The sequence below is a fragment of the Cyanistes caeruleus genome, chromosome 14 (assembly GCF_971803275.1).
Source record: "Cyanistes caeruleus chromosome 14, bCyaCae1.hap1.1, whole genome shotgun sequence".
Lineage (NCBI taxonomy): Eukaryota > Metazoa > Chordata > Aves > Passeriformes > Paridae > Cyanistes > Cyanistes caeruleus.
The window spans coordinates 3,312,642-3,532,125 of NC_141714.1; the positions used below are offsets into that span (position 1 = coordinate 3,312,642).

General features: G+C 45.8%; 4 protein-coding genes and 3 long non-coding RNA genes across 12 annotated transcripts; 1 reads left to right on the forward strand and 6 right to left on the reverse strand.

Moving 5' to 3' along the window:
• Positions 1 to 54,379: 54,379 nt before the first annotated feature.
• On the forward strand, positions 54,380 to 151,049 carry TRPC5 (transient receptor potential cation channel subfamily C member 5). 2 transcript variants are annotated; one of them, XM_086850777.1, is made up of 11 exons: positions 54,380 to 54,457; positions 83,770 to 84,168; positions 98,170 to 98,691; positions 112,304 to 112,640; positions 115,912 to 116,051; positions 121,392 to 121,714; positions 127,611 to 127,806; positions 143,177 to 143,383; positions 143,539 to 143,580; positions 145,270 to 145,359; positions 146,065 to 151,049. In XM_086850777.1, the coding sequence occupies exons 2-11, from the start codon at positions 83,791 to 83,793 to the stop codon at positions 146,797 to 146,799; spliced, it is 2,970 nt and encodes a 989-aa protein (XP_086706903.1). In that variant the 5' UTR covers positions 54,380 to 54,457; positions 83,770 to 83,790; the 3' UTR covers positions 146,800 to 151,049. The 2 variants fall into 2 exon arrangements, with proteins under 2 accessions (XP_086706903.1, XP_086706904.1); XM_086850778.1 differs by lacking the exon at positions 54,380 to 54,457 and adding an exon at positions 70,989 to 71,099.
• On the reverse strand, positions 90,154 to 96,795 carry LOC111929214 (uncharacterized). The gene is made up of 4 exons (XR_002864589.2): positions 96,721 to 96,795; positions 94,624 to 95,695; positions 93,075 to 93,280; positions 90,154 to 92,932 (listed from the first exon to the last, which is right to left on the reverse strand). It is a non-coding gene; the product is annotated as an uncharacterized LOC111929214 (long non-coding RNA).
• On the reverse strand, positions 114,346 to 115,560 carry LOC147650503 (uncharacterized). Its single transcript, XR_015276477.1, has 2 exons — positions 115,308 to 115,560; positions 114,346 to 115,124 (listed from the first exon to the last, which is right to left on the reverse strand). It is a non-coding gene; the product is annotated as an uncharacterized LOC147650503 (long non-coding RNA).
• On the reverse strand, positions 131,465 to 140,717 carry LOC147650504 (uncharacterized). Its single transcript, XR_015276476.1, has 4 exons — positions 140,442 to 140,717; positions 138,636 to 138,738; positions 138,514 to 138,554; positions 131,465 to 137,572 (listed from the first exon to the last, which is right to left on the reverse strand). It is a non-coding gene; the product is annotated as an uncharacterized LOC147650504 (long non-coding RNA).
• Positions 151,050 to 158,839: 7,790 nt separating the features above from the next.
• On the reverse strand, positions 158,840 to 180,590 carry LOC111929212 (ALG13 UDP-N-acetylglucosaminyltransferase subunit). 4 transcript variants are annotated; one of them, XM_086850779.1, is made up of 22 exons: positions 180,082 to 180,590; positions 179,659 to 179,742; positions 178,866 to 178,916; positions 178,121 to 178,167; positions 177,170 to 177,242; positions 175,775 to 175,856; positions 175,262 to 175,442; positions 174,491 to 174,566; positions 173,660 to 173,768; positions 172,400 to 172,464; positions 171,412 to 171,512; positions 170,686 to 170,813; positions 169,764 to 169,998; positions 169,147 to 169,303; positions 167,048 to 167,177; positions 166,765 to 166,800; positions 166,571 to 166,626; positions 165,355 to 165,526; positions 163,999 to 164,121; positions 160,926 to 160,966; positions 159,901 to 160,084; positions 158,840 to 159,795 (listed from the first exon to the last, which is right to left on the reverse strand). In XM_086850779.1, exons 1-22 carry the CDS (start codon positions 180,220 to 180,222, stop codon positions 159,530 to 159,532), a joined length of 2,538 nt encoding a protein of 845 aa, XP_086706905.1. In that variant the 5' UTR covers positions 180,223 to 180,590; the 3' UTR covers positions 158,840 to 159,529. The 4 variants fall into 4 exon arrangements, with proteins under 4 accessions (XP_086706905.1, XP_086706907.1, XP_086706906.1 ...); XM_086850781.1 differs by having other exon boundaries at positions 165,466 to 165,526; positions 180,082 to 180,531; XM_086850780.1 differs by having other exon boundaries at positions 165,466 to 165,526; positions 169,129 to 169,303; positions 180,082 to 180,531.
• A 1,280-nt stretch (positions 180,591 to 181,870) lies between these two features.
• Positions 181,871 to 184,498, reverse strand: LOC111945957 (UDP-N-acetylglucosamine transferase subunit ALG13-like). Of its 2 annotated transcripts, none has more exons than XM_086850783.1 (4): positions 184,151 to 184,498; positions 183,603 to 183,795; positions 183,280 to 183,418; positions 181,871 to 182,015 (listed from the first exon to the last, which is right to left on the reverse strand). In XM_086850783.1, the coding sequence occupies exons 1-4, from the start codon at positions 184,361 to 184,363 to the stop codon at positions 181,904 to 181,906; spliced, it is 657 nt and encodes a 218-aa protein (XP_086706909.1). In that variant the 5' UTR covers positions 184,364 to 184,498; the 3' UTR covers positions 181,871 to 181,903. The 2 variants fall into 2 exon arrangements, with proteins under 2 accessions (XP_086706909.1, XP_086706908.1); XM_086850782.1 differs by having other exon boundaries at positions 183,603 to 183,768; positions 184,151 to 184,403.
• A 14,119-nt stretch (positions 184,499 to 198,617) lies between these two features.
• On the reverse strand, positions 198,618 to 202,976 carry SERTM2 (serine rich and transmembrane domain containing 2). Its single transcript, XM_023926721.2, has one exon. It carries the CDS (start codon positions 202,882 to 202,884, stop codon positions 202,609 to 202,611), a length of 276 nt encoding a protein of 91 aa, XP_023782489.2. The 5' UTR covers positions 202,885 to 202,976; the 3' UTR covers positions 198,618 to 202,608.
• Positions 202,977 to 219,484: the final 16,508 nt, after the last annotated feature.

The window sequence follows — 219,484 nt, forward strand, 5'->3', positions numbered from 1 at the left end:
GAGCTTCAAGGAAAATATTAAATTTTAACAGCAGGATTTGGGCTTTTGGGGAGCATTTCCACCTGCGGCTCAGCACGGCATGGAACATAAAGGAACTGACTGCTGGCTCTCCCAGACATCTGTGCTTTTAAAAAATGAGCATTTCACACTTCCTAGAGCAGTTGGACAAGAGGCATGTGCCATTTCTCACCTAAACAGAATTATTGGTGTCTGTGCTGCTGGGGTGGGGATGGAGAGCACTCTCAGCATGGCAGATAAACAGATATAACAGAGATAAACAGTTATAACATAACAGAGATAAACAGATATAACATAACAGAGATAAACAGATCTAACAGAGATAAACAGATATAACATAACAGAGATAAACAGATATAACATAACAGAGATAAACTGATATAACAGAGATAAACAGATATAACATAACAGAGATAAACTGATATAACATAACAGAGATAAACTGATATAACAGAGATAAACAGATATAACAGAGATAAACAGATGGATAAGGAAAGGCAGCCCCAAGGGCTGGAGGTGCCACAAGGTTTCCTGGACCCTTATGAAATTCATCTGTGCTTCTGAAAGCAATCGGTGCCTTGTTGGGTTCTGTGTAGCTGCCAAATGCTGCTCTGGAGGAGGCAGGAAAGGCAGCACTGCCCCAGGAGAGCAGGCAGGGGCTCTGTGGGGACACCAAGGAGCAGGGAAACCTCAAATGTAATTAATTAAAATAAAAACCAATCAAATCAGACCCGCCCCACCTCTTGCTGAGCGCATCAAGAGCCGAGAACGGCGGCTGCACAGAGTGAGAGAGGACAGATGAGTTTTGCCACAGTGACACAAAAAAAATCCCTTTACAAGCAATGCAGTGCTGAAATGATGCGGCTCTGGGGGCGGCATCTTGGTGAGCTAATCCTTTCTGGAGTATCTTTGCACTTCACCATCTCACAGAGCAGAGCCCACACCCATCCCTGGGCAGAGAGATCAACATTTGGTGGCTGCCCCTGGCCTGGGAGCAGGCACAGAACGTCCCTGTGGGTGCCACAGGCTGTGCCCACATCACCTGGCTCATGCCAGCCTGTCTGCTCTCCACGCAGCCTCTTGGGCCCCCTCGAGCTCCAGGGACAGGACAAGGAGGGATGGGTAAGAATTAAAAGAGGAGGAATTTAGGTTAGATATCAGGAATTCTTCTCCTGGCAGGATGGGCAGGCCCTGACAGGTGCCCAGAGCAGCTGTGGCTGTCCCTGGATCCCTGGCAGTGCCCAAGGCCAGGCTGGACACCGGGGCTTGGAGCAGCCTGGGACGGTGGGAGATGTCCCTGCCCAGGGCAGGGGGGGTGTCCTGGGACATCGCCGCCACCTCCAGTCCTGGAGGAGCCCCCCGTGTCACCTGGGCTGCTGCCGACGGCTCGGGCTGTGTTTGGAGGGTCCAGGGCACTGCTTTCCCAAAAACCTCTAGATGGCAATCGCTCGCAGCGCTGCCGAGCCTCTTCCCGGAGCTCGCTGGGAATCCTGGCTGTGCAGCCACCCTGGATCTGCATCCTGGGGAAGCGATGCTCTGAGCCCCGTGTCATTTGCCAGCATCCCTCATGTCCTGCTCCCTGCTGGTTCTCCGCGCAGAGCTCCCCGATGCTGCATCGTTCTCCTGATCCTCTTTATCCTGCAGCTTTCCCATGTTCCATCCCATCTCCTGATCCTCTTTATCCTGCAGCTTTCCCATGTTCCATCCCATCTCCTGATCCCCTTTTCCCTGCAGTTCCCCGATGCTCCATCCCTTCTCCCCATCCCCTTTTCCCGACACGGGGCTTTGGGAGTGACAAGCAGGACGAGCCATCACCTCCTGTGTCTCACAGGGGACCAACACACCTGGAGAAAAATAATCAAGTCACCCAGTTTATTCCCAGCTGGCTAGAAAAGATTTTCTCATTCTACCCAAACTTAAAAGTGTATTTTTAAGTGCAGAGTGACTGGCTGGGCAAGGAAGACTTTTCAGGCTGTCTTGCTGCCGTGGGTACCCCAAATTTGACCATCCCAAATCGCTGGGTGCTCCCTGTGGGGCCGTGGGGGACAGGGACCAGCTGGGTCCTGCTGTGGAAGCTGAGACTGGAGCAGCTTCAAGCCGGGAAACTGCAAATATCGTCTGTCCCTGGCGATGGGTGCAGTAAATGGCATTTATTGTGTAAAAAGGAGAGTGCTCCCAGCCCTCGGGGCAGCTCACTGCAGGTAATAGGGCAAATATTGCTGTTTTCTCTGGTAAAATGTAATCACAGCTGGCTTCAGCCTCAGTGATGGGAGATGGGGAGAAACAAGGGTCACTTTCCAGCTGTGTTTCTTCATGCTCACACTTAGGCACTGCTGCTCCCTCATTTCCATCTGCAGGTTCCTGGGCTGCTGGGGGAGCTGGCAGGGGCATCGAGCCCCTCGATTTGCTCCTTCTGCAGCCCCAGCTCACCCCACAGCCCCATCCTATCCCACTGCCACCCTCCTCCTCCAGTTTCAACAACTTTGCCACAAATACAGGTGCAGATTTTTTGAGGAAAGGTGCAGCACATCCAGCCCTGTGCATTGCCCAGCCTGGCCATCAGGTACTCCCCCTCCAAGAGAAGGGGCTGCTGATTTTCCCTGGCTCAGGAACAGGATGACCTGCAGGCATGCTGGACACCAACCAGCTTTCCCAGCAGCTTTGCAGGGCTGCTTTTCCCTGCTGAGACATCTGCCCAGGGCTGGAGTTGACTCAGCACCAGGGATTAGGAGCTGCAGAAGGGAGCAAGCAGAAAATAATGAATCATTATAGAAAATGATAAATCCCTGCACTAATAAATAATGCAGTAAGAGGTAATTAATTATCTCCATTTATGCTGAGCTGCCTGGTTATTGATTTAGATGTGTTCCCAGCCTAGGCAGCCCTGACTCCTTCAGGATTTCTTCTGTGTTCCTCCACCTTTCCTCTGTCAAAGCCTCTCTGCTGCAGGTCTGGGCAGGACTCATCTCCTGGACCAGGAACTGGTCCTGAACCTCCCTGGCACTGCTGGGCTGTGCTGTGCCTGTGCTGGTCACTCAGGTGTGCCTGTGCTGGTCACTCAGGTGTGCCTGTGCTGGTCACTCAGGTGTCCTGCAGCACAGATGTGTTGGGATCAGGCTGTAGGGACAGGAAAATCACCCTGGAGTGAACCCTGGGAACACCAGGCGGACGTGGCTGCATCCCAGCCCTTGCTGGAGCAGTGATGTCAGAGGCACCAGATGGCTCCTTTCTGCCCGATTTAATGGTGCCTAATGAGGTCACTTCCATAAAAGAGTTAATTATTTCCTGGGAGCCATTTGCTAACGCAATTAAGTCTGTTTCATGCCTGGTTTTAGCGACTGGCTGAGAGCAGGGCTGGTGTGAAAGGCGAAGCAAGGGCCGGTGGCTCCAGCCGTCCCCACTGCCTTGTGCTGGTGCTCCCAAAACAGAAACTTCTCACTTTCTCTTTCCCAGGAATGGGCCAGCAGCTCCTGGGCTGGTTTTCCATCCTACTTCCCCCCAGAAGCACTAGAATGGCCATTCCAGGGCTGCACTGTGTGTAATGTCATTTGTAAGTGCAAAAGATGGGTTTTGATGATTTGTTGTACCTGGTGATGGAGCCTGGAGGAGTTTCTTCAGTTCTTCTTTCTTAGGAAATCGGCTCAGATGGCCCTCTGAGCGTTTTTATTGAAATAAATAGGAAAGGGCTGTGCCCCCTGAGGCCATCCTGCTCCTTTTCCCAATCCTGGGGGTGAAACACAACCACCAGCACCTGCCAGGGCAGATCAGCACAGGAACAACAGCCCCAGCCCTTCCCGCACCAGCACAGCTTTAATTAAAAAATAAACTGTCAGACACCATAAAAAATTAAAACTTAAACGCCTTTAACATCCATCTGCAAGTCTTTTGGCAAGGCTGAGGAGGCAGAGTAGCTGCCACTCCCCACTGGGCCTCAGAAGGCTCCATGTCCCCACACAGGACCCAAAGTTGTCCCCCCGTGGGGTGGCATTTGGGGAGCACACCCTACTCCCAGTGTGGCTGGCAACAAGGAAGAGGGCTGCTGCAAGCTCCCAGGAATGCTTTGAGTGTTTTCATTGGATTTTATTAGGATTTTTCTGCTCCCTTGTGGGTGTTGCAGGTGTCAGCCAGGTGAGGAGGAGTTTTGTGACCACGCAGCAAGGCTGGTGCAGTGGGAGGTGGCACGGTGCTGCAGCACAAATGGGACAGGAGGTAACGAGTGCCAGGCCTGGCCCTGCTCCCTTTCAGGGGTCCCAGTGATGGGGACAGCCAGGGACCCACAGGGGAACCTTTCCTTGCTCTCAGTGCCCTCATCACCACATCAGGAGCTGGGACAGCTGACCCCTGCTCTGCAAGATGAAAGAGTCAGAGCATGACGATGCTGCTTCCCTGCCAGGCCACCACTGAATTATTTAATCTCTTCTGAAAAATCTGCCTGGTGCCTGGTGTGGAGGGGAACTCCCCAGGCTCTGCTGGAACCTCCTTTTCCCTCCTTTTCCAGAGTTTTTTCCATTCATCTGCCTTTTGCTGTTGCTGCCCCTGGAGAAGGTGGTACCATCCCCCTGTCCAGGATCAGCTGGTGATGATGAACCCTGCTCCCCCTCCCAGGCCTGCTGCTGCTCCTGGGTGATTATTCCTGTTAATTACTTCCCTCAGAGCAGAAGCCAGATGCAAAGCTGTCAGCTCTGAGTGCTGCTTGGCTTTTGCCCTCACATCTGCAGCCACAGGCCTTGGAGAATCCTCTTGGAGGCTCTGGGTGCCGCTGGCAGGAGGACAAACAGCAGTGCTGCAAAGGCACCGAGCCACCAGCACTCCCAGCCGTGGCTGGATTCCAAAATCTTTCCCCTCCTGGTGTTTTTCTGGATGTCTGGGTGCAGGGATGTGTTGGTCAGGGCAGAGGATGCAGGAGAGGATGTGTTGGGTACCAAACCCCTCTGGAGATGGGGGCTCTGCCCAACCTGGGCCCAGCCACCCCTGCTGGCTCTGGATTCTGCACCTGGCCCAGGTGAGGGTCCTGCAGGGTGGTCTGGGCAGTGAGAGGAGCAGTTCCACTGGGGTCAGAGCAATCCCAGCATAGCTGTGCAAACAGGGCTGTTGAACCACACACCTGAGGGGGTTTCCTTTCCCTCTGGATCAATTCACCAAGTGTTTATCAATGGTGTTGATCACCAGGAGTGACAGGCTGTCCTGGACACATCATGTTTCTGCTTCCCCTCCCTTCATCCCAGGCTTGCTGAGTGCTCTGCCCCAGTTCCCACATGGGGAAAGCCCAGCTGGGGATGAGGGACAGGAAGATGCTGCTCAGCAGGAGCACCACTGAGTCATTTGCCCCCTGCTCAGCCCTGGGAGCACTCACCCCACAGGCTGCACCGCCTGTGTTCCAGGACACAGCAGATTAATAAACTGCCTGGTGGGGCTGTGAATGAAAATGGGGTTTCACAGCACAGGCTGCACCTTGCCCTGTGCTGAGCTCAGCTGTAAAGCAGCAGAACCCAGCCCAGGTCTGCTCCTGGGGCATTGGAGGGTCCTTCAAGGTGATGATGCTCTGCAGCACCATGACTGTCTCATGTGCCTCCTCTGAAAAGAGGCTGAGGGAAGGAGACCCAGAGCAGGTGTTTGCTGGCAGAGCAGTGTTTGGAGACCTCTCTCTATCCATTTTTCATTACAGTGCTTTATAGCAGAGTTTCTGGAAGCAGCAGTGAGGAGCATCTGCTGACAAGTACCTCCTGTGGCCACCAGAACTGCCGAGAAGCACTCGAGCCCAGGGCAGCAGCTGAGCAGAGGCACTGCACAGAGCTGGGCAGCTTTATCCTTCATCAGTGCTTCATCCTTCCTCACTGAAGGGGGAAAAGGGAGTGTGTCTGCAAATCCCAGTGCACCACAGAGCAGCAAAACCCATCAAAGAGAGTAAAACCCATCAGAGGGCAGAAAAACCCACCAGCAGGCAGGGCCCCCGAGAGCCTGCTGCTGAATTCCCCATCTTCACAGTGCTGGAAAGAATTTAAAATATACACTTCTGTGCTGTTTGGCACATCCTTTTGCAATCCTTAATGCTCATCTCTCCCTGCTGAATGAGCTGCATGGATTTCAGGAGGCCTGGAGGGAGAAGAAATCACCCTGAGACACGGCAGTGACCTTTAGGAGAAGCACAAGTGCCCCAGGAGAGATGTGTGTGTGAGGACTCGGTGCCACAGGCACAAACTGAGTGCCACCATGGTGCTGACGAGCTCCAGAGCCACGATGGACAAAGCTGAGGGGCAAGTGGTGTTCCAGGAGGTGATGATGCTCACACTCATCATCATCAGGCCAATGTCACACCCCAGGGCTGACCCACAGCCAGATGGACACGACTGTTTATCTGCACCACCACCACCACAACACCTGTGTGTCTCCAGCACTGTCAAACAGCAAAAATCCTTTCATAAGCAGGAAAAAAGCCAATTTTTCTTGCAGGGAGAATGACTGTTAAAGGGTTCTTGCAAATTCCTCCAGAAGCAGGCTGGGTCAGAAAAAAAGAAAGCAAAGCCTGTCTGTTCCTCACGTTCCTCAGCCACCTGCCCCAAGTAATATTTTGCTTTCTCTTGCCTGATTTTGCTCCAGGGATGAAATGTCCAGTAGCACAAACCAGGGCTCAGGCAGCATCAGGCAGCAGCATCCCATGGCTGGAGAGGCTCCTGCATGGCCAGGGCACGAGGGACCTGCTGCCTGCATGGGCCCATGCCCTCCCCTGGGTACCCAGCAGAGATCCAGCTGCCTCAGCACTTTTGTCCCTCTTTTCTCCTTCATCCCTGCAGGATCCTGCCTGGGGCTGGCAGAACCCCTGTGCCAGAGGGGCTGGAGTGGGTCAGGGCAGGCACAGGAACCCCTGAGCCACTCCCAAACCTCCACCCCTTCCCAAACTGGGCTAAACTCCACCAGCCATGGACTGAGTGCATTTCAGGTAGAGGCTCTGTCCTCACTGCTGGCTACTCTGGTGGCTCTAAAATGTATCTTCTGCTGCTGAGCTTTGTTTCCTGGCACACCTTTATTCTGCATCCAAGGTTTTGCCTTGGATAGATGTGGGTTATGACAGTGGTGAGCCCCCTCAGCTGTTTGGTGCCCAAGCCAAGGTCTCTTCATGCTCCTGCCTGGCTGGTTTGTCCATGTCATGGGCTGGCAGCAGTGTCTGGTCCTTTACTTTGGGACTTAGTGGCTAAAACAGCTCCTCCACGCCCAGGTGGGACACAGAGGGAGAGCAGCTGGGTGGGAGCTGGGGGGAACATGGGGCTGTAAATCCCACCAGCACAGGAGAAAAGCAGCAGTTTGGAAGCTGAATTGAAGTAAAAAATTGAAGTCCAAGTGCCTGGTCTTTCCCCACGTTTCCCATGCACAAGTCCAGCAGCAGCACTGTGCCTGTGTCCAGCCCTTCAGCCCGTTCTGCTCCCAGGTCCATCCCCTGGGGATGCTCCCTCTGCAGTGGTGCTCCCAAGCAAATTGCCATGGAAACAGAGCCAAGGCACACAAAATCTGCCTCTGAAGCTGGACCGAGGGGGTCCTGCCAGGGGAGGGGTTTTGTTCATCCCTGCTGCCTTCATCCTCTGCCCCTGGGGTTTACAGCTCCAGGAGCAGCAGGGACAGGGCAAGGAAACCTCATCCCAGAGCGTCCTGGGCATGTTACAGCTTTTCCTGGGACACTGAATTCCCTATTTCTGTGACCTGGCAGGAGTTTGCAGTGATTTTTAATAAAAATGTACATGTTGAACCGATGCTGGTGGGGACCAGCTGCAGGCCAGAGCTGAGGGGGAAAAAAACTCATTAAACAGCAAGGCCCTGACTGCTTGTGCACGGTCAGAAAAAAATGAGTCCCTGCTAATTTGCTCAGACTGTTGCATGGGCATGACTGCATTTCGAGCTGGTTCCTGGTGCCAGCTGCCTTTCCCAGTGGCACTGGTGGCTGGCTGAGCTCCCCTGCCCCACACTCTGCCCTTCCCCTCCTTGCTGGGAGCCTGTGGAAGGGCCAGCCCTCGCCTTGCTCGCTCCAGGCTCGTGGCCAGAAAACAAGGAAAACTGGCTGCTGGATGGGGAACAAAGACTCTAAATTATTTTTTAATAAATCTCAAACCCAAAAGCTCAGCAGGGTCAGACCCAGCCCACAGGGCAGCCCCTAAAGAGGAGCTGCAGTGGGGGCAGAGGGAAGGCAGAGCAGGACCTGCCAGGTCTCTCTTTTCCTCTGCTCCAGGGTGCCCAGAAGAGGAGGCTTTCCCAAACACCAGGTCCTGCTCCTTCAGGATTTTTTCTCTGCCTCTCCCTGGCTTTCCAGCCACTTTTGGGTCCTTCAGCTGGGTCCCATCGCTGAGCAGGGCAAACTTTGCCTTCTACTCACTTAGGTATAAATAATCTTTTACTATATTAATTACTTTGCACAGAAGGATAAGACATAAATTATAACCCAATGGTTATAATTGCATGTTCTTAGCACGTGTGCTTCGTTACTAATTATCCCCCTTCTCCCAGGCAGATTAAAAAGCAGAATCACTGGATTGTGGCTGCCAGGGAATAAGGCTGCTGAGGGAGGAGAGGGAGCCCCTTCTTGCCACCAAAGGGGTGTGAAATACTGCCACAAATACAAATACAGCCCCTTCCCTCCCCAAATTAAATTAGTTGGAGGTGGTACCTGCAGCTTTCCTGTGGGACAGTGATGCCCATGGCAGCCCTGAGACCTTCCTCCCATTCCAAGCCTCCCATCCTGCCTCCTTCCATTCACAGTGGAGCTTCCCCTGGGTTTATACCAAAAATAAAACTGTATTGAAAGCTTTTTTACTTATTCCTGCCAAGCCTGTGGCTTTCCAGCAAGTGCCCTTTGGGGCAGGGTGAGTGGTCACTGGCTCTGCAGAGCCTGCAAAAAACAAAGAGGCAAAAAATGCCGTTGTTGTGATCCACAGCATGACCTGCCATCTACACGTGGGTCACTGTTATTGTATCATTATTCAGGAGCTGGATAATTAAATGTTCTTCACACCCCCAGCCCGGGTATCAGCACTGGGCATCACCTCTGGCTTTGTGCTCACCATCACCCCCACAGCCCCAGAGACTTGGCTACCCCAGGGATGGCCTCGGGTTGTGTGTTCAATTCCAGACCAAACAACCCACAGCTTCCAGGGGTTGTTTCTGCTTATGGGAAGTGTCTGACCTGAAAGTGTCTGAGAGGACACATTTGTACCTGCAGTGGGCAGCATGTCCTGGCTGAGGGACCTGGAGTAAAGCTGGAGAGCTCCTTGAAGCCACACTGGGTTTACTCTGCTACAAAAGAAACCAGCATCTCATCCTCAGGACATTTCTCATTGTCTCCCCCAGCAATCCTGCACAAAATCTTCTCTTGCTCCCGAACTCCCTGCTAGGAGAGCTCAGCTCTGCACAGCCCAAAGCCTTCCCCCCACCCCAGCTTGCAGCAGAGCCCTCAGGCTCCAGCCCCTTCCTTCTAGGCTGGCTGTCTTGCAGCCCAGAGAACACCTGGAAGCTTTTTTGGACAAATTTCCATCCTCAGGGCTCTGGATGTCCCCGGCTCTGTCCGGTGATGATGCTCAGAGGGCAGCAGAGCTTGGCCGTGCTCCCAGCAGAACCACACTGAGCCCTGGGTTTAGGGTCCCTAAAAGGGTCCCCCTAAGGGTTAGGCTGAGCTTAGAGGTTTTCAGGGTTCCCTAGTGGGGATGGAAGGGAAGGAACAGCCTGTGGAGCTGGGGTGATGCTCCTCCCAAAGCCACACTCGCCGCAGCACAAGCTTGAGCCTCCCTCCGGGGGCTCTCCAACACCCAGCCCAGATCCCAATGTAAAAATAGTTGCAAGTGTTAATTGCAGGCACTGATGGTTCAGCAAGCTCCTGCTGAAACCTCAGCTGAACCTGGGAAGGAGCAGATAAAGCACGATCCTTTTCACAGCTTGTGGAGAAGCTTGGATTCTTTGGAATAGGAGGGAGAGCAGGGAGCGTGTCGGTTCTGTTCCTTCTGTGTCAGGAATACAGAGTATTTGCAAGGTTATCTCTCTCTGAATGGCAAATTTCCTCTCCTCTCATAACTCCTTTATTGCTATCAGCTTTCCTGACAGAGTTTATTTTTGAGGCTGTATTCCATCATTTATCAAACTTATCACAGAGATACTTGGACTTTCCCTACGAGGTGGGAGAGGCTTTGCCAGCCTCGCTGAGGAGCTGCCCTTGTCTCATCCATCCCTCCTTGCTGCAGTCCCTGCTCTTACCAGAGCCCAGAAAAATCAGCATTTATTGTTTGTCAGTCCAGGAAAACATTCCAGCAGCTCACAGGACCGCTCCTCTGTGTTAACAGCACATCCCTGCTTTGCCTGAGCCTGGTGTATCTGAATTTCTGCAGGGAGGAGGAGCAGGGCAGCAGCCCCAGCTCTTTGCCCTGCATGAGAGAAACGGTGCTGCAAGTGGGCTTAAAAATGATTATATTTTACATTGCAGACTTTCAGACATGAGTGGAACACACACATAAAGATATTTTTTGTTGTGCCGCGGTGTTTTCACCGGCAAAACGCTGCAGGTGAAGCTGGGGAGATGAAATGAGTTCCTCCACACTGGAGGCTGCTTCCCAGGGGAAAACAGTGGTTTAGCAGCAGGGGTAAAGGTGTGCAGAGCCAGGAAAAGGGATGTTCATCCTCCTCCTCAAAGGGAACAGAACTCCCCAGGCACTGGGGTGGTCACGAATGCCACAGGTGATAACCGGGGGTGCTCAGTGTTCCCTTCACTCAGGACTTGGGAGGTGTCTCTGAGCCTCACCGAGCACATAATTGCTGTTTCAAATAATTATGCCTTGAATTAAAATAGCTCCTGAGCAGCCTGAAATCTTCAGTGCCTCAGCATCTCAGCAGGGAGGAACAGTGTATGTTGGAGCCAAGACAGGGCCAGGAGATGAATATCCCATGGGCAGGGAGCTGCCTGGCTCCCAGCCCCGGGGGGCTTTTCTGACACTGCTATCACAGATATAAACTGTCTGTGGCCACTTGGGGGAATTTCTGAGTTTTCTGGGGATTCACAATATTTTTATCATATTTTGGTTCTTGCAACCAATCCACCCCTCCCTCCTGTGCCGCTCCCAGAGGCCATATCCAGCATCCCATCCCTTCTGGGTCGTAAACAGAAGATCATCAGCAAATGCCTAATTTGCTGTTTTGCATATGCATCAAAAAATGGCATCATTTGTCATGGTTGATGAAATTCTCTTTCCTTTTATTTTTTTTTTTTTAATTTGCTGGTATTTGAGGAGAAAACAAGGTAAACAGGGAGTGGTGTCCTGTACAATGACAAACAGCTCCCAGGCAGTAACGCTGCCGTGCTGCCTTGACTCTGTAATAATAATAATAATAAAAAAGAAAGACATCAGTATACCCAGATTCATTACAAGTTCAGTAAAAGCCTTCAGGAGGAGAGGAAGCTTTGTCATTTAACTTGCAGAATTGCCTAAGAAGAGAAGTTAATCAACCCATGAGTGATTTGCTCTCACTGAAGGTATCTTGTCAAAACGAGCCCAAATTTTATGTGTCTCTCTCCTCTCGAGAGGAACAGGATATACATTTTCCACAGGCTGGTAATTTAATAAAGCAACTTTTTTCCTTGGAAATTGCAGATGAGGTGATTTTTGCTGGCCTCAAGGCTGGCTTTGGTGGTGTCCCACCCCCCATGGACACCCCAGGAGCTGCAGGGGCCGGCCCTTGGGCTGAGAGCTCCCTGCTTGGGATGACTCTGTGTGCTCCAGTTTGGAATATTTCTGCTCCATTCCCCATCTCCACCCCTGCTGTGCCTCTGGCCACGTCCTTCCCTCCCTTCTGCACGTGGTTTTGGCTCTTGTGGTTGTGCCAAACCAGCCATCCCTGGTGTCTGCTCCCCATCCCTGGCTGCAGGGCTTGGTCCTGTGCCAGCGCCAGGGTGCGGAACACAAAGCTCCTACCCACAGCAAGCCTCCCCTCCACTCCTCTTTGCTTTGGGGTGCTGAAGGACAGCAAATAATTATTCCCTGCTGCTCCAACCTAATGTGTGTCTTCTTTTCCTACAATTATGTGGACGTTCTGATTTATTTATTTATCTTAAAATTGCAGCAGCAGAAGCAAGCAAGGGAGCATGGCCAGGATTGATGCCCAGGCTGCTGTAGGAAGGTCTGGGCATTTAATTACCCCTTTCATAATGAGGATCTGATCAATAAGAGCCTCTTAAGCCCCATGCAGCCTCGGGTGAGTGGCAATGGGAGCTCTTGCTTATCTGCCTCCCATTATAGGGAGCTTCAGAGAAGGGTTCTGGAGGTGAGACCAGAGCTTCCCCCTGACAGAATTCATCCTCCCAAGCATTATCAGAACATCACAGAGTAGTTTGGGTTGGAAAGAACCTTAACACTCATCTCATTCCAACCCCTGCAGGGGCAGGGACACTTTCCCACTGTCCCAGGTTGCTCAAGGCCCTGTCCAACCTCATCCATCCAAGGTCTGGATGTGCTGGCCTCTGTTCATCCCTCGTGTGCCTCTCTGGCAGGGCTCTGGTGTTAGCTGGGCTCATCAGGAGCCCTGGGCTGTGCTTTCCAGGAGCAATGGGACGAGGCTGATGTTGGGGAGCAGCTCCCCCTCACCCACAGCTCCCCAATCCTCGCTGGCCTCTGGCCTCCAGCCCCTTCCCTCCCTGAAGCTGGGAGGCTTTTGTCCTGCCCCTGGCTCAGGGAGACTCCTCTGAGCACCATCAGGTGTTCTGGAGCCTTCAGCAGCTCTTTGCTGTGATCTGGTGCTCCAGAGGTTCTGTTGTTACTGCAGGGCTCGCTGCAGCAGCAGCTCAGGGTGTAAAGCCAGCAGCTTTCCACGGGCTCTGTTACTCACAGACCCCCTTATAACTCATCCATTGTGCGGGCAGGATTTCTCAGGAGCGAGTTCCATTAAGCTGCGTGCGAGGGTTAATTAATTTTTAATGTTAACAACCTTTCCTTTGTGTCACAAGGCGGTTCATCAAGTCCAGGAGGGGAGGCGAGCCCACCTCCCCCTGGCTCTGTGCTGGGGACGGCTTCCAGCAATTATACATGTGAACAGAATTCTCTCTGCTTCATAGCTCTACCCTGTAATCTAGAGAAAGTGACATTTTCCGTGGCACAATATGGGTTAGGCTTTCTGATGATGCTGCCTTTGCCAATAGATTTTTCTCCCAGTGGCATATGGCACGCACTGTTACATCTGCTCCCATTTCCAAGTGATCCTTTACCCTTTGTTGAATTTTTACAAATGCTATCAGTCTAAATAATCCAGAAGGCTGCTATGGCAACAAAACGAGAATGCTGCTGCTCTCTCTTCCCGTTTTTTTCCCCCCACTTTTTTTAACCCTGGAGTACAAAGGAGGAGGATGTTGGCTGAGTCCCTCAGCAGTGTGGATGCCTTGGGATGGGGTTTGGGTCCCAGTTGAACCCTACCACCCTCCCTTGTCTGCTGGCATCGTCCTGCCTGCAGGAAAGAGCAGAGAGAAACCACACAGATGATCTCTGGATGGGCTGTGTCGTGCACGGGGGTGAAGCTCTCCAAGGAAAACACCATAAATCCCACAGCTGTTCCTGGTGGGAAGCTCCCCAAGGCCATTTCCCCCATCCCATGGCCGTGGTGGAAGGTTCAAAGTCTTGCACACAAGTGTCAGAATTAGCACTTCAGAAATCCACCTAAATTAACTTGACAGGCAGGCACAAGCGTGTGGTAGATCACTCACAAAGGGGAGCTGGGCCTAGGCCTGGAGAAGACACAAATCATTTGGATAATCAGTAGCAGATGAACACATCCATTAACCAACTGGGATGAGGAAGGGCAGCGCACTGGGACATGTTGCTCTCTGGATTTTGTCCCTTGGAGGGAGGAGCTGGGATGGGCAGGGCAAGCAGAGCTGGATTTGGGGTGTCCCCACGGGCCTCCCACCCACGGCTGCCGTGGTCTCACCCCACACCCATCCCCACGGGTCCTCCAGCAGGGACATTCCCCTGTGGCAGCCCCACAGGCAGGACTCACCCTGGGTTTTTGGGTAACACCCTCTGATGTGAGGGGTGGGACACAGGGAGGCTGTGGATGGGTGCTTGAGCACTGCTGATTATGGCTTGGAATGGGATTTGTTAGCAAACCCTTCCTAATTCCCGGCGCTCCCAGGCACCAGCTGTCCCTGAGTGCTGCCAGCCCTGGCTGCCAGCCGGGACGGCTCCAGGCCAGCAGCTCCTCCAGAGAAGCTGTGGCTGCCCCTGGATCTCTGGAAGTGCCCAAGGCCAGGTTGGACAGGGCTTGGAGCAGCCTGGAATGGTGGAAGGTGTCCCTGCCCATGACAGAGGTGGAACAGGATGGTCTTGGTCCTTCCCAACCCAAACCATTCCATAATTCTGTGATTCCCCCTCCCCTGCACCCCACCCCAGCCCTGACTCACCCAAGGAGGATGGATTTGCAAGGGGTTTGTGATCTGCTGTCGGGCACTAAATGTTTCTGATCTTCTGCTGCTGCTGCTGCTCAGGAGAGCTCTCAGCCATAAGAAACCTGTCAGACCACTCTGATACAAAGGTACCAAGTTAATAAAATTTGTCCATAAAATGAGACAAAAGGCATCACAGTTTTATTAAGATCTAAACTGTGCAGTCTGTTTTATTACCACCTGTTATAAATTATCCACCCAAACCTCTGTTTTGTAGAGACAGCCCGTATCCAGACTTACTGCGTTCCCAGGACAGTGAATTTCCTGGGTACTGAAGGGAATGGCTGTCCCCTGCCACAAGGCCAGGTTGGATGGGGCTTGGAGCACCCTGGGGTAGTGGGACGTGTCTCTGCCACAGGCAGGGGGTGAAACAAGATGATCTTTAAGGTCCCTCCAAGCACAAACCATTCTAGGATCCTATTCAGAGGAGGAGTTTGGGCTGCAATGTGCCCCCAGCCCACTGCCATAGGCAGCCTCCAGGAGATCTTCCTGATCACTTCTGTCCAAGGGATCAAAGACAGGCTTAAAAAACCCCCAAACCTCCAGGCAACACTCAAGGCCATTGTAAAGATGTTTAGAAACCCAGCATTTGCCCCAGACAGCAGACCTGAGCAGGCTCTGAGTGTTTTAAATGCTGTTTTTCCCTCTGTTTGGGGAAGAGAAAAGCCAGTGTTGTGTCAGATCCCAGGCTTGCAGGTGCTTTAAGTATTTTACAAACTGCTGCAGCGATGCTGGAGGAGATTTTACATATCCTGACCCCTTCCCACGTGGCAGCCTCTCCAGAAAACAATCAGACAGCATGGCCAGAGCCACTCCTGGAGTCACCACCCTAAATGAGGAGCAGCACTAAAACCTGCCCAGGCTTTAGCAGAGGCCACAGCAGCAGCTTTTCCTCCCAGGTCAGGAGAGCAGCTCCACAGGGCTGGGGCAGAGGAGGAATGATCTCCCCTGCTTCCCCCCCAGCCTCCCTCCGAGCAGTTTTCAGCTGGTGGCTTGGGAATTAAAGATTCACCTCAGAAATAGCAACATGAGCTGGGTTTATCCCTAAAAGCAGGTGTCTTTTAATAGATTAGCAATTTCTTCCCCATTAATATCTCCACCACGGCATTGCCTGGGGAAGGGGTTGTGTGTTTTACACCTGTTTTTGTAAAATCATACAATTGTGGAATGACAGAATCACAGAATTGTCAGGGGCCTTTAAAGCTCAAGTTGTTCCAGGACCCTGCCATGGGCACCTTCCACCAAACCAGGTTGCTCCAAGCCCTGTCCAACTTAGACCAGTCACAGTCTGGGAAAAAAATGTGGCATTGAGATAAACAGTTTATTAATTAAACCTCATTATATGAGGCATCAGTAAATTCCCTCCTGATCTTCATAACTTTCCTGTCCTGCGTGCAAACAAAGGAGTGAGCAGCAGTGGGTGAAATCTTGGGTTATTTAATGGAAAATAGCTGCTCTTTGGGCAGCAGAAAATGGGTTTCAGACTCAAGATACCCATGTGTGGAGGTATATTGTGTATATATATATGTATAAAAGAGAGATTTTTTTCCTCCCTTGGATGAGTTCCAGGCCCCACTCTACTGATTCATCACCCTCAGCCTCAGAGCAGCTCCGACTGCCACACACGGATATGATCTTCCCAGAACGGACAACAATTCATCACTTTTGTCATCAAAAAGCAGTTTTCCTTGAAGATTGCAGAGCAATCTAATCTTAGGCCTTCTCCCCTCCTACAAGGTGCATCTGATGGATGTAGGGATGACAGCAGAGCTCCTGGTTGGATTGAGGTTTTGCAATCATCTTCCTTCAAGGGAGTTTTGTTGGCGGGATTTGGGGTGACCTCACACTTGAGCTGGGAGGGACAGGGTGGGGTCCTTGGTGTCCCTCCCCAGTGATGTCCAGGGAGGTGTTAGAGGGGGCTTTGGAAAAAATATGGCTCTCCCAAAAGCCTCCTAAGCGTTGTTTTTATCCTCTTTGGGGCTTCAGTCCCAAAGCTCTGCAGAGTGCAAAGAAAACAGGCGTCAGTGCTCAAATCCAAAATTCCCCAAGCTGGAGAGACGTGGGGTGGAGCCCTGTCTGATTTCCTCCATCCAAATCCTGCCTCCCTCCGCCAAACTTTCACTCATTGCCATATCCAAAAATAAAAGTGTCCTACTGTGAACTTTTGCATGAAATGATTGAGGAGCTGCTCGTCACGGGCAGCAGCGGGGCCGATAGCGCCGTTCCCTACAAGGACAAAAGCGATGGGACTCTCACAGCCTGGTGCAGGCACTGAACCACCCTCCATCCTCTGGGACAGATGGGGATCCCTTTTTACCACTTGGGGAATTCCTGAGCAGCCCCTGGAGCTCTCCAGGGATTGCCACACCATCACAGGCACGTGGGATTTCATCCCGTGTCAATGCCAACAACACGGGGGGAAAAAAAGCCAAAAATGCCACCCCAGAGACGTAGCACAGCTCAGGAGGCTGAAAAAACAGGAGCAAAACTAGGAAAACAGTGATAACTATAAATAATAGTTGTGTTTTGGAACCATCCCATTTCTGTCAATGAGGCTCAGAGGTTTGTCATTTATTGCCTCCGATTTTCCCATTTCTTAAAAAGCAGAAAGGGCAGGGAAGTGATTTCCGTCACAGCAGTTCAGAGGAGGAAATTTACTGGAGGAATTTTTCAAAGGGGAAACTACAAAAGGATTGATTTTCTTTTAAAGAAAAAAAAAAAAGAAAAAGGAAAAAAAAAACCCAGCAGTAAAAAGTAACCATAAATCAAGCAGCTTTCTAAGAAGATTATTTTAACAACATATGATATCAGTAAGGGTGAGCTGTTCTGTAAAAAATGGGTTGTCACAACAGCTCGAGGAGGGGAGGATGGGGCTGAGGGCAGCCTGGGTATTTTGGGGAAATAAGGACACTTTGCCTAGCAGAGAGGACGAAACATTTCTTAGGAAAATGCAAATAAGTACAAAGAAGTTTATCAGCATTATATTCTCTGTGTCTTGAGGACCTTCCCGCATTTTAGCCAAATTTTTGAGCCTGTGCAAAACCCAGCTGATGGAAGAGAGCAGAAAAAGAGAGTGTGGATTTACATTGGGAAAAGGATGGCAATTCCCAGAGTGGAATGGGACAGAGGGAGCTGTGCTGGGTCATTTCTGACCAGAGAAACACGAGAAAAGAAATTAAAAGCAAATTTCCGACTCTTCCAGCTGCTCTGTGATGTGCAAGGATTATCTGAGCGGTGCACAGGGAAAAAGAGGCTTTGCCCTGGGTCGGGTGAGGCTCTGGGAGCTGGGCTGGGCCAGGCAGAGCAGCTCCCCCAGGCAGGAGAGATGCCCACACCACAACCACGCTGCTCCTCTCTCCCTGCAGACATCTCATCTCCGGGAGCTGCCTGACTCCAGGGCATTTTTAAAGTGTCATTTATTTAAATTTTGCAGTTTAATCTAACGCCCCTGCTGCGGGGCTGATGTGCCTGTAGAGCGAAAATGCAATTCCGGCTTAAAAATAGCATCCTGGTGAAGAATTTCATTTTAGGTCCATTTTTCACACACTTTTGTGGGAGAGGTCTGGTTTAATCCGTTTGGAGGTGGGAGCAGGGCTGTATCTCTGTAAACAGCCCTGTGCTACAATTAATAACACCTTGTAGCTGGCTGTGCCTGCGTGCACAGGCTCCTTGTCAGAGTAAAGATCTGCTTGTAGATAAGATGGAGAGTTTATAAAGCAGCATAATTAATAACCTGCTACATTATTGCCTACCCATCCTCGCTGCCAAGCCGCCACAGGCCCAAACAAGTGACAATTACCCGAGAAGATGACACAGAAATACAGCCCCAGCTCCGCTCCAGGAGGCACTAATGTCTTTTTAGAAGTTTTTGTGGCTGTTAGGAGTGATTGGGAAGGGCTGCTGTGGAGCAGGGATGTTCTCCAGACCTGCCTTGCTGCCAGGTGCCATCACCTGCTTGGTCCTGATGCTGGACCTGGGGCTGGTGGGTGTGTGCTGTGTCAGCAGGTGACAGATGAGTTATCCCTCATTTTGAACCCATTTCAGCAGCTTGTTTCAGTCAATCCCCCTCCAGTTTCAAGCAGGAAACGAAATTTTTTTTTTTTTTTTGTGTTTTCCTGAAGTCATGCCTTCATTTTGGTTAAAAACAGAAAAGGAGGCCAGATTTCAATTCAAGGTAATTAAGCCCCTAATGAAGCACCCCAGCACCTCAGCAGTCCCTCAGGGATGTGCAGGGGGGCACTCACAAAGAGCTGGGGGGGAAAAGCCAGGACACAGAACAACATTCCCCCGGGAAGGAAATCAAACACCTACAGCTTGTATTTTCCAGCCGTATCAGTCACTCAGGAACTGAGAGACAAGCTGGGGAATGCTCACCTGGTTGGGATAGAGGAAGGATTTTGGGTGTCAGAGGAAGGTGGAAAGGGGCTGTGTCACCCTGGGGTCCCTTGGCTGTGTCCCCCAGGGGAGAGGGACACCCTGAGGAGCCAGTGGCACCTCACACCCTTCAGGGGAGATGAAGCCAACCTTTACAATAAATTAATTTGTTTTTCCACATCCATCACTGCTCCCTCCACGGTTGGATCCCTTGGGGGAGACCCCACACAACTTCCAGTGCCTTACCTGGGCTGTCCCTGCTGGGGACTCAGAGGTGACATTGGTTTTTTCAGAGGTGGCTGCACACAGCCTCAACAAAGCCCTGGGGCCGTGGGGATGCTGGTGTGGCAGTGGGAGGCACTGGGAAGGGTGGATTTCTCCTAAAGGATGACATTTTCCTCTCTTTGCTAAGCAGGCACGGTAGTTTCATACATCTGCTGAAAACACTGAGGCTTTTAGACACTATAAAACTTGTTTTCAGAGAAAACACTCCATGAAGTGGATTGAAAAAAGAGATTTCCCAGACCCTGGAATTGGATGCTGAGAGTAACTCATCCAGGTTTAACCTCTTCATTAGCAGTTTCCTCATTAACTATTTACAGCTCTGAGGGGTTGGGCTCACAATTTCCTCCTCATCCCACCCCCACTCCTGCTCACGATGTCAAAATCTTTCCCAGAGCTGTAATTTGGGAATAACATCAGTCAAGAGACTAAAGAACAACAGGATCAAATTGGTGCTGTTCTCATGGCACCAGGGGCTCCTGGAAAGCCGCCAAAACCAAAATACCAAATGGAATATGGAACCAAAATACTGGGGACTGCAATAGGGTTTTTTGGGGTGGTTTCTAATACCCCATGGCCCCTCCAAGCAGGACAGAGAGGTTGAAGGCTCTTGCCTGCTCCACCACACCTTTTCCTGACCCCAAAATCGTGCCTGACAATATTTGTACGACCCAAAGAAGAGCTGAGCTGCCTCTGCCGTGCTGATCTCCAGGCAGCTTAGCCCCAGCTCACCTTAAACTGCCTGATATCTCTGAAAATTCCCACAGGAATAGGTTTGTGCTGCACTTGTGTTGCAAATGCCAGGAAAAAGGATCAAAGAGCTTTTCTCCCCAACAGATTGAGCCCTGACTTTGAAAAAGGCATTTTCCAGCAGCTCTAGCAGAGGGTTTGGTCCCCATCCAGCCCCAGTGAGGGCTGAAGGTGGAGGGCCAGCAGCAGGGAGAGCATCCCTATCCACTGCTTCTATCGTGGGTGCCGTGGCCAGCTCTGGGAAAAGGGTTTTCTGTAGAAAGAATCATTTTATTTCAGCTGCAGGGCTGAGGAAGGGTGCTGATGTGACTGCCTGCAATGCAGGACAGCACACAGGGAGTGGAGTGAGACCTCCATGAGGAGCAAAATTTGATTTGGAGGAATGAGGCTCCAGGGAATATTGGGTTTTCTGGTATAAACCACTTGCCTGTGCCTGGAAGTGAAGCCTGAATCTCTGCAGCCCTGCCTGATGGGGAAGAGAGGGGGAATGAAGGGAAAAGCTTGCTCTGACTTAATTAGAGTGTGAATAAAAAGAGGGGAGAGAGGCTCTGCACCCTGACCCAGCTGCCCCAGGCAGGACAGTGGGGGCAGGCACTGAGGGTCTATCCTCAGGAACAGAAAACCAACAATTTGTTAAACCCACAGGTATCAAACACACTCCTGGTTACAAGCCTACAAGGCTTTTCCCCTTATCACCCAATTTCCATGGCTCAGGTTTTAGAAGAAGCACTGAATTTAGTGCTTGCTTAGTCCTCGTGGATCCCTCCAGCTCAGGGCATTCTGTGATTCTGTGAGCTTTGTGCATCTCCCACCCCAGGCATGGCCAGACCCTGAGGCATCACAGAACCCTGAGTGTGTCAGGGGCACGGGGGGAGGATGCAAACTCCACAGTCCAGACTTCCCTGTGGTGAGGGAGGAGTGACCAGGAAAGAGGGCACCAGCTCCAGGGATGGATGGGTGCCTCAGAATTTAAATAATCTAAATCTTGATTAGGGGGAAAAGTGGCTGGTTTGACTCTGAGGACTGGGAGACCCAATCTGACATAAACATCCCATCCACAGGGCCAGCAGGCTCACCTCAGAGCAACCAAACCCCAGCTCATGGAATCCTTTAATCTGGAAAACCTTTTTGGGAAGAGAGCCTGGGTGTCCATCTCCCCTGACAGTGTCAGACAAGAGTCCCAGCTCTGCTCCTCGCTGCAGAGGAACAGCAAGTGAAAAGTGCTGGTAAGTGCAGGGGAGGGAGAGGTGGAAACATCCAGGAGGAGCAAACACAACACACTTGTCACTCAGCAATTATTGGCAAGACTAATTTGCCCCTGAATGCTGCAATAAAGCGATTCCCAGAACAGTGTAGCTGTAGGAGTACCAGGAAAAAATGATTAAATCTTATTTATTGGTTTTTGTATATATGTGTGTGTATGTGAGTGCAATGCTAAGCATTGCTGAAACAGGAAGGTCAGGCACTTGGAAATCTCGAAAAACACCTTTGGGCCCCAGCTTTGGTGCTTTCCTCACAGGGAACAGGGCCCAGCTCCACACAGCACACTGGCACTGATGCTCCATGCTGCCTCTCCAAGTGCTTTGCACACATCTGTCCTCAGAAATTCCCTCACAAATCCAGGTGGGAATTTCCAGCTATCTCAGCACAGGCAAGGTAATGAGCACATCACTCGTTACAAGCCCCTGGCCTCATTTTCCAAGGCTTGTCAAGTGGCCACAGGATTCGAGCTTCTGTAGGAACATCTGTCATTTCCTACATGTTTACCAGTAAAAGAAATAAACTGGTGAGAGATGCCTTGCAGACATTTCTGCTGCCAAACTGATTAAAACAGTACAGGGGGGAGAACAACCAAAAGACAAGAAAAAGCTTTTGCTGTTCTTCTCTGAACAATTTAATTTTTCCAGCTGCCATGTAATGCAAGCCATGCCCTGGGCTGCTTTTGGGTACCTGAGCTCTTCTGCTTCCCTTCTGACCTCTTGGTTTTGATAGCTCTCCTCAGAGATCCTCTTCTTTGTGCAGTGCTGCTGCTAAGGGGAGCACATCCCTGAGGGGGAAGGGCTGTGCCAGATTTTAATACCAAAGTACAAAAAATGCATCTCCTCCACCAGGAGAGTGAATCCACAGCAGAGCTGGGATGCAGAGGGCTGGATGGGCTGGAAACCTGCATCAAAGCCTGATCTGGTTTAATGATTTGGCAGCTTAGTTTCAGCTTTGGTCTCTTCAGGGCAGAGGCAGTTTGGGCTGCCAGTCACCAAAGGCAGATAAGAAACTTTGCTTTGGGGTCCTGACCCGTGTTTAGAGCTCAGGGTTCATTTGAGGGTTGCACCCCCTAATCTGCACCACAGATAATCTCCCCAGAGCCTCTCCAGGGATGGAGCCCCTCTGCTCTGGAGCCAGGCTGGCAGAGCTGGGGGTGCTCCCCTGCACAAGAGAAGGCTCCAGGGACAGCTCAGAGCCCCTTGCAGGGCCTGAAGGGCTCCAGGAGAGCTGGAGAGGGACTGGGGACAAGGCATGGAGGGACAGGACAAGGGAGAATGAAAAAGGGCAGATTCAAATGAGATTTTAAGAAGAAATCCTTCCCTGTGAGGATGGTGAGACCTGGCACAGGGTGCCCAGAGCAGCTGTGGCTGCCCCTGGATCCCTGGGAGTGTCCAAGGCCAGGCTGGACAGTGCTTGGAGCAGCCTGGGACAGTGGGAGGTGTCCCTGCCGTGGCAGAGGGGATGAAATGGGATGATCTTGAAGGTCCCTTCCAGCCCAAACCATTCCATGATTCCATAAGAACAGGAGAATTTCCAGGACAAGCTGTGGGCACAGCGTTGCTCAGGGATCAGCTTGGCACGTTCAAATGCCAACGGGAATTTTATCTTCATTTTTAATGTATTCAAACCTGAGGCCATTTTGAAGCTTTTCCATTGCAAGATTAGGTTCTGAATTTGCCCTGGCAGCCCTTTGAGGGGATGTTTCCAGCACGTGGCACGCTAAGAGAAACAAGAAATCCCACAATGATTGATGGAAATATGGAAATATTTGGAAACATGAACTGCAGGGGCAGACAGCAATGGAACCTCTTCGGAGCACGGGTCCAACTCAGTCACTTAAGTGGCACCAGCTTAGCAGGAGGTTCTAAATTAAAACTGGGTTGGTAACACTGCCCCGAGCCTCCAATTCTCAACACAAAAGTAAGGTTTTTTGACAGGATTTTTGGCAGGGTTTCTGTCTGTCAGTTGAGCAAACCATCACAGAAATCCCTGGGCTTGGCTTGGAGCTGAAGGACTTCTGGTGTCACTCTCAAGAGGTCCTTAAAGAAATCAAACCAGCCAGTGGTCTTTGTGAAAAATCAAACCAGCCAGTGGTCTTTGTGAAAAATCAAACCAGCCAGTGGTCTTTGTGAAAAATCAAACCTGCTAGTGGTCTTTGTGAAAAATCAAACCAGCCAGTGGTTTTTGTGAAAAATCAAACCAGCCAGTGGCCCTCTCCTGCCATTCCAGCAGAGAATCTCAATCTTCAGCTCAAGAACAGGAGCACAGGGCTTGCAGGCAGGTGAGCCTGCCCTTCCCGTGGAGCAGAGGACAATGCTGAGGCTCTGACAGCTTCTGGGCAGGGCAAAATCCCCTGTGGGCCTGGGGAAGACATTCCCTCACTGCTTCCCTCCAGGAGCCAGGCATGGAATAAAATCCAGACTGGAAAGATGGAGAAGTTTTGGAGCCTGAAAGAAGAGACAAAGCTGAGCTCTGCCCCTCTGCCCCTGCTGTGGTCCAGCCTGGTTTGCACAGGGGAATCAGGGAATAAGAAGCCTAAAAATTAAACCTGGTATTAATATTAGACTTCACATTTTCAAAGATGAAAGGGAAAAAGGGTTCAGCTTAAACCTGGTGGACAGTTCTGGTTTAGAGCAGCAGAGCTGCCCTTCACAGCAGGGACAGAAAATCCATCACCTCTGGATCCGAGCTGGGCGCTCACAGGAAGGAACAAGGGGTGGCCATGAGGTTTAAATTAAGGAGGGAGAAATCAGATGTCTGATTTTACTTTAAAATAAAGCTTCCTAAGTTACATTTCCCAAGCAGTTCCACAGCAGCTGGATTTAGAGCTGTTTTGGGGCTGTCTTTTCTTCATCATTTATTTCAGTATCTTTATGAAGATCCCTTTGAAAAGAGATCTGGGGCCATCCAGGCAACTCACCCAGCCTTTTCCAAGATTTCCAAAGTCTGAAGGTACAGATGGGATAGAAGTTAATTTATTTAATCTAATTAATTTATAATTATAGAGGCCACAAAAGGTGGCTGAGTGTAAAGATAGGGCAGGAAATCCAGCAACATTTTATGCTTAATATGCTATAAACTAAAATCTCACCCTGTCAGAGTTTTATGGATTCCTGAGGCTCACCAGGGGATGCTGGTGAGGGTGGAGGTGACTTCCTGCATCACAGTCACGGACTCCAAATCATTCTGGTTATTTAGTGGCTCAGAAGATGTGAATAAATATTCCCCTCATGATGAAATCAATCTAACTGGCTCGAGTCAATCAGGAGTAACAGTGTACTCCATCTCCTCTCTGGGCACTTTTCAGCCTCTCTACAGTAGCTGTAAAATCAGGTTTTATGATCTTCCCTTGATGAAATAATGAAATTAAATCCCTGGTGGACAGCACACCAGGCACTACAATTCATGGGTGGAACAAGAACGTGTGTTTGGGGCACAGCTCAGGATAGCAGGCAGGGTTTATTTATAGAGTTTGGAGGGGGTTTTTTTGCTACTGTGTTTTATTTCATTCTATAACCTTCACATTATATTCAGCATTAATTCACAGGCCATCATTTGAAGCTTAGGATGCAAAACCAGCGGAGTGTGCACGGGGTGAGTGTTTTATGTGTGTGCACAATTACTTTGCTGAATGTTTTATTCACTTTCAAGTGCCTCTTTTTCATACATCCCAATGTTTTAAATAGCATTTTTATCAGAGTGTTTAGGATTTAAGTAGGTATCCTCCTCTGAAAGATGCTTTCTGGGGAGCTTTGGCATTTAAAAAAATTAAAGTAGGGTAGCTGAAGCTGGCTTAACTCTCCAAGCTCTTTAATGTGTTATGTGACTTGGATACCAAATTCCAGGCTCTCTATGCCCTTTTTCGATCTTGTAACTGCAGCAGCTGGAAGAATTTGGATGAATTGGGGCAGTAATAGATTGTGGGATCTCTCAAATTGACATTTCCCCACAGCACAGCGGCGTGGCTGACGGGAGGCAGGGCACAACAGAGGCTGTACAAGAGCAGTTGGCACCAAGCTAACACTTCAAGCAAGAAGAATGAAGTTGTTTCAGTTCTAAAGGCAGCAAATTACCTGGCTGGTTTGCTGTGTGTGACAACCAGTGTTGGAAACACCATCATGCAGGGGGATTTTTGGCTGCTGCCTTTACTTTTTCAAACTGCTCATTGCTTGCTCAACCATTTGTACATTCTTCTCCTTTTTCACTCAGGGACTTTCATTATTTGCTCATCACGGAGTGTTCATGTTTATAGACACTCTTAGAAACCTGTCCTGATCAGAGAGAATTTGCAAAAGCTGTAAATCTTCCAATCCCTCACTCTGGGGCAGGGAGAGACCTGCAGCACAAGTTCTGTGCTGGGCCCTTGGGGCCCTGTCTGGCTCCTGCTCCTTTTTTTTGGGTCAGATTTTGCCTCCTTTGTGCCACCAGACGTCAAAGTGGAGCTCTACACATCCCACCTGAGGTTCTGCACATCCCACCTGAGGTTCTGCACATCACACTTGGGTTCTACCATGCCACCTGGGGTTCTGTACATCCCACTTGGGGTTCTGTACATCCCACCTGGGTTCTGTACATCCCACTTGGGGTTCTGTACATCCCACCTGGGGTTCTGCACATCCCACTTGGGGTTCTGTACATCTCACCTGGGGTTCTGTACATCCCACCTGGGTTCTGTACATCCCACTTGGGGTTCTGTACATCCCACTTGGGGTTCTGTACATCCCACCTGGGGTTCTGTACATCCCACTGAGGTTCTGTACATCTCACCTGGGGTTCTGCACATCCCACTGAGGTTCTGCACATCCCACTGAGGTTCTGCACATCCCACCTGAGGTTCTGCACATCCCACCTGAGGTTCTGCACATCCCACCTTGGGTTCTGCACACCCCAGTTGGGTTCTGCACATCCCAATTGGGTTCTCCACATCTCAGTTGGGTTCTGCACATCCCACCTGGGTCTCTGTCACCACTCTGGGGCTCTGGACATCCCACCTGGGGCTGCCCCAGCTCTTATTCCATTAAATTAACCCTTCCACCGCCCATCCCGAGCTCCCAGGAGCAGCAGCCGGGGCCGAGGCAGCGCTCGCTCCATTAAACCCCGAACCGCAGTAATGAATTGTGATGGCAGTGATAAATCCTGCCATTAGCGCCTGCCCTGGGGACACCACCGCTGCTGGGACTCGGAGAAGGGCTGGGACCCTCTCACAGGCACAGAAAAAACCCTTTCCCCGATAATTAACTGGAGGCTGAGCCGTGCGAGGGATGCGCTCAGCATTTCTCCACAGCGTTTCCACTCTCCCATTCACTTCATCTCCAGATGCTCCTGCCCACTGCATTTTACATCATCCTTCTTCAACTTGGAAAAAGCTTTCCGGAGTACGGTTTTCTTTTACATGTTATTCGATTTTTTTCTGCTGCTGAACAGCATCTGCCATAATATCTGTCTGCTTTTAATGCTTTGTAAATGACTGTATATTAATAAGGGGCTTTGGATTTCCTGCATCCTCATCCACACCCGGATTAGAGACACTGCAGTCCAGTGGTGATGGAGTAATTTTAAAGGAAAAAAAAAAAAAAAGAAGAAAAAAGAGAGATGGGATGAATTATAAATGCTGGAGTTTAAATCTGGAATTATTTTTATGGTATATATTCTTTTCTCTCCATGAGATAAACCAACTTTCTAATGGAGGGGAATTGAACAAATTGTGCACTTGGAATGGGACACTGAAGCCTAGGGAAGCCAAACCAGTGAATGGATTTGAGTGGAAATCATGGCCCAAGGCAGATATCAGCCTGCTCAGACATATGTGGCTCTTGGAGACAGCGAGGTGACAGCAGGGTTGGGGACAGCAGGGTTGGGTACTCATCCTGCTCTTCACAAACACCAACATCTTGAAACTTAAACCTGTTTAGAGAGCCAATCCACCCCTGCTCACGGAGTATTTAAACCACCTCAGAGGTGTTTTTATCTCTAAGCACAGCCAAGAATCCCACAGGCTGCAGGGATGGGATTCACCTTCCTGCAGCTGAGCACATGCTCCAGTGCCTTGCTGAACAGATGATGCATCTCTGATGCTACAAGCACAGCCCTCCATTTATATTGACTAATCTGACTTTAAACTGTGGCAAAACCACTGCTTGTGTTTCACCTGCGAGCCCTCCTACATCCATCAGCTTCTTCAGCTGTAACAATTGCTCTAAAGGATGTTTGGTGTTTGCAGGCTGAATGTTTGCCTATAAAATATACATGTCTACAAGGAAAGCTCATTCCTGGGCTCTGTGGCTCAGGGCAGCAGGAGTGAGAGCCCATTCCTGATTTTGACTGACAGAGCTCAGTGCTCTGGGCACAAAAAAGAGTCCCTGCCCTGGGGACAGGGGTTGTGGCACTGACCCCACCTGAGGGCATTTGAGCTGAGACCCCACCAGATGTGTAACCCAAAATGCAAGGCACAATCTGGTCTGATATATAAACAATGGATTGCCTTACTTCTTCCCTTCCCTTCCCTTCCCTTCCCTTCCCTTCCCTTCCCTTCCCTTCCCTTCCCTTCCCTTCCCTTCCCTTCCCTTCCCTTCCCTTCCCTTCCCTTCCCTTCCCTTCCCTTCCCTTCCCTTCCCTTCCCTTCCCTTCCCTTCCCTTCCCTTCCCTTCCCTTCCCTTCCCTTCCCTTCCCTTCCCTTCCCTTCCCTTCCCTTCCCTTCCCTTCCCTTCCCTTCCCTTCCCTTCCCTTCCCTTCCCTTCCCTTCCCTTCCCTTCCCTTCCCTTCCCTTCCCTTCCCTTCCCTTCCCTTCCCTTCCCTTCCCTTCCCTTCCCTTCCCTTCCCTTCCCTTCCCTTCCCTTCCCTTCCCTTCCCTTCCCTTCCCTTCCCTTCCCTTCCCTTCCCTTCCCTTCCCTTCCCTTCCCTTCCCTTCCCTTCCCTTCCCTTCCCTTCCCTTCCCTTCCCTTCCCTTCCCTTCCCTTCCCTTCCCTTCCCTTCCCTTCCCTTCCCTTTTATAAAACTGGGAAGTTTTGACAGATTCTCAAGACCCATCCAAGTTTTCAGCCAAATATAAATTGATTTTGCAGGACACAGATCAGAAGAGGATGAGATAGGAACAAAACCCCTCAAACCCATTTTGTGGTGCAGATGGGGGAATCTTTCACATCTCTTGGGAACTCCTGGGTATGGCACAGGACATTTCACACAATAACTCAGATTTCCAGCACGTGAAATGTGGGGAATGTGGGTTTCCCACAGCAAACACATCCAGCTAAGCCACATCAATCCTTATTTAACCTGCTAACCACATCATCAAACCTTATTCCAACATTAATAACTGTTAATATTTTGCTCTGCTTTGGGCCCTTCCTGTGCTTTGGGGGTGGTGGAGCCGTGTTTATCGTTCAGCTGAGCTGAAGGGAAAGCTGTGTTCTGGCAGGATGCTCCTGGGAGTGCTCACCCCTCTGCCTGCCCTGGGCACCAGCAGGATCAGCTGGATGCCAGGGGGAGGCAGAAGTGATGGCTGAGGCCATGAGCATTGGTTCACCACCTTTTCTCACAGATTTTGGCAGGTCCTGCGTGCCTCTGAGGCAGGAATAACCCTTCAGATCCCCGGATTCCACTGCCCTCTTCCCAAAGCTGCTGTGCTGAGCAAAGGCTCAGTCACACTCTTCCAGCAGTGCTTTGATCTTTCTGAGCTTGGAGAAGAAAAATGTCTTCACCTGAGAGAGTGGTCAGGCATTGGAACAGGATGCTCAGGGACATGGTTGAGTCACAGTCCCTGGAAGTGTTCAAGCAACGTGTGGATGTGGTGCTGGGGAACGTGGTTTAACACTGGGCTGGCAGCGTCAGCTCAACCATCACAGAGAGCTGCTCCAACCTTAATTCTTCTGGGATTCTGTGATCAGCAGTGCCTTTAAAGTATTCACTGACACACAAATGTACCAGCCAAGGCAGATGTAGATTGAATCTGTTCTGAATCCACAGTGTCTCGACTGAAAAACAAGGGTACAGCACCTGTCCTCCCCTTGTTTAGTATTTCTATCTTGTCTTCAGCCATACATCTTGTTTAGGGCACACCAGGTCACAGCTAGATTAGATTACAGCAAGGAAACAGGATTATTTTAAGTAGATAATATAAAACATGTCTATGGAAACTCTAGGCTAATTGCATTATCTATGGTACATTGTGAGAGAATTATCTATATGGTATTAGGGGGTGGAAACCTGCCAAAATGCTCTTTAAAATGGGAGAGGGTTGTAACAAGTCACTCATTGGTCACAAATAAATTAAAAGGCTCTTTGGGGCTGATCGTTTCTGTCTCTCATTTTGTCTCCCTGCAACCACACATTGATGGTTAAATTACAGAATCACTGAATGCTTTGGGTTGGCAGGAAGTCTAAAGTTCACCTCGTTCCATGCCCTGCCATGGGCAGGGACAGCTTCCACCAGCCCAGATTGCTCCAAACCCTGTCCAGCCTGGCCTTGGACACTTCCAGGGATCCAGGGAAACCCACAGCTCCTGCCACAGCTGTCCCAGGGCCTCCCCACCCTCACAGGGAACAATTCCCTCCCCACATCTAATCTAAATCTCTTTTATTTTAGTTGAAATCCAGTCTCTCACAGGAGCCCCCACACCCAGGTGAAGGGTGGCGGTGTTTGCCAGCAGACATCCCTTCCAACTCCAACCCCTGCTGCTCACAAACCACTCAGAGATGGCTCTGAAGAGCACAGAGAGGAAAAGCCAGCAAATTCCACTTACAGTCAGTGGCTCTGTTTTCACGAGACATTCAAGTTTCCATCGTAGTTTGTCCAATCTGGACCAAATGAAAGTGACAAAATTTGTAATGGTTTTTCTTCTCCTGCTGACAACTGGCTGGGAATAACACAGTCTGCCACCAGCAGTGTTGTGGTTTGCTTGGAGCTGGAGCCCAACCAAGTGTCATCAGCAAGATCAGAGATAATTTATCTGACAGGCTACTAATGAACCTAAATATGACAACAAAAATGACTTTCTAATCTACCCCAGAATTTAGGAACTGAACAACCTGATTAGACTCTGGGTCTGGGGATCACTCTGCCCTTAGCCCCACAGCTCACAACTGCTGGAGGTTCAGAAGGAAATGGAAAAAATATTTCTGAGTCACCAGAAATTTGGCTGGGAGAGAGGAGAGTCTGGCAGGGCACCTGGCAGCCCATGCCCTTCATCTGCTGCTGTCCCTCACCGTGTGACCCTGGACAACTGACCTCCTCTTTCTCCTGAAGGTGGAAAGTAGCTGTTTCCTCCCTTAAAAAGGTCTGTTTGAACACAAAATCACATTACTGCTAGAGCAGGGGGCTGAACACTGCAGGGGGGGAGGGAAAGTCCCACTTGGGTTTCGCAGGTGACAATGTTTTCCTCAAAAAAATGCTTTTTTTTTTTCCTGTCTCTGCTGTAATTTCCTTTGCTGTTATAATTTCCCAGTTCTCCAGACAAGAATCCTCAAATAGCCAGCCTTGCTCTGGGTTTGGATGCCCATCTGAAGCAGAGAATGCTTCACAAAGTGGCTCGAGGATGTTGGAAAACGCTGATGCCACCCAGGAACATTTGTCACAGTCAGTTACTGAGCTCAGGCAGCACAGAGAAATTTGGAACCGTGTCCCCAGACTAACCACTGAATGTGATTTCCTCCCTGGATGATGCATCTGCCTCCAGGTTGCCAGCACAGTTGGTGCTCTCTGTCCTGGTCTTCCCCTCCCAGTTTGAGTTTTGGAGGCTGGGCCAAGCACCAGCACGGTGCCAGCAGGGCCGCTGGGGATGCCTGGACTGGGAATTCCAAAGTGCCAATTCCTGGGATGTTTTAGGAGCAGGCAGTGGTGGGGCTTGTGCAGCTGGGAGGATCCAGCACTGGGGGATGAGCTTTAACTCTGCCCTGTGCTGCTGGAATGTCTCCACACTGAGATTTCTCATTATCCAGGCGTTAATTAAAGTCTTGGAGGGGAGCTTCTGCTTTTCCTCTGGGATCAGAGGGGAGTGCAGCTCCTGCAGAGGCTCCAGCCAGTGCTCACACAGCCAGGGAGCTGCTGCTGCATTCGCTCACACACAGCCACTGCTCCATCCTGAGCTGCAGCTGCAACCCTGCACTGTGGCCTTAAAAGCTGCTCTGTTACTGGCAACAGGCTCCTGCCAGGAAATTTGGGACCATTTACTCTTAAAACCTCTTCTGAGAGCTGATTTCTGTTCCAGCAGAACTGCAGAGAGTTTATGAAACCCAAGGATTGACGGGGGAGCAAAACTGTCTTCCCTGGCATCTGAAGAAAATGGTGCAAAGAAAAACAATATTCTCTGTGCAGCACAACGAGCTCCTGGCCTCCCTCTTCTCTTTCATGATTTAAATGCTCCAGAGACTCACAGAATTTGCAGGGCAAATGCAGAGTGAGCAGGGCAATGGGAGATCCCTTCCTGAGAGCTCTGACTTCCAGCTCTCAGTCTGTAAAGGGATTTTTGGGGCAGGTGGAGGTCAGTCTGCAGTTATGACAGGTGATATTTTAATAAAATATCATGTCAGGGATGGCAGAAATGTCAGAAGGCAAAAAAATTCTCACCTGTTTGCTTCCTACAGGTTTGCCTAGAGCCAGGAGCCTTTTGAAGGTGAGTTTGTTCTTCATAAAATACAGATCAGAGGGCTGATGTTGGTGAATCTCATTTTAGCACATCCAGCAACTTTGGCTTGCAAAAAGGGAGAAGGGAAATTTTGTGTTTTTTGAAGTAGTTCAGAACCCTCTAGATTTCCATCAAGAAAAATCCCCACTGCCCTACAGGAAAATGATCACACTTAGTTTTTGATAAGACTGAAGAGATCAACATCAGCTTTTTCCTCTAAGCCTGTGGCAAGACCTTGGGTCATTATTTTCTTTGTGCTTTCAAGCTCTGTGCTGCTCTGGGTTCAGGCCACATGGATGCTCCCCCAGCATCTCATCCCAGTTTTTGTCTCAGACACCGAGGCTGAGAAGCTGGAACTCTCTGTGGCTCCCCAGCAGAGGAAAATCTATCAATTAAATAAAAAATCAGCAAGAAATTCCCCCCTGGGAGGGTATGGAGGCACTGGCAGAGGTTTCCCAGAGAAGCTGTGGCTGCCCCTGGATCCCTGGAAGAGTCCCAGGCCAGGCTGGACGGGGCTGGGAGCAGCCTGGGCTGGTGGGAGGTGTCCCTGCCATGGCAGAGAGCAGAATGAGATGATCTTTAAGGTTCCTCCCAACCCAAACCCATCCTGTGATTCTATGAAATGCCCTCCAGGGCAGCCTGAGCTGAGCCCAGAACATCAAAGCTGCTCAGCAAATGGTCCCCTTTTTCCACCAAGGCACTTGGTGTGGCAGCAGTTTGCTGGAAGGGAGCTGGCAGGCACAATTAAACCTGGCTTTCAATGAAATTTCTGCAGTTGCTACCCAGGCTGCTCTCAGACCTCATGTATTAATTATTCCTCTTCCCAAGCTGTTCAGTGGGCCTGTTACAAAGAGGGGAGAAAAAAAAAAAAAAAGCAGCAAATTAAAAGCACATTGCCCTGATTAAATATCTGCTCTGGTCTTTCTGGCTGCAATCACCTCGGTGTGACTGAAAATCCTCATTTTACTGAATTCTGTTGCCCAGCCTGCTTCCATCCCCAGGGAGGGGAAGGATGGCCTGGGGAGATTTGAGCTTGCATCAGCCCTGTGAAGAAACAAGCAGCATGTCCAGCATCCAGCAAGGTCCAGCAAGAGAAAATCTGAGAGAGAAACATTTTAAGAAACCATCATCACCTGGAAATGTATTTTAAGGAAAAATAAAAAAATAAAAAATAGGATTTCCTTGCAATTTTCTGTTATTTTCCCATTCTGCTCACATGGAAGTTCACCTTCCTCTGCTGAACTGGATGGGACACTGCTTGACTGAGAGCTTCATGGGTTTTCCTGAGTTTCCAGGCTCATTTCCCAGGGCACAGGAGGCAGCAGGGATGGGCGGGCGCCGTGTGTAGGTTGCTCCAGGGAATGAGCCAATAAAATGTTCACAGCACATGAGGCACTTGCAGGGAGGATATGGGAATTCAGCTGTGGAGAAGGGATTTGAGAGAGCTTCCTGCCAGTTTCAAACTTTTTTTGGCAAGAGAGGGTTTTGGACTCTGCCACCTTCAAAAGAGGCATCCTGGGAGCGGTGGATGGTTGGGGATGGGCTCTGTGAGAGACACAGATCACAGCTGGGCTGTTTGCATTCTCAGATCCTCCTTTATTGTTATTTATGCAGTCAATTAAAGAGCCATGTGCTCAGCTGTGTGCCTGATGCACCTCTGACCAGCAGAGCAGCACGTAGCCCAGCACATCCAGCTTTGCAAAGACGCTTCTCACAGAAATGCTCCCTCCTTCCCACCTGAAAAAGCGAAATTTCTATCAAAATTCCGTGTTGTTGAAATCCAGCTTGGGCCATGTTCTGCCTGGGGCCATCGTCAGGTTTCAGGGCTCGTTAGGCCTGGGAATGGGAGCCTCCCCTTTGATGCAGAAATGTTGTCAGGGAGGGCCATAAAGATTTCACCTCCTTTTTGGTGACAATAAAATGTGAGATTTGATAATAAGAACATGCTGTGACAGCTGCTTGTAGACGTTTTCTGGGCTGCAATGTCAATTTGCATCTCTTGTCAACGCTCTATTCAGCAGAATTTGCTGAGATGCCCTTGCCTCCCTGGAGAAATGATGAAGGAAATAGCCCTTAGCTCAGCAAAACCTTTCTGAGCAAGAGATTTTTGGTAGGATAACTGGCTGCAAACTAACCAGTCTTTTTTTTTTTTTTTTTTTTTTTTCTTGTATGAAATGCCTGTTGTTCCAAGATAAACTTTCAAATAAAATTTTCCATTAAAAACCTGGATGAAAAATGCCTCCATTTTGCTTGTCGTTATTAATAACACTGCTCTATGAACAGAGGAACTAAGATATTAATCAAAACCCCCTAATATCTATATATTAAATACCCATCTTCAAATCTGATGTGGAAATGAATTTTTTAAAACATTGGTTTTCAGTATGAAGGTATCATTCTTGGTAAATGAGGATGAAGCCCATTATTTTACTTAAGCAGTACATGTGACATAAAACATTAAAGAATTTTCAAAACGTTATTGATTTTCCCATAAATGTGACAATTCCAGCAAATTATACCTCCAGAATATACATTACAATATAAATACCATCCCAGCCATTCTGGGTAGTGACCCTATTAAAAAAAACCCTGTTGCCAGCATGCATAAAAACCACTTTCAAGCCCATATTCCCCCCAAAACATTTGATGGGCCTGGAATGTGCATCCACTCAGCCAGAAAAAGCCTCTGGCCTCCGTCCATGGAGCTCGATGGGGTTGGATGATGCAGGTTTTGTCTTGCCAAGCTGCAGTTTTAGGGTTTTTTTAATTCACCTGGATAAAAGGCAAGTTTACAAGAGTGCCCTGAGCCCTGTCCTGAGCCCCAGCCCTGCCAAAGCACCCACACCTGACCTTGCCAGCCTTTCCTTGGACCTCCTCCAGCTCCCAAATGTTTTTCCAGCCCCCTGCCCTGGCTGGCAATGCTGTTGCAAGTTGTGAGTAAAGGAAAGAAATCTCTTTGTTTATGAAGATCTCTGGTTTTTCAGTGAGGAGGAGGAGGAGGAGGGAGCTCCTGGCCTGCGCGACCCTGCTCCCCTTGGGACCCCAAAATCCCCTCAAACGCTGCTCTGCCCATGCAGACATGCTGGGCACCCACCAAAACCCTCATCTCAGTGTCCCCCAGTGCTCTCTGAGGCAAACTGCTGCAAACAGACCATGCAGCAGGTTTAGATTGGATATTGGGAAGGGATTTTCACCTGTGAGGGTGAACACACAGGTGGGCTCCCAGAGAAGCTGTGGCTGCCCCAGCCCTGGAACTGTCCAAGGACAATCTGGGATAGTGGAAGGTGTCCCTGCCCATGGGGTGAAAGTAGATGATCTTCAAGCTTCCCTCCAACCCAAACCATCCTGTAATTCAGTGACCTGAAACCACGGGCACATTAAAAAAACCTTCCAGCTGTCTGCCCCGGCCCTTCCTCCCTGCCTGCCTCAGCAGCTCCTGCAGCATCCTCAGGCCTTCTGCTGGTGATTAATGCACAGCAGGAGCATCTGGAAAGCCTCAGATGAAGCAGACTGCAGGGAACAGCTCACTTTGGTAAATGACAGTGTAAATGCCATTTTTTTTCCCTGTTGTGGCTCTGGACCCACAACTTTTATTTGAGGGCCACCTTCACTGGAGATATTTGGGGCTTTCAGAGGACACAGCAGCCAGGGTACCTCGTGACTGACTCCTTGTGTTGTGCCAGGACACCCTTGGACATGTGATAAGGAGTCATCCTCTTTCTTCTGCCTTGCTCCACTTGCAGGGTTTCATTGAAATTCCCTGGACTGCAGCTGGACTCGTCTACAGAGAGCAGGTGGCTGGGAGAGTAAAGATAAAGGATGTGCTTTACAGTCAGCTTTAAGGCAAGAGTGATAACTCTGCATTTCAAAGGAGTCTACCAAAAGTTGGGCTGCTGTGGTTGTTTAATTAACTTGAAAAAATGTTTCCTTTTCAGTTCTTCTTATTTTTTTTTTTAAATATAATTCTGTCTTTTCCCAGCTAAATATATGTCAAAAGCTGCAGTTATTTTGCTTGGAGCAAAAAGCCACTGCTTCCTTCCCTGTTTTTATTGTTGTCCTCTATGAGAATGTAAGACAACACGAATACATGGCTCTGTAAAGTGTACTTTTTGCATTTTACCAGGCCCAAGTGCACAGATACAACTCAGTGTGTGTGTGTGTACACATTTATATTGCTGTGACACTGAGGCTGGGTGGGTTTTGCCACCCACAACCCACAGACCCTCTGTGGTCCCAACATCTTTAGGGTGAAACCTCCCCATCCCTGTCCTTGGAAAAGAGCAATCTCCAGGCAGGGCGAGTCAGAAGCAGCTAAGAATGTAATTTATCTCCTCCAGAGCCTACTCTGTATTACTTCAAACTGTCATCCCTCCCATGATATTTGATGCAGAGCACAGAAGGGTGAATCTTCTCAACAAGAACGGGCTGATGGAGGATCCCATGGAAGTTTATAAAGTTCATGAATATCCATGAGAAGGAGATTTTTAAGGAAAAGTTTGTCCAACATCCCAAGAACTTTGGTCTAATTGCTTGCTACTTGGAACGAAAGAATGTTCCCAACCGTGTATTATATTATTATTTGACCAAGAAAAATGAAAATTATAAAGCCCTTGTGCAAAGGAATTACGGCAAACACAGAGGAAGAACCAGCAGATTGCTCGTCCTTCTCAAGAAGAAAAGGTAGAAGAGGAAAAAATCAGGCAAGTCAAGAAAAAGAGGAAAAGAAAGATGAGGAGGAGAAGGATGGGAAAGAGGAATCTAAAGAGGATACCAAAGAAAAGGACAAAACTGAAGTTGCACAGGAAACAAAGGAAAAGGAGCAGCCAGGTGATGGAGGCAGGACTGACAGCAGGCAGGAAAGTGCTCTCCTGGCACCTCTGAGCAGTCTCCAGCCACTCTGAGCCCCATCCCTGGCTCCTGACAACCTTTTGGCTTGAGAGCACACATCCTCTCCCAAGCTCCAGAGCCCCCCACGCCTCACTGACACTGACATCTCTTGCCATCCTTTGCACTTTCTTGTTCTTATCCCAAAATCATGGCAGGCTTCATTTAGGGAGCTGCTCTGCCCTTAAAGGGTGAGGAAGCCTGATTTAGGGGAAGTTTCTGTTCTTCCTGGTGCTATTTGCATTTTGCCTTCTGTGACATTATCCACGATGCAATAAGAATGAAATAGGGAAGAAATCCTTCTTTCTTTTTACCAGTGAACCAATGTTTTCCTCCCTTCGCTTTACAACTCCACAGCCTTTATGCTTTTAATTCCTCTGAATATTTTAGGTTGTAGCTTGCATTCCATGTGCTGTACAAGCAAGAGCCCAGCTGTAGCAGAAAATTCCTAAAGGCACAAAGCCTGCGCTGTTGGATGCTGCCAGGATGAAATGAACACTTGAACACTTCCCCATCCCTAGAAGTCTTCAAGGCCAGGTGGGATGGAGTTCTGAGCAGCCTGGTCTAGTGGAAGGTGTTCCTGCCCATGGCAGGGGGTTTGGAAGTAGAGTAAATGATCTTTCAGGTCTCTTCCAACTCAAACCATTCCATCAAAACCAGGTTTTTGCCCTATATCTAAATTTGGGCTAGAGGGACATTGTGCTCTAGATTTATAGTAGGGATGAATATGCACATATAAATACATATTTTTTTTATATATTTATCTGTATAGACACACATAAATGTGTAGAGAGCCACTGGGAATTTTTTTATCTCATCAAATGTCTGAAATGCAACTGCAGAGGAGAGATCCTGCACTCAGGAAATGCAGGTAATACCAGCACCCTCTGCTCTGCCAAGCCCAGAGCCTCAGGGATATATCAGCTCCACTGAAATCCAGACATGGGATCTAAATTCAGAATTTTCCCTGCTTCTTGCTGTTCCAAGTTTACTACTTGGGAAAAAGTTTTGCAGTAAAAACCATCGGTGTGACTTTCCAAGACCTTCCACCTGGTCTAGTGGAAGGGGAGCCTGCCCATGGCAGAGGGGCTGGAATGAGCTGGGATTTAAGGTCCCTTCCAACCCAAACCATTCTGGGATTCTGTGACTTTGTCCCCACCCTCTCCCGGAGCCCAGGGATGATGCTGATGTGATAATAATGCCTTTAGAGCCCAGCTGATGCCGTGTGACAGTGACTGATGACTCCTGCATCATTAGGGATTTCCTTTCCCTCCCCCTTTGGGAACATCAGGAGATCTGTTTGCTAAACAAGAAGTAGCGCCCTGCCTTTTCCCTCGATAAAAACTCTCCCCCCCAAAAAGAAGGGAGGGTCTAAATTTGCAATTCGTGTATAAAGAGTAACTCTGCACCCCTCGAGGCAAGGAGCCTGCCAGGGGAACGTGCCAGAACCAAACACCCACCACTTGTCACTCTCCTGCTGCACACAAAGCTCTGCAACCACCACGCTCCTCTCCCATTTCCTCCAGGGTTACGTTGACATATTTTATGTCCTTTAATAGCACCTGCTGTGAGATACGAAATGACAGCGACGTATTGCAGAGTGCAAAAGCTCATGGAGGGCTTTCAGATCAGGAGGCAGCTCTGTGAGTTTTACACATGCATGGAAAATGCATATGAAGGCAAACTTCCTTTTTTTTTTTTTTTTTTTGGTTTAACTGAACTTTGTTATTAAGGCGCTCTCAAAAAAGTGGGAAAAAGAGTCTTGGATTCCAACAGCTAATGCAGAATCAAAGATGTGATGAACAATCACATCATTATATGTCAGAAGTGAAGTTAATTTTAAAGTAGTGAAACTTCACATTAAAAGCTAAAAATATATAGGGATGACATCCATTTAAAGTGTGCTCTTATGAAAAAAGTTGAGCTCTGTGTGTGTCTGCTTGTCTTCTGCCTTGGCACTGCTGCATCCAGAGCCAAAATGTTCACTCAGGCTGATCCCTGATAATCTCTGTTCATGATGGATTGTTCTCCAGTGTGCTGTAAAGTCAATGGACATTAGACTCTGCTGAGGGGTTGGGGACTTTTCTGTGCCACTTTGGAAGAGGAGGTGAGCCTTGGAAATTCAAAGAGCACTTGATTTGTGCTCTTTTGGGTGAGAAACAGCACCTCTTTGCAGGGAATATTCAAGTTCCAGATGTCTTTTCTCTCCCCTTTCTGCCCTGCTGCACGTGCTGAGTGCTCAGTAACCTCTGGACAAGTCAAAGACAGCCTGTGCTGAATGAAAGATCTGATAAACTCAGAGCAGCACAGCAGAAAACACTTCCAAAATTAAAAGTAGGTGGGTTCAGTGGGCAATAATACTGACAGGTGCCTTTTGGGACTAATCTTATTTTCACGTATTTGGGTCTTAAAGCCAGCATCTTTCACTGCTGTGGCAGGCTGGCATGGCTGGAAAGGTTGATCAGGTCACTCGTGGAAACCCTGGTCAACCTGCCTGCAGTCTGAAAAGGATTTGGAGAGCTGAAAGGGGCTGAAAGCTGACATGTCAGTGCTGAAATACCAGTTTGTATGTGGTGCTCCTTCACCAGAGCCCTCCTGGCTGAACTTGCAGTGCCTCTTCAGTCGACAAGACCTTGGCAAAGCTCAGCAGGACCTTGAATTTTGCCCAGGCTCATCCCAGGGCAGAGACCACTTTGGCATCAGCAAACGTTTCACGTCCTCCTTGAGCTGCTGGGGACTGAAATAAGCATTAAAATCCAACATTCAGCTCTTCCCTGGCTGCAGGGAGCAGAACCTGCCAGGGCAGAGCAGCAGCTGCTCTTCCCACTGCTCCGAAGGACCAGGTAATGTGAGCATTACAATTACTGAGCACAATTAATTCATTCTTGATTCAGCCTTTCATTTCAGTGTTCTCCAAGGGGAATCTTCCTGAGACTCGAGACTGGAAAGCACAATGCAGGCAAAGGAGAACATGTTCAGTGTAAGTAACGCTGCAGACGTCTCCCTCCCACAGAAATGATATTGTGGATGGGAGATTATTCTATCTCTCACTCTGAATTTTTTACATTCTGTTTACTAGAGCAGCCTGAGACAAAACCCTTGTGTTTCCCAACTTGGAGAAACCTGGCAGATCCCTCGCATTTTTCACAGCTCTTCTTCACCAGCTCTCTTCCCTGTGTGTTTTTAGTAGTGCCACAGTGAGATTAAGGAGAGTAAGAAGTGCTGGACTCCAGGAAGTCCCGATATAAACTTGCCTCAGTGGGAAAAAAAATTATCATCTGGCCTCATTTTATTTCCTATACAGAACTAAATGAATCATGTAAGAGGAATCACAGGCTGAAGGAGGCAGTGGTTTGCAGGAAGTTTTGTTTCCACTGCATTTGAGCAGCGTGGAAAAAAATTGATCAGATCAGAAACACGAGCCCAGAAAGAACCAGGATAGATTTGACTCTTTAGGATTAATTTTCTTTTAAGCTGACTATTGTAAGAAATGTGATTGTGTTAAAGATGACACAGTTACAGAGCTGAGGAAATAGCAGATAAAAGAAAAAATAATAAAAGCAAAAGCTGAAATGGGTCAGTTCGTTATCTTGTAAAACTAATTGTTTTTTAGGAATAAAAAATAAAATAAAAAAATAAAATAATAAAAATAAAATAATAAAAAATAAAATAAATAAAATAATAAAAATATAATAAAATAATAAAATAATAAAAATAGAAAAAATAAATTTAAAAAGACAATTTTTTCTTTGAGGAAATCATGCCTTTCTGAAATGGTGCCAACCTTTGGCCAGAGCTCCTTGGCTGTACTGAAAGCATCCTCTAATGCATTCTGAGGAAATTCAGGTGGGAGGGTATCTGGGTGTGCCTCTTACTCCTCTCCCCAAATTCAGCTCCCACCCCTGCACTGGCTTAGCTGCTTCCATGGAGAGAGTGACAAAAATCATCCCTGCAAGTTAACTTTGACCTGAGCTGGATGGTGACTGACAGAGCTGCAGAGAGTTCTGTGTTCAAAGGCTGAGCTAAATCTGAGTGTGGCTCATGGATTCAGCTCCCCTGAAGTTCTCCCTGCAGCTCCCAGCATGGCTGGAAACACCTCCCAGGCATCAGGTCTGGTCCTGGTTCCCTGTAGGAGCTCTGGGGCCACCAAGCACTTCTGGTGTTGTAGGACAGAGAAGGTTTGATGGGCCCAGGATGGTTAAAAGCTGTTTTTTCCTTTTCTTTTCCTTCTTCACCAATAACTTGCCCCAAAAAGCAATAAAACCAGCAAAACCATCCCAATCAGATTCTTTAATTTGTTTGCCACAGGGAAACTGGCTCAAGCTGAGGGTCTCTGGGATCAGTGGGAGCCCTGAGCATGTTCCCCACCTTTGGCAGCAGTAAAGATCCAAAATTTCCCTGAAGGGGTCCTTAGGAGCTTATTCTCACTCAGCCTTTTCTGGGGACCATCCACTTGGATGCTACAGTGAGTTTCTCTCTGGGTACAGAGCTGTCTGGAAGGTATTTAAAACACTGGCATTGCAGAGTTACTGCTTCTAATTGTATTTTCAACTTAAATTAGTTTCATACCACAGGAGGTGTGAGAGTCTGTGCTGGCAGGGAGAGCTGGTGCTGATCTGCAGGAAGGGTCTCATCTCCATCTATTCCTCCTGCTCATCTTTCAGACAAGTGGCTACGGGGTAAGGCCCCACAGAGAACACATCTGCAGAGAGAAATGGTTACAGCAGCAGCTTCCTGAAAGCTCTCTGCGTGGACTGAGGCAAATAAATCATGGGGAGGAGGGGTGTGCGCTCTCTCCAGGGCTCACAGGCAGCAGGATTTCATCCAACTTGTTTTTTTGGTGTTATTTTGACTTGGGTTGACAGGACTGGTCGTGCTGTGGGCACGAGATGTGTTTGCTGTGGCAGGAGTCTCTGCTGGGGCTCCACCAGAGAGTGTTCTGTGCTCACAGGTGCTGTGGGATGCTCTCCATCCTCAGCTGGGGCTGCACAGAGCTGCTCTCTGGGTGTGTAAACATGATGGGATTTCTAAACACTCACTGATGGAGAGGCACATCTGATCCTCTGGAAAGGCTGGGGTGGGAAAACAGGGAAACTTCCCAGGGTTTGCTCAGCTCCCATCCCATCTGTGCACTCCCAAAGCCCTTTAGATAGGATAGGAGAGAGTGGATAATGTCTGCAGGGCCCAACACAGAGATATTTGAGAAGATTTAAGGATTTGTGCTCCTCAGGAGCTCTCTGCAGACAGCCAGGGTCACACCATCTTCTGGGTTATTAGAGCAGCTCTGTCAATACTGGCCAAACTAGGCTAAACTGTCTCCTTGTTTCCATAGTGACATTTCTGCCTGTGTGAGTAATTTTGGGCTCTTCCTTGTTGCACTCAAAAACACAAAGCAAAACAGAGGCTTAGCATGCCATGTGGAAATTGTGCATCAAGGGAGGAGCATCCACAGGGACAGCACAGCACAGATGTGCCTTCCCAGGGCAGGGCAGCCACACTGAGTTCTCTTCCCATTTTCTGGTGTATAAATACCCAAAAAAAGCAAATTGTCTTCAGCTTTGTTTACCCAGTTGGTGATGGTGCCTGCCCAAGGACTGGCTGTGCTCTGTTTTGAGAGCATCACATATCCAAAATAACCTCAGAGTGCAGTGCCTGGTGACTGGCACCAGCATGAGGGCAGTGATGGTGCTCTAGTGTTCCTTCACATGTGACTCTGAACCTCAATTCCCAATCCTTTAAATGGCAAAAGTCTACCCTTCAGAGAGAGCCACACTATATTTTATATTTTTATATTATATATATTAATATTTTATATTTCTATATTATATATTTTTATTTAATATTTTTATATGCTATATTTCTATATTTCACATTATTTTATATATAAATTATTTATATAAATTATTTAATATAATATACATATAAAATATTTATATATTTTATATTACTATAATTATATGATATATTATATTATATTATATTATATTATATTATATTATATTATATTATATTATATTTTTATTTTTGTAGTTACAAACTATTTATTTATATATTATATAAATACATATTATAAATACATAAATATTTATATTTTTATATAATATATATTACATATAATATTATATCGTTATAAATGATCATAAATATTTTCTATTTTCTGTTTCCTATAAAATATAGAATTATAAAATTATAAAATAGATAGAAATAACAAAGAAAAAATATAAAATATATATATCAATTACATTTTAAATTTCTATTTTATATATTTTTCCATTTTCTGCTGAGTAGGAAAATGGCATTGCATACCATACACTTCTATCTCTGCTGGTTAGTTAGGACCTAACCCTAAACTAAACTCTGCTAATAAAACTAACTTGGGGTTACCAAATAACCCCAAATTTGGTGTTGGTTGAAGTTTGGGGGTTTCACCCCGAGTTTGGGGGTGGTTCAGTCTCCAGCACTGCTTTTTGTGGTGTCCAGTATCCCCAGCATGACCAGTGCTGTGCTCCCGGCTCTCCCAGTTCAGTGGGAGCTGAATCCTCATCCTTCCCCCAGCTTTGTGCAAGCCATGAAAAGAACAGCCCCTGTTTCCATGTGTTTTACCAAACCCACATCCTCTAATTGCCAAAGAGATGCCCCAGCCTGGAGAACAAATGGCCAGGCTCTGGTGATCAACATGATGAATTTGGCCATGTGTGCTGTGTTTGCTCAGTGAAGTACAGTTGTCAAATAATATGCTTCCAGGCTCTGTGAAGCAAATTAATTTTGTATCCTTTAATCAAAAAACCCTTATATTTTTCAAAACAATACCCTCTTTGCCTCCCCTGAGGGCCCTGCAGAGCATAAAGCAACGCACAGAAAGGAGAGAAATAGATGGAGAAAATAAACGTAGTGACAACATGACAAATCTTTATAATCTGGGAGAAATTTCTGTCGTTTTTTATTGCAGCATGGATCTGAGCCCGGAGTTCTGTTATCTGCTGTGGTAAATAAGGATGAATTAATGCAAAAAAAAAAATAAATAAAATAGTGTATTTATAGCATGAATATACTGCTGAGTAATAGAGTGGGGTTTTTGCTGCTTGGGAACACAGAGACCAAGCTTTGTTCCAATGGAAGCCTTTTGCAACCCTGACAAGCACATCCTGCTGACACATCCTAAAGCCAGGAACATCCAGGGTCGTGGGACTGCCTGTGGGCACTCAATCCAAACTCCAGGAATGGAAGACAACAAGCAGAAAATCAGTTAAAAAAAAAAAAGAGTTTTTAAGAGAATATGTGAATTAGTATTGGAGCTCCTCACCACAGGATGCTGCGGGTGCTAGAAGATTACAGAGCTCAAAAACAAGCTGGGGAAAGTTATAGAAGAAAATATCATTGAGGGATCTTGAATATCAGGAGAGAATCTGGGCTGTGTTTGAGAGTCTGGGAGCATTTCCTAGGGAAGTGTTGCTGTCTGCTTGCTCTCTTTGCAGTCTCTCCTGGCTGCTCGAGTGACCTCCAGCACGATCCAGTGTGGAAATTGCCAGCTCTGAGTGAAGGGTTTATCCACAGCCTCTCTCACTCGTGCTGCACCTCTGCCAGAGGTGGTCCAGAATTTCCCACACACCTGAGCTGCCACTGGCATTTTACCAGGAATGATGGCCATCCCTGCCTGGTGCTGAAAAAGATGTATTTATCAACAGAGCTGATATATAAATATAAATATAAATATAAATATAAATATAAATATAAATATAAATATAAATATAAATATAAATATAAATATAAATATAAATATAAATATAAATATAAATATAAATATAAATATAAATATAAATATAAAAATAAATAAAAATAAAATAAATATAAATATAAATATAAATATAAATATAAATATAAATAGAAATAGAAATATAAATAGAAATAGAAATAGAAATAGAAATAGAAATAGAAATAGAAATAAAAATATACATATACATATAAACATAAACATAAATATGAATACAAATATGAATATAAATATGAATATAAATATAAATATAAATATAAATATAAATATAAATATAGAATAAATATAAAAATAGAAATAGAAATAGAAATAGAAATAGAAATAGAAATAAAAATAAAAATAAAAATAAAAATAAAATTAAAAATAAAAAAATATAAATATAAATATATGAGCCTACATTTCAAGCATTCAGCAAGCCTCATCTGTTGCCACTAAGGAACACCCAGCAAAGAGCAGCCACAATAATCCTGGCAGAAAACCACTGTGGATGTTTGAAGATGCATCTCTTGGCCTTTGCCAAAGGGAAGGTCAGGCTCTGCTGGCTCAGATCCCTCTGTCCTGGGTGTTGGGTCACATCTGCCACAAATAAATGGGGTGAGGAGCAGGTCTGGGAGCACCAGCCCAGTTCCTGCAGACAAAATCACCTCAGCACAGAGAGAATTTTGCTTTCAGAGCAGCGAGGGAAGGACTTGCTACTAGAGAGCAAGGAAGATGATGGAGCACCACGTTATCACTCACTGCAGTTACACTTACGTTTAAAATTACGGATTAAAACCTAACCACGGAGTCTACAAAGAGTAACAGATAAATTCAGCCTATGCTCTGCTTTAATTTTTTTTTTCAGATGAATGTTTCTTTTTATACCAAGCATATGGTGCACTAGATTTCAAGTCTCATTGATAAAGGCTCTAATCTCTGTCGTGTCTTTATTATATTTTTCCATTTTCTGCTGAGTAGGAAAATGGCATTGCATACCATCTGTCAGCACGATCACAGTGCAATTTGCAAAGGTTCCAGGCCAGTATGGTGCTAGTGGCAGCTCACTCTTTTCCTCCAGACTTGGGTTCTTATGGAACCAATATATCCCCATTAAACAGTTCCTTCCCAAACATAAACTCGTTTGTGCAGCATGCTAATGATAATAATGCAAATGAATCTGTCATGTTCTGTAGCTACTATCCCTAACCACCCTATTCATGAATATATGGTAATTAAGCTATTGCTGCAAATGTAACTGTGTCAGCACTACTAAATTAAGGCCTGTACTGTAAATAAAAATGGGGTCATAAAAAGGAAAGAAGGCAGTAAAATATAATGGGTAGAAATACTAAGAGCAAAGTAGTACAGGCTTTGCACAAGCAAAGGAAATTGCTTTAAAGGCTCCTACTAAAGGAACTGTTTTGATACCATAGTTTGAAATTGCAGATAGATGCTGATTCCTTACAAAAATAGCTCTTTTTGTCCTCAAATGCAATTTTAAATCCCCTGACACCTGCAGGTTTGTAATTAAATCAATAAAGGATCATTAGTGTACTACCCCTCTACTGTGTCTCCATCCCTGAGCTCATTAATAACTGTGTAAGGTGTGACAACATGACTGAATGGACTCCTTTTGGAAAAGTTTGCCACAGTAAGTGGTTCCTATTCCCAAAGAATAATTTGGAGTCTGGACAATGCAAAGTCATGGCTTTTTTTACTTGGTAAACTCAGTCCCCAGTGCAGCCAGTTTTAAAAGCCAAGCAGAATTATTTCCACATGAAGAATCATATCTCCATTAAATTTGAGAGAAAATGGATATTTGTAGCAGAAACAATTTTGTTACACAAATGTAAATCATGAGAAACTCCACTGAAATCAATATTTTGCTTAGGGCCAATGCATAAATGATATCAGAGTCTGGCTGTAGGTGAGAGCTGCAGGGGCACACCAGGCTTACTGGTGGGAGAGACTTGAGGGCTGAAGAGATGAAAAGACAAAATCCTGAATTAAAATAGATGTCCTTGCTGAAGGGGAGGGAGAAAAGATGGGAACGATTCAGTTTGGGGTGGTGAAATTCACAGCAAGAGGGGATGGACACTCATGAGGCATTTATTGCACATTCTGCATTTGCAGACTTCTCCTGAGCCCCTGATTTTTGTGGCACACAAGAGCCAAGAGCACAATGCTCAGAACTGCAGGACACTGCACACAAAGAAAGCCACTGCCTGTAATTAGCCTGGGAGATGCAGAGAGGATAAACAGCCCTGAAGATGGCACACAGGGAGATTTATCTGTAAAGTGAGAGTTTTCCCCACCAAGTCAGATAGGAGAAGTTTATCTTTCTCTGAGGGATCTAATCCCTTCTGCTCCAGCACAGAAGCTGATTGCCAGCAGAGATTGAAAGATTTTCTCCAGGATGTTTATTCCCCTTGCATCCACAATGTGATTTTTTGCCTTTTTTTCTCTAGCTCAGCCAGAACAGAGCCCTGAGAAGGATAGGGCACAGGATTTGATGTCCCCAGTATGCAAATCCTAATTGAATACAGATGAGTGTAGGCTGCACCTATCTGCAGCATAAATATATATATATATAAATTATACTGGGACAAGCACAGTATAGAGCTAAGTGGTTTCACAGCAGTCTCAGATATTGTCTGGGAAGTTCTGGCTGAACTTTCCATCCCCCACAGCACATCCCCTTCAAAAATACCTTTGCTTTGACAGTGCTGAGCATCTGAAACCAACTGGATTTTGCAATGACCCCCTATTTCTAAAGCACTGGGCACAGACCATCCAGGACAGAAGGGATCCCCTTCCTTCTTGGCCTTTCAAGCAGTTTGCACCCCAAATCCCCACTCCTGTCTTGCCTCTGGTGTCTCCCCTAGGTTCACCCTGGAGCTGTGGATGGGGAATGTGATGCTGGGGGAAACAAACATTCTGCAGCTCTGCAGGAAGAGCTGGGAGCAAACCCTTCTTTTTGCCCTCTTTGACAGCATTTGCTTTTGCCCAGCTGGAATGGGGTGAAAGCAATGACTTTGCCATTAAGTTTCCAGTTCTGTCTGGAGATTTCAGGGGTTTTCTTGAAATGCAGGGTGGCTCAGAGCTGCTGGGGAAAGGAAGTCTGTGAACCAAGGACTAAACATAGCAAAAATAATATGAGGCAGTGATGGAATGTAAAAGAGTTCCAGTCACTTAATACAAAGTAACCATGCCCAGCTCTGGAGTAATTATAGATAGAATCACAGAGTCACAGAATCACAGAATCACAGAATCACAGGATCACAGGATCACAGAATCACAGAATCACAGAATCACAGGATCACAGAATGGTTTGGGTTGGAACAGACACTAAAGCCCATCCATTCCACCCCTGCCATGGCAGGGACACCTTCCCCTATCCCAGGCTGCTCCAAGCCTCGTCCAACCTGGCCTTGGACACTTCCAGGGATCCAGGGGCAGCCACAGCTTCTCTGGGAAACCTCTGCCATTGCCTCCCCACCCTCACAGTTAAAGAATTTCTTTCTAATACCCAAAATCCTCTTTTAAAAAGAATTAATATTTGCACACTAAGGAAAAGGCCAGGTTTGAAGACAGATATCCAGGGCAAGAGAGCATAAAGGTGACACTTCAAAGGTATTTGTCCTAAAGGCTAAAATTAAATTGTGGGAAGATAGGAACTAAACTCTTTTGGTCTCATAAAAATACTCTCCCATTCCTGGCTGCCAAGGCCTGTGCAGTTCCCTGGCACAGTGTGCCATTACACCATGCTCTTCCCAGGAGATTTATTGCCTTTGCTTCCTTTTTCTGACAATTCCAGGGTGTACTGAACCCACGTGTGTGTCTGTGGGGGGAATTGCTGGGATGTTTCTGACGACTCACACTGGGTGCAGGCATCCCTGGCAGGATCAGCATGTCCTGCAGGGCTCCATGCAGGGACCACGGGCGCAGGAGCAGACCCATCACCCTCCGTGTGTGCACAGAGGGACAGGGACACCCTCCCACAAATGAGCAGGGGTCAATTAACGAGCTGTGTGACCGCTGCTCGAGGTCACCTGTCCCCTCCTGGCTCCTGCAGGAGCCAGCACTTGTGAGATGGTGCAGCTCAGTGCCAGCCCTGCCAGAAAACACCCGGCTAGGTGAGGGCAGCCGAGCAGCCCGGGGCTGTTTGCAGGAGGGAGGCAGAGATGGGGATGCAAAAGGGAAAAAGGACAAGGAAATGGAGACAAACCCTTTGGGAAACAGGTCTGGAGGAGCAGGAGCAGCTGAGGGAGCTGGGGAAGGGGCTCAGCCTGGAGAAAAGGAGGCTCAGGAGGGACCTTCTGGCTCTGCACAACTCCCAGACAGGAGGGGACAGCCGGGGGGGTCGGGCTCTGCTCCCAATTAACAAGTGACAGCACAAGAGGAAACAGCCTTAAGTTGAATCAGGAGAGATTCAGGTTGGATATTATGAATAATTCCTTCACCAAAAGGGTGGTGAAGAACTGGAACAGGCTGCCCAGGGGAGTGCTGGAGCCACCACCCCTGGAAGAGCTCACGGGGTGTGTGGATGTGGCACTTGGGGATGTCCCTTAGTGGTGAACGTGGTGCTGGTTTGACTCGATGATCTCAGAGATCTCCTCCAACCTTGCTGATTCTCCAACTCTGTGATCCACTGCAGGGTGGAAGGAACATTGTGACAACAGGAATTAAACTGATTTTCCTGTTCAGCTGAGTGGGAGCAGCAGGTGTAAGTCCTGGAGCCTGATCTTCCCCTGAGGTGAATCGAGGCTCTGCCACCGTCATGGGCCGAGCTGTCCCTTCTGCCAGCAGCACAGCCTGGGGTGTTTGCTCAGCATGTGTTCAGTGGAGCAAAAAAAGGACAGAATCTAAAATAATGCTAATAAAGGTAATCCAGAGAAAAATTAAAACCACTGAAGAGCAGGGCTAGGAATCTCCTGCTCATGTCTGCACCACCAGCTGTAGCTCCAAACATCTTGTCAAGCTGTATTTCATCAAGCTGCGCCACTTCTTGCAAACCCAAGCTCTGCAGGGATTACCCACTGCCCAGTTAGCAACAAAAAAGGGTCTGAAAAGAACCAGAAAGTTCAAAAGAAAAAGATTTCCACTTTCCTACTTTAATTTCCATGTTTGGATGACCTGAAGTCATCTAAGGCAGCGATGATATAAAAAAGAAAAGAAAAGAAAAAAAATCTATGGCATTTTCTTAAGGGATGGATTATTTTTAGCCATGGAGATTTAAAGTTCTCTCCAAGTTCCTGAACTTTCAGAACTTTTCTTCACTGAGGAGCTTGACAGCAAAGCAGGTTCTCTTTTTTCTCTTTTTTCCCAAGTTTTCAAGTCATCTAATTAAAATATGCAAAATCTGACTTTTTGCAAAATGAAGGAAAACACATTTTATCAGCCAGATAAAAGACATTTTTCCAGAGGTTTTATTTCTGAGCATAACTGACTGCTCCCCTTTCTATTTTTAGGGCTCAGCTACTGTCCACTTTCTGATAAAGAAACGAGAAATAAATAATTTTGTCTGTTTTACTTGTTACTGTTCTTGAGATTACTGGCACCAGACAGATTTTGTGACACAAAATGGGATGTCAGTGCCCCACTGGGCCGGATTCTGATTGACACCAGGCATTGCCAGAGCTTGGTGTACATGAAAATCTGGTCCTTGATGGTTTGAGCTCAGGTGTCTCCATAGGAAAGAATTCCCAACTGGGATAGAAGTATATAGACTTTTAAAATGGAGTTTGGATTGGTATGGTGTTTCAAAAATGACACTGCTTTTTAATGGGATTTTTGGGGGTTTTTAGTGGGATTTTTGGGGGGTCTTTTGCATTGCTTTTTGAGTGAAGTTTCCCTGCTGCAGCTTTGCTCTGCTCCCACTCAGAAAAGAAGGCTGGAGAAGCCCCTCCAATATTTTCTCTACACAATAACCAGAGGCTTTTCCTTTAATTTTTTGTCTCACTAGAACTATTTTCTCTCTGTAATCTGAACCTAATCTTGGCTGCTCAATGGACTCTCTCCTTGGGCTCAAGGCTGTTCCCTGGCAGTAAATCCAGCTCATCCCACTGGAACAGGGACAAATGGATGTCACTGACAAAGCCAACCGTGCCCACTCAGCAGGAACAGGTAAAGAGAATACAGTGAAACCCCTGCAGCAGCCCCCCACATGTCCCAGCCCTTGGAACCCAAACCCAAACCCTAAAACACAGGTTGGCTGAACCTGAACAGGGAGAACATCATTTTGTGTTCTTGGACTGACACAAAACACAGGCAGAAGTTTTGAATAAATGATTTGCTGTGAATTATTTACTCAGCGCTGCTCAGAACCTCAGAGGACAGGGAGGGCAGCTCAACATTTGCACCATAAAATATTGAGTGGACTCCAGTGCTGTTTGCAAGGGAAATAGAGTTTGTCCCAGTGCTGTGACAGATTTAGGTGGTGCCTCCCTGGCAGGGCTGCTGATGGGCTCTGGAACTTTGAGTCGTGGAGCCTGGCATTGTCTGTGTCATGTTTTTGTGCCCCATTAAAGCTGTGGTTGCATTTCTCTTGATGTGGCTGCATCTCTGTCACAAACAAAGTGGTCCCTGTGCACAGGCTGCAGCAATTCAGCCTGAATTCTTTCCTCGAGGGAATCATGAGTGAGGTACAGCAAATTGAGAGTGTGAGCAAGTATCATTCATCTTTTAACAATATCACAGCAAAATTTAGGGGAGTTTGGCAATGATTTTGATCCTTAAAAGGGCAGGACATGGGTTGGATGTGTCTATAGGGCAAATTCCAGGCTCTTCTTGAGTGTCAAGACTCAGAGCATGAAGTGTAAGAAGGGCTCATTGTAACAGTTAGGGTGCTGATAAAGGAAAAAAGAATTCAATGTTGGTTGATTTATTTAATGTTGGTTGGTTGGTTGAATTTAATGAGTTGTTGTGGTGGAACTGCAAGGGACAGAACTCCCAGGTGGGAGTGCTCCTGCCCATAAGGGATCTGGCAGTGGGAATGTCACAGAGTGACAGTGGAGGCAGGATCAGTGTCACCTCTCTCTGGTCAGATCCTCTCTGCTGGTCTCAGGCAAGTCCAGCATTCAGCTTGAGGTGCAGAGAGGGGGGAAATGAACCCCAGTGTAACCTGGTGGGGTCAGTGTGAAAGGGAAGGAGAAATTTCCTTTGGTTGGCCATAGCAAAGCTATCCTGGCCAGGGAAAAGGTGAAAGCTGGAATTCAGTCTGTCTTTAAAGGAGTTAGGAGCCTTACTTGGTTGTCTGACATCCATCAGATGAAGTGGCTGGGAAATGAGGAGGAGATAAGGAGTGAGCCCTGATGGCTGCTGAGCTCAGTCCAGAGCTGGTCCCTGCACAAGGTGGGATGAGCTGGGAGGTGCTGATGGCTCTGGGACACTCATGGTTCAACCTCCCTGTGACAGGACCAAGCTGGTGGGGGACCAGGCCAGGCTCTGAGGGGTGTGAGGGAACCGTGGGTGGATGTGTGAGGGTGTATCTGTGAGGGTGTTGGGGTTTAAGCCCAGACAGCCACGAAGTATGATGCAGACCATTCACTTACACACACCCCACAAACGGGGTGGGGTGGGAGACTGGAAGGAAGGCAAAACTCATGTGTTCAAATAAAAACAGCTTCATAACTGAAATAAAATACTTTCATCATCATCCAACTGCAATGAAAAGGGAGATAACAAAAGAGAGACAGGAATAAACTCTCAGGAGGACAACTGATGCACACACAATAGAGACACAGACAACTTGCTGACAGATGTCAGTCCCCCAGCAGTGATCAGTGCCCAGATCCAGCAGTTCCTCTGTGGTGTCCCTTTGGCCAGTTCAGGTTTGTTGTGTTCTGGCTGCAGGATCATGTCCAGAGAAGCTGCAGTTACCAGTGACCAACATGGGACTCAACGAAACGTGTTTCTGCTCAGGAAAACATTTATTCAACACATGAACAAACTCAGATCCAGAGACAGAGAGCCCCAAACAGAGGCAGAGTGATGGGTCTTGTGGAACAGAACCAGGGTGGAGTTTAAGGTTGGGGACTAATAGGGACATAGCAAGGGAGAAACCCCAAGGGCTCAAACCAGAACTCCCTGGACTGCCACCCCACGAGGGGTCTGGGATGGAGCAACTCTTCTTGGGCTCACAGGGCCCATCCCCTGAGGCATCTTCCTGGGCTCTAAAGCCATGGCTCTCATTTTAACAATGCTTATCTGAAATGAAATCTTTGCCTCCCTGGGCAGGGGGCACCTCTCACAGGTTGGCTGTCCTGGCTGTGCTCTGTCCCTGTGCAGCTGCTGGGACACGGCACAGCCTGGGCTTGGGGTGAGCAACAGCTGCACACTGGGGTGTGAGCAACACCAACCTCCTCACCCTGAGCCCAACCACAGCTCTGCACCAGATAGCGGGGAGAGACTAACCCTGAGCCCAAACCGGGGTGTGTGTGTGAGTGTGTGTGAGTGTGAGTGTGTCTGTGTGTGTGTGTGTGAGTGTGAGTGTGTGTGAGTGTGTGTGAGTGTGAGTGTGTCTGTGTGTGTGTGTGTGAGTGTGAGTGTGTGTGAGTGTGTGTGAGTGTGAGTGTGTGAGCAGTGAGTGTGTGTGTGTGAGTGTGTGTGTGTGTGTGAGTGTGTGTGTGTGTATCTGTGTGTGTGTGAGTGTGTGTGAGTGTGTGAGTGTGTGTGTGTGTGTGAGTGTGTGTGTCTGTGTGTGCGTGAGTGTGTGTGTGTGTGAGCAGTGTGTGTGTGTGAGTGTGTGTGAGTGTGTGAGTGTGAGAAGTGTGTGAGTGTGAGTGTGTGTGTGAGTGTGAGTGTGTGAGCAGTGTGTGTGTGTGTGAGTGTGTGTGAGTGTGTGTGAGTGTGTGAGTGTGTGTGAGCGTGAGTGTGAGCAGTGTGTGTGTGTGTGAGTGTGTGTGTGTGTGAGTGTGTGTGAGCGTGAGTGTGAGCAGTGTGTGTGTGTGTGAGTGTGTGTGTGTGTGAGTGTGTGTGAGTGTGAGTGTGAGCAGTGTGTGTGTGTGTGAGTGTGTGTGTGTGTGTGTGTGTGAGTGTGAGTGTGAGTGTGTGTGTGGGATGGCTGTGCCCATGGGAGGGTGTGAATGAAGGAGGGACGTGGGCAGCTGTGCCCACACTTGAGCGGGGTGTGTATTGGGGGGTTGTATGTGTGTGCAGGGGTGTCTTGGGGTGTGTGTTCTGTGTGCAGGGTGTGTTCAGTGTGCGTGTGCGGGGTGTTTTTCAGTGTAAGGGTGTATTTCAGTGTACAGGGTGTGTTCAGTGTGCGGGGTGTGTGTCTGTGCGGGGTGTATTTCAGTTTGTGGGGTGTGTCAGTGTGCGGGGTGTGTGTCAGTGTGTGTGTGCGGGGTGTATTTCAGTTTGTGGGGTGTGTTTCGCTGTACAGGGTGTGTTTCGGTGTGTGTGTGCGGGGTGTGTTTCGGTGTACAGGGTGTGTTTCGGTGTACAGGGTGTGTCAGTGTGCGGGGTGTGTGTCTGTGCGGGGTGTATTTCAGTTTGTGGGGTGTGTGTCAGTGTGCGGGTGTGTGTCAGTGTGTGTGTGCGGGGTGTGTTTCGGTGTACAGGGTGTGTCAGTTTGTGGGGTGTGTCAGTGTGCGGGTGTGTGTCAGTGTGCGTGTGCGGGGCGGGTGTCTCCGTGCGAGGGGCGGCGTGTGCCCGTGAGCGGGTGCGGGGGGCGCGGCGTGTGCCCGGGCGCTCGGCTCGGTCCCGCTCGGCTCGGTCCCGCTCGGCTCGGTCCCGCTCGGCTCGGCTCGCCTGGGGCCCGGCTGTCTCCAAGGGACGGCCGGAGGCGGCGGGAGCATCGCGGGGAGCTGCCGGCGGGGTTTTTGGGAGGCGGCTCGCAGCCCTGCCCGCCGCTGCCGCCGGGCGCGGAGCGCGATGCGGCGGCCGCGCTGCCCTGGCCGCCGGCGGAGCGGAGCCTCGGGGCCGCGGGCAGCGCCCTAGGGACCGGCCGGGCAGCGGAATGGGGGCGGCCGCGCCCCGCGGCTCCGGGCGGCCGGCGGATCGCGGATGAGCCCCGGGCCCGCGGGCAGCCCGGCGGGTACCGCCTGACGGAGCGGAGCGGAGGTGAGCGGGGACGGGGCGGCACCGGGCGGGGGGGGACGAAAGCCCCGCGGTCGCTCTCGGAACTTGGAACCCCGAGCCCCGGAGCGCCAGGCGCGGGTGATCGGGGCCGCTCCGTTCCCGCATCCCCCGGAGCCACCGGCACCCGCCAGCCCCCGAGCGGAGCGCTGCTCCCGCTGAAGTTGCCGGCGGCGGGACCGGGAGGGATGCGGAGCCGGCCGGGAGGGATGCGGGACCGGCAGGGAGGGATGCGGGACAGGGAGGGATGCGGGACCGGCAGGGATGCGGGACAGGGAGGGATGCGGGACTCGGAGGGATGCCGGACTGGCAGGGATGCGGGACTCGGAGGGATGCGGGACTGGCAGGGATGCAGGACTCGGAGGGATGCCGGACTGGCAGGGATGCGGGACTCGGAGGGATGCGGGACTGGCAGGGATGCCGGACTGGGAGGGATGCGGGACTCGGAGGGATGCAGGACTCGGAGGGATGCGGGACCGGCAGGGATGCGGGACTCGGAGGGATGCGGGACTCGGAGGGATGCGGGACTCGGAGGGATGCAGGACTCGGAGGGATGCGGGACCGGCAGGGATGCAGGACTCGGAGGGATGCGGGACTCGGAGGGATGCCGGACTGGACAGGATACCGCGCTCCCCTACAGGAGTTGCCGGCAGCAGCGGGATGCGCATCCCGAGGGACGGTGCTGGATTTTGTCTGCCCTTGCCCTACATGACAGCACGCAGCGAGCACCTGCACCCTCGCAGGGAGGGTTAAATGCCGGTTTAAATTGTTATTAAATGGTTATTCCTTCGGGCAGCCCTTGACCCGGCATGGGTGAGCCGTCCGGGTGACCCACGTGCCCCCAGCAAGGGAAAGGTGACGGTGGTACCGGAGGGCTGTTCTCTGGTGTGATGCTTGCAGAAGAAAAATGCCTTTTTTATCGACCCCTCTTTGAACTACCAGGCATCTCGCAGTTTATAGTGTATCGAATTCTGCATGGAAAAAAAAAAGAAAAACGAAAGAAAAAAAGGGCTGATTTTCAAGACTCTTCATAAGTTCATTTGTTTACTATGGAGCTGTGACTTCAGTGGTCTCTTTGGTATAAAAACATTCTGCTTGTGTGATATTTTTGGTGGCATTGACAACAGATTTGTTAGTCATGGTTATGAATATGGTAATGTGCGAGTCTCCCATTAAATTCTCCATGCTCTAAGGTAACATGGTTGAACAGTCACGTACTAAGCCTTGCATTCTCGAGCAGCATCACTCTGAACTCCCAGTGTTTGATCACTTCTTCTTAACTTTTTCCACTGTATTGTAAAAAAAAAAATAATATTTGATTCCTCTGCCGGTCAGATGTAAACCCCAAGTTTTGTGCCCGGTGCATCTCCATGCAAGCAAGCTTATGTAATGCAGTGCCCTGAGCAGAATGCAAGAGGTGATCAAGGAGCACAGAATATCCCGAGTACAAAGGGACCCACCGGGATCAAAGCTGGAAGGAATTTTAGGGAAGAGGATTGTCTTTGTGGCCACGGTGCCTCTGTGTGTGTGCCTGTCCCCACGGGAGAGCTGAGCAGGGTTTTTCTGGTCTGAGGACATCCCGGGCAAGGCTCTCAGTCCTTCTTCGCTGTTGATTGCCTTCTCCTTAATGATGGCATATCCTGTGCCACTGCTTCCCAGGGCTCCGTGAAGCTGCTCAGAGAACACTTTTCAGCCAGGCAGGTACTGTGTAAATGCAAATTACTGTATTGCTGCTTTAAAAATGCTTTTCAGAAGTTAAAGTGGTATCTTTGGGCAGTTTATTTGAGCTTGTAGCCAAATGCCTGTTCAGGGAGCTCCAAAGCAGACTAAAGGAGCTGGGATTTTGACAAATACTCCCTGGTAAAGAAATCTAGTGTTGTTTCTCGAGACAAGGCAGAAAAGCACCCCCCATTTGGGTGTTATCAGATGTGTCACTCTTTGTTCCAGCCATGGGTATTTGCTCCCAGTTTCCCTGCATGTAACTTGGCAGTAATTACCAGCTGAAGAAATGCTTCAGCCCCAGACCCTTCAGTGGATGAAGATGTGAAGGTGCTCCCCTGACCACGACACCCCCTGGCCCACGGGGAGCCCACTGCTCCCTGAGCTGGGGCTTTGCTGTTCCATCTGCTTGTACTTTTATTCTCAGGCACAGCAGGGATCGATACACTGTCAGCTAGGTGCAAGTCTTCCTAGGCAAGAACTATACCTCAGTTACTGCTACAGGGTACATTTCTGGAATTAAAAGTAAAGAAAAAGGTTGAGGTGCTGGTTTTTGGTTTAGTTTTGTGGGTTTTTTTTCTTGTGAAGCAGTGAGAAGAAACTAGATGGAAAAGGACTTGAGCTTGAGACTAACCTCTGATCAGTCTTAATACTTCTTGCAAGTGGGCAGAACATTAACAGAATCCCTTATTTTCATTACTGGGCTTTTGAGAGAATGATTTCTATTTTAATGTGCATCGCTTTCGCTGTAGTGTATTGAGATCTCATTGGTTTTGTAATATGTTTTTTAAAAGGTGTTGTTACTTTTCATAACCTCTTTCTGCCTTGGTAGAATCCCTGAATAGCTTCTAGAATTGCGTTAAAGGTAATGCAAAGCTCAAAATTCTTTGATCAGCTTGCTTTCTGCAAAGATTTATTTCAGGCAACCCGAAAAAAAATCCTTAGAATGTCAATTCTGAGGTCTTTTCATGTTGTGGATTTAATAGACAAGGTACTGTCAGCTGAGCTATGAGTCTTGCTAAGAATATGATTACGTTGTTTTTTGAGAGATGTAGTTCTTGAAAACATACCTTGGAGAAGAAAATTCACAATAGCTATGTGCAAATAATTTATTTATTTATTTTTTTTCTACAACAGATGGAAGAGCAGTCAAGGGTGGCTAAAATTAGTTTGAAACGGAATAGATTATTCCTACAAGTACAGTAGTATAATTTGTACAAAATGAGCCAAATCCTACTAATTGTTACACTGTAACTGGTGTAAATATAGAGTAATTTATTTGCCTGGATTTTCTCTTTCTTTATGAAGAAATGCAGAACGCAGGGGATTATGAGGCTATTGGATTTTGACATGCTTGCAAAAGTCAGTTTTTCCTGAAACCCAGTGGCAGAATATGGCCCCCCACTCTCCTCTTGACAACAGCATAATATTCACTCCCTGAGACTCCAGTTCCAAATTTGCTGTAATATGATTGTGGGTAGAGGGTTGCTGAATGACTCAGATGAATATAGCTCAGAGTAAACAAACATGTAAATCATTTCTGGCTAGCGACAGAGAGAGCAAAACATGGGAAGAGCAGAAAAAAGCCAACCTGCAGGATGAGACATTTATAAAGTCATGTTTAGCAAGGATCACCAAGTTCAGCACAGAGGAGCAACCATCAAAAACTGGGGTCTGGATTTGCCGTGGTCCTTCATCTCTGGAAATGAGAAGCACCTGTATGGAGGGAGTGCCTAAAGGCAGGTACTGCACAGCAGCAGAGTTGCTTGGGCTGGGAGCCTGGTACAGAGCTGGGCAGGTTCATCTCAGCACCTGCATTTGGCACTTTCACAGGGTGAGAGCTGGGAAGCCGATGTGCTGCCTGTCCCAGAGGGACAGGGTGCTGCCAGGGATGGAGGTTAATCTCTGCAATGTCCAGTCTGGGGCAGGGGGGGGAAACCAGCACAAGCTGGTAAATGATTCCTGAAAGTTTCTGAACCTGAAATCCTGGTGAGCAATGTGGAATCGGTACCAATAACTGCAGAAGGGTCCAGACCCAGTGTGTGGTTCAGATGAAGAAGTACCAGAGCAGGTCAGTGGCTTTTAAACAGCTGTGTGTTTCTTAGCTAGACAGGCACTAAATCAGAGCAAGGCAAAACCTGCTCTCTGTTGATTTTCCTGCCAAGGGAGATGGCCAGTAAGCACAAATCACTGCAACAGAGCATCTTGCCAGCCAGCTCCTCTTGGATGCCCAGGCCCAGTGCAGTTGGAACTCCAGGGAGGATGGAGCTGTCCCTCCATCCTCCCTGGATCCAGGGAGGAGAGGGAGCTGCAGTGGCTGGAAAGCTGGGGCAGGGTTGTTGTTCCTTTCAGCTCTCTGAGCGATTCCGCTTCAGTGTGTTTTCAGGGTAAGTTAGGTTAAGTTCCCTCTTGGGGAAGCAAGAAGTGTGCTGGCATCCAGAGTTGAAATGAGGAGAGCTGGGGCTGGTCCCCTCCTGCTGCTGCCTGAGGATCAGTTCCCTGCAGCTCTGCCTCCCTGCTGGATAACCTCCCTCAAGTTCTGGCCTCATGTTCTTGACCATCGTGGTAGAGAAGCTGCTGTGTTGTTGTGTGGAGTTCTTCAGCACAAAAGTTGTGCTCCTCCTGAGATTTCTTGCCTTGGAGAGCAGTGGGTAGTCCCTGAGTCAAATGTGGCTGTAGGTATGGCACCCTTGCAGTGTTTTCTGTGAGGTGGTGGCTGGGAAGGGGAGGAACTGGAGAGACAAGGAGTATTTCTCTCTGCAGGTAGATGTGGGTTCTCATTTTCTCCATTTTTTATTTTTTTCAGAGCACATCAGAACACTTTGTATTGTGTTGGTCACAGTGGCCATGATGGAAGACTTGACTTAGGCAGCAGGATGGTTGCTGCTAATGGGAATGATGGTGTTTCTGTTAGCTCGTTAGACACGTATTATTATTTATTCTCAGCTCAGTCTCTGGATTCAAGCCAGGAAGCTGCTTTGTCCTTATTCCCTTCTCCCTTCTCTCCCTCTCTCTCCCTCTTCACGTGCAGTGAACATGTTCCAGTGAGAACTGAAGCAATTTCCTGGCCCCTCTCACGTGTCCTGCATCCCTTTTTTCATCCTTAGAGAGCAATCTGATTCACTGCTTGGGAAGTAGTGGCTTAAGCACCTGAATAGAGTCAGATAGGTTCCCTATCATGTCTGCTAATTAAATTGTAATGCTCATTACCACAGGATACCGTGGAGGGCAAGAGCATAAGCAGGTTGAAAAGCAGGAGGCAAGTTCACAACGCACAGGGAGGGGATGGGAAGGATGAAGGGCTGGGTGTAACCTCTGGCTCCCTGGCACTGCCAGATGAAGGGAGAGCGCAGAAGGGCGCCCAGGCTGCTGCCCATCACCAGAGATGGCATCCTGGGATAGAAGGAGCACGGATTTGATCTGTTCCTGTGCTCTCCCAGCTCTGACATGCACAGCTTGCTAAAAGCAGCAATTCACTTTCTGCTCAGTAAAATAGAGAGGGAAGGACAGAGCTTATGGAATGGTGTTTATTGGGCATTTTGGCTCCAGAATGATAACCAGGGTAGAGATTTCAGCCTGCTCTCACAGGTATTAATGGATTAACATAGGAAGCTGCAAGAATTTCATTGTGTGAAACCTTACTGACAAAAGCAGTGAGAGGATGAAGCCATTTGGGGCTCAGGGCTCTGGCTGGGACAACAAGATGAAATAATTCCTCTCTGTCATTCGGTCTTTGTGTCCTGTTCATTCTGGTTTGTGCTGCATTACGAAATGGAGGTGCTGATCTCTTACTTAGCCTGGAGCTGCAGTTAATGGAAATCTCTGTATTATGTCTATTGGGGTATTGGAAAGTTTCCAGGTGGAAAGACCTCCAGGTTTATAAAATTGTCCTAATGGCCTAAAATTGTTCATAATAGGAACAAGAGGAATAAGGACTGCTAGGATGTCAGTGCCTTGCCACCCATTTCTCCTGTGAGGTCAGGTTGGGAGCAGGGACCTGGTCAGGGACTGAATGGACAGGTGAGGGGGGTCCCTGAGGAATCCAGGCTGATTCAGGGACAAGCATCTGCTGCAAGAGAGGGATTTTCTAACTGAAAAGAAGAGGTTATGTGGACAAAGGAAGTAAGATGTGACCTGTGGAAGAGGGCAGGAGAGCACAGAGAATGTTTGAAGAAAAAGATGCAAAGTCCCTGCAGGGGCCATAGTGAAAATCCTTTTCCCAGATCTTCCTGTCCTGTGTAAAACCATCAGGGGATCCTCATCTGGGAAGAGCAGGCTGAGCCTCCGAATAATCTAAAAAGTTTGCTTCTGCTGCAGTTATCTCATTTCTTCAGCAAGAAAGCAAAGATTGACTTTCCTCTTGGAAGAGTCCGTGAGGGACTGGAGCTGACTGGGCCCAGTGGCTGCACAGGGGCTGCTGAAGGGAACACAGCCCAGACACAGCCCTGTGCTCCAGCAGCCTCCTGCTTCCTGGCCAGGGAGAGCAGCTCCTCCTGCTCCTGGCTGATCGCCCGTGGCCAGCTTGGGTGCACAAGAGGAGAGAGGTGCCACGTCCCTGCTCCAGACAGACCCCGAGTCCCTCCTCTGTGCCATGGATTTAAGGGGCACAAGCTGAGCCCAGACCAGGGCAGGGAGATGCTCTGTAGCTGGCAAAAGGGCTCTAGGCTTCCTCAGATTTAAGGTCTAAACCAAGGTCTAAACTTCTGCCTTAAAATGCGCATCTTTGTTTAAGCCTGGAGCTCCGTGTTCAGGGGGTGTTAGGGCAAATGTTCTGCCGTTTGTCTGTGGCTTTCTGTGGATCTTGAGCTGATGCCAGGTTTGGAGTGGTACCCTCCCAGCTCTCCTGACTTCTTCCCCACCCTCAGGGTGCCCAGGAGCTCCCTGCTGGGATCACCCTGGGAACTGGGAGAGGTTTGTTGTGGTCCTGCAAAGCCGCGCCTGCGCACACCCGGAGCATCTCCACTTCCACATTATCTCCTGCAGCTTTCCCTGCACCCTGTCTGTAACCTAATCAAACAGGCTGAGCAGCTGGTGAGTGGGAGCCTTGCCTGTCAAAGACAGGAGTATGAATATCAGCAGTCAACAAGCCATCACTTCAGCTACTGGCACAAAATGGAATCGGGAGGGGTAGGCACCCCTCCCAAAAATAAACCCATTGCTGTCCACAGGAGCCACATGAACCCCTGGCTGACTGAAATAGCTTGGGAGAAGAAAGGATGAGGAGTGGCTTGGCTGAAAAGAAATGCAGGGTGCTGCAGTGGATGGAAGGAAGAGGTGCTTTAGAAGTGTTTTACATACAAGGGTTTCTGGATGATCTCCAGTCAAAACCAGTTCATCTGCACTGGCCATACAGCTATGGAGTGGGTCAGGGAACACAGAGATGAGCAGATCTTTCTGGGTTGTCCTCTGATTTTGGCAAAGATGTGAATGTACTCATCAATGGAAGAAAACTTAAAATAGATGGTTTTGTCCTACAAAAATCTTACAAGATTCCTGGTATGTCGCTCCAGTCTTCAAGCACAACAGTCAGCAAGCTCCCAAAGTTTTTAATTATTTATGCAAAGAGGAGCATCTAGAGGATCCAAGAGCCTGGTAGTTGAATCTCTCAGCAGAGAGCTGGGGAAAGACAAGGAAAGGCTGGGATTCAGGCCACCAACACTGGACCTTCTGTAGGGAATAAAGATCAGATTTGTCAGAGTTGTTAGCTCTGCCTGGTCCCTGCTTAGGGACATTTCCAGTCCAAGGCTGAGTTAAATTCTCAGAATTTCCAGTTCTTGCCAGGCTGAAGGGAATTGTGCCTCTAATCAGCCTCTTCTTTCTCACCAGTCCTGGGGCTGGCTATGGCTTGAATTGTTGGTGAAAACTGAAGGGCCCTTCTGTGATCACAGGAGCAGCAGTGGGAAATGAAAAAACTCCCATTGGCTTCAGCAAGATTTCAATCTGGGCATGAATGTTTTATTTCAGATGTTCTGTGTCCTCTGAAGAGTTTATTTTCATTCTTAGGGCACGCTATGTGATAGCACCAAAATTCAGAGAGAAGCATTTGGGGTGCAATGAAAGAGTGATGCTGCTGCCATGACCTTCCCATACATTTTGAGATTAATCTTTCTCTCCTGTAAAAACCAGCTGGAAACAAGGCTTCCTCTCCTGTGTCACTGACCTGTGCAGAGCAGGCCAGCTCAGGACTGCTCTGTGGGTTTGCTTTTTTAGCATCAGAGCTGCTTTTTGCTTCTTCTGCATCCAGAGCTCCCCACTCAGTGAGCAGAGGTGTGTGTGGAGCAGGGACATCTGACTTGTGCCAGTGACCTCTTCAGAAGGTCAGGATGGGGCTGCTGAGCCCAGAAGTTTGGGCAGGAGTTGAGGTTCAGCCCTGATGGGGGTAGAAGCCACGGGTTGTTTTGTGCTGTGACAGGCTGAGCTGAAGGGAACTGCAGAGTTGCTCAGGGTCACTGAGGTGTGATTCCTGCAGTCCTGCTGCAGAGCCCCTCTCAGAGTCCTTTCATCTGGTTCTCCTGCTTGACTGAAGTCCTTTAACCCAACCTTGGAGCACTGAGGCTGTGAAAGGATCCTGTGCCTGATTGTTCCAACATTTAAACCAGGATAAGGCCACAAACACCTGCTGAATCTCTGCTGTCAGATTATTCACAGCAACAACATTGTTACATGGGGTTTTTTTTCTTGCTAATGGCCATTTCAGACCCTGATCCAGGGTGTACAAATGGCTCTGGTGTTCCTGGATGTTTGGCCAGACACGCTTTTGCCAGCTCGTAGATTGGTCTCTCATTTTCCATGATGCCTGTAGGAGAATTTGGACAGCCACAGGATGTGGTTCTATTTGATCCAGACACTGATGCTTGAGCCTGAGAGCCTTTTCAAATGCCCTCTGGTCGTACTGGCAAGGTGAGAGCTGTTACACACATTAAGTGTGGATTTTCCTCTCTTTCCAAGGGATCACCAAGCTTGAGTGGGAGCAGCTGGGACATGCAGAGAGAGCATCCAAACAGCACCGAGTCCTGGTCCAGGACCTGCTCCTGTGCTTAAATATGGAAGAATTATGAAGAAAATGCAGAGTTGAAAAAAAAAAAAAGAAAAAAAGAAATCAAATTAGGCTTTTGGTTCTTGTTCGCTTCTGGAAAATCTGAAGTATGTTAATGGCATTATTACAGTGCCCGTATTGCAGCTTAAATCGGCTTTATGGATTGAGCCTCTTAGCGTGGAGTTAGGAGAGATTAACAGCATTTCCACCCATTTTACAGGCAAGGAAAGAGAAACACAGCAGCACACCCGTGATCAGGCAAGATTGAGAAGTCCAAGCCAGGTTTCTTCCTTCCTTGAGGCTGTGCCACACAAAGCTGTCACTGAGTTCAGTTTATTAGCTCAGAAGCAAACGAACAGTGTGCTACTGAAAACATGGATACATGAGGGGCACCATCCTGCTGTGTGGATTTTGTGATGGATGGATTCCCATTTTATTCATCTTTTATAATCTCAGCACACAGAATATGCCTTTGTGAGTACTAAATGGGGAATCAAGTCATAAAGAATTGAGACTTCAGATATGAAAAGTGGAGAGTATGGGCAATTCTTCAGTGGAAGTGAAGTCTTTTATAGGGAAGATCATTTGTAAGTATCATGGAAAACTGATGCTGCTCAAAACTACTGGTTTGTTTCCAAATTAACCAACACATAAGTAGACCTGCTTGTGCCTCATTTAAATTCTTTTTTTTTTTAATCTTGATTTGGAACCAGAGGCCCAATCTAATGTTTTTCATCCAACACTCTTGTTTAATCCATATGGATCAATTATCATTACCAAGAGCTGCTGCAAAAGAGAACGTCCTGCACCTGAAAAATGAACTCTGGAAACAGCTTCCTCAGGCTGCAGGATTTTCCTGTCCCAGATGGATCTCCTCAGTGCAGTGGAGATGCTGGAGGCACAAGAGGTGTTTGAATACCAGGTTTTTTAGTTGGAGCACCTCCATTTTTGTAGCTGTTTGGAGCATGACTGCACCTTGCAGGAGTGCCTGAATCCCTGAGAAGTGATGGATCCTACAAAGTAAAGGGCTGTTCCTGTTGGAAACCCACTCATCTGCTGGCTTTAGAGCATCCAGGATGTGTTTGTAGCACTGCTGACAGTGCCTTTCAAGTCTGGGCAGCTGGGGAGACCTTATGGGGCAGAAGAGCAGGGCTTTAGTTCAAAGGAAATATTAAAAGGCAGCAGCGTGTGATTGTGGCAAGAGTGAATCCTGTCTGTGTTTGTTACAGCCCAGGAGCGTTTCACCCTCCAGGGTAATGTCAAAACAGTCTTTGCAGAGCCCCCTCAGTGTTTCCTGCTACCCCACACCCTATTTCTGCACAGAGATGTGTAAGGCACCAGGAAATGGTCCTGTTTTGGTCCATATTTGTGCTTTATTGGGTTCTAAGGCAGCACACACCCAAGCCCAGCACAGCACCAGTGATGCATGGATAGAGACACACTCCTCATTGTTCCCTTTTCCTATTTTTTGGGGTGCTGAGGAGGGGGGCTAGAGCCCAAAAGTGAGAGTGACAATAGATTTAACTCAAAGCTTAGCAGGCTTTGGGGCTGAGAAGTGAAGAAGTTCAGTAGCAGCATGTGACAGACCCCCGTTGGTGGGACATGAAATGGGCACAGAGATGCTTTGATGTGCTCCCAAAGCTTTGCAACACCTTCCCTGCTGAGCTGGAGGAGAGTTTTAGTTTGGAGAGTATAGTCAGTGGCATCACAAGTGCAACAAAGCAGGAAGGAGTCAAGGATAGTGACTTCTCTTTTCAGTTTCAGCCGTGCAATTAGGAGTTCTGTCACTGGAGTCTGCAAGACAAGTGGATCTGCATAAGCAGAGTGAAATTCAGAGTGCACAAAATGCATTTGAAACAATTTGGTTCTGCTCTGGCTGAAGCAAAGTGAAGGAAGAGCATAGTGAATTAATATCTAACACTAGAAAAGAAAATAGCAAAGGAAGTTAAAAGAATGGATTGGTCTAAGTGCTTTTGTGCTCCAAGATGACATATAAATATATACAGATTTAATTAGGAGAGGGTTATTTGAATCTCAAAGCCAACTATCAGCCTCTCACTTTCTCACAATATTTTGTTACAGCCTACTATAAAAAAGGCAGTTAATTAAAACAGATTTATTCATCCAATCATGCAGGTGTTACAATGAGACAGTGTTTCCAGAACCTGGGTATTTTTGTTCAGTTTAATGGAAAGTAATAATATCGTGTAGGAGGTGTCTCTAACAGGCGATATTCAATATTCATCCCTCCTTCCCTCGGTGTTTGGTGCCTCTGCCCTGAGCCCAGCAGGCTGCAAATGTTGTCCTGCATTCCACGTGTGAGGAGGGAGGATTTTCCCTGTGGTTTTGTTGGATGCAGGGCTGCAGTTGCTGGTGTTGCTTGCTCAGGCTCCGCCGTGCGCCCTGAGGATTTGCAGCCCGATGCTAATGCAATCCATGAAGTGGAGTCACCTTGAGTTGGCATTTATCAGCTTATGCAAGTGCAAACCTGCTGCTGCACTGCAACAGAGATGTCACTGGTGCTCTGGAGGCAGCCCTGCTGGCAGCATCAGGTTTGGGAGCCGGATGGCTCCGTGCTTGCTGCTGTGTCTGACACTGCACAAACCAGAGTGGACAATCCAGGTTTTCCCCCCAGGGAGGGCTGGGGTGTGTGTCTGTGTGTTGCAGTGTGTTTCTTGTTAATGCTGTGCTCTGTTATTGCCCAGGTTGATGGTTTGGTCCAAATGAGACCCTCCCACCTCACACTGTCACTCCACCCTGAGTCTCCTGTCAATCCTACCCTGGGCTCACCGTATGCTTGGAATTCCACTTCAGAAATCCACTAAACTTCGATGTTTGATTAGTCCATGTGACCCAGTTTTCCCCCTCAACCTCCCTCATTGGATGATGATTTTGTGAACCCTGCCTTTTACCCTCCCCAGGATATCTCTGATTAGCTGATGCTTTGTACCCTGCCTTTGAACCACCTCTCTATTTCAGCTGTTGCACGCTCGCGTTTTCTGTCTTTTGCCCCCCAGATCCCTCCTCCAATTACTGGGGCAATAAATCCTCTATTATCCCATGCAAAAGACCTCCCTCCCATCCTTGCCTCCTCAGGGCAGAGAGTGACAGCCTCTATGTGTGTCTGTTTAAATGGTGCCACCTTTTCCAGGCTTTCAGAGGGCATTCTTGAGTTATGCTGATTGCTTTGAGGCAGCTTTCCCCTCGCTCTTGTGGCATTACCCTGTGCGGTCCTGGCGTGTGTTTGTGAGCAGATCACACTTTGGCACAACTGCAGCATCCCCAGAGCTGTCACTGCCCCTCGTTTTCTCTCGTGGAAAGCTGAAGTCCAGAAAGAAATTTTGGGAAACGTACGGACAGCATTTGATTTATTTTCCCCAGGTGAAATGTCAGCCAAGTGACATTTGTTAGTCACGGTGTGACAGTCCGGACTATCCTGCTAAGGGTTTGCAAGGAGCTCTCTGAAATACAGAGGGATTCTTGGAGGAGTCCAGCTTCTCTCAGCCAGGCCCCTCAGTCCTGTAGCTCCCCTGGAAGGTGATCCATGGTTTTTGGCTAAGTCAGCAGGGTTTTGGGACTGGTAGGATGATTTGTTGAGCAGGTTTTTTGGCTTCAGAGGGCATCTCACAAGTGGGACACTGTTTGCTTCACCTGACCCAGCACATTCAGAGGGAGTTTGAGTGCTGCTGTCATTAAAAGCACCACAGAAAACTCAAAGTACAAATCAAGGGAAACTGGCTAATAATCTTCATATTAAAAAAAAAAAAAAAAATCCCACCAAAACCAGTTTTGAGGCACAGAATATACCCTTAACAAAATATTTTGATTTTGCTAAGGAAAATAAAATCATCCGTGACTGAGCGAGGGTGGACTGTTCTGAGACACCTCAGGGATGAAATAAAATCCAAAGTACCAGGAGGAAAAATAAAGACTTGAGGTAGAGAAGCATCTGCAACTGGGAATCCCTCCAAATTGCACCCTGTGAATAAATGGCCTGACCTTGGGGATGGGACAAGGACTGCAGTGCCATCCTCCCATGGCAGGAGACAAGCAGGACTGAGGGGGCAGATGCAGCACTGACTGCTGCAGGGTGGGATGCACAGCACCTTTAATTATTTTAAGGTAGAGATTGGAGCAAAAGCAGGACAGAGGGAAGAGCTGTAGTCACCATGATCATATGGGTAGAGCTCAAGTGGCTTCCAACCCTCCTCCTCTTCATCCTGGAAATCCAGAGGAAACCAGTGGGGAAAAAATCCAAATTGGTCCATTCAAATAACAATTTACCAACAAAAACAAAATACTTGGATTGGTCCACAGGGGATCCTTACTAAGCTGAGATGGAAAGAGTTAATTGCAGGAGACTCTGAGTAGGTCTTTTAGGAGAAATTCCTCCGTGCACAAGGATTGAACTGAGACATTTAAGAGTGCACCAATTCTCTCTCCAGCTGGAGCATCTCTTGCAAGGAGAAGGGCTGACAAAAGATGAGCTCCTTGCCCTGGGATCTGTGGGATGAGCAGTGGCTGCAGCATCCCTGGCTCACTGTGGGGACAAAGTGCTCGCACAGACAGAGCCAAACAGGTGAACAGCTGACTTAGCACTGCCTAAAACCAGGGCATGGCTGGTGGCTGTAGTTTTCCCTGCCTGGCTGTGTGAAAGCTGGGGAGAAGGTGGCTGTTTGGCTCTGTTCTGCAGGGGCTGCCCAGGAGAGCAGTTTGTGCTTGTCAGGGGTGCTTGATGCTGGTAAAATCCACTCCACTGTGTTTTGATCAGAAATCAGCACAGGTGGGCCTGAGCTGCAGTTCTGGGAGGAAGGAGTCAGACCTGGGCCAAAGGTAGGTGAAGAAAGCAAATAGAAAATTTGGCCTAAAGGATTTAAGACAGAATTGAAAAGAGGTCGTCACTGGCAGTAAGATCCAGCTAAGAAAACAAAATGCAAAGGCTCCCTGGAGTGCTGGAGAGGACAGGAAAGTTGGTGCTGAAGCTGGCTTCCCAGGGCAGAGCTGTGCTAGCAAAGGTAATTAATGAGCAGGAGATGGAAATCTCAGGGAAACAGGCTGAAGAAGCTGAGGAAATTTAGACAGGCTGCAAGTACTGTAACACCAAACAAAAAACAGGTCCCTCAGAGCACTTCAAAACACAGGACTCAGGGAATATAATCTCAGTGCTTTGAGAGGAATTTGGCCTTAGTTCATTAGAGTAAAAAATTAGTTTTGGTTTGTTTTTTTTTCCATGCATATAGAGGTAACTAGTTACTAAATACAAACCTTTAGTATAGTTACAGAAAGAGACCTGAAAAATTAGGTTTTGAGGAAATTGTGAACCTGAATACTTTTGATGAATCCAAATTAAGTCCTGTATGTAATTAAGCTAGCAGGGGTGCAGGGTAATCCTAAAGAGTCAAATAATTAATTTTAGATTTGTGACAGAAGCAAGATGAGACTCAGTATTTTAATCAATCATGCAGTCTGTCTAGGAACAGCTCAGGGTTTGAGGAAGTTTTCCACAGTTTTCCCTTGTGGTGATGCATGTAACATGTCTTCCATGGATATTATTTCTGCAGTAATTTTTGCTGTTCCTCTATCAAAACTAGATTGTGGGTAATGAAATTTAATGGACAATGTTCAAGAATGCTAACAGCTAATTACATGAACAAGGGAATGTGTAAAACTAACCGTAGAGCTTGAAATGATGGAGCTGTACATGGTCATTATGCCAATGCCCATTGAAAGAGTAAGGGGAAAAAATCCCCAGGTCTTCATTTAATATCTCTGCCAGTTGCTTGTTATACAAGCTGGGTTTAGCCCTTTGTATCTGTTTTTTAATCAGACGCTTTATCTGCTTTTCTGTATCTGGAAAGAAGAGTGCTGACATTGAAGAGGAGAGCTGTGCAGTGAAATTCATTGAAAATAGGAAGAAACAAGAAATGAATCCTAGGAACAGAGCAGATTCCTGTCACAGCAACCAGGAGCAGGTTGTGTTTGCAGGCACACACCCTAAAACCAGCTGAGAGGGGCAAACACAAGTGCAGGTATGCAAAGCTGCTTGCCCAGAAAGGCGGTGGAAGAATCCCCAGATTGTCACATCGCTGGGATGGGGCTGTGGGACGGGTCAAACGCTGCTGCTGAGAGTCCCAGTGACAGTCCTGACCACTTTTCAACCCCAGAGAAGCTCTCAGACACCTCAGGGATGTCACCCACAGTTTCTTTTGTCACATGTGATGGGGTGTGCTTCCCTAGAGACCCCTTCTGCTGGGACACCAGGCCCTCCACATCACTGGCATCAGAAACCAAAGTCAGGGTGGAGCTGGGCACTAATCTCATTTCCCTCACATTAATTCTGCTTGTTTTGCCATGGACCTAATGATCTGTGAGGAGCTGGGCTGATGTGGTTGTGGCTGCTTTCCCCAGCCCTCCTGGGAGCCTCAGGTGGTTCTGCAGGGGGACCTTGGCCTGACACTCCTCCCTCTGGTCTGTGTTGGCAGCTGCTGCTCTGGAAGCAGCCCTGGAAGGGAGAATTACATTCTGTGTTCACAGCAGGACATGGTTCAGAGCCCAGGAGCGGGGTCAGCCTGAGCAAGCAAAAGCTGGAAAAGTAACACATGCCAGGTGAAGCCATGTCCAAGTGATGCCTGACATCTGCAGTGGTGCCTCCAGCGGTTTGCAGAGTTCCTTAAATTCCATGCTTGTCTTGATGGGACAGTTGTGGTTGGATTCTTTTTCCTCCTTGGACTGAAAATTGAGAGAGAGGCAGTTTTCTCTTGTTTGGACTTGGTTGTTTATTATTCTCTTACCTGCATTACATGGATACAGGGTACAAGGAGCTGTGTGCACTAAGAGAAAGGTGCAAAATGGCCAACAAAGATCTTCTTCAAGGTATTTTATATGTCTATTTACCCAATTAACAAATGCCAAGTAAATTGTTTTTCTTAGTGACCCAATGACCCAACACCTGAGTGCTGCACTGCAGAATTCTCTATCCAATCACTTATTACTACCCAAAAACCTCTGGAAGAAGAAGATGAAGAAGAAAGAAGAAGGACAAGAGACAACACCCTCAATCCTCCATCTTGTCTTCTGTTCTTAAACCAGTTTAAACTTTAACTTTTTCATCCGGTGACTTAAGAAAACTCTCTAATTTACACACTCACACTCTTAGTTTTTCTATTTAACAGTTGTTTTCAGGATGTTATATGAAATTCAATGTTTTCTTGGATGTCAGAACCAGGTATCAGAGATAAGGGCACACTCTCTGTGCCTCTGACTCCAACATCCACCTGTTTCCTGTGTTTCAGTGAACACCTAAATCACAGCTCACTTCCTGTACAGGTTTTATTTATGTAGCTCCTTTTAGGTGGGGCAAAATAGGCAGGAGTGTCTTCAAACACCACCCAGGCATGGAAGTAAAAAGGATAAGAAGGATGCTAAAAAGGAAAATAATGCAAACTGCTAACTTTCCATCTCCTCTCCTGTGTAAGGATTGGAATTGTCACCAGCAGAGATCATGCCCCAGGATTAAAACCCTTCACTGAGATGGATGGGACTGTTGAAACCTCTCTAAGCCCTTTGCTCCTTTCCAAGCTGCCTGCTAACTCCTGTAGCTGTCTAAGCACCAGATACCTGAATTTTCAGACCCTTCAGAGCCACAGAGGATGGGAGCTTTCAGATGAAGGAGCAAGAGGAAACAGAAAATGAGGATTTGAAAGAGCAGTGCCTGTCAGAGGAGACCAGCAGTGCATCATCACTGTACATCTGCTGCTCTTGTTTGAGGGAAAGCATCAGCAGGGAAAGCATCAGCAGGGAAAGCATCAGCAGGGAGCTCTCACTCTGCCCTGCAGCTTCCACGAGGGGCTCAGCTGTCAGTCAGTGCTTAAGGTGTGGAGTGGAAGGAGGTTCTTTTCTGCCCTGGATATTCTGTCAAAAGTTGGAAGTGTCTCCTGCTTTGCTTTCCTTAGAAAATAGGGCTGATGGTCCTTCCTGTTTTTCAGGGCTCTCCAACCAGTAGGCACAAGGGATTTGCATGAGGAGGGCCCTTGGAAAGCAGTGCCTGCCTGGTGATATCCACTCTGCATTTCTGTCTGTAGCCAAAGTTATGACTGTGCTTAAATAAAGTGTGCAACATCTTTTCTCAGCTGATTTTAAGCTCAGTGTGGCAGTAATAGAGGTGTCTTGCAGCAGAGAAGCTTCAGCAGGCCTTGGCTGTTAAGTAGGCCTTAATGCACAGAAATGCATTTCTCCTCTGCCAAAAGTGGTGTTAAATTGGTGGCTGCTTTATTGGATTGAGTCAAAGGGATCCTCTGTCGCTCCGTGTGAACAAGGGTGGATGATATCTGGCTGGAATGATTTAATGGATTTACAAAACTGCCTTCATGGAGAGCACCAGTGATGCTTCTGCGCTGTGCTGGCTGAGTGATAACACCCTTTTAGCTTTATAAATAGCAGAGAAGGCAATCCCTGAAGTGTGTGGGCTTGAGTCAGTGTACAAAATGCCACTGTCACCCTGACCTGCTGCCAGAGCAGAGCACAGACACATCCCTTGCTGCAGGGATCACAGCTGGGGCTTTTTCCAGATAGGAAAGGACTTAAGAGGAGGTGCAGTGGTCAGCAGAGAAGATCTGGCATCCCCAACTTTCCCAGGAAATGGCCCTGAGCCTGACAGAGCTCTCAGGGATGCAGAGGGTGGGAATTTTGGGTGTCTGTGCAGGGCCAGGAGCTGGACTGCTTGATCCTTGTGGGTCCCTTCCAGCTCAGGATGTTTTATGGCTCTTGTGTTTCTGTGATTCCAGTGCTGCCAAGTCCCTGGGCTCCAGGGCCCATTTCTCCCCTCTCTGTCCCACATCTCGAACATGGGAACTTTGCCTTAAAGTTAGGAGATTTTTAAACCCAGAGAATTTGGGACACTTTCTGTCTGGTTTCTGCATCAATGAAGTTCACTCTGTGACTCACACTCTTTACTTCACACCCCAGAGGCTAGAAACTTTTTCTTTTTTTCTTTTTTTTTTTTTTTTCCCCCAGAAGAACACATTCCCATATAATTACTGAACTCCCAAAGCTGAGGGCTGAAAATAAACCCCAGCAAGTGTGGCTAGACTCCCAGGGAAGTGACAAGCATGGCATGACTGTAATCGAGTCTAGTCGTGCAGACTGTGAGCAGTTAGGGGAGCACACAACCCTGGGGAAAGCTGCTCTCCTGGGGTGAAACAGCTCCTTGATACTCTGCTGAGAGTGATGCTGCTTCCATGGCCTGCTCCTTGCTGTGGTTTATCCTCAATCTCAGTTTTAATGCCAAAACAGTTGCTTTCAGAGTCACTTTAGAGCCACTTTGCAGACAGTGCAGTGCTGCTCCCTTGGCAGAGATCAGTATCTTGTGAGCCATCTGTCCTGTAAGAAACAATGCTGCCTTGTCAGGGAGATGGTGAGAACGATATCCTACACGTTGTAATCTGCGATTTAGCAGCTCCACACAGACGTTCAGGAAAGACTGGCAGCATAAAAAGCACAGCTTTTATCAGGAGTGCACAGGGAGGAAGAAACCCCAAGCAGGCAGGGACGTTCTGCAGGTAGTTGTGGTTTGGGTGAAAGAAGCAATTAGCTTTCTTCTTTGCAGGATCAGTGCTCACCGTCCCTTTGATGTGCAATAAATCACAATTTTGGTTTGTGCCTGCCATGGTCTGACCCATGGTTTAGGCAGAAGCCAGGAAAGCATAAAGCAGGTGTGCACAGCAATGTTCAGGGAGAGCAAAGGAGGATTTGGTGAAGTTGTGGGTGGGTGAGGAGGAGAGCACAGCTCCTGCCTCATTCCAGAACTGGAACTCTCCTGCCTGGCAGAGGTATCTGAGGGATGCACAGAGGACAGGAGGGGACAGAGCTCTGGGGCACCCCAGGAACTCCCAGCAGGTTCCAGACACTGTTTGTGAGGATGGTTGGAAGGGAGCAGGGCAAGGAGCCTTTACAGAGCCTTGGAGGGGAGAGATCAACACCAAGAGAGAAAAAGAAAATTGGTGGAGACATCTGAAAATCCTTGGGGGTGATTTTCATTTAACTGTGAGATCTTCTTCCCAACAGAGGTCAGACAGAAAAGGAGAAAGTGAGGCTGTATCAGAAGAGACCTGAGAGGGAGTAGAAAAGAGAAAGGGAGGACAGGACATCTCCTCTAGAGAAAAAATAATGCCTTGGACGGGTCTATGAATCCAAGAGTTAAGACAGACCCCAGGGGCAAGGTATTTGTTAACTGTTTTCTTTTTAGGGTTTGCAAAACATTAATATTTTAAGTAGTTTATTCTTCATTAGCATAATTAAGAATACATAAGTCTAAACTCAGTGAAAACAGAATTAACAAATTAGCAGGTGCAGGAATTTGGAAGCGAGAGGTTTGGGAAAACAGGGCTTGCAAATGTCGGCATTAAGTAGAGCAGGGAAATCGTGCCAAGCCTTATTTATGGATTTGTGCATTTCCTTTGCCTAGGCCCACTCCTGCAGCCAAAGGAATGCAGCTCAATTTAAACATGAACCCCCTGCAGTTATACTGTAGCTGAGCCTGAACCCCAGAGCATAGAAAATAAAATTCTTCTGAAGAGAAACTGATGAGCCTCACCTCAGATGTCTCTTGAAAGCTGAGGTGTCTTGAATCAACACTTAACTGTACAGGGAAGCAAACTGCAAAATTAAATCCAGAAGAAAATGGGAGAAAAATTTGGAATAGTATCTTGATGAAGAGAAATAAAAAAAGGAAAAAGTAGTGACATTAAGGTGTACTGCAGACAAGGGCTTGGGGGGGAAAAAAAAGACATCCTCACATTCCCATGTGAGAAGTTCCCCTTAGGAAGACCAAGAACTGATTTCCAAGATAATGTCCTGCAGATTTTTCAGTGTGTGACAGAGTAGCCCTGTGGGATATTTAAAATAAGGTTTTTTTCCCTGGTAATCTGGGACAGTTCTGGTTTTTATCATCATTTTCATGGGATGAAACTGCTGCACTCCAGATCGCTCAGGCACTGGGCTTGTCTCAACAGGCACCAAAAAAACTGTTTACACTTACAGAGTTATAGGTATATAATATATATGTGAATCTGTATTTATGGGCTATCCTGTCCAGTTATCACTTGCTGTCACAAAGATGAAATAACTTCTGTTTTGCTGCAGATTTTCAGCCCATACAATGTGAGGATGAATGCTGTCTGTCCTTTTAAAAGGACTGTTAGGTCTGTGGCTCAAAAGATCAGGGTGTTATTATTGGGCACAGGTGTAATTATGGCAAAGATTAAAGAATAATTAAATTGTTACTTAATTTTAATTAGATTATTAAATAATCTAATTATAGATTATTTTAAAGAATAAAGAAATATTTACTCCTACACATCTCTGACCCAAATCTCTGACTTTATTGGAATGATCTGGAGGTTGAATAAGCAAGTTTTATACTGCAGTTGTTATTCAGGAGCCATTTAGGGCATCAGTGGAAGGGAAAAACCTGATTCTGTGCATTCCTTCCCTTAGAAGCAGCATAACACTGTTACTCCTCTCCCAAGTTGCTTTATGTCTGTGCAGCATTTTTGGTGTCTTTTGGATTTGCCTGCTTAGTACTCTTGAGAACAACATTTTCCCACTTAAAATTAATGTGATTTTACTGCCTGCAGCCTTTCTGTGGGTCTTCAAAAACTGTCCAGTCTGCAGTTCTAGGTTCTGTCCTGAGCTGTATTAATGAACTGGGATTTGGGCTTTGCTTCTTTATTTTATCTGCAGCCTGTTCTGTTTATTATCACTGTCAGGAGGAGCTCGCTCACACTTTTTTTTTTTTCTATGAACATTTCTCTTTTCTGGATGGCATTTCCACCTCCCCATAAAGCACCCTGCTTTACTGCCCAGCCAAGGCAGTTGTTTTTTCCAGGACTGTGAAGGATGTGACGAGCAGGGCTGACTTGTGCAAAACTCACGACTGAGACAAACAGTGCCTGCAGTCTGTAATGCTCGCTCTCCATCCTTCTAAAATCCATTCAGAGAGACCCTGTGCTCGTGGAAATGTTTCTCTTCCTCAGCTCTACAACCCTCTGGGTGGCTCAGACTGAGGGATTTGGTGCTGAGGTGTGCCTGAGCTAGGCAGGATCCAACCTGATGAGGAAGCTGCCCCGAAAGGGGACTGTGAGCAGCATTGTCTGGAGCTGCTGAAGGAGATATAATCTCCCCACACCAAGCTGTGTTGTATTTAAATCAGTCACCTGCTCTAACTACTTCAGCTATTTGCATTTTTCAGATTTTTCTTCCCCATGTCTGGAAGCCCCTAAAAAAAATTAAAATCTCTTTTTCTCCTGTGAAGGTTTTAGAAGAGGGAAATGTCTGGATGTTTGTTCCCTTTCCACAGAGTGCCAGAAGTATAACTTTTTAAAATCTGTTTTCTTTTCTCTTTCTTGATTCTGCTGCTGTGCTGTTTCTGCACTTCTTTTCACTCCTGGATTTCTCAGCTTCTCTGAGCTGAGCTCCCTGGGGATATTCCCTCACAGGGAGTCCCACTTATCTCAGTTCTCTTCCTGGGTCTTCTTCCCTATTCCTGGGTCAGGAATAAAACTCCAAAGCTCATTAGGATCTTGTTTCTCATGTTTATTAGGATGTTATCACAAAACTTGGCAGATCTCACCAAACTTTCTGCACAACTTCAATTAATCCTGCCCTTCTGGCTCACTTTGGGCTCTGAAGGCTCAAAATGGCCCCGAACTACTCCGTTCTTTTATCTTTATACTCATTCTTATCCAATTAACAATAGACACGTATATTATTTTTCTTAATGACCCAATGACCCATCACCTGTGTGCTGCACTGTGACATTTTCTATCCAAAAACCTCTAGAAGAAGAACATGAAGAAGAGAGAAGGAAAAGAAACAACACCCTAAATCCTCCATCTTGCCTTCTGCTTTCTAAACTAAACTCTAAACTAACTTTTTCACCCAGTGACTTAAAAAACTCTTAAATCTACACACTCACACTTTTAACTTTTTTATCTAACTTCAACAGTTGTTTTCAGGTAACACTATGAAAACATGCCCATGAATTTCATGTTGTGTGAAATTCAGTGTTGTCCTGGATGTCAGAGGCAGAGATCAGAGCCAAGGGCTCACACTCTGAGTCTCAGACTCCAGCAAGCAGCACCCTCGTGGGAGCAGGGTGGCTGCTCCTTGCCCACCCAGAGCTCTCTGTTTGGCCCCCTTTGTTCAGACAGCTGTGAAATAAAGGAGTTTTTTCTCTCTGTGGGGCACAGATTCCTTGTCCCAGTGTCCCACAGATGCAATGAATTTGGCTTTTAATCTCTTTGTATTTACCACAGTTTATAATTTAACTCAGGGAAAGAGAATTCATGGGTTTTGCGCTTTTTCATATCCAAAGGGAGCTGCAGGTGAACGTAGTGTTGCCTAAAAAATCCCTTTTTTTGCAACTGGGAAACATTCATTTGAGAATTGAGCACAGGAGTTCTCCTCTTCCTTCCAAGAACCTCCAGTCAGGTTTGAATGACAGAATTGGGAACAATCCCAGAACAGAGCCCGAGGTGGAGTTCCTGCAGCACAGTAACCCTGGAGGCTCAGAGCAGGGCTGCAGGTGATGGATGCTCCTTGTGCTGACTCTATTTTCACACAGGTGCCAACGAAACCAGCCCAGCAGAGCTTGTTCAGAAATGGGAGCTGATAGCCACTGATGAATCCACTCATTGCCAGATGAGAAAACGAGCCTGAACTGTCGCTGTTGGTAGCTCAGAGCTTGCTGCCACTGCCTTTTCCTCTCTCTGGTCACTGTGCCATCATCTGGACTCTTCCCTCCTGCCTGCCTGGGTCACTTGCACTTCCAGCTGGGCTGAGGCAGGTCTGACGCTCCACACAGCTCTCCCTGAGAAGATGCTCCCAGATTATCTTGCTGATTGAAGAAATGATGAGCCAGAATAGGAACAAGCAAAAATAAAACCTCCGAAGCCTCTTGTTGGATAGGTGCAGCAGGCAGAGATCAGAAGCAGCAGGCACAGAAGCAGTGGACACAGAGGCTGGGGATGATAATGATGCCATGCTACATTAGTGCTGCATTAGAGATAAGACAACGGGGCAGCGTGCTTGACAGTATTTCTCACTTCAGTCGACATCTCTGTTTTGTAGGAAATGAATACTTAGCCCATCTCAAACAAGTAGGGGACAGAGCAGTGACGTCAGACGGACAAAATGAGTTTTCTGTTCTGCCTGCATTTGTAGAGATACACACTATGAATATATTCCTTTTTTTTTTGGTTTTTTTTTTTTTAATCTCCTCACAATGGTACATCTTTATTTATTACCACCTGCATGATGGCTGTGTGGAAAAAAAGTGGGAGAATTGCAGACTGTAAATACTTTATTATAATAGTAGCTAAAAGCGTGTTCTGCAGCCATTCCATCAGTAGGAAGTAATTTTAATCATTTTAGTAGCCCAGACTGATTTCTGTTGAATACTGAAATATTCCATGTCTGGGTCAGTATTTCCCCCTCCTGTGTCTCCCAAAGAGGAGTTTTGCATTTGGCTCTACACCAGAGGCTTTTTCTGTCATCCTTCCCAAAGTTTCGATTTGCAGGTCCTGCACCTCTGCTTCCTTCTCCCAGGTGCAGGGAGAACTCCTCTCTGCACGGAAATCTGCTTTGCAGCTGGTTTTTATTGCAGAGCTGCTCTCCCCCTTCCTGAGCTGAGGAGCTCAGATGAAATTTTAGCATTGTTAACACCCCATCAATGCCGAGTGGAACTCTGCTGGGCAAATCTGCAGCCCATCCCTGGAGTGGATCAAAAGCACACAGAACCCATCCCTGGAGTGGATCAAAAGCACACAGAACCCATCCCTGGAGTGGATCAAAAGCACACAGAACCCATCCCTGGCCATGCAGGAGGCTTGAGGGAGCCCGAAGCATTTGAGATTTCTGCTCAGGCTGTCTGCATCCCAAATTCTTCATCCATGAACTGTACTCTGCCTGGCAGAGGAGATGTAGAAAACATCTTATTGCAAAGGGAGCTTGAACAGAATGAGCCAGGTGAATCCTCAGTGCTTTGCAAGGGGACAAAGTTGAAGCTTCCAGCAAGGAGCTTATATTTTATATATATATATATATATACACACACACACACACACACACACGTGTATGTATATATATATATATATGTATAAAAAGCACGTACACACATATAAAAACACATATATATATCCCCATATGCAGTTGGTTGTGACTCATCAATTGATTATGCAGCGGAAGAGACTTCTACCAAAGAGCTGTCCTTTCCAAATCTGACATATATATCTTTGATAATTGTCAGCCTCCCCAGGAAGTTAGGATTTGCAGTTGGGACTTGAGTCAAATGGTGACATTTTGCAAAGGAATTTTCTCCTGGTGTCTGTAAACTTTGTAATCTGAACTTTGAGGTTGTCTTTACGAACACTGCTGGGTTGGAAGGTTCTGTGCTGTACCCCGGGGAATTTATGTGTTCTTAACTAAGCCTGGAGTGATGATGAGTGAGAAACATATTATAGGGAATTTTTCTCTGTGTCTTCTAAGGATATATCTCCACTGTGAATCAGGGAACACTGCAGCCTTGCATTTTTATCACATATGCTATTAGTGCTCTTCCTTTTCCCATGTTGGGCAGTGAAAGTGGATTACTCATCCCCATTTTTATTAGCTGTCAGCTTCTCATTTTTGTGTTGTACTGCGGCCCTGCAAGTTTTGGACAGCACTTTCTCCAGTCAATGATATATTTAATATAACTTATTTGCTGGATATAAACTTCCTGAGATCATGGGGCTTTAGCTAAAAGGAATTTACACAGCCATAGAACCAGAAGGTCACTGAAATTTTATAATTTTAAAACACATCTGAGGTCATACATTTATTCAGTCATGGCTCTCTTTACATTTAAAGGCATCAGGAAAAAAAATTCGGCTTCTGGTGGTGAAAGACATCATGAGAGGCAGCGAGACTTCGGGCTGTAATCTGGTTCCCACTGAACTCCATGGAAAAAGCAATTTTCTGGAACAAGAGGGTATCTTTGCAGAAGGAAGGGAATTGCAGAATGTTACAAAGTCGGTTTTATTTCCTCATACTGTGCTCAGCCAGGCATTGTTAGTAAATAAGATCTAGAGCGCTTAAAAGAAGGATCCAATCACAAATCCAATTGGTCCATTAACTACATGTAATATTATTTACCTAAGTGGCCCTTCTGGACTATTTCATAGCTCAGGTTTATAACCTTTTTTAAAAAGATCAATAGTCCTGAGCAGGCAGTGTGTGAGCACGATGAAAGTCAGGCCATTTTCGCAGTTACGGGCCGTGATTTCCAGACCTGGAGGCCAGATTAGAATTGCAAAATGAGGAAAATGCTCTCCCTGAAACACTAAAAAGAAGAAACAGCCTTGGCAAGAAGGATGGGGGGAAGCAGTGAAGCAAGATGTGTTGCAAGGGCTCGGTTCTTTGATACAACTGGAAAATGCAGGTGGTTTTTCCAGCACCGAAACCCTTCTCAGGTGTGAGCGAGAAGGTGAGGTGCCATTTAAAGCCACACACGGAGTTTTGCTGAGTTTTGTTGATGTGAGGGCACAGCCAGCCTGGCAGGTGAGATAGAGTCCCAGCAAGCAGGAAAGGTAACTCTTTGCTCTTGGTCTCGTGTCCAACATCCGTGTTCAATCAGCTCCTCGGGGTGGCAGATGCTCACATCAGCTGGCAGCTAAATTCCACACCCCCAGAATCTCTGCTGCCTCTGTTCAAGGGTGCTTTTCCACCTCTGAATCAGCTTCATGGTGATGATCACAGCAAATAAAATCCAGGAGGGTCCTGTTTGATAATGGCCCTGGTGATCCGTGGCTGTGACCCACCTCTGGCTGCCTCCCCTTCGGTTCTGCTCGCCCCATTTCATCCACGCTGGCTCCCCTGGGATGGGATGTGAATCGGGAACTGAGGGATGGCTCAACTCCAGCACACCCTAAAAACTTTTTGTAGTGACAACTCATGGAATTTTTCATGGCAAAAGGCCAGAAATTTTCCTTCCCCAAACCAGGCCAGATGTTCCTGCCAGGTGTGGCTGCTTTTCAGGGGCTAAAACTCTGATTTCTTGTGCCAGGCACCACAGGAGTGGTGTTGGGCTGAAAAGGCTTGGAGATTTGGACTAATAATTGAGGGAGAAGGGTGTCTCTGCTGAAGAGAGGTGATAGAGTCCAAACTGAGGGCTGAGTCCTGCTGCCTTGTTTGTTATATTTCTCTTGTTATGATCCTCTTTTTTTCTCCACCTGTTTGGGTTGCAGATATCACCACTGCATTAGCCAGGATATTGTCTGAGGCATCTGCAGTCAGGCATAGGCTGGGAAGAATCTTCCTTGCCCCAAAGAGTAACCCAGGTAGCAGAAAATGCCTCTCTGTGAAGAGAATTCACATGGAAAACACGTGTTTTCAGGCTCTCTGCACCGATTCCAAAATTTTAGTGTGGCTGTGTTCCTATTTTTGCTACCTTTCAGGAATGTCACTGCTGCTTCTCCCTAGGCAGCACCTGTGCATTGTCTTCCCTTTCTCCTACCTGGATTTCATCGATATTTTTGTAATTTTTAACTGTTAAACAGGAGACAGGACCAGTCTGGGAAACACAAGTGTTCAGGGCCTTCCAGAATTGTCTGTTTCACCAAGAGATGCTGCCCCTGGGAGACTGATGGTGCTGAGAGGTGGCAGCCAGAGCAGGGATCTTGTGCTCATTCATTCCATCCACAGGTTTGACTGATGCTTTGTTGAATGATTTTGATTGACAAAGACATCAGGTTTGGAGGGTCTGTCTGTAAATTGTGCTGGATCTCTGGCTGAGGGGCAGCTCAGCAGATAAAGGTTTTGCTGAAATCTCCCATGAACTCCAGGCAAGACATTTTTATTATTTTCTTTTAATCCTGCCTGCTATTATTTCCAAACCCAGTCAGCAGCATGTGTTTGTCAGGCAATGCAGGTGTTGGCATGAGAGGAATTCAGGAAGATCTTTAATTTTGTGAGTCTTTCCTGTTTGGTTTTATTGCAGCTTCCTATATGCTTGAGGTATTAACATTATTAGCTTTCCTTGGACTGGGGTTGTACTGGGAGATGAGATCTCGCTGAGGAGTTAAGGTACTTGAAGCTTTCTTTTCTTTCTACAAAACTGTTGGGAAGGAAGGGGATCCAACGCTGGCATGATGTTTCATAAGGTGACATTTGTTATAACTCATTGCAAATGTTACTCACCATCTACAAAAAGTCCAATTAAACTAAAGAGCAGTGAAAAATATCCAATTCCACTTTAGCAGCCGCACTTGTTGCCAGAATCCCTCATTTTTTTTGGAGCCAACAGATTCCCCCAGGAGACCTTTACACAGTGACTACTGTCCTCTGGCACCAGTCCCACTGGTTGGTGTTCCCTGCTCCCATCAGCCAGACTGTCACACAAGGACAGTATTTCCCTTCCCATTTGGGTTTATCCTTACTTTCCCAAAGATCATTTTGGTCATTAGTTGTTACCAGACCTGTGCTGCATCCTTCTGTCTCCTGTCAGTGTTTCAGTGGGAATTAGCTGGATCCCAGAGGAAGAAGGTTTTCAAAAACAAGATTTGAAAATGACCTGTGACCCTTGGTGCTTTTCAGAATCCGAGTTCTACATGACTTGAAGCTTCTGGGTCACTGAGATTCTTCCTTAGTTTGAAAACCTTTAGCGGCAATGATGTTCCTGTAGAAAATAAGCCAATATATTTATGGTTTCTATTCACATTATGGGTCCTTTTGCCTCCAGTGCCTTTCTGTGTGTCTTGAGGTTGAACCACTGGATTCTGTGGTTCTGCCTGTGCAGAGAGACACGTGAGCAGTGTGACAGCATCTCTGGGTACGTAACAAACACAAACTTCTCTGGCACTCGGAGGAGAGCGGGATCCTGAGCGAGCACATTCCCCGAGGTGCCAAACCGCCTGCTACAGATCCCTGGCTCCCCAGGAAGGTGCAGCTTTGCTGTCTGCTACAGCCACCCACAGTTCTGCAGTGTCAGCTGGGCTGGAGCTCAGATCCACCCACTCTGGAAAGGCAGAAATGCAGCCGGGCTCTGCGGCTGCCTCGGGCACGCCGGGGGTGGTACCTGCAGAACCCCAGCTCTGCTCTGCAGCCTCCTCCTCCTTACCCTTTATCAACACCTCCTTTGCCCCCAGGATAGGGCACTAAAATGGACCAAACTCTGGCTGATTTGCTGCAGGAAGCTGTTGAACTTTGGGCAAGGAGATGGAATAAGTTGCCCAATTAGTTATAGCTGCTGGTGGCCCCTGGTGCTGACCTGGCATCGTTTGTCAATGCCAAGCAGAGAGAGACAAGACTGGTTCCTTTTTTCCTTACCTGTGACTACCCAGCCTATGTTTCCTATGACTCCAATCACCTGCTGGGATCCTTGAGGTGTGAGAAGGAACCTCAATTCATTCAGTTTGCTGCACTTGTTCCAGGGCAGGGTTTACTTCTCGTTTTCCTGGACCACAAAAAAAACATCACTGCCTTTGGAGAGCAAGGGTGGGAGCTTTCTACATCAGCCTGTCTTTAGGTCCTATTTATAAATGAGGAGAGTGAGAAAAAATGTTTTAAAACATGCAAGCTTTAAAAATAAAACGGTGACCTAGTCAAAGAGTAAACACTAAGGGAAAATAAAAGACTGTTTTAAGAGATGGAAGCAGAGAAGCAGCAGCAAAAATGTTCAAAATGAACCTATTACTGTAAAGAGGAGGGTGTAAATCAGCAGCTCCCATCACTGACAGTTCAGAGGACCTGGCTTAGTAGTGGAAAAGGAGGAATGGAAAAGAACCTTGAGTGGGAAATAAAGCAAAGATGAGAAATGCACCTATTTGCATGTGATAGATTACCCATACACATCCAGATCACACTTGTGACCAGACAAAAGACATCAACTGCTCAGTGTTTAAACAAGATAAAAAATTGTTGCACCCTATTAGGAACGGGGATGTACCACACAGGCTCTCTTAGCTTTGGTTGCAAAAGAGAGCAAGTTTTATTCTTCCAGATCTCCTTTTATGGCCAGTTTTGAGAAGGTCTGAGAGGTAAACCTCTCATTGGCCATGAAACCAACACATCACCATCACTGGGCAGCTGGGAACAACATCCCTTGACTGTTTCTTGCAATTAAACAACAAGGATCCAAACAACACCTGCAGAGGTTGTTTTCCCTCTCCAAGGACTGTTTGGACTCCTCCTTATGATTCCTCAGGCCAGAGCGAGAACCTTGTGTGACTCAGTTTCACACAGGCCCAAGCTAATGCCTGAAGCCTAAAAAATCTCTTATTTGACCCTTGTCAGTTCCCATAAAGAATTACACGGGGTTTCTGTCATTGTGAGTCGTGGTGGCCCCTTGTTGTGCTTCCAGGTAGCCCTTTAAGGTGGGGTTGCTCAGGGTTTGGTAAGAATACAACACCTTAAAAAGGGATGGGGAGCTTTTCCCATGATGGCCCTTTGGAAGCTTGTCCCCTGTGAGGCTGTGCTGTCACTGATGCGTGGTTCTCCTCCCTCACAGGCTGCCTGGTCACTATGAACCATGGCCCAGCTATACTACAAAAAGGTCAACTTCTCCCCGTACCGAGACCGGATCCCACTGCAGATCGTGCGAGCGGAGGCAGAGCTCTCGTCGGAAGAGAAAGCCTACCTCAGTGCTGTGGAGAAGGGGGACTATGCCAGCGTGAAACATGCCTTGCAGGAGGCAGAGATCTACTACAACATCAACATTAACTGCATGGATCCTCTGGGTCGCAGTGCCCTCCTAATAGCCATAGAGAATGAGAACCTGGAGATCATGGAGCTGCTGCTGAGCCACAGCGTCTACGTGGGGGATGCTCTGCTCTACGCGATACGGAAGGAGGTGGTGGGAGCTGTGGAGCTGCTGCTCAATTACAGGAAGCCCAGTGGTGAAAAACAGGTTGGTTGAGTGTTCCTGTTCAGTTTTGAGCCTTAGAGAAAGTGCTTCTGCTCAGAGCAAAGTCCTTGCTGTTGTTCCATGGCTTTAAATGCCCAGAGCATCCCTGTTTGGATGGTAATTCTCCAGCCTGAGCAAACATGTTCTGCCTGACTTAAACACCCAGTTTTTTCCTCTTTCACTCAGTGTTCTTTCCAGCCTCACAGTGTTTGTGGACACACTGATTTATAGGTTGATTTATAGATGAGCACTTTCCAAAGGAATTTGTGGCTCTCTGAAATGATATTACAATCTGTAAATATGAACTATTGCCACGCTGTTGTGCTGATATTAAGTGGAATTGCTTTTCATAAGTAAATCCTCAAAGCACACAAGCTTATTTACAACTGCAAGCAAGCAAGCAGCCTGCTGGGTTTCAGTCCTTCACTTTGTAGTGCAGACAGATCCTCTTGGTCTCCCTCTCCAGAGAGCTCCAGGGCAGAAATGCTGAGGCAGGACATAACTTACAGCAGTGACTTGTAGGAAGGATCCTGAGCTGCAAAACCATCCCTAAGTTACATAAGGATCCTATGGAAAATCCTGAATCCTATCACTTCAAGCGTCACTACCCCAACTGTTTTTTTATTTTCTGGTTTTTTTCTTCTCATTTGTAATCACTACTGCCAATAACTAGAATAATTTATGTACATTGCTGACCACTGATAATTTTTGCATATTCACTTCACATCCAAAACTTGGATAATCCTTATATATCAGGCCTCCTTTTGAAGGGAACACATCCCTCTGCATGTGAAAGATTAGTACCAGTCAATCATAGAAAATGTTTTCAATGCATTTTCTTAGCACATAGTTTTTCAATAGTCATTTTAACAATAAGGATCAACCCTAGTGGAATTCAAGAGTGCTCAGCTTATTATCTAGAAATGGCAGCATTGTGCATGCTTGTAGCAATGTGATTATAATGTGTGGTTTAAAAACTAGAGAGGTAATGAAACTCCTCTGTCTGACCTAAGAATTGAAATGTTAGTACTGAGTTTTAGTCTGACAAAATGTAAGTAGCAAAATACAGATTATCCATTAAGAAGGAGCCATTTTTTTATCTTGGTCTTCTAGAAATCTGAGCATCCTGCAGCTCAGCAGGACAGAAAGCACTGGAAAACAGATTTTTTTCAGTGGCATGAGGAATTGCTACTGATTACAGCAGGCTAATGACAGGTCTCAAGTTTCTCCTGAAATGTCATGGAAAGCAAGTGATGGCATTCAAGTGGGTTTCTGTAACATCCCTTGAACGCCAAACCTTGTGTCCACTCAAATCCACAGCTCTGCTGGCTTAACTGGACAGAGACAGAGGTCTGTGAAATGAGGCTGATATACTACAGCTGAAATTCAGCTCCAGTGTCTCTAGTTCAGTGATCCATTTCATAGAAGGCCTGTTCTATTTTTTGTTATCTCTGTGCCAGCATTCCTTCTGTAGCTAGAATTGTATCTGCTTGCAGGGTTTACAACTTGGAGAGCATGTGTGGGGGAGAAAAGATGCAGTGCCAGCTTCAGCTTTATTTACAAGGTTTGTTACAAGACCAGATTTCGTCAGTGTATTTTAAACTAGCACTGGCTTGGTGCAAGATTCTATGAACAAACTCGGATTAACTTCCCTGGCTGGGGTTCAGGCTCTTCTGGAGACTGCAGAAAATGTTTGATGGTAGAGGGCTGCAGGACTGGACTTCCCTTTCAGCTGTTTCACTGACTGCTCATGCAGTGATGGTGATTTATTTGCTGATGAACATTTATTTCATGTGTAGTGATAGGGCAGGCTGGGCCAAAGCTGGTTATTTTGTCAAATCACAAAGCTGTTACAGGAGGGGTTTCTGAACACAAGCTCCTGATGCTAATTCCACAGCAGTATCAATATACATTCATTAATTGTCCTTGCTGGACCCTTTCTCAGAAGGTCCTTTGGGAACCCCACACCTAATTGCTTTCACAAAAAGCACCTGATAAAGCAGATTAGCAAGGCTTTGTCCTCACCAGCTACTCACATGTTCTAAAACATGTAGAAACCCTGCTTTTTTGTTCCAGTAGTAAAAAAAAAATCGCACCTGACAGGAAGGTTTCTGTCTGGCTGTGAAATCTGTAAGATAGTATCACTGCACTTCTTATATGTTAGGTTTAGTGTAATCTGTTAATTAAATGTGCAGAGGGTTCAGTTTGCCTGGTCAAGCCTGTGTGGGGAGAGCTTCTTGGCTCGTGTGTTTGCCATCAGGGACTGGCTGTCTCTGCTGCACTCTGGGCAGAGGTGCAGGAACAGCATCCTCCAGTTGCCCCATGTTAAATGTTCATTCAGCTGAACCTGGGCTCTGGGAGAACCTGTTGGTTCCATTTTCCTGCTGCCTGTTGTTGTTTGCCTCTCTCCCAAAGCCTGGTGTCTCTCTCTGGCTGTTCCTATTTGCGTCTGTTCACGTCAGCTCGGTTAATTGTTGTCTTTGCATCTCAAAAGCAGCTGAGCAGCATCATCCAGCATAAATCCATTTCATGGGTGTGTATCTTCAGCCTTATCAGCGTGCCACAATCCCCACAGCAACTCCCACAGGCTGCCTCATTCCAGCCTCTTGTGGAGTTACAGTGGCTGGGGCTGGTCAGGGAAGAGATGCCCAAAACAAGGCAGAGAACCGGGGGCCCTTGCAGACTCACCAGCTTCACTCTCCAGCCACAGGAGAGCTCCAGAGCCGGCTCTGAGAGCTGCCCGAGGGGAAGAGCTCTGCTCTCCACCTGCACCATGACCTTTTCAGGGAGCAGAAGTTAAAAACCTTTCAAACACACGTAGTGACCTTTGCCGTGCTCCCTCTGCCAGAGAATCAGGGTCTCATTGATGATGTAAGGGGAGGGGGATGGATGGATGGATGGATGGATGGATGGATGGATGGATGGATGGATGGATGGATGAAGGGCTTGGGTGGCTCAGAGGCTCAGATCCTGTTATTAAGTGAATTTTTATGAGTCATTATTCTGCAAACCTTTGCTAGAGCTGCTGTTGAAGCACCATTTCCTGCGAAGACAGTGGCAGGGGTAAGCCACAGCTGTAACTATAACAACCCCGCTGCAGCCAGGAGCAAATTGCTCTGTTTCCATGTGGAGCCTGGAGAGCTGGGAGCACGAACACCTCGCTCCAGAGGCTGCTGCAGAGCACAGGAGAGATCAGCAGTGATGTGCTCGAGTAGATGTGTTTCTTTTTAGGTTTATTATCTCCAAGTGAGGTTTGTGGGCTATTTTAAGATCTCCTCAAATGTGTGCTGCCCAGTCCAGACAATTCAGAGCCGTGGTTTTGGGTGCTGGGCTTTGAGCCTGCTGGTGAAGCTGGGGAGGAGGCTTCACCACTTACAGGCAGGATAATGCTAATAAACTTACAGCTGCTTTGAAAGATGCTGTTGGGAGATTTTGGGGTCAGTGAGAAAGTCATGATGGTGCAACCATGGGAAGAGCACAGAGATGTTCTGATGTGCTTCACTCCCAGCAGAGAGTAAAGCCCAGGCTTGAACGACCCATCCTCCTCTTCAGTAACCAAAGAGCTCCCGTAATATTGTGATTTTTACAAGTTAACTTTTAATTTCCAAGCGTTACGTAATTTACTCCAATTACTCCTCAAAGCTTTTTATAAACCATATTTCCCCTTGACCAGTCCCACAGCTGATCACTCAAACCATGGCACAGCTTTTCTCCCAAACTCATGACAGGGTTTGGAAATCAAGCAGCCTATTCATGAATACTAAGAGGAACGACAAAACAAACTAATATTTGTGGAACCAGGGGGATGTGCGAGCGTGGCTTTTCCTGCAGAGGTTTGTAGCCAGCAAACATGCATTTTCCAGGAAATAAAAGTGAGCCTGATCTGGAGCTGTGATAGTTATTGTTTGATTTTCTGGGCAGTGCAGAGGCTGATGTTGTACTGCATAGTGGCAGAGGAGTAATACAGGTGTAGTTGGCATGGCAATCCATCCTAAGTGATGAGTGTCATTTAAATAAGACAACAAACCATTGAATAACCAGCAGAAAGAGCAGGGATAGGCTTGAAATAGCAAAAATTAGCACCTACAGATGTAGTATCGAATTTAGCCCGGGCTTTTATCTTTGGGGGTGGAAATGTTAAAATTCAAACTTGTCTGTGCATGGGGCAGGTCTAGTACATGCAATGGCAAAACAAGGCAGAAGGCACACAGCAAAAACAGAGATCTGGCTGGATCCTGTGGGGTTGGAATTAACTGGGAACTTTAAATTATTGCTTTTTTCTTAATTCAGAACTACTGTACGAGCAAGAGAATGTGCATATGAAGCCTGTTGAATGAATTCTCCTACCTTGTAAAATCTTCTGTCTCTCAACCTATTTGATCTTTGAATTTTGCTGGGCTTTTTTTTCTCAAAAGTGCTATCAGGTGGGTTTTTTACACTCTACAAACATCAATACAGTGGGTTATGTTTTCAGCCAGGCTGAGACTACACCTAACTTTCACCAGCAAAAAGCAGGAAATTCCTGTCTGAAAACTCCCAATTTCCCCCCGTATTTGATTCACCCTCAATTTACCATAAGAGCTGTATTTCCTGACACTTGGAAACCTGTTGAAATCAGTACAAATTTTTCCAGATGAGGGGTTTGGAGGCCCATTTATTCCGAGCTGCTTGGGTGAATTGTGTGGAGCGGTGGCAGCATCCCCCCGAAGGTGCGTCACCACTCTCTGTCCTCCTGCCAGGCCAGGACACGGTCTCTGCTCAGCCCTCCTTCCTTCTTTAGGGAGCTGTAATCAGTCATCTGAATTACTCCAGTTCTAAGCACCTCCACGGTGGCTGTTTTCTTCACAACAATCAGAGCTGATATCAGCTGTTTACACAAGGAAGGGTACGAGCATCTCTCTGGTATCTGGCAAACTTAGCGATCTGCTCTCGTGGCAGATGGCTCCAAATTAAGCTGCTTCACAGATGGGACTACAAATGCAATTCCTCAATAATGAGGATGAAAAGGGAAAAAGGGATCTAAGGATTTATGGTTCCCGTGGTCCAAAGGCCTTCTGAACCAATGTGATCCATATGTATTCCAAAAGAAGGAGTTTACAGCTACAGCCTCTGCAAGAGGTATGGTTGTGAAAACTAGAGAGAAAAAAAGGCAAGTTTTCAGTCTTAGTGGCTAATCATCGGTTTGATGGAAGATTACTGCTCTGGATAGTGTTAGTGAACCTAAAACTTGACCTCAAAAATCCTCTTCTAGGTGAGCTGATGAGTGAAAATCCACCTTCATCTTTGTTCAGATCCCACAGATCAACAGCCTTTTGTGAAACAGAAAATGAAGGCTGCATTAAACCACTTTATTCTTGCCCAAATCCAGTAACTTCCTTGAGACAATGTGATTTAGCTTAATTTCTCTACTCACACAGGGGTTTTGTCCTGTGTGCAGAAACCAGGGTAAAGTTTAGCCCTTACCACTGAGAGCCCTTGATTCTGCTGGTACGAGCTCCCTGTCAGCCCTGTGCTGCCACTGACGGGACCGTTTGAGTCAAAAGAAAACAGTTCAATTCTCAAAATTCTCACTATCTAAAATCCAGATTGTGCAGGCAGTTGGAAAGAGGAGAGGTTTAGGAGAAGGCATCTGTATCAAGGAATTGTGTGGCAGCTCTGAGCTGTGGCTGTGGAGCCCTGAGGGGAACAGGGTGTGACTCAAGCCAGTCATTTCAACATTGATAGGAGGGGTCCAAAGTGAAAAGGAAAGGCTGAACCTGGTTAGGAACACTCCTGAGCAAGAGGAGGTTCTGAAGAATAGAAATAAGAAAATAGAATTAAGAAAAATATGGCCACAAGTTCTCAGTGTGGAAGTATTTGAAAGGCACAATAAGGAAGAAGGATCGTGTCTGAAAACAGAGAAGCAGCTTCAAAGCCTAATGGCTCCATTAGCACCCAAGCTTTTCATTATTTTTATTGATGCAGTAATAATTCACAGTTATGGTTAACATGCCTTTGACACTGGTGGCTGCCTTCAAAATGAATTCCATCTAATTAAACTAAACAACAGAGAAATCAAAGATCACTTCAGCTAATGATTACATTTAACTGTGAAATTCCTTCCTCCCTCCCCATTGCCTCGGTCCCCAAATGATCTTAAATCTAGGCGAAAAAGAACTGGGGTGAAACATCTCCTGGACTCAGCAAGCAGCATCAGGATTAAGGCAGTGACAGATAGCAGATTTCTGACAGTGGCAATAAGGCACAGGCTCCTTCTCCTGGGTCAACACAAAGTCTGTGATTATTTCCTAGGATGCTGGTGGGGGTCAAGCCAAGAACTGCATCACAGTGTGCACAAACATGCCATGCTTGTAATTGAATGTATAGACAGGTGAGAAGTCAGGAATTACCCAAGATGCTTCCCAGAGAATTGTCTTTACTGATCTGTGGGAGTGTTCTTAGCACTTGCCCGCTCTGGGCATGCTGTACAGTGAATTTTCAGTCAGATGAGATGTGTTCTCAGGATTCAGCTGGGTGGATGAGCTATTATAGGGGAAAAAAATCCTGTTTGTGCTGCTACACAAGTAAACTTCTGGGCTCTCTGTAGATCTCTGGATTAAGGAGTTTAGTTTCAAAAAACCATATTATCTACCCAGCATCCATGAATGTGCCTACTGTACCCACCTCCCTTTGCTCCTAAGCCCCAATTACAGCATCCCCTGGCATCAGCCAACATGTGTTTGCCTCTAGTCTGTGTGAATCCCCAAAGCCAGAAGTTTGACATGGCTGTTCAGATTCCCTGATGCAGATTTGTGGGAGATTCTTCCCGGTACAACAGTCATAACACATTTTTTTTCCAAGGGAAGCTTCTCTCTGTGGGAAAAGTGAATGTAAAAAATTATAGGCTCCTCCAAAACAAAGCCCTGGGGTCTGTAAAGATCTGTGAGGAACTGCAGGGCAGCATAGCAGGAGTCCCTCAGCTCTTACCTGGCTGTTGAACAGAGCTGTGCTGGGCTGGCAAAGTCACATTTATGGCTTGTTTATCCCTGTAGGAGCAGTATTTTGCTATCCCATGGCAAAACACTGCCTGGTGGGGCAGCCCTTTGGTGGCAGCGGTGGTGGAATATCAAAAAGGCGCTGACTGGGAGCAGTATTTCTTGTCTCTGAATTGCTGCAGCGAGGGAACGCTGTGAGCCAAGGTCTTTGCTCTGTCATTGCCTTGGGAGGATGCTGGAAAACTGCTGGAGAGGCTCAGGGCCATGTGAATTGTTGGTACTTAATTCAGGGCAGGGAGAGAGGGCTGGTGTGCTCCAAGTACTCCTCAGGCAGGAGATGATGAGGCAGTGCCAGGCTCTGCAGCATCAGGGGCACAGCATTACCTAGAGCCTTTCAACTCCCTAGCACTGACAATATCAGAGGAAGTCGCTGCCTGAGTGGGAATAAAGGAAGATCACAGCCACACAGATTTTTATTTTCTTTTTCCTCGTGCAAACCCCTGCCACCTGTCTAGGTTGCCATTTCTTTGCTGTTGCAGACTCTGGGGTCTTTTCAGAAGCTCACAGCGTCTTCTTGGTTGGTAAAACAGCAGTGCCAAAAGCACAGCTTAGTAGTCAAAATGGGGAATAATGAACCTCCTGGTCTGTGAGCATCAGGATGTGTTTTGTGCACCATCAGGCAGCGCTGGGCTGGCGCCAGATGCAGTAACTCATTCCTCTCCCTGACACTGTCTCATGATCCAGTCTGATTTAACTTTTTTATTTTTCCTAAAGAAATGTGATTGATTATGAACACAACCCAAGGAAAAAGCCCTCCCTCTTCAAGCCCTGTTAGCAAGATATTACCTCACCTAAACTTAATGAAACATCTCTCATCCGCACAAGGTGATAAATTACAGGAAGAAGGGATGTTTTATGTACAAAGATGATCTAAAAGGCTGTAGATAGCATGATTATTAACCTATATTAGCACATCTTGTCCTTGTTACCACTAAGAATAGATAATACAGAGACCAAGAAAAATGAATCAAAAAGCTGGACAGCTCTTCCTCCCAGAATAATGCCTGAAAAATATTAGAAAAATAGTAACTGTAATAAAATGAAGACTACCTTGAAGGCAGAACCTGCAAATTTCCAGATAACCATGGGCTGTCTTTGTTTCATTTGTGTTTGGGTTCAGGGGAAAGCTTATCCGTAAAATGAAAAATATGCAGCAACATTCCAAAGTTCTTGGAGTAGTTAAAAAATTTAGAAGACTGGATTAAGCAAGCTCTTTAATAAAATTCATTTCAAAGCTTAAAACCAGCATTAAAAATAAGGAATAAACCATAATAACTTTTACTCAGAACAGCTGCTCCTATCACAGAATAACTCTTAAAATGGTAATGAAGAAAGGTGAAAAAGCCCAAACAAACAGCATTTTGTGTTTCCAAATGAGGGGAAAAAAACCCCAGCTGTCAGGAATATGCCAGCTAGTTTTCCTATCCAGTCTTGAGGAGATAATTCAGTTCACTCCTGTGTCAGTCATCCTGGATTTACACCTGTGTTGTTGTCACAGTCTCAGGAAAAAGCTCCAGCAAGCAGCCAGGGAATCTCTGCATTTTGGGAAGATGCACAATATTGCATTTTTGGTAGATCCATGGGTCTTAGTCACTTAGGCCACTTCAGCAACTTCATTTTTTGTCTGGATTTGTGACGGTCCTGAGCTTTTGTGCTGGGTTTGTTCCACCTGCAGAAGCGTCCCCATTCCGTGAGCCCCAGCCTGTGCAGGTGTAGGATGGAGCCAAGGTTCCCTGGAGATAACATCACACAATATGAGATAAACTAGGACTACGAAAGGCTTGTAAAACATTCCTCACAGAGGAGGAGCCATAGCCAGGAGAGGCTGCAGCTGCTGGTGGCACACCAGCACTCTGAGCAGGGGTAGGCACTCACCAGCCCAGCTCCCTGCTGGATTCTGGGGCTCTCAAGTGCATCAGGGCACGGCAATTCAGGGCAAAGCGAGCTCAGGCTGCTCCAGCTCAGCAGGAGAGGTTCAAACACGAGGTAACTCTCTGGCAGCGTCCCTCTGTGACTCGCAGAATCAGCCACACTGACTGCACTCTTCCTTCATTTCGTCATCAAGTGCCTCATCTCATCTCCTGCAGGGAGAGGAGAGGGCTCAGGAGACAGAGACACAGGGACAGAGACACAGAGAGAGGGCTCTGTCTGCAGGAACTTGCCACAGGCCATTAAAATGCATATTTACCAAATCCTTTCCTCCCAAAGGCTCCTCTCCCAATCCCTCCTTTCTTTAATCCCCAGCAGAAGTTATTATGTAGCATCAGCCACAAATGGTGACATCTTTTGACAATCTTTCTGGCTGTGCTGCATTTCCTAAACACATGGCTGAACACAAGCTCTGATGCAGTTCTGCCACTGTCAAGTGCACTAGGTTTCAGTTCAGCTCTGAGAACTAATCCCTTGGGCATACCTCCATTTTTAAACACATGGATAAGAAACCAAATTAAAACTGGAAGAGCCTAGAGTAGGTCTGTCCGTGTTTTGCTTTTGTTTACTGGTTGCAGAGAAGGATATTTGGTTATACAGATATCACAGATCTACTTTTTCACGTTCTTTCAGTAGCAGTGCATTACATTAATTAACAGTTATTGGCAGTTCTATGATTCTATGCTTTTTTTATTCAAAGGTACCTATTTTAGTGTTAATGTGCACCATCTGGTAACCTTCTATCAGCATTTGGCTTGCTACAGGGCACTAAAAGGTACTAATTTTCACTGTTTTGCAGTACCAGTCTGAGGAGCAGAGATTTTATTTGGCTTTTACAGGCACATTTGTAAGTCACTGAGGAGATTTTAGACCAGAAAGAGCCTTTTCTTCAGCTGGATATTCTGGGACAGCTGTATTGGAATCAGTGGAACACTTCAATAACAGCAGAGCTTGCCCATAAGTACATCTACAACAACGTGAGCCTTATGCCAAAGTTACAAAGATCATTAACAACCAGCACAAAAGCCCTCAAACTACTTTTTTAGATAGCAGTTTGTGTTGTTCATTATATTTCATTAACCAAATGACATCGTTTCAGTCAATGAATTGCTCTTGAGAGAAGAAACACGAACTCCCTATTAACAGAAATACTGGCATCACTCTGATACCAGACGTGTCTCAAGGCATCTCTGGCTAAGATGCTGAGTTTCGTGAAGCCCACACCACCATTTCACCTAAAATAAATGCATTTATTTTACAAATTTATACAGCCATGTACCATTTTCCCAGGGTCCCACACAGGTTTGCTTCCAGTGCCTAAAGAGAGCTCACAAGAAAGCTGTGTGATATTTGTAGCTTTCCACTGAGGCTTGCACAAGTTTGTGTTGGCAATTAGAAAATCTTCTATAGCACACAAAAAAAAAGTCAAAAAAAGTTATACAAGCTGAAAAGAATGCAGATTAATGTATTTACAGTTGATCATGGCTATACTTACAATTTATTGCACTGATCCAGGGGAGATGAGAGTTTATGAAGTGCAGGTGGCTTGAAAACAGGGCAGTTCCAAATGTTACAGGTAAAAACGCTCTGAGTTATTCGCAGACAAAATATTATTATCCATAGAAGGCAAAAGGTGCATTTCCATCTGTCTGTTAGTTTGGTTGAGGAGAATGTTTTTGAGCTGAATTTCCTTAGTTTTCCCATTTCTTGCTGCGTGGTTCACATTGCTGAGCAGTCTTGGTGCATTTGAGCTGGGTTGCTTTCACACATCACTAAACCAGAGGAGCTGCTCCAGGGACAGGTACCAAACTAGATTAAATTCAAAGTAAAACTCCTACAATACCTACAACAAGGCCACCAGATCTTCAGTGCCAGCTTTTTTCCTTTTTTTTTTTCCCTTCTGTAGTTTAATTCCTCTTACACTGTACTCCTGACTAACAGCAGAGATTCCTGCTCTCTTTCAATCCAGAGCTCCTTTCCAGCAGTGCACTATTTTGCTGGAAAACTTATTTTTTCCATTCAGAGGAGGGCTTAGCTGTGCTGAACAGCGCTTTTATGTGAGCTAATCCTTCTCCTTTTAATGAATTAAGCTTGTTTCTTCACCCTCCTTTTCAAATAAAGGAGATTTTTCACTCGCTGCAGCATCTTTTGGAGCAGCAGTGGTACAGGGGTAAGCAGGCCACCTTATGAGGATTAAGTCTAGGCAAATGATAACAGGGATTCAGTCACTTGTTGTTAATGGTAGCATTAATTTCTCAAATGAAAAGAACCAAGATGAACTGCAGAGAAGGCCTTTGCTCCCGTGCAGGTAGTGGCAGTGAGGTTCTGAAGGACTCGGGTTAGCAGCTGGTGTCAGGGGATGAGGTTAATGGAAAAGAGTTTTGTTTTTCTGGTCACTTAATGACAGTAACCTTGGAAGAGCTCAGCAGAGCCCTTGGGGTAGAATTAATTATTCCTCTTCTGCTTCCATCACTGCAAGTTAGCCCAAGACACGGGAGAAGCCGATCTGAACATGAACTCAGCTGGGCAGAGCATCACAGGAGGAACATCAGCGCTGTGTGTGATCTCTGCTGTGAGAGAAAACAGCCCATGAGCAAAGGCTTTGCAGAGCCACAGGTTCAGAATACATAGTTTAGGATGCAGGTTATCAGAATACACTGTGTGAGAAGACAACAAAAATATTTATCACAAGACAGGCAATTTTGGGCCAATTCGTGGCCTTTGCGCCAGGCAGACACAGAAAAGAGGCCGCAGCAGCCCCTGGTCACACTGTCCCTGTTCTGTGCTGTGCTGGTTTGTTTTGCTGCCCAGAAATAACTCCAGCTCCTGAGAGAGGAGGCCTTGCACTGATCTGCTCCTCTGTGTCTCTGCACCACCATTTCCCTCTGTATGCTTTAATTAAAAGTACTGTGAGCTGCCCAGGAAAACACGCCTTCCCTGCCCCTGCTGGAGTCCTCATGAGGCAGCGCTCTGTTTTGGGGGTGATACGAGCCAGAACAAGGGATGAGAGATCCCTTCATTCGATCCCAAACCTTGGGAAAGGCATTTTGAGTGTCCCAGATCCATCTTTAGAAAGCCTCTGGAGCAGACAGGATTAGCGCTATCCCCACCTGTAACATCACTACCTTCTCCTCAAGCGCCCATTTCATATTCCAAGCAACATGAATTCCTCATCTGTGTAAAGCTGAAAATCCTTTTTTGCAGCCCTGGGTACAATAACTTCCATAGAGAAAAACAAGATTAAACTTGACAGTAATAGAAGTGGTAGAGGAGGAAAAGCGTTCTTCCTTTGAGGCACAGGTTCTGAGTACAGCAGCCAGTCACTGATTGAAAAAGGGCAGGAAGAAAGATAAATGCAGTTATAGTCAAGCATCAGGTCTTAAAAAAAAATAAAAGCTTGTAAGAAAGAGAAAAAAGAAAACCCCACACCTTTCTCTTGACATTTAACAAACTACCTAAACGAGCTAAGCAAAGGGAAAGGAAGAGAGTGCAAGACCTTACACAGAGAGCTGCTTTCAGCCATTTGTTACTGGATATCTTAAAATACATTTATCCAGCCTTGCTAAGAGACACCAAGCCCTCCATGATCTACAGCAAATCCTCAGGACTGTTTTCTCCCCCTCCTGCCTCTGTGGGGACCAGCCTGCTTGGCAAAGCGCACACCTGCGTGTCTGTGGGTCGCCAGGGATTTAAATCCTCGTGTGCCACATCCAGGGGAGCAGATTTGTTCCCCAAAATGCCTGCAGCCACCCAGTGAGCCCTGCTCCCGTGGCTGACCCTGCACCTCGCTGTGGTGAGCACCTTTGGGAGCTGTTGTCTGGCACGAACAATTCCTGTCACGCTGTTAAGTGTCAGGGTTCCTCGACCAGCGTTGGCTCCTTAGTGCTCTACAGGCTCTTAACTCCCAGGAAACTGAGATTCTGAGGCTGGAGGTCTCATCAGCTGTATCCTACAGAGGGATTTCTTACCTCATGCTCCTCCATCAAGGCTTTGCTTTTGGATTTAGGCAGACTGAGGAACGTTTGCTGCCGCTGGGACCTTTTGGCATCTCCGAGATGCCTTTGACGTTCCCAAAGGGAAGCAGACCCACAGTTCCCCCAGCCCAGCCGTGCCCCCTGGAGCAGCAGGGATGTGCCAGGGCAGGAGTGGTGGAGAACAGAGTGTTTGAGTAGTGATTAACACACAACAAAGAGAGCTGCCTGCCTGCAAATGGAAACACACTGGGTGCTTGTGATGTAACAGCATTCCCATCTAATTTTACACTCTGCATATAGTAATAAGACACAACAGGGTGTGCATTAAGCTCATCTTTTGAGAAGTGCAGCGGTAGCTGAATAATGCACACCCTGGAGTGGCTTATTTGTAGTGGACTATGGCTCATTAATTTTACATTTAGTTTTTTTCAGATCCGTTTTAAAAAAACCCACAAGTCTCTTCTGAGGGCAGTTATGTAATGTATCCTCACACTGAAAAATATTTTCAAATAAAAACAGTAGGCAAAAGTGAGAGTTTTGCCCAGCTGCAGACCAGGGTTTGGTGTGTTTGGTTTTGGGTTCTTGGTCTGCTGATGCAGATATATAGTGCAAATAATGGTAGTTTTGGAAATCTATTCAGTGTTCACTCTTTTCTAGACTTTTCTTTCTTTTTGTGGAATTACCTGGGCCTTTTTTCTTCCTTTTTTCCCTTCTCTTTTTTTCTTTTTCTCTTTTTTTTTTTCCTTCCATTTCGCATATGAGCCAATACCCATCTCAGATCAGATTAACATCTAAAGCATTTGGATGGGGATGGGACTGGCTTTTACACCAGACTAGGAACAAATGGTCAGGAGGCAGATTTGCAGGATTTGGGGGAAAATGGTTTTGCCAGAATAGCAGTGTGCAGATGAGCCAGCCTACAACAGCATTTAAAGCACGGGGGGCGTCATAAAAACCCTGTTTTGTTATGACATCGCTCCAAAAGTGTGAAGGAGGGTCTTCTGAATTCTGCTGCTCCACGTGAGCTATGACTTTTTTTCCCCCTTGTGGTTTATGCCTCCATGCAGGTTCCAACCTTGATGATGGACACCCAGTTCTCGGAGTTCACTCCGGACATCACGCCCATCATGCTGGCGGCTCACACCAACAACTACGAGATCATCAAACTGCTTGTCCAAAGACGGGTGACAATCCCACGCCCACACCAGATCAGGTGCAACTGTGTGGAATGTGTCTCCAGCTCCGAGGTGGACAGCCTGAGGCATTCCAGGTCGAGGCTGAACATCTACAAAGCCTTAGCCAGCCCTTCGTTGATTGCCTTATCGAGCGAGGATCCCATCCTGACCGCCTTCCGGCTGGGCTGGGAGCTGAAGGAGCTGAGCAAGGTGGAAAACGAGTTCAAGGCTGAATATGAAGAGCTTTCACAGCAGTGCAAGCGTTTTGCTAAGGACCTTTTGGATCAAGCACGGAGTTCCCGGGAGCTGGAGATCATTCTCAATCACAGGGATGATCAAAGCGAAGAGCTGGATCCCCAAAAATGTCACGACTTGGCAAAGCTAAAGGTAGCAATAAAGTACCACCAGAAAGAGGTAAGAGCCGCCTAGGTGTGAAGGTATTGGGTGAAATAATTAATTTTTCGAGTTGCTGTGGGTTTGTGGAGCGTACATGGATTTTTGATGGGGTTTTTTACATGGATTAGGCACAAACCAGGAGGCTCAGGGCACCTTGGTGACAGCGTCAATCTGACAACAACTGAGGGCAGCAGGACTGGGACTTGTTGCAGTGGGCTGTGGCTTCTCCAGCACCAATAATTTCTGTCCCAAAGCTACTTGAATCCCATCTCATTGTAACCCATGCCCCTGAACAGAGCAGCCTTCAGACATTTCCAGGTCCGCTCGCTCTGAAAGCTTTTCCCTTTTTGTACAGGAACCCAAAGCTAGGAGGGGTTGCCTGGCTCCTGAAGGCTGGAGTGCAGGAAATAATACATCACACAATTCACCTCCTGCAGCTACCAAGCACTTCCAAGCACCCATTCAGCACTAACTCCAGAGGGCCAGAGATGGAACAGCAGCTAAAGAGAGCAGGAGAGGTTGGGAGCACTCCCAGAGCCCCAGGTCTCCAAGTTACCAGCAGTTCTCGTGAAACCACTCGTGTGGTGCAAATATTTCTTCACACCTGTGACACCTCTTGATCCTCAGTCCTTCTCTGTTTTAGGAACCGAGAAGCAATTCCCAGAAATTCAAACTCCTGCCCGTAGCTCCCAAGAGGGAAGCCGTACTTCAGCTAAAGGGCACAGAGCCTTTCAGAAGCCCTGATTTATAAGTTGATTCAATAAAGGCCATGAACCCCAGGAGAATGCTGACAAGAGTTTCATTAGTTGGCTCTGGATTTCCTTTCTCTTTCCAAATCCAGACAGAATTTAGGGGATGATATATTGCTGTTGGCCGGCGATGTTCCAGGTTATCTGAAGGAGGAATTTAGTTGCTTGGTTGAGGAACTGAATTTCAATGTGTATTACATATTTCTGTGTCTGGAGGGTCACCTGAGTGGCAGAAGATCCTGTCACATTCCTGTGTTCACTCTCTTCCCCCCATCCAACAGTGACCCAGCGTGGTGTGATCCCTTTCACCTCCCTGCAGGGCTGCACGTGTCCTCCGAGGTACAAACAGCCAAGAGGTGAAAGATGCACATTTCCTTTCCTCCCTTCGGCCTCCCCAGTGCCAGCCCCTCCATGCTACAAGCTGGAGCCAAAGCCCCAAACTTCCTGGGATCCAGCACTTGACAGCTTCCTGCCCTTAGTGAGCTGCTCTGGGGGAATGTCAGCTCGCTGGTGTCGCCTCAGGTTGTGTTTTTTGCTCTGTGACACGCTTGGGTAACACCACAAGTGCTTCAGAGACATGGACAAGAGTGAAGAGCTACTCTGGAGAAGGACAACCCAGGTAATCAGGTCGGTATTCATGGAATCTAAGAAGGAGCAGAGATTCTACTCCTGTTTTTCTGGGCCTGGCAGGCCCAGACTCTGCAGCCACAAGCTCCAGGTTGCCCCAGCGCTGCTGTGTGCAGGTCACTGCTGGTCCCTCTGCGTCCCTGGTGGCATCCAGGTGTAAATCTGTGCCTGCTCTTGTGTTCTCACTCAGAACTCACTCAGCCCTCTGTGTTTGAAATGTGCTGAACAGTCCTGAAGCTTTTTTATTTTAAATTTTTTAATCGTTGCCTGCTTTCTTGACAGTTTTCATCTTTTTTCTTTTTTTTTTTTTTTTTTTGGGCGTATTTGACTGAATTCCAAGCATATGGACAAATTCCATGTTTTGTGACATATTCATGACAGTTCCAGCCTAAAAATGACAGAAAATACGCTCTGTGTTGCCAGCTAAACTCAGTTCTGTTTTCAGGTGGAATTCTGGTGGGCAGGGGCAGAATGAATGAGGCTGGGAAAGCAGCTACTGAACCCTATCATCCCACCTGGTTATTCACAAAAACCCTGAAGGGTGGCTGGGGTTTCCTTATCATAATAATTAGGCCATCTTATAATGGTAATTAGCACAACACAAAACATCAGGCAAGATACAAACATCCTTGCCAGCTTCTGAAGAAGTGAGTAGGAACCTTTGCCAGGGAGACACTGAGAAATGTTTTTTAATCCTGACTGGAGAGTATCAGACAGAGAGGATTTTTGTGGGGACAGGAGGGAAAATTTTGGTTTGGTTTTCATGCAAGACGGTTCTGCAGAGAAAAACAGCAGACTTTTAAAAGTAGATCATCTTGTTCTGCTGAAGCTTTTTATGTCTTAATGTTAAATGGGATTGGATTGGGTGGAGAAGCTTTTTACACCTTAACACTGCCAAAGATAAAAGTCAAATCTCTGGTAGCCTAAGAGAAAAATCCATCGTGGACTTGGTTTATTTTCTGGGGTGTCAATTGTTACTGTAGTTCTTAGTATTCAGCACAAAGAATGTGTAATTTCATATTGATTTCAGACAAATTTCCTGCAGCTTTTTTTTCTTTTTGAGTGAAATAAACCTGAAAATTTCTCCCCAAAATATGAAATGATTCCATTTCAGCTTAGTCAGGCAGATAAGGTCAACTTCAAGATTCTTTTCAGAGAAGCTGTTAAGGGGAGGTGGGTGAAGAGATCAGGGGGGTTGTCTTTACAAAGGCTAAAAAAAATCTTCCATTATCTTTTGGTTTTTGTTTTGTTTTTTCCCAAAAAACCCCTTGGGGAGGTGCAAGTTTTGGCTACTCCCAAATATGACCCATGCTAAATATTTTATAAACTGAGAAACGTGGTGCTCATGAGGAAGAAGACCATTCTTCTTTGGAGGAGGGCCAAAACAATGGAGAATAAATTTGTTGCTTTTCCTGTTTGTTTTTAATAAGCCTGTAAATCCAAGGTAAATGACTGTTTACACAGGAAGGGGGGAAAAAAAATCAATTACACAGGAAAGATTAAAATATGCCCTAAGGTAGCTTTGCAGTATATTTTATGGCAGTAAGTGGTAAAAACATGCTGTGCAACGTTCTCAAGCTCCCTCTCTCTTCTCATGTCAAGTGTAGCATGGTTGTGTCCTCAGTTTCAACTTACTGTGATCATTTCTCTAGAAGATGGGAAGGATTTAATAGTTGTGATATCTGTTGGCATGGCAGTCACAAAACCTGAGGGGGGAAAATGAGGACAGCACGGTGGAACACGATGAGTTAGACCCCACATCAGTTCTCTCAGTCCACTGCTAAAGACATTATTTTCCAAGGATCACAGTAATTAAGGTCTAAGAGACCAGCAGGCTTTTCATAAACTCTGTAGCATGTGTGCCATTTGTCTTCACATTATTACTTTTCTACTTCTTTTATTCATGACTAATTTTGGAAGGAGAAAGGGTACTGAGGGCCTAATAGGAAAAGGCACAGCTCAGCTGTTGAGGATCAGTCTTCACTGTGCTCTCCCAGCACCAAATTAGCTCTGCATTTGTTAATTTGTTTGCATTTCTAAGAAAAGATAGGGAAAAGTCATCTCTTAGGATCTTGCCAGTCTCGTAAAGCACAGTTGTGTATACAGGGTGTGTGGCTGGGTGAGGGAATCAGAGCAGAAGCAGCATGCAAAGAGAATTTTGATGTCCTTTAAGCTTTTTTTGCTTTGCCAATAATGTGAAACAACCATAGTGTAGCAGTGAGTCAGGTCTAAAAGGGCAGATTTCTGCTCATATTTAACATTCTGCTGAGCCACAAGAACAGCAATACACATTCAGCTTATTCCTGCTTTCCTGCTCTCCACCACAGGTCATTCACATCTCCAAAATGAAGTGAAACATCACAGTAGTGGGGGTTTTAATGCATTTTTCTGGTGCTGGCAGGTTTAGTTTATGTGTCTGTGAGATGTCTACACAACGCAAGGCACTCAGAAAAAAACCCCATTATTTTATCTATTACTGTCTTGCTTAGCATGTCCACAGAATTAGATCAAAAGAGTGCAGAGAGAAATTCCTTCTCAGAAACCCTTAACCTCCGTCTCTCTTCCTCACTGTGCTCTCATCAAATGGCAGGAAAGGACAGAAGTAGAACTGTTTGCTTTTCTAATTTAAAAACAGTGCTCTTTGCCGTTTTTCTCTTCAGGATGAAGCTTCAACAGCTTCAGTCCTTTTTTTTTATTATTATTTTTTATTTATTTTTTTTTTTCCAGGACATTTACATAGACAAGCACCTCCTGAGATGCAGTTCTGAAGTGAATGAATAATCATTCCTGCCATGCCGCATATTTTTCCGCTGTGTCTTGACTCTTGTCAACCGTGTGGCTGCAGTCAGAAGCACAGCATCCCTCTCCAGGGAGCACGCATAAACCTGGGAAATTTCTGAGGGCACTTCACTTAGTGCATAAAAAGAGCTTATAAAAATATCAGAGATGCATGAAAAATGAAGTGTGAGGTCTGTGGAAATCAAAGCTCGTCGCCTGCACCTTGTTTACCCCTTTTGAAAGCCGTTCAGGTATCTTGATGGATGGCCACAGATCTTTCTTTGCTCGCAGGCAAAGCTCAGTTATTCTCCTGTGGGTTTGTCTGTTTTCTTGCCATACAGCCTGGAGGAATAATGATACAGGGCTGAATATTTGTATTGTGCTCTTTAAAGGCACAATGAAAAGTCTTGCTTGAGCCTGCACAGCTCAGAAGAGTAATAAAGAGGCTTTTACTTCCAGATTTCTAGAAGGAAATCAGGTCGTGAAAAGATCTTTATTAGGACTAGGTGAGGGAAGCAGAGCTGCTCCTTGTGGAAGCATTTTTTGGTTTCTAGTGGCCTGGAACACCCATATTCCTTGGTGTGGCCCACGGTGAGGACGGCGTGGTCTGTCCCGTGCCACAAACCCGAGCGTAAATTCGGGGATTTCAAAAGCACCGTGTGCCCAAATGTGACCTTCCCTTTTCCAACAGCCATCCTTTCATTTGTTGATTGTTGTCTGCAGCCGTATTCCCCTCTGCTGTGTGAGCAGAGGCCTGTGCTAAATGAAGCTGTTTTCTCTCAAACTCCATCCCAGCAGCACTGGACCACCTCAGAAAATCTCCTCTGGACGTGGCACTAACTGAGCTGTTATCAGCAGCCTCAGAGGCAGAATTTGGGGTGGCAGGTGAGGAGATTTGTCTATATTTGCACCTCTAAAAGAGCCATCCCTGCTGATCACTGGTGGTGCATGACTCAGAGCCCCTCCTCTACGGGCTTGTGCAGTTGCCAAACCTCTTTGTTCAGTTTGGGAAATTGTCACAGAAATCCAACCTGTACAGCTGCATCATCGTGTTACAAAAATTAGGACAAGTGGCACTTAAATCTTAACTCCTCTCCGAACTTGGAAGAAGAAATAATGTTCAGAGGGCTGATGGTTCAGTGCTTTGACAAAGTGGACTGGAATGTTTATTGGAGGGAACAGCATTATTTGGTACATCGTTCACGTAACGCCAGAATGTTCTCACTTGATGAAGGTTAGCCACAGATTGCAGCTGTCACGGAACAGAACTGCAGAACACTGTCTTTTGACAGCAAAATCATCTCTGACTAATCTTGTCATGCACCAATTTGAAAAAGCACCCTAAGACTGGTATGTAGGTCAAGGACAAGGACTTGGATTGCGTTATGGTGATGTGCAGCAGGCAGAAAATGCCAGGATCGTTCTTTGAGTCATTTTTGGTGTCCTGTGCCTCTCACTTAATGATCCCCTGGACAAAGATGGGAAATATGTTGAAAGCTAAAGAGGTTGCCACGGTTTTAACAGGGTTCAAGAGTGATTTAGTGAGTTTGACAGTACTCCCTTAACTTCATGTTTCCCATCAGTCTTTTTGCCAGCCAGAGAAGAGGCTTGGGAAGCCAAAGCTGAAGTACAGGATATGATTGATGGGCTTTCTGTAGACAACAGGAACTGGAGAGGAGAAATGATGCCTTGTGTGTTGCGACAGCCAAGCATTCAGCGTTCCCACATCTGAAGGGCTGAAGTGTACTTAGAGTCAGCTTTATGTCAGTGGAGAAGAGCAAATCATGATATTTCATACTTGGAATGACACTCTGAAGTAATAAACTCTGGGGGAAAACTGTGGGCATGGATTCTCTCATTTGGATGTAGAAGTGATCATTGTTGTTTACCTGATTTCTGGGAATTTCAACTTCACTCCTGTGGCTTAGAGAAGCGAGTTATGAAGCTCCATTCAGAAAAGAGCTGAGGTGGCACGCTCCTCTCTCCTCGTGTATCAATCAGGCCCATCACCACCTCACAGGTGGCTCCAGGAGAAGTGAGATGAATAGATGGCTTTGTCATCACACCCCCCCAAACTGAGCTCTTGTGCAGACTGACATTTCAAAGTTGTGACTGCAGTTTTTGTTCTTATTCTCTCCAAACCCCAGCTGGCTGAATAAACTTCCCCCAGCAAAGCGTGTGTTCTGCCAGGGTGATACAAGCCAGGAGCAGGGGTAGCCTTTGGAGGCTCCCAAGGAGGTGAGAAGTGTTTGTAGTGTGTTGCTCTGCTCTTTAGTGGATATTGGAGTAAATTTACTCATTCAAGGCAGAAAGGAAAAGGAATCCAAAATTACACAGTTTCAGCATAAACGTGTCTCAGGTCAGAGAGGAAGCAAAGGAAAACTAATTTTGGGACTTTTTATTAACACTAATCGGGTAAAGTAGGTATGTATTTTAAAATACTCATAAATGGCTTTTTAAATTTTCATGTTTGCTTTACTTACCACTTATTTAATGTAAATGTTAGTAATTCACTCGAGACAATGAGCCCAGCCTTTTACTTAAAAGTCAATACCTTCCCCACTTCTGCTAAAGCCCCTGAGAGCTCCCAGTATCCACTTCCAAAAATCTGTAACTCCTGAAGTGCTGCCTGAAAGAGCACTCAGGAAATGCTGATAGATTTGTCTGTAAAAAACACATTTTTTAGTGTTTTTCCAGTGCTTCTGTGCCTGATATCCCCTGTTCAGCTCTCGGGACCCAGGTGTGTGTTGGGAATTAACTCCCTGTGGGCTGGATTGCTCATATTCAGCACCTCACCTGGAAACCCAGCCCAGAGCTCCTGCATCTTTGTAAGAGACCTGTATCCTGGGATGTTTTCTGGGATGCATCCCTCAGGAATGTATTTATCAACTCTAGTCTGCTGTCTGCTTGAGTAAATACCGAAGAGTTGTGGTTCTGTTGGGTTCTTGCTCAGTGTCCGGCCCAGAGGAACCTGTTCTGCTGGGGTGTCTGCTTCACCTTGCCTTGATTCAGTGCAGAATTTAATGCACCTAAACCCTGCTGACACAGGCCATAAATATAAATACAAACCTACAGCTAAACACACATTTGAGCACTCTGGGTAGAGATGGATTTCATTTCAAGCTTAAAGACTTCATGATTGCTTCTTCCGTGGGTAGGTGTCCAGGATTTGCAAGCATCTGTCTTTGTCCCAGGATATGTGGGACCTTTTCATTAAAATATTTAAGCCAATCCAACCTGAAGGCATTAAATCCACGAATTTTGATGGAACAGTGGCAGGATTTTAGGGGTTATTCACTCTTTCCTTTTGTCAGCGTTCACCTCACTGCTGAATTTCCAATTGCTAGCACTTAAGCTGAGTTCATGTCTGCTGCCACCAGAGAGATCTATTATGGATAGGAGACCTTTAGTTAAGATTCATGTGTCATCATAATTTAAAATATTTTAAGAACAGATTAAACTAAATTCCTGTCTAATTTGAGGCCATATGTTCATCTGTGGAGGATCTGGAGTTTGTTTTATTCACCAGCTGAGGGTTTGAGCAGTTTGGGTGGCACCTGCTTTTCTTGAAGGGCTGGTCCAGCTCAGCCGTGTGATCTCCTTCATGGCAGGAATGCTGCCATGTGGATTTTCATCAGTGCTTTGCTGCTGCTACTCACAGCTGTGGTTTTGATAGGATATTCATCCTGCAGAAAAAATAGATTATGTCTTGGAAGTGTCTGATGAAGAATGTTGTGTAGTCCCTTTCCCCCACGTTACACAGCCCCCCCCTCCAACTACTTGGTCTCATTTCTCCTTATTTTTTTTTTTCCCCCTCTTGCAGAAAGTACTTAATTAACAGGATGAACAGCCATTAGGTGTTTACCCTCTGCAGCTCACACTTCGGCAGCAGAATGTAAATAACTTTGCAGTCATTAACAAGGTTGAACTTTAAAAAGAAATGTGCTACAAAAGAGGGTTTTCTTATTCATCCCACTGTTTGCAACACTGCAAACTTGAGGAGGCTGGCATTTCTTCTCCAGAATATGTGGTCTCACAGGGCTCACTGGCTCTCTGCTGCAGGCATCAAATTAGGCCACACAGAATTTCTCTCTCCTGTCTTGGGCTAATTTAGAAATGAGGCTCTTTGACTATTGCCCACTGGAATTTCCCTTAAGAGCAGTCAGCCTGATGCAACCAGCACATTTCCATTCTTCCTCAGATCTTGTTCTTGGTGAGAACGGGGGCAGAGGAGTTGGTGTGGCCCTGGAAACGCGTGGAGGACGGCAATGGCATTTCTGCTTTTCACAGGAGACAGGGATTCCCAGGAATTCTGCATTCTTCACAGACCTCTCTAAGATATGCTGCTGCCTCAGACACTGCACACAGGCTGCAAAATCTATCTCTGTTCCTGAGAAAATCTGCCTTTCCAAAGCTTCAGTTGTGGGGGCAGCACCATGCAGTGTTACCCAGTGGCCTTGCAGGTTTGGGATGCTCTGGGCTGCAGTGGTGTTGGTCTGACCTATTGAGAGGAGTGTCAGGTGGGAACCAAAGGTAATTTCATGGCTCCCACGCCACGTTTGGCTCTCACTGGTGACCTCCCTGGGAGCTGCTGGAGCTGACTGATAAAAGAACTTGGTCCTGCTTATTAAGACAGAGCTCTGCAGTTCCAAATTAGTGGTTATTCATCTATGAAGAGCATTCGCCCTCACCATCCGCAGCAAGAGTACAGACAAGAGCTCCAACAAACTCCAAACAAGAGGCTGTTGGCAGCAGTCAAGATAATCAGAATAAAGGCAGAGGGATGCTGTGCTCAGCCCCTGTGATGTCTATCAGGGAGCTATTTCAGTTGCTCCCTGAGGCATTCACATCTCAGCCCATCTGTGTCTGATCCTAAGTTACTTATGACTGTGAGAGATCAGGGATTTCCCCATAGATGAGGGGAGGCAGAGTGGAACATAATTTCTGTGTTTGACAGCGTGCAGAAAGCATTTAATTCCTGAGGAGTGAAATTTAGGTGACTTAAAAATATCAGTAAAGATTAGTTATTAAGGAAAAGACACTCCATCCAGCAGCTGCTTTTTTCCGCTTAAAAATATCCCCCTTGGTATAGGATTAGGTGGCAATGAGCATGATGAACATGGAAAATGAAATTCTCTAATAGCACAATCCACCTGCAAGCCAAATGTTACACAAAGACCCTGGCAAGGCTGAGAGAAGAGAAAGAGAAATAAAAGACTTTGTACTGCAGTAATCTCTAGAGTGCTTCCCAACTATGACTGGAGCTGCTGATCTCATTTCTTGGAAAGGCAAGGATATTTATCCCTATTTTCACAAGCCAGGGGACTGAGCACCTTGCTCACAGGTATCACAGGGGTGCTGTGCACACAGGGAGGGATTCTGAGTTGCATCTTCCCTCCCTGTGAGCCGTATCCTCAGCTAGGGACGGGTTCTGCTCGACAAGGTGATGGACAGGGAGGTTGTTTTTGGGATTAGCTCCTCCAGAAATGCACGTGGAGACCACCCTGGACAATGTTTTTTGTACAAGCACAGGCTTGGGTGCTTCTGTGGTGATTTAACCCCAGCCAGCAGCTCAGCCCCAGGAGCCACTCGCCCACTCCTGCCAGTGGGATGAGGGAGAGAACTGGAAGAGAAAAGTGAGAAAAACCCGTGGGCTGAGATAAAGACAGTTTGAACAGGTGCAGCAAAAGCCATGTGTGCAAGCAAAGCAAAACAAGGAATTCATTCAGTGCTTCCCATGGGCGGGCAGGCAGGAGCTCAGCCATCCCCAGGGCTCCATCAGGTGTCACAGTGGCTCAGGAAGACAAACACCCCCCACTTCCCCCTTCTCCCCCAGCTTTATGTGCTGAGGGTGGTGCCACACGCTCTGGGGTACCCCTGTGGTCAGCTGGGACCAGCTGTCCTGGCCGTGTCCCCCAGCTCCTTGTGCCCCCCGAGCTCCTCAGTGGTGAGGGTGAGGAGCAGGAAAGGGCCTGGCTGTGTGTAATCCCTGCTCAGTGATAACTCAAACATCCCTGTGTTACCAGCCCTGTTTCCTGCACAGAGCCAAACCCAGCTGCTGTGAGGAAAATTAACTCTACCCCAGCCAAATCCTACCCAGCACCAGATGTTTAGTTCCTGCATTCGCTGAACTGAGAATAAATGCCATCTCTTGGTGACATTTCTTTTCACTAATGCAGCTGTCAGAACATTCTCCATCCTGTCTGGGGGGTGATGTCTTGTGCTGCTGTTTGTGGTAGATGCTGGAGGCTCCTGTAATGCAGTCCTTGAATAAAATGCTCGTCAGGTGCTGGAGAAATAGTGTTTGATATTTGTATGTTCTCTTAGCAGAGCTTCTGGTGCAGTACATCTGCCTCTGACTCTGGACCATCCACAAAACTGGGATAAAATGCAGGTTTTTTCCTGCTTTTCATTGTGCAGAAACTGTAACTGATGCCAAACCCTGTCACACACGGTACATTCATGTGAAATGATAAAAGGCTGTGATGTACACAGGGACTATTTCAGTCTGTGGCACATGAAAGGCTTTGCAAAAATGTGAAAAAAAACACATTTGGGGTTACTTAGGTGGAAAATTAACTTTCAGGAAAAGCCTTGGTGTAAGTAGTGGTGTTGAAGATGTCAAGTTACTTTTCCAGTTCTCTGCTCTGCTATTTGCAAAGTAGAAATTTCCTTAACTTTATGGAGAAATTTTAAATTATGGAGGACAACAAAAGTTCCACAATATTACCAGAGTTTCATGGTACTTCACACCCAAAAAAATACATTTTTGTATTTTGTGTGCATTGATTTAGCACCATGACTCCTAGACAATCTTTAATTCATTCAGTGATTTCGTCTGGTCAATGAATTTGGGGGTTTAGTTTAATTAACAGCACCTAGAAGCAAACTCACCAAAAACCAATAAATTCTTTAGGCAGCACACCAGTGGCAAACCAAGCCTCATTGCAATTCAGAATTCCAATGTTTTTGCACGCTGGAAATTTTATTTTGCAGACAACTGCACTACTGGAGATAAAAGCATCAGTGCTTACTGATTTAAAATCTGTGATTAATAACTTGGACTAATACAAGTTAGTAAAAGTCTACTTTGGTAAGTGCTTGGCCTTACCTTTAATAAACACAGCATTTGGTGGTTTATGACATTAGGGAGTCTCTTTGTGTGGTGTGCTCAAATTTCCCTTGGGCAAATTTCATTGAGGTTGGGACCAGCTTGATTGGAAAATTTAATGGCTTTTTCCATTTCCAGTCCCTTTTGCCAATCTGCTCTTTAAAGCTGCTCTTTCATGATGTGTGAATTTGTCTCCATTTGAAGAACTAACATCAGATACAACTGAGAAAGCAGATTTTAGAAATGAGCTATTAGGCAGAGAAGAGGCACTTTTAAGAGGCTTGCAAGTTGCACAGCAACCAGAAGAACATATAGTCATTTGATTTCTCAAATGACTTTGACTTTGACTCAAGGGAAAAACAGTTTTATTCTCCCCTCAGAGCTTTCTATCATATGTGATAAAGAAAAAATGTGTTTATAACATTTTCTCCCTTAAAAAAAAAAGAAAAAAAGAAAAAGTTGTGCCTTGTCTCAGAGAAGCAGCAGCATCTCTTGCCCTGTGAGTCACTGCAGAACACATCCAGTAACAGCTCCTGATTGAGATCTTGAGAGAGCAGAGCAGTGTAACCTTCTGTTTCTTCCAGGTTTTGAACACCAAGCGCTGACCCTTCTGAAATCAGAGTTAAAACACAGCCAAGCACCAATCGATGCTTGGAGGTTTTCCTGTTTCTGTGGAATTGTTTCTCTTTCCTGCCCAGAGCAGCTGTGGCTGCCCCTGGATCCCTGGGAGTGCCCAAGGCCAGGCTGGACCGGGCTTGGAGCAGCCTGGGATGGTGGGAGATGTCCCCACCCATGGCAGGGGTGGAAATAAAATGAGCTTTAAGGTCCCTCCCAACCCAAACCATTTCGGGATTCTGTGATTTTATGATTGCTCTCCCCATAGATGGGATTTTACAATAATATTTTCTCATCACTACAAGCAACAGATCTTGGCTTTTTCTGGGGACACCATCCCCCCACGAGCTTCTGCCCATTTGCAGCTGCCTGCATGTGCTGGTTGGTTCCAAATCACACCCTCTTCTGATATTATTTTCCCAAGCCCTCTGGAGCAGAGTGTCACCAATTATGTGCCAATGCAGAAGTCATCAGCTTCATAAATGCCAGATAGTTCCCTTGGAGAACTTATTTTCAGTGCTAGTTGGGGTCATTCCCTGTGTATGAACCACCCAGTCCAAAAATGGTCTGATTCTGACATAAACAACTTGTTAAGACATATAAAATATATATTTCCAAAATGTAAAAATACCTACAGAAGTGAAAGACTTCTTCAGGATGAGCAACTAATTTGTCTTTTTGTTTGACCTTGGTTTAGTCATTTTGAGCATGGCAATGAGAGTGCTCTGCTTGTTTAGAGTGCTCTGAGAACTGTGCTTAAAAGTCTTCCCAATACTGGGCAGTTTTTGTGGTGAATAAATATTTAAAAGATCTGTGTGTGGGGCTAAATATTTTTGAAGAAAACCGGAGTTGTCTTGGTCTTGCAGACATCTCTGGTTAGCTCTGGGTCTGGAAAGGCTTGAAAAGCACGGGGCTGTGCAGGTATAACCAGGAGCATGAAGTCTTGTGGCACTGAGCAGAAATATCATGGCTGGGTTTGAAATCCCAAAGGCTGTTTGGTGTGAGAGCATCCTGGAGGAGCTGCACCCTCAGCATGTGTGAGATGCACTAAACCACCATCACAATGCCATTTCTCACAGAGTATCAAATATCGCTGAGATCAAAGATTCCTTTTGGCCTCTGCTTTTAATCCCTTGTGTTTTACAGCTGCTCCTTTCCTGAACAGCAGGGCAGGGCTCCAAACGTGCTGTCCTGCTTGTCACCCGATGTCACCTGGCCGCAGCTCACGCTGCTCTTTGCTGTCTCATGCCAGCCCAGCCCACACACACACACACATTGCAGCACCCCACACGCTCTGGGAGACGTTCTCCATCTCACACACCCTCCCAGAGCTTTGCACCTTTTCCCTCCTGCCTCATCTTTCAGTCACTTTTTTAAGATGCTGACAGTGACTTGTTCAAAACGTTCTGAAAAGGAACGTGCTCCAACACATGGGGAGAGAAACAGCTCGTAGTAATTCTCCTGGTGCTGCTTTTGCACGAGGCTGCGTGTGTGGTGAGTGGCTGATCCGCAAAAGGATGCTGCAAGCACGGAAAAAATTTCTTCCTTGAGAAGGAGTCTCAAATCCTACATAGAGAGAGTGAAACTTCCCTCTTTTTTTTTCCCTTTAGCTCCAAAATATGCTTTTCCAGCCCATAAGCCGGCCCCAAACGTAATCTGAGGGTCTGTGTGGGCTCTGACACGTAAGTGAGGGGGAGAGCACGTGGAGTACCAGTCAATAATAATCTTTCTTTCTTTTTTTCCTCCCCAGTTTGTTGCTCAGCCAAACTGCCAGCAGCTACTAGCAACGCTTTGGTACGATGGCTTTCCAGGATGGAGGCGGAAACACTGGGCAGTGAAACTCCTGACCTGTGTCACCATTGGACTGCTTTTCCCCGTGCTATCCGTGGCGTACCTGATTGCACCCAAGAGCAGGCTGGGACTGTTCATTAAAAAGCCATTTATCAAGTTTATCTGCCACACTGGCTCTTACCTGACCTTCCTGTTCATGCTCCTGCTGGCGTCGCAGCACATCGTCAGGACCGACCTCCACATGCAGGGACCACCTCCCACCATCGTGGAGTGGATGATCCTGCCCTGGGTTCTAGGTAAATCCCATACCTGATCCTACCATGGGTTTTATGTAAATCCCATACCTGATCCTGCCATGGGTTCTAGGTAAATCCCATACCTGATCCTGCCATGGGTTCTAGGTAAATCCCATACCTGATCCTGCCATGGGTTCTAGGTAAATCCCACACCCCAATCCTGCCATGGGTTTTATGTAAATCCCACACCCCAATCCTGCCATGGGTTTTATGTAAATCCCACACCCCAATCCTGCCATGGGTTTTAGGTAAATCCCACACTCCAATCCTGCTCTGGGTTCTAGGTAAATCCTAGACCTGATCCTGCCCTTGGTTCTAGGTAAATCCCATAAATCCCACACCCAGGAATGCTGAGCTACAAGGCCTGACTCACACCCATGGCAACTGTGTGGGGACTCATCCCCGAGCCCAGCATGTGAAGAGATTTGGCAGCCAGCTCCAGAGACTGCACACAACAGCTGGGCTCCTTCTGGAACAGCAGATCCTGCTGGCCCAGGGCTGCTCTGCTGTTGTGTGCCATCTGATGTGCCTTTAGACATGACCCGAGCAAACCGCGGCAGACGCGGCTCCCTTCCCTCTCCCCCAGCTCTGGGTGAGAGCAGCAGGTTAGGAACGAGCCCCTGGGTCACACACAGTGCCACTGCTGCTGCTGGGACAGGGACAGGCAGTGCCCAGAGCCTGGCTCTGCTCTCCCTGCCCTGCTCCTGCAGGCAGCACAGGAGCCAGCCTGGCTCATTCCTCCCAGGTTAGCTGCAGGAATGCAGGAGAGGGAAGATAAGGCTCAGTCACTGCTGATAATCACTGGCCACATCAACATCAAGTGCTCTGATAGCAGCAGGGGAAGGAGGGAGTGTTGACTGGCTGGAAGTTAAATGTGAGGCTCTTATTCCAGCCTGGCTTGGGCAGGCAGAGCTGGGGAGAGCAGGAGGTGTCTGTGCGCTGAGGACAGGGTGTTCAGGAGAGGCAGCGAGATGGGATGAGGTGGGAGAGGAGCAGAGAAGCCAGATGGATGTATTTTTGATGAGAGAGGACTAATTACCTTCCCAAACTGAGCTCCAGCACAGCAGCAGTGGGAACCTGTGAGCTCCATCAGGATCCTGATCCCTCCTGTGGTTCAGCTCCCATGTCCCTTGCTGTGCCACCAGCGTGTGGCAGCCCTGGGAGCTGGGAATGTCACCAGGCACTTTGCTCAGTGGTTCCCAAACCTTTCTGGCTCTCCTGCTCTCCCACACCTGCTGGCTCCCCTGTCCTGGTGACCCTGGGACGCTGCTCCTTGTTTCTGTGGCTGGCTCTGCTGAACAAACCCAGCTGCTCCCGAGCCAAACCTGAAACTGCTGATGGAAAATGAGGAAGAAAAGTAAGAGTTGCTTAACATGTTCACAAATCACTTTGGATGGTGACCCAGGGCACTGTGTTCCTTGCACAGCTCCACCACCAGCCTCATTGTCTGATGAAGCTGATTTATGCACTGAAAATGCAGGTGTTGGTAGAAACTTCAGAGTAAGCTCAGGAGGTTAAATGTCTTTTCTGAGCACAGGTGATATCTTCACTTTAAATTCATGGTTAAAATTGAGGGAAATGGTAGGCATTTCAGTAAAATTGATTTGCAGATGAAAGAAGGATAATCCATTTTAAAAAAACCTTTCAGAAGCACCCCTTACAGCTGTCTGTTCTTGAGTTCCTTTGTTTCAGACAAATAGAGATATTGTATCACTGTTTATTAAATGGAGAAATTAGAACTGTTTCACCAGATTAAAGGTTATTACTTACGAAATATTTTCCACTATAAAAGGAGAGCGAACAGGCACACACAGCATTGCTGTAGCTATAGAAACCAGCAACGATAACTCACTATAAATACAGTGTATGAGTTCTTCAACAGGCTCCTCTCCATTGATTTATTTTATTTTATGGGTTTGCGTGTGTGCAAAGACGTGGAGACAGCTGTAATAAGATTCCATGGCTGGCCCTGACATTTTGCTTGTGTGGCCATTGACCTGCTGGCTGGCAGCTGAGCAGCTCAGATTGATATTTGGGGGCGTGCAGAAGTTCATTGCAACCTCACCTGCTCTTCAGACTGAACGTCCAGGTCCTTAAAGCTGAGTTGCAAGCAGCACATCGGTGCCTGCTGCAGTATCCTGTGGTTAGGCAGGGGCAGCAGTTTGAGTGAATTATATTGGTGATGCACCTGGAGGTGAACTTTTGTTTTGTTTTTGTTTTGTTTTGTTTCTTCTTCACACGTTTCCGGTCTTGGTTCAAGGATAATGCCAAGCGGGAAATTCAGAGTACCTGGGGCTCTAAAGACAGTTTCAGAAGCATTTAGGGCATGAAGGAGCTGCCATTTGCTTTATAATGGGACTCTTCAAAAATACTTGAACAGTTCTACAAGAAAGGACACAGAAGTTACTTATAATCATCAGAACTGTGTCAGGCGGGTTTGGCGGTCTGGTGATGAAATTCAGAAGCTGCCCTTCACCCTTTCAGCTGCAAGGAGGTAGAGTGAGCATTAGCAAGTGCCAAAAATTATCACCAGAAGGCATTTCAGAGTTGACATGATGGGCTCTGGCTGTATCCTTGGAAACAAACACCTCCCAAACCCCAGAGCCATATCTGACATGAGGTGAGTCACTGCCAGGCTGCAGTGCCCTGCTTCACGCTGAGTCTTACCTTTCCTCACAAATAATCCCTGTGGGCTTTTTGTACAGCAAGATGCATAAATGCAGGGGCTGAGCACAGAGAATGGATCCACTTCTTTCTTCTCTGGTGTGATATTTGCAGGTCAGGGAGGAGCTGTGTTGGCGTGCAGAAGCTGGTTCTGGTGTTGCTGGAGAAAGTCAGGGAAAATCAGTGCTGTCCAACAGAGCAATGAATTGCCCACAGTGTCTGTGAGAGCAGACAATCTATTAGAAACTATACCCAATACAGCTGCTTGAAGAGTTTATTCACGTAGAACAAATTTCAGCTGAGCCAATTCACTCGTCCTGGTTATAAATAACATGTGTTTCAGGCAGTCTCCTCGTGTGCATATCTGGAGCCCTGGGTAGGAAACCAAGGTCTTTTTCAGCTCTCTCCAGACTGCATTCCCTGCAGGCTCGTAAAATGTCTCATAATCAGCAGCATTGTACTTTGTAGAAGGCAGGAGGGATGAGGCTTTTTTTTTTTTCCAAGCTGTTAATTTCAAATTGTCTGGTATTCCATGATAGGTATACACACAGAGCTTTAATGGCAAATAATGCCTTGTCACGGCAATGAACTCCCTTTCTTTCCACAGGTTTCATCTGGGGAGAAATCAAGGAAATGTGGGATGGTGGCTTCAATGAGTACGTACATGACTGGTGGAATCTGATGGATTTTGCAATGAACTCCCTCTATCTTGCAACCATCTCCCTTAAAATTGTTGCCTATGTCAAGGTACAGTAACTTGGGAGAGGGAATTTGTGATGTGCTGGTGAGAGCTGTAGTACACAGGGTACAAACTGTTCGAATCAAAATCACAGCAAAGAAAATAGCAGCTTTTCAAGCAGTCCAATTTTGAAAATTCACCTGGAAAGCGTATTATTTTGTTTGGAGGATGAACATCCTGTTCATTCCGTTCGGTTCATTCCGACTCTTTGATTAAAAGTTAAATAGATTGTTTGCGCACTGAGGAGAAATTTCTCCACTTTCTGTGCCTTTTGTAGCTACTCAGTTGCCAAAGCACTTTGTTTTCTCTGCTGGCACTGGACCTCCTTCAACAAGGCATAGTTGAAAACATGGCTTTTAAATAATATGGTAAAGGGATAACAAGAATAGGGTTACCTGAATTCTTCTAGAGCCAAGCTTTGACATCTGTAGTCCTACAGATCTGGAGATCAGTAATCAGAAGTTTGTGACAGGTCTGCTGAGAAGAGCAAGGCTAACTGTTACCAGGATGATTCTATCTGATAATCTGATATAAAGGGGTCAGCTTACTCTTCAATATGTAACCTGTGGGCAGGGAAATGACAGGCTGGGGCTTTAACACCCTGTGGGTTCTTCCCTGTCATGTTCCATTTGTGGTGAGAGCGCACATCAGAGCTCATCTTCAAAAGCACCTTCCACATTTATAAACTTCTGATGCTCCAAATTAGCAAATGCACAGGGTTTGAAGCCAGGGGATGGCCTGAAGCACTTTCCTTCTGTCTCCCTTTTTCAAAGACAAGACACAAAAGGCATCCTGTAAAATTCCTTATGCAACAGCTCTCTTTGGCTTCAGCTGGAGCTTTGTGCTTGGCCTACTTCTTCCCTTGGCATGAATCAGCAGCAGCTTCACTGCAGTCAGTGGAATTACTCAGGTGTAAATCAAATAATTGGGATCTGCTCCTTGGCCACTCCTGCTCTTCCCAGTTTTGCAAGGTCTCTGATTCTGGCAGCCCAGCTCCCAATAACCAGGACAAGCACTTCCCCAGAGCAACCTTGTTTAGTCCTGCCCAGCAGGCAGAGGGGGGAAAGAGGAGAAAAATTCGCCAAGCCCCACTGACTCCAAAATGCAAACAGCCCTGCTATGGGGCCTTTGTAAAATCCTGAAGTCGTGGTGAGTCAGATTTTCAAAGGGAAAAGCTTTTAAGCTGGTTGCTGCTCCCTGAAGAGGCAGCTCTGTAACAGCATCAAAGCAGGAACAGATTATGTCTTTTATTCTCCCAACATTCAGAACCAGGGAGGAAATTACAGACTTGAAAGGTTGGTCTTTAAACCGCAAGCAATACAAAAAAAAATAAAAAAATAAAAAAAAAAAAAAAAAAGCTGGAAATGGTAAAATGCATGGACAAATCTTAAAATGTTAACAACCTGGTTCTTTCTCACACACAAATTACTAGAGGAGCTGTGCATCCACGGGTTTATGCAGTCACACACCAGGATTTAAACTCACAGCCAAAGCACAGGTACAAAGGAGGGACAGCTCTGTTTGTGTTCCCTGCAAGAGCCCCAGGAACAGGCAGGTTAACCTCAAAACCCCCTGTGCCAGCACACAAAGGAGGGTTTGCAGGAATAGATCTGTTTGAGCTTGGATCAAACCCTCTTGGATTAAACCTCAGGTCAGCTCCTGATGAGGGTCAGTGTCAGACAATTCTGAGAGGTGCATGAAATCTTCTGTGGGAGCAGCTCTGAAACACCAGGTGACAGAAGCTCCCTCTGCCCTGTGTCATCAGGGGTTGCAGTGTGCTCCAAAATGTGAGGGTTTATAACGTTGATAATGGCTTCAAAACATTTTGCAATATGATTTGTTATTTATAGAACAGCCCTGAGCTGGAAGAGGCTGGGATATATGCCAATATACCATATTCTAACACTTCTTAGAACTTCAAAGGATTACATGGACATTTAACTTTCTGCCAAATATCAGAAAAAATAAATTGCATACTGACACTAAATGTTTTCCATCCCTGTTTTTACATGAAGATTTTTTTTCTTTTTTCCCTTGATCTGACTGGTTCCAAGACCTGGCTCTGATATTGTCTGATACCAATGGAATCTTCAGGTTAATTATAGGGTAGAAATACTTTCTTAATCAGTTTTCATTTGCTGCATTGAATTAGCATGTAATGAGGAAGGGTAAATGTGACAGCAGGGTGTAATTTATTTGTACTATTCTGTGTACATCTCTGCTGTGTTTCATCTTTTGAATAGACACCAAACCAAACTATTCCAGCCTTCCCAGATACCCAGCTTGGGTAGCAAACTCTGAAATCTGCTGTTTCTCTGTTAGCTGTGATGCCAGGCTGCTCTGAAGATGCTATTTGCCAAGTGAGGAGATACCATCCGTTCCTAAAGGACCAAAAAATGACCTTAATGACCTAAATATTCCTTTCAAAAGAGGTGTGGGACACAGAAGACCTTTTCCCATACCTTTATGTGCTAAGCCTTAGCAGAGAGCCCACGGTGCTGTATCCAGCCAGCTTGCAGAAGAGAATTGGGAATAACTGTTCAGATCCCATCCACCCACCCCCACTGCTGCATATCCACAAAAAGTTAACCTCTCTGCCTGTTTGTAGGCATTTTAAGACCCATCTTCAAATCAAGTTAACAGGCTGAGGCCATGATCTTCATGTAATAAAGAACAGTTTGGAAATGTCAGAAGGAATCTGAGGTCATGCTGAAATGCCTTTGTATCATGTCTCATCTCCTTCATACAGAGGGATAGTCTGAAATATCAACCTGCTTTTTGCTGAGCCCTTGAAAAAGCTGGGAGCTTGTGTATTGGACCTTCAGATTGAAACAGAAAGTCTCTGCAATCTCGTCTGTCAGTGTGATTGATATTGGTACCATTTCCTTTTCAGTGGTACCAGAATTATCTTAGGAGCCCTGAACATGCTGGTTCTGGTGTTAGCTGTGTTATTCTGAGAGCAGTTTTGCCTTTTTATGCATCCTAAATGAGCGGAGACAAATGTTAAAGGGACAATTATTCCTTGATGTTAAATATCTTTGACTCCATTCTCTGTGCCACTGCCGTTATGCCAGAGCAGTTCCATTTTACAGACCCAGAGCAGTTCTATTTTAGACCCAGAACAGTTCTATTTTACAGACCCAGAACAGTTCTATTTTACAGACCCAGAACAGTTTTATTTTACAGACCCAGAGCAGTTCCATTGTACAGAACCAGAACAGTTCCATTGTACAGAACCAGAACAGTTCCATTGTACACAACCAGAACAGTTCTATTGTACACAACCAGAACAATTCCATTTTACACAACCAGAACAGTTTTATTTTACAGGACCAGAAAAATTTTATTTTACAGACCCAGAACAGTTCTATTTTACAGACCCAGAGCAGTTCCATTGTACAGAACCAGAACAGTTCCATTGTACACAACCAGAACAGTTCTATTGTACACAACCAGAACAATTCCATTTTACACAACCAGAACAGTTTTATTTTACAGGACCAGAAAAATTTTATTTTACAGACCCAGAACAGTTCTATTTTACAGACCCAGAGCAGTTCCATTGTACAGAACCAGAACAATTTTATTTTACAGACCCAGAAGAGTTTTCTTTTACAGACCCAGAGCAGTTCCATGTTACAGACCCAGAACAGTTTCATTGTACAGAACCAGAACAGTTCTATTGTACACAACCAGAACAGTTTTATTTTACAGACCCAGAACAGTTCCATGTTACAGACCCAGAACAATTTTATTTTACAGACCCAGAGCAGTTCCATTTTACAGAACCAGCTCTTTTGTGTTACCTGTTCACATTTGGCTGCACTTTGCTCAGAAAATGCTTCTGCCTTTACAGTTACATTACAAACCCAGTTAATGTTGTAATTGATGCACTCAACTGTACCCAGTGTTTCAGCTGTAATTAAGGCCTCTGCTTTAGCAACTCTCCTAAAATTGCCATGACAAATTAACTAATAAGAAAATTAATACGAAGAAAGCCTTTTGGTTCTGGGCTGCTGGCACTGGTTTTTTTTAGATTGCATGGGAAGGAAAGCATCCAATACTCCACTGCTTCTCTTCTTCCCTTCCTTATCCCTCCCTCCCTCCCATTGTTCCTGGAATGTGCAGTGTTTATAATGTGCAGTCATATTTAGGAGGAAGAAGAACAAAAGTAATTGGAAATTTACACCTGCAACCTGCTCAGGTCTGAACCCCTTTAAATGTTGAAAGAGAAGGAGGTTGTGTATGAACTCATGGATATAAGGAACCCACAGACTGTGAACTCAAAAGTAAAACAAATTTTAAAAAATCCTAATTTTTCCTAGGCTAAGAATGGCCAACATACCCAAAGCCTCTAAAGAAAACCTGGTCCCACATCTCTCACTATCAGGGGGTCATAATGTAGTAGGCAGAATTCATAAAAAAGCATCATTAAATCTTCATCTCTGCCCTAATCAAGTCAGCTCCTGACTGTGAGTCTGACAGCTGCTGAGATGTCAGGGGTTAAAAGTCCTTTTTGTGCCACTACCTGGTTAGGATTTACCTGTGAAGGGTGAGAATCAGTGGGTGTGTAGGAATCCAGAAATGGGGAGACATTTCTCTGTTTGTCCTATTCTCCAAAATGATATTAATCCTATTTGTCACTGACAGAAAGGCTTCCAAATATCCCTGAGTAAACCAGGATTTATAAAAAAATTAAGTAGAAAGTAGTAGAATGTTTAGTATGTCACTGAAGTGAAAAATATAGATTTTAGAGTGTTTAATACATGGAGTAAAAATGGAAGAAAAAAGGTGTAGTTTTTAGCTCTCCTTCCTTCTACTCCATGATTTTGCAGTTTTTAAGAGCACAAAGAGTGATTGGTTGAAAGTTAGTCACAGTTTTAGTTACATAAGTAGATATAAAAACCTTATTTGTTAATATATAAAAACAATACACATGTCTATAGTTATAGTTAATTGGGTGAAAAATAGATATAAAGATAAAACAACTGTGTAGTTTGTGGCCATTTTGTGCCATCAAAGCCCAAAGTGTTCCAGGTTGCAGTGATTTGAACTTGTGCAGAAAGACATGCCAGGTTTTGTGATAACATCCTGATAAATACGAGAAATGAGATCCTGAAGAGCTTTGGAGTTTTCTCCCTGAGCTGGAGAACTGAGATAAGCAGAACTCCCCGTGAAGGAAGGAGGATCCCAAAAGAGCTCAGCTCAGAGACTGGGAACTCCAGGGGCCAGAAGTGCAGCAGAACCAAAGAGAGAAGAAGTTTCAGGTGTGGCTTTGGGAGTTACCTCAGTCATTAGGACCCAGCTCACTTTTACAGCTCCCTTCTTCCTTCCTTTCTTTCTTGCAGTACAACGGTTCTCGGCCGAGGGAGGAGTGGGAGATGTGGCACCCGACTCTCATCGCTGAAGCCCTGTTTGCAATATCCAACATCCTGAGTTCCCTGCGTCTCATATCCCTGTTTACAGCCAACTCACACCTGGGACCCCTGCAGATTTCTCTGGGACGCATGCTGCTAGACATCCTCAAATTCCTTTTTATCTACTGCCTGGTGCTTCTGGCTTTTGCCAATGGACTGAACCAGCTTTATTTTTATTATGAGACCAGTGCCTCGGAGGAACCCAACAACTGCAAGGGGATCCGATGTGAGAAACAGAACAATGCCTTCTCCACGTAAGACATCCTCTCCTTTCTGCTTCTGAGGCTTGCCTGCCCTGTCCCCTGTGTCCCCTGCCTTTGCTGCTGGCACTGCACTGACAGAGCCTTTATTTATTCATCTGCAAAGACCAGGTGAGGTGCTTGGCTCTGCAGGAAAGGTGGCAGGTGAGGGGGGCAGATGTTCTGCTGAGCTCTGCTGTCACAGAGACTCTCACTTAGGTCTGCCAGGGGGGCACCTTTTAGCTCTGGACCAAAGAGTTTCCCTACATGATCCTGCAGCTTAAATCTTATTTTATGTCCAGGCACAGTTTCAGTATATTTGAGAAAGGAAGTGTGGTTCTGCCACAGTTGTTTTGCTTAATTACTGAAGAAAGGAGGGGAACCTGAATAAAATGAAGGGAATAAGGGATAAACCTATTAAAAACAGGTATTAAGAAATAATTATATTATATCATTATTATAAATTATTATATTTATTATTAAATATAATATATATTATTATTAAATTAATAATTATTAAATCAATATAATTATTTATTTATATTAATTATATTAATAAATAATGTGACACAGCAACAACAACAATTTAACCTAGACCTAGATTTTAATGGACACACGATGTTGCAGGCTTCTCTGGTTTCCCTGCAGACTAAAATCTCAGCAGAACCTTTTTTTTTTTGCTGTGAATGCTGGTACTTTGCTGAGATGCTGGCATGGAAATTGCTGTGAGGACAGCTGGCAGAGCTGAAAGAGAGAGCACATGCTGAAAAATGACATGAATTGTCTTGCTGATGTATTTGTTTTAATTACTAATAGTAGAAATAATTATAATAATCAGCCCCCACCCGATTGTTCTTGCTGCTTGCACAGTACTTAACTCACAATGGCAGGAGAAATAAATAAAGCACGGTCTAGAAAAAGGCCCACGCCCTGCAAACAAGCAAAACAAAACTGTTGTCCACCACTTCATGCTAAATTAAACAAAACTTGTCATGATGCCCAATAATTCTCCACCCTCTGTCAGCTGAAGGCTTGGGGTTAAGAAAGGATTTGGGATGTATTTGCACCATTATCAAAAACAGATGATGGCTCAGGCCACATGACTTGGTTGGGAGAGGAAAGGTTCCAGCATTGTCCTGTGGGCTCTCTCCTAAAAGAAATATGGAATTTTCATGGGATAGAGCCCATCCTTCAAGAGCATGGTGAGCTGGTAGCCCAGCCATGTGCCAGTGCATTTCCCACCACAGAGCAGGAACATCACAGCCTGGAGGAATTTTCTATGAAACCCATCTCTGTCTGGGGGAAGTGAACTGACCTGCACTGTGCTAATGAGAAACAGAATTAAGGATTTCAGACTTTTTTCCCTCTGTTTCAGTCGCCTCACATGGCCCAGAAATGTGTCGTGCTGCCCTTGCAAAGGGATTAAATAACAAATACTATTCCTTGATCTGTGTCCACATTGATGCAGCAGCCAGAGGGAGGAAGGTCTGGCAAGCACTGTGTGTGTGTTTAGGGATAAATTCTACCTCAGGAAGGGTCAAGCCTACAAAATCCAGTACCAAATCCTGCCTTTCTCTGGAGCTATGGTGAGCAGACGTGTTCAGTTCTGCATTCTGGGCCGGCCACCACTGCAAACCTGTATTTTTACAGATTTCATTGTGTCAGGTAAGTGGAGAAAACAACAGCAGGATTTGGCTGGAGAAAAAAGACCATTGGGCCAGCAGGAAAAAAACAACAAAGCAACAAACCAACCATCCTGAAGTCTGTAAGAAGATGTAATGTCTTGGGAGCTAAAAATGAGACAGGGAGCACTTAGCAGAAAGTGTGTAGATCAGCTTAAATACAAACCACAATTTCTGCCACCCTAACATTCATTTAAACCCCCTGCCAAGGGAATATAGCACAGAAAGGAAATTGAGGGGGCTCAGCCTTTGTGGCAGAGGTTTGTGTAAAACAAAATCACAGTGGGAGGGGATCCATTAGGAGTGAGGTCTCCTGGCAGGGGACAGAACACTCTGCAGGTACTTTTTGTTTGAGGCTCGCTTAAGAAATTTATTTAATGCGTTCTTAAAAGTTTAAATGGTCGTTATTAACACCCCCAGCACAAGCTGACATTTGGCTGGGGAGCAGATGCACAGTGTGGGGCAGTGGCTGGGAAGGAGCAGCTGCAGATCCAAATATTGGGATTGGGGGGGAAGCAAACGGGGCTGGAGCCAGTCCAGCCAGAGCTGGGGACCCTGACTTTGCTCTTGGTTCATTCCTCACCTCAAGGAATAAATCTGAAAAGCTTTGGATCAGTGCTCTTGGATTCCCACCAGCATTCCTGGGCTCACACAATGAGCTCTAATTCTGCAGGGGGAGCAGGGAGGATGCCCCTGGTGTGTGTGCAGCTCGTGTCGAGTGTGACACCTATTTACTGCCACATTACTCTCCTATTGCTCTCAAAGGGTGGGTTTTAACATTTTCTTGGTGAGGAAATTTTCTGCATTGCTCGCACAGATCATGGGAAAGTAATATTCCTTGGTGACAGCAAGGAGGGGAAGTCATGAATAATTTAAGGTTTTCTGCTTTGGCCTTGCCATCCCTCAGAAAGCAGAGTGCCTGCTGCTTAGGCAGATGATTGGAAAATATGTTCATAGCTGTGATGCTGGAGACTGAAGGAGGGAGAGGAGAGTGAGGAAGAGGAGGAAGGGCTGGAGGAAGTCACACCTGCTGTGTCCTTCTCTCTGGAGGGTCACGCTGCCATTCCCCCCTGGGTCCAGCGTCCTGTGGCAGAGGGGGAATTTGCTCTTCCCCAGGCTGCCATGGGGAGTGCTGGAGCTTTGAGAATTCTTCTGTTTGATTAGGATTCAGAATACACTCAGCAGGACACGAGAGCCTCTCAATCACAATTTCCAAAATTCTATTTCTTTACAGCCGCTTCTCCAAAGCAGTGGGAGCCCTCCCCAAAAAACATGGACTGTGAAAAGAGGCTGTGGAGCTGTGCTGGCATCAAACATTGAGCACACAGCACCTGAAGCTGCTGTGCAGAGCTGCAGGAACCACTTGGTGTCTTCCTCAAGGGCACTGCATGCCCACATGTGAATGTGTTGGCCTTAGTCTGAGCCCAAATGACACCAATTCATCCAGAACCATACCCTGATCACTTCTAGAACTGATTGCAGTTTAATGATGAGAACCTCTGTCTCCTTTGAGCCAAAGCAGTATTTCTGCTGTTAATAGTAAAAATATTATAAATATTTTAAATGACAGTTAGCACTCCACCACTTCTAGCAAAGAAATGCTTGGCATTCTTTGGTTAATCCTTATTTTACTCCCTCTGTTATTTAATAAGCCTAACAAACAGCCTGAGCTTTGGGAGAAAGGTTTTTTGCTTTAAACCATCTTTATGATTTTGGCCAGTGAAAAACATGAGCTACATCCACAAAGTATAAACTAAATCCACATATAAGGCACAGGGGGTACATGTGAGCAAATGCCTGGAGATGATGGGAGAACAAATTCCTGGTATGTCAAGTAAAGCATCTGAATTATTCATATTGGTTTGTCTAGTAGCTTCATTTGAAAACATCTGCTGACCTCAGGCCAAAATGGAAACTCCTAAACAGGCATATAAATGTCATTTTTGGATGATATAAATGCCATATTTTGGAAAGCCAAAACAAAGATGCCCAAATAGAGCAATTATTTAGATTGCTGATTAGGCAGCTGACGTGGCTGTGAAAGGTCACTTGTCTGTGGCTGAAGCAGAGAGACACGGGATGATCTCATCAGCTCCGTGGGGTCGGGTCTAGTTCATCCATGGAAGGAAGCCTTCAAAAGAAGAGAAACTCTGGAGCTGAATTAATGTGATGATTCTCTTTCATCTGAGTCATTACTGAGTGGTGGCTGCAGGTTCTGCCAGGGACTCTGCCCGTGGTGGGTGGGAGCTGCTGCACCAACCACTGAGAGCCACCAGCGTTTTGGGCAGGTGCACTGCAAACACAGCAGGATTTTGGGCAGATATATCCCAAACAGGGCAGAGTTTCTGGGCAGGTGCACTGCAAACACAGCAGGATTTTGGGCAGATATATCCCAAACAGGGCAGAGTTTCTGGGCAGGTGCACTGCAAACATAGCAGAGTTTTGGGCAGATGTATTCCAAACAGAGCAGAATTTTGGGCAGGTGTATTCCAAACTGGGAAGAGTTTGGGGCAGGTGTATTCCAAACTGGGAAGAGTTTGGGGCAGGTGTATTCCAAACTGGGAAGAGTTTTGGGCAGGTGCACTGCAGGCACAGAAGAATTTTGGGCAGGTGCCCTGCAAACAGAGCAGGATTTTGGGCAGGTGCACTGCAAACAGGGTAGTTTTGTGCAGGTATATTACAAACAGGGCAGAGTTTTGGGCAGGTATATCCCAAATAGAGCAGTGTTTTAGGCAGGTACATTGTGAGCACAGCAGGATTTTGGGCAGGTGTATTCAAAACAAGGCAGAATTTTGGGCAGGTGTATTCCAAATAGAGCAGTGTTTTGGGCAGGTGCTCTGCAAACACAACAGCATTTTGGGCAGGTGCATTCCAAACAGAGCAGAGTTTTGTGCAGGTATATTCCAAACAGGGCAGCATTTTGGGCAGGTATATTCCAAATAGAGCAGAGTTTTATGCAGGTACATTGTGAGCACAGCAGGATTTTGGGCAGGTGCACTGCAAACACAGCAGGATTTTGGGAAGGTGTATTCAAAACAGGGCAGAGTTTTGGGCAGGTGTATTCCAAACTGGGAAGAGTTTGGGGCAGGTGCACTGCAGGCACAGAAGAATTTTGGGCAGGTGCACTGCAAGCAGAGCAGGATTTTTGGGCAGATATATTCCAAACAGGGCAGAATTTTGGGCAGGTATATTCCAAATAGAGCAGTGTTCTGGGCAGGTGCACTGCAAACAGAGCAGGATTTTTGGGCAGGTGCACTGCAAACAGCAGCTGAAGCAATTGCAAACTCTCAGCCTGCATCAGAGCAAAAGGTGAAGGTGATTTCTGCCATCTCCCACCTCGTGGTGCCTTGTTGTGCACTGTTCAGCTGCTGCAGTCACGCTGTACTCGGGGATGGGTTCCCTGAGCATTTATCCTGCAGACACATTAATGATGCAGGCACTGATTAACCAGGAGAGTTTATAGATAGCAGCAGTATCGCAGCATGGCAATTTTAATTAAATAGAATATATGGTGGCTGTTCTTTGCACGTGTGCAGAGTGGAAAGGGAGCCTTGGGTTGCTCAGGGCAGTTGTGCTCGCTGCATCTCACAAGGACAGACAGCAAATGCTCTCACATGCATTGGCTGCTGGGTCACTGGCTGAGCACAGGGTGTCCCCAGGAATGGATAAAAGGCCGTGCTGTGTGGCTGCTCTCTGGTGTCTCCCAATATCTGTGTATTCCCTAAGTGAAGATCATTTTCCACCCCCCAGCTAAAAATCTAAAAATCAATTTTTTTCTTTTTGTGTGAAGTTCCCACTGTCTTCTTCAGTACTTTTCTTTCCTACCATCATAGGAGTCTGCTGATGACATAAAAGACAGCTAACATCACAGGATTAAAAAAAAAAAAAGCACAGAAATTTACTGCCAGGGTTGGTTGAACTCTTAAGTGTGTAACCTGTTGCTGCATTCCCCTTTCCCCTGTGCGTGGAGACTTGTGGGTTAAAAGAAACAGAAACATTTCTGCTTTCCTTTACTGGCTTTTACAAATAATCTTGCCAAAAATGATGGCTGTAAGGCATGGTTTAGATGTGTTTTGAGCTAAGATGTTCTTACTTAATATATTTTTATATGAAGTAATAATATACTAATATATATATATATTATAAATTGTGTAAATGGTATAAATTGTATAATTTTGTATAAATATAATACAATATTATATTCAATATAATATTGTGTACATTTGCAGGCTTTTTGAGACCCTCCAGTCACTCTTCTGGTCTGTGTTCGGGCTGCTCAATCTCTACGTCACCAACGTGAAAGCCAGACACGAATTCACGGAATTTGTTGGGGCCACGATGTTCGGGACCTACAACGTCATCTCCCTCGTTGTGCTGCTGAACATGCTGATAGCCATGATGAACAACTCCTACCAGCTCATTGCTGTGAGTTCCCTCCTTCTCTCCTTGCTGCTATTCCTCCCCGTGTTGGAGTGGGTGCCCCCTGGGATGCTGGAGTCTGCTGCCCCCGGTTTGTGCCAGCAGGTAGCTGGGATTTCTGCTCACCAGCCTGAATCATGCCTGCGGAGGAGGTTTTGCTCTGTCTGTGATGCTTTTTAGCTGGAAAAGGCTCATGGGCTGTGATCTGCCCCTGTCTCCTCCTGTGGAGTAACCTTGCTGACCACCTCGGGTGTGTAAAGGGAAAGCTTCCCACTGCTTTTTGATGTTTGGTTTTAACTCGGGGGGTGGGTGTTGTGGTGTATTTTTTTTATCCTATTTCTGTTTTCTCATGTGGAACCGTGTGTGTCAGGAGCCCAGCCCTGCAATTTCTTTTTCCCACAGTCTTCCCACTTGAAATTAGATCGTGTCCATCTGTAACACCGGAGCCTCCTGGCTGTAAAACCATAATCTGAGATTCCTGAGTAATCCCAGTGCAGGATGGATCTGAGCTGAGGCAGCTTGGGGCTGTGGAGCCGTTATCAAACCAAACTTTCATTTGAATTTTCAGAACTGGTTTCTCCACTGTAATCTCATTCTGTGTACCCAAAAGCCAATCTGTACCTTGATGATTAAATTTGTCAACAGACTGAAAGCTAAAGCAGCGTGGCTCTGCATTTTAAAGGCTCTTAGGGTCAGGAACAGCAAAGGAAGCAAAATCTTGTGTGCACAGTTCTTCAGATAAAGCAGTGGGCACTCACTCCCCATGGCCACTAACATGATGGGTTTGGAGACAGCGAGGTGATGAACTGCTGCATCATCTGGGAACAGAACAGGAGTGGGGGGAGTTGTTTGTGTCCTTGGCTGGTCCCTTGGTGCAAAGTAGAGGCTTCTTCAGTTTTGGGTGACTCTTGGTTTATTCTAGAAGATAAACCTGGGCAAAAACAGAACCAGCAGCAGTTCTCCTACTATTTCCACTTCCACATTCCTGGACAAGTCGCTGGGAAATGTGTGCATGAGCTCCTTTCCTGGCTAGAGCACAGAGGGGATATTGAGTTGTTTTCTTGAACAGCTTCCACAATTGTTGTTGATTATCTGCCGATTCAAGTGGCTCCTAAATTCACTTGGTCAAGCAGAGCAGACCCGTCAAATTGCTGATTCTTTTGGACATCTGATCTTTATCATGGTAAAAAGTATGAGAAAAACTGGACCACTGACCTTCCAGATGAGCAGAAAAGCAGTTTATCACAAAAGCATCGCTGCTTTATCAGTCTGTTTCAATGCTTCAAGTGCTTTCTCTTTGTTCACTGCTACTCCTCACATTCCAGGGAGACTGGAATGGGGGACAGAAAACAAAGATTCTCTCTTTGGCCATTTTCTCCAATTCCCTTTCCTTTATTGTCATCGAATAGGCTTGTCACTAAGACAAAGCCCAAGCCTAAGACTGGCATAAGAATAGCAGTATTTGCTATTCACTGGGCCACAAACCACTCATCATTCTTTCCCCTGAATAATTCCAGTGATGCAATGACACATTACACACAATCCCACATGAATTAGAGGGGACCCATCATAACAATTAAGTGAAGTGAGCGCTCCAGAGAGCGCTGTTGTGTTCACGGTTTTGTGTCTGGAGCAGCTGGGAGCGGCCCCATCAGAAAATCTTGATAGATCCGGGGGTAGAGGACTGAACTCTGCAGATAACCGAGGGAAAACTCGGGAAAATGGCACTGGAAATGCTACAGGAGACTTGGCTGTCACTAAAACTGTCTGCCTGCAGTCGATTCCGAGAGCAGTGACATTTCCTGCGAAGGCAAGACGCTTCCAATCTTTATTCCCGTGCATTTGGGTTTGGAAGCTGCATTTCTGCATGCCTTCTCTCCGGGAAAAAATTCCCTTCATGTGTCTTCTAAGGGCAAACATCAATTCATCTCTCCCCCGAGGAAAACAAGCCGTTAATAAACGCTGAGCTTTACAAATGTGGGTCGTTAATTAACCTCCCCTAATCAGGTTCACCCCCTGCTGAATCCCAGCAGTGCTAGGTGCTAGACTGGGCATTTCTTCCTCCTGGGGTTTGTATGATGTGGGATACCCGGGGAATGACAGCATTCCAGGGGGAAAGGAGTCCTTGAGGTGGGGTGGAGATCTTCTTCTTCATCAAGAAATCCACGAGCATCGCTGCAGAGCGATAAAAGAGAGGGGAGTGAGATGAGAGCGCATCTGACTCCCCTGCAGTGGAGCGGTGAGGACATCTTCATTAATCCCGTTTGTTAATGAGCCCCAGGCGCTGCTGCAGTGCAAACTCCCCTCCTCTCCTGCAGGGACAAATATAATGCATTTGGAGCAGTTATTCTTCAGCTCAGCTTTCCTCCCAGACTCAGATGTGAGTTTGTGCTGCGAGGTTTGGGAATGGAGAGTCTGAGCTGTCCTTCCTTCTCTGTCTCCCCAGGCTGGGGATGAGGGCTGCCTGCTGAATTTGGCTCACACAGCATGAAAACACCGCTGTCTGTGGAAGGCAGAGCAAAGAGAAAAACCTCTGCTTCAAGTGCTTCTTGACTCAGAGAAGGGAGAACTTTTCTGCCGTAATTTTGTTGGTTTTTTTTTTTTTTTTTTTCCTCAGCTATTTCAGACTTCAATAAATACATACTTCCAGGAGTGCCCTGAAGCAGTTTCAATATCGATTATTTTCAGGCAGGCCATTTTTCTCTTTTGCCAAACCATAGTCTGGTTATGGCAGACACCATCTTTCACCAAGAAAGCAAACAAAATCCAGATGCAATCCCCCAAATTTCCATCCATTTCGTGCCCTTTCAATACGGGAAGATCAGAATGTTTTATACAAGCAGCACAGGATGCCCTGGGATGTTATGCACTGCCTCATCTCAATACTTTCCCAGACGTCACCCGAGGATGGGAAGAGGAATTTGTCACAATCACGAGAGGAAGGACAAGGGAATGATGTGAGTGTGGCCAGGTGGCTGCATCATTTGTAAGTGCCAGAAAGTAACTGAGAGGGTGGTGAGGACACTTTATGGGCTGTTTCCCATCAGAGCCACTTGGCTGCACCTGAAGTCATCCAATCCTCCTGCCAGGAGCTAATTTTTATCCAAAATAAGCGGGGTAAGTTGGTGTTCCCTCTGGCACAGAGGGTCCTGGGGGTGCCCTCGGGTGCAGGTAGGCACTGCAGGGAATTCACGTGTATTTGCTAAAAGCTTGTTCCTTGTGGCCACACCCCTGATATTCTGGGGAATCAGGCAAGAATTAATCACTGGAACTGCACCAGCAGCTCTGACTGCAGCAGCAGGAGCAATATCAGTGGAGGAACAGCAACCCAGGGCTGTGCGGGAGGGTTGGGGTGATAAATTGTGCACAGCAGCTCTGCAGCACGACCCACCCACCGCTGGCACATTAAACAGAGATGTGAGCCCTCACAGCTTTCAGATGTTCCAGGATAAAAGTAGAAGGATGCTTAATGCCTCAGGGATTTCTTACACCAGAGTGAGCCTGAGGAAAATTCCCTCTGGCTCCAGGTGTGAAGGTGTTGAGGCCTCGAGTGTGTCCGTGTGTGATGTTGGGATAATGGCTTGGCTCCAGCAGCGAGTGTAAAGTTGTAAAATCGGTCTGGATATTGCATTTTGTGTCCTCCTGTTGGTTGGAATGTCTGTTATTTCGAGCTAGCTCATCTCAGACAGCTGTTCCTGCAAAAGACTGCAGGCTTTAAAGGAAGTTTTAAGGGTGTTTCTGAGGTTAGTGCGTGTCTAAACTGGAATTTAGCTGTCAGTGTTTGGGTTGGAGGAACCGGGGCACTGGGTACCAAACTCAGGGTGCAGTTTTAGATGATGAAATTAAATGGAGAGGATTAACACAAGTAGTTAAAGACGAGAATAAAGAAAATAAATGTTTTTCACAGCAAAACAAAAGCTGTGCACTAAACAGAAATGGCATGTGCAGCTAGAAAATAAATAAAACTCTGTAAGTACAGGGATATTAGACATGGAATTTTCTCAATTTTTGCAGACTAGATAGCTTGAAAATGAAGGCACAGAGAAACATAAAGATTTTTCAGCTCTCTATTACATTGTTTCCAAGATAACTTTGGATTTCCCCCAGGTGGTAGTTTCAAACTTCCCTTCATCTGCAGAGCACACGGATTCCTCGACTTCCCTGCACCAGCTGAACTCCCTCAGCAGTAATTGCTGCCCACTTTAATTCACACCACCGGCAGAAATTCTCTTCCCCACTGTGATTTGTGACCCTCAGGACTGTCAGAAAATGTTCCTCCACTTGCACAACCTGCACAGTTACCACCTGGAGAATTTTAAAAGGAGGAATTTTATCAACCAACAAACTCAGTTTGAAATACAACAGCTGCCCAGTGGCAGATTTTGGGGTGGTGATGTTTCCCCTACAGAGGTGAGGGCAGCTCCTAAATCTGGACTCAGAACCAAGCTCTTGTAAACCACCAGGAAATGTTCATCTCACCAGGCCCCTTTCAGTACCATTAATTTGAATTTCCTGGAAATTAAGCTGTGGGTGGTTTTTAACTCTGTAATACAGCAGGAAATGAAGTTATGCTCTTGTTGTGTTGCCAATACAAGGGGGGATTTATATTTCTTGAAGCTTTTTTTATGGTGTAGTGAAACAAGGAGGTTCTGGAAAGAGGATGAAATGGCTCTTCCTTGGTTTGCCAGCTTTATCCCTCGGTTTTGTGGCCCTCAGAGCCTCCTGCTGACCAACACACACATCTGCTGGTCACTGCCCACGTGCACAAGCCGTGTCTGAGGTGCAGGTGACACACTCACACCTTTTCTTTATTCCACAGCACAGCTGTAATTACCCAGATCTCAATCACTGCGCTCTGAAAACTCATCCCTGGCATCAGCAATAATGAATTGAAATGGGAAATTCTCCTGCACTTAGTGCCTTTAGTGACACTTGGACAGGCAGCCAGGACAAGGCAGCCTTCAGCTACAGGAGGGTGGTTTTAGATCAGACATAAGGAAGAAATCCTTCCCTGTGAGGAGAGGGAGGCCCTGGAACAGGTTCCCAGAGAAGCTGTGGATCCCTGGAAGTGTCCCAGGCCAGGCTGGACAGGGCTTGGAGCAGCCTGGGACAGTGGGAAGTGTCCCACCCATGGCAGGGGGTGGGAATGGAAGGAGCTTTAAGGCCCCTCCCAACCCATTCCATGATTTCCTGATTCATTTCAGGATTTCTGTTCCATTCCCCTACGTGGAGAAATGCTGGACCCCCACCCCCTGTTCCCTCCTGAGGAGCTGTAGCCCACCTCTGGAGCAGTGGGATTGATTCCCGAGGCTGGGCCCTCTCTCTGGACCTCATTCCTGGGTGTGGGGGGATTCCCAGCAGATTTCTATTGGAAAATGAAGGGAAACAGGTTGCAGCAATGGTGTGCAGGGATGCTCCCATACAGCCAGGGGCCTGTGTGTGGAATCAGCCCTGGAGCCTCGCTCCAGACTGGCAGGCAGCTTAATTGCTTTTTGTTAGCAAGCTAAAGGATTCATTTGAAGGTGTAGAACTGTTTGTCTTTTTGCTGGCTTTGGCCTAATTACATGTAACCCATGGACTCGAATCACGTTGTTAATATTCATCTGGTGTTTGCAGAGCCTCTAAATAGAGGCACTCGATGTGCTCCAGCTTCACACGCTGCATCTTCTGTTCTTAGAGCAGACAAAGCTCATTCTCCATCCCAGCATCCAGCCCTGCCACTCCTGTGAGTACTGTCAGCAGAATCAGGAGCTTCAGCCTTTCTGCTGCCTTTAATCTTTGAAACCACAGGTGTTTATGTGTCCCTGGGAACCACCAGGGCCAAACCTCTTTGGGGCTCATTCAGGGCAGAAATGTTTCACTTGAGTGAAAAAAGATGAGCTTGCAATCCGTAGCTGAGCCCTGGCTGATTTAAGATGTTCCAGGATTTGGCTGGCATCTATTTCTGGAATTCTCAGGGCTGGGCTCTGGGGATTTTTGGTGGAGTTAACACCCCAGTGCCCTGCCTGACAGGTCAATAACTCTCTGCCCATTACGTGTGAGCAGCACAGCAAGGTTTGCTCCTGCTACGTGATAGAAGTTGAAGTATCCAGATGGAACCACATAGGTTGCAGCCCCCTGCATTATCCCATCTTTTATTTAGGCCTGACAAGCTCAATTAGCATTATCTTGTGCTTCTGCATCGAGGGGACTCGTGTTAGAGAGGCAGGAGAAAAGAGGAAAAGTGAAAGATAAAAGAAGAATATTACTGAGGAAAAAGCAGTGAAATACTAAAAGGGATTTATTTATCTGGGAAGAGCTTTCCCCTGGTACTGAACAATGGAAACAGCTATATTACTAAGAATTCTCTGAAATACGACTTTTTAGATGCCAGTGCTTCACGGAGTTCACTTTGCAACACGCTGCAATCTTGCAAATAAGTTGATGTTGATCATATAGGTTAAAGAGGATACACACAACCACTCCTAATTAAATAGGGATATGATTAATAATAACCTGGGTGCTTTATCTCCTTGTCTGTTTTTGTCTGCTGGTCCTGTTCTCACTCAGCTGCAAGCCCTTGCATTTTGGTAGGAGAAAACAAGAGACATCTCTCCTGAGTCAGTGCTACCTGCACAGCTCAAGGTTCACTTCCAGACTCCAGCAATTTCATACATTTTATGATCTGTCCCTTCCCTTCGGCTCAAGGATGTATTTAAATGGTCAGGACAGAGGATTTTTTTTAATTTTTGAGCAATTACTCAGTTTTTGGCAGCTAAGCTCAGGCGCTGCATTTGTAAGTGGCGGTGCAAGCAGGCTGCCTTCCAGAGGTGTTGGGCACCTGCTGCTCCCTCTGGTGCTGTGACCTTTACAGGCTCAGTAAAACACAAAATCCAGCTCCATTCCTCTGCTGAGGAAAGGCAGTTTATGGCCTCTCATAAAAGAGCAAAACACTGAAGCATTTGGTGCCTGAATACACGGACAGAGTGGTGCTCTGGTGAGGAGCAGGGAGTGGGACATGAGGAACGTGCTCCCTGCTGGCTTTGGTTGTGAGGAGATGAGGGAATTCTGAGGAGATTTGGGGAGGTGAAACCCTCCAGAACCCCCTGCAAACCCCACAGGCTGCTCCATCCCAGTTTCCCAGTGCTCAGCAGGACACTGTGACTCACAGGACGGATTTTGGGCTCTCCTGATGTGGAGGAGTGTCACGGTTTTGTCCTTCCCCTTTGAAAAGCACCTGCAGCAACTCAGCTGGAGGAGGCAGGGTCAGACCAAGGGCTTTGCACACAGAATGGAAAGTGGTGAATTCTGCAGTGCTTTTTCCTTCCAGGGCAAGTTTGTGCAAGAGAATCAGCCTGGCTGTGTCCAGCAGAGAATCCAAGGCTCCCATCCAGCAGCAGTGGGTGGCCTGGACTGACAGACTGAGCACCCTAAAGCCACAAGAGAGAGCTGAGGTTGATTCCTGAGCTTTGGGAATGGCTGCTCAGAGAGGAATAGGCACTTTCTTGAGCCCAGCAGGCTCTCCAAGTGTAATGCAGACATGATAACATTAACTTTAGCATAACTTTATATAGATAACATAACTTTAGCAGTGATAACTTTATGGACTCTTAGAATGGCTTGGGTTGGAAAGGACCTTTGAAGATCAAATCCCAGCCTGACTGGCTATGCAGGAAAAAAAAAAAAAAAAATCAAAGACAATATTCTGGAAATAGGACGAGTAGAAATGAGGTTAAGTTTGTTTATTTTTTGCCTTAGTACTAACAGAGTCATCAGCACTCAAACACTTTGGCTTAGCCATGCCTGCTCAGTTCTCTAGGACGTGTGAGTTGCCTGATTTTGACCTGGCTGGGGGTAGTTAGCATTATCAGCACAGATGCCCCTTGTCTCTCTGACCTTCAGCATGAAAAGAGGCTCTTATCAGGCAGTGATGGAGGAGAGAGAATGGATGGCAGGAAGATCAAAACCTTGGTGAGATCTTCCTCCTTGTTTCTTCCTGCTGAGGCTTTTAGAGAGCTGCTTCTCTGCATGACCTTCCCTTTGCTCCGATTTATTTGACTATTAAAATAAAAACTGAACTTAACTGGAATATGACTGCAGAAACAAAAAGATGTCAGTTCCCATAATTTAACTGCACTAAAACCAGCACAATCCCCAGTTCTCTCTGTTTTCTCCAATATAATATTCCCTGGTCTTCTCATTAGCTATCGTTGTTTCCATCCAAGATGCTGGTGGGAGATGAAAAGTATTTGATATATATCTATATATGTATATATAACCTAAATACACTGTGGAATGCAGCGCATTGCAAGCCATAATAAAAATTTTAATTATGAATATCTTCTGCACATGGAAGTTATAAATAGCAGAGATGCTAAAGCATGCATTTTCCAAGTACAAACAAACTGATTCCCCGGGGCTGGGAGAAGCAGCCAGGGTTCTGGGCAGGGGTGGCCAGTGCCACAGCTCCTGTGACAGCTCTGTCACCCAGAAGGGAACAGCCCTGCTCTCTGCCCGACCTGGCGTGTTCAGAAGCCACTTGTGGTTTTCTTTTCCACTGCAACCAACCCCATTTCCATAATTCCTGAGCCTCTTTGGCTGTGCTCCAAAGATGGGGTCCCTTATCCAATTTAGAACAAACTGCAGGTCCTGTGCTGTGCCTTGGTGGCATTCTGGCCATTCCCAAGCGGGGGGCCTGGGACACTGCAAAATCAAGGAAATTTTCCCTAACTTCCTCCATTGCAGTGTGTTCATTCACAGGCTCTGCCATGTGGGATCTTCCCCCAGCTCTCAGGTTTTTAAGGCTCACAGTCCCAATGATGGCTTATCTGTAATATAACCTTTACATCTGAAGTCTTTTTTCTCCCTTGTGCTGTTTGCTTTCCTCACCTAAGAGCCCTGCTGCCTTTTGCCAGACAAGGGTAGCTCTTGCCCCAAGTCTGTGACCTGCATCCTGGTCCCAGAATTCACTTTCCTTCTTTCCCAGGGCTAGTATTTATTTATTAATTTTTCCTCAGGACCTGCCTGTGCTCCTTTTTCTGTGCTGGAGCCAAAATCCCTCTTGGAGCTGCATCCCTCTTGGAGCCTGCTCTCCCTTTCCAGCCTCCTGCCCTGCCTGCTGCTCCAGCTGTGTTTTCCCTTATTTTCCTCTGCCAAGGGCTGGGTGTCCCAGGCACTGTCACAGCCTCTCCTCAGAGCCACTGCAGCTGCCCAGGACTCTGCCTTGTGCTCGTCAGTTCTTTCATCTCTTCTCTATCTCATCCCCTCACTGTTCTAATTGCTTTTCTTAATGCTAGATTGTCCTGTTTTAGCAATTTTTCTTGTATTATTTTTGAGATTGATCCTATTAAGTTCTTACCCTTCAGCATGTCATCCCCAGCTTTGAAAGCAAAGTCATTTGTTGCCAGCTGCAGCTGAATTACCTATGCAATAATTGACTTTGTAGCTTCCTGATTTTCTCACAGACTTTTTCTTTCTATGACATCCTTTCCTTTGAAAAATGTTAAGCACCATTTACGTCAAATAGCCTGCTCGGATTTTTGCTGCTTGCTTCTCTGAGCTTGTCACCAAACCCCCGAGCTCTGCTGATGTTATTTCAGTTTGCCTGACACATATTACAAAATTAACAACTTTGAAACAGCACAAGACTTGCCTGGGTGGAGTTTCCGTGAAGATTAATTTTCTCCTGACCCTCTTTCTGCAGTGCTTTCTGTTCAGGACACACAAGGGCATCTTTCTTCTGCTAGCCTGCTGGAAAGCCAGCTCTGATACATTTTCTGTGCTGTTTCCTGCTCTGGGTTTTGCGCAGAGCAATAAAGAGGCACGTGGAGAGAGAAATGTATTAAATAGAGCCTAATGACTTCTCCTACGCTTTGCAGCCCTGCTAATTACACAGCAAAAAAGGCAACTTTGAAGTTCCTGTGCCTCTGGGGCAAGCAGGCTCCCTTACTCAGTAGCCTGCAAGGTAAATGTTACATCTCCTCCTTCCTTCCTAGGGAAAAGTACATTTTGGGCACATCCTAACCCTGTGGGGCTGCTGCTCCTGGGGTGGGACAGTGCAGAGAGCTGCTCCTGCTGCAGAATCACTCCAGCTCCTGCCAGCACTCCTGGCACAACGAGAAAGCTTCAATCCCTCCTCCAGAGGCACTGGGGCACAGCCAGCCAGCCAGCCTGGTCCCCAGGGCATTGTCACAGCCATCGATATCTGCATCTGACAGCCTGATTTCCAGCTCAGCCCACTGCCTGCTGTGTGATGAAACTCAGGGAAGGCGCACACAGCCCTTCTCCTGCCAGCCAGAGCGACGCTGGAGATCTTTCTGCATTCTTCCTTCCGTGGGGTGTGGGATTTGCATCCCAGGAACTTCCCAGAGGAAGGGGCAGGAGCCCTTGGGCACTTCCATGTGGCAGAGAGAGGCTGGAGCAACTGATGGTGCTGGGAACTTTTTTGAGAGTGGAAAAGTTTGAGGATCTCGGCAAGCCTGGCTGCTGGGCATTACTATCAGCTCAGCTTTAGGTTTTAGAGACTCAATGGTTTGGGTTGGAAGGGGCTTCAAACATCCCATTCCACCCCCTGCCATGGCAGGGACACCTCCCACCATCCCAGGCTGCTCCAAGCCCTGTCCAGCCTGGCCTTGGGCACTGCCAGGGATCCAGGAGCAGCCACAGCTGCTCTGGGCACCCTGTGCCAGGGCCTGCCCACCCTCCCAGCAAAGAATTTCTTGTTAAAATCTAAACCTTGATTTGCCACAGGCTTTCCACGGGATGTGCTTCATCTCCTGTGTGCAGAGGGATTCCCTCCAGCAGCCTCCCAGCCACGGGGGAGCTGGAATACTGAACTCATGGGGAGGAGAAGGAACCTGCAGGCTGTGGCAGAGGTATCCAGCTCATGCTGAAAGCTGACAGCATCTTCCCCTGCTGGGTCAGCACTCACTGCCGTCATTTAGCAAAGTATGATCCAACCTGTATGGCCCAAGGAGGAGAAAGTGATGGAAATCTTCATAGAAAACATCTCAGAAACCGTAAACAACACATTTTCTACACAGAGATAAGGACAGAGATTAATGCCTGAATTATTGTGGATAATTAGTGTAGCAGGTAATCATTTAGAATCTGGCACATCTGTGAATACATCACTTTGAGCGAATTAGAAAATATTTGCAACTGCTACAGTGAAATGGCTTCAGCCATCCCACAGGGAAATCTTTGTGGGAGATTAATTCTCACTTCAAATGGCAGAGATTTGCAAGAGGATTATGTGGCCAGGATGACACATTCACATTGTGATAGGAAGTGAGACCTGTTTTTGGTTTTTTTTCCTCACAGCAAAGCCGAGTGCTGGTTTCTTTGAGTTCTTGTGTTCTTTGAGCTTGAGGGCTCGGCCCTCTTAAGGGTAGAGTGTTTGATAGCTGAAACTCTGAACAGTGCTTGAAAGAAAATGGTGACAAGAACAAGGGTGAGAGAGACAGAAACTCTCAGAGAGAGGACAGAGAATCCCAATTTAGATTAAAATTCCTAAAGCAACAAGGTCACGCTGGCACAGCTAGTGAAATGTGGGGTTTCAGCTTATTATAAATGTTACCAAAGGGGTGTCATCTGAGAGCAGTGCATGAGGCAGCACAGGTCTGGGAGGGCTCTGTGCTCACTGCTCAGACTCAGCTCCCAAAAATGTGTCTCTTGCCCAGGGGCCAGCAGTGACCTGGGGCACACCCCAAACCTGGGGGCACACCCCAAACCTGGGGCACACCCCAAACCTGGGGCCACATTCCCAGCCACTGCAAGGCTGTAAATCCCAGCTGCTCCAGCTTTGACCCAGGTACAGAACAGCTGCTGATTTTTGGTACTCGGCATTGGGAGGAGACTTTGGGGAGCTTTAGCTTTGTGTAGGGATTTTATTGCTTACAGCACTAAGGAGAGCTCTAAGCAAGAAAATGGTGGTTTCCTGGCACACAAAGACATTGTCAGTAAAACTGAAGAGTCTCTTTGCTATATATTTCCACCACAAAACTGCTGCCAGGAGCCCTCATCTGATTTGCTCAGGTTTGCAAAACATCAAGGTGAATAATTGAGACAGGCTGAGTTTGTAAACCCCGGGGAATTTTCAGCAGCAGAACGGAGGAGGGAAGAAAAGACACTTTGAGCTTTGTGCAGGGGTCTGGTCTGTCTTTTAAGAGGGGTTGTAGCGCACTTGTTGAGTGAGCACAGGAAGAAACACAGGTGGGGTGAAGCCAGCATCCCCCAGCCTCACCCACAGACACTCTCAGACCAACAGGGGTTTGTTCACACCAGCCTCAAAACTTCCCGAGGGAAAAAGTCTTGCTGAGCTTCACGGCTCTGAGGAAAGCCCAGAGCCACAGAATCCAGAATGGTTTGGGTTGAAATCACCTTTTCCAACCCCCTGCCATGGGCAGAGACACTTTCCATGAGACCAGCTTGCTCCAAGCCCTGTCCAGCCCAGCCTGGGACACTTCCAGGGATGAATTGTCCCATCCAGCTATTTTAAAACGGAAGAACAAAAAGTAAAAAAGCAAAACCAAAAAACCAACCAAACAAAAATACACAAAAACCCCCAAAAGAACCCTGCTTTGTGCAGAAAAGCTTTTTAAGCCTTTTCCTTCCTTTCCCAGAAACAAATTTGCAATCCCCAGCGTGGAGATTTGCCTTACCTTCCTCTTCAAACAGCATCCAGCATCCACTGCCAACTCCATCTGCTCAGGATGTGCCCTTTTATGATGTGCTGAAGGAAACTGCTGCCACTCCTGCTCCCACACCGAGCCTTTGGTGGACTTCTGCAGAGGGGAGGGGTGGATTTATCACAGAATAGGAGTTGCAAGGTAGCACATTCACACCTCCTGCTGTGTTGACAAAGAACTTAAAAGATACATCTCTATCCAAAATAAGTCTTTGCTCTCTCCTCCAGCTCCGGGCTCCCCAGCTGCCCCAGGCAGTGCTGCCAGGTGTTTGTAGTCCCTGCTCAGCTGAGGAATTCACCCCTGGGCTCATGCAGCTCTTCCCTACAAAATGCAGCTGCCACTGGGCTTTTCTTGGTATGAGCAGGGGAGGTTTAGCTTGGATATCAGGAAAAATTGCTTTTCCTGAAGAATTGTCAAGCGCTGGCACAGCTGCCCAGGGCAGTGGTGCTGTCCCCATCCCTGGAGGGATGTAAGAGGGGTGTGGGTCTGGCACTTGGGGCAGGGTTAGGGGTAGCCTCGGGGAATGGCTGGAGTTGATGATCTTAGGGGTTTCATCTTAGCTGATGATCTTTTCCGTGAGAAATGATCTCGTATCCAAGTGGAGCACAGAAAGTGCAGCTCAGGCCCCTTCTCTGGGGAGGGATTTGCTCTCCCCCCTCCCTGGTCCCTCTGGGCTCAGCTGGCCTGCAGTGCCCATCCTTCCTCTTGTTTCAGCTCAAGTGTCCAGACCTGGAAAGGCTCAGGTGGAAAGATGGGCATGGGGGAGCTTTCAGGTGTGGGCAGGGAGCAGCCAGCCCTGCTCCTGGGAGGGAGCTCTGCCTGCTCCTGGGAGCAGCTGTCACACAGGAGTTGTCCTGTGGGCTGGCAGGTAGAGACAAACGAACTAAAAAACAAAAAATAAAATTCCAAGCAGGAGTTGTTTTTTTGTTGTTGACGTTGGGTTTGGGGTTTTTTTTATTATTTGTGTGTTTTTATGGTGGCAGTTACTCCTTCTGCTACAAACTGCTTTTTTTTTTTATTTACTACCCAGGACTTCATTTCGTGATACTTCACAGCAAAGCTGCAGCTCGCCTGTTTTTGGGGTCTGGTGGGGTATGAGGAGAAGGGGGCACGACAGGCTGCACCTCTGAGTCTCCCTATGGCTTGCAAAGAGCCTCTGTGCTAAACTGGCTGGGGACAATGATGTTCTGGGCTGGTTCAGACCATCTGCAGAGATTAATGTGCTCCCGGGCCGCTGAGACAGTCGTTCTAAATCCAGGGCTGCACATAATTTGAATACATTACCAAAATGGAGTTCAGCTGCACCTCACTGTCAAAATGTGAGCATATTTTACCCGTGTCAGGGTGCTGGAGCATGGCCAGGGAGCCAGTGTAGTAATTTTTTGGGCATGATGTTCAGCCATATTTTATTGAACTCCCTGTCCTACACCTCAGTGCCCTCCTGCTGCAGCCCAGCACCCCTCGTAATCCGCTTGTTCCAACCTCCCCGAAATCTCCTCGGGAAATTAAAGTCCTGCATTGTCCTTTCCTCCCACCTTGTGCTGTTCCTTAGCCTGAATCATCGTGGCTTTGGTTTAATCTGGTGTCAGACACCAAATGCTGGGCGGCTGAAATGTCACAGCCATCGGCTTAGCGCCGTCCTCGGCGGTGGCAGCGACACACAGATGCACTGTTTCAGCTCAGTGTGCTGCTGTAAGCTGTGCTCAGCACAAATTACTCCCCTCCCTTTTCTGCCATGTCAGAAATATTCTGATTTTCTAATGTCAGAATTTCTGCAGAACGAAACAGCGGCGTTTTATTCAACTTTCAAACTAGCACAAAGCAGCGCGAGCTCTCTTTTGGATCTCTGCAGCATCTCTGGCTGCAGGGAGCTGCCTCTGCCCTGATGTTGGAGGGAATATGCACTGTGTTATTGGCTTGGCTCCATCATCATTAAAAATTGACTAAATTGCAGAGAGTTCTCCCCAAAACCAGCGATTTTGAAGTCTGTAAGGTGAGTCTCTTCCATAACTCAGCTTTCCTTCCTTTCCTGGGGATCCTGTGTCTATCTGTGCAGCTGAAAAATGATGGTGTTAACTTCCCACCTCCACTTTGTTGAGATGAAAAACACTAGGACACGGCAAGCCATCGTGGTGATAATATAAATGCAAAAAAATCCCACCAACCTAAGAGCAAAATGTCTCCTGGCTTCTCTAAGGATAATGCAGAGGCAAGATGTAAAATATGGCACACATAAAATGTGCCATTTCCTTATAAGAGCAGAATTAATGGAGGCTATAAAAAAACAAATCAAAAACCACTATGGAAGTCCTTTTTTCCCAGGGAAGAATATGAGAATTCATTGGATTTAGACATGAGGAACAAAGGTTTGTGATAATAAAAGCGCTAGCAAAAAGCAAAATAAGAAATGTGTTTTCTTGCTTCTTGCATTGGTGAACTAATGAGTACAACCTCTTAAGGACAAAGCCGGCCTCTAGCACGTGGAATTCTCCTTGCTGGGTATTGCTCTCCTCTCTTTCCTCAGTGGCTGGTGTTTTTTCACTCCAGCTACATTTCACACCAGTTTTTTTACGCCCACCCCCAGCGAGGGAGATGTAAGGAGTGACACTGCTCTGCCTGCAGCTGGAGAAATCCCTCACTGCTCACACCTCACCTCCTCAGCCTGGCTCCAGGAACAGCTGCTGATGGTGTCTGCCCTTCTCCCGCAGGACCACGCGGATATCGAGTGGAAGTTTGCGCGGACGAAGCTCTGGATGAGTTACTTCGACGAAGGCGCCACTCTGCCCCCTCCTTTTAACATTGTCCCCAGTCCCAAGTCGGTCTGGTACCTTTGCAAGTGGATCCACAACCAGCTGTGCCCAGGTGACAACTCTGACAATGAACAGAAGAGGCATGAAAACCTCAAAACATTCACAGTAAGGAGCTTGTGCTTCGTTTCTGGAGGGTGCTGGGGATATTCAGGGTGGTGGGGGATCAGCAGAGGGTTCCTGGGTCATAACTTGCTCAGAGCCATCTGGAGCTCTAAAGACAGGACCAGACAGGTGACACCCCTGTGCCTTTCTCTTTCCAGGAACGACACGCTGACAACCTGATTCAGAATCAACATTACCAGGTAAACTCTCTTGGGCACATAAAAGTTTTCACTTGCTGTTTCTTTCTCCTCCTTATTTTCCAATACTTCAATTCTTGCTTGCTTCCAGAATATATTTTGATAAGTGTAGGTCCTCTAAGAGGATTTTACTTATCATGGATTAAAGCATTTCCTCATTGGATGGTTCAGTAAATCTGTCCTTGCCTTTCAGCCCCTCTAGAATACTGGGAAACTTGCAGGTGTCAGTGTGGCTGCTGAAGTCAAGGTCACATCCCCATTGCCATCAGGCTGCCAGTTTTAATCCTGATTAAAACTATTTCTGCAGCACTTTTACACTCCTGAATTGTTCCTCTCTTGCTCTTTTTTGTAAAGCACCCCTAGCTCACACTGTGGTTGGGGTATTCTTTTGTTTGGGACAGCTCAGGAAGCAGGAATGATTCCTTTGTTGAATCTTGCTGGTTTGTTTATTCTCAGCCCGCCTGTCATCAAGTACTCATTAAACTCAACCTACAAAAGGATGAAACTTCATTAAAAACACCAGCTTCAGCCCTTGAATTCAGTGGGATGCATTATGCCAGCATGCTGGAAGGAATAAAAAATTCTCCGGAATGTTAGGTGGTACGTTAGGCTCCACTGCCAAAAGCCATTAGTAATTTGTCTTACTTAAGACATCTCCTGCTTTCTGAAGAGCACTTTTATCAGAAGTTGCTGGTTAACATAATTAGTCACCTTTGACAACTGACATATGGTGCCTTTTGACTTCACAGCACAGCTTACGGCTACGACATTGGGATCTCTTAAAAACCTCCCAGCAAAGCCTCGGTGCAGACACCAGCTTCAGCTTGGTGTTGCTCAGACTTGTTTATGAGGTGGGGGGAGATGCAGGGCAGGTTTGGAGTGGCCTCTTCCCTGCACACAACAGGCACAAACAGCCTGGGTGTGTTTTGGCTGGCACAGATAAATGTGCAAGCTCAAAGGCACCAGTTTTTGCTTCTGTGAAGCCATCAGGGAGGGATGGGAGCAGAGCAAAATGCAGCTCATCCAACAAAACCATGGAGTGTAGCACACAGGTAACGCGGAGGAAGGAGTGAGAGTCCCTGGAGAAGTCACTGAGAGTGTGATTTGGCCCTTCCAGTGCCGCCCACGGATGGTGCAGCCACCCTTAAAGGATTTTCTGCCCTTAGGGAGCACCCAGGCAGCTGCAGATGTGGTTTGAGGTGAATGTCCACTGACCCGTGGGGTCCTGGCTGTTCTTCACATTATTTATTGTTCATGTAGCCTCCTTGGCTTTCAAATTCTTGATAAACCACCTTGAAATTCTAAATTTATCCCGTCAGGATACGCAGAGTGCACACATGAGATTGGTAACTGTAAAACCTTTCAGCAGCTGAGATTAAAGAGCACATCTAAGAACTGCTTGGAGACAGCACTCCAAGAATTTTTTTCTCTGTCACTTGTACATCTACAAACCCCTGTACAAAACAACTGCTTTGCCTTTAGTTAAAAACTGAGCATCCAGAAGATGGAAGCTGTATCAACCCTTCCCAAGGTTTGCTCTGCTTAAGAGGAAGCATTTTGTTTCTAGTGGTGAGAGGTTTTTAGCCAGCAGAGTCAGGACAGCTGCTGTTGGCAAGAGCTCAGGGAAAGGCAGCAAGAGCAGAGTTTGGGCTGAGCTAGCAATTGAATCACTTGGATTGTTTCCTATTCCAGGAAGTGATAAGAAATCTTGTGAAAAGATACGTCGCTGCAATGATAAGAACATCCAAAACCAACGAGGGTTTGACTGAAGAAAACTTCAAGGTAATTTATTATTCCTCAATAACCATTTGTTTTATTAATTCAAACAGCCGCTTGCAGAGTTCTCACTAAGTTGTTAAGGTGATTTGTGATGTGTGGAAATAGGACTGTGGCTGGAGCTGGGAATGTATCTGATGGGCCTGTGGGGTTTTGTGGGCAGAGAGAGTTATTATTGAGTGTCCTATATGATTATCTCCCATATTTTAATGTACAGCGTGCTATGCAGACAAAAGCACTGGAAAAGATGGAATAAAGTAGGAATGAAATACGTGATTTGAGTCAATGTCACATTCCCAATCCCAGTGCAGACAGAGCCAAAGAATGGGTCAGGGTTGATGGATATTAAGAGCACTCACCAACAAATTTAAAGTTGGGCCTATCAGCTAGACATGATTTCTGCCATATTTCAGCAGTTTTCCCTCTTCTGTAACTCTTTTTATTTGACTTTTTGGGGCGTGCAGTGGGTGGGCAGAGGGGGTTGATCAACAGGGCCAGTCCCCAGCCTTTGGGGACAGAATCCTTGTGAGGTCCCCAATTCTCAGCACTGCCAAGACACCACTTTTGTGTGACACTGGGCATGGATGTGATGTCCTTGTGTGATTTGGTATCAGCCACCGGCACAGCTGAACAGCTCTCCCAAGGGAAGGTGATCATTCCCTCGTGTCAGATAGGGCTGCTGGCAGTAACTCCTGTCTCCTCTTGCCCCAGGAATTAAAACAGGACATCTCCAGTTTTCGCTATGAAGTTCTTGACCTCTTAGGCAACAGGAAGCTCCAGAGGAGAAGTTACTCTACCAGCAGCACAGAGGTGTCCCAAAAGGACGAAACAAACGAGGATGGCGCTGGAGAAAAGTCCAGAGCCAAGAGCGTGTCTTTCAATGTAGCCAACAAAAAAAAGGACTTCAACGTTTCTGCTCTGATTAAAACCATGTCTGGGATCAACATGGTGGAAGAGAAGCCAAAAAGCAACGGGATCAGCAAGCGCTCCTTTGTCCGGAATGGGAACAGAGTTCAGAGACTCTCCAGCTCCAAGAAGGAGTCCTTCAAGAGACTGGGCCTGCTCTTCTCCAAGATGAACGGCCACGTCCCCGAGCCCAGCTCAGAACCCATGTACACCATCTCAGACGGGATCATTCAGCCACATTACATGTGGAAAGACATTAAATATTCTCCGATGGACAGAGAGAGAGAAGAGAATTGTTCCAAAAGTGAAATTAACCTCAATGAGGTGGCCTACAGTGGGAACACGAGACTTTCGGGACAGAGCAAGGAGTGCCCTGTGGTTTGTACCAGCTCCCTTCACTGTGCTTCCAGTATTTGTTCCTCTAACTCCAAACTCATAGACTCGTCAGAGGATGTGTTTGATTCATGGGGAGAGGCCTGTGACTTGTTTATAAACCAGTGGAAAGACGGGCAGGAGGATCACGTTACCACCCGACTCTGAGCAAAGCTCTCTTAACTCTCGCTGGAAAACTCAGCCAAGTATCGGTCACGGTTTGCTCTCATCTGGTTCAGCATCACTGTTTCCTTTCTGTCCACAGGTGAAAAAAAAGTGTAAACCTACTTATGTTATGGCCTATTTTATAGCCATCTGCACCTTTTTTAATTTACTTGTTTTACACTCACTAATACTAAACTAATGGTGTCACCGTTTATAAGGTTGCCATAAACCACAGGAATCCCTTTGGATGCAGTCTCAGTCCCCAGACCCCACAGACTTCAGGCATGCAGGTGGCTGAGGAAAGGATTTCTCCAGTGCTCCCATCATCATCCCACCCCAGCTGGGTTTCAGTGCTGCTGTCCAACACCATCAGCTCTGCATCCTGCTCAGCTTTCCTCATCAACACAGACAGCTGTTGAGCAGGAGGCTGAGAGTCACTCTGAAAATATTTTTCAGAAAGTTTCCACCTATAACTGCGGGTTTTTTTGTTTCCTTTTAGCAATATGACTTCTGATTCTTTTGGTTGTGCTTGTTTTTTCAGGCCACTGTATCAATATTGTAAATTATTACTGAATATGAGACCCCTTTGATCATGGAATATGTTTTTGTTGCTAACATATTTGCTTATTTCCCTAAAATCCCTTTTGGGGAGCAGAAGGACCTTCTAATTAGGCTGACAGTGGGAGCCAGCACCTGGCCTTGCCTCCAACTCCTGTGTGGATGAACTGAAAAGAAAACCCAAAACAACCCTGGCTGCTTGAAATCCAAACCTCAGAGTAGTTTCTAATAGGCTGAACCAAAACCCAGCTCTAAGCCTTGCCCTTATTTTGCAATTCTTAATTTTACTTCCAGTGCTGCATTCACTTTTTGCTGCCTCTCTGATGGGTGTCAGGCTTCAGGGGAAAATCCATTTCCAGAGGGAGAGCATCCCCTGAGCACCAGCAGTGTGGAACAGCTCTGCAGGTCCTTCTCCGAGGTGCAACAACAAGCACTGTGGCAGGAGGTGGTGTATTTATTATTTATTATTTTTTATTTCCCCAGCTGTGGGAGTGGCTGGACAGGGCTTAGCACTGTCACTGCTGTTGTGCCAAGGAGCATCAAGAGCTGGGAGAAAGACAACCCCCGTCAAGGGCAAGATGGTTCAATTCTTAACAGGGATTTTTAGGGGGTTTTATTTGAATTTTTTAACTTTTTACTGCAGTGTTGCTAAGAGATGCAGATGGCTGGTGCTCAGCACCACCTCAGAGGTGTTCAGGAGCTCGGGAACGGCTTCATTCCTGCTCTGCTGCGGGGCTCTGCTCCCTGCAGAGGGTTGTGTGAGCTCCAGCATTTCCCCAGGCTGGCTGGCAGCAGTCACCTCACCTGGGAAGCAGGTTGGGAGCTGCCTCTGGAGAAACACGATGCTGGAAAATGTACACCTGCCCCTGGAGCGGGTCAGATCTCACCAGCGAGGGGCACGAGCAGCTCTGCCGGCAGCGCGGAGGGTCAGGAGCAGAGGGATGAGAGATGCTGGAGCACCTGCAGCTGGATACTCTGCCCGAGTTTGAAACCTGGCTCCCTCCTCTTGAGGGGGAAATCTCCCCTCGTGGGGTTTTTCCTTGGGGCACTTGTGCAGCTTCACCCAGGAAATGGAGCACAGAGAGAGGAAATGTGAGTGCTGCAGCAGCTCCTGGGGCAGAGCTGAGGTGCCAACACCCCGAAATCATGGAAGGGTTCAGTGCAGACCTCTGTGGCTCCAGGGCAGCCCTGGTGCTGAGATAAATCAGCAGCAAGGAGCAGAGGCTCAAAAACATTTCTGTATTCCTCGCTTATAATGACAGCAGCCTTGTTACCAGCAGGCAGTGTAAAACCCCAAATATTTAAGCCTCTGGATGTGTTAGTTAAGGCAGAGTGAAAGGCATTTTTGTATCAACAGATTTCAGGCTTTCACACTAATTGCAGGGTTAGAGTTGTCTTTGAAAACCACATTTCCTCTTCCCTCATGGAAGGCTGAGCAGACTGACATTGGTGGCACACAAGGAGATTTGTGAATCCCGAGGGTGGGGAGCAGCGTGCCCATGGTTCCGAGAGGAAATCGGGGACCCCTGGCTGGAGGAGCAAATCCCTCGACAGGGGAGAGCCACAGCCAGAGCCCAGCAGGGCAATGCTCACAATGAGAGCCCCACAGGTCAAGAAACCAAACTGAGCAGGTTTCTGCAAAGATAAACACAAGCAGGAGCTGCTGCAGGGGGTGGGTTTGGAATCCTTTGATGCCTCCCCTAACCCACAGCGCAGCCTGTGAACTCCACTTGACGTGGGGCCAGCGAATCTTTGTGGCATTTCCTGGGTAAGGAGGAAGAATGAAAACAATTCAAGTACAGTTATGCAGATTACATCAACTGGGCTTGAAATTGGGCCAGAAACTGGGTTTGTATCCTTGGACAGCGGCAAGGCTTTTAAGTGTTCAGTGAGAACAAGCACACAGCCGCTGGTGACGCTCACGTGGTGTCACTCGAATGCATTACCAGGTACAAACAACACAAAGAAATGGAATTAACTCTGCAGTGCTGCCCCCAAAAATGCAAAAATCCCTTCCCCAGTGCTGTGCTGAAGGAGGAGATGCTTCACGTGGCTCCATGCTCGGGGCTCCCCTGGGCTTTGCTTCATGACTGAGATCCTTCCTTGCTCCCAGCTACGAGCTGACTTTGGAATTCAACACAAATATTTGATTTGGCTGTGATTAATACATGTGTCCAGGAGTTTGCAAAACTCAAATTGGTCCCCCAAAAGGCAAAATACTCTTTGATTGCATCTATGCATCCCTGTTGATAGCAATAGACTTTGGAGCAGCTGGTGAATTATTATTATGCTAAAACAGGAGCTTCAGGGGAGCAAAATTGAAGTAGCTTCTGAAAAATAACATTTGATTAAAAAAAAAAAAACAACCCAGATTTTGCTTAATTCACTTGCAGCACAGTATTTGGGAAACTTCACCAGTATTTTTCTGCTTTCAATTGCTCTAAAAAGAAAAGGTGTTTTAGTCAAAGTTCTTCTTTCCTTCAGAGTGAGTGACCCCTGTGCTGCCTCTGCAAGGGCAGCTGATGGAACACTTGAGTTTCTCCTGTGAGGAGTTAAACTTTTCCTTGGCTCAGCTGCTTCATACCTGGCCTTTATTCTGTGGGCTTCAAGAAGGATCCTAGTATATATGCAAGGAGTTTGGAGTTAGGAATAACAGAGATCTCAACCATTTGCCCTTTCTTAGGTTTCTTGCTCTGGAAGTTGCGTTTTTTTTCTCGCCTCCCATCCCAGCATCATTTTCACCTGGCTTTTTAAAGCAGCACAGCTGCAAATGGTCATGGAATTATGGAATGGTTTGGGTTGGAAGGGACCTTAAAGTTCTTGTTCCAGCCCCCCTGCCATGGGCAGGGACACTTTCCATTAGGCCAGGTTGCTCCAAGCCCTGTCCTTGGACACTTCCAGGGATGGGGTATCATCACCAATTAAACAAGTTAACAAATAACACCCAGGGTTAAGAATTTAATAGAGCTGGGAGGTGTTTGTACTCAGGTCAGAGATTACCTAAATTGCTTCAGAAACAAGAAATTAACTGAATTATCTGTGCAGGTTATTTGGATAACTGCATTTGTACATGGCTCACTTGCTGGTAAATATGTAAATATTCCCGTGTTTGTACCTGTGTTCCCTCAGAGGAAGCATGGGCAGTGTCAGAGCCAGGAGAGAGCTCAGCTCCACTCCCTGCTCTGCCTCTGCCTCCCCCGTGACCTTGGGCAAGTCACTCAGCCTCTCGAATGCCTCAGTTTCCCCATCTGTAAAATAGGGATAATAATACTTACCTACCTCGCAGGGGGGGTTAGTTCATTATTTATAAGCACTTTCAAATTTAAAGGCGCTATATACAGTACGTAGTTAATCTTGGTAGCAGTAGTATGTACTTTTATTTTCTTACAACTAATTCAGGTTAGGATTTAACTGTATGTCTGTTACGATAATTTTCCATGTAGGAAACTCGCATGGTTTCCCCATGAAGGGAATTTAGGGGACTTCTGCAGTAGACAGAGAGCAGGAGCAGCATACCCTGGAAGCCTAAATTCTGACACCTTCGCTTTTGTGATTTATGCCTCACCCGAAATGTCACCTCCCTGTATTTGTGTTCCATCCCTTTCCTGACAGCCCATGTAACATGATTTTTAGCAGAAACAGCCACTGTAAATATTAAGAGTATTCAAATAAATATGTTAATGTACGAATATAAACCCTTACCTTTTAAAGAGGTTAAAATTGGTGGGTACGACAGGATTCTAAGCATGGGGTGGGGGCTCCACAGGCAGCTCAGCACTGGTGCACACTCACACACTGGGCTAGGGCTATAGGAAGATTTCACATCATCACCTCTGCAATAATCACTTTTCACCCCATCACTGGCAAGGACGACTCACCTGGGTGTCACAGGAGGGCAAAGGGAGGCTGTGACTGGAGCAGGGTGGCCCTGCTGCCTGGTTCTGCCCCGGGAGAAGGGAAGGCAGCTCTGGACACCCACCCAGGCAGCAGAGTGTGGCCAACACTGTGGCAACCTGGACAGCTGGAAACTGTCCCCTGCACCCCTGGGAGGGGGCTCCTCACCCAGATTTCTCTGTACAATATTCTCTAGGGTTTACTCTGGACAAAGGTCTCTGGTTTGAGCAAGAGAAGCTCGAAGAGGGCACTGGCAGGGTAAGGGCACTCTGAGCTCTCTGAGCTCCCTGGCAGGGACAGGAGCATGTTCAGGTCCCTGTACTGGGGACCTGCTGTTATTGACAGGGATATTTGGACAGTTAGCAACAGTGAAAGCAAGGATCTGAATCACCTCTGGGTTTTCTAGCAGCTGGAAACCACCCAAGCACTCACTGCACTCACACTGCTACGTGTCTGTCCCTTCCTTCCCTTCCCAGCTTCGCTTTGGTGTTGCTGCTTCCCTTTCCAAAGGGCCAAAATCCCAAAGAAAAGCATATTTCATTAGCCAGGAGGAGGCTCAGTGTTGGTTGAACTCCTGGCTGAGCTCTCCTTTAAGCAGTTATCTCCTCCTGCAGCGCCCAGCCCTGTCCCACAGACAGAGAAATCTCTGTGCTGATTCCCAGAGGATCAGGAACCTCCTCCCACCTCTGCTGCAATTCCACACACAGAGGATGGCAAAAAAATAATCACAACCATCCCAACCACCAGGGCTGCCTAAAGTTAATGAAAGTTGTTTATTAACAGAATTCCTGGAGGTGTTTTTGGGATGGGGGCACTGCAGGGACCTCTTCCTCACAAGAGGGACTTCCAGACCCTCTGGCACAGAGAGACCAGGGCTGGTCACACCTTCCCAGGTGTGCTGGAAGCATGAGGCACTCTAATTAACGTCATGGTAAAATTAATTGGAATCAGATAGACTGTGGTGGATAATAAATCCACTCTCTGGAGAAGCATCTAAAATAAACTGTCCCCCAACAGCATCTGCAGTTTTCAGTGAGTGTGATTTGAAACAGCTATAAAGCCACTCCCTTACTCGAGGTTTTTTTTTTTGAGGAGATAGAGAATACTCTGGGCTAATACATCAGCACATTTCCTAAACATTTATCATTTGATTAATTTTCATTTTCACTCTTCTTTCCCCATTTCAGGCCCTTTTTACAAAAAGAGAAATTTCTATACTACTCATGTAACTGCCTCCACCCAGACCTACGACTGCTCTGGAGGCAATTCATGACCAAGAACCATTGTTCTAAAAAGAAAACATGTTTCATCTAAAGAAATACACTTAAAAAGCAAAAGTGTTTGATCCTTATCTTCCAAACCTTTGATAGCATTTTGTGCTTCAGGGAAACACTTTGACCTGCTCTGTTTTTTTGGGTTTTTTTTGAGGTGTGCAAAGCAAAAAAGGAAACCCCCAACCAGAACAGCAGTAGAACTCAAACCACCCACAACTTTTGATTTAGTTTGTTCATTCCACACAGAACTCCTGGTTTGGGTTGGAAGAGACCTCTGGAAATCCAGCCCAAGCCCCTGCCAGCCCCTTCTCCATCAAATACCCACCCACCCCAGCCACCAGTGTGGCCTGTCCCCATCCCTGCTCAGCATGGCCGATTTTGGGGATTTTTGGGGGGATTTTCTTTCTTTTCCCCTCCCATTGAAAGCATTCCCACATCAGCAGCACCTCCTGGGCTGGCAGAGATGCTGTGCCCAGGGCTCAGACGTGCCCCGTGCAGGAGCTGACAGAACACTGTGATACCTTTAGTTGACAGAGCAAGAGGCCTTTTGACTATAAATAATGTTGTTTTTCAGCAAGGGGGCACTTTTGGGTCTTAGCTATTTTTTCTGGCTATTGTACAGTTATTTAAAAACTACTGAAGGTGTTTATAAGACAGGTCTGGGGGCTACAGGGCTAAAGATATTGAGAAGCAAAAGGCAGTAGCAGATGCTTAAGTATTCTATTTTCTATAAGGGAGCCCAGGGCTGACTCTGAAAACAGTTTTTTTAGCAAATCGAGTTTTATTGTCAAATTAAATCTAAATTAATAAAATAAGCAACCACAGAAACAGCCTTCACACCCGAGCATATTTTAAAATGCCATTTTATTTGGTGAAATAAAAAAAGGTGAGGCTTTTTTTTTCCCACCCTCCCACCCCCTTCTTGTTTTAGTTTTGCTCAAAAACTCAAAGGGGCCTTTTCCAGGCTAAAAAGCTTTTAGATGTTGTAAGACTTTTGTGTATGCAAAGACAGATTGGGGACCTCAGAATCTGCCAGCTGAGTGGTAATAGCCACCCCTGGATTTCTCCAGGGGCAGAAAAGGGCAAGAGCAAAAAGCAAAAACAGATGCTTAGTTTTATGTACTTTTCTACTCGCATCTCTTCCATCCGTAGTGCAGACTCCATGTCAGACCCTCGTATAACCTGTACAAAATTAAACAATGTACATAACAAATAAAATTATTTATTTTATGTGTATTTTTAGCTTAACTGTAAACTGAAAAAAAAATAAAAAATAAAAAGCATTTAATTTTTTTTTCCCAAAAATGTAAGCCTATTGAAAAATCAAGGTGTTTCTACCTTTTCAGATGTAACATTTCCAGCTGCCTATTGATAATAAACATTTATGAACAGCAACAGATCTGATATTTTAGAGTTTTTAAGAAAAAAGTTCAGCACAGACTTCTCAAGGGCTGTCAGTGATCATTTAAGGGCTCTGATTCTATGGAGATTTTACTGGTATTTTAATTTACAAAAAAAAGATATCTCACAGTCCTGCTTACATCCAGTGAAGTTGGTGTCCCAAATTTGAGCAAGTGCTGAACACCTGGCTGTGAAAAAAAAACAACAACAACCAAACCCAAAATATTCATTATACCTTGGGCACAACAGAAAATAGCAACCCACTAGAAGTGCTGGTAAATAAAATTCACCACATGAATGCAATTAGTCGTGCACAGAAAAGTCTAAGTAAGTGTAATTTCATTTTCATTTACTCCCCAAAGATATCCTCAGACCAGCACAACTGCATGGCCACACAATTAGCAATACAGCTAATAGAGTAAGAGAGTCATTAAGCAACAACTCGTAACTGTATTAACATAATTTGCTTAAGGAAAGCTGTCCTCCAGCAAATCTCATTAAAGTCCTGGAGGAAATTTTCAAAAGGTTTCCGTCTCTGACCAGAGGCTTTTGGTCAAGCTTCCAGTAAAGGAAGAGTTTCCACAAGTTAAACTATGACAATATTCCTTTCCTTGGAATGCAGAAGATTCCTGCACAAGGGATTCAATGTGGGCACACAAATTAACACCAAACATGGCAAAAGCTGTACTAAATCCAGGACCACAGGCATCCACAGCTGCAGAAATTTAAATATTCACATAAAACCAAATTTTTTTTCACCTTTTTTTCTTTTTTTTTTTTTAAACAGACAAGGAGTTTTTGCAGCTGAATGTGCACATTCCCACTCACATCAGAAAGCTGAAAGTTCAAAGTTCAGGCAGTGGAGATATTCCAGGACCACCTGGACACGATCCTGTGCTCTGGGATGACCCTGGGATGAGCAGGGAGGTAGCACCAGATCCCTCCCAGCCTGGCCTATTCTGTGGAGAAGCTTTGCAGTACATTTAATCTCCTCTTACACTTCCTCAAAAGTTATACAAATCACACATTCACATAATCACCACCAGCATAAAAATAAACACTTTGTGCTTTCAACTATGACATACTGAAAACGTGCTGGTTCAAACAGAGTTAGAAACCACATGTCTACATTTGAATGGAAAATGAAAATAGGGAGGGTAGGAAATAGAAAAAATACATAAAGGAAAGGACAGAGGGAGTTGGATGGCACATCAATTTTATCATTAGGGGATATTCCACTTTCTCTTAAAAGTCCATTTTCCCTAAGCTAACAAAGTTAAGCCCTGATCACAGCTCTGAGCACACTTACCCTCATCTTGGGTCACAATCACCCCAAAGCTTGTGGCAAAATGTTCAGCTGCTGCAGGGAAGGCAAGATTTAACATCTGGAATAAAAGTATTGCCATAAACAGAGCAAAACACCCTGTCTGGCCTCAGAGGCTGCAGATCACCCCACCTGAGGTCGACGGGGCTGCTCTGAGCCTGTGGCTGAGCTGTTTCCTACGTGCTGCAGCCCAGCTGACTGTGAAATCTGGTAAGCAGCAGGGACTAGGAGCTTCTAGATACAGACCTGCCCTGCAAAATTTAATCTCTGATCTTATTTCAAAGCTATAAAGTCCTGGTTCAACAGTTTTATCTTCCTCCCTTATGAAAAAAAACCCAAAGAAACAGTTACTTGGAATTCTGGGTCTGGATTTATATGTTGAGTATCTTCCATATATAATGCAGCCTTTGATGGTGTAATTTTATAAAAGGTATCCCAGCAGTGCTGCTGAGAGAAATGGAACCTAAGGGTGAAATAAAAAAGCCAATGGAGCTAGAAAAACAAACTTTCTGTAGGAATGGGTTTGGGGGAAAACAGCAGAGGAGCAGGAGACAGCCCAGTGGGCCAGTGGTGCTGGCAGGCAGAACCAGCACGGTGTCTCTCTACAGAATTCATCATTATCCCCAGTAACAGATGGATTTGACAGCTCCAGCAGACAGGTGCCCCAGCAGCAATGCTGTGGCTGTCAGTGCAGGACTGGTGCTGGCCCTGGGGTGACACCTCTGCCAAACCCCAGGCTTGGGGCACTGAGGGGATGCCAGAGCCACACTGGCTGGAGTCTGGCACCAGGCAGCAAACCCAGGCTGGAGCAGGGCTCACAGCACCTTCCCGACTGAAACATTTAATCACCAGAGAAGCCACAGCCCAGAGCACAAAACCTGGGGGTGGTCACTGCTGTGTTCATCCTGTGGGTTCAGAAGAATCACAAAATCATTCAGGAGGGAAAAGACCTCAAATAATGAGTCCAACCTGTGAGTGATCCCCAGCCCAGAGCACTGAGTGCCACATCCAGCCATTCCTTGAACACCTCCAGGGAGGGAGACTCCAAACCTCCCTGGGCAGCTCTTTGCAGTGTTTAACAACCTTTTCCATGAAGGAATTCTCCCTGGTGTGCAGCCTGAGCCCTGGCCTCTGTCAGGAAGGGGAGGCTTGGCTCTGGGGCTCACAGGGAGGGAGAGCACTCCATTCTGCTGCCAGTTCACAAAGCCTGCACAGCCTTCAGGTGTCAATTTAATTCCAGCCCCTGCCTTTCATCTATAAAAACACAGTGAAGGGAAGGAGGTGGCAAGCATGACTAGTGAAAACTTGGCTGAACAGCCATCCACAAAAAAATAAACAAAAAAAACCTCCATGTTCCAGGATCAAATCTTTGCTTTAAAAATTTACTATTAGGCAATATGATTCAGGAAGTCCAACAAAGAACAAGGAATGTAAAAACAGGGAAAAAAAATTCCAAATAGAATTCAATACTCATGGATTTTTTAATTCTTCTAACTATGGTTATGTCTTCAAACTGTATCCCAATATCCCCATTCACAGCAATCCTGCTGGGCATGAAAAACCCAGAGGATTAGTCTGGTACCAAACTGTAACAGCAATAATCAAACTAAAATAATCACACTAAAACATGTGCCAAAGAGGTCTGGGAAAAGCATCTGACACTGGGTGCTCCATAAAAAAAAAAAAAAGACCCCAAGCCCGCATCTTGGAACATACATAAATCCCAACAAGAAAAATAAATATCAAATACAAAAATATAAAATAATATCAAAAATATAATATTTAAAAATCAAATAAATATATATAAAAAATCAAATCTCAAACCAAGCCCCAGAACTCTGTAATTTTGCTGTGAATTATCCTGCAGCTCCTGAAAAGGCTGATTAGCTACAAACCCAGGAATATTGTTAGCACAGGGATGCTGCAGCCAGGGCTGGCAATCTCCAGCTGAGGAAAGGGCTGAAGCACAAAGCAGGTCAGCTCTGGTTTAGGCAGAGCTGTGGCTTTTTTGGCAGCTGTTTCAGAAAAGTGCTGCAGAGCTGTTGTACTGCAACACAACTCTGAGAAATAGAATTGAAATAAAAGACTCCAGCAATCACTTAAATTTCTGTACCATTCTGAGTTCTCCTGCTGTTAATAAAGAGGTGACATTTTCATTCCATGGACAGCATTCATCAGCTCCAGGACACACTGCTACCTGCTCCCCAAAGCCTCTACTTTCTAGTCCAAAAAGCTGATTTTAAGGCTTAAAAGCCCTGGCAAAAATTACATAAAACAAGTCACTCTCTATATCAAATCCATAAATAAATTCCCTGTCTGCATATGACATGTTATTATATCAATTGAAGTAATTTTCATGTATATCAAAATGGTCAGTAAGGCCAAAATAGCCATGGCTAATGGTGAATAATCCTGGTCCTAGATGGGTATGCAAAACTAAAAGAACAGGACTCTCTACCAGAATTACCAGCTTTTCCAATTAAAACAAAAAAAAGTTGACTTCTAGGGAGAGACTAATCCCAGAAGACAAAACACCAACACTGCTGTGATAACCCTGTGTGTAGATAAAAGCAAGGCTGTCTCAGTGACAGAGGAAGAAAGGAGGCAGAATTCAAGGGGAAAATATTCCATTCCCTTCAGTGCCTGACAGAAACTGCTTGGGATAGGGACAGATGGCACCTGAGACAGGTGGAAACAATTCCATGACTCCAGCATGGAGACTGTACTTAGGGAAGTGCCACTTTGAAGCCCTTAAAATAAATCACAGGCTGTACTAGTTCCTTTAAGAGGTTAGGCTAGCATTCTCTGAATGCTATTTCACAGAAAAAGGAAAAAACCTTCATGGTATTTTCTCCAAAAAACATCTGTGCAAGTCAAGTGCTCCTCCAGAGACAGAAACACAAAGGCCACCCCTTATTTCATAAACAATTTTGTGTAAATGTTTTGTTTTAAAAACAGCACAGCAGCTCAAAATCAAATTAGCCATTCAGAGGTCATTTTTCATCTCACTTTGACTTTTTACCTGGCTGCTCCATCTTGAAAAGCCATTATTAAATTGCCAAATTAAATGTACAGCAATTAGAAATTGCAGTAGACAAACTAAAAGCTGATCTTGCAGCCCTCCCCCTACAGAGTTCCATTATCAACATCAACAGTGCTGCATGAATTTAACACAAACATATAACAAGTCACTTTTTTCTACTATGGTTTTGCTTCCAGGGTTACTTAAAAGGGATACCAAAGGAAATACAATTTTTTCCCCTCCCAGTTCTGCACTCAATCCCCTTTTCACTACCACCTAGTTACACAGAAAGGAAAGATTATTTAAAAAAAAAATACCAAACAGTAGAATGGGCCAACAGAGCTGATTTAAATTTTGTGTAGAATGCTATTTGAGGGCCAAGCATGTTGTGCCTGAGTGTAGAGGGGAAAAGGTGCAATTATCAGGAATTATTCTACTTCCATGCTTTTACTGCTTTCTCACAGAAGGCTGGAACAGCCTTGTCCCACCCAAGCGCATTTCTTCAGTGCAGGCTGTGGGATAGCTAATTGTCAGCAACAACATTACCTGCCAGTGATAAATGACCACTCATTTTCACGTGTTTAATGCTTTTATTTCATGCTGAAAGTGCAAATTAACCACCACAGCCACCACCATATGTGCAACAGCCTTCACAAAACAAATCTTACAAATATACAACAATATACAACAGATCAAAACATTATTCTTACACTTTCCATAGCCATGAAACCTATGCCCTATGAAGCCAGACAGAAGAAAACACCTATTACAAATATGTGGCCACTAGAGGCAAAGCAGGTTTGTTCTTCAAAAATCTGAGAAAAGTCAACTTATTTTAAACATTATTATCACCCTCTAATGACCCTGTGCCCAGTGTTTACCTGAGTTGTGATGGCAGCCTGATTCAGTGCTTCAGCAAGAACCAGGTGCTTCAGTGTTCAGTGCAAGCCCTCAGACATACACAACATGCCTTCAAGTCACAGCATGTTTTTTCACACACTTCCTTCTACTCCAAGCTCTACTTCCACATCCAAGCTGTTCCCTGCACTGCAGTGCTTTTCTCCTATGCTTTTCTAATCAACTAAAGCAACATCTTGTCATCTATCAGTAGCATAAACCTAAAGAGACACATGAAATTTGAACAGAGTTCGACCAACTGACTCAACTCCTCTAAGAGAGGATAACATTTACCAAACAAAATTAACAAGAGCTGGCAAACGAGAAACGAGAACCCAAGAAGGAGCCCTCCAGCTCCCAGATTTACATTCCCTGAGGTGCATCAGGAGGTGCAGGGTTGGGGGAGGCCATGTAGCCGACCTGGGGTGGTGCTGCTGAGCTGCCAGCCTTCGCCACTGGTGGGGAATTTCCGTGGGGAGGATTTACTGGATGCCAGGTCCCGATGTAGCGGTAGGCAGGAACCACAGAGTCAAAGCCAGGCAGAGGCTGCTGGCTGAAGGGGTCTGACACCACTGGGTAATACACTGGCCCATAGGGCAGGGGCGGAGGCTCTGTGTTTTGGAAGTTACCTTAAAAAACCAGAACAAAAAGCACATTCACACACTTCAGCCACACTGGTGGCCTTTTTACACAGGCCTTCATGAGCATGAACGCAGAATTACTCAAATACAAACCATTCGCTGATGCCTCCAAGGGAACCTGGTGGACTTCAGCCTGCCCAGCATCAGGGAAGAGCTGAGGCACTGACTGATCCAGGACAGGAGCTGGCTCAGCATATGCTGGGTAAACTTCCACTGGAGATGGAGGCAGCACTGGCTGCACGTACATCATGGAAGGCCAACAGCTCTGATGGCAATACTTGCAGGAAAAGGAAAAACATGGTTATGCAGACAGCCACACACTCTCCAGTGCTACTTTCAGGTCTAAAGTTAGGAAAAAACTGAGCTTTTTTTTCCCCTTCCTAGCCCTTTAGGACAAATAAACAAAAAACCCCAAGAAACCAACACAGCCTTCCAGAAAAGGAACTGCAATACCTGCAGCAACAGCCACACTGCTGTTGAGTCAAAAGCCTTTACAGAGGAAGAAGATTCCCACATATTAACTTTGTCATATTTAGAGATTTTTCTCATTTCTTCAGTTGAAGGAGCTTACATTGCTCTTTTCACTTCCCTGAGCAGCAGCACTGACACTGCACTGACTACAGCTACAGAGAATGCTCCAGCAGAGCAAATTTCCAGAGCACAGAGAAATGGTGCTAACCAGCCTGAGCTCAGCTGCACAGCTCTTACGGGACTCCATGCACACATCCCTAACTGGTCTTTGATGTCTTATCTAAGTACACAAATTCTCTTTAGAGTGGCTCAGGTTCTTCCCTTTTCTTCACAGAAAGAATATTTATCCACCATCAAAATATAAAATAAAAAAAAAGAAGAGGCAAAAACCCAAAAGTAAAAGCAAAAAACCACCACCACCACAACCCTACAGTAAAACAATTAATGGTGTACATCACATTTTGAGGTAGAACTTCACTTCCTGAGCCAGGCTTTTAATCTCCACCAACAAGTCCATCCATATTAATAGTCCAGTGCACAGAATACATATTTAGGACACTTGAAAGTTTTGAATACATAAGTACATTTGTCAGGAAACCCAGCAGTTTTTACAGGCAATTTACTGTACTCATTTTAAAAGCACTTACTTGCAATCCCATATTAAAATAATACCGCAAGACCTTTGTATCTGAAATTAAAGGATAGGACATTAAAGAGCAGAGGAATATAAACCAAGAAGCAAAAGCAACTTACATTAAGAACATTTTATTTGAAGTTATTATTACTTGATGAATTAACAGTATTTCAGCACTACCTTTTCTTTAAAATTTCAAGGGTAAAGAAAGCATCTTCAATAGAGTTATTAAACTAGTTTTATCTTTAAGTAAATCCAGTTTGATGTTTGTGCAATAGCAGAGCATTTATCTGACCAGTTATTAAATTCAATGACTACATTAGCTTTAATTTTGGTTTATTCATCTTGATTACTCAAGTGAGAACTCAGTTTGTTTTTTTTTTTTTACAAGTCTCCACACTGTTTAAGCAATTAGGACTTCACACAGAGCAATCCTAAGACCTTCTCACCAAGTTGTGGGGCTCCCCAACTGTTACATAAAACTCAATAGAGGCAGGAATAAGATATATATATATTCCTTCCTCACAAGGGTATTCAGATCCCTGCTTTCTTACAGAGTTTTTACTTCTGTCTTCCCTGTTCTGAACCATTTTTTCCCAGCCAGGTAAATGATATTCTGAGGAACAGTCCCAGGTGTGTGAAGAAGCTTTGAAACCTCTCTCCAAAAGCGACAGGGTTTTGAACTTGGAAACACATTTCCAACTGCCCAAGAACTGTGAAGCAGCTTTAAACCTTTAAAGTTGACCCACTGAAAGGGAAAAAAAAAATAAAAAATAAAGAGGGTTTGTGTTTAATCCCATGATGCACTGGAACTGTGCATGAGAAAAACTGATTTCTTAGATTTCAATCCAGATTTGCTTTGAAGGCTCAGGAAGAGCAAGTGACCTATTCCACAGCACAGACTTTGAGCTCTCAGCTGTACTAAAGCCAAGGGAAAGCAGGGAGACAACTCAAAAGGAGCCACTACAGGATTCAACTTAGCAACACCTCCAGAGTTACTGTACTCCATCTTCACAAACACCCACCCTGCCCTAGACCAGGCTCTGCAGTGCTTCCTTCTCCCACATCTTTCCCAGCCCTGCTCTCTGTGTTGTGTTTTGCTGCAGGAAGGCAAAATCAACAGCAAAGCAAACCAGAATTTTAAAATGCACGAGGATTTGTTCTTCTGTCTCTGCTGCCAATTCTCAGTTCTTCTACTGTTCAGCCCATCTATCAGGGCAACAATCCATGCAGCTGTTTTGGGAAATGCACACATATCCCGACTCCTACAAGTGTTGGTGGTCTGGCTATAACACTGACCACAGCCAGCAAAATAATAGAAATACTCCAAAGGCTTACACAAATACAAACTTCTCAGTATACAGCTTAAATTCCATCTATGCCTGGAAAAAGTTGGTTTTTTTAAAAAAAAACCTCAATTTTGTTCTTCAATTGTTTATGCAAATCTATGCAAAGCAAGCATAAGAGCTGAATGAAACAGCTGCTCCCATAGCAGCGATAAGAGTACAAAGGAACTGCTGGGAGACTGAAGTGACAAACTGACATTGGAAATACTGACATCTGTGGAATGATGGAACAGAAGCCAGTACAGTAGGAGACCAGTTTTTGTTTATATTCCTCTTTTAGATGTCTGGAAATCAAGTTCAACTTCAGTAAAACCTTATGAAGCGACAGCTAAGCCAAAAAAAGTTGCCCCTCCTGACAAGAAAATATAAAGACCACATTGATGCCTGATAAAAATCTCATCTCCTGACAGAGTTTTTACTGTGCTGTCAGGAAGCTCTGGCCACCACAGTGTCTGTGGAACACAGCAATTTCAAGCAGGCTTTATCAACAGCTCCTTCAAATACAAGGCAGCAGGCAAGGGCAGGACACCTGAGGTCACTGTGTTAATAAACACACTCAACAAGTCCTAAATGCCATTAAGACAAGATACAAGATGCTATGAAAACTGGAATAAATGGAGATACAAGTAATGCTAGAGCCCAGAGCAGAATTTCCTCCCAGGTCTAGGACTTCAGTCCATTGACAAGTCCTGCTCCCCACTAGGCCTTTAGCAAAGCACACCCACATACTTCACCCTGCCCTACTCCAAACCTGCTGGGTTTCTTAAAGGCCATATAGATAATACTCCAGCAGTGTTACATAAATGCTATGTGCAACATTATTAACTAGCAATCTTTAAAATTCCTGCAGTCTGTGCCAAGGAGGACTGGGCCAATATGATGTGGACTGACTCAGCTGAAGAGCTGCAGGCAGGGCCTGGAGAGGTTATTAATCCACATCCACTCCAGATTCTTGTCAGCACACTTAACACTCCATTCTCCCAAGTGGGGAAAGCCTCAGTTAAGAGCATTCACTACAGCTGAAAAGCAGGAGCTGTGATGTCTGCATGGGATCAGTGATGGTACCACAGCAGGGAAGGGGAACCAGAACAGCCAAGAGTAACAAATCTTGAATTTGAGGGCATGGGTGAGACAGCAGAGTCACTGCAGAGCACAGCAGCAGCTCTGTGAAAGCAGCAGGCTTGGTCTCTGCCCTCTCACTGCTGAACAGCTGACGTGGACCTCAGACACTGTCCCAGCTGATGGCAGTGTGTGACAAAGCTAGGGACACCCAGGGAACAAACTACCCCAGACTTCAGCCCTGGTTTCTAACACCACAGAATTACAGCTTGGAGCCACAAAGGAAAACATCCAAAATGCCCCACTGAGATGCGCAACAGCACAACTTATAAATACACAATTCTTATTTTAATCAGTTATCAGAAAAGTGATTACTCTGCCACAAACAAGTATGATATAGGCCAAACACCCTCTCCCTGTGCTTTCATTTATTTAAGATACTGTCCAGAGCTGCAATAATCAAATATTTGAGTCAGATACAAACTTGCTGTTCAAAACTGGGAATGAAAATGTTTTAGCCTAAGTATCTGTAATATTATTTCTCACTCCCTGCGAGCTGCAGAGAGCCATTTCTTCTCACTGTTTATTCTCACTTGGTGTTCTGCTAAGCTTTCAAGAAGAACACAAGTCAGAAATGTGCTGGAGAGCAGCAGGAATAAAAATACAAAGCACCATCATTACCTCGAGGCAAATCACTGCCACTGGGATCACAAGAGTAAGCTGGAAGAACAGCACTGGCTTCTCCCACCTCACTCACAGGGGGAAGAGGAGCTGAATAAATTGGGAATGGCACCGAAGAAACTGCTACAATTGGAAAGAAACAAATGTCACCCAAAAAGTCAACTTTGCCATAGTATGTCAAACAAGTAAGGTGTTAAGTTACACAATTCAGTATGCACTTTGACACCTCAGTGCCCCTAAATACAGGCTCTAACAAAGTTTTGTTCAGCAATCACTTTGAAATGTGTCCAGAAGAAATTTTAAAACTAAATTTTAGTTTAAAGGTTTCAATTTAACTGAACCTTCAATTTTAAGGTTTTTCAATCTCTCAAGCCTTAACTGCACTTCTATCTGCAAGCTGTATATCCCAGTTACAGGAAAAAAGTCTTTTTCAATCATATCTTCATATTAGAAGGCAGGACAGACTTCTAGGGCAGATAGATGTAAGATGTAAGAGAACAGAGGACAGACTAATCACTTCAAAACCTCAAAAGTGTGACAGCCCACAAAAACAAGGGAAGGTTTGAGACTTATCAGGACAAAAATCTTCTGGACAAACAACTTCTAAATATTCATTTAGGTGGCCCACACCTCTAACACAGCAGCAGGTTGGCACCAGTGAGCAGACAGCTTTGAGAACCATGCTGACTAAACTCTCATGCAAAATAGAAAAGAAAAAGAGAAAAGTGAGACAGAACTGAGCAGAATGGAAGGTAGAGATTTTTTAGATGCTAAATGAAAAGTTATAGAAGACAGGAGAAGTGCTCTTTGCAAGAAGGAAAATTTTTTCATAGCAGCCATTTTGCAAGAGCAAAGCAGATACAGCACCTAAGGCAGAGAGTGCACCCTGTGACTACCCAAAAACCTGATCTTGCACAGAAGAAACCAAGGGTCACAAAAATAAACTGGACCCCCAAACACCACAGCCAGTGACTCTCACGGTAGAGAAAGTGTTCTAGAGGTTTGCTACCTCAAGTCAAGAGGAAAATTAGCTGTAGGAAAGGGGAGGTGAAGGGAGCTGCACTAAGCTCTGCTTTCTGGAAATAATTTTCTAGCAAACACTTGGCATTAATGGTTAAAGGTGGCAAGCAGGGAACCCAAAGCAGAGACCTCCAATTCCCATAAAAATTTTGGGGCAACAGCCCCTTCAGAACAAAAAGTCAGCTGCCAAGTTACAAGTACAAAATTTTAAACCAAAGCAAGTGACACTTTTCTTTTTAAGCCTTTTAACACTTGTGGATGGGGGGAGGAAGGGAAGGGAAAATGTAACTGAAAACTTGGAAATCCAAGTCCACAGCTGCAGTCTGTACACTCTACCTGGCCTCCCCACAGAAAAGGGAGATACTATGACAGGCTGAACTGCTGTTTGTGGGGGAGCTGCTGTTATGACACTGGCTGGAGTGGAGGCAGCAGAATTTGAAGAGAGACCTGTAGCTGGAGCAGTATAAACATCTGTGGAGGTGGAAACTGTTGCAGAGTTCACCAACACCTGGAAAAGAGTCAAGAGTATTCAACAGTCTGCCTCTGCAACTGGCTTGACAAAGACTATGAAAATACCACATACTTCAAAAATTCTCACTTCACACAAAACCAGCTTGTAAATCCTAGCTGTAAAGGCACTAACTATCCAAACTCTCTAAAAATTGGCTTGAAAATACCCATTTAGAGTTGCAGACACCTGTAAGGCATCTTCTGTTTTGCCTGTATTTGCAGGGAATTGCATTTTCTGCTGCCTGAGGCTGTGAGGGGTGGTCCTCACACGCTGTCACAGTCCAAGCACAGTGGCTACCTCTGCACAGGGCCACCACCCTGAAGTGAGATACAACTCAGAGTATCAGACACCACCTTCTGGGGATAGCTGTAGGAAACCACTTCACCTTGAGGTGACACCAAGACTGGCCCTTCTTCCTGAAGGGATTCCAAAGCAAAGCATGGTCCATTTTCAGTGGCAAAAAAAGCCACAGGGCACACACACCACACCTATTTTTAATTTTTAAATTTATGGATTATACAGCCAGAGTGTCTTTTGTAGCTCAGCTAAACAGTTTTATTCTGACATGCTCAGGATTGCTTTCACACCCACTGTGGAGCAGCAGGTGACTAAAGATTTAGTTTCAAGTTAAAAAAAATAAAAATTAAAAACTCCAAGATAAATTCTATCACAGATGAGATCTCTCCAGTCCCACAGAGGAGGACGAAGATTAACTGGTGTATAACCTGAAGGGTGGCCTGATAAAAGCAAGTGCTCTCTGGAGCAGAGAAAGAAAAGTAAACAACACTCAAATACACACTCTCTTTGCAGAGGGAAAGAAGGAAAATCATTAACATATCCCATGCAATTCAGACTGTACTTGCAGACTCAGATAAAAACCTCATCATTCAGGGAGAAAAAGGATGCTGAATATATAAAGGAATACTAATTTAATTTCTTTTATTATTAAGTCTCTGGCCTACCATGCATCCAAAGACAGCTTCCATGAATGCCACACACCTCAAAGACTTCAAATCTGAACAGTCTGTGAGTAAAACTTACCAGGTTAGCTGTAGGTTCTGCTGAACTAAACACTGTTGCAGTTTCACAGTTGGGATCTGGAGGATACAGGCAAAATTAATTGAAAAGAGCTGCATTAAATCTAATCCTTCACAAACTTATAAATAGGCCATAATTTGAGTTTATTACATTCACCAAATATTCCATCAGTAAAATCTGAACAGGTATTTACTTACCTGGAGGTGCATAAATATATTCCTCATGAAATTTCCCTAGAAGGGAGAGAGAACAGGAAGTTTTCATTCAGAGGAAAAAAAGAGGGGGGGAACATAAAAGCTTAAAGCTGCAGTTATTGCAATTACATTTCAGTGCATCTATTAATAACCTGTTTTCAGTATCATCTCACTTTGTCTCATTTAGGAGATGTAAGGAATCTACTTTTGACAATGAAAAACACATTGACAAGCTCTTTATTTTTTTTATTTTTATTTTTTGCCTATCAATCCTTTAGGAACTCACCATTTTCACTTGCTTCTTCATCCTCTAAGGCACTCAGGTTCTGCTTGTTAGATGGAGCAGAGTTTGGACCTCTCCTTGCTACCCAGAACACCCCTGGACCATGGACAATGGGAGCAGGGCTACTGTGGCTCTGAAAAGCCAAGCCAGAAGCACACATTTAGAAACAATTTAAAACATTTCCGTGCTCTACAGACAGACACACACCAACAGGCTGGCAGACCCAGCTTGCTGCAACCAAAGCATCATTTGTGTGTCCACTCCAAAGCAACAAACATTTCTTCCCTTTCCCTTCTGTTCTGCCTTGCATACTTCAGGGAATTTCAAAGCTTTACCATTGTCCTGTGCCATGCAGTCCAGCTGCTCCCTCCCAGAACTCAGCCAGCTTTATCCCAAGCTCTAACAAAGCTGCAAAGGAGGGAGCAGGATCCCAGACAAGGCTGCTACCCCCCAACATGTATTAATGCAGTCCTCATTCTAGAGCATTCCCCCCACAGCAGCAGCAGATTAGATCATCCTAACACTGATGATCATGGAAAAATATCATCTTTAGTCACAACTAGTGGAACCAAGAGGTGGCTGCTGGCATAGACAGCAGTGTCTCCACTAGGCTGACCCACACACACAACCCTGACTATTTCAGAGAGCAGCACATCCCAAGGTTGCCCACAGCACTCCTTCAATGCTTTACATGCCCTTCATTGCTGCACTGAAATCAGTCTTTGGCTGCACCCCAATTTAAAAGATCATTTCTCTGAAGGAGGAACATGGGATTGAGATGCTCGAGTACGAGTTGATTCACTCTTTGGTGATGGCTAAGGTGACACTCAAAACTCTTCTCAGAAGACACTGGTGACTATGAGATCGATAAAGTACTCAGAGAGGCTTGAAAGATTTCCAAGGTTGAAGCAGAGGTGGCAAGTCAGAAGATTCTCCCACTAGGCCTCTAGCAGCATGGCAGAGTCCTCTGTGAGATGCATCTTTCCCCAGGAAATGTCACATTCCTTTACTAAACAAGACAAGGAAGAGACAGAGAAAAAGCTTTGGCATTGACAATAAAGTCACTGAATGAACATGAAAACTATTCATTAGGAGCTGCAGGCAAGTCTAGCAAAGGGGGAGAAAAAGCCACTGAGCTGTATTGATTTCATGTTGGAAAAAAAAAATTGCAAGATAATGTGTCCTTGTTCCTTGGCACTCATGGAGGAAAAAATCAGAGCAAAGATTACAGATCTAGTACATCAGAGCAAAGAAAAAATGATTGGTGCTGAAACAGCCCTAAGCATATTCTCTTTCCCTCATTTAAATACAAGTCTAACACTAGTTAAGTTCACTGTTTCAACATAGCAAAAAAATTCAAACATACCAGGTTGGTCTGGGTTTTTTTAATCTGTTTTCCTATTCAGATATCTATGTATAAATTGTTTTGGTTTGTTTTTTTTAGCACACCCAGCCTTGGAATAGGTTTAGACTACAAATGAAGGGGGAAAAAAAAGGCATTTTAAACTTTAAGAGTACACTTTGCCAATTTATCTACAACTCAACAAAAGGACTGCTTTAAGAAAAGTCTAGGTTTGTAATTTTTTTTCTGTTTCTGTAGCAAAAGAAACTGTCAGGAACAACAAGTTAATCCAAAACATCACAACTACAAATTCATAAGAAAAGACCCAGGCTATCACTACCTAGTTTCTGAATCTTGCTACCCAAACTATAAATTATAGTGTGGCAAACAAGTGAAAAGCTTTCTCCCACAATATTTAGAGCTAGACAGACAGGCACAGGAAGGAAAGGTTTTGTTTTCAAACTGCAGTAGAAAGGAGAAACATGATTATGTTTATGAAAATATGCTTAAAAGCAAACAAGTGTTGCTACTGAGAAAAAAAAGAAGGGGAATATGTAGAAAAATTGAGATTTCAAGCAGGTTTTACAGGAACTAGACTAATTTCAGTCTTCCACTGTCAAAAATGCATTCATTGCTAACTCTTCTAAGAAAACCAAAAAAAGCTGTTGTATATTTAGGTAAAGAGTCACTGTGCATTTAGTTTCCCCCTCCTCCTCTCTCTCTTGGAGAGGCTTCAGCTTACCCTTTGCTCATCACTCACATGCAGAGTAGGAAAAGCGGTGTCATCGTCTCCTTCAACTTCACAGAAAGTTACAGTTTCTTCTGGCCCCTGGGGCTCCTCTGCAGCCCCTGCCACAAAGCCGTACTGGTACTCCCTGCTCACACACGGCAGCGGGCGGCGGCTGCGGCTGTACGAGCTTGGGAACAAGAGAGGAGGTGAGGAATCGGCACCACCTGCGCTTCCACCTGCCTTTGGCTGCTCGGTTTTAGCTGGGTTCTTTCTGCAGAGCCACAAGAAACCTGCTCTTTCACGCTCTGCTGCAAACAGGCAATTCATGCCCCACCATCCTCTCCAATGCCTGGCAGAGCAGTTTCTGGTGGAAGAGGTTTGTTGTCGCTCACCAGGACCTGCAGGAGAAGCTGTCACAACTCTGACAGCCTCTGTTCCCTGGGCTGGGGTAGGATGCTGTTTGAGGGCCAAGCATGCTGTGCCTGTCTATAAATCAGGCAGATCCCTCGAGTTTAAAGAGGAAAAGGTGCAACTACCAGAAGTGCCTCTCAGCTGCAGTTTTACCTGAACAGCATGAACTCCTAACCAGTCTGCAGCCAGAGTGAAACAGGCAACAAGTGAAAACTCAGGTTTCCAAAGCTTCCTACCTCGGCATCCCGGGTTCACGGTGGTGCCTGGGAGGATTCTGCGGGTGATAGGGTTTGTAGGGTGCCATGCTTGCCCCTCCCTGGGAGCAGTGGATGGCAGGGAAGCGCCCTGAGGGAGCACTGTGCTGCAGCCGGGGTGGCAGCACTGGCTGTCCCCTGCTGTAAGCCACAGCCATGAACACTTCCTTCCCACGGACTTTCTTCAGCATCCTCTTCCGTGTCTTCATGTCTATTTCTGCAGTTTCCATTGAGGACAGAAAAGAGATTTACACCTTAAACCTGAGCTATGGTCACAAATGATAAAAGAAGACTTAATATTTGAACCCATAGAAAAGAAAGACAGGGGCCTAGTCCAGAAAAAGTGCATTGCAAATATGGAAGCTATAGATCCTTCTTTCAAAGATTCAAGCAGGAATTCTCCATGATGAAGATACAGACATCTGACATGGGACTACCTTCCCAGCTTCAGCTGATCCAACCAGTCCTCAGTGTTAAAATTTTTCTATGCAGGCTGATTTTTAAAAGTAAAAAAACCTCACAACTCCTCCTTCAAATTCAATTGAATCCATATTTAAGTGGCCGGGGAAGCCCTGGTCCATCTGTGTATCTCTGCTAATGCCAGATCAGACAAGTTCTCTGGTTCACTGGTCTTTTAGATGGTTCTCAAGTGGCCAATTTGTCCTGGGCAATTTTGAGCAACACCAAATTTGCTTTGTATTTCAGTGGATTTGCTCTTCTGCAAAGGCAAATCCATCACTGTCTGAAAGAGACCTTTCCATCCAACCCCCCGCAGTGGCCAAGTTTTACATCACAGGGTGAATTAAGTTGCTTCCCATACCCAAAGTCTGCTACAGTTCCAAGTGTCATGAGTACCTCCCCTACTTCCCCAGGGAAGGAATGCTTCTGGAAGCCTTGTACAAACCTATTCCTGAGAAGTGTCCACCTGTTACTTTCTGATACGTTCCTCCTCTTCTGCTGTGAGCCATATTCCAAGCAAAGACAGGAGCCACTTGTGTCACTGGCTTTAAGTTTGCCAAAGGAACTGTGTGCCTGCAGGAAGGACACCCACGTTAGCAGTGCCCCAGGGATACATTCTGCACAACAACATAAGCTGAAGCAACACCAAGACAGAGGAAAATAGTTTGTGAAAATAAATAATCTGTTTCTCTGGCACCAAGAACACATTACTGCTCCTTGTTTAATTAGAAAAGAAAAGCTAGGCTTTAGTTTGAACAATATTTACTTCCTGGGTCAAGTCTCTCTCCCCTGCCTGCATTTGTGTGCCTCCAGAGGTACACCTAAAAGCGAGGGACAACACAGAATTTTTGCAGGATGTTGTCAATCCCTGCTTCAGAGAAGGGTGAATGTTTGAACAGCAAGGGGGAGAAAGTGATTACATTCACCAGAAGAGCCAATTATTTTGTTGCTTGGGTACAACATAAAAACTCCAGAGAAACCAAACAGCAGAGGGTAATTTGCTCTCTGTGAATTATTCCCAACTGCAAAGATCACTTTTATATTCCAGTGAAGGAAGAGTAGCAAGATTTCACAGAAAGCATTACAGTAACGATTTTGGTCATTAGAAATCCAAGAGGAAAAACAAACCCCAGAAAGACTTTAAACTTGAAGTCATCACCACACTGCTTACTTTTCTGCCAGCTCTTCAACAAATACAGTCAATGTGTTGCTATCCTGTCCAACCTCCTGGATATGAGCATTGTAATACTTTTCTCCTGGTTCTAGACACACCTGGAGAGAGAACAAGGGAAGCTCTAAAAAACCCCAAACTGCATCAGAACGTTGTCCATAAACCACTAATGGCAAAGGCTGCTCCTAGCCAGCCCCATGTTACTGAGTTAGCACAGGAGTCTCAAATACTTCTTCAAAACTGCAACCAAACCAAAGAGCACAGTACTAACTTCAGGGAAGATAAAAAGAAATAAAATCACTCTTGTGAACAGCTGAGAGGCAAGACACCTGCTCCCTAACTTTTTTTTATCCCTTGTGTCCAGCAGGTAAATACCAAGGAAGACTGCTGCTTAAGAACTTGAGAAGATAAAGTAGGAAAAGGAAAGCCCTGCTCAGTGAGAAGTCACTGAGTGAATCATTAGCACTGCCTTAGAGTGATAAAAAAAACAACCCACCTTTATTACATACAAAATCAAAAGACAAAAAACTGACCTTCCTTTCACCATCTCCTGTCCAGATCATTCTAGCTTTTTAGCTCTTCCCTTTTATTTTATAAAAATATTTTGCTACTTCACTGTTGAGAGAGGTAAGACTATCCAGAATTGTTGCTTGGCCCAAGTAAAAAAAATCTAAAGACAACTACATCAAAAGCACCCCCCTGTGCATTTTGAGCTCTACCTGGAACTTCCACACTCAGAGAACAAGGATGACTGGTTTACACTGAATCCCCCAAACTGCTTTTCTATCACACTACCAAGTTTAAAGGTAGATTTCAGAAAGAAATTAAATTTAAAAGAACATCTACAGAGAAGAAAATGAGAAAAGCATTAAAGAAAATGAGAAAAGCATTAGAAAGTTCTATGAAATCAAATGATTTCATGGCTTATCATAGTCCATTTAAAGTAGTTTAACAATTGATCATAACTGGGTCTCCTTTGAGTACTAACCTGACACTTGTCTCCTAAATAGTACTGTCTCCCAGCAAACACCATGTAGTCAGTTTTTTGAAGCTCTAAAAATAAATGAATAAATAAATAAAAGGGGGGAAAAAAGCCTTTAAGCTACCATTCTTTCTTCACACATCCTACAAGTACTTCATGACAGCATCCAACTACAATTTACAGGCCAACTGAGTTAAATCCTTCCTGTGCATACCCCAACATTCCCCATAGTAACTGTGGAGTAACTCTAGATGTTCTTGCAATAAACCATAACCAGGCTAAGTCACATGAGACCAGGAACAGCCAGATAATGCAGCAAGCAGCACTACTACAACACTGCAGCTTCTGTGGTGGCACTGAGCTAACCCTGCATTTAATACAAATCCTGGAATTAAGAAGGTTGGACATCTATCTTGCCAGAGTTCCGGTGGCACTTGGCAAATTTGAAATGTCATCCAGGAAAAAGCTAACATTGCCTAAAGTCTCCTTGCTGTTAGATTTCAGCTTTTTTTTACCTCTGTTCCTTGCCTGGCTTCTCTGCACGTCAGTATTCTACACAGATAATTGGTTACCACACTCTGTTCCAAGAATTTTAATGATCCTCATTACTGATTACGCCGTGGTAAAATGCTGGAGTTCTTCAGCATGCAAAGCACTTTGGGTCAGACATCAAGTATCACTTAAAAACTTATCTTTCTTGGTAACTTCTTGCTTTACAGATCAGCCACAGTGAATGCCAAAAAGCAGCCAACTTTTCCCAAACTACGAGAACCATGAAATCTCCATAGAATGTTTGAGCCCAGGAGGGCTGGGAGGCAGGAGAAAAACTCATCTGACAGATCTCAATGCTAAATTTAAGATCTTCATTATTATACAATTCTGGGGCCAAAACTGTGCTCTAAAAAGAAGTCTTTGCACACATGCTGTAACAAAAACCTCACATTTGAATGCTTTCCAATACAACAGAATGGCAAGAAAGTTCTGTGCTCTGTTTTGAATCCTCCTATTTCCTGTGTACAATCAATAAGCAGCAGGGATCAAATTTTTAGCAACCTTGTACCATTATATTATATCAGAAGCTGGGTGTTTTGTACTTTGAATACCAGACAGGAAACCAAGAACGTATCCTACCTACAGCTATGTGCTGGGTTCACCTGTGCCCTTCACATTTCAGCTGAAGAAACAGGTGACAGGACTTAGATTCATAAATTTAATGCTAACCCTACTACAGGAAGGGTTTTTTGGCTTTTCCCTTTCCAAAGATACCTTTTCTGCTGTCCAGCCAAACATCAAACTCCACATTTCGATAGATGGTAGAGTCCAGTGCTTTTAGCACTTTATAAGGAACAGGCATCTTTGGAGGATTTTCTGAAGGCTAAAAACAGAATTGGAACAGAGCATTAAGAAGAGCATTTCATGTGTTCAGCACAGTCTCTATCGTGCCAGCATCTGTGCACCATTTTAAAAAGTACAGATGCTATTTTCCAAAATATTCACTTCCACTGTATTTCCCTAAAAACTAAAATTCAAGAGTCTGAAAACAGATCCAGGCACTCAGGTGCTGAGCAAACTGACTCTGGAAAGCAGAACAGGCTCAAGAGTAACATTTGGCATGTTCTGTACTCAAAAAGAATCAAAGGAAGCCAACCAGATCAATGAAGCCACAGCTTCAAAAGTTGGTGAGAACTTCAGTTATTGTATCTGAAAACTCTACTTCTGTAGAGCTTCTAAAAGTATTTTGAAGCAATTTATACTACAGTCAAAGACAAAAATGAACTAATTTAAACCACATTCTGGGAAAAATAAACAGCAAATCAGGAAACATCTGCTAAGCTCCATCTTTTGGGGGAAATAAAAATCAGCTAGAGAAAAACTAGAGAATTTCAGAAAGGAAAAGATAATTTCCAATTTAAAAGAAACTCAAAGGCAAAACCAAAAGACAAGTAGATGGAAGAAATAAGCCATCTACTTGTCAAAAATACATTTTTAGAAAGTGGTAAAGAGGATTTAGCCCTAACAAGGGTGGCATCATACAACAGAAAAAACCCCAAAAAACCCAAAAGCAAACCGTAAGGATTTTAATCCAAACTGCCAAACCTTTTGTTCTTCCATGCCTTGTTTGAACTTGGTTTCCTGTGGGTTGTCAGTATCGTTGCCTTCCCAATCATCCAGCCTAAAAAAATTAAAAATAAAATTACAAAAGCTCCAACACATGATTTCTAGCCAGGATTAATATCACCATCTCCTCATACAACCTGAAAAAGCACCATGGTGCCATCAAGTGGCACATTTTGCCTTAAACACCAAGCAAGGTGCAATGCAGTGCAGGACAAGCTTTTTCCAAGTTTTAAGAACTTGACCTTTGCCTGTTCCAAAACCCACTCTTAATGAGGGCTACTGTTTGCATTAGGAAAGGATGAAAGTGATCCCACTGATTGAATTCTTGCACTGTCAAGTATAAAAAGATACTCTGTGCCAGGTACCACCAAACCAATGCTGTCTGCAAGCATTTGGAGGCAGCTCTCAAGCCTTTCAGAGCTATGGAGGCTTACAAGAGTAAAATAAAAATTATAATAAAGTTCTAACAAATAAGGAGCAATCTTACTTACAAATAAGCTGTCATTTTACAGAGTAACACAGAACTATAACAGCCTGCAGCAGAGGATATTCAGTTATGTGACACTTCCCAGCTTCCAAGGAAAGCACACTCTCTTCCATGATATACTTGAGCTTTGTGTTCGTGTCATAATATAGGAAGAGTTAATATTCCATAAAAATTCATAGAAACTTGGAAAAATTATCCTCTGCAAGGTTTTGTATTTTGTTTTTTTGCTTCCCTCTTGCCAGATCCCATTCCCAGCACACTACCTCTTTTCAGATGGATTTCTGGGCACTTTTTCATGGAGGCAACCAAAGTTTGCATCCTCACTCTCTACAGGAGCACTGTTTCTGTTCTTCTTGGATCTACTTCGAAACACCTCAACTGCAGACCTTAATTCTTCCTCTTCCATGCCAAACACATCTTTGTAGAGGATCTCATATAATACAGCTGAACAAACCAACACAAAGCTTGGTAATATAAAATCCATAAGAACTCCTGCGGGTTTCATCAGGCAGATCTTCAGGTATTATCTACTGTTACAAGACAGTAGTGACATCAAATGCAGCTTAGGATAGGATCATAACTTAGTTGGGAATTAGGGACCTCTGGAAGTCATTTGGCCCTACACCCATTTAAGAGGTAAAAAATTAGTCTATGCATAAAAATATACCATAAGTGAGCTTCCATTTCTCTTCTCCCCACACCTGAAAGTTGAAACCTGCCTCTAAAGATATGAAAACACACAATTCTCCTCCACAGAAAAATTATTTCAAATTTACCCTGACAAACGGCAGCATTTTCCTGAAATTGTTTTGTATACACAGAGTCATAATGGCCGTTACTGGAACAACACAGTAAAATCTGGGAAAATAAAAAAAAGAAAGTTTTAAGGCTGGAATGATATAATCCCAAATTCTACTATCCTTTCATTCTACAATTGACATCAACTCATCAAGAAAACAGTAAATAGTCTCTAAATATGAAAAAGCTGTAGCATCAGCTCAAAATTGAAATCTAGGTAAAGCCCTCAAGTAACTTTATATCATACAAAGAAAAAAGAAAACCACCTGTACATCCTGCTGTATTGAACATGAAACAGGAGTTTGTTTTCAAGACCACCATTTGCTCAGAAGGCAAAATAAACACAACCCATTGAATGCAGCACCCCGAGACACACTGTCCCAAGTGTGAAAGGAACATTTTATCCTTCTCTGCCTTAAAGACTCAAAGAGCATTTACTTCTCTAGTCCTTAAAACCTTGCTTTTAAGAAGCAGAAGAGATGTTTTCTGCAACACATGCATTGACACACCACGTAAACGTGTCCCACCAAGCTTTCTGGCACACAACCACAGGCAGCTGCAATGGGCAGAAGCCCTGAGGCAGCTGTCAGCACGCTGCCAGCGAGGATGCTTCCCAGAAAGCCAGGACTCTTAATTCTGTGAGCTCTGTGGATTCTGCCAACACAAGCTCTCCTCTTGTGGTGAGGAGGAACAACACCAGAAGGAGCTGCTGCCTGAACTCACAGTGTAATGACAGACAGCTGCCAACACTTAATGAGAGCTCTGGTGGGAAAGCCTTGGAGAGCAAACACAGATTTAGACCACGCTGTTTGATTTTTAAACTCAGCTCATTTTGGAATTAAATTAAGCTACACAGGAAGCTGTGTAGATAAAGAATGAAGCACATGTAAATGAAGACAGCAATGCTCATCAACAGCTCAGTAACAGCTGCAGCAGCACAGGTTCAGAACCGACTGGCCACCTTGGCAAATCTAGCAGCCCACACTGAAATCCACACTGCAGCTGCTCCACTGGCATCATGCCTGAAGTAGCCACATTATTGTACACCCATGTCTACACAGCTCCAGAAAGCACCAGAGGGGTCAGATGCAAGGTAATACAGAGTATTTGTCCTTTATGCTCCTTCCTTTTGCCCCCAGCAGTAGATGTAGATGATGCCCCCATTAGAAGATGTAGACAAGCTGTTCCAACAGCTCCCACTGTGAACTAGGATCAGTTTGTAGGTCACAAAAACCAACCTGTTTGTTACAGTCATCCCCTCCCATAACTTCCCCTTCTCAGGGGAAAAAATTGCACAACTCATCCAGCTTCAGGAAAAGTAAGAAAACAGACTGGCAGAGGAACAGAAGGAAACTGCCCTCACGTCTACTGACCTTGTCTTCAAAGCCACTGTCAGTAGCATGTGTGGGTGGCTTCCCGGGGTACCGGTACACGATGAAGTCTCGCCTAGGTAAGCAGAGGGAAAACAAGACTTGCAAGAGCACACTTTCAGTAGAACCATGCTGTGAAGAAGTTCCCTGGGCGCAGTTTAGAGCTGTTGGTTTGCAGAAAAATCAAGCAAAGCACTTCTGATAAATGAATGGTACTGTAAAGCAACAGCCGGGTGAGCAAACCCATCTTGAGGGGAAAATAAAAATTATCAGTGAAAAGTCATGATATTTACTCACAGATTAAGACAAATACTTATGTTTACAGAAGGGTGCTCAGACACTGAGACAATTCAGTCTAAGTGATTTAAGCATCCTGCAAAAGGGCTAGAACCTCAGTGCAGGGAGCTAGTAATTCTTGCCAAGGTTCAATTGTTCCTTTAGTACTGTGACAGAATGAGCCTGCAAAAGGTGGTCTCTAATTTCTACCACTAGAGAGCCAGACTGCTTTTTTTACAGATAGTTCTGTGTTACCTCTGAAATAAATAGCAGTGTTTACACACCAGGTAGGGCAGATACTCCTCACTTCTGGAGCTTTCAAGAACACCTACATGAGTTTTACTCATGCTTGTAACTACCACACAGTGTTTCCACTGCACACAGCTCCTTGGTTTCCCCCATTTTCCAGTCTTCAGCCACTAGAAGCAAACACTTGACACTCAAGTTTAATAGCAAAAAGATAACAAATAAGCATCTCTGGAAACTGACCCTTGATCCCCATCAGAACAGGAGCTGTGATGGCACCATTTAAATGTCAGTTAAGTTTAGGTTTAGGAAAGCATTTCTTATCATGTTTCAAACATTCACCTCTCAGGGGCAAACACAAAGAAAGTTCTGGGGCCAGAACTCCCACACCAAGTGCTGAACAAAACAAACCTCAGAGAAAGGGGTACTTACTTGTACATCATTGATAAAGCACTTATTTCCAGCTGGCCAGCGCTCTCCTATACAAGATTAGGAGATTATGTGAGATAACAGAGGCATCTGAACATCAACAACTATATTCTACATTTCTGTAGTATTAAAATACCCATTATTCAAGCTCATCAGTTTGTTAAACCAATAATACACTGAAGATTTGGGGGAGAGTGAGGGGAAAGGGGTTTGCTACATGGGGTGGCCACAGGTCCCATAATTAGTAAGACTGAGCTGCTGCCAGAGCTGCTCCAACACATCACTTTAGATTAATTTTTTTTAAACCTACATTTGTTGCAGAAGCTGTAGCATTCACCAAAGTTACTGGTTAAAGACTAAAGAAATAGAAGTTTGAACAGTAAAGGAAGAAGCAGTGGAATGTAAAGCTTGACAGACATTTCATTTAAGGTACACTTCATATATTTTGCTTTTTTATTTTAAAAAAAAACTACAGTTGTGAGTAAACTTTTACTGTCCAGCCTGTAGAGATTGCTCCTTTGCACCCATGCAAATTCCCCACTGAAACTGGTATTGTTTTTACATGCAGAGTTTATTCACATTTATTCAGCACAAACCCTTAGCGTAACTTATACAACTGATTCCCCAAAATTTGGATCTAAAAAAGCCCCAAAAACTCAAATAACCACATTTTAAATAATTACTAAACACCTTCCTGTTCTAGTCTCTTCAAATTTAAATCTCTTAGTAAGTCTTAGATCAGGCTTACCTTTGGATCTCCTAGTCGTTCTAGGTATTTCTCAAATGAGCCTTCCACATACTTTTAACAAAACAAGAAAACAAATATAAAAATTTAGCCTCTTAGTTAGAAAACAAAGTTAAAATTAAACCTAAATACTACTTAACAGCTACCAGATGTTGATTTGGAGAAGGCAAGACACATAGAACATAGGAATAATTTGGGGTATCAATGTGACAACTCCAAGAGATCCTAAAACAAAAAATTAAGGACATAAAACCAAGCAATATTCAAGTCTGTCCTAGATTAGATGAAGCACTTAAATGCGATTACAGGGAAAACACACAAACAAAAAACCCCAAAACACAACCTTCAAAAAACACATCAGTACCCTACAAACCCACACTGCACACACCTGTACTTCACACAAACTGCCACAGACAAAACCAAACAAAAACCTCACTTTACGTCAATTACTCCAGGATTTCCCACCATCTGTTGATGTTAGTTTCTTGCTCCAAATCCTACAGATTTCCCACCTAAATCCTGCAGTAGTTGCTCCACAGATAATACACACAAACAACTCATCCTACTCACTGTGCAGGTTTTAGTAACTCGCTCGTTTTCAGGAACTGCGGAACCAAAGTCAAATAAAACTTACACAACTCAAGGTAAGGAAGCAGCCACCCTGTCATTTCTCCTGTCCTTCAAGCACCAAGAGTGGCAAAGCACGGTGTTGTCAGTGCTAGACCACTGTGACCCCCTCCCACAGCATTTCCCAACCACACAAACCCAGCTCAGGTACAGAACACACGGTACTTACGGATTCAAACCTCGGCTGGTGCTGCCTCATAAACGAGACACAAGCTTTCCTGACTTCTGCGTGATGAATTTGAGATGAAAACAGCTGGAAAGGTAACGGTAATGAAAGAGAAGACAGCAAGAGTTTAATTTACGCCTGGCGTTAGGCACGAATTCTCCAGACTAACGCCACACGAGAGGCGGCAGTGCCGAGGCTGGGGGACACCTGGGGACACCTGGGGCTGAGGGAAACCCGAGCGGCCGGAGCCGGTCGCACCCATCCCCACACACATTCCCACACATCCCCATCCATCCCCGCTGCCACCACCTCGCCCTGGGCACCCGGCCGGGTGTCCCGGAGCCCTCCGGGGGCACCCCCGGCCCACCCCCAGCCCGGGCCGGGCCTGAGGCGCCCCGGCTGCCCCCAGCCCGGCCGGCTGCGCACCTGCTCCGAGACAGCTCGGAACAGGCAGGAGGCGTCCTTGGCCGTCATCTTGCGGTACAGCCCCAGGCTGCCCAGGTACTCGTCCATGGCCACCTCACTGAAGGACTTCTGCCCGAAGTACTTCTTGGAGCCTTTGTGCATCTTCCCGGCCGGGACGGCTGAGGCGCGCGCGGAGACGCGGGCGAGGCGCGAGGCGCTGGGCGCGCGCCTGCCGCTAATGAGGAGCCGCTAATGAGGCACCGGGCCCACCTGCGGCACCTCCCGGCCCCGGCCCCGGCCCCCGGCTTCCAGCCCCTGGCAGGCCGCTGGAGCTGCCCCCGCCGGGGCCATTTCACGCTGTTTTGGGCCGGTTTTTAGGGTGGCCGGCTCCCGGCGGGGCAGCGCATCCCGAGCCGCGGGGAGCGGCTCCTCCCGCACCTGCCTTGGCTGAGCTCGGTCACCTTCACCTTCACCGCTGGAGCGCACAGAACCAGCAGAACATCGCTCCCATGGCCATCCGAAATCCCCTCTGCGCTCCGGCCTCGAGGGCAGTTTCTAGCAGTGAGTTTGAAATAACTCCATAGAAATCGTTACGGGAGTGAAAGAAAAATCTTAGTCGCTCCCAATTGAGTATTTGGGTTAACTTTGGGGGATTGGCAAAACTGACCCGGCCTGATGTATTCCACCTGTAGTCTTTTGTGGTTGTTTTGAATGCCTCTATGTACATTTAATTTCCTCATAAAAATTGTACTGAGACATAAGATGGGGCCAATTTAATTGAGTTTAATTTTAAGGAGTTTAATTTTCTTGTTTTAAACAACAAAAGCAACCCCCCGCCCCCCCAAAAGAATAATGTCCTTGTAGGAAAGGCAATTAGCACCAATTATACACATCTAAAGTTCTAGAACATTAGAAGCCTAAGAATATGCATGAACATTTTAAACTTTAAACCACCTTTGGTTTTCAAAATACTTGAAGAAATCAATGTAGCATCAACATCATTATTAACATTTTAAATGGGGAGCTCTGATCAGCATCAAATAATCCCAGAATGGCTTAGGTTTGCAGGGACCCTAAAGTTCATCCAGTTTCAACCTCCCTGCCATGGCAGGGACACCTTCCACTATCCCAGGCTGCTCCAAGCCCTGTCCAGCCTGATTTTGGACATTTCCAGGAGGGATCCAGGGCCTGCCCACCCTCACAAGGGAGAATTTCTTCCTTACATGTAATCGAAATAGGAAACACTGGGTGTGGAGAAGTCCAAACAGATGGATTAGGATGGGGTAACACCGTGCAAAAGGAGCAATTGTATTGCCAAACCCAGGGCAGCAGTTTGACAGCTGCTTGTGACTTTTTTCACCACATATGCCTTTTTCTCTTTTTAAGCTTCAATCTCTCACTTTTAAGCTCTTTTCAGTGCTTCTGTAAACACATGAAACAAGAGCCGAAGGCATGTGCAGAACATCACAGGAACATTAACAAAGACAATTTATTTCTGCCTGTATTTGACAAAAATGGTCAAGAGGCCATTGTGCACATGCCATGCCTGTAAAAAAGTAGTTTTGTTTGTCCTCATCACTGGAATTACCATCCCAGTGCAGCTTTTGTGATAAAAATATCAGTCCATGCAACTACACAGTCCATACTCCCCCCCCCTTATTGGCATTGTACTCTTTTAAGCATAAAGCTTAAAACGATTAGAACGAGTTGGGCACTAAAATGGAAGCCATTTAATCTCGGTTAATATTAAATTATCTGTTTTTCAAGTGTTTGGCCCAGTTGCTAGATCTTAAGCGTAAGAAATGAGACATTTTATTCCAACTTCTTTATTTCTCCATTTTGTTTATTGCAAACCAAGAACTTTATCCAAGAATGAAGCAAACTTTTCTGGCTGTCCAGGAGGAAAAGGTTTCAAAGCTGACAAGTCCATTGACTGCAGTGTCTCCACAAGAGTGCTGTAAAAGCAGACAAAAAACAAAAATTAAAGAAGAAAGATCCATCCCATAGGACTTTTTTTATACAATTTTCTTTCTATTCATCCACACATAATTCCTTAGCATGGAAATATTAAATAAGGGTCTGTATGGAAAGGAAGAGAATGCACAGAGCAGCAGCCCCAGCCAGCACTGGCTTGTATGCAGCATTGCTGAGAACACACTTCTCTATCTTTCAGAGACAAACTCAAACTTTTAAACTTTTTAATCCTCTGTGGTTGCAATGCTGGGAGACTGAACAAGATCTGAGGCTCTTCTCCATAAAGCACAGGAGGAAATCCATCCTATTTGAACACATGGCAGAGTTCTCCCCTGATCAGAGAGCCAGAAAGAACAGCTATGTCAATCTGTTACTTGCTATTATCAGGCTGCAAATAAGGCTCAAATGCTTGGCACCGCCCAACACAAAGAAATAAAAATTCCAAAGCTGACAAGAAGCACCAAGATAATGAGTTTAAGAAACTTGTTCAGTGTAAACAAATGCCAGGCCTGGTCTGTTCAGAAAGCTCTTCTGAAACATGAAATTCTGCTGGCAGGGCAAAGGAACAAGATGAAGACTAAGTAATGGGAGTGACATTTTCTCTGCCTTCAGTTTAAAAGTCATCTGTTATTTTAAGAGTGGAGTCAGTCACAAGCAAAGAGAAAACAGTAAGACACAGTCAAAACCTGGAGAAGAAATAAACCAAACAGGAGTTTTTGGTAAAAAAAGGAGCTAGGTGGTTTTGGTGACTGTGGGATTTTTTCATGTGTTTTTTGCTTGGTTTTTTTTTGGTGGTTTTTTTTTGGTGTGTTTTGTTTGTTTCATTTGGGTTTTTCCCCTGAAGTGACAGGCAGTAGATCTGTGAAACCCCTTGTCAGAGGGTATGGTGGATTCAGGAAGTTTGGTTAAAAGGGCAGCCTGAATAAGTACTTGAAAAGCAGAAGTACTTAAAGTTACTAACCAGATAATGTCTGATTTATGAATCTCCCTGAATTCAAGTGTTTTTCTTCTTTTAATCTAAAGACACGTACCCTCAAATAGAAAAAAATAATTAAAAGAGGCCATGGTCAAAAGGCTTGGTAAGTGTGGTAAATTACTACCTAATGTTAGTATTCACTCTGGCAAATCTAGTATCCAGATGGAGATTACAGAGAAGGATGTACATTTCGTTGTTACATTCTCAGCTCTGCAGTCACATGGACTGAATGTTCTTGTCCAGCAGGAACAGCCACAGCAGCTCCATACCTGCAGTTACAGTAGAGGACACAGCCATCTCTGTGGAGCTGTTTGGCCAGCTCAAGCTGATGGTTGTCCATCAGCTTGTCATTTATTACTACTATTAGTGGTTTTCCTTTCTCTAGAGTCTCCAGGCAGCTACCAGCACCTACGAAAGAAACAGAAAACATGGTGAGAGATGAAATATCGCCCTACTTGCTGCTGAAACAGGGGAGCCTCTTGAACAACCCAACTCTAGCTGTGGACCTCAGCATTCCCAGCCAGCCCACCCTGGAGCCGGAGAGATTCACCCCCCGACCTCCCGCAGCCCGAGGAAGCAGCCGGGGCTGTACCTGCGTGGCTGATGACCAGATCTGCCCTCTGCAGCTCCTCAGCCAGCGAGTCCTTGAAGCGGAACACTTCCACCGCCACGGCCGAGCTGCTGCTGGGCTGCGCCTGGGGCAGCGAGCCCCGGCCCACCTGCAGCACCAGCTTCTGGTACCCGCGGCTCTGCAGCGCCTGCGGGGCACGGGAGGGATAACGGGGCTGGGGATGATGGGGAGGTGCCGGGTGGGAGGATGAAGAGAGGGATGGAGAAGAGGGGGACGATGGAGAGGGGACGACGGGAGTGGAATAAGGCGATGAGGCGGGGATAGGGAGGGTGTGTGAGGGGTGTGCCCAGCTCCCAACCACTCCGGCCCGTATGCCGCTGCCCCCTCCCCTTCCCACCGTCCCTCCCATTCCTCCACCAACACTTCACGCTTCTCCCCGCAGGACCCCCCCAACCCCCGCTCCGGCCCCCTCAGCGCCAGGGGAGGCGGAGCAGCTCATGGCGCGCAGGCGCCATCGCCGTGAGGGCAGGCCCGGGCCGGAACCGGAGCCGGTGTCTCGGCCGGCTGACCTGCAGCGCGGGCGGGGAGCCGGCGGCGGCGATCAGCTCGTCGAAGCTGGTGGTGCCCACCGTGACGAACACGGACTTCATGGCCGCCGGGACGGGGAGGGACGGGCCGGCCGCGGGGCCGCCAGGGGGCGCCGCGCGCCCGCACTGCGCTCCCGAAATGGCGGCCGGGCTGAGGGGAGGGACGGGGCGGGCGGGAACGCCCATTTCCCTCATGGGCCCGGCCCTCCCTGTCCTTCCCCGTCCCTCCCTGTCCTTCCCCGTCCCTCCTTGTTCCCTACGATCGCTTCTCTTCCCGGTCCTTCCCCGCCCGGTTCGTCCCGCTGCCTCCGTCCAGGCGAGGCAGGTGCCACGGCGCTGTGGGCCTTTCCCCCACGGTGCCACACCAGCAGGGGTGGTGGCCGCTCTAACGAGCCCGCTGTCCGGCAGCGTTTAGAGGGGTAGGCAAGACTGTTCCATGTTTTTAGACTGTCAAGGAGCAGAGATAAAAAAGAAATAAATTTGGAAAAGGGATTCGGAAAGTTTTGGTGTCCACGTGTTATTTCAGCACTGGGGAGCCACGTAAGTCGCGGGCAGCCTGTCTGGGTGTGCTCAGAACTGCCATTGCCAGAGCAGGGCCACAGCCACCTTCCCTTTACAGACTGACATTGTCCCCAGCCTCCCACGACACTGACTGGGGGAGTAACACTTTAACTTCTATCCCAAAATTATGAATATTAAATGTGTTAGCACACTGTTGTTTGCTGAAGAGTAAGAATGACCCCTGAAGAGTTCCACAAAAGGAGCTGGCAGTTTTGTTTCTTAATAGTAAGCGTAACACAATGCACAGTGCTACAAAGATAAACCAAAGTTAGATATCTAAATCTGTTTATTCCCTGAATTAAATTCAATAGATGGGGTCACAACTGTATACACAGTTGTGTATGCAGTGTTCGAAGAAAGATGCAGCTGTCTTGAGGATACCTCTGATTGCCATGCTAATGCCTTGTTCACAATGCTCATTAGCCCCCTGTTGTTTTCATTTAGCATAATGAGCCACGCTGAAATGTACTTTATTTTTTGATTAAAGCAAGTAGTGCTGACAGCAGAGACTTTCTGGAGGAAAAACGCAATAGAACAAAACAATACTGGTGTCCTGAAGACACAGTGACTTAGTGGCTCTGCCCAGCCTTATCCAGCTCTTGCTGTTGTCCCTCAGGAAAAGGAATCTGGGAGCTGAGTGTGGCCACAATGTGAGCCAGGTAAAGATCTCTCCAACAAGGCATGGTCTGGTGACCATCCAGCAAAGATATGGACACAATGTCAGTCCAGGAAACCCAAACAGCAGCTCAGGAATAGAATTAGCAGCAAAAATCCAATTGACCCACAAGTCACCTCTGTCATCCCAGCATGAGAAGGACATGGTTAGGTAGGTCCAGAGGAGGGCCACAAAGAGGATCAGGGGCTGGAACACCTCTCCTGGGAAGACAGGTGGGGAGAGCTCATGGTGTTCATCCCTGAGAAGAGAAGGCTCCAGGGAGACCTTAGAATCCTTTCCAGTGATTAAAGGGGCTCCAAGAGAGCTGCAGAGGGACTTTGGACAAGGGCCTGGAGTGACAGGACAAAGCGGAATGGCTTTAATCTGAAAAAGGGCAGATTTAGACTGGATATTGAGAAGGAATTCTTCCCTGTGAGGGTGTTGAGGCCTTGGCACAGGGTGCCCAGAGAAGCTGTGGCTGCCCCTGCATCCCTGGAAGTGTCCAAGGCCAGGTTGGATGGGATTTGGAGCAACCTGGGATAGTGGAAGGTGTCCCTGACCGTGGCAGAGAGTTAAAACCAGGTGAGCTTTAAGGTCCCTGCCAACCCAAGCCATGGTTCTATTTAAACCCCAAGGTTAAATAAAGTCCCTGTCCAATATTGTGAGTGGAAGCCCCAGATGAAACTGGTCTGGGCAATTAGGACCTATTAGTGCAGTCAGGGCCCTGACAGCTGTTGGACAAGAAGGTAGACTTGGGATGAAAGGAAAACGCAAAATTTTTCAGATGTTGGAGATGAGGTTCAGCACCTGGTAAAGGACAGGATAATTAAATGTTAGGGGTTTTGGTTGGTTTTCTTCGTGTGTCACTGAAAATCAGTGTCCTCTGAAGCTTGCACTTCCAGCTTCATGCTGTATAGGGGCTAGAAGAAAAAATATTCAAATGTAAAATTGCAGTGACTTAAATTTGTGTTGGAGTTTTCACTGGAGGATACATTCCACTTGCAGATTGAATCAGGCTTGTTAGGGTGATTTTAAACAGAAGAGAAAAGGGAAAACCATCCATTAAGGGATTGTTTCATGCTAATTTGTACCTGCTGTTTTAATGAGAAGTTGTGTAGGGCATAAGTAGAATTTTGCCCATGAGTGCTTATGCTGCAGTCTGTGAGAACTACAGATCACTCTCAAAATGAGGTACTTGGAGCTGATCCTGTGCAAGTTTTAAGGCAGGGAGAGGTCATGTAATGCAGGCTTGGTACTGTGCCTTGTTTCATTGCTGCCTCTACCCTGTGTTCCTGCAGATAAACCACACAGTGATCCCCTTCACAGAACTGACCTGCCAGTGACTTGTTTGCAGTTAGATCAGCTCACTGAGCTCCACAAGCAGCACTACCAGCACTAGGGAGGTGGCAGAGCTGTGGTACCTCGGATTTAGACTGTCTTAAACATCGGGGGATTGCACCTCTGTTCACCCTTTCACTGTCACAAACTCCAGGCACGTTCTCTGAGCCTTGTGGCTCAGGCAGCTGAGTGCCCGTAGCTTTTGGGGCAAACCTTGTGTGAACCTCGCCCTGCTTGGGCTGGGCAGTCTCTCTGCAGTGCCAACTCTCCCTCTCTAGCCAGTATCTGTGTGATATTGTCAGGGACAGTCCAGAAACAGGGGCTCAGTCTGACATAATGTGGTCCTGCACCCCAGGGAGCAGCTAGGAAAGGGCTGAAATGGAAGATGGCTTTTGTGAGAGCTTGCTCCCATCTGTGCTTTAGAGGGCATAATTTATATTCTGATATTTTCTTCCTATGACAACATCTGGGTGAGAAAGTGAAGATGTCATGAGTGCAAGCTGGTTCTTTTGAGAGAGGAATGACATATCCCTCCCCTCTTCTCCTTAGCTGGTATTTGAAATGTTCCTGGATGGCTCAGTTTTGAGCACTGTCTCTTTGTATTTGGTTCAGCTTACCATAATTTGCCCAGAAAGCTCTGTAATTATATTATTCAGGGGTAAGAAAGTACATAAAAATAAACTAGTCAGCTCACATTTTTGTTTCTGAAAACTACATCCTGCCTTCAGTTTGCTCTTGAAGTCTAAAGGCTCACAGCTGTGGAGAGAAAGCTCTGATGACCCCTGAAATGCATGGGCCACAGTGTATCAAATAATGAATCATTAAAATATATACACCAAAAGGAAGGCAGGAAACCTGTATAAGGCTACAAAATTTGATATTTTTTTGGAAGGAAAAAAAGCCACTGACTGGCTAGTTATTGACTTTCCCTTGTATTTTGTGCACAGATTGATTCTCCATATGGCTTGTGATATAATGCTGCAGTGGATGACATGAGGCACGGGAGAGCAATTAGACTTTTCCACACTAAATTTATGTTTTATTTCAGTACTTTTTCTATGTTTATAAATGTGCAAAAAGAATAAAGATAGTCCTACTTCTCTTTACTATTTGCTTTATATAAATTTGAACTGAAAAAAATGTTTGCTTCCTTTTCCTCTGTCATTGAGATGTAGTGCTGTACCTATGAGGGTTGGTAGTTTTGTTAGTGTAGGGAGCTTTGAAAATCAGATGGAGGATCTTTTGGGGAATAATAATTCCTTCATATTTCTGTGATTCGGAGATGCTTGGCCCGGGAAAATAACAGAGTAGCATTTGCCAGGCAAATGTCAATAGTATACTTTGAAATATTTAATCCCATTTCTACATCCTTTGGGCTGTCTCTTTGTGGGTTTGTTATTTAGCAGCTGGATTGACAGGTGGATACACAAAGGCTCAGACTGACTGGGGACAGGGAGATGTTGGATCACCTCCTGCTCAGGGCTGACTGGCAGCAGAAGCACACGGAGGAACTCTGCTGACTAAATATCTCACGTGGAGTGGAAGAGGAGGCTGTGGCTCAGCCAGAAGGAGTGTCCACCATCTGACAGCTCTCATGGATTTTTCTGAATTTTTGCCACATTTGATCGTGTGCCTTGAAGCCCCTGGTTCTGGAATTATGGAATCACAGTTTTTATGTTTCTGATTAGGAGACAGAAAACCACCCAGTGACTCTTAGGGCCCTGAAGACACAAACAGGATTTGTTAGGGATCTATAACTATGTATCTGTTTGTTACTCCTATTTTGCTTTGTACTTAAACAATGTAATGATTCATCGAGACAGGAGCTCCAGGAAGCTCAGAGTTTACTCGTTTATGAAAGTTAAGTGCTGCTGGCCTCTGCTCTCAGGTGAAACAGGAGGGCACCTCTACCCTGGGATACAGCACATGCTGTGTTTCAATCCTTGTTACAGGGGCTGTGGCTCGGCTGATTTTTACCAGCCCTGGAGCTGGATCTTACTGATGCTCGAGGCCTCTGCTTGTTCTCTGTCACAAATGAAATTCTTGCCTTAAAGAACCAGAAAATATCAAATAACATTTCTCAAAGCTGGCAATTTTCAGTAGTGTTTGGGTTATTGGGAGATTAAAGGAAATAATTTGAAGAGTGGTGGCAAGCCAGTCCAGTGTGCAGAGGTAGGAGGGAGTTGGAGGTGTGTTGGAACTCGGTGTTGTGATGTCTCCTGGCAGCTGGTCCCTTCAGCTCCTCTGGGATCCTGCGCCCGTGACAGCCTGGTACCGCTCCTTGTCTGTGGAAAACACTCGCCACCATTCCTGCCTGCTGGCCACCAGCAAACACCTCCACAGCAGTCCACTGTGTGAACACCCTGCCGCTTCATATTCCTGCTTAATCCCTCTGACAACCAAATCTATTAAAAATTCATTTTCACCCAGGCAAATCAGATTCCCTGAAATCAATTGGGCTTTGTTCTCTGAGGGCAGCTTGTGCTGGTGCAAATATAATCAAATCCTGAGGTGCCTTGCATGCATTTTTACAAGCACTGAGATGGAATTCATGTTTCAATTATTCTTTTTGATGTGCATTTTTGAAGGAAATTAGAATATTATGCTCAAGTAAACCAACAGTTTTAGTTCTTTAGGAAGGAACTCAAGTCAGTTGAATTCCTTTTCCCAGACAATCTCAATTATGCAAGTACATACAAATATCTCTGTTTGCCATGCAGCATAAAAATAGGTTAAGGAGGTGAACTCAGTGTGAACTCAGACTAAATTTCACTTCTGTCCATTTCCCTGTTGCTCTCCAGGAGCTGGCTCGAGACAGCAGCAATTTATGTAAACAGTTTGAACTGTTCTCCTGAAGTATTCAGGGACACCTAAGTCAGTCCACTGATGAAGTAAATGGATTTTGGAAAGATGTGGGCTGGCTGAATATTCTCTACAATTAATGAAAAGCTGCTCTAGTTCTGCCAGAAAGGCAAAGGGGTGTCGGGCAGACGTGAGCAGTGGTGTTTATACCAGGAGAGGGCTGCCTGCCTTCGCTGCAGTGAGGGCACCCAGCCTGCAGGCTCCGTTTTGCTCCATCTTTTCTGCACAGCATTAGCATCTTCCCATTTGCAATGCCTGTTTTTAATTGCCAAGCTGCCTCTCAGAACCAAAGCAAAACAGCAAAAGCATTCGAGGTTCACTTTCCAGCCGATCCACAGCCACAGATCAAGGTCTGAAAACCCAGTGATGTTTCATGGACTGAACCTTCCTTCTTCAGAGGAACTGTGCCCTCTGCATCATCCCCTGCTGCTTTGCAACAGCAGTAGGGGTGCTAGAAGCAGTGACAGTCATGATTCATTTCTCTCTGCTGTTTGTTTGTGCTAACAAGATGATAGCTTATTATTTACAAGCAGCCTAGTTTCCATTAGACATTAGGGATCACAGCAGCCACAAGATACTCAGCAAAACCACTGAGCTCAATTTGGAGATTCTTTAACAGCTCTGGGCCACCAGTTTTTTTGTGTGCATGATATACAGTGTATACGGAGAAGAATCAATTCCAGAAACGTCTTTGAATGCATTTCCTGTTTATGGCTGTGTTTTTATCACCAGAAATGCTAGAAATGTTTTATGCAGAGGCAAACCAGGAGGTTAATGGTATGCAGTGAATTTCACAAAGATGAAAAATTGTGGCTTTTATTCTTCAGTGTTCTAGGGATATATGGAGAGAGACATGTAAGAGAGATCTAAAGTAATATTTACATCTGGAAAATTATTTTGAGTGTGTGTGCATGTGTACTTTACAAATAAATCCTCTTATTTAGGTATCAACATATACTGGCGAATCTTCTTTCAGGATTTCTTGTGTCATAATTCCAGGATAACATTAAGCTGTTTAAAATAAATCATCATTCTACAGCTCACTGGGAAAAATATTGTACCAGATTCATCCCAGGTATGACTGAACTGGTTTAGATATAAATCAGAGCTTGGTGTTACATTTGGGAGAGCTATTATTACTGCATACACTAATGTCAAAACAAGAATATTTTTCATTATCTTGCCTCTAGAGAAACCTTCTGAACTCAATTAGTGCTGTTTGCTTCACCCTTTAGTATGCTTATGCATGGCCATCTGTACTTCCATCCACAGTAATCCTGCCTTTCCCTTTCCCTTTCCCTTTCCCTTTCCCTTTCCCTTTCCCTTTCCCTTTCCCTTTCCCTTTCCCTTTCCCTTTCCCTCTCCCTCTCCCTCTCCCTCTCCCTCTCCCTCTCCCTGCTGAAACCAAGAGCTGTTCAGCTGCTGACTGTTTGTGTTCATTAAGCAAGGCTTTGTGTACCAATGTTTCCTGTTACAAAACACTGTTCTTGTCACTGTGCCATCATAAATTGGTGATTCATGGTTAAATCCATCCAAGTGAAGGGCCTTGGTTTTGCTTTTTTGATTTGTAAGTGAATCCTAGATTGGGCTGCTGGCTGAGGGCACACTGAAGCCCTAAATCTGCCCAGAGGTAGGGTAAAGCATGGCAGATGTACAGACAGGTCAACTTTATGTGCTTTGCTTGGAAGGAGGAACTGTTAAAGCTGAAAAATTCTTCCCACTTCCCAGCATGGCCCATGTTTAATCCTTTTGGTAATGGCTCTGAGGTTTCAGGGTGGGTATGGGCAGCTGGCCATCAGAAATTGGACTGAGGACCCTTGCAGGCTGCTGGGTCACCGCTGTGTAGAACAGCACCAGATTGCTGTCAGACACTGCTGAACTTGACCCACTGCCTTTGCCACAAAGCAAATGATGTTCCTTTTCTGTCCCTTATCAAAAGGATGGAGTTGCCTGGGAGCACCCACACTTACGTGTTGACACTTCTGGCGTAACTAGTAAAATAAATTAATTTCTCCAAAGGTAATGAGCTTGATATTAAAGAAATGATTCATGCCTAAGATCAAAAGGAAATGTCTTCTGAAGGAGTGTCCCATGTCCCTCCAGGGCCTTAGATTTCTGTCAGCATAGGCAAAGTCATTCCCTTTGGTTTCTCTGAACCTGGAATTTTATTTTTTATTTTGTGAGGCAGTGACTTGGTGAGGATTCAGGTAAAATCTTCATTGATTCTGAGATTGGTGTTACTCAAGGTACTGCTGGGATACAGTGGTCCCTTACTGTTTTCTGTTTATGAACAACCTACCCCAAGGTGCTAATTAGCTGGAGGAGTTGCATGTACACAGAGCACTGGTTTGTTCCTCTGTAAAAATACATTTGGGGTTGATGTGACTTGGTTTAATTGTGAACAACCTGTGTTTTCCAAAATCAGCAAGGTAATAGCAAAAGTTTGTGAGACTGGTATTTTTCACCTAAAAACTAATTGCAAATATTTGGTTAATTCTTAACAGTAATCATCCTCATTAAGGGTTTGTTAGATGCAATAAACACATTTAAATATTTTTGTTTATCTTCCACAAAATCTTGTTTGCACTCAGTAGGATCTGCTCTTGGGGGTTGATAACTTTGTTCTGTCGTTGTTGTAACTTTTTTTTAAAATTCTTTTTGGTTTCTTTTTTCTCTTTCTGATTCTGCTGCACTTCTTCTGTACTTTTTTTCCACTCCTGGATTCCTCAGTCTCCTCTGAGCTGAGCTCCTTTGGGATACTCCTTCATGAGGAGTCCCACTTATCACAGTCCTCCAGGCCAGGACAAAAACTCCAAAGCCTGTTAGAATCTTGTTTCTTGTGTTTATTAGGATGTTACCACAAAACTTGGCAGATCTCTCCAGACTTTCTGCACAAGTTCAGTTCACTGCAATCTGGTTCATTTTCTTCTGATGGTACAGAATGGCCTTGTGGCTCACTTTGTGGCTCACTTTGTGGCTCACTTTGGCTTTGAAAGCACAGAATGGCCCTGAACTACTCAGTTCTTTTATCCTTATACTTATTTTTACCCAATTAACAATAGACACGTATATTATTTTTCTTAATGACCCAATGACCCATCACCTGTGTGCTGCACTGTGACATTTTCTATCCAATCACCTCCTGCTACCCAAAAACCTCTAGGAGAAGAAGAAGAAAGAAGGAAAAGAAACAACATTCTAAATTCTCCATCTTGCCTTCTGCTTTCTAAACTAAACTCAAACTTTTTCACCCAGTGACTTAAGAAGACTCTGTAATCTACACACTCACACTTTTAGCTTTTCTATCTAACAGTTGTTTCATGTATCACCATGAAAACATGCTCAATTTCATATTGGAGGAAACTCAGTGTTTTTCTGGATCTCAGAGCTAAGCATCAGAAGCAAGGGCACACACCCTGTGTCTCAGACTCCAACTGTTGTCATCAGCTATTTTCTTGTTCCAGGCGCTGTGCAGGCTGGAAGAAATTCTTCTATGTGCCTTACTCTGACATAGAAATATCATTTGTGCCATGCCAGGTGTTTCTGTCCTGACTTCAAGGATGCCTGAACAAACAGGAGGCAAATCATGGCTGGTTTTAACCTGTGGCTGCTGAGATTAGGAAATGCAGATGCCTTAAACTGATCTTAAGTTTTATTTTGCTCAGAGGAAGAAGGTTCACGTCAGACTCAGAGGAAAGTCTTGAAGATATTTGTGGGTTCTAGATAATAATGACACATCAGGTTTAAATTAAACTCTGTGCTTCAGAAGTGGCTGCAATAGGAGGAACCAGCATGATCTCCACGGGTTTATGTAACAAAAATGAACACCAATTACAGTGTGTTTTTTCCACTGGGACTTAGCCCATCATTTTGTCTAATTATGGTATGAATCCCACAATGGATAAACCCTTCCTCTGTATAGAACTAATTCCCCCTAGAAATGCTAAAAATCTTAAAGAACTCCAATTATAATGAATTTTGCAATAGATAGAGAGCCTGTGCCAGCCACAGGGAAAAAAATGGAAACAAAACTAAAAAACCCAGAAAAACATGAAGGACTAACCTGGGTGACAAAGAAGGAATATATAATAGTTTGTATAAACTCCTCTCATACTTTATCTAGGCTTGTACTAAATAAAATGACTGATCTATGAAACATTACTGCCAATTTATTGACATACAATCAAGGAATATTGCTGGATTAAAGAAACTTGGGAAGAAAATGGCTGAAACTAAGAAATTCTGAGACAATGAGACCAGGAGTTCTGTCACCTGGCATGTTACATCCCAGAATGGTTTGCCTGTGGTCAAGAAAGCAAAAAACTCTGATTTCTTCCCTCACAGCCCTCTTCTTCAGCCCAAGTTCCAGCATTGATTTGATTTGATTTCTGAGATGGTTCACTAAGCTGCAAGGCTCTGCTGAGGGTTGTTAAAAGACTGCAGAGTGACAAAAAAGTCAGCAGAGAAAGGAGCTGCATGGCTTCTTTGGCACAACCGAGGATGGGAACCACAAAGATTAGGCCATGGTCACTGGGGGATGAAAACTCCACATACACATATTTTATTTTGACTGATGTTCTCTTATGAGTTTAAAACTCATAAGACTCATACCTTAGCAGTACTAAATAAAGAGGCAATGTTTAATACTGAAATTGCCTTCCCCAGCTGTCTGGTGAAATTGAATCCAAACTCTTATTTTCCTTCAATTGAATGCAATATATGTTCATACTTCATAACACTGAGTGAGTGAAAGATCTTTCAGACTCACTTACAAGAAAGAAGAAACAGCCTTCCCCAGAGCAAGATTGCATTTATTTACAGATTGCTCTGCTAAAAAAACCCAGACCAAATGATGATTGCTGCTGAAAGATGATACCTTGGGAAGTGAAAACCTGGTACAACTGGATCTAATCACTTGAGGGAGTGACAGCAGCTCTCATGGCTTCCTGGCTGTACAGATGTTTGTTTGTCATGTTTGCCTTTCCTTCAAGGAAACCACTGAAAGGATTTATACACCCAGAAAGACAAAGTCTCTGTTAGACAAAACCTTGCAATTCTCAGATCTTCTGCTTCAATAACACTGAACTCAAACCACATAATAGCAGTCCAGGGAGAGCTGGTAGTTTTCTCCTTATTTTCACCTTTAAATTACATTAAAAAAAATTATCTAGATAATTCCTTGCTCTCAGTTTCCTGTGTTCTTCTGTGAGTGGCTGTCCCAGTGATGTGCCAAGGTGATGGAAGGAGCAGCACATGGAATGTTCAGAGGCGAGCTGGGCACAGCCAAGCTGCATTTGCTGTATCTGACCTCAGCTTGTCCAAAAAGATTTTCAAAGCATGTCACACCTAGAAAAAGCAGACTCATGGTCTGTCTGCATTCCCAAGTCCTAGGCTGGCCGTGCAGCTTGGACTGCTGCATTTGGTTTGGCTGTTTTTGCTTCCTCAGCGTCTGCTGCCTGCTGTGAGGGAGCTCACATTGCTCTAAAGTGAGAAATGACTGGGCTTTTTGCTCTGATCTATCCTAACATGCATTTTTACTCCCTATGAACATCACTGGCACTCTGCTGAGATTCCTTCCTGTGATTTGCTGTGTGGCTCTTGTGTTTGGATTCAGCTGGATCATAAGTAAAACAACAGGAGAAAGCTACAGTCACAAATCCATCCACAACAGACCTTCCTTGGCCTTGTACACCTCACATGGATTAATATTCTCTGTGTCATGGGTACTTGTGTGCCTGCATAAACTGAACACCCTGACCTAAAGTTTTCATGATAAGTTTCTCACTCTGTCCCCTGCTCTTGAGGTATGGATAATTCTTGTGTTCTCAAGTTTCCTCAGGAGGATAAAAAAATAAAAGGCAAAGATGCCAAACTAATCAATATTCATAAGATGGAAAGGCTTATCTGAGCTTTTAAGTGGCAGAAGAGACACCAAATGTAAAAGTGTTGTCTACAAGCTTTATGTCTGAGCTGTCACTTGCTCATGGGTATGGAAAGCAGATTTCTAGAGAAAGACCTTCAAGACATCCCACTACCTCAAAGTGTGATAAACTTCTCCTAATATCTTTGTAATTGCTGTTGTCCAGCATGAGCCTTGAAGGCACTGGAGTTCCCTTTTGGGGATGTTTTAAGAATTCTAAGCCAGCAAAATTCATTGAGAAAGTAGAAATAGAACAAAATCTCACCTAGGCTAAATATACACTCAGTCTGTCAGCATTTATTTTCCAAATTGCTTTGCAGCAAATTGTTATTCATCTGTGTGAGTGGAGGGAAGCAGGTCAGCAGAACAATGATGTATCTATAGTAAATTGATGGATAGTTACCAGCAAAAGTCAAACAAAGGAAAAGCAGCCTCAGCACTCTGATCCCAGGGGTTTCTTTCTTCCTGAGAAGCTTGCAGAAGTGCATATGGAGATTACTGCTGTGCTGTGGTTGTCTGTTACCCATCCCTTCAGTGCTGGTCATGCTCTGATACAATAAACAGCTCGGAAATTCAGCACAGCATTAGCCCAAACCAGGTACATTCAGGGTGCTTCCCACTTTGCTCTGTTTTGTTGGAAACAAACAAGAAGAAGAAGAAGAAGTCGCATTTCTTCCCCTCTAGGTGCCAACATGAAGTGCAAACTGGTGTGGTGTTCCCATCCTGACAGTCAGTGCTGAAAGGGCTGTTGGGAGCCTTCCCAAGGCGTGAAAGCATGAAAAATTTGTGAACAACAGCAAACCCACGTCAGTTTGATTCTGCAGTGACAAGCTGTAAGATCTGCCACTGAGTCTACTGCAGCAACCTCACCCTGGCCCAGATTTGAGCTTCCTGGGGCATTACTGGTCATGCCACAGCAACTTGGACAAGTCCTTATCACCTAAAGGTTACAGACTAACATTACAAAAAGTTAACTGCTGTGAGCATGAATTAGTTTGAATTAGGATTGCTAAAGTAGAAGGAGTAAACTGGAAACACTCACTTGTGAGCTGTGGGCCAAAGGCAGAATTCTGATACGGAAAGAAGAAGGGGAAGCTGGAGGATGCCAAAGCCTGTGGTACACTCAAATCCAGCTCATGGCTCTGTGTTGTCCTGTAAAGAGTTTCCCATGCAACACTTGCTTGCCCACACAATTCAAAGGGTAGCCCAGGGCCAGTTTGCTTCCAAATCTCCCCTGCACTGTGAGGAAGAGTTTCTCTGCTTGCTGTTTGCTCACACGTGGGGCACACAGAAATATCCCAGACAGGTCCTATTTGATCCTTCAGCGTTGTTGGTAGGCATGTGGGTGTTGTTTTTTTTTGTTTAGGGGTTTTTTTGGTTGTTTTTTTTTCATGAAACTCCATAAATAAACTTCATTCAGTAGCTATTGTGGTGCCAGTGTTTGAGGACTTGAAGAGGAACTGGCTTCAGGACAACAGCCCAGCTTAAATAAGATAAATTTCTTGCTTGCAGAGAAGAACAAATTTCAAGCATCAAAGAATGTTGCTGAGCTCTCATTTGGCTTTCAGGTGCCTTTTGTTGTCTTGTAATTGATTTTTATTAGATGGTACTGTGAGAGTAGGACTATGGCCGTGCAGAGAGAATTAATGCAGAGAGAGTCGGCTTAGGAAGTCTGTGGCTATTAGCTTTATCAAATTATACTTTGAAAATGGGTTAATAAATCTAGAGGAGAAGGAAGGGAGGAGAAGGTCTTTTGAATTATTCATCATTTGTTTGACAAGTTTACATAGCCATGAAATGCAGGTGGGTGTATAAGGAGTGGGTTATTTATTAATTACATATGAATTGCACAGACTTTTCCCTCTTGCAGCCAGATCTGTTTTCACAACTTAGCTTTGACTACAGCTGGACAAATTCTTTTTTGCCTTCAGCTGAAGAAATTCTAAGTACCTTTGAAAAATCCAATCCATCAAAATTCAAGTCCAGTTTATTTTTTCACTCTTAGCATCAGTCATTAACTATTCTTGATAATGAAAGGACTGAGGAGGAAATGTTCATGTATCACATTCTGGAGAGCGAGTGTGAAAGAAGCCAAATGAGCACTGTGGGGTTTTTAGGCTTTATTTTGATATCTGTGCCCAGAGAGTGAACACCAGAAATTGAAGACTGCTCTTACTCGTGCTGGAACTTCATAACCTTCTAGAAAAGCCTGAGGAAGGTGAAGATCTGAGAGGGCTTTATGGGGTAATGTTTTTGGCAGATGGAATGCATAACATGCAGCTCCTTTTCGAGAACAAATGTGAAATCTGTGTCAGGAACCGTAACTGAAAATACCTCCCTCAATCCACAAGTATTTCTCCTTCTCCCTTAACATTCTGTGTAGTCTTATTTTGTGCCCTCTGCAAAGACAGAGCAGACTTCACCATCTCTAGCTTTATTTTTCTACCAAAATGTCAACATTTGAGTCTACAGCTCATGTACCAACAAAACACTCTTTGGGATTTCCCCTTCCCAGATTTATCTGCATGGAATTTTTACTCATGCCATTTGCATTGTACAAGTGCCCATTTTTTGCAGGGCACCTGAACAGACTGTGAGCAAACTTCCTTTCCATAGCAGAATTAACCCGAAGTGTAGACACAACACAAAGATGTATTTTCTTTGAAAACAAGTACAAGCATTCCATGATTTCACCTCACTTGTTGCCCAACCTGTAGCAAAGCAGGTGATTCACATAATTTTGGGGTTTTGAACATTTTTTATTGCTTTTTCAAGTAAAATCAAAAGAGGTCCTTTGGGAAGGATCAATGATCAAGGTTGATCCTCTGCTGAATTATGTTGTCTGCAAAATCAAGTTTTTCCCTTCAGCCCTGAGAGGATATGAAAATATTTATGTTTATTCTGACATTCTGCATCTCAACCCTTTCTGCTCCATACTTAAAGGGTCTGTTAATACAGAAGATTCATACTTTTGGATGGAAATCACGTGGGTGAGATTACTCAAAGATTGATCCTGGATGGTTTGGGGATGTTATAAATGCATATCATATTATTGGCTTTTCGCAAATATTATAATGAATGTTAAATGTATAAGATTAGAAAATTTAGCTGTATTAATATAATTTCCTTTATTTCTGTTATTGATGAAACTTAGAAATAGTGGTATAATACATATATGTTAAGCTATGGCATAGTATTAAAATAAAAACTACTTTAGTTTGTATAACCCAAAGACTGAAAAAGATGGTTAGAGACTCCCTCCATTCTTAGATTATCTCATCCAGATGAGGACAGCAGTGACCAGAGCTCTGGGGGAGGAATTTATTGCATTTCTGTTATCAGGGAATTCAGTGGAGCCAAGGAGATTGATTAATTGGGAAGGGGGAGAGTCAAAAACTAAAGAAACATCCAAAACTTAAGAAGAAAGTTTGAATCACGTATGAGAATTTATGGATATGTAGTAGGGTTCTGTTTTTAAGGGACAATCCTTTGTTAGTAAGGTGAATGCAGAGACACCCGGCCCTATCTGTATACTTTATTTTTATCTCCTAATTGTCTTTCTATTAAACTTTTAAATTCTATAAGAAAAATATGTGAACCTCGTTTTTCACAGGGAGTGCCACCATACTCCTGACAGCTCCCAGACGAGGAACCCTGGGGGATTTGGGAGCACTGGTGGTTTTTTGGGGAGAGGAGGCTGGCTCTGGCCTCACAGCTCCTCCCTCCAGGGGCGGTGATGCTCGGGCGTTTTCTGCTCCATCAGAACAACAGGTGGCACGGAGGAGGTGAGGAATTTACTCAATACTCAGATTGTTTCTAGTGTCTGATGGGAGTAAGGATGGGGGCAAACCGTGCTGGTTCAAGTAATACACAGGCTGGTGGAGGGTTTTCTTGCCCAGACACTCCCCGTGGCCAGCAGTTGGCTTGGAATAGTGGCACCACCTGAGCCTTTTGGTGAGCTGGTCCTTCAGACCCACGTCTGGGAACGCACAGAGCAGTCACTGACTCACCATTGGTACCACTCTGCCTCTTTATTTATGTGGAAAAAAGCCCATTTTCTGTAGCAGATGGACAAGTGGGAAGGGAACAGCCTGCAGGAGGGGCAGGGCATGGCTGTGAGACCTGCAGTGCTCCAAGAATCAGCAAAACTGTGCAAAAGTTCCAACAACCACTTCTTAAAGCCAAAGGATGCCAAACTCCACTAGAGGCCATTCACCAAACACATCCAACACATCCCAACAGTCTCTTTTCCCAGACACATCCCTCAGGCCTGAGAAATGGTAATGAGAAGAGGGGAAAGGCATTCTTCTCAGTGGGAAAGGTTTTAAAATATACCAGCATTGTACAGAAGAATGAGGCACCCTGAGTGCCACTGGAGCTGTAGATGTGTCAAATGGGACAGAGACTTTATATGAAATAAAACTTTAGAAAGGAAAACCTGTCATTTTTGTGTGAGAAGATAGGTCTCACTTCCATAAGAGTACTATATAAAAATCCCCAGTCTGCCCCAAGATACTGTCTGACATACAGATTACTCATTTATTTAAAGGATAACGAATAAGTCTTAAAGTGTTGTGAGAATCTTCTGAATTAACATTCCTTGGTGTGATGGAAAGAAGCTCAGTCCTTCCTGACAGGTACCTCAGGGACCATTTTGGCTGAGATCAGAGGACTCAGAATTTGATACTGTCATTTTCCATTGGTAGGTCTGATATTTTATATCAATAAAAATCTGCAATGAAAGTTTAGTCTGTCCTGCAGACTCTTGGACACAAAGCTTTTCTGCAGATAGTTGTGCTGGGAAGCCAATGTGGTTTAGTTGCTGATTTAGTATGTTAGAACATTCCTGGTCTAGGTAAGTTGTAGCTTTTGAATGGAGTTTTCCAGGGTAAATCACATGCTGAGCCTGGGCTAGGCTGCCTCATGAATGACACATACCAAACCAATTTGAGCAGCTAGATTTTCATTAATTTTAAATGTCATTGACTAACTCAGTAGCCATCTGTCTTAGTTGGATTAATACCCTGATCATCACACAAAATTTTGTCTCTTGTGCAGTACTGAGAGTCGAGGAGCCAATCTCTGGATGCAGTGTGAAGCCACCATCCTGCCTGGTGCTGTCCCCATGGAGGATAACCTGAATCCTGCCCTTCTTCCAGGGAAACACAGCCAAGCATGGCACAGAGAGACTCTGCTGAGAGTGAATTTTTTGCTGTATTCCCTCACACAATCACTGTTCTGGTTCACTGTCCCAAGCCAGGTTGGACGGGGCTTGGAGAACCTGGGATAGGGGAAGGTGTCCCTGCCCATGGCAGGGGGTGGAACAAAATGGTCTTTAAGGTCCTTTCTAACCCAAACCATTCTGGGATTCTGTGATTCACAGATGTGGGGGTTAATGAAGTAAAAAGGAATGAGTCAGTACAGAGAAGCAATGTTTAACTGGTTTTGTACTCAATACATCAGTCAGAAGTAGCACTGGTCCTGCCCATGGATTCTGCGTATGTTACTTGTCATTCTGCTTCCCCCCTGGCTACCACCTGTAAAAGCCCAGATATTCCCAGTCCAAACAGCTCACCCAGAGCTTTAAAGGTAACCAAAAACCCTCTTGTACACAGAGCATTTGAAGAAAAATTTCCTGCTGCTGTCACAGGTCCATGTGATGCTGTCTTCTCTAATTTTGCACTGGGTTTGTGTGAGGACTTTACACTTTCCAAGCCCTTGGAGAGAGGAGAATTGGCAAATAAGAGTGTATGTACATGTGGAAAACATCCAGGGGGTTTTATTGCTGACCTAGACTGTAATAAAGAGTATTAGCTGTGTAAAATTCCTGCCCTTTAGAGGTGTGGCTGACACAATTCACTGAAGGTTTTCCTGTGAGAGGCAGTGGCTCTCCCAGGAGTGATTTGCTGTATTTGGCTCCATCTTTTCCATCCACAGAAGCAAAGCCTAACTCTGTGTGTCACTCATAGGACTGGGTCAGATTGTTGTGCCATAAATTCAAATGAACATTTCCTTCCCCCGTGAGATTCCATCAGGATATTTGAATCCAATCATATCTTTCAGTGCTCAGTGAGTTTATTTTCCATCTGCATGTTCTCTATTAGTCTGTGTCCAAAGCTGTTCCCACTATTCCTTATTGCAGTGCCAGGCCAGGGCATTTCCTCAGCTTTCCTTGGAGGAAAACAAATGAGAAAAACTTTGGAAGAATTTGTCTGTCTTTTGAGGAAGAAAACCCAATATGGATATGAGAGAACATATTATTGTTGTTATGAATTATGTCAATTTGGCTCCCAAAACTTACACTGCATTTTAATTACTGAGTGATACTGGGGACCCTAAAAGGCATAAAAATGTTTATATTCATCCCAGTTAATGTAAAGGAGGACAAAGGAAGAGGTAGAGTGTCTTTTAAGTTTTTTAATTTCATTTCCTGCTGCTGCTGCTTGTTTTTATTTTAAACCTTCCTTAAATTTTGGCTTTATTCTCTTTCCTCTTTAAAGTTCTGTCTCTTTTTGATATCTGGTGTGTAACTATTCACTAAATGGCTTCTAATGTCAGAAAGAAGGAGTTCCAACGGGTGATGAAACATTTCTATATTTGTGAAAATCTGTTGTTTAATTTCCAAATTGCCATTCAAGTGAAAAAAGAGAACAATTTCATGTTTTCCTTCTCGAATGGGGGAAATGCCTGAGAATTTTCAAGCCACTGACAATTTCTGTGTGTGCCCCGTGGGCTCTTCCCACTTACACCACTTCAGCTTTGTTGATTCAGAGAGAGAGGGCAGCAAGCACAGGCCCCAGGACACATCCTGCTATGTTTCTCTGGGTTTTTGGCTGTCATTAATGTGGCTTTTCCCATTTCCTGCAAGGTTTTTAGAGGGGTGTGAGCCTTCCCTGACAGCAGCGTGTTTCTGTAATGTCGATTTTATGGAGGCTGCTGCACACATGCTGCCTGTGGTGCCAACAGCCAGTGACAATCTCCAGATGCTGCTGAGGGTTCTGCAGGAATTCGTGGGGCTCAACAGGCGGCCAGAGCTTCTCTCCACCACCTTTTGCTGAAGAAAACACCTTTGCCAAGCACGGAGCCCTCTTTGCTGTGGGCTCCCTAAGTGGAGGGGATCCTGCTGTGCATTTCCACGTCCGTGAACTGCTGCACGTTCTCGGTGCTCTCCGGGGAGGTGATGGGGGACACAACGTGCTTCAGGCGCAGGAGCATGGAGAAAAGCAGGATCAGGAGGAGAGCCAGGAGGGTGAGGAACAATCCCACGTACACGTAGAGGCCAGAATATTTGTCTGCTGTTGTGTCTACTTCAGTAGCCAGAGTTGGAAGGTGGACACGGCCCGTCAGGTTTCCGCGGAACTTGAAATAGATCTCAGTCATTGCTCTCTGTCAGCTTTGGTCCATTTTCCGCATTTACCTTCGGATCTCCTGCCTCCCCTCACCAGACTCACAAAGGAGGTCAGGAGGGGAAACTTAGCACAGATGGCACGGTGGTTTCAGCAAGAGATGCTCCATCCTCAAGGCTGCTGCTCACACCGCCGAGCAAACTGCGAGGGACAGGCCTTTGCAAACCATTTTGCACATTGCTGTCATAATGACAACGAGCATCACACTTGTGATTTACACTTCCTTCTGGCTTTTATTCCATCCTAAAAATACTTTGGGTCTCCTTTTGGTAGGTCACCTCCTTTGGATGGTGAAAAGCTTTGGTCCTGCTCTCAAGCTGAGCTGCGAGGGTTTGCACAGCTTTGGTCCTTGCAAGTGTTGGTTTCTCCAGACAGACTGAGCAATCAGCTTTCTGCCAGCTTCTCTCTCCCACAGCAGGTGGTTTATCCTTGGGTGAGCTGGGGAAGGTTGTTCCCCGCTTTGCCAAACCTCTGGGGGATCTCTTCTCTCCTAATTCAGGGCTTAAGGAGTATGGAGTTCTGAGTTTCTCATTAGGAACGGTCAAAAAGTCGACTTCCTAAAGGGAAAGAAGTGTGTGTGTGAGAGAGAAATGACACCAGGTACCAAAACAGCCTAGCCTGGATGTGGATTCTTTAGAGTAAATAGGTAAGAAAACCCTGGTCATGCTCCTTTGAGATGAGGAGGAGCACTGAGTGTTTAACTTTAGAAAACCCACCATGCAAATCTAATTGTTAATGTCCTCTCTGGTAACACATCACTTGAGGGTGCAAGAAGGCCCCACAGTTTGAGGAATCAGATGCCAGAGAGAGAGATATGAATCCAATCGGTGTTTTTCACCATGTGTCTCATTTATTGTGTATCAGCACCCTTGTTTTCTGAGGCTGGATGCACCTGGCAGCTATCCAGAGCCCTGCCTGTCCCCCTGCTGCAGGATGTGACACTTCCCTCACCTCCTGGCAGCAGACCTTACTAGAAATTGGGGGCCTCTTAACGCTTTAGCAGTGTCAGTCCTTCCAGCTGGAAACAAAAAAATGAAAATGCTGAAATTTCACTGTAAATGGTGCATTCAAAATGTTCAAAAGCATCCTGTTCTGCTCTGATAAGACCAGAATTTTGGTTTTAGCTGAAACAAAAATGAAAACACTGAACAAACTGATGCAATCATTTATAATGTCCACTGCCTATAAACATCCATGAGATGTAAACGGAGTAATAGTATTAAGATGGTAATATACTATGATAATCAGAATAAATGAAACATTAGGTCAATATGATAAAAGCTCTGACACGTGACATTTCACCTTAATGACATATTGCTGCAAAAGATTTTAACTTTCAAGGGACTCAAACTTGCACTACAAGCAAGAAAGACCTGCTTTGGCTCATGTGATGAGGAAATATCTGATTTGCTGAGTTTTTGGAGAAGGGACATGGGAGCTTGGATACACTTTGCCTCCCAGTTCCTTCTTGGGTGCCAAAGCATTTGAGGTAACAGCTATCCAGTTTGGGGAATAAACTGGACCAGAGCCTGCTCAGTAATAAAATGGCCCAAATTGCTGGTTGAGAAAGTGGCCTGGGGATTTGACTCCTGCAGTCCCTGTGTGGGCAGGGGGCTCTGAGCTGTGCTGTGTGGAGGAGGCCCTGGGCAAGCTCAGAGTTTCTCCAGGGGCTGACCCAACCCCTCTGGAGCCAGTAACTCTGGCAGAGAATTTGGTGCAGAGCAAATATGGGCAGGGCAGCCAGGCTCTTCTGCTCTCAATTACAGGGCAATAACTGTGATTTTTCACACTTGGAATCTATAAATGGAAATTCTTCCCCCGTGAAGAATATTCTCATGTTACACAGCAGGTGGGAAATAGAGGGTGTGAAGGTAACTGGATTAAATTCTGTTCTTACAATATGATTTCTCTGCTGATAATGAAGTGCAATCAGTCTGGAATTTGACACTTGTGTGAGTTAAAGTACAGAGCAATGTCTTTGCCCATCCCATCTGCTCTGTTTCTGAGAGAAAAAGCCAGAGCTGCTTTCTCTCCTTAACGAGCACAGAGCCTAATGGCTTTATATCCTTCATAAAATTAGACTGCAGAATGCTAAGGACATTTGTCTGAAGTTCAATAATTAACTACAAACCAAGATGTTGAATTAGTAAAGCTCAGCTGGTCATTTATTGATAAAAGGAGCAGTAAGAAGTATTAGCAATGGGTAGCTGGCACTGTTTGGGGTTTTTTTAGGCTCAACTATAGATTTGTCAGGAGCAATCAACTATTGAAAGCTGCAACATTAACTGCATCTTCTCCAGAAATGAGCCAGAAATAATTCAATAGCTCCAGGCAACCCCAAAGATTTTTGCTTTTCAATCTACCAATTATCCCACTGAGCACATCTCTTTGGATAGCAGTGGATTTAGATCCTGTACACTCCCCTTTATGGAATAGAAGCTGAATGACTGTAGAGACCAACATGGTGTGAAAATAGGTGGCACCCAATAATTCTGTGTGTAAAGCAGGTCAGACTATAACTGTGTATGACTCAGATTAGTGGAGGCAGAACCTCACTGGTTACCGTGAGGAGCTCTCAAGTTCATGGACACAGGAACATTCCCTGTGATCTCAGTTTCCAAGATTTAGTCATTCTCTGGCTGAACAATGCTCCAATTCTGAGTGACTGCTGGTGCTCAGTGGGTGCAGACTGATTCCCAGCAGACGCTTGGGGGGGTTTTTTTATCAGTTTGTGGCTTTTTTAAATCGGGGATTAAAAAAAGCCAAACCCAAACCCAACACATTTCATTTAATAAAAATCTGTAATGAAAATAGAAGCCTTCATACACAACAGGAGAAGGTTTTTTTTCCCAGAGTGTGTTGCTGAGCCAGGAAATTCATCAGCCAAAACTTGATGGGTACTGCCATTCCCAGCCTCCCACTGCAGCTATCAGGGTCTGGGTTTATGACCCCTGCTTTGCTCTGCTCTGCACATTTGGAGGTCACAGGGAAGCAGAAAGAAAGATTTCCCCCCAAACAGTGCACACAGGCAGTACAGACTGATCCTGCAGCTGCAGTAAATGTTTTTGTCTTGCCCTCCTGCTTCCTTCTACTCCCGTGCTCAGTGTGAGCATCTCTGAAAGTGAAGGCAACTTTCCTGCCATCCCCTTTGCTTCTGCTCCCACTCTGGTCCTTACCAACGGGTCAAGGGGACAGAATGGATCAATTTCTTGTGCAGCTCCTTCAAGTGCACCCAACTGTCTGGCCAGTGTGGTTTGGGTTTGAACACACAGCACCAGGTGTGCTCTGTCTAGGTCACCTTTACAGAAAAATATCAGCACTGAGGAAACGCAAAGAAAACATCAAAAGTATCAATTCCACCCATGGCTGGCATTTTCTCCCTCAGATCCAGGGAGGGTTTGAGGGGTAGAAGAGAGCCAGGGGGGTGATTGTGGCTCCTCTTTCAGGGGCAGAGGAGATATTTTGTTCCCATGCTGAACGTGTGTGAGTGCTGGCTGTGGCGGTGCGTGGGGAGAGAATTCAAAGAGTAAAATTCAAAGAAAAAAAATAAAATAAAAAGAAGATAAAATTAGTTTTTCAGTTACCTTTCAGAGCAGGCAGCAGTCCCTGCTTCAGACCACGAGCTTGGCGATTCCCCCGGGAGCATGCCGCAGCTTTTGGCCGGAGTCAGGACAGCATCCTTTCAGCCCAGCTCACTTTCCCCCTGTGCTGCTGCTGTCCCGGGCAGGGCCGGCTCTCCTCGCGGTGCTGGGCAGAGCGGCAGCGCCGCCGGGTCCCCGCAGGCAGCGGGGGAAGGAAGGGCTCGGAGCTGGGAGCCGGGATGGAGGCAGAGCCCTCCCCCGGCAGCCACGGGCAACAGGCAGGGGATGGGGAGGGATGGAGGGAGGGAGGGATGGAGGCTCTGAGCTCCGCTCGCTGCAAAGTTTCTGCGAGGCGAGGATTAACTCTTTCGTGCTTGCGAGGCTGCGCTGCCTGCTGATTGAGGAGTGAGACGTGAGCAGGGCAGCTTAGGAGTTTCTGTCGTTTTCTGGGGGATGCAAAGAGGTTTTTTTTGGTTTTTAGTTGGTTTTTTGGTTTTGTTTTGTTGGGGTTTTTTGTGTTTTCTTTTTGGTTTTTTGGGTTTTTTATTTTTATTTTTATTTTTATTTTTATTTTTATTTTTATTTTTATTTTTATTTTTATTGTTTTATCTTATTTTTATTTTATTTTTCTTTGAATTTTATTTCTTTTTTATTTTTATTTTTATTTTTATTTTTATTTTTATTGTTTTATCTTATTTTTATTTTTTGATTTTTTCTTCGAATTTTATTTTTTTATTTTTACTTTTTTATCTTATTTTTATTTTTTGAATTTTACTTTTATTTCTATTTTTATTTTATATTTATTTAAATTATATCTATATTTATATTTATATATTTATATATTTATATATTTATATATTTATATATTTATATATAAATATTTACGTTTATATTTATATTTATATTTATATTTATAATTATATTTATATATATTTTTATATTTTTATATTTATATTTATATTTATATTTATATTTGTATTTATATTTATACATTTATATTTATATATTTATATATTTATATATTTATATATATTTATATATATTTATATATTTTTATATATATTTATATTTATATTTATATTTATATTTATATTTATATTTATATTTATATTTATATTTATATTTATATTTATATTTATATTTATATTTATATTTATATTTATATTTATATTTATATTTATATTTATATTTATATTTATATGGGGTTTTTTTGTTTTGTGCCTCCTGGGGAGGGCTACCTGGTGAGGGCTGCCAGGGTTCCTGTCTGGAGCACAGGCAAGTGTCACCTTTCAGCTGAGACCCTCAGGGTGGTCCCCAAGCGTTGCTCTTTGGCAGTGGAGCTTTTGGTGCATTTTTGTCCCTGTGCCCACTGCTTGGGGGTTTGGGAAGGGCTGTGTTGAGTTTGCAGGTCCTGCCTCACCTGAGTAGCTTGAAACTGCAAGAATGAGCATAACCCCAACCGCAGTGTTGTGGGCAGAAATTATTTTCTCCGATTTACGAATGTGTGAAGCACAAATTTACAGAGAAGGTGCCACAGAAATGTGGCAGAAGGAGCCAGAACTGGGTGAGAACCCAAACCACGAGGATCCCTCTGACTGCCACCCCTTTTACCTGCATTTCTTCACCCTGCCAGGCTGACAGAGTGGGGAGGTTTTGTGACAGATGTCACTTTGGGATGCACTGCAGCTGTCCCCGAGGCAGAGGAGGTGACCAGCACACGAGATGGGGGAGCTGCAGATTGTGAGCTTGTGCAGCTGTGTGCAGCTGTGTGCAGCTGTGTGCAGCTGTGCTTCACGTCCCTGTGTCCCTGTGCCCCAGCAAGGGCTGCAGGCACCTTCATGGGCTCAGCCTGACCCACAGCCCCACACTGACCTCTGGGCTAATGGAAGTTCCCAGATTGTCTTTCATGGCCGGTGTTTGGGGCACTGGAAACAAGCTTCCCCTCTGAAAAGTAGGTCCCACACAGGGGTTTGAGAAAGATGAATTCATTCTCTCTCTCTCTGCAGCTTTCTGAGTGACAAAATAGAGATATTTAATCTCCAAACTGGCTCCTAGAATAGCTTTCCCTCTCTGGTTCTCCATGGCCACAGCCTGAGCAGAGGGGCCAAAGGGTAATGAAAGCCAGAGCTGCACAGCTCTTTAATCCTCCTGGGATGCAGAGCTGCATTATAAATCCATCTCTCCAAGGGCTCCTCAAGTCTCTGGAGTTCACAAGCACAGTGTATTATTACAATGCAGCACTCTTTAGATAAATAAAACATGGTCCCTTAAAAGAAACCCCAATTCCTCCATGCTTCTGAGCAGGGATGAACTCTCTCTAAACCAAGACATAAAAAGGTGGCTTTGATTGCTGATTTTATTTCATATTTCTTTTGTTGCAATATCAAGTGCTGTCCCCAGTATTGCAGTCTCTGCCACCATCCCCTGCTAGGCACATTGGAATGAAAGTACAGTCAGAAAGCAGAAGGAAGACTGTGTATTTTTCCCCTGGAATTGCTACAATTGCTGCTTTACCAACAAACCACCTGACAGCACCTCCAGACCCTTGGCACACGTCCTTGGATTTAAGAAGAAACAAGTGAGAGCTGCGTTTAAGCAGGAATTATGCTGCTGGTTGAATTTATGGGACCCAGAAGAGACAGATATGTTGAAACCTTGCATCCTTGCTTGCTATATAATGCTAATGAGCAGTGCTGAAATGAAAGGCTCTCTCCCTGTCCATGCCATCCAGCTTCTCTGCTCAGCTTTTTTCCCCTTTGTTGATTTTGCAGTAAATTATCTCTCCCTTTTGTAGGACCAAGCTGCTGCTTGCCGGGTGGGTGCACTTGGATTTCTTGTTTGCTTTGTAGCAGGGTATAATAATGACAGATGAATTTTAAATACTGCCACAATTTATACCAGCTGAGGCTGATGAATACTTGACTGAATGATTGCTGAATTCCCGAATTGTTGAGATGTATGTAAATTTTTGGGACAATCAGTGACAAGTTTGTGTTACATAAAATGAAGGTGTACAAATTCCTTTGGAGATACTCAGAGATATGACCCCAGTGAATGTAAATTTTTAAACATACTTTGGGAATTTGGGGGCAAAAATCCAGAGAGCTTGTTGGACTCCTTCCTTTGCACTATTTGGCCTGTGTCTCAAGCTTTTAATCAGGTCATTTTACACATCTTTCTCATAATGATCCCCACCAGTCTTAGAGTGAAATTTGGATTTGAGAAGCAAAGATTTCTGGATGATTGTTAGTGAGTATAACCTGTGTGTTCCTATAGGGATCCTTGTGTTACCCTAACTCCTGAATCCTGTGAACGCAGTAAATTCATATTTTGGGTCTTTAACAATTCCTTGCAGTGCAGCTGCAGTGAATGGAGAGATGCTGAATCGAGAGGTAGCTGTTTGTCTTGGCAGGCTGGGATCTGTTGAAAACATGTTTTTGTTCTAATATGTTTCGATCTGTACCACAAACAGGCTTGTAGAACACACCAAAAGACAAGTTTTGGTAGATTTCGAGTCAGGGGGCTCCAATGGATGGAATTTAAAATACGAGAAATACTCAGGTTCGTGAGAAATGGGTCCAGCTGCCACCAGCTTTGGGGGAGAAGCACCACAGTCCAAGGGGTGGCAACCTTGAAAGCAAAGACAGTTGCCTCAGGCTTGTTCCTTGCTGAGGATGGTGGTCATGTGTCCCCTGCTCCCGCAGCACCCGCGCCTTTCCCTCCGTGCATCCCCAAACAATCTCCTTTTGTCCAGCCTCTGCCTCTGAAAATGCTCATGAGCTTGGACTGAAAGAGTTTTGTTGCTTTGAAAGGCTCTGGGGCTGTTTTGACAATTTGGCTTTGTTTGGAACTTCATCACGGCAGTGCTTCAGTTTATTTATAGAAACTCAATCTCCCACAGATGACTGAAGAAATTCAGTGTTGTCTGATGTTGCTGCTAATTTTTAGGAACATTTCTAATTTGATTTACAGTTGTCAGTGAAGGGCTTCATTGTTCTGCGCAGAATTCTGTCTGGAACAGCCCTGAGCTTCATTTTTTGTGAGTGGGCTTGTGGAGAAGGCATTGCACATCCCCAAAATGGCATTAGCACCACTTGCAGAAGGGACTGGCAGTGCTCGAGGTAAGTCAGCGAGGGCTGGCAGTGAACAGGGTCCTGTGGACATCCTTTGGAGCAGGGGGTCTTTGGGAAGCACATTCCACCAGGATCCAAACCACAAGTTTGTGTCAGCCACTCTCCACCAGGCTCCCACATGGATCACGTGTGGGCCTTGGCAAAAATGTACTGAAAATGAGGCAGGGATTGAACTTTAAACAGATCTTGTGCTCTCCAGCCCGTAGTCTGGAATATTATTATTTCTCCTGAAGTAGACAGTTCTTGTAGCAGTGCCTATTTTTAGGGGAGTTCAGCACAAATTCTGGACCCAGGAGCTTCATGCAGAGACTTTGAGATGTGCTGATCCTTTGTTTTTGGCTGGCCAGTTGCTAAGACACAACCTGAGAGATGACAGCGAGCCACTGCGCTTCAGTCACTGAAAATGGGCTCCTTTTTTCACCCTCCCAGCCTGGCTTGTCCCAGAGCTCACCAGAGGTGCCAGAGCTCACCAGGGCATCGTGTCACCCCTGATGGCTGCACAGAGCCCCAGGAAAGCAGGCTGGTCTCCAGGAGATGAGCTCGTGGCCCTGCATGATGGATGAATAATCCACGAGGACAACGCAGCTTTTGTTGAGTCACTCATGGAATTTTCTCCTTCCCACCTGCATGGCAGGGCTGGTGCCTCAGGGGACACCTGGCATGGGCCTCAGTGCTTGAACCAGCACCTGAGGTGCGTGAATGTGTGAAATTTGTGTGTTTTGTGCCCTCTGCTTTCCTCTGGGCATTCTGCATGGAGCCTGGAGATGTGTTTTGCACTCCCAGCTCACTTCCCCCCTGCCAGCTCCATGCTCTGGCTGTGGACAGCATTTCCCTCAGTGTTCTTCATACCAGTCTGTGGTCACTCTGGAGACACTGGACACGTTGTCACCCTGCCAGCCCACCCAGAGCTGTGTGCCCTTGGGCTCCTGTGGGCAGATTCCTGCCTGCAGGAACAGCTGGTAGGGTTACTGCTGGGCTGTGATTCCTTGGAAGGTGCTGTCACAGCCCGGGTGATGTGAGGGAGGTCTCAGATAAGGTCCCACCACCTGAGCTTGCCAGGCAGCTCTTGTGACCACAACACTGGGCAGTAATTCCTGAGCAGATCCAGCCCTAAGCTGGAGTTCCCTGCTCAGCAGGATGGCATTTTGGTCTGAGCCCAGTGTTTGTAAGCTCAGGTATTGCCCAGCTCACTCCTGCCAAGGGACACACCAGGCAAATCTTTAAAATATGAACATATTTTGTTCATATATGATTCCTATGATTTGTTCACATATGATTCCTGGATTGTGACCAAATTCTCACAGCCAGGCCATGAAGCTGAGTGCAGGGTGGGTAGAGCATGGGGAATGTGAGCTGCAAAACAGTTAAACCCTTCTCTGAAGCCTCTGATGCCACATTATTTGCATGATTCACAGTTAACAGATGGGCTTATGCCTATATTGAGGGGGGACCAGTTCTTCAATTACCATCATTAAATAATAATCATGACCATTTATACTGGAAGGAAAACAATTTTGTGATGAACCCATTACACCAATTTTTTGTTTTTTTGGTTTGTTTGTTTTAATTCCAGTTTTAGGGAAGAAAACATCTTTTCTCAGTTCTCATTTACAGAATGTGCAGCTGAGAGAGCTCTGCCCACCCACACACTTTAACATTTCAGATATCAGCACTTCCATGCAGGACTGGATGAACTCCTTCTAAACCTGTCTGGAGGAAACATGGTTGAAATCTTCACAGTGATAGATGCAAACGCTGCCATCTCTGCTCTGCCACCCATTTCCACTGCAGGTTTGAGGAAATCCTCTGTTTGGGTGCATCTGTTCTGTACAGGAGAGCACAGCACAGGAATCCTGAGCTCCTGCCAATTGTATGGAAAGAGTTATCGTAGTTTAAGCTTAAAATAAATCATCTGTCAAGTGATACAAAAGCCATTCAGGTGTTTCCCTTTAATCCCCTCTCAACAGCAGGGACCCCTCTCTTGCTCTGGCTCCCTAAACACTGCTCTGGCTTCCACCCCAAAGCATTTGTACCTCAATATCTGCCCTTTGCTGACACACAGCCCATGAGTTGCCCTGTGCACTGGCATCCCACTTTATTCTGCTGCACTGAGGGAATGGGCAGAGAGTTCAGCCACGTAAATCAATTCAGAAATCCCTTCTGATCCATGGGGAGCCCAGTTGGTGCCTGGGGGGTGCTGAAGAGGAGAGCAGGTGGGATGAAGATGTGAGTAACAACTGCACAGTGTCTGAGTTCCCATTTGGTTTCACATGGGGCATCTTTACACAACAATTTTTAACTTGAACTGTTTCCATGTGAGAGTGGAGATAGGATTTCAGCCCAGGCATCCCCTCAGTCTGAGCAGCAATTCCTCCACATTTATAGTAAAGCCAGGGGATGTTTCCATTTGTTGCCTTTGCCTAATAGCAATCACAAGTTCCCTCTTCCCCAGCCTCTGGGTCAGTAGCAGAACAAGCTCACTGGCCAGTTCCACTTAGTTATTGTTCATTTTTGGTGAAGAAAAGAATAAAACATCCCTGTGTGATTTGCTTAACTGATGTGCCTGGTTATTAATAGCCAGTTTTGGTCCCCCTTCCAGCCTATGTGCCACAAAATACGTTTCCCTTCTGTCTCCAGGACCAAGTTGTCTGGGAAGAAACTGTTCTGTGAAAACACTGGACAAAAAGCTTATTGAACAACCCTTCCTTTTGAACAGAAGACTGATCTCTCTTTTTATTTTTAGCCTATCAGCAACAAATGTTGCTTTATTGCCTCGCTTTTCATAGATGAAGGCGTGTTTTCAATTTGGACAAAGATCTCTACCCAGAGAGATTCACCACATGGTTCTGCATGGCCTCTTGGTCCTTCTAGCCTGCCTCCCTCTACACAACTTCACTGAGTTCTTGTCTCTATATGACTCTTCTTGGTTGGGTTCTTTCCCCCTTGGACTGAAAACTGATGAGAGAGAGGCAGTTTTCTCTTGTTTGGACTTGGTTGTTTATTATTCTCTTACCTGCATTACATGGATACAGGGTACAAGGAGCTGTGTGCACTAAGATAGAAAGGTGCAAAATGGCCAATAAAGATCTTTCTTCAAGGTTTTTTATATATCTATTTATCCAATTAACAAATGCCAAGTAAATTATTTTTCTTAGTGACCCAATGACCCAACACCTGTGTGCTGCACTGCAGAATTCTCTATCCAATCACTTATTACTACCCAAAAACCTCTGGAAGAAGAAGATGAAGAAGGAAGAAGGACAAGAGACAAAACCCTAAATCTTCTGTTCTCTAGACTACTTTAAACTCCAAGCTTTAACATTTTTACCCAGTGACATAAGAAACTCTCTAATTTACACATTTACACTCCTAGCTTTTCTATTTAACCTTAACATTTGTTTTCAGGATGTTATATGAAATTCAGTGCTTTCTTGGATGTCAGAGCCAGGTATCAGAGATAAGGGCACACTCTCTGTGCCTCTGACTCCAACAAGTTCTCACTGCAAGCAGGATTTATCCATGCTCCAGACTGACTTTGCAGCAAGTCCCAGCTTCTAAAACCCCTCACTTTGCTCCGGAGCCTCCATCAGCTCCAAACTCTGCCCGTTCTGCCACGTGGATCTGGTGCTGGGAGCAGGTGATGCTCTGTGGAGGAGCGAGGGCAGCTGAGATGTGCCTTGCTGCAGGGAGGGCACTGGGAAGGGGCAGGCTGAGGTTGCCAGGCTGCTGCTGAAGATGAGCTCTGCTCCCTGCTGGTATTTGAACAGCAGTTCCACAAACCCAGATTAAGGGACATTTTAACATCCTGGGCCAGGTCTCCCACTGGAATTGCAAAGGCATTCAACCCTCCTCTGGCAATGGCTTTAGGAAATGTGAGGTTTGTGTCAGTGTCTGTTCAGTGCTAGCTCTCTGTACTTTCAAATGCTCTATTTCCACTTCTGGAAGGGAGAGGAGCTTTCTGTCTTACCCACTAATGCCAGCAAAATCCCTGTTCCCATTTCCAAGGATTTTAGTCCTGTGCTACGGGGAGGACAAGACATGTTATCTGCTTCTGCATACAATTTATTATCAACATTTCCTGCTTCAGCTCTGCTCCTGGTGACAGGCCCAGAATAATAAAGAGAGAAAGTAGCAAGTGCAGGAATAATGTTCTGAACTGCTGGTGTCTTTCTTAATCTGTAAGAGGAGCTTGTAGAGCCTGTGTGTGATGTTCTGGGGCTCTCAGCAGAGGTCAGTCCTGCAAAGATTATCCTGGGAATAAATATATGCATTAAAATGGGATCAGAATGCAAGAGAAGAGGCCTCTGAGGGCCACTGCTTTAGAGTGAGGAAATCTCCACACCCATGAGCTTGGAGGGGACTCAGAACCATCAGCGATGAGATTTTCACACCACTCTGGAGAAATTTCTACGTGTGGACCCCACCAGGGTGCAGGAGTGCCCTGCCTGGTTTAATGCAAACAGTTGAATTAATCCTACAGATAATGTGAGAGCACATCTTCAATTCCACAGGGGATCAGTAAATTCCAGTCACTGAAGAAGAACTTTAAAACACCCTGCAGTGTAATCAACTCTGCTGATTTAAATATCAGTCCTCTGAAGGGAATTTAAATCTCTGAATCTCCCTGAACCAGCTGATCTCCTTTCAAGAAGAAGGAAGATATGTACCATTACTTTTTCCTACTCTTAAAATGCCTTTTTCCCTCTCACATTTTGAGATATTTTGCTTTTGGTGCCTATAATTCCACAAGCTACCTTCATGTTGTGTAAAATACGCAGACACTTTGCAGTGCAAGACCTGTGGCATAGAAGCTATCTTCTCCCCTCAAATATTTCCTGTAGGCAGGAAAACACTTTAAAAAAGAAAATAAGACAATCAGGAATACTTTCCTGCTCTTTGTCCCAGGAAAGCACAATATCTGACCTGATGGTAAGACAAGGACCACAGAAGAATAACTCCTTTCAAAGGAATCCAAGACAAGACCCACAAAAGAAGAACTCTTTTCAAAGGAATCCTGTGTTAATAGAACCTGGCACATCAGTCTCTGCATTCACACGTTCCTGCATGAGGAAATCACGACTGTCACTTTCAGAGACACATCCTGTTCTTTCTGCTGGTGGGAGATTGAGGTCTTGCTCAGATCTGCTGACATGTGAGGATTCTCTTTGTTGCCCTGCTTGTGGCTGTCACAGCACATCAGCTTCATTACCAGCTGAGGTAAGATTTGTTTTATGAGCCTGACAAGAAATGGTGAAGTGTCTGAGGTGCTTGGGATAATTCATCTGAGAAAGAGAGTGAGTTCCCTGCACAGGGATCATGCTTGTCTGCTGGAAAGAGCTACAGCTGAAGGGAGTGCAGATGTGCAGAAGAATTCCATCACAAATGATTGCACCGTGTCACCTTCCCTTAATAACCTTGGCCTGGCCCAGCCAGGTGAGGGATGCAGCTGGCAGGCTGACACTTCCCTCAGGAAATTCTCTGTCCCTCATCTGCTTCTCCCCCTCCCTTCATTTGCAAAACCTTTGATAATTAAATCACTGCAAAAGCAGACGATATGTTGGTGTAATTCATTTGATAATTCAGCCTAAGCCCCACATTTCTCTTTGCACAAATGAAATTAGCTCTGCTCACAAAAGATCTGCTCCTGAGCTACCTGCTCACTCACACAACCCCTTTCCTAATTAGATGGCTGATACCATCAAAGCATGGCTTTCTCCCCAGCACAGGGAAACCAAAAAGGTGCTTTTCACTTCAAGGGTCCTGGAGACCCTGATGTAAAGGAGAGGGAGAGATTCATTTCTGATTTCTTACTCTTTTTCTCAGCTATGCTTCCCTTTCTTTAGTGTGTGTTTCTGAGAGAACTGAATGAAGTTTTGATAAATGCCTGTTTGGAGACGAAGAGCAGCATCCAGGTTTGGTCTGGAGAGCACAGAGTTTTTGAGAAATGCATTTTTGAGGAAGAGCAGCATCCAGGTTTGGCCTGGAGAGCAAAGCCTTTTCCCTGGAAGAGCTGCTCTGGAAGTGCCAGCAGACACTTTTCCCCATTGCATCCCAGTCCAGCTGCTCCAGAGGGATGCAGCCCCTGCAGGGAGGGTTCCACTGGAAACAAACCCCATGGACATCCTTTCTCTTGCTGCTGGCTGTGGATGAAGCTTGGAACTTTTTCCATCAGAAATCAGAGGGGTCATCAATCAGAGCCAGTGGTCCTTGGCTCTGCAGCCTTCCCCCAGGGCAGGTGGAATCAATCTGCACTCTCCAACCACGAATCCCCAAACCTCTCTGGGGCTGCAGAGATAAAAGCAATCCCCTCTGTAATTAATATGTTTGATAAGTAATGGGCAGCCATTAAAACCCAGGAGATGCAAGTAATGGCAGAAGTGGCTGAGGATGGAAGGGAGAACAAGAGCCAAGCAGGGAACAGGCTGGGATGGGAACTGCTTGTAGCTCACAGTGCAGGTTCACTGGCACTCCAGAGGAAAGGGACAACTGAAAATCAAGACCCTGAAAGCTGTAGCTGACATAAAAGGGTCCTGCTGTGGCATCAGCACAAAGCTTTACAGCGTGGGCAACCACCAAGGGCGAGCTCTCGCCCCAGCCTCACTGCTCAGATTTTACAGCAGCTTCAGAAGCAGCTGTCATGCTTGGACCCTGACCTACAAAACCAGATGAACCCTCATCTGATCTAGCTTCTAGTTTGTGGCTGCCTAAATCAGTGTTAGCTGCTGGCCTCCTGATCATCTGGCGGTACATTTCCCCCTAGAATCAGCCCAAATATTTTAATTTGGGGGGAAAGGCAAAACTTTTTGTTGTGTTTGACCTAAAAAATCCAGCTTGCCTATCATTTACAGGGAAGGCTTTGTTGTCCTATGCTTGCAGAGCAAGGGAGCCCAGCCCTGCAGCACAGCACTGCTGCTTTAGCTCTCTCTGCAGGTGTGAACAATTTTCTTTAGGGATCCTGAGGGAATCAGGAAGGAGAAATGGGGGAAAGCATCCATTACAAGCCTTGACTTTTGAAAAGGAGAGTACCACAGGCTGATTGAGATCCTCACACCAACAGAAGGCAAACCCAGCTTTCCTGGCTTCCCTATTTAGATTTTGCCTGTAACCCCTTGCAACACAAAGGGCTTAGACTTCAGGAGCCCATAATGACTGAGGAGAGAAATAAACACCTTGTACAGGGTACTACAAACTTACATACTATTAAAGTATTACAATTTCTCTACCACACCTTACCTGTATCAGCAAGCACTAGGGAAAAAACAAGGAAATCATCCCTTTTATTTAAAGTATTCTGAATGGTCAGACCTGGCCTTTGTTTAAGAAACATTGAAGTTGGAAAAGACCTTTGCATTCATCAAGTCCAACCTTTGACTGAATGCCACCGTAGTAGCGGATTTTTAATCTGGAAAGGAAAAAAGTGCTTTGGACTTTGCAAAAGGCCTGGTTTCACTTGAGTGCTTTTTGTGCATTGTATCAGAATAAGGCAAGGGAAGACTGTGATGGCTTCTGCCAAAGATGCCAGGCAGTCCTACAGAAGTCTCTGTGCTAAACTTCACAGACTCTGGACTCCCATAGCATGTGAAGCAATCTTTGTTTCTGCAGGCATGGCAGAGAACTGTGTGTTGGGATGTCCCTGCTGTCATTTTGGTGTTCACATCTGGTATTTTCACTGCTGGGGGATTTTCTGACTCAGTGCAGTGGGGTTAAGAACTTTCCTCAGTGGCTTTTTTCCTTCCTCTTTTTCCCCCTCTCGTGTTAACTCCCCTTTTTCTGTCTTCATGTGAGCAAACAGACTGGAAATAATATTTCCTACAGCTTCCTACTGTGCTTGCTCTTAGAGAAACACCAATTCCAGGCTCTTTAAGAGTAGTTCTCCCTCAGTTTGCTCCTTCCCTTGCTCTCCCTTCTCTCCACATTGTGCCCCCTGCTCGAAGTCACCCCTGCTCCGGAGCGATGCTGGCACGGGGCCACCTCACACTCCAGATGGCTGCCACTTGCTGCTCCTGCCTCTTTATCCCAGACACAAATCCAGTGCTCCTCACTTCAGGGAATGCTTACACGAGGAGGAGTTGCTGCCTGTTCTCCTCCTGAAGGATGTGCTCACTGCTATTTAGGACATCTTTGTTTAGCATCATCTGAACCTGCTCCAGGGCTTCCTGCAGGCTGCTTTCTAACAAAGCTGTAGTAGCACCTCTCCTCCTTGCAGCTGTTGGTCTGGTGGTGACTGTCACTTCAGGGCTGGTTATTCTTGGTTTTATCCACCCCATGGTTTGTGGGTTTTTTCCCAGCTGGTGTGGTGAACATAAAAGGAACCAAAAGCTCTTTTGCCAGCTGGTGTGATGCAACCTCTCCTCTGAGCAGCTTGTGGCTGTTTGGAATGGCACTGCTCCACTCAGATTGTGTTCTTTGTTTCAGAGCTCTAGAAATGTGGATTTAGGGCTTCAGGTCTCGTATGTTTTGATTGTGCTTATGGATCCCGTTGTACCCTCTGGAGACTTTGCAGCACCAGAGATTCTACAGTCGGGCAGCCAAAACAATGAATACTTTTCTCCTGCTGTGGTTGAAACCAATATGGGCTGGCTACAGCAAAAAGAAAGTTATCCTGGAACTAGTTTTTATTGATGGGAAAGTAAATGGGGGTTTGTGGAAAGGTCAGTGCATGGGGATGTGTGTGCAGAGTCTAGAAAATGGTGCCACTTTCTGGGATGTCCATATTAAACTGGATTGTGGCTGAACTGGAGAGAGGAGTTTAGCTGGGGAGTAGCAAAGTTGAAAGTGTGATGAGTGATTGCTTCATATTAGCAAGTGTAATTTGGGTTTGAGCTCTCCTTTCCTTTGGGGCACAGGGATGCAGGAAGAC

Coding starts and splice junctions, on each gene's coding strand:
- TRPC5 (XM_086850777.1), top strand. CDS start 83,791: ATGGCCCAGCTATACTACAAAAAGGTCAACTTCTCCCCGTACCGAGAC. Junction 116,052..121,391: donor AAATTGTTGCCTATGTCAAG/GTACAGTAACTT, acceptor TCTTTCTTGCAG/TACAACGGTTCTCGGCCGAG. Junction 143,581..145,269: donor TTCAGAATCAACATTACCAG/GTAAACTCTCTT, acceptor TTCCTATTCCAG/GAAGTGATAAGAAATCTTGT.
- LOC111945957 (XM_086850783.1), bottom strand. CDS start 184,363: ATGAGGGAAATGGGCGTTCCCGCCCGCCCCGTCCCTCCCCTCAGCCCG. Junction 183,796..184,150: donor GCTCCCCGCCCGCGCTGCAG/GTCAGCCGGCCG, acceptor CATCATCCCCAG/CCCCGTTATCCCTCCCGTGC. Junction 183,419..183,602: donor TCTGGTCATCAGCCACGCAG/GTACAGCCCCGG, acceptor TTTCTTTCGTAG/GTGCTGGTAGCTGCCTGGAG.
- LOC111929212 (XM_023926722.2), bottom strand. CDS start 180,222: ATGCACAAAGGCTCCAAGAAGTACTTCGGGCAGAAGTCCTTCAGTGAG. Junction 171,513..172,399: donor ATTTAGGAGACAAGTGTCAG/GTTAGTACTCAA, acceptor TTCTCTCTCCAG/GTGTGTCTAGAACCAGGAGA. Junction 166,627..166,764: donor ATATATTTATGCACCTCCAG/GTAAGTAAATAC, acceptor TGTATCCTCCAG/ATCCCAACTGTGAAACTGCA.
- SERTM2 (XM_023926721.2), bottom strand. CDS start 202,884: ATGACTGAGATCTATTTCAAGTTCCGCGGAAACCTGACGGGCCGTGTC.